Source organism: Pleurodeles waltl, chromosome 10 (genome assembly GCF_031143425.1).
Source record: "Pleurodeles waltl isolate 20211129_DDA chromosome 10, aPleWal1.hap1.20221129, whole genome shotgun sequence".
Lineage (NCBI taxonomy): Eukaryota > Metazoa > Chordata > Amphibia > Caudata > Salamandridae > Pleurodeles > Pleurodeles waltl.
The window spans coordinates 850,099,445-850,387,802 of NC_090449.1; the positions used below are offsets into that span (position 1 = coordinate 850,099,445).

At 43.3% G+C, this 288,358-nt stretch overlaps 2 protein-coding genes across 2 annotated transcripts in view; both read left to right on the forward strand.

Moving 5' to 3' along the window:
• Nucleotides 1–8,167: 8,167 nt before the first annotated feature.
• On the forward strand, nt 8,168–160,452 carry TRDMT1 (tRNA aspartic acid methyltransferase 1). The gene is made up of 11 exons (XM_069211548.1): nt 8,168–8,342; nt 79,422–79,531; nt 82,756–82,832; nt 98,361–98,432; nt 106,899–106,964; nt 109,708–109,777; nt 120,239–120,322; nt 124,681–125,045; nt 136,302–136,359; nt 145,867–145,996; nt 159,122–160,452. The coding sequence occupies exons 1-11, from the start codon at nt 8,279–8,281 to the stop codon at nt 159,220–159,222; spliced, it is 1,197 nt and encodes a 398-aa protein (XP_069067649.1). The 5' UTR covers nt 8,168–8,278; the 3' UTR covers nt 159,223–160,452.
• A 63,889-nt stretch (nt 160,453–224,341) lies between these two features.
• CUBN (cubilin) overlaps nt 224,342–288,358 on the forward strand; it is a 1,111,275-nt gene continuing 1,047,258 nt past the window's right edge. The window contains exons 1-7 of the mRNA XM_069211549.1: nt 224,342–224,510; nt 224,653–224,782; nt 226,056–226,151; nt 259,110–259,148; nt 267,211–267,312; nt 267,980–268,083; nt 272,325–272,451. Of these exons, the coding sequence (XP_069067650.1) occupies nt 224,392–224,510; nt 224,653–224,782; nt 226,056–226,151; nt 259,110–259,148; nt 267,211–267,312; nt 267,980–268,083; nt 272,325–272,451 (717 nt within the window). The 5' untranslated portion in view covers nt 224,342–224,391. The remainder of the gene's footprint in view (nt 224,511–224,652; nt 224,783–226,055; nt 226,152–259,109; nt 259,149–267,210; nt 267,313–267,979; nt 268,084–272,324; nt 272,452–288,358) is intronic.

Genomic DNA, 288,358 nt, shown 5'->3' on the forward strand with positions numbered 1-288,358 from the left:
TGGTGAGGGGTCCCTTAGTGTGGCACAATTCGTGCTGCAGCCCTTAGGGATCCCTTTATAACCCCAGGCCCTAGGTACAAGGGGTACTATTTACTAGGGACTTACAGTGGGTGCTAAAGATTTTGCAAACTGGGGAAAAATGACTATGTAGTTTTGAGGAAAGAGATCTGGCACAGGAGACCTGGTTAGCAGACACCCAGTGCACTTTCAGTCGAAATTACACCAGAAACCAGGCAAAAGTGGGGGGGGCATGTCAAAAGATGCACTTTCCTACATCATTAATGACTATGGCTTCACCTTGTAACAAACTGTTTGACATGAAGTGTAAATCAAAAGCCACCGTGTTGATGAAAATGATCAAAGATCATGGTTACAGTTCAGTAACCAAATTGGACAATCACCCTCTAATCCCACTCCTAAACCATTGGGCGTAGCTCTGTCTCCCTTGTTGCACCCATTCCCTGAAATCATCACACTAAACTGATTAGAAACCTTCTTAAAGATCTATATCTTATCACCAACACACTGATGACACCAAAATTTACCTTTTATTAGATTTTCCATATCTGTCTCCACAATCAAACTTGTGCTAGAAGTGCTATCTATATGGATAGATAAACACCCTTAAAATTCAGTTCTTTGAAGATGGAATTTCCTTTTCTCTCTCCCAAAACTAACTGGAAGCATAGATGTATTTGAATTGAATCAATTAAGAGTCCTGGCATTATGCTCTGTAGAGATGGAAAAAACCATCTACTTGTCTGTGGAGCATACACCCCAGACCTGCATTCCCCATAGTGAATTGCAGTTTTTATTTTAGGCCTCAGCACACACAAAAATCATGCATATGCACTGATGGCCCACTGTGATAAAGAATGCAACCCAGAGCTGGGCTCTGCATTCCCAAAGGACACACCATGTGCACCCTCTTTAGTCAGCATGACTACAGTCAGCTCACCAGGTGGTGGCACTAATTGCTTGAATATGCAGGACAGGCTTTTGTTTTACAACTGAGAGTGCTGCCTACTGACTTTTCCTTGGAATTTATGTTGATGTTTCACCTATCTGCCTGTGGTGCATATATTCTATGACTGGCTGTAGCTGTACTGGAATCCATTTTGGATCTCTTGTACATGAATGGCATCTATGACTGAGGATGGAGAGTCTAGGAGACAACTGTGAAAGTGCAGGTCTTCTCCAAAGGCTTCCTGAAATGCTTTGAAATAGATCAGTCTCTTGAGAGTGGCAGACAAAAGACGGAAGGCTGCTGCTGGAGCATTTTCACCCTTCTTAAGAATCAAGGCTCATTGACCTTTTGACTCTGCTACAGGGTGTAGTAGAACATTCACCTCAATCTCAGTACAGAGCAATTAAATTAAATAGTATGAGCCATCGGGTCATAAAAGGATACCTCCAATCAGAGATAAAGTAAAGGGATTTATTACAAACTCAAACTCATGTAAATAACTCCCAGGACAAAAAAAATAAAGATACCGTATCACCAAGGGTTGCCCAAGGCAATGAAATAAATTCAGGTGAACTAACATTATTAAAACTAAACATTCAATTAGAAAAACACAAATCATTATTAAAATAATTTGCGATATAGAAAGTCAATGCTGCTCACACTTAGCAAATATCAGTCAGTTTCAAATCATTAAAGTTACAGTTTTCAGCTGAGCTAAAGGAAAACACTACCATGGCCGAATTAAGGATTAACATGTGTGAGGCAGGACACGTGCAGGCAAAAGACTAAAAGAACAAAAAGGGCTAAAAGAATTTGGAAAAAGAAAATCTCAGGCAAAAGGGTACTAACTAAGGTGGGCAAAAGATAGGTAAAAAGGGAAAGCATCAGCATATAAGAAGCTTGACCAAGAATCTTCTGAAAGGGTTAGGGAAAAATGTCTAAGTCTCAGCGGGCATCTCAAAGGGGCAAGCAGAGAGGGAGATACCACTCCAAGGGACTCAGAATGCGGGGTTCTTCATCAGCAAAGGTTCTGGTCAAAGGTCATCTTGAATTCTGCAAAGCATCTGACTAAAGTCCTACTGGTCATCAGTATATTAAAGTTCATAATGCAATTTGACTCGCTCCAAAAAGAGTCCATATTGCGTTGAAGGGGCATCATCTAATAACAATCGATCACATGACTCCAGGTTGCAACATCTACTTCCATTCTCAGGTCTGGTCATGAGAACCTCATCCATCCATGTAGCTCCACACAGGAATGAAACATTTCTATAAGTTAATAGTCCATCTACTCAGGATGTTCTGATTCAAGGATACAGCTTCTCTTCTATGTCTAAACAAAAGGGCGTATTACCAAAGCTAGTCTTCTCATGGGAACGAAGACTAAAAGAAAGCTCATGTTATGAAAACATGAATCAGCATTTCCTACACAGTCACAAAATACAAAACTAACAGGCCTCAATTAGGCTAACACAAGTGAATTAAAGCAAAACATTTAATTAAAGCATTTTAATGATCACACTTTTAATAGGCAAACATATGGATTCATCATTAATAATACTTCAATAATTACATTCACTGTAAACGAGGGAAAGGCTCTGTTAATGCATTTCAAAGGATATAACACAGAATTGCATTGCTCTATTTTTGCACACATATTTAAATCATTAATAATCAGAAATTAAACATTGGTTCAATACATTGTGTTACTCAAAGGCCTGAATTATAACATGATATCATTTAAACATAGCAAACATTTGATTTAATTCAAATACCACCTATGTCTAACTCTACAGTGTAAATGAACACACATTAATAAAGACATGTCAGTGCAACTTCTACGTTCAAACTATTAATACTTTGGTTAAGATAATGCATACACTGTCACATATTGATGTTTTTTGTGACATGAGGGAACACTACTTAAATTTAGACTACATCACTGCTGTGAAGTATAGGGGCAGCACTTGCCCTTTCCTACTCCGTTCTTCCAAAGAAATATTAACGTCAACAGGATGAGAGGTAGATTGGTGGGGAAGCTTCTCTCTCTAGTGTGCTTTTTATTGTGGGTTCTCCTGACTGGGAGCTCCCCCCCCTTCCTTCCTGCTGAAACTAGAAGACAAAGACTGTCTTCCTCCCCTAATACTCCACATTCCGTGTTGTTCTCTCGCGCTTATCAGCCTCTCCACCACTCTCCTTGTTGCTGTTTACATCATAAGATGATTTGCCCCTCCTCCTCTGACCAGGTCCGGCTACAGAAAATGTTATTTGGATGGGCCAAGGGTGCATTTGGGTGGGCCGCTGCAGGCCTAATTTGTGGTTTCAGAAGGTAACCTACAAGCCCAGAATATATCATATCTACTTCACAAACATGTTTGCACCACGATACAAAGGATACATTTTATGTATATACATTGCATGTAAAGTTAAAGGGTAGTTTAACTGCCTGGCCACCCCCTTGCCTCTAGGCATAATGCACCTCCTCTGTGTGCCATGCCAATCCAATGGGCTGGGACAAAACTAATTACCTGACCCTCACACATATTTTCAAAGAGGACAAGTAGAAAAATAGAATCAGTATTAGACCACTAATGCCAAGCAAAGATCGCTAGTTGAGGCAGTACAGTCCAGTGAAGGAGAGGGGCGGATAGGAAGGTAAAGATCTTCTTTATCCTGAGTTTCTGGTTGACTGCCTTGACATGGACTGTGCCAGCACCTACATGGATGCCTGGAGAGAGCAGCTACACACTAATGCCAGCCCTTTTGCTGGACTGCTTTGAAACTCAGGAATTTCTGACTAGATGAGATAAAGGCTGGCTTTCAACTTCTGTATGTGGTAGTGGAGTGGACTGGCCATTTATCTCTTTGGGCAATTCCCCACAAAGATGTGGGTCTGGGGCTACTAGATGCCTGCTTCTGAAGGGCCAGGGTTCCTCCAGCAGACGCTCAGTGCATGTGGGTAGGCCACTGAAGGCCTGAGCCAGACATGTCTGACTCAGCTCAAGCTCCTCTTGGTCCTTCAAGCCCAAAACAAGCCAAGCTTTCCTTTGGCCTGTCTTGGGCCCTCCTTGTCTCTCCTCAGCTTTACAAGGCCTTATAAGATTCACTGTTTTCCAAATCTCTTCATAATTGTTAACCTAAAAAGTAATTTTCCCCTTTTAATGTCGCAAAGATTCCTGACTTGAGAGTACTAGGTGAGTAACACTGTTCTGGCTCCTTCTGTGCTGTTCTTCTGGGAAGGATTTTCTCCATTACTATTTCCATCTGAACACAGACTCTGCAACACACACCCTTTCAGCCCTAATTATCCACTTTCCTACCATTGTTCTCCCATGTGCCTAATCCCACAACTGACCTTGGGCCCCAGCCACTTACTAGCCACCATCCACCTCCATTTTCATTATTCCCTTAATTTTGTAACAATCACAAGGTTTGTTATTCGGCTAAAGAAAGAATTTTAAAGTCCCAGTACAAAATTACTTAAGGTCATGTAGTTCCTGTTACAGACTTCACATAGTAAATATAGGGAGAACCACTACAGTTCCCTGATGACCCACCTGATAAATGAAGAAAGGAAAACAGAAAGTCCACGTTAATAATGAAACCAACTGTTAGACCTGACAGCCTTAGGGTGGTCACCCCTTTTTGCCTGCCTCCCTCCACTTTTTAGATACTGTTTTTGCTGGTTTTAAGACTCTGCGCACTTTACCACTGCTTACCGGTGCTAAAGTCCCTTTAAACATGGTAACATTGGATCATACCCAATTGGGCTATTTAATATACTTATCAGTCCCTAGTAGAGTGCACTATATGTGCCCAGGGCCTGTAGATTAAATGCTACTAGTGGGCCTGAAGCACTGATTGTGCCACCCACTTTAGTAGCCCTTTAACCTTATCTCAAGCCTGTGTGTGCAGTTTCACTGCCAATTCGACTTTGCATTTAAAAGTACTTGCCAAGTCTAAAGCTCCCCTTTTTCTACATTTAAGTCACCCCTAAGGTATCCCCTAGGTAACCCAGAGGGCAGGGTGCTGGTTAGGCAAAAGGCAGGACATGTACCTGTGTAGTTTACATGTCTTGGTAGTGTAAAACTCCTACATTCGTTTTTACACTGCTGTGAGGTCTGCTCCCTTCATAGGCTAACATTAAGCCTGCCCTCATACAATGTTTTAGTGGCAGCTGATGATCTGAAAGGAGTGGGCAGGTCATATTTAGTATGGCCAGAATGGTGATACAAAATTCTGCTGACTGCTGAAGTTGGATTTAATATTACTATTTTAGAAATGCCACATTTAGAAAGTGAGCATTTCTCTGCACTTAAATACTTCTGTGCCTTACATACATGTCTGTCTGGGTTTATTTGACAGCTCCCTTGTGCATTCACTCAGGCACACCCCAAACACAGGATACTCAGCCTTACTTGCATACATCTGCATTTTGAATGGGTCTTCCTGGGCTGGGAGGGTGGAGGACCTGACACTTGCCTGTCAAAGGACTGTAGCCTGCCCTCACACAAAGGACTGCCACACCCCCTACTGGAACCCTGGCAGACAGGATTGAACTGAAAGGGGACCTGGTGCACTTCTAAGCCACTCCTTGAAGTCTCCCCCACTTCAAAGGCACATTTGGGTATTTAAACAGGGCCTCTGCCCCTACCAACTCAGACACTTACTGGAGGAGAAACTTGAACCAGAACCTGCATTCTGCTAAGAAGAACTGCCTGGCTGCCCAAAGGACTAACCTGTCTGCTTTCTGTGAAGGACTGCTGCCTTGCTGTTTCCCTGCTGCCTTGCTGCTCTCTGGCTGTGGTGAAGAAGTGCTCTCCAATGGCTTGGATAGAGCTTCCCTCCTGCTCCCTGAAGTTTCAGGACCAAAAAGACTTCATCTCTAAAAGAAGGACTCCTTGTGCGGCGAAATTTGACACACAGTGTGCCAGAAACCACGCACAGCCTGCACCGCGGTGAAAAATTCACCGCACGCTGAACCAGAACGACGCAGCCCGACTTCGCATTGAGAAGATCGATGCAGCCCCAGGGTAAAGACTGGAAATTCGATGCACTGCCCACCGGATCAAAGCACAGCCGAGCTGGAACGACGCAGACCGACTTCCAGAGAGGAATCGACGCAGCGCCTGCCGTGCGGTAGAAAATTTGATGCAACGCCCACCAAATCGACGCAGCTCCTGTGACTTCGTCCTGCCACCGCAGGAAATCCACGCAACCCGAAGAGGATCCACGACTGAGCGCCGGAAATCGACGCACAGCCGTCCCTGCGTGAAATCTAAATGACGCATCGCCGTGTGCGGCCTGATAAATCGACGAACACCCCTTTGTTTCCACGCATCTCCTCCTCTGTGGTTCTTTGCAGAGATTTTGCACGCAAACCGCATACTTTGTGCTTGAAAGAGGCTTTCATTGCTTTTAAAAGACTTAAGACACTTTGGGGGTTATTCTAACTTTGGAGGAGTGTTAATCTGTCCCAAAAGTGACAGTAAAGTGACGGATATACCACCAGCCGTATTACGAGTTCCATAGGATATAATGGACTCGTAATACGGCTGGTGGTAAATCCGTCACTTTTGGGACGGATTAACACCTCCTCCAAAGTTAGAATAACCCCCTTTATATCACTTTTACAGTGACATCTCAACATATACTTATTGCATTTTAATCGTTTTGACCTGCATCTTACCAGATCAATATTATATATTTTTCTAAACACTGTGTGGTGTATTTTTGTGGTGCTATATGGTGTTATTGTATGATTTATTACACAAATACTTTACACATTGCCCTGACTGCTCAGTGCCCAGCTACCAGAGGGTGGGCACAGGATAATTTGGATTGTGTGTGACTTACCCTGACTAGAGTGAGGGTCCTTGCTTGGACAGGGGGTAACCTGACTGCCAACCAAAGACCCAATTTCTAACACCAACTATTTTACACAAAGTATGTATCACAGCTGGGTCTTCGCAGATTCTTAAAACCAGAACAAATGGCCACACACTCCCTCAATATTCTCTCACCTGCTTTGAACTTTAATGTGGATCTCTGCCTCACAGCATGATCTAACAAAACAGCAGCTGCAGGGTTCAGAAAAAGTCAGGAAAGGTGTCGCTCTTTAACTTCTTTCCTCCAGTGATGAAGAGTAATAGGAGGTAAAAAGACAACATTCGGCCGCCGACATGGAGGAATGTTTTATTTAGTATGTATATGAAGTACGTATATGCATTTTTTATTGACCGTGATGTCTTCAGTGGGGGGGGGGCAAGGGTCATGTTTGGGTGGGCCTGGCCCACCCGACCAACCCCCGCTAGAACGGGGCTTGCCTCTGTCCCAGCTTTTATCATCATCTTCCCCATTACTTCTCCCCACCTACTCCTCCATGGCTATCCCAATCCTCCTGGGCGCTTTTTTTGCACTTTGCTGCAAGGTGTTCTGATGCTTCCATGGCGATTTAACATATTTGTTTTAAATATTCTTATCAGCTGATGTGAGTAGCATTTGTCATCTTAGATCAGTCAGTAAAATAAAGAAACCCATATCATTCTATAGGTGAGTGCCTACAGAATAACGCAATGGGCAACAGCAGCTGCATCATTGAGCCTTTTGTAACCAAAATTTCGCTTTCTGACAATACTGCACAGCATCAGCAAAGCCAAATGTCCAGATGATTATACCTATTGGCTCTGCCAACGTATGTTTTGTTTTGCTATTCTGGGGGGACCATGAGGTGGTAGGTGGAAAAGAATTTGATTAAAATTCTCAGCATTTTTGTTGCATGGGAAGTACTAAGCCCTACCTGAAAATATTCTACGCCCTGCATAAAGTGTTGTTCTCCATTCACATTAATGGGATCTGAGACAAAACCACTGGATACCACCATCCTTGGAAACGATGCAAGAGGAGATTACGAAGAAAAGGCCAGAGAAAGGCAATTTCCCCATTGCTTTAATGTGAAAGGTGCATTTTAAGTAGGGCAGAGGCAACTAAACTAAAGACATTACATTGTGCCATAACAGAATGCAAAGACTATGGGGTAAAATCCAGACTCAATGCATACACTCGTACTTTAAACAGGTGAGGAAGTAAACAGAAATGGACAAATGTCATCTACACAACCATATTAGAATCAGGCAAACGCCACGCCAGACGCCTCCTGTTGCTCCCCCCGCCTCCAATCAGCTCCAGAGCCGTCCGTGAACTAGGATCGCCACAATGACGTGTTGCCTAACCCTTACATGGCCGCCTCACAAGACACATCTTGCACACATGCGCTTCCTAAATTAGACAGTTCAGCACTTAAAGATTAGAATGGACCATCTGAGAGTGCTTGAGCTGTATAGCGGCATCGGGGGTATGCACTGCGCCCTGAAAGGTAATAAGTATACAAAAGAAGACAGTCGCTAAGTTGTATGATATACCGATCATTTTCACCATAGGCATAGAAAAGGGACTAGCCTAAAAGTATTTATTTATTTCCTAACCGTAGCAGACATTTTGAAATGGTGACCGCTTATTTTCATTTAAATGGAGCCTTTTGAGTGACGAGAATTTCTGTTTTTACTTTTACTGCTTGCAAAAGTCTGTTTAAATTTCTAACGATATATCAACCGTCTGAAGTTGTTCACATCGGAGCAAAGACAGCGGACTCTTTCAAATGAAGATTAGAAAGTTAGTTGTAAATACTCGCTTTACGTCTGTAACTGCGCATTATGTACTAACTTTAATTTAACAGTGATCTTAATGTGTGTACATTGACTTTTATTAGACCCTTTGCCTTCTCGCGTTTACCCTCGGTCGTCATGCCACGTGAGATCCGATGAGCTGCATGTTAGGGTTGTCTCCTTTCTTAGAAAAAAATACTGGCCGTTTGTTTACGATTTGCTATTTAGAATAGTCAAGAGCTAGTGGATGAAAGGTAACTGGTGGGAAAATGTCAGAAATAATTTGTTACAGGACAGTTTTCCTTCTAGTAGCCATATAACCATTCTGGAATGGTTACAGCACTCAAATCATTTTGACTTTTTTTATTTGCTGCTTTAGGAATTTAACTGCTGTTTGTAATATTTGTACTGGTCTGGGCTTGAGAATATAGGCTAGGCTGATAAAAATACTGTGTACACAATTAGTATGGGGGGAGACAAAGAACAGACCCACAAGACCAGTTCAGCTTGTGATACAACCACTCTTTTCCGTGATCCAGTCAAAATGACACATGGTTGTGATAACCGTATATTGGGAACCTATCTCAGGCGTTCTTCCTTACGGAATAGGTGGTCTCACACACATAGGCCCTCATTACGACCCTGGCGGTCGGTGGTAAAGCGGCGGTAAGACCGCAAACAGGCCGGCGAAAAAAAAAAAATGGAATTATGACCGCGGCGGTGTCCGCCACTTTACCATTCCGACCGCCATGGCGGTGATGACCGCTGGGCTGGAGATTTCGGTCACTAGACTGCCAACGGTATCAGGACCCTGCATGGATTTCGGGTGATTGGGAACCGCCATGAGATCCATGGCGGTAGGCACTATCAGTGCCAGGGAATTCCTTCCCTGGCACTGATAGGGGTCTTCCCCATCCCGCTACCCCCCACGAGTCCTCCCCCCACACCCCCACCCCACTGCCAGCCCCCAAAGGTGGCACAACCCCCCTCCCCAACCTCACCCCAACATGCACATATACACACCCCTACACGCACACAACCCCAACATTCACATACATGCACCCCTACACGCACACATACATCACGACAACACATACCCGCACACATACAAACAGACATGCACACCGACCGACCCGCACACATTTCCTATACACACAGCACCCCCGCACGCAAACACGCACTCACACACCCCCTCTACACACTCACACGCATACCCCCATGCACGCACACAACACATATCATCCCCCCACCTCCCTCCCCTAACGGACGATCAACTTACCTTGTCCGTTGGCCATCCGGGAGGGGACGGGATCCATGGGGGCAGCTTCGCCACCAGCACACCGTCACCAGAACACCGCCACACCGAATCATGGGACGGGATTCTGTGGGCGGTGTTCTGTTGACGTGGCAGTGGAGGTTGAGCAGCCTCCACTTTCCTGCCGACCGCCAGTATGGCTGCTGGCGGCTTTCTGTACGGAAAAGGACAGAGGGCTGCCAGCGGTCATAATACGCAGCGTGGAAGACCGCCACCACTGGCGGTCTTCAGCACGGCGGTACCTCAGCGGTCTTGCGAAAAGACCGCCGAGGTCGTAATGAAGGCCATTGTGTCATGCTTTATCATTTGGCCACCTATCCCCACCTGGGTAGGACAATATCCCTTTTCTGGATAATATGGGGATCCAGTTTTATGAATAAAATTACCTAGCAGATCACCAGTGTGGATCACACCTTTTATGATTGTGCCTGCTGGTAAATTAAAAGCAAAATAGGTGATCTGCTCGGTAATTTTATTCATACAACTGGATCCCCATATTATCCAGAAAAATATTATTCAGCACTCCTTCGGGGTTCATTTAACCACAAGGTTGAGTCCGCCCAGGTGGCATTGTGGGGATAGGTGGCCAAATGATGAAGCATGACACTATAATGTGTGTGAGACCACCTATTCCGTAAGGAGGAACCCCTGAGATGGGTCCCGAATATAGGGTTATCACAACCATGTGTTATTTTGACTGGATCACAGAAAAGAGTGGTTCTATCACAGGTTGAACAGGTCCTGTGGGTCTGTTCTTTGGCTCCCCCCATACTTTTTGTGTACACAGTTTTTGATCTTGGGAGGCAGTATGGGGGCTATAACCTTCCTTGTTTATCTCTATGTGTAATAAAAGGAAAAAATACTGGTCAGTCCGGTAAAAAACCCAAGAGGGTAATCCTGCTAACATATGATAGACATTTTTTGCTTCATTTTCTGTGCACTTGGTGTCATGTATGAGCATCGGGAAATCAATGGATATACATATAGTTACAAATGATAACTAAATCTGCAAAACTATCTTGGTATACCGTGTCTAATGATCCTCATCATTTGTTCAAGACACAGATTCATACAGTGCAAACCTTAGCTAGTTTCTCCTTTTCTGAAAACACAAACGGCTGCAATTGATGGTATTTAGAAAATGTTCTATTACTTGCAACAAGAATTTTAGATTCTATTAAGAACACGGATGGAAGGATTGTGCTTTCTCTATCTTTGCTACCCAAAAACAGCAGCCAATCAAAAAGCAGTAAACATATTAATAAACTGCATTTCCCATGAGGCTTTGAACCACGCCTCATAATATTCCACCAATAGAGATGAGTCCCATCCTACAAAATATTGAAGCACCATCTTAACTTCCTCTTTCTTTGCCGTGAAACAGTCCAACACAACAGAACCAATGAAAGGTAAACCAAATGATCATCAAGTCCATGAGGTAGAAACCTTCAATCGCCAGCCAGAGACGTATTTCCGAAGACACTGGAACTCCACAACTCGGCCTTTGTTCTGAGCCGCACCTGATAGGAGGCAAACACCTAATATTAGCATCAGTACCCCAAACATACATAAGGGGGGTAATACTCAACAATAATCAACGTTATATGCATATCAAAATCAACAATGTTAGCATAACAGTTCTTTGTCCAAAGGGCAGGATAATCCTCGCCTCTGTGTCCTTGATTGAACCTAATAGAATCTAAACTTCTTGTTGTGAATGCTGAAACTTTTCTATTCTGAGGCAGGACCGGAGGCTCGGGTTATGTTGGTTCAAAGCTGAACCACCACAATAGAAGAAGCTTGTACAATAGGTTTGTAATAAAACAATTAAAATACAGAATCATTTGACCAATCAGCTGCATGTGAAATGTCTTCTAGCCTGGAACCAAGCAGAAATGTCTTGGAAGCCATTGCCTCCCCGGCAGAATGTTCTGTATACAAAGACACATCAATGCCTGCCTCTGCCATGATCCAACAAAACCACCAGCCAAGTTCCCGGCAGACATCCGGCTTTAATAGTTTCTGAATTGCTATTAAAAGAGGCCCCAAGGGATCAGACCTACAAGACAAGGTACATTCTTCATAAACTTTGAAACATTGACTACACTCAGCTTAGCATTATGTGGATAAACAGGATAATCAATAGACCGAGACATGGTCTTAGTCCTTTTTGAAATAATAAAAGAAACTCCATCAGGAGAAAATAACCTACCTACTAGATCGAGGGCTCTGACATCCTACACCCTTCTGTGATAACCTTTCTCTGTATGTAGGACATGGTTATCAAGTTAGGTAACCATGACATGTTGTCAGTGGGTTCTGGAATTTTGTGAGGGAAGCTGGACGGGTTGAAGCAGGATGGTTAGGATGTTTTTTACTCTCTTCATTTCTTCATGTTTATTTTTAAATAAATGAAGTTTACTTACATCGTGATACCTGGATTTATATACAAAGAGGGATCCAACACTGGTGACGAGGGAAAACTACAGGTGAACAGGAGAAATTTTACAGAAACATCCTAACATCTCTTTAATAAGGAAGACCACAAAGAAAACTGCATAGTTGGAATTTCTATTGCTTTAATAAACGATGGTGGTGCATACGTTCATTTCTTAAACTCTTTGTCATTTTAAACGGTACATTTCTGTTTAAAGACGCACGCGTCCCGTGAAGGTGCGTGATTAGATTAACAACTCACCGTCTCGCGACTCACCGCTTCTTCTCCTGCGTGAAGGTGCGCTATTGTAGGCCTTCGATCAGGAAATTTAGTTGCATCTGTGCTTTGATGGGAACATTCGTTGTGTCTGTGGTTTAAGGAGAGCATTTCTTCATGGCTCCAGGCACTCGAGTCTGCCTCTTCTTTTAACGTTGGCGAGGAGTAGCATTTCTACATGGCGTCAGGCATGCGAGGCGCTCATTGGATGCCTATTAACCATCGTCATTGCTGGAACTCTAGAATGTGAACTGGTCTGAAGCACATGTATTAAAACGTTGTGAGAAATTTCTTCTCATGTTTAATAGGTGACAGGCAGACCTTCATCTGCCTGTTTATGTAATTGGTGACAGGCTCACCTTTATCTGCCTGTTTATGTTGTGCGTTGACAGGCACGCCTCACTTAGTTTTTTTTTTTAACCTATTTAAAAAAAAAAATACCTATACTTTTATTAGCATAATATGTGTTAGTGTACCATTAATATACTATTAGCATAGTTTTCTGTTGAGTTTTAATGCAATTTATGATTTGCTTTCTTTTAGTTTCATGATGCAAAATGTCACAGCACCTCAATTCTTGTAGCAAATCCAGGTGAGCCACCTGTAAAGTGGGGAAAATGGAAAGAGGTGTTTGAAAGATATTCTATGGTATGTAGTACTCCATTGAGTGCGGAAAGGAGAACAGCACTTTTACTTCACTGTCAAGGGGCAGAAGGATAGGAGGTTTTTGATCATCTTCCTAATGTGCCAGATAGTGAAGCAATTAATCTTAATGAGTATGAAATGTGTATAGGAAATCTAGACCTACACTATTTGCCAAAAGTGAGCACCATTCTTGAGAGATATTACTTTGGAAAAAAGAGTACAAAATGAAGATGAGTCAATAGAGAATTATGTCACTTATCTGTGATGATTGGCATCTGCGTGTAAGTTTGATAACCTTAAAGAATAAAGGATCAATTTATGCTAGGTTGAAATATTGAGAAACTCTGTGATGAGCTTTGAGTACGAAATGACCCGACATTAATGGAAGTTTTAAATGTGGCCAAGAGAATTGAACTTTCTCTAAAATGTGTTGAGGTAATGAAGAACACCACTAATAAAGGGAAGAAAGATATCAGCCAAGAGGCACAATTGGGTCAGCAAAAGAAAAAAAAGAATTGATCAAAAGATTTCAACTAAGACAGACAAAAAGAAAGGGACAACAAAGAAGTGTTTCAGATGTGCTAGAGAAGGACATTTTGCTAATGTCAAGAATTGTCCAGCATTAAAGGGGTTCTGTTCATATTGCCAAAAGAAAGGTCCTTTCTCAACAGCCTGCAGATTAAGGAAAATCAAACAGACTGTGAACGAGGTGGGTCTAAGTGACAATGAATGTGAAGAAAATGCTGGGCTGGAAGGTGGTCAAATAATTTTGCAGGTTGGAAACAGTAGGGAAGCGGGTCCTCTAGATTATATTGAGGTAGAAGAAAAGAAGACTAAAGTTCTGTTTGACTCTGGTGTGAAAATTACTATTGTGGCAAACAAAGTTTATGAAGACAAATTAAAAGGGAAAGTAAGACTGTTTAGACCTGACATCAGACCTTGTGCGTTTGGTGACGAACCTATTGAATTTCATGGATATTTTATGGGCTTATTGAGTATGAAAAACGTTACACTACTGGAAAAGTATATATATCCAAGAAGGGTGACAGCATAATAAGCTGCTAACATTAAAAGGATCTGGGTGTGATGTTAGACCCTAATAGTTCTCCACCTATTGTGTTAAAAAAAGCTGATACTAATACTATTGACAAAGAGGAATTAGATAAAACTCTTCAAGATAAACTGAGAATGGAATTTCCAAGTGTTTTTATAAGTGAGTTAGGTTGTATGAGAGGTTATACACATAAGATATGGATGTCACCTGATGCCCAACCTTCCTGCATTAAAGTGTGCAATGTTCCTATAGCAATAAAACAAGAAATGTGCACTGAATTGGAAAGATTTAAGGCTCAGGGTGTTATTGAAAAGGTGGAAGGTACAAAATGGTTAACTCCTGTAATAGTGGCCAGGAAGTCTAATGGCAGTGTGAGCTTATGTGTACATCTCAGGAAACTTAACAAAGGGGTAGTCATTGATAGGTATTCGTTGTCAAACATTTCAGAGCTGTTGGTAATGTTAGTTGGAGCAAAGCTCTTCACCACTATTGATCTTGCTTCTGTTTATCACCAGAATGAGTTAGAAGTCTCATCTAGAGACCTCACAGCTTTTATTTCGCCATTTGGAACATTCAGATGTACCAGATTACCTTTTGGTTTAGTCTTGGCGGCATTGGTTTTCCAACGCACCATGGAGAAATTATTAAGTGAGATAGAGGGTGTATGTTTGTATCAAGATGACATACTTGTTTATGGAAGGGGTGAAGTTCAGCACATTGATAGAGTAAGAAAAGTTCTCAGTAAACTGGAGGAATATTATCTCATTGTCAAAATAGAGAAATGCAGATTTGGCAGTAAAACCATTGATTATATGGATCACACACTAACAGGTGATAGGTTTATGCCCAAAGCAGAATTAGTGAACACAATCCAAAACATGGTTTCTTCTATAAATAATGAAGAGCTCATGAGATTCTTGGGAATGATAGAGTATTACAACAAATTTATTAAAAACTTAAAGCTGAAGTTAGTTTAAACATGAGACACTTGTTGAGGAAAGGCCTTGAGTTTGTTTGGTGTGTAGAGTGTGAAAGAGAATTTAAGGAACTAAAAGCTGTCACCTGCCCCTAAACTTAAAGATTTTGATCCTATGCAGTGTTCAGTTCCTACCACTGATGCTAGTCTCAAAGGACTGGGGGCAGTCCTTCAGCAGGGAGGTTGTAAAGCTGAAAACACCATCATGTTCATTTCGAGGAGTTTGAAGGGACAGAAACACGTTTTCACAGAAAGGGAAGCATTGGCAGTACACTGGGCCATCAAAAAGCTTTAAAAAAGTTTACGGGGAAGTCTGTTTTTTGTAAGGACAGATCATAAATCTTTATGTGAAGTTTTCAAGTCTGAAGGTATTGATGCTGTTTCTAGTAGAATCACTAGATGGGTTGTCAGTTTCCAAGAATATGATTTTGAAGTAAAATATATTCCTGGTGTAGAAAATGTTCAGCAGATACTTTATCCAGATTGATGCTGGCTGTGAACAGTTGCTCTAAGGAGGATTATGTGGATTCTGATGAGGGTGAGTGTGTCTGTGAAATTAATTTTGAAATTATTTCAGAACAGAGGTGGTTGGATGAAGTTAAGGCAGACAAGGTCCTGAGTACAGTTGTGAACCTGTTGCATTTGGGGTGGAAAAACAAAGATCAGGGTGGTTTGGAGTATAGAGACATTTGGTGGGTTAAGAACCAACTAGCAACAGATTAAGGGTTGTTAATCAAAGGTACTAGGTTTCTCTAACCTAAGCTAAGAGGAGAATTGTTAGAACAGGCACACAAATGTCACTTGGGAAGACTCAAAAAAGATTAAGTTCCTCATATTGGTGGCCTGGAATGGACACTCCGACAAAGAGATTGGTAAGAGAGTGCATGCAATGTTCTTTAAGCGATGCAGCCTCGAAACCTAGAGTACAGCCCATGGTGGTTAGTCGTCCTATTGGTCCATGGCAAGATGTAGCCCTAGACATTGTAGGACCAATTTACAGTGATAATTCTCCCAGACTAAGTTATTGTAGTGTTGGATGTTTATTCCAGGTGGCCAGAAGTATGTTTTACCAGAGGTAAGGAAACTAAAGTAGTCATTAAATTCCTAGAGAAATTGACTTCATGGGAGGGGATTCCTGAAACTTTATTAACAGATAATGGTGTGCAACTAGTGCCTAAAGAGATGGAGGTATTTTTGGAGGGGTGTGGTATTAAACATAATAAATGTGCTCTCTATATCATCTTGAAACTAATGGAATGGTAGAGAGATTTAATCAAGTATTAAAAGAAGCAATTTCTTTGGCAAAGAGTAACTAAATATCTTGGAAGGAAAAAGTGTTAAGTAGAATAAGTGCATATAGATTCACACCTCATTCAGTCACACAAGAAACTCCATTTGCTCTGTTTTGGGGTAGACTACCTAATACAATTTTTTAACCTTCTTGGGTGAACATGTTTTTGAGTAACAAAGGGAAGAGAACAATTTCTGAGGGCTGGAATCTTAAAGAGAAAGAAATTATGACAGCTAGTAAAAAAAACGTTATGACAGGAGAAAGGAAGTCAAGAAGACTGAAGTTAGTGTAGGTGACTGGGTCAAGATAAGAAAGCCTGGACTGAGAAGTGAGAGCAGCAAGTGGTCGAAGTCTATGAGAGTGATAAAGGTTTTCACTAATGCGATTAAAATTGAAGATCATCAGATTTTTAATTTAAATCAGGTAGTGGTTTGTGAAGGATTTATGGTGATAGTGAACAAACGTTCAAACAAGATGGTGATGTTTCCAAGGAGCAGATGGCCATCAAAAGGAGCTCTACTAGAAGTGTCAAAACACCATTCTATTTAAAAGACTTTGTGATTAAATAAGTGGGTTGGTTTTGTATATTAGGTGCTTAAAGTTTTTTTATGTGTAATTATAGTTGTTATCTTCAATGTTATTGTGTAATATGTGAGGGAGGTGTGTGATAACCTTTCTCTGTATGTAGTACATGGTTGTCAAGTTAGGTAGCCATGACATGATGTAAATGGTTTCTGGAATGTAGTAAGAGAAGCTGGACGAGTGGAAGCAGGATAGTTAGGATGTTTTTTACTCCCTTCATTTCTTCATGTTTATCTTTAAATAAATGGAGTTTATTTACATTGTGATGCCTGGATTTATATAAGAGAGATCCAACACCTTCTACACAAAACTAAACACAGAAGCATTGCCAATTTGGCTGAAATCTGTTTAATGAACAGGTCTGGAATTCCGGCCAAGATTCAAACAAAGATAACACACTGTTATCATCCCATAACTGAGAATATCTACGTTTTTGAGGATTCGCCACCCAAATGCCTTTAAGCAATTTACACACCAGAGGAAGCATACCAACCTGTTTACCATCAATGAGGTTGTGACCCGCTGAATGAGCTGATCTGAAGTTATTTAATGATCTGTAACTGAAACCAGATTCTGCACATTCAGACAGAAAATTTAGCACATCTTTCAGTTTTGATCTCATAGATCCACCTACCGTTGAAGACATCAAACCACCCATCTCTTCCATGCCGAAGAATATCGTTTGTGGGTGGAAGAAGCCCAAGCTTGTTGTATAAATGAGGCAGCTGCCTCTCAAAGGACCTGCACTTGGCCATGTCTCCTGATATTTTCCATGCCATGAGAGCCAGATAGCCCTGGAGCATAAGAGGATGCGGAGATCCCACTGGATTTAGGAGCAACTGTGCAAAAACTGGAAGAGGGAGAGGCAAAGCATTTGACATCTCTAGAAGAACAGGGAACCTACTTGTGTCTTCCACAGCGGGGTGATCAAAATTATTAATGCTGTTTGCCACCTGACGTGTGCAGTGACCTTTGGAATCATGAAAAAAGGAGGGAATGCATAATTCATCTGACTCGAATAATCCTGTAGAAGCACATTCGTGTTCAGTGCCGTCGGGTCTCCAGCTGCAAAAAAACCTTGAGTTGCGAATTCAGGTGGAATGCGAAAAGATGTATTTGCCATTGGCCCAGCGAGAACTTAACTTTCTGGAAGATGTGTGGATGGAGTTTCTAGTTGCTGTAATCCACAAGAAACCTGGAATTCCAATCCACCACCTTGTTGTCCTTGCCCGGAAGATACTCCGCTATTACTGTGATCTTCTGAATGAGGCAGAAGTGCCAAAACACCCTTGCTATGTTAGCTAACAGTCGAGAGCTGAAGACAGCCTGAATGGGAGAAACAGATACTCGTATCATTTATTTCTCCACTGAAACTGAAGGAACGACGTTTGAGAAGGAACTGACAGATATGCATGTTTCAAATCTAGGAGTACCGTCCAATCCTGCTTCTGCAGGAAATCTTGAAGAAGATGGATGCCTTCCATCTTGAAATGACGATAGATAACCCACAGGTTGAATTCTCTGAGATGGAGAACTAAACTCTTACCCCCACCTTTCTTCTGTACAAGGAATACATTGCTGCAAAAAGCCTTTGGGTGGCAGGAGGTGAGAGCAATAGCTTGCTTCGTCAAGAGCTCTTGAATTTCTGAGTCTATGCAGTTCATGTCTAGTTGGGAAAAAGGAGACGAGTAGTGGGGGAAAGTTGGGAAGGAAAGTGAGAGAGTTCTATGTGGTAACCCTGTACTGTCTACAGAACCCAACAATCTGGTGAGAGTAGTGCCCAATTGTGTGCAAAATGACGAAGTCTGCCCTCCAAAGGACTATTGGAAAGAGGAAGAACAATTAACTTCAGATTGAAAGGAGAAGGGTTAGTTATCCCTGTTGACACCTCTGTGGAATCTTACCCTGAAACCTCTGGATCTCGAGGGGAAGAAGCCCACCTGGGATGGATCTTGCCAAAAGCTCTTACGTCTGTAGATTTATCTTCGTTGAGGACCTTGCTGATTGAAGCAGCCGGTTGGACGTCTTCTGCGACCGGCCATGGCAAAAAGGTGGTTCAGTGCTTTCTTCAATGACGATTGAGCTTTGTCCAAAGAAGCAAATGTGTTCACAAGTTTGCTCAGGTCTTTAACAAGACAAACCCCAAACAATTGTCCTTCCGCTAAAGTACCAGGTTCTGCGCTGGCAAATTCCACCAATTGTAGATCAATCCGTAACAGAACTGATTTCCTCCTTTCAGAGGCTATGACACAGTTTGTGTTGCCCAACAGACAAATTAACCGTTGGGTTCATCATGGGATTTCTGTGTTAATGGGGGTACCCTTTTTCTGGGCGTGAAAAGCTAATTCTAGTATTTTTGTAAGTGGACATGACATGTCCATAATTTTGTCTCGACAGGCGCAGAGGGATTTGGCAATTGTTTTCAAGAAAGTTAACAGTTAGAGTCTCTGTCCGGAGTTGGAGCTGTCTTGAGGGAAAGGTCGGGGCGAGGACATTCTGTTCTGAGTCTGGCCCGGACTTCTTTCTCAAAACCTTTCCGCAAATGCACATGCATATATGATGCTACATCTGGGGCAGGAACCTAATCTGAAGACCTGGAGTGGACAATGTCTGCAGGTTCAAAGTTAAAGGGGTTGAGGGAAAGGGGAGGAAGGGCGTTTCCATTTCTTGGAACGCTTAGTATGTTTGGATTGAGAAGAGGAAGAGGAATCTGTGTCTGTACTTGATGAGGAGTAATGGGATTTCACACATTTCTTAGCGCTATAAGTAAGTATTCCTGAAACCTCCTCTGACTGTTTACTGAGCTTAAGGGAGAGAGGTCAAGAAGTTTCAGTGAAAACACCAAGATGGGAAAGGACAACCGGAGTGGTGGGAGAAGGAGCAGAGGAACGGGCATGAAAATTTGCACGTTTTTTAGTAATAGGTTGAGGATAGGAAGAAAGAACTTTGTCCAGAGTAAGCTGGACTAAGGAATCAATGACCTCAACAAAGCCACCATCATAAAAGTAGTCCTCCTCTTAATTAGGGCCATAAGCCTCAAGGACATGTTCGTATTGATTATAATCAGACATGCTATCAAATAGGAAGAAGAACTTCCCAATTATGGTCCCAAGTGGGAAGCAAGGTCAAGTGTGGATGAAAAGGTAAAGCAGGGAAAACTTGACCAAAATTTAGTATGTATATTTATTTCAGCCCCACACTGAAAGTGGAGGGCGTATCATGGGAGCTAGCTGGAGGCAGGTAGGTAGTTAGTTATAAGAGTTTAAAAAACAATTATTACTTTCACAGGAGGAATCTCTAATTGTAGCAGAAATTTCAAATGCCAATGGAATTATTCACAAATGTTCATAAATATGCCCCAATAACAAAAGAACTTGCCTGCCGTCCTTGCCCTGTTGTTACAGCCCAGGCTGGGTGCACCAGCATTCTGCGCTCTGTTTCGGCAAATTGCAATGTGTGCACGTTGCGAGCTTTGTGCACACACACGCTCCCAGGGGCTGCTGATAGGGTGAGACCGCAGCGTGAACAGTGGTTGAGAGGGCACCAGATGTAGGAAGTTAAGGGAAGGCACAACGCGCACTCATGAGGACAGGGCAAAGCACGGACGAGGAGCTGTGGTGTGCCGAAGTAAAAACCTTGAAATGCTTCACACGTGTGTGAGAAAGTGCCTCTTTTGAAATGGTTAGCCCTCCCCATTTTGCCTGGTATATGATGAGGTTTCAAAGTTGTAAGTGCACTGGGCCCCTGCTAAACAGGTTCCCAGGGTCAAATCTCTTTCCCAAAACTGTTGTGATGCATTGGCAGAATTGGCAATACCTTTAGCTGCCACTATAAGTCCCTAGTAAATGGTTATTTGGTACTGAGAGCATAAGGTAATAAGGGTTTACCTCTGAGGGCAGCAGCACAGATTGTGCCATCCTCAGGGACCATGCATCCAGGTGCACCCAGCAATGCAATTGCAGGCTGAGTGTCCTAGTGAAACCCTAAAATGCACACTCGACATAGCACACAGCCTGTGTGACCTATCCACTACACACTGCATGCAATATAGGTAAGCCACTTTCTGGCAGGACTTCCAGCCCTAAGACAGGGTGCACCATACTGCATGAGTGGGCATAGGTGCATTAGCAATATGCCCCTACAGCGTCCTTGCAAAACATGGGACATAATGAGTGTACAGAGCAGTAATTTTAAATGTATGTGCTGGATAGTGGTCTGGACCAGTTTCAGAGCTACATGATGGTCACTCTAAACTCTGGGTTGTTTGGTTTCAAACAACTTAGAACAACAACTCCAATCTGGTACCAGTATTGTATTTATTACAAGATGTACCCAAGGGCCACCTTAGAGGTGACCCATGCAAAGCTAACTAGCCCTGGCTTGGTTGCTGGCCAGTCCCAACCAGCCTGCCACCACCAGACAAGATTCTGGATCCCTGGAGTGAGGGCTCTTGCTCTCTGGGATCAGAAACCAGAGCTCTTTCTGGGCAGAAGTGTTACACCTCCTCCCCAAGGACTGTGCACAACCCTGCTGACCTGCAAACCACCATCCAAGTAACCTGTCCTCTGGTTCTAAAGGCCCCTTTGCACACAGCTCTTGTCTGACCTATCTGCTCAGCACCTGACCTCCCTCGCCTTGCATCAAAGAACCAGCTGTGCTCTAGGGGTCCCCAACCCCTTGCAAACTTACACTCTAGCAGGAGCCACTGGACACACCTTTAAGTCCGCCTGTGCAGTGCATTTCCAAGTGGTCCCCCTCACCTGTCCTGCACCAGCTTCAAGACCTTCAGCTGCTGCTCCAACTTGAACCGGGAACCGCCCAAACTTCTCCGGCTGGCCCAGAGGACATCTCTATGACCTCAACCTAAAACCAGAAGGTGACATTTGTGAAAGCCGTGCCTGATTTTATATGCGTTTTCAACGTTTTTTTCCCATTGTTTCCTATAGTGTGCAATTACACACAAAAAGTCTATTTTTGCTATACTTTGAAAAATCATAACTTATAAAAATAGTTACCCGATTTTAATGATCTTGGTCTTAACATTTTTATAAAAATCTGAAATATTTTTGTGAACTGGTCATGAGTTATTCTTTTGAGTGTTGTCCACATTTATTGATACTGTGAGTACAACAAATGCTCAGCACTTCACCAAGGTTGGCCTAACTGCTAGACCCAGTTACCACAAAAATTTTAGCATTATGTTGTCTAGTTTTTACCTCTGTGAACCAACATGGGTTTGCTTGGAGACTCTGCACAGTGGACATCATTTTTGTACACTCTATAGAGAGCCAGCCTCCTACAATGTGTAACGACTAATTATACGATCAGGTGAAGTGCAAATCGCACGCGTTCTAAAATACAATACATGTGCTTAAATACAATTATGATCATTAATAGTAAAATAGTGGAACACTTATCTTGACTGCGGAGCAGCAAAGAACAAGGCAGTCAAGATGGTGTTTCAGTATTTTGTAGTTTGGGACTCATCTCTATTGGTAGAAGATAATGCAGCATGGTTCAGCGCCTAATGGAAAATGTGGTATATTAATATGTTTACTGTTTTTTGATTGGCTGCTATTTTGGAGTAGTAAAGATAGAGAAAGCATAATCTGAGCCTCTGGTCCTGACAGAATCTCGGGGAAGATGTTCTCTCCACCTATACGTTATTGGCCTAAGTGGAATATGCCTAACATATTCATGTTTATTGTACAGCATTGTCATATGTGCCAACAGTTACAAACAGGAAGGAGGTAGAGTTTTAAAAAGTAGTATGGGGGAATCTATTTTCCACATTGCTTTGAACTGAAGCGAGGGGCAATTTTATATAAGAAAAGGTTATATTAAAGCCAGTTTTGGATATACAAATTGGGGGTCTCCTGTGTGAATTGAGTATGTTGGCATGTGTGCATTGCACTGTTGCATTCCCTGTGTTTTCACTGCTTTCCCTTTATCTGTGACCTGCTTTTCCTTGTGTATGTTTGTAGGAAAGTACCATCTTGCCTGGCCTGTTACCCCCATATTTCACTGTATGTATGTTGTTTTAGCCCTTGATTCACTGGGATCCTGCCAGACAGGACCCCAGTGCTCATAGTATGTGCCCTGTATGTGTTCCCTGTGTGGTGCCTAACTGTATCACTGAGGCTCTGCTAACCAGAACCTCAGTGTTTATGCTCTCTCTGCTTTCAAATTTGTCACTGCAGGCTAGTGACTAAATTTACCAATTTTCATTGGCACACTGGTACACCCATATACTTCCCTTGTATATGGTACTTAGGTACCCAGGGTATTGGGGTTCCAGGAGATCCCTATGGGCTGCAGCATTTCTTTTGCCACCCATAGGGAGCTCAGACAATTCTTACACAGGCCTGCCACTGCAGCCGGCGTGAAATAACATCCACGTTATTTCACAGCCATTTTCCACTGCACATAAGTAACTTATAAGTCACCTATATGTCTAACCTTCACCTGGTGAAGGTTGGATGCCAAGTGTCAGAGTCACCAGATCCTCGGGGTCTGCGCACGTTCCCAACACGTCCACCACTGAACAGCTCCAAGACTCTGATAGATAAATCACAGAGGCTAAGAGAGTTCAAGAGGGGAAGAGGGGAAGAGGGGATTAGGAAGGGAAACAGCTGGGAAGGAGACCTGTAGTAAGAAAAAGGTTAGAACACAAAATATGAAAATTATATCTCCTGAAATCAATACTAGACTATGATTCTAAGCATAGTCATTCTGAAAACATGACCAATCTAAGAATTAAGTTTAAAATGACTAAGTTTCAAGATGGCCGGATATCTGTAAGGGAATCAAGATGGATTAAATTAAAACTTTCTTATTCAAGTACTTTCCTTTACATGAGAATCAGAAAAACATTCTGACTAAATTTTAAACCAGTCATATAAATCCTTTTTTGAGAATGCATACTAGGACCATACAATATTGCATCTAGAAACTCTGATCTTCTGTGTACTCTTAAAATGTTTCAACACAAATTGCGCATATTGTAGATTTATATATGTAGTAAACACCATAAAAGGATTGTGCACCATGAATAACACAATATGGATTCAGGAAAATAAATCACATAACTTGTCAACTCGAATATTACATGATAAATATCTTAGAATAGTGGCATACAATAAACAACATGAATTAAACTCGAGGAGAGAATCGTGCGTCTTGCCGATTCGAGTGTCACCATGTAAAATGCCAAGAAATGGTAGTACGCAATGAATATCAAAGTCAAAACATCATTAAACGAATCGCCCGTCTTGCTGATTCGTAAACCACAATGTAAATGCCAAGAAATAACAGCTCACAATGAATAACAAGATCAAAGTACAATGAAACGAATCACGCGTCTTTTGCCGATTCTTAAGCCACCATGCAAATGTCAAGAAATTGTAGCGTGCAATGAATAACAAGATTAAATTATCATGAAACGAATCGCGCGCCTTGCCGATTCGCAAGTCACCCTGCAAATGTCACAAACAATCAAGCGCATATTTCACACGCGCAAAGTACTCTGTAAAATCATAAAAGAATTAGGCCCAAAAACATGAGAGTTCTCGATAATGGCGTCGGGAGGCCAGCCCAACCACCGTCTTACCGCCCAGAACAAGGATCTCCAAATGAAGAATGAAAGTCAGATGTCTGGAAGATCAAATAGACCACCGGGACAGGAGCTCAGGAAGTAGCTGCTGCTCTGCACCGGGACCTCTGAATAGTGAGCACTTGGAGCTGGGCTGGCTCCTTTTTATAGAGTCTTGGCCCAGCCCACAACCACACCCAGGCATGTTGCAGGGAAAGTGTCTAGAAGGCCCTGGAAAGAGACCACACCCTAACACACTCTGAAAGCCTGCAGCAATACATTGCAAATGAACAGCATTTGTTAGCACATAAAAAATAAGTCTTCAGGATTGAACTCTGCAGTGCAAAAGGTTAAACAACAACATATCAGCACAATGCATAAATTATATTGTTTTGAGAGTGCTGGGTTTTTGCATTCTAGTCGCCAATAGAGCGCACACTGTCCTGGTGTTGACACCAAGTTACTTAGTGTGTGTGATCACCCTGTCGTTCAGGGCAAATTCCCCGGACTTTGTGAGTGCGGGGACACCATTACACGCGTGCACTATACATAGGTCGCTACCTATGTATAGCGTCACAATGGTAACTCCGAACATGGCCATGTAACATGTCTAACATCATGGAATTGTCCCCCCAATACCATTCTGGTATTGGGGGGACAATTCCATGATCCCACAGGTCTCTAGCACAGAACCCGGGTACTGCCAAACTGCCTTTCCTGGGTCTCCACTGCAGCTGCTGCCAACCCCTCAGACAGGTTTCTGCCCTCCTGGGGTCCAGGCAGCCCTGGCCCAGGAAGGCAGAACAAAGGATTTCCTCTGAGAGAGGGTGTTACACCCTTTCCCTTTGGAAATAGGTGTGAAGGGCTGGGGAGGAGTAGCCTCCCCCAGCCTCTGGAAATGCTTTGATGGGCACAGATGGTGCCCATCTCTGCATAAGCCAGTCTACACCAGTTCAGGGATCCCCCAGCCCTGCTCTGGCGCGAAACTGGACAAAGGAAAGGGGAGTTACCACTCCCCTGACCAGTACCTCCCAGGGGATGTGCCCAGAGCTCCTCCAGTGTGGCCCAGACCTCTGCCATCTTGGAAACAGAGGTGTTGGGGGCACACTGGACTGCTCTGAGTGGCGAGTGCCAGCAGGAGACATCAGAGACCCCCTCTGATAGGCTCCTACCTTTCTTGGTAGCCAGTCCTCCTTTCTTGGTAGCCAAACCTCCTTTTCTGCCTACTTAGGGTCTCTGCTTTGGGGAATTCTTCAGCTAACGAATGCAAGAGCTCACCAGAGTTCCTCTGCATCTCCCTCTTTGACTTCTACCAAGGATCGACCTCTGACTGCTCCAGGACGCCTGCAAAACCGCAACAAAGTAGCAAGATGACTACCAGCAACATTGTAGCGCCTCATCCTGCCGGCTTTCTCGACTGTTTTCTGGTGGTGCATGCTCTGGGGGTCGCCTGCCTTCACCCGGCACCAGAAGCCAAGAAGAAATCTCCTGTGGGTCAACTGAATCTTCCCCCTGCTAACGCAGGTACCAAAAGACTGCATGACCGGTCCTCTGGGTCCCCTCTCATCCTGACGAGCGTGGTCCCTGGAACACAGGAACTCTATCCAAGTGACTCCCACAGTCCAGTGATCCTTCAGTCCAAGTTTGGTGGAGGTAAGTCCTTTCCTCCCCACTCTAGACTGAAAACCTGTGTACTGCGTGATTTGCAGCTGCTCCGGCTTCTGTGCACTCTTCCAGGATTTCCTTCGTGCACAGCCTAGCCTGGGTACCCAGCACTCCATCCTGCAGTGCTCAACCCGCTGAGTTGGCCTCCAACGTCGTGGGACCCTCTTTTGTAACTGTGTGTGGACTCCGGTTCACAAATCTTCCAAGTGCCTGTTCAGGTACTTCTGCGGGTGCTGCCTGCTTCTGTGAGGGCTCTCTGAGTTGCTGAGCGCCCCCTCTGTCTCCTCCTCCAAGGGGCGACATCCTGGTCCTTCCTGGTCCTCTGCAGCACCCTAAAACTTCTACTGCGACCCTTGCAGCTAGCAAGTCTTGTTTGTGGTATTTCTGCCTGGGAACACTTCTGCAACCTTCATCGCGATGTGGGACATCGTCCATCCAAAGGAGAAGTTCCTAGTCCTCTTCGTTCTTGCAGAATTCCAAGCTGCTTCCATCCGGAGGCAGCTTCCTTGCACCTTCATCCGGGGTTTCCTGGGCTCCTGCCCCCCCTGGACACAGTCGTAACTATTGGACTTGGTCCCCTTGCTTTGCAGGTCCTCAGGTCCAGGAATCTGTATTCAGTGCACTGATGGTGTTTGTTGTTCTTGCAGAATCCCCTTATCACGACTATTGTGCTCTTTTGGTGCAGTAGGTGACTTTACTCCTCCTTTTCAGGGTCTTGGGTTGGGGTATCTTAGACACCCTGACTGTTTTCTTACAGTCCCAGTGACCCTCTACAAGCTCCCATAGCTCTGGGGTCCATTCGTGATTCGCATTCCACTTTTGGAGTATATGGTTTGTGTTGCCCCTAGACCTATGTTCACCTATTGCAACCTATTGTAATGCTACACTGTTTGCATTTCTTTTCTGACTCTTACTTGCCTGTTTTGGGTTTGTGTACATATAACTTGTGTATATTACTTACCTTCTTACTGAGGGTACTCACTGAGATACTTGTGGCATATTGTCATAAAAATAAAGTATCTTTATTTTTAGTAACTCTGTGTATTGTGTTTTCTTATGATATTGTGCATATGATATAAGTGGTATAGTAGGAGCTTTGCATGTCACCTAGTTCAGCCTAAGCTGCTTTGCCATAGCTACCTTCTATCAGCCTAAGCTGCTAGAAACACCTCTATTCTACTAATAAGGGATAACTAGACCTGGCACAAGGTGTAAGTAACTTTGGTACCCGCTACAAGCCAGGCCAGCCTCCTAAATTTGCTTGTGCTCCCCTTGCATGCTCTTCTAGGATGTTGGTTATGTTTAGGAAGTTTCCATATTGACCGTTAGGTCATTCCTATCTTGGCGACCTGTTTTGAAAGATAAAGTAATTCTCTAGTAGCTCTGACCTGTGCCATCCTGGTAGGAGGTCGCCTTATCACTGGCTCAACTTTTCCTGTGGTTTCCTCAGTAGCTTGCAATGAACTGTTTTGTGCGTTTCGGGAGAGACAGCACAGAATGAACAGGCTAAGTTAAGAGCAAAAGGCTGCTTTATGAGTACACATATGCAGCTGAAACTTATAATCAATAAAAACACTGAACAACCTCACCTTACTAATACAACAAATTAGCCTGTCCCCTCCAACTCTGAACCCCCCAACCTGCACAAACCCCCACCAAAAGATCCTAACATTCAGCACACTCCCCCTTTACTTCATTCATCGTCCTTTTACACCGTAATCCACTGTCACTCTCCTGTGCTCCTTCTGCCACCATCTCCCCGGCAAGGCCCCAATCCTTTCAGTCTAACACGTTAGCCCTCTGCGTTGTCTGCCAGCTGCCCAAAAGAGATACCTAAAATTAAGTCCCAACCTGCAGAACCATTAAAGCAAGCCCAAAAAAGGAAATTAAAAACTGTATCTAGTCACAAAATGGAGATGAAGAGAACAAAGGAAAGACTACATGTACACAGCCTGCAGGACCACAGTACATCGCGCAATGAGCTGTCCTGCTCACGGGGGGGGGCTCTAAGTACCACCAACCTCGAACCCGTGCTGACAAACTGGCCAGTCATCTAACCCCTGTAGCCTGGATTATGCCACTTGCTTGAAGTATCTCTGATCTAAACACCACAAGGAAAGCCATCCCCAGGAGCACATATTGGGGGTGATTATGACCTTGGCGGACGGCGGAGGCCGTCCGCCAAGGTACCGCCGCCAAATGACCGGGCGGCCATTCAGACATTTCCTCTGGGCCGGCGAGCGCTCTCCAAAAGAGCGCCCGCCGGCCCAGAGGAAATGCCCCTGCAACGAGGACGCCGGCTCAGAATTGAGCCGGCGTAGTTGCAGGGGTGCGACGGGTGCAGTTTGCACCCGTCGCGTATTTCAGTGTCTGCATTGCAGACACTGAAATACACAGTGGGGCCCTCTTACGGGGGACCCTGCAGTGCCCATGCCATGGGCACTGCAGGGGCCCCCAGGGGCCCCGCGGCACCCCCTACCGCCATCCTGTTCCTGGCGGGAGACCCGCCAGGAACAGGATGGCGGTAGGGGGTGTCAGAATCCCCATGGCGGCGGAGCGCGCTCCGCCGCCATGGAGGATTCCCCCGAGCAGCGGGAAGTCGGCGGGAGACCGCCGACTTTCCGCTTCTGACCGCGGCTGAAGCGCCGCGGTCAGAATGCTCGTGGGAGCACCGCCAGCCTGTTGGCGGTGCTCCCGTGGTCGGTGGCCCTGGCGGCCACCGGCCGCCAGGGTCAGAATGACCCCCATTGTGTCAATAGCCTGTAGTAAGAGTATTTATGTGAGTGTAGCAATGCAACCTGATCTTCCCTGAATGAGGAGCAGCTCAATGTGTCCGTCTGACTTCGTCAGGGTGACTTGAAATTTGAGGCTGCTATACCTCTAACCTGGTCTGATCACAAGGCTATTGGTTTTAGTTTTAAAACTCCAGTTTCGAACCCCGTAACTGCTATGACTATGATAAGCAAAGTGCAGGCATGGAATAAAGTGGACACAAATGAACTAGGGAGATCTTTGGCCACTACTCAACCACACCTGACTGATGATCCCAATACTAATACATCTAAGGATGCAAACTGGATTAGTTTAGATGTTACTGATCTGGGCCCTCTGAGGCAAGCAAAAAGTCAAAGAGGTAAACCTGCGGAACCTAGGTTCTCCTCTAATCTTAGGGCATTAAAACAAAAGTGTTTTAGACAAGGGAAAATTTAGAGAAGTGCCTACCATCCTATGGCAGAGTCTAAATACAAAAAACTTTTACAAGCCTACAAAAGATTGATTATTAAATATTTTATGGTATGGAGAAGATTCATTCAGCTAAAAACTCAACTAAAGAACTGTTTAAAACTGTCAAAGAGATTTCCTGCCTCTACCCCCCCTCCCCCCACTACTGTCTTACCTAATCAGTCGCTCTCCGACAGTCTGGCTAATTATTTCAGAAAATAGGTTGAAGCTGTTTTCAACAATTTTGATGCAAAAATTAGTAGTCACCCCTACCTTCCTGGTGATGACACTCATAAGCCTAATAATCAAGCGCTTATTGAGTCTCCGTTGCTTTCTGTCGACAGCTTGATTGATCTTATTGCGATGACCAAATCAGGTGCACAGTCAGATCCCTGTCCTCTAAAACCTATCAAGGAATTAGCTGAGACTGTTGCTGCCACTTTGACAAATTTAATGAACAGGGTTAACACCACGGACCGGTTCCCTAGTGAATAGGAAGAGGCTCTGATATTTCCCCTTCTGAAAAAACCTTCTCTTAATCCCAATGAAGACCAAACTCTGACCCCATCTCACTCCTCCCTATGGCAGCATAAATTCTTGAAAGGCACCTTAACATTGTCCTGCCTGATTTTCTGAATGGGCACGATCTCTTAGATGAAGCTCAACATGGGTTTAGATCATACCATAGTTCTGAAACTGCTTTGGTGATAGCTTTGGAGGAAATCAGAAGTATTATAGACAAAGGCTGGAAGGCGGTACTGATCTTGCTCGACTTGTCGGCTGCTTTCGATATGATGAGTCATGACATCCTCACCGAACGCTTAGCCCATATTTGGGTTCGTGGCCCGGCATTAGACCTCTTAGTCTCTTTTCTCTCTAATAGGGAATAGTTGTTCTGTCTTAGGGACTTTAAATCAAAATCCTTCTTGTTACCTTGTGGCGTCCCCCAATGCTTTTCTCTGAGCCCTACATTGTTTAATATTTACGTTATTCCCTTAGTGAAACTTATTTAGTCTTTTGGCTTTTCCACTATAGCAAATGCAGATGACACACAAATTATTGTGCCCATTCAGAACAGTGTCGAGGAGGCCGCAAAGAGTTTCAATACTTGTATGTGTGAGGGGGCCAAATGGATGAGGCAAATTCAGACAAAACTGAGATTCTTCTCATTGGCAAGGGCACCTCTTTCTGGAACTCGTCCCTGGGTACAGGTCCCGGTCTAGCGTTGAAAGCCTAGAATCATGGGGTGATATTTGACCCCAACCTTACTTTCAGAAGCAGGTTAGCAAAATCACGTCTTCCTGCTTTTTCATTTTGAAAATGTTAATGGAAATGCTTCTCTTCCTCCCCTTTGATCTACAAAAAACAGTTGTTATTGCGCTGATGCTCTCTCGGCTGAACCACTGCAGTGCTCTGTATCAGGGCCTTCATTTAGGCATACTTGCTAAACTCCAACTTTTACAAAATGCTGCTGCTCGTCTTCTAAGGAATTTACCTAAGCCACATTCTGTGTCTCAAGTGTTAGACAACCTCCATTGGCTTCCAATAAGAAAACAGATTGCCTTCAAAGCAGTTTTTTTGGTTTGTAATTCCCTTCATGGGATTGGTCCAAAACCTCTACAGAAAAGCTTCTGATGGTACACTCCAGAAGACACCTGCTCTCCACTTTATCTAGAACTTTGGCTATACCTACCTGCAACAAAGTCTCATGGGGAGGCAGGAGCTTTGTGTCCTCCAAATTGCAAGTTATGGAACTCACTTCACCTGCCTCTCAGAACTCAGGCGAATTTAGCTACTTTTAGAAAGCATCTTAAAACTTGGTTGTTCACCACCCCTATTTAAGACTGATCTGTCGGGTACTATCTACCTGGTCTTCATGTTAGCACCCAGACGCCTTCAGGTATTTGTCCCGCTTTAAAAAACTATATCAATATCTGTGATTTACCAAGTCTCTATTTTCAGAGACATCTTGCTGTTAAGCACACCCATGACTGCTGCAAAGGAATTCTGGAGAGTCCAGTGACACCGCTCTATTTTTGCCTAATTTAGGGAGGTGTTCCTTGTGACATTGCTGTGTGTGTGCAGTTAAGTAACAATTGTTATGTGGCCAGTCAGCTCTAATAGCACTAATTATAGTAAGAATGTTGAGCAGTTGAGCACTCAAACCAATGTCACGTACACCAGTGGCCATGGCATGTAGGATATGACTCAAGTGTTGTTACAGCATTGATAATGATTTTATCTCACTCTGCCACAAGAGAAAACAGACGACGCATGTCAGCATTTGTAAATTGTGTATTTTTTTTTATTTCCCTCATTATCTCCTTGTTGCATTTTTTCCATTCGTTCATCCGCAAAAAAAAAATATGTGAGCAGTAAATGTAGTAGCAATGCTTGCAACGTTTTAAATGTTTCAGGAGCGCCAAGTGAAATATTATCTCAGTGCATAAAATGTTTTAAAGGGCATCATATGGTCATTAATAGTACAGGATTTAGTGCTCAAAGCAAGCAGTGCTTTGTAATTAGCTTGGATTACAAAGGAGGAACATTTTTGGTCACATATCACCAGTTGAAAAAGAGGAAGATGAATAGGGCCTGTACATTGAAGGTTAAAGAAAGGATGAGGTTCCCCTTAGATACCACAGTAAGCAATCATTTTGGAGGTAACAATACCACAGTTAACAGTCATTTTGCATGTAACAATTTCTGTTTACTTCCACCAGACACCTAGAGAATTAGTCACAGTGGATGTAGCAACACTAAAAAGGTCAGCTGCAACAGGTTTCTACAAGCACGAAGATGAAATGATATAGGACCAAATAATTCATGTGCATGACATGTGCAAGAAAGATTACCATGCTATGGTGGTCCCAATCTGGAGAAAAGGATTTCCATTATCAAAAGTAAAGAACTGTCTGCTGAAGGTATTGTTAGCGCGTCGGTCCTTAATAAGTAAACTTACAAGGTGACGCGTATAGGTCGATGAACCTTTTGATTTGCATTGCTATGATGTGACCAATGCTCTTAGTAATCTATGCACAATATTTATAACCATGAATCAACTCATCAATCAAAAGTCAATAAAAGTAATAAACATCACACCATGACCTTTCAGCCATGAATAACCACACCTCGGTATATGTTTAAGTAATTTTATTTCCCTATTGATTACAGTACTAAATCATGAGATTAATTCAAACGCAATTCAATTTAATTAAAACCCAGCATCAATTTGTTAGAAGACGCCAAAAACATAGACTAATCAAAGCTTGTATCAGAGTACATTCTATAGCATTAACATAGGTCAGTAAGAGAATCGCAGACAAATAATCCTTCCTAGTCATGAAGTTCAGCAAAGCAGTCCGTCAACCATTTATATCGGTAATCAGTCAATGTCATGTAAGGAAACCCTCATCTAACCCAGATTAGCATTCGCATGTGGGACTTCATGCAAAACAATAATTTAGCAAAAAGCATCTAGCTAAAAACACTATTAAACAGCACAGTTAGTACCTAGAAAGAAAAGGCACAAAAATGCATTTCAGTCATATCTACCTATCCACGGAATGGGTCAGCAACAGCGTCCGTCTTCATCCTCAGGTCATCAGTCGATCAGCATCACATCAGGCGCTCAATCAGAGAGTATGAGCCTAATGACAGAATCTCTCATCTCTTCTCTTCTCAATAACGCATCACAAAATCGGAATAAGGTCTGAGGTCTTTTCCCTCTGTCACGTTGTTATATCAAAGTCACCCAGACTTTCCCCCAATTTCCAATTGATTGATTAGTCGTATGTTGTTATCTTAACCAATAATGTCCATGTACCAAATCTATGAATTCTAATATTTCACAGTTCACCTGTCGTTTATTGGTCCGCTTTACAATGTTCTTATCATCCGGCTCGTCGGGTATCAAAAATGTTGCATCTTCTTTTCCAGTCAGTGTCCTCATTGTTCGAGTCCTGGGAAAGTACATCTAGCACGCACTACACTCTTTTCGATACTTTCAGGAGTCATTGTCTCCTGTTCGTCAGTTCTCATAGAAGCTCCAGTTGAACATTTTATTAAAAGAATGAGCAGTTCATGGTCAGTTCATTTTGTCAGCATTTTTCCACTAAACGTTAAGAAATTCAGCTTTTCTGCATGAGGCCTGGCGAGACTAGGCCAAGACACTGGCTAAGTTTAGGCCTACAATTATACAGAACATAGGTTATAACTCTCAATATGGCACATTACTACATTAATCTAATACAGTTTCAATATTTCATGTATGTTAATCACTCATTTAGTACAATTTATAAATATTGGTGGCCATTCCCGGAAGTGACAATTTCAAACATGCATATTATTTTTCTATGTTATTCATTTTCTACTAAATTCATTTATTCAGAACACATAAACATTCATTAATAATTTCTAATTAAGACATTTGCGTTAACAGTATTAAGATATTAAAACAACCTGATGTTCAACAATGTGACATGAATTTCAGCTTTAAAAACGAAGAGTGTAAAAAGAGCAAAGGTGCAAATATATCTAAAGAAAAGGTATGCACAAGGGTAAAAATATTGTGCTACCATGTTTCTCTCAGACCTATTTTTCTTTAGCAAAAAAAAAGAATCCAGCATTATGCATTATGCAAACTGTTTGGAAAAAGATACATTTTTAAAAAGTTTGCAAAGCAGCACATGCAAAAAGGTTCTTGCAAGATGTTCAAACTAATCAAACTTGGCAAGTGTATTTTGGACACTGGTTCCAAATTCACAATAATGCAATATTAAAAAAAAGGAACAATAGTGTAATATTAATAAAAGAGCATTAAGAACTAACAGAAAAGGAAGCATTACAGCTGTCATAAGCCTGGTGCCAACGAGGCACTCAGAATTCATTTAGGTGGTATTTTGAAAACAAAACTCAACTTTGAATGCAGACCGGCTGTAGCAAACATTTTTGTGGTGGATCGAGGTGTGAATATCCTTGGTTGGTTTGACCACCAAAACCTGCACTTGCTAATTAATCCATGCAAAGTACCATTTGTGTCTATTCTTAAAAAATACCAACCATCCACAACATTGGAGTCAAAATAAGAGATGTTCAAAAAAGAAGGTGGATGTTTTAAGGGTTTCCAAGATCAGATCATCTTAGAAGGGGTAGAACGTGTATGAAATATATGTGCTAAAGAGGAAGTGTATAACATTTTGAATAGATTGGGTACACTAGGCTTGGCTGAACTAGTTAATGCATCACAGTGGCTTTTGCCAATTGTAATTGCCTGGAAGAAAAATGAATAATGAGCTGATCAGACTGTGCATAGATTTGCACCAACTGAACTGGCACATGATGGTTTACTGTTAACCCTTATCCCTTGATATGAAGGTGACACTGGGAAGCACAACCTAATTGTTCTGTGGTATTGAAGAGATGAGAACAATGGTTCTCAAGATAACGAAAGAGTCAAGGGTAATCAACCTGGATCAATTGTTGAGACTTCAAAACTTACAGGCTGAGATACAGTGAGCCATTGTGTATTGTAAGAGTAGTTGGCTCTACTTTAAAAGAAAACGTACAGTGGTGGAATGGGTAGTGGACAGTGATTGTGAAACCCTGCATGACTTCAGTGCTTGTTTTGCGTGAATACATGTGGAACCCACGTGGTAATGGTGTCAATGCTGAAGTTTTGGTTACCAGAGATTCTGAGACTGTTCTGGGATTGAGTCTTCTGGTGTTGTGCGCATCAGTGTTAAGTGAAATTAGACTGAGTTAGAAACTGTTGTGGGTAGAGGTAGAACAGATCAGCATCCTTCTCACAGTTTTGGGGCACTTTGCAGATAAGAGGGTGAATATGTTGTATGCCAAATGATATTCATGTTCATTCTATACCATTGCGCTATTGCACATTGTTTTAACTATCCCTTCTCAACTTTTTCTGCATGTGCCTGTGTGCTGCCCTAGTACAAGATGTGTTAGGACCTTGTTTATGAACAGGCTATGTTGATCAGTAGATAATTCCTCAACACTCTTATTGTGAGGAAATAAATATTAGTGCAGTACTTTGTGTTGTGCCCATTTCCACAATAAACCTGATGGTCCCAAGCTGCGTATAACACATTCATCCACTTTTGGTTTCTGGCCAAGAGCATGTTACATTCTGAGAATTACAGTGTTGCTTTTACTATTGTAAGCCTCGGCTCAAAAACCTGACCATCCTTTTGCTGTATTATGAGCTTAGCCTCAGGTTTCTGGACCAGGAAGCTTCATGAAGAACAATGGATAGGCAATCAAGATGCACAGGTGCAGGCTATGTCTATTTAAAGTGACCTCACTATGTTCAGCACTCCGTCCATCATCCTTTTGTGTTGCTAAAGTTGCCCTAAGTGGGAAGGGTATGCCCAGACGTGGGTCCCGTGCTCACTGTGTCACTGGATTCAAGCTAGCCTTGCTGATGAAGGGTGATACCCTGAAACCGGTCCCAGCATGCTTGTTTCCAGTCCAGGGAGGACCTGGGCTGGCAGTTCGGGCTGGACTGTTCCCATGAGGAACTTGTTCAAGACTGATTTGCATATGGCTGAGTCCAAACTGGGGTGGCATGGTGAGCAAAAGAGCTATGGATTAAACCCAGATCTGTGACTGGGGGTGAGTGTTTGCATTGTTCAGCACTCCGTCCATCATCCTTTTGTGTTGCTCACTTTGTACCCTTACAGACATTGTTTCTGGCCCTTACCTTCGAGCCCATAAGTCATTCCTTCCAGGTGTGCCAATCTGATTAGCTCAATTGAAACAAATCAAGACTGCAACACCTAGAATGCATTAGGTTGTCAGCTTACAGTCGAGGACTGACACAATGTCCACACTGACCTAGTGAGGCAGCCACTACAACTGTGCTTAACGGGTACCGAAAACAGGAGCAGTTGATGCATTGCATAATGGTAGACTTTGCCATTTCCTAGACACCACCATGCTCCGGTATTACCAACGTCATGGCTGTTTGGCTAGAAAACCTGTTTGAAGTGCATGAGAAATTAATCAAAGGTTTTATTGTTACTATAATCTAACAATAACTGGCAGAAATCAGTTCCTTTTAAGACTTGTAAATAAATTATCCCACCCTGTCAGCAGTGGTTCTAAAACCCATATTGCACTGGAATGATGTCATACTGCTGAATGATTTATTTTCCATAATTCACAGAAATTACATTAACCTTGTTTCCAGACGGACTTGGGGTGCACAGGGCAGGCACAGGCTAGTCTGCCACAACCATGGTGTTTGTGATCATTGGCCTCTGGTGTCTGTCCTGCCATGGCTCTGCAAATGGAGCCAAGTACACCCTTTCTGCACTTGAGTCTCAGGATAGCAAGGATGAACGTTCAAAAGCTTTTCAGGGCAAACTTGTGTAGGTGGGAGATTCAGAACTGAATAATCAAACAACAGACACAATAACCCACTGTCCATTCTGTTGCTTGCCATGGTAAAAAGAGAAGTCCTTGAATCTGACAGCAAAACTAATGCTACACACAGGACTATGAGTTCATAGACTGGGTTCTCCAAAGCACAGTTATAGAGCTCTCGCCAATTTCTGCAGTTCTCACACCAACTACAGAGTTCTGCAGCAACAAAAGGATCACAGGCGCGAGTTCTGCATTAAGCGTGTGCAAGGTGCTACTCTGTTCGGTAACCTGTAGGCCAGTTCATATTGTATGATGAGCAACAGGAATTCACACTTGTTAATCTTTCCAACATGCATGATTATGTTTTTGAGTCCAAGACTCATACTCTTATTTCAGGCCTTGAACTACCAGTTTGCTTGACTGAGGTTTAATTCGGAGGTTAGTGGTGCCTCCTTGGCAGTTGCTATGTTTGCACTTCAGGCAGGACATCTATCTAGCTGCTTGGTGAAGAACAGCCACGCTGGTCTTTGCAGCTTTCGCTTGTCTCTGCCACTCACTACATCCAGGCTAGTGGGGGTCCTCAGCTATGGTGGTTTTGTCAGGCCTCACAGAACGTCTGGAAAATATACTGAACAATTTTCTCTGGACATATTGCGGTGATGCCAGATGGAATGCTGGGACTTCAGGGTTACGTTTACTTTACTCAATTCACCACATGAACCAAAGAGGAGTCTGTGTGACTCTTTGCAGCTCACGCGGGCACTGGGTACACGCCTGTTGGCATGTCCACTCTTCTGGGTGCTCCACACTTTGTGAGCTTGACTGGACTTCTCCTTCTGGGCAATCCCTGCTCCTGCAAGACCAGGACCACTTTTCAGTCTGAGCAGGTAGGCAGGCTTCTTGGTGCTATGCAGACCCACAACTCACCAGTACATTGCAGAGACTTTGGCTGATGTCCTGTCACCTCTGGGAGACTGACTATGAGACAGACTTCACCCTTGGAAAACATTAGTTTTTTGAGTACACTGCAGAGTGCTCATTTCCTTGATCAAGAAGAAATTGGAACTGGGGCTAGGTGAGATGGTTTGTGTCCTGCCTTTTCTCTACGTTTGCAGTTTGGTTGATGATCCATTGTCAAAAAAGCCAGGAACCAGTCTGGGTGTTCCTCTTTCAGATTTAATATTTAGACAACAATGCAGACACAGTCTTTATGCAAAGCGATGACTGTCACAGCAGATATTTACAATGCCTGCTCTATTCATGAGTATCCAAAACATAAGTATAAAGGAGTATGAAGACTTTGCATCTAGCTGTCAATAAACTTACTGATGTAGCATGCTGGGATGACTACAATATCCCTTTCTCCACCTTGGTGGGGGGGGGGGGGGCGGACGGGGAGTAGCTATCATTTGTGCAGCTGCTGCAGTGGGATTGGGGCTCAAAAGCGAGAGGGCTCCAGCATGCTCTGAACGGACTGTAATTTCATACCGCCCCACTCATTCTGAGCTCTCGATACATTGTCTGTAAGCGTGATTTTGAAAAATATTGCTATAAAAAGAAATAATCAATTTAGGTCAAAATAACATCTTTGTTCTGAACCTTAGTAATAAATTGAAATGCACCTTTACCATTTAGGGCAAGCCACTAAAATGAGTTTACGGAATGGAATATATGGTTATTATGGTTATTATTAGATTTGATCACAAGCTACCACAAAAATACTGAAAGGTGTAAGCTGTATTCGCTATGAGATAAAAGACGGGTGCTGTTCTCTGTTGTAAGAAAACCTGTGGCTCTGGTACTATAAGCAACATTTTACAGTTTTCTAAAATGAAGGCTGCATGGTAGTAGTTTATGGTGTCAACCTGCGGGGCTTTTGTGAAGTGATTTCCTAGATTGCTTCTGCTCTTGGGTGCTAGCCGCTGCTTTATACAATTTAATACAAGAATGATGTGGAAACTAGGCAGATTTTATATTTATAAAGTCAAAGATATATTTGTCCAGGTTGCATGTGAATCTGTGTGCAGGTTTGTATGAAAGAGCAATGTTTCAGAGATTAGTTATTACAGAAAATGTGCATGGTTAACATATGTCGAAGTCATGTTAAAAAAGCATGGCCAATAGGTCTCGGCAATAGGACATACTAGCTTTGCCAATTATTTTAGCAGTATATTACTATATATACATGGCATATTTTAAATAAGTAAAGACTTTGAGTTTGTTAACATTCTTGCAAACGGTCTCTGCTTTAGTGCAATTCTGTATTGTAATTGGAATTGACTTTACTAGCTCTTGGCAAAACCAAGAGGTCTTAGCTCTAAAAGGCTGAGCAACTGGATTTTCCAATGTTTGTGTGGGACTTGTGAACTGAGTCACATTTAGCATTCTAAGTGAGGTATGGTTGTAGGAGGGCGTTCAAAATGGGATATGATTGATAGCTCTAAAGCATAGACTGAAGGCAGTGTGAGTCAGTGGGCCATAAGAGTGCTCCTATTAAATGTTCATCCGATCCTTGGTCTCTTTCCAGAGCTCACATAGTGATGATCACATCTGTACCAGTTGTTTTGATCAATTCTAAATATTTAAAACAAAATCATTGTTGTTACTAATTTATATCATACTGCTAACAAGCACTGACAAAGCCAATAGTTCTGGCTTGTTTTATGCATATTTTTGTTGTTGTATATGTCTGGATGCATAGCAGAAATATCGCAGAAGCACACATTCTGTGTAACGCACAGAGTTTAGTTCACATTTTCAGCCACTCCCTTCATTCCTTAGGCAATGCACCTTTTAGAGGCCACTCCCACCATTTCCATCTCGCTTAAAGCACTCTCGTCCGTAATAGGCTTTTGACTACAGACTGCTAAAAGCTGTCTCGTAGGTGAGAACCGAGTATTGTGATGTTGAAAACTGCAGCATCCTTATAGTCAAATCTGAAACTTTTGGAGGAGAAACAAGGAGCAACCGATTTGCTCTGCGCTGACACTCACTCTTCAGTGTCGCTTGGAGGGCAGCAGCACAGCTGGTGTTACTTTTCAGAGTGGGAAGTGGGTCACTTCAGTGAAAGAAAGCTGAGGACCTGGCCTCTTTCACTGTGATACCCCAGGCCATGTTTGTAGGTCTTAGGGTTCTTGATGTAGCCGATCCCTTTAGAAGTGGAGCAACAGTATTTGTTTCCCAGTAAAGTTGATCCAAATGTAATGCAGGTCATTTTCTCAATGGGGGGGGCAGATCCAAATATACTCAGTGTGAGGAAACGGGGTGTATTATATGGTGTGGTTGTGCAACCTCACCGTGTAATACACGTACCAACCCCTTTAGGTTCAGTAGGTTTTGTCTGTAAAACCCTCAGCTCACCCTGGGTAGTTATGGCACTGAGCAGCAAGGTTTACACAGAGGAACATATCTTAAGCATTTAAGCAGCTTCAAAACAACTGAAGAAGAATTGGACACAACACTCAAGAAACCTGACACCAGTTTATGAAAATAGACTGTATTTTTATAGCAATTTAGACACTATAACGAAAATGATCCATTGGAGGGTTCATGAGATAAAGATTTTATGAGTAATAATAAATCAAAGACATTTTACTCAACCGCGAACAAGCCTTAGCAAAGTTAACAAACTGGACACTTAGAAATGTTTTCAAGGAAACCTTAGGTAAGTGTCAATGTGATCGGCTGCAAATATTTGGGGGGACCAAATCCAGCAGGGAGGCAGTCAGGCGAACCAGCAGTGTCCTCTAGAACAGTTACCTTCACAGATGAAGCAGTCCTTTAGGGGTTTCAGGTACTTTATCTGCGTTGCAGTGGATTCTTGTGGAGTGGTCCTGATGCAGGGGACGATTGACAATGAGGAAGCTATCAGGATGCTGTGAATGTGATACGGTCCATGCAGGTCTGCCTGCAGGGCTTCCTCAGTCCACAAATATGGTGGGTGGGGTCATGGTTGCAGGGTTGACGTCCTACGAAGTTCTGTCTGGTCTGGCCGAAGTCTAGTCACCACTGGACTACCAGTCACCCATTGTTGGGAGGCCAATCCTTCCTGGGTTGATAACTCACCTTCTGAGGATCCCAGCCAACTCTCTGACAGCACTCGTGGGCTTAGCGGACTTGGGTGCATCTGTCTGCATCTGGACTTGGTCCTCAGCACTGCGCTGCAGCAGTGGTAACAGATTGAAGACTTTGGGCTGTGAACTTGCCCCAGCACGCTTCTTCAGTTTTTGTGGCCCTATGCTGCAAACAGGAGGCCAGTTACTGACTCCTGGAGTTCTCCTGGCTTGACTGGGCTTTGAAGACATTTTCTCAGTGTGCAGGAGATGGCCGGTACAGTCCCTCTCTTTCCTAGTCATCAGGTGCTTCAAGTACAGTTCTCGTTGGTGCTGCCTTTCTTTGCTGGCCCCTAGGTGCAGCAGGGCAGTTCTTCGGTCCTTCTTCCAAGGCAGTCGAGATCTGAGGTCTGGATGCCAGGGGTGTCCCCTTTCTGCTCAGACAGTGCTTTCAGGGCAGGATCCGGTTGGTAGCCTATGGGCTACCAGGTTCCCTCCCACCTGGTGACCACTTCCTATGGAGTGTGGCATCTGGCTATCCTAGGCTGCACCATTCTGTCCACTCCAAAGATGATAAGAACCCTCTTTCGGTGTTCAGACCTCACAAGTCCACCACCTTGGTGTGGCTACTTAAGGACTATTCGCCCCTGGGGAAACCGGTTTGGTGACTGGTTTTCCCTCTCTGCTTCCTGTGGCTGTCTACACATTTGCCCTTAAAAGGGGGCTTCACCTTTGAAGCCTGCCTTTTGGGACTAAGACCCAAGTGACTTTCTGCAAGAGGGAGGAGACACCTCCCTGGCCTGCAATCCCTCCTTCCTGAGAGTCCTTGGCCTGCCTCTTCAGGAGGGCAGAAAGCTGTCTTAAGGAGCAGGCTCCATTTGTGCCCAGGAATGCACAGGAGTTTTAAAGGCAACAAAATGGTAGCTTTGCAAAAGCGGCGCTCTGCAACAAGTTACAATAACTTCAACTTGAGATACCAGTCAGGCTTAATGTAACGATTTGTTTGATATCTAGGAGTGCCTACTTTGGTCACACATTCAGGAGTTGGCACAGCTGAGGGGTCACCAATTAGGATGGTTGTTTTGGATGTTTTACTGTCAGGACATGTAAAGTATGTGTCCTGCCTGTGTCATATGTTGCACTATGCCTTTAGGGCTCAGCAGGCCTGCCAGAGGAGAAGGGTGACTTACACACATGTCCAGGAAAAGTGGTGGCTTTGCCATTGCTTTCAATGGCAAAGTTGGGCTAGTGGTACACAACTACTCTACCAGTCTGCAGTGGCGAACTGGGGGACTTGTTTTACTAGAGGAACTTTCATGGTGGCACAATCAGTGCTGCAAGTCCTGGGGTACCCTTCTAGCGTACTTGCCCTGGGTACCAGGGTACCATTTACTAGGGACTTACAGGTAAGTTAGTCAGTTCCAATTGGGTACAGCCAATTCAACATACATTTTAGGTTCTGGGCACTGGCACTGAGGTTGCATCAGAGTAAAAAAAACAGCAGCATCCGTCGCAAAAGCTGGAGGTGAGCTTCTCTAGGAGCCAAGCACAAAGGAAGAAAGATGGGTGAGCGACAGCAACTTGGACAGTATAGGGTGGCAGACACAATTCAGAGGGCAGTGGGGGCCGAATCACGGAGGAAAGGGTGGGGGAAGCAACAGGAGGGCAGAGGAAATCAACACAGAGGATCTGGGGAGGGAAGCAAGCAATGAGGTGAGAGAGCAGTGTGAAGGGGAGGAAAAGTGGATGGTCGTCAGAGCAACAGAAGCAGGTGGGGAGAAACACTTTGGAGACATACAGAAAACACATGCATTCTTGTGGAGCACTTAAACAAAAAGAAAAAAACAATGCCTTATAAATGAACAGTGAAAGGACACAAGTAATGGGTCCATGCTCCAGGGAAGGGACAAGCACAATAAGAGGATGGAAAGCTCATACAAGCTAACAAGTAAGAAACAAGCAAATGAAAGTGACAATAAAGCCAACGATTTGTAAGCAATGGGAAGACTCTAAGCCCACAGTAAGCTAACAGTATGTCTCTCAACAGACCTTACATGTGCTGTTTAGTGGGTGAGACCTAAAAGCACTAGATCTGTGAGGTATTTCAGCCACTTATCATCAATGAACACACATTCTTTTGTGACCATTAAATGATGTTATTGCTGTTCAAGGGAGAGATTTGCTTTATGCTGCGTGAGAGAGTTCTCTGTTGGCTGGATACTTTTCTATGAACACAAACCCGGATTTGAATCGTATTGTGAGGGAATTTTACTTAAGAACTGACACATCTGGAATTTGAAATTTAGGTACGGGATGCTACCAGTCCATGCTTACAATGCAAAGTGGTACACGAAAATTAACATGATGGCTGTAAGAAATTGAGTATCAGGTTGCAGATGGTGGACTTTACTTAAGCAGGAACCACAGTCCTTGTCGGGGCAAAAGTATAAGTCCAAATGTTCCTGTGCTCAACCATCTGTTTGAAATCCTTAGAACCAGAGATCTGCAAGTTGAAATGATTCAGTAAATATTACTCCAAAAAACACAAAGTGCCAACTGTGGGTATCTAGTTATGCTAGACCAGGAAAAAGTTGCAAGTTCAGGCCGACCGCAATGGAATACAGGCCGGCTCCAGGGAATCGGTGAGGCCCATCTAACAAGAGTACTTTAAACCCTGGTTGTGGGGTCCCATGTCAAGGGTGAATCACAAAGCTGAGGCAAAATGAGGTCCAGGTTGGAATGTGTCATGCAGCGTTGGTTCCGGGGAGCTGCGAGGCTGAGATGTGATGACCTGCATCATTGAGGTAAGAGGCAGTTGATGAGGGCCTTGCAATGCGAAGTCCTGTGTCAAAGATGCGTCACGCAGCAGCAGGGACCGAAAAAGCTGAGACGATGAATTGGTTCTTCATGGTGTTGTACAGCAGAGGAGATGCGTTGGTTCTGCTTGGTCCACAGATAGGCTGGCAGGGCAACTTCAGGCCCTCTTTCAAGGGTCCACCACATGTCAGGGTAGGACTCACAGCTGTAGAGACCAGGTGCTGGTTACAAGAGACAAGCCCTTGGAGTCACTCTGTTGGTCCTGGGTACAGGTTGCAGATCCTGTCTTTCTCACCCAGGTAAGATATCAGCAGTGCAGCAGGTCAACACAGCAGGACAACAGTCCTTTGGGGGCAGCAGTGCAACAGAGGGAGAGTCATTTCAGCAGTCCTTATTTGCAGTCTTCCACGGGTCTAGGAGTGTACTGATGAGCTGGGTTTGAGGTCCAATATTTATACCTGGTGCCCACTTATAATTAGGAAAAACATCTAGAGGTTTCCACCCCCAGAGGTGTTTTGGATTTGGGAATTTGGGAGGTGCCTCCTTGCACTGGCTCCAGACTGTCTGGGCTCACAGTAGACTAATGTCAAACCCCTTTGTGAGAGTGTTCAGGCAGGGCTTTAGTGATGTTCAGGGGTGGTAGGTGACAGCTCCTCCCCCTCGTTAACTCGGAGTGGCCCATCCTGCAACCTGCCATCACTTTGTTACACTGTCTGGGATCAATACACAAAGACCAGCTGCCAGCCACACTAGGTCGTGTGACCCAGGAACATGCTGCAGGCATCAAAAGGCTAGATCAACAGAATTCCAACCTTCTAAAAGTGTCATTTTCAGAATTGTTTTGCTTAAAGTCCAACTTTGCCATAAGAGAGGATTTTTCATTACGATTCCAAAGACACCAAACATGAACTGTTTATGTTTGGAAGTTATCCTTATTAAATGTAATAAAGTAACTCCAATGTTATCCCATGGGGGGAGAGGTAGGCCATGCAATAGTGGAAAACTAATCTAAGAGTTTTTCACTATCACAACATATAAAACCTAAAAGTACATGCCCTCCTTTTTAAATACATTTCACGCTGCCCTGTCGAATGTTCAGGGCCTACTCTAATGGCAACTCGTATGTAATCAAAAGGAAGGTCAGGACCTGAAAAAAGGTTTGTTTTGCCAGGTTGAAAGTGCAGGTTAAACTGGACACACATGCTGCAATGTCAGGCATGAAACAGGTTTAAAGGGCTACTTAAGTGGGTGTCACAATCCGTGCTGTAGGACCCCTAGCAGCATATCATTTACTAGGCCTGGGCACATGTAGTACTACTTTACTAGGGACTTACAAGTAAATTAAATGTGCCAATTGGGTGTAAGCCAGTTCTGCTATGATTAGAGGAGGGAGCACAAGCATTTTGGCACTAGTTAGCAGTGGTAAAGTGCACAGAGTCCTAAAGGTCAATGGGGTTCTGAAACATGAGGGTGAAGGCAAAAACCTTGAAGATGACCCTGCAGAGAGGGCCTAGTCCAACAGTGGCTTTCTGTGACTGTGAAATGGGTGAGACAGAAACTACTGCACATTTTATGTTGTGTAGTACAAAAGCACTGTTCTTGATTATCATACTTTTTGCCTACTGCACTTGTTGAATTTGGTGCATTTGTCTAATTTTGGGTAGGATTGGCCTTGATATCGGGAAAGGTACAGCCTTGAGTGCACCACATAAATATCTGTGGGAGTGCCAGCAAATCTATCTTTTCTGTCACCTTCAAAACTCCATTTCTGTGACTTGCCATTGATCTAGAGATACCAGTAGGCCAAGATATGCCTGGGACTACAAGGGGGTTGGGACCACTGGTACCTCTCGCAACAAAAGAGATCTCCACTGTTCAGAGGAGCTCAGGTATTGTTCACCTGTTTTGTATTGGGAACTGTGAGAAAGGGTCTCCTTTGACATGGTTAGCCGCCAAATGGATATTTGGTGTGGTTTCAAAGTTGTTGGTGCCCAGGGCCGCAGCTAACCAGGTTCCCTGGGCCAGATGTTTTTCCCAAAACTGTTGTGATGCAATGTCACAATTGGAAAACACCTTTTAGGTACCACTACAAGTCCCTAGTGAATGGTACTAAGGTACCCAGAGCATGAGGTACTAAGGGTAGGCCCCTGAGGGCGGCAGCACAGATTGTGCCACCCTCGGGGGCCATGCATCCAAGTGCACCCAACACTGCCATTGCAGGCTGAGTGTGCCGGTGCAATCCTAAAATGCAAAACTGACATGGCACACAGTCTGTGCACCCAGTCCACTACACACTCTGCAATATAGGTAAGTCACTCCTCAGGCAGGCCTTCCAGCCCTGAGGCAGAGTGCACTATACTGCATGTGTAGGTATAGATGCATGAGCAATATGCCCCTACTGTGTCCCTACCAAACCTGGGGCATAGTAAGTGAACAGAGCAGCCATTTTACATTCATGTGCTGGACACTGGTCAGTACAAGTTTCACAGCTACATGATAGCCACTCTGCACCTTGGATTGCTTGATATCAAACAACTCAGAATGATAAATCCAATCCGATAGCAATATTGGATTTATTGCAAAATGTACCCAGGGGCCACCTTAGAGGTGCCCCCTGCAAAAGCTAAGTATCCTGGCTTGGTTGCTGGCTGATCACAACCAGCCTGCCACCACCAGATAAGATTCTGGAACCCTTTGGTGAGAGCCTATGCTCTCTGAAACCAGAGAACAAAGCTCTTCTTGGGCAGAGGTGTTACACTCACTCCTCCAGGAATCCAGGAATGTGCACAGCCCTGCCTATGAGCTTCAAAGGGCTTAACACCCTTGAAACTCAACCCCCAGGCCTGCTGCTAGCAGTAGATGGCCGCCCTCATTTCAGACCTCCCAATTTTGGCAGGAACAACGGCAGGAAAATGCACAAAAGGCAGGAGGAGTGGCCACCCCCAGCTTGCACCACTCCTAAGGTTTTGCATACAAAGTGACCCCTCCATTTTGTTTTCCTCTATCTTGTATGGTAGGAAAATAGCCTATCAGGGATAAGGAATTGACCTCTGCCCACAGAAAGTGGTCACATAGTGGGTGTAGCCACCCTCATGTAGATGGCCCATTGATCACTACTAGATACTCCCTAAATGCCCACTAAATGCAGTATTTAGTGGGCACTTCTAGATCTGCAGATCAGATTCCAAGGACACAATAAGGCCTGCAACAAAGAATTCCCAAGGCTAGAGAACCGCATTCCTGCTGCACAAAGAAAAATGCACCAAACCCTGCCTTTTGCACCTAGGACTTGACAATCGCCACTGAGAGGTTGCACGGACATCAGATGGACTCTTCAAAACCCCAGAGGACTTCCACCCTTCTGAAAATAGCCAAAGATCTCCCTTCAGAGTGAAGGCATCACTCCCTGCAACAAAAGACCCAAAGACCAGTAAAGTCCAGTTCACTGACCGGCTGCTGATCAAGGAACAGATGCCGCAGCTGGACCAAATTTCACCGGACGAACCCGGAAAACAAATCATGCAAGTGTGCCAAGTTTGGTGCCACTGCGACCTTCAGTGGCTGAACCGTGCAATAGAAAGGGCCACTGGTCATTCAGCGTCAGACACCAAGAAGAAGAGTCCACTCCGGACTGCAAATGGACCAGGAGCAAGCCCCAGTTGAGGGATTTCAGGATACATAAGAACCACACCCCAGAGTGGCCCTGCTGACCTGCAATCCACCCTTCAAAATGACTTGCCTCCTGCATCGAAGGGCACCTTTGCACACAGCTCCTGGCTCACTGATCTGCTCTGCACCCAGCCTCCCTGGGCCCTGCACCAGAGAACCAGCTGTGCTGTAAGGGTCCCTCACCTCTTGCAACCTCTGCACTTCAAGGGGACCCACCGGACTCACTGTGAAATCCGCCTTTGCCTTGCCTTTCCAAGTGGTCCCCCGCAGTCGTCCTCCACCAGCTCCAAGGACTTTTCAGCAGTTCTTCCCGCCAAAACTAGAAACCGTCTGAACTCCTCCAGCTGGCCACCAGGACTTCTTGATAACCTCAACCTAAAAACGAATGGAGACATTGGTATGGGCATTGCCTGATTTTATATGTATTTTTAAAGTTTTCTCCAAATGATTCCTATGGTGCGTAATTGCGCACAAAATCAAGACAGTTTCTAAACTTTGAACAATCATAACTTACAAAATACTTACCTGATTTTGATGATCTTGGTCTTAAAAATTGTATAAAAATCATAAGTATCTTTGTCAATTTGTTTTGAGTTATTCCTTTGAGTGTGTATCTTCAATTATCAATACACTGAGTACAACAAATGCTTTGCACTTCTCCAAGATTGGCCTAACTGCTCGACCAAGCCACCATAAAAATTAGAACATTAGGTGGTCTACTTTTTACCCCTGTAAACCAACGTGTGGTTGCTGGAACTCTCTGCACAGCGTGCCTGGTTTTGCACACTACATCGAGAGCCAACCTACTACAAAGACTCCACAATTCAGGTAGGCGGCCTATCAGCTAGAGGCAAGGATTTTATGTTCAGTCTCATCTGTTTCAATAAGAGACTTTATTGCATAGGTCTCTGACAACATAAAAGTGAAGACATTTTCGAAACAAAACGTCTTTGATGATCACTAGCGTGGGAGGGTTTTGTGTGCCTCCGGTTTTCAATAAAAGTCCTTTGCTAACATTGTTCAAAGGGTGATTTAGTGATTTAACGTTGTGCCTTCTTTAAGAAAAAGTGGCAGAAGCATCTGGGCTAATTTTAATAGAATGGCCACAAATAGCGTTTTACTTTTTTGTCTCAGTTTCACTTTACAATGTATCCAATGTATACTGACTAAAAAGCCTCTCAGTAAACAGAGCAGGGGGAAGTAAGAGATGTTCATTTGATTGCATGTGAGTCGCTTGTTATTCGTTTGAATTTACCGATAGTTCTCCGTTTGGCATGATGTTTTCATGTGCTAGCACTGTGCGTTTTTACATGTGCATGCTTTGGGTGTTATTTGCTGAAGAGTTCAGTTTGCAACCAATTTATGAATCCATTAAGTATTAGTCCATTACTACTTCATTAAACAATAAATGACTTTCTCCTTACCAGGGGAATTCTTTGCTGACTTAGGCCGGCACCTTTAATTAAATTACCCTACAGGTTGGTGAGCTTTGGAAGCTGTTGAGGCTGGAACTTTAGGAATGATTATGTTTTTGGCTTCATACTGACCTTTTGGACTACGTGAGCCAAATACATTATCAGGAGAACGTATGGAGAGTTGATTGAAGATTGTGTTGTTTCCAGGTGTTAATAGTACATTATTTCCTTACGTCTATGCTATTGATAATTGAGCTGCCTCGGGTTCTGATGCCAGAATTGGCCCCGTCAGGCACTGGTGAGTGTTTTTTATTTTTTGTGCTTTTTATGCAGTGTGAACTCGACCCAACAGTATAGGAGTGCTTTACGTGAGCAACACATTACACGAGGATGCGTTTTTTTTTTTTGTAGGCTCAGGGAGATTATGTGATTTGCCCAGAATCACAGGATGTAGAGCCGATGCCATAGTAAGCTCGAGCAAGTGTAATATAGGTAAGGGCTGATATAATTTGATGCGTAAGGGCTGATATACCTTGATAATGTCGTTATCTCCTCCTGTGTGATCTGCCAGATCTAAAGCACACAGGGGCGGGTCCTCCGTTAGGGCGGAGGAGCATTGGGCCTCGCTAGCAGCGGCAGCTGCATAACCTTTAGAAGAAAACAATAATAAACTGTGTTTCTATCATTTTCTTGTAAAGGAGCGGGACCACCGGGGTGATGAGCAGTGAGGGGGAGTGCACAGCACTCCCCCTCAGAGCGCATGTGTGTTCTCTCCAGCTCGGCACTGTGTTGCCTGGTGGAGTGTGCATGCACAGGCTTCCAGTCTGCCTGCTCTAAGTGGGAAGGGTATGCCCAGACGTGGGTCCCGTGCTCACTGTGTCACTGGATTCAAGCTAGCCTTGCTGATGAAGTGTGATACCCTGAAACCGGTCCCAGCATGCTTGTTTCCAGTCCAGGGAGGACCTGGGCTGGCAGTTCGGGCTGGACTGTTCCCATGAGGAACTTGGTCAAGACTGATTTGCATATGGCTGAGTCCAAACTGGGGTGGCATGGTGAGCAAAAGAGCTATGGATTAAACCCAGATCTGTGACTGGGGGTGAGTGTTTGCATTGTTCAGCACTCCGTCCATCATCCTTTTGTGTTGCTCACTTTGTACCCTTACAGACATTGTTTCTGGCCGTTACCTTCGAGCCCATAAGTCATTCCTTCCAGGTGTGCCAATCTGATTAGCTCAATTGAGACAAATCAAGACTGCAACACCAAGAATGCATTAGGTTGTCAGCTTACAGTCGAGGACTGACACAATGTCCACACTGACCTAGTGAGGCAGCCACTACAACTGTGCTTAACGGGTACCGAAAACAGGAGCAGTTGATGCATTGCATAATGGTAGACTTTGCCATTTCCTAGACACCACCATGCTCCGGTATTACCAACGTCATGGCTGTTTGGCTAGAAAACCTGTTTGAAGTGCATGAGAAATTAATCAAAGGTTTTATTGTTACTATAATCTAACAATAACTGGCAGAAATCAGTTCCTTTTAAGACTTGTAAATAAATTATCCCACCCTGTCAGCAGTGGTTCTAAAACCCATATTGCACTGGAATGATGTCATACTGCTGAATGATTTATTTTCCATAATTCACAGAAATTACATTTACCTTGTTTCCAGACGGACTTGGGGTGCACAGGGCAGGCACAGGCTAGTCTGCCACAACCATGGTGTTTGTGATCATTGGCCTCTGGTGTCTGTCCTGCCATGGCTCTGCAAATGGAGCCAAGTACACCCTTTCTGCACTTGAGTCTCAGGATAGCAAGGATGAACGTTCAAAAGCTTTTCAGGGCAAACTTGTGTAGGTGGGAGATTCAGAGCTGAACAATCAAACAACAGACACAATAACCCACTGTCCTTTCTGTTGCTTGCCATGGTAAAAAGAGAAGTCCTTGAATCTGACAGCAAAACTAATGCTACACGCAGGACTATGAGTTCATAGACTGGGTTCTCCAAAGCACAGTTATAGAGCTCTAGCCAATTTCTGCAGTTCTCACACCAACTACAGAGTTCTGCAGCAACAAAAGGATCACAGGCAGGAATTAGACACAGGTGCGAGTTCTGCATTAAGCATGTGCAAGGTGCTACTCTGTTCGGTAACCTGTAGGCCAGTTCATATTGTATGATGAGCAACAGGAATTCACACTTGTTAATCTTTCCAACATGCATGATTATGTTTTTGAGTCCAAGACTCATACTCTTATTTCAGGCCTTGAACTACCAGTTTGCTTGACTGAGGTTTAATTCGGAGGTTAGTGGTGCCTCCTTGGCAGTTGCTATGTTTGCACTTCAGGCAGGAGATCTATCTAGCTGCTTGGTGAAGAACAGCCATGCTGATCTTTGCAGCTTTCGCTTGTCTCTGCCACTCACTACATCCAGGCTGGTGGGGGTCCTCAGCTATGGTGGTTTTGTCAGTCCTCACAGAACGTCTGGAAAATATACTGAACAATTTTCTCTGGACATATTGCGGTGATGCCAGATGGAATGCTGTGACTTCAGGGTTACGTTTACTTTACTCAATTCACCACATGAACCAAAGAGGAATCTGGGTGACTCTTTGCAGCTCACGTGGGCACTGGGTACACACCTGTTTGCATGTCCACTCTTCTGGGTGCTCCACACTTTGTGAGCTTGTCTGGACTTCTCCTTCTGGGCAATCCCTGCTCCTGCAAGACCAGGACCACTTTTCAGTCTGAGCAGGTAGGCAGGCTTCTTGGTGCTATGCAGACCCACAACTCACCAGTACATTGCAGAGACTTTGGCTGATGTCCTGTCACCTCTGGGAGACTGACTATGAGACAGACTTCACCCTTGGAAAACATTAGTTTTTTGAGTACACTGCAGAGTGCTCATTTCCTTGATCAAGAAGAAATTGGAACTGGGGCTAGGTGAGATGGTTTGTGTCCTGCCTTTTCTCTACGTTTGCAGTTTAGTTGATGATCCATTGTCAAAAAAGCCAGGAACCAGTCTGGGTGTTCCTCTTTCAGATTTAATATTTAGACAACAATGCAGACACAGTCTTTATGCAAAGCGATGACTGTCACAGCAGATATTTACAATGCTGGCTCTATTCATGAGTATCCAAAACATAAGTATAAAGGAGTATGAAGACTTTGCATCTAGCTGTCAATAAACTTACTGATGTAGCATGCTGGGATGACTACAGTATCCCTTTCTCCACCTTGGTGGGGGGGGGGACGGCGTAGGCGGGGGCGGACGGGGAGTAGCTATCATTTGTGCAGCTGCTGCAGTGGGATTGGGGCTCAAAAGCGAGAGGGCTCCAGCATGCTCTGAACGGACTGTAATTTCATACCGCCCCACTCATTCTGAGCTCTCGATACATTGTCTGTAAGCGTGATTTTGAAAAATATTGCTATAAAAAGAAATAATCAATTTAGGTAAAAATAAGTTATTTGTTCTGAACCTTAGTAATAAATTGAAATGCACCTTTACCATTTAGGGCAAGCCACTAAAATGAGTTTACGGAATGGAATATATGGTTATTATGGTTATTATTAGATTTGATCACAAGCTACCACAAAAATACTGAAAGGTGTAAGCTGTATTCGCTATGAGATAAAAGACGGGTGCTGTTCTCTGTTGTAAGAAAACCAGTGGCTCTGGTACTATAAGCAACATTTTACAGTTTTCTAAAATGAAGGCTGCATGGTAGTAGTTTATGGTGTCAACCTGCGGGGCTTTTGTGAAGTGATTTCCTAGATTGCTTCTGCTCTTGGGTGCTAGCCGCTGCTTTATACAATTTAATACAAGAATGATGTGGAAACTAGGCAGATTTTATTTTTATAAAGTCAAAGATATATTTGTCCAGGTTGCATGTGAATCTGTGTGCAGGTTTGTATGAAAGAGCAATGTTTCAGAGATTAGTTATTACAGAAAATGTGCATGGTTAACATATGTCGAAGTCATGTTAAAAAAGCATTGTTGAAAGCCAATAGGTCTCGGCAATAGGACATACTAGCTTTGCCAATTATTTTAGCAGTATATTACTATATATACATGGCATATTTTAAATAAGTAAAGACTTTGAGTTTGTTAACATTCTTGCAAACGGTCTCTGCTTTAGTGCAATTCTGTATTGTAATTGGAATTGACTTTACTAGCTCTTGGCAAAACCAAGAGGTCTTAGCTCTAAAAGGCTGAGCAACTGGATTTTCCAATGTTTGTGTGGGACTTGTGAACTGAGTCACATTTAGCATTCTAAGGTATGGTTGTAGGAGGGCGTTCAAAATGGGATATGATTGATAGCTCTAAAGCATAGACTGAAGGCAGTGTGAGTCAGTGGGCCATAAGAGTGCTCCTATTAAATGTTCATCCGATCCTTGGTCTCTTTCCAGAGCTCACATAGTAATGATCACATCTGTACCAGTTGTTTTGATCAATTCTAAATATTTAAAACAAAATCATTGTTGTTACTAATTTATATCATACTGCTAACAAGCACTGACAAAGCCAATAGTTCTGGCTTGTTTTATGCATATTTTTGTTGTTGTATATGTCTGGATGCATAGCAGAAATATCGCAGAAGCACACATTCTGTGTAACGCACAGAGTTTAGTTCACATTTTCAGCCACTCCCTTCATTCCTTAGGCAATGCACCTTTTAGAGGCCACTCCCACCATTTCCATCTTGCTTAAAGCACTCTCGTCCGTAATAGGCTTTTGACTACAGACTGCTAAAAGCTGTCTCGTAGGTGAGAACCGAGTATTGTGATGTTGAAAACTGCAGCATCCTTATAGTCAAATCTGAAACTTTTGGAGGAGAAACAAGGAGCAACCGATTTGCTCTGCGGTGACACTCACTCTTCAGTGTCGCTTGGAGGGCAGCAGCACAGCTGGTGTTACTTTTCAGAGTGGGAAGTGGGTCACTTCAGTGAAAGAAAGCTGAGGACCTGGCCTCTTTCACTGTGATACCCCAGGCCATGTTTGTAGGTCTTAGGGTTCTTGATGTAGCCGATCACTTTAGAAGTGGAGCAACAGTATTTGTTTCCCAGTAAAGTTGATCCAAATGTAATGCAGGTCATTTTCTCAATGGGGGGGCAGATCCAAATATACTCAGTGTGAGGAAACGGGGTGTATTATATGGTGTGGTTGTGCAACCTCACCGTGTAATACACGCACCAACCCCTTTAGGTTCAGTAGGTTTTGTCTGTAAAACCCTCAGCTCACCCTGGGTAGTTATGGCACTGAGCAGCAAGGTTTACACAGAGGAACATATCTTAAGCATTTAAGCAGCTTCAAAACAACTGAAGAAGAATTTGACACAACACTCAAGAAACCTGACACCAGTTTATGAAAATAGACTGTATTTTTATAACAATTTAGACACTATAACGAAAATGATCCATTGGAGGGTTCATGAGATAAAGATTTTATAAGTAATAATAAATCAAAGACATTTTACTCAACCGCGAACAAGCCTTAGCAAAGTCAACAAACTGGACACTTAAAAATGTTTTCAAGGAAACCTTAGGTAAGTGTCAATGCGATCGGCTGCAAATATTTGGGGGGACCAAATCCAGCAGGGAGGCAGTCAGGCGAACCAGCAGTGTCCTCTAGAACAGTTACCTTCACAGATGAAGCAGTCCTTTAGGGGTTTCAGGTACTTTATCTGCGTTGCAGTGGATTCTTGTGGAGTGGTCCTGATGCAGGGGACGATTGACAATGAGGAAGCTATCAGGATGCTGTGAATGTGACACGGTCCATGCAGGTCTGCCTGCAGGGCTTCCTCAGTCCACAAATATGGTGGGTGGGGTCATGGTTGCAGGGTTGACGTCCTACGAAGTTCTGTCTGGTCTGGCCGAAGTCTAGTCACCACTGGACTACCAGTCACCCATTGTTGGGAGGCCAATCCTTCCTGGGTTGATAACTCACCTTCTGAGGATCCCAGCCAACTCTCTGACAGCATTCGTGGACTTAGCGGACTTGGGTGCATCTGGACTTGGTCCTCAGCACTGCGCTGCAGCAGTGGTAACAGATTGAAGACTTTGGGCTGTGAACTTGCCACAGCACGCTTCTTCAGTTTTTGTGGCCCTATGCTGCAAACAGGAGGCCAGTTACTGACTCCTGGAGTTCTCCTGGCTTGACTGGGCTTTGAAGACATTTTCTCAGTGTGCAGGAAATGGCCGGTACAGTCCCTCTCTTTCCTAGTCATCAGGTGCTTCAAGTACAGTTCTCGGTGGTGCAGCCTTTCTTTGCTGGCCCCTTGGTGCAGCAGGGCAGTTCTTCGGTCCTTCTTCCAAGGCAGTCGTGATCTGAGGTCTGGATGCCAGGGGTGTCCCCTTTCTGCTCAGACAGTGCTTTCAGGGCAGGATCCGGTTGGTAGCCTATGGGCTACCAGGTTCCCTCCCACCTGGTGACCACTTCCTATGGAGTGTGGCATCTGGCTATCCTAGGCTGCACCATTCTGTCCACTCCAAAGATGATAAGAACCCTCTTTCGGTGTTCAGACCTCACAAGTCCACCACCTTGGTGTGGCTACTTAAGGACTATTCGCCCCTGGGGAAACCGGTTTGGTGACTGGTTTTCCCTCTCTGCTTCCTGTGGCTGTCTACACATTTGCCCTTAAAAGGGGGCTTCACCTTTGAAGCCTGCCTTTTGGGACTAAGACCCAAGTGACTTTCTGCAAGAGGGAGGAGACACCTCCCTGGCCTGCAATCCCTCCTTCCTGAGAGTCCTTGGCCTGCCTCTTCAGGAGGGCAGAAAGCTGTCTTGCGGAGCAGGCTCCATTTGTGCCCAGGAATGCACAGGAGTTTTAAAGGCAACAAAATGGTAGCTTTGCAAAAGCGGCGCTCTGCAACAAGTTACAATAACTTCAACTTGAGATACAAGTCAGGCTTAATGTAACGATTTGTTTGATATCTAGGAGTGCCTACTTTGGTCACACATTCAGGAGTTGGCACAGCTGAGGGGTCACCAATTAGGATGGTTGTTTTGGATGTTTTACTGTCAGGACATGTAAAGTATGTGTCCTGCCTGTGTCATATGTTGCACTATGCCTTTAGGGCTCAGCAGGCCTGCCAGAGGAGAGGGGTGACTTACACACATGTCCAGGAAAAGTGGTGGCTTTGCCATTGCTTTCAATGGCAAAGTTGGGCTAGTGGTACACAACTACTCTACCAGTCTGCAGTGGCGAACTGGGGGACTTGTTTTACTAGAGGAACTTTTGTGGTGGCACAATCAGTGCTGCAAGTCCTGGGGTACCCTTCTAGCGTACTTGCCCTGGGTACCAGGGTACCATTTACTAGGGACTTACAGGTAAGTTAGTCAGTTCCAATTGGGTACAGCCAATTCAACATACATTTTAGGTTCTGGGCACTGGCACTGAGGTTGCATCAGAGTAAAAAAAACAGCAGCATCCGTCGCAAAAGCTGGAGGTGAGCTTCTCTAGGAGCCAAGCACAAAGGAAGAAAGATGGGTGAGCGACAGCAACTTGGACAGTATAGGGGGGCAGACACAATTCAGAGGGCAGTGGGGGCCGAGTCACAGAGGAAAGGGTGGGGGAAGCAACAGGAGGGCAGAGGAAATCAACACAGAGGATCTGGGGAGGGAAGCAAGCAATGAGGTGAGAGAGCAGTGTGAAGGGGAGGAAAAGTGGATGGTCGTCAGAGCAACAGAAGCAGGTGGGGAGAAACACTTTGGAGACATACAGAAAACACATGCATTCTTGTGGAGCACTTAAACAAAAAGAAAAAAACAATGCCTTATAAATGAACAGTGAAAGGACACAAGTAATGGGTCCATGCTCCAGGGAAGGGACAAGCACAATAAGAGGATGGAAAGCTCATACAAGCTAACAAGTAAGAAACAAGCAAATGAAAGTCACAATAAAGCCAACGATTTGTAAGCAATGGGAAGACTCTAAGCCCACAGTAAGCTAACAGTATGTCTCTCAACAGACCTTACATGTGCTGTCTAGTGGGTGAGACCTAAAAGCACTAGATCTGTGAGGTATTTCAGCCACTTATCATCAATGAACACACATTCTTTTGTGACCATTAAATGATGTTATTGCTGTTCAAGGGGGAGATTTGCTTTATGCTGCGTGAGAGAGTTCTCTGTTGGCTGGATACTTTTCTATGAACACAAACCCGGATTTGAATCGTATTGTGAGGGAATTTTACTTAAGAACTGACACATCTGGAATTTGAAATTTAGGTACGGGATGCTACCAGTCCATGCTTACAATGCAAAGTGGTACATGAAAATTAACATGATGGCTGTAAGAAATTGAGTATCAGGTTGCAGATGGTGGACTTTACTTAAGCAGGAACCACAGTCCTTGTCGGGGCGAAAGTATAAGCCCAAATGTTCCTGTGCTCAACCATCTGTTTGAAATCCTTAGAACCAGAGATCTGCAAGTTGAAATGATTCAGTAAATATTACTCCAAAAAACACAAAGTTCCAACTGTGGGTATCTAGTCATGCTAGACCAGGAAAAAGTTGCAAGTTCAGGCCGACCGCAATGGAATACAGGCCGGCTCCAGGGAATCGGTGAGGCCCATCTAACAAGAGTACTTTAAACCCTGGTTGTGGGGTCCCATGTCAAGGGTGAATCACAAAGCTGAGGCAAAATGAGGTCCAGGTTGGAATGTGTCATGCAGCGTTGGTTCCGGGGAGCTGCGAGGCTGAGATGTGATGACCTGCATCATTGAGGTAAGAGGCAGTTGATGAGGGCCTTGCAATGCGAAGTCCTGTGTCAAAGATGCGTCACGCAGCAGCAGGGACCGAAAAAGCTGAGACGATGAATTGGTTCTTCATGGTGTTGTACAGCAGAGGAGATGCGTTGGTTCTGCTTGGTCCACAGATAGGCTGGCAGGGCAACTTCAGGCCCTCTTTCAAGGGTCCACCACATGTCAGGGTAGGACTCACAGCTGTAGAGACCAGGTGCTGGTTACAAGAGACAAGCCCTTGGAGTCACTCTGTTGGTCCTGGGTACAGGTTGCAGATCCTGTCTTTCTCACCCAGGTAAGATATCAGCAGTGCAGCAGGTCAACACAGCAGGACAACAGTCCTTTGGGGGCAGCAGTGCAACAGAGGGAGAGTCATTTCAGCAGTCCTTCTTTGCAGTCTTCCACAGGTCTAGGAGTGTACTGATGAGCTGGGGTTTGAGGTCCAATGTTTATACCTGGTGCCCACTTATAATTAGGAAAAACATCTAGAGGTTTCCACCCCCAGAGGTGTTTTGGATTTGGGAATTTGGGAGGTGCCTCCTTGCACTGGCTCCAGACTGTCTGGGCTCACAGTAGACTAATGTCAAACCCCTTTGTCAGAGTGTTCAGGCAGGGCTTTAGTGATGTTCAGGGGTGGTAGGTGACAGCTCCTCCCCCTCGTTAACTCGGAGTGGCCCATCCTGCAACCTGCCATCACTTTGTTACACTGTCTGGGATCAATACACAAAGACCAGCTGCCAGCCACACTAGGTCGTGTGACCCAGGAACATGCTGCAGGTATCAAAAGGCTAGATCAACAGAATTCCAACCTTCTAAAAGTGTCATTTTCAGAATTGTTTTGCTTAAAGTCCAACTTTGCCATAAGAGAGGATTTTTCATTATGATTCCAAAGACACCAAACATGAACTGTTTATATTTGGAAGTTATCCTTATTAAATGTAATAAAGTAACTCCAATGTTATCCCATGGGGAGAGAGGTAGGCCATGCAATAGTGGAAAACTAATCTAAGAGTTTTTCACTATCACGACATATAAAACCTAAAAGTACATGCCCTCCTTTTTAAATACATTTCACGCTGCCTTGTCGAATGTTCAGGGCCTACCCTAATGGCAAATCGTATGTAATCAAAGGGAAGGTCAGGACCTGAAAAAAGGTTTGTTTTGCCAGGTTGAAAGTGCAGGTTAAACTGGACACACATGCTGCAATGTCAGGCATGAAACAGGTTTAAAGGGCTACTTAAGTGGGTGGCACAATCCGTGCTGTAGGACCCCTAGCAGCATATCATTTACTAGGCCTGGGCATATGTAGTACTACTTTACTAGGGACTTACAAGTAAATTAAATGTGCCAATTGGGTGTAAGCCAGTTCTGCTATGTTTAGAGGAGGGAGGACAAGCATTTTGGCACTAGTTAGCAGTGGTAAAGTTCACAGAGTCCTAAAGGTCAATGGGGTTCTGAAACATGAGGGTGGAGGCAAAAACTTTGAAGATGACCCTGCAGAGAGGGCCTAGTCCAACAGTGGCTTTCTGTGACTGTGAAATGGGTGAGACAGAAACTACTGCACATTTTAAGTTGTGTAGTACAAAAGCACTGTTCTTGATTATCAAACTTTTTGCCTACTGCACTTGTTGAATTTGGTGCATTTGTCTAATTTTAGGTAGGATTGGCCTTGATATCGGGAAAGGTACAGCCTTGAGTGCACCACATAAATATCTGTGGGAGTGCCAGCAAATCTATCTTTTCTGTCACCTTCAAAACTCCATTTCTGTGACTTGCCATTGATCTAGAGATACCAGTAGGCCAAGATATGCCTGGGACTACAAGGGGGTTGGGACCACTGGTACCTCTCGCAACAAAAGAGATCTCCACTGTTCAGAGGAGCTCAGGTATTGTTCACCTGTATCGGGAACTGTGAGAAAGGGTCTCCTTTGACATGGTTAGCCCCCAAATGGATATTTGGTGTGGTTTCAAAGTTGTTGGTGCCCAGGGCCGCAGCTAACCAGGTTCCTTGGGCCAGATGTTTTTCCCAAAACTGTTGTGATGCAATGTCACAATTGGAAAACACCTTTTAGGTACCACTACAAGTCCCTAGTAAATGGTACTAAGGTACCCAGAGCATGAGGTACTAAGGGTAGGCCCCTGAGGGCGGCAGCACAGATTGTGCCACCCTCGGGGGCCATGCATCGAAGTGCACCCAACACTGCCATTGCAGGCTGAGTGTGCCGGTGCAATCCTAAAATGCAAAACTGACATGGCACACAGTCTGTGCACCCAGTCCACTACACACTCTGCAATATAGGTAAGTCACTCCTCAGGCAGGCCTTCCAGCCCTGAGGCAGAGTGCACTATACTGCATGTGTAGGTATAGATGCATGAGCAATATGCCCCTACTGTGTCCCTACCAAACCTGGGGCATAGTAAGTGAACAGAGCAGCCATTTTACATTCATGTGCTGGACACTGGTCAGTACAAGTTTCACAGCTACATGATAGCCACTCTGCACCCTGGATTGCTTGATATCAAACAACTCAGAATGATAAATCCAATCCAATAGCAATATTGGATTTATTGCAAAATGTACCCAGGGGCCACCTTAGAGGTGCCCCCTGCAAAGGCTAAGTATCCTGGCTTGGTTGCTGGCTGATCACAACCAGCCTGCCACCACCAGATAAGATTCTGGAACCCTTTGGTGAGAGCCTATGCTCTCTGAAACCAGAGAACAAAGCCCTTCTTGGGCAGAGGTGTTACACTCACTCCTCCAGGAATCCAGGAATGTGCACAGCCCTGCCTATGAGCTTCAAAGGGCTTACCACCCTTGAAACTCAACCCCCAGGCCTGCTGCTAGCAGTAGATGGCCGCCCTCATTTCAGACCTCCCAATTTTGGCAGGAACAACGGCAGGAAAATGCACAAAAGGCAGGGGGAGTGGCCACCCCCAGCTTGCTCCACTCCTAAGGTTTTGCATACAAAGTGACCCCTCCATTTTGTTTTCCTCTATCTTGTATGGTAGGAAAATAGCCTATCAGGGATAAGGAATTGACCTCTGCCCACAGAAAGCGGTCACATAGTGGGTGTAGACACCCTCATGTAGATGGCCCATTGATCACTACTAGATACTCCCTAAATGCCCACTAAATGCAGTATTTAGTGGGCACTTCACGATCTGCAGATCAGATTCCAAGGACACAATAGGGCCTGCAACAAAGAATTCCCAAGGCTAGAGAACCGCATTCCTGCTGCACAAAGAAAAATGCACCAAACCCTGCCTTTTGCACCTAGGACTTGACAATCGCCACTGAGGGGTTGCACGGACATCAGATGGACTCTTCAAAACCCCAGAGGACTTCCACCCTTCTGAAAATAGCCAAAGATCTCCCTTCAGAGTGAAGGCATCACTCCCTGCAACAAAAGACCAGTAAAGTCCAGTTCACTGACCGGCTGCTGATCAAGGAACAGATGCCGCAGCTGGACCAAATTTCACCGGACGAACCCGGAAAACAAATCATGCAAGTGTGCCAAGTTTGGTGCCACTGCGACCTTCAGTGGCTGAACCGTGCAATAGAAAGGGCCACTGGTAATTCAGCATCAGACACCAAGAAGAAGAGTCCACTCCGGACTGCAAATGGACCAGGAGCAAGCCCCAGTTGAGGGATTTCAGGATACATAAGAACCACACCCCAGAGTGGCCCTGCTGACCTGCAATCCACCCTTCAAAATGACTTGCCTCCTGCATCGAAGGGCACCTTTGCACACAGCTCCTGGCTCACTGATCTGCTCTGCACCCAGCCTCCCTGGGCCCTGCACCAGAGAACCAGCTGTGCTGTAAGGGTCCCTCACCTCTTGCAACCTCTGCACTTCAAGGGGACCCACCGGACTCACTGTGAAATCCGCCTTTGCATTGCCTTTCCAAGTGGTCCCCCGCAGTCGTCCTCCACCAGCTCCAAGGACTTTTCAGCAGTTCTTCCCGCCAAAACTAGAAACCGTCTGAACTCCTCCAGCTGGCCACTAGGACTTCTTGATAACCTCAACCTAAAAACGAATGGAGACATTGGTATGGGCATTGCCTGATTTTATATGTATTTTTAAAGTTTTCTCCAAATGATTCCTATGGTGCGTAATTGCGCACAAAATCAAGACATTTTCTAAACTTTGAACAATCATAACTTACAAAATACTTACCTGATTTTGATGATCTTGGTCTTAAAAATTGTATAAAAATCATAAGTATCTTTGTAAATTTGTTTTGAGTTATTCCTTTGAGTGTGTATCTTCAATTATCAATACACTGAGTACAACAAATGCTTTGCACTTCTCCAAGATTGGCCTAACTGCTCGACCAAGCCACCATAAAAATTAGAACATTAGGTGGTCTACTTTTTACCCCTGGTTTTGCACACTACATCGAGAGCCAACCTACTACAAAGACTCCACAATTCAGGTAGGCGGCCTATCAGCTAGAGGCAAGGATTTTATGTCCAGTCTCATCTGTTTCAATAAGAGACTTTATTGCATAGGTCTCTGACAACATAAAAGTGAAGACATTTTCGGAACAAAACGTCTTTGATGATCACCAGCGTGGGAGGGTTTTGTGTGCCTCCGGTTTTCAATAAAAGTCCTTTGCTAACATTGTTCAAAGGGTGATTTAGTGATTTAACGTTGTGCCTTCTTTAAGAAAAAGTGGCAGAAGCATCTGGGCTAATTTTAATAGAATGGCCACAAATAGCGTTTTACTTTTTTGTCTCAGTTTCACTTTACAATGTATCCAATGTATACTGACTAAAAAGCCTCTCAGTAAACAGAGCAGGGGGAAGTAAGAGATGTTCATTTGATTGCATGTGAGTCGCTTGTTATTCGTTTGAGTTTACCGATAGTTCTCCGTTTGGCATGATGTTTTCATGTGCTAGCACTGTGCGTTTTTACATGTGCTTGCTTTGGGTGTTATTTGCTGAAGAGTTCAGTTTGCAACCAATTTATGAATCCATTAAGTATTAGTCCATTACTACTTCATTAAACAATAAATGACTTTCTCCTTACCAGGGGAATTCTTTGCTGACTTAGGCCGGCACCTTTAATTAAATTACCCTACAGGTTGGTGAGCTTTGGAAGCTGTTGAGGCTGGAACTTTAGGAATGATTATGTTTTTGGCTTCATACTGACCTTTTGGACTACGTGAGCCAAATACATTATCAGGAGAACGTATGGAGAGTTGATTGAAGATTGTGTTGTTTCCAGGTGTTAATAGTACATTATTTCCTTACGTCTATGCAATTGATAATTGAGCTGCCTCGGGTTCTGATGCCAGAATTGGCCCCGTCAGGCACTGGTGAGTGTTTTTTATTTTTTGTGCTTTTCATGCAGTGTGAACTCGACCCAACAGTATAGGAGTGCTTTACGTGAGCAACACATTACACGAGGATGCGTTTTTTTTTTTTTAGGCTCAGGGAGATTATGTGATTTGCCCAGAATCACAGGACGTAGAGCCGATGCCATAGTAAGCTCGAGCAAGTGTAATATAGGTAAGGGCTGATATAACTTGATGCTTAAGGGATGATATACCTTGATAATGTCGTTATCTCCTCCTGTGTGATGTGCCAGATCTATAGCACACAGGGGCGGGTCCTCCGTTAGGGCGGAGGAGCATTGGGCCTCGCCAGCAGCGGCAGCTGCATAACCTTTACAAGAAAACAATAATAAACTGTGTTTCTATCATTTTCTTGTAAAGGAGCGGGACCACCGGGGTGATGAGCAGTGAGGGGGAGTGCACAGCACTCCCCCTCAGAGCGCATGTGTGTTCTCTCCAGCTCGGCACTGTGTTGCCGGGTGGAGTGTGCATGCACAGGCTTCCAGTCTGCCTGCTCTGAGCAGCCTCAGAATTGCCCGCAGGGCAGGCTGGGAGCCTGTGCCTGCAGCCTGCGACAGCAGAGTGGTGCGGCGGCAAATGAAGGTAAGTGTTTTTTTAAAATTAAATAAATGTTTTTTCCTCCTCTCTCCCGTGCACCGCCCTGCCCCTTCCGCGCCCCACAAGCTGCGACTGATAGCACACACAACCACATGCTGAACTAACAGTAAGCAACATACCCATCTTGATTTAAACAGTCACATGTCTTTGTTTAGTGGCGATATTGGCTGGAAGACTGAGTACAGAGGGCTAAGGTGACACCAGAGCTCAACGCAGAGCAAATGCGACCTGTATAGCTTTAATTTCCCTATGTTTTCTTTCTTTGTCAGACGTCTGTACACATCTGGAAAGACAACTCAACTCATCAAAAACGTTATTGGGGCCTCAAGCTAACCACTCTCCTCCCCATGTGCTTTTTCCAAAATGATTCTTTGTTGGCAATTCTTTCCTGATAGGTTGGGCCCAGATGTATAATCTGTCCTAGTCGCCATACTTAGATAACTGCACCAAAAGCAGGACAGGTCCTTCCTTTTCTCTGCATGCACGTAGCAGCGAGCCGCAGGGCAAAGGGGCTGTTAACAATAGGATGACCTTGTCCTTTCATGTTATTACAGACACGGTTTCCAGTCCTAGACTTTTGTGGGTTATGGAGTCTTGGTTTCATCCATTCAATTTATTAGACTAACACACCTGAAATCAATGATTTGCAGGTAAAAAGTTTAGGACTGGAGACAGTGTTCCTAATGACCTGGAGGGAGGTGGTCTCCCTAGATTACAACGATGCTGCTGTGACTTACTCAATAGGTTTAAGGTTGCATGCAGCTGTGTGACTAACTGCAGTTTGTAGAGAAGGACTCTTGGAAGTGACTTGTAAAATTGGTAGCAAGAGGACGGAGTTGTCATCCTAGTGCTGGCAGCTGTACAATGCTCAGAGGGAGCTACCCACATGGAGATTGTGAATTCTTGCTTCCTTGTCTCAACAATGCTGTATAATGATCAGTGCCACTAGAATTATGTGTCGGGAGCACCAAATTATGTGGTTCGGTTGACTAAATTATGTATCAAGAAAAGGCAAATTATGTGGCATATTATGACACAATATTTGATAGTATTAATACATTATTCTGCCTGCCAATTTTACACATGGTAATACTGTCTGGGCAAAGATTTCCCTTCATTAGTGTAAGTTTAACAACTAAACACAGAATTAAGCAAATGAAAGATGACTAGCTAACCCTTGTGAAAGGCCTATCACTGCACGTGAACAGTGATGCGTTTGTGCTAGAAACATTTTTTGTTAAAATCTGCAGATTATGCTGCAGACGATGGATTATGTGGCAAATGCAATAAATTCATAATCATGCAAAAAAGTCAGCTGCTGCAAAATCACATAATTCCAGTGACCGTGTTTATGAGATGTGGCTATCACTGTTTGATACTTCCCCGGAGGCTGGACGTTATAAAAAGATCAGTGAAAGATGGGCTTTTACCGCTGGGTGAATGACTACCGCCTGTGCTTTGTACTCCTTGTTTTGGTGTTGGTGTAAGACCAAATATAACTCTTCTCTGAGCAATGCCGCAGTTGGTTTTGAAAGAAAAATACATGCATAGCTGTACATGTTTAAGGGTTTTGTTTTACCTTAGTAAAAATTGAAAGTTGAAGTTTCCCCATGGGTGTTGTCATTTGCCGCAATCTGACTCAGAAGGGGGCCCAAAGAACTCAGGCAGCCTCCATCCACTCTTTACCTCTCTCCATCAAGAGGCTCCTGACCGGAGTTAGAGCCGAGTCCATGACCATGTACTGCTAACAATCCACAGGGAGAGCTTAGGATCAGAGGCAGTATAATCATCAGACCCATGGAAAGCCCCAGGAGGGGTAACTAATGACTCAAACTTTCCAACCCTTCTCTCGAGGGAGCCCAAAGTTTCGGCTCCTTCCTCCCCCTCTTCATGTCCAAAATAGAGTTTTAAATTAGCGCCTCCAACCAATCCTGTGGTGTCGGGGGAAGGCACTCACCCATTTTCTACAGATTTCACGTCTAGGCAGAAAAATCATACAAAAGAGTAACTTGAGCCTTTTCCTTTTAGATGTTAACTGGCTTGGTTCCTGAAGGGCTCCAAAGATAGCCAGGGAGGGGCTGACCTGACAATGGATAGACAGCACTTCCCCTATTACCTCCTCCACCTTGCTCCAAAACTGGGTCAACTGGGGGCAGCTCAAAAACATATGAAGATCAACAGCCCTATCAAGACCACATTTCTTACAAGCTAGAACCGTTCTTCGCCCCATTTTTGATAGCTTCGCAGGCGTCCAGTAAGTCCTATGAATAGTAAAAAGATGATTCCGTCTTAAAGGCACCGGCCAAACTATCTCATATAAAAGGGCATTAGAGACTTGCCATTGATCCATAATCTGTTGACCTGGCAAGTCCTTCCCCATACCTTCTCCGGTAGAGAAAACACTCCATCCGCAGCTTCCAAAATCAGCCAGTACAACTTTGTTACCTCCCTTCTCAGGGGGGTTTGGAGTACAGAAACTCTTCCAACTCATTCAAACCACCCACCCCTTCCTTCACATGCTTCAGCTTGCTAGAAATTTGGAGGTACTTGAACCTGGATAATTGCCCTCAGCCTCTCGGTTCAATGACTCCAAAGACTCCAAACTTCCGTACTTGACCAGATGTCCCCAGTCCACCAAGTTTGCCTCCTTCAGTGGAACAGCCAGCTTATCTCTACTCCATTCCGGGGAGCCTGGAGAGTTCCAGATTGGGGCATGCCTGCTAAAGTATGGCAACTTAGCAGCTCTTCTCAAAATCCACCAAAGCTTTACCAAATCTTTAATTACTTTGAAAATTTTTTGGGGGAAGAACGTGGGGTCACCAAACTTATACTACAGGCCCTTTTGAGCTACACCATTTAATTGCAACATAATTTTAAACATTTCTCCCTTCTCAGAGCCCCCAGATTTCTCATTTTGCTTCATTGAGTTCTTTAAAAAAAAGGCCCACGCATAATACTGCACATCCGGTAATGCCAAGTCTCCTTTCTCTCTCTTCCTCCTCAGCTTCCTCCAAGCTATGCATACCCTTTTAGAGGCCCAAATAAAGCTGACAATTTCTCCCTGCAGCTTATTAAGCCATTGTTTCTCAAACAACAGTGGGACCGCATTGAAAATTAATACAAATTTGGGAAGGACCAGCATCTTAACTAAATTAACACACCCTATAATCATGAGGGGAAGACTAACCCATTTCTTCATCAGTTGCGTGGCTTCCCTCAGAATTTTCTTGAAATTAACTTCCGCAATTTTATTTATTTTTTGTGTTATCGTGACTCATAAATATTTCACCTATTTTTTCACTGGAACCCCGCCTGCCAGCATATTCCACATCATTACCTCAGATTATTCACTATTTATTGCAAAACCACTAATCTTCCCGAACACCTCCACCAGCTCTTTCAAAGCATCTGGAGTTTGGCCTAAATCAGCTGTGTATATTAATAAATCTTCCCCATACAAGGAAATCTTCTTACTCTAATCCCCACACCGAAATGGAAGTATCCTCTGATCCCTCCTAAGTTGGCACACAAAAGGCTCTACATATATATTAAAGAGCAGCAGTGATAACGGTCACCCCTGTCTTATACCTCTTTGAATTTTGATTCAATATCCCATTAACCAGGATCCTTGCTTCAGGGTCTTGATATATCTACTGCAGCATCCCAATAAAGTTTTGTCTCCACGTTAAGAAATTCACAAACCTTTCTGAAATAGACCCAGTTCACTCTGTCAAAATCCTTAGTGTCATCTACCAAGACTATCGCCAAAGGGTCCTGACATGTGATAGCCAAATCAATTGAGCCTATTGAAGTGTGTGTCAAATCCTGCATCAGCCTCCCCTTCATAAAGCCCTTTTGATCCTGATCAATAATTTTTCCCAAAACCCCACTTAACCTATCTGCCATATTCTTCACAAACATTTTATAATCTCTGTTTAACAAGGATATTGGCCTGTATGCATCACAAGATCTTGGGTCTTTCCCAGGCTTCAGGATCACCGTGATACTTGCTTCCTTCCACGACGGGGGTATCATACTTCTCCCTTCTAAGATGTCATTACGCAGGCCCAGAAAAAAAGACTTAATACCATCTCCCAAACACCCATAAACTTCCAATGGCAACCCATCCGGGCTAGGTGCTTTCCCAGCCTTGCTTGATTTTAGAGCCAACTCCAACTCCCCCGACTCAATTTGCTCATTCAGGGTTCTACTATCTTCTTCACACAAAGATCCCAAGCCTAAGCCCTCTAACCAAGTTTTCACCACCTCCAAGTGCACTTCCAACTCTTCGGCATATAAATCGGAGAAAAGGTCACGAAAAACGTCACTAACATCCTTATCACGCCTCTTCAAACTCCCTGTGTTAGCATCCCAGGCCTCTATCACTCTATTCCTTTCCCTGTCAGGTTTCAGTTTCCAAGCTAATATCTTCACACAATTTTCTCCATATTCAAAATGCTCCAACCTCTACGTAAAAAATGAAATTTGAAGTTTCACTGGGGGTTGGGCTTCTTGCGGTGCAGGCGAGGGCAAATTGTTTGCTGACTGATTGTCTTAAGGTCTGGATTTACCCTGTTGTCATCAGTCTTAAGGGCAGTTAGGAGAAATGGCATTGTCTCTTGGATATGGCAAAAAAGGGGCTTTTAATCAGATTAACAGCTAATGTGCCATGTAAAAGGCATGTTGACAATGACTCCTTTCTCCGACTACAAAATCTCTGTATTTTACAATTGCAGCAAGCATGCCCTATTTCTGTAGGACTGAGGGCCTCAGTGGTTTCTGTTAATCTCCCCAAATATAGGCACATATAAGTCAGGTAATATTGTGATGAATTGTTTTTCATTTGTACATGGCATTTTCAGTTTAGACCTTGTCATTCCAGTTGGCAAAGATCTGACAAAACAATCAGGGAAACAGCTACTGGATCTTAAGTTGGTATATAGCAGCACTCTATCATCAGCTCTTAGCCAAAACTCTAGGCAGATGAACAAAGGCGACTCCATCCAAGCACTTCCTATTACTATTCATTTCAGAAGGTTCCTTGATGCGCTTTACAGACGTGACCATTGCTTCCACAATTTACATAGAAACTGAAATTCTCTACCCCTTGACCATGTTTTGGTGGTAAACTGTGCTTTGGTGCCTCAGAACAGGATCTCAATATATTTCAATAATTTGCCGCGAGGCTGCTCTATGTTTCTGGTTCTTTTTCCTTTTTGCATAGAACCTCTTGCTGTGTTTCTTATATCTTTGGAAGCCCTGACTCTCCATGTAGTGAGTATTCCTCTTATAAAAGTGTTTGCAGACGACATAGCTCTGCTTCTCTGTGCAGACCACCATACTGTGGCATCCACCTCGAAAGCCATTTAAGTATACAGAACTTGAAAGAGATATAAAATGAATAAGTACAAGACAGAATTGCTATTGTACAATGCATCGGCCAAGGACACAATTTTTTCCTGCAGCTTTGTGAACAAACTACAATTTAGCCATAGAGATTTATGCGGCTCCACTCTTGAACGTATATTATACCTCCCTTCCCCCTTTGATCAAAAAGGTCATACTTCTTTTCTTGCAAAGGGAAGGATCTAACACTATTGATCATAGGTTGCACTACTATTATTAAAATGTCCGCGCCACCTTTGTAGATATGAGTAACCTAATTCAGATGAAGAATGGCCAGAAATAAGTAAGCTTACATACAAAATCTTATGAGGGTCAAGTTTTAAATGCATGTTGTTTTTAATGGATAGATGCTGCAATATCTTCCAGCAATTCTTAATGTTGTCTCCCTGCAGAAGCCTTCTGTATGCCCGAGCCACTGTAACACCGTTATAGACAACTGACAACATTTTTCTGGGCATGTCCCGTTATTTGTATTTTGGCAATCAATTTGTAAGCGTATGATTTTGAGCTGTTTCTCAGTCCAAAAACTGGCTTCTTAGGATTTATTGACTCTCAGTTATCATACTAAGTGAATGACAAAACAACTGGTCACGATTTGAATGGTCACTGGCCAATTGAATTTCACCACTTCTTAGAAAATCTCAGTTCTACCCAGGTTTGTTGAATGGCATTTTAAATGATACATCTGTCTAATGAAATTTCATATCGGGTGGGGGAAGTTTAGTAAAAGATGGGAAGAAAATATAGTGTAGGCTGATGGGGTTTATGACTAGCTATTTGCAGTGTGCACTTCTGCTACAGAATGCTTAACCATATTTCGCCATTCTGCTCTTGTGACATAAGGTTTGAACATTATTTGGGTATCTACTTTCAGGATTTTTTAGGATGACGGACAAAGATTAAAAGTTTATGTTTTTGTTCTGAGAACTTTATTGATAATGTTACATTTTTTTATTATTATACTTGTGGACTTAGGGGCTTGATTTAGATCTCGACAAAGGGGTTAATCTGTCACAACAGTGATGGACATCCCGTCCGTCGAAATCTAAATCCCATAGGAAGCAATGGGATTTAAATTTCAGCGAATGGGATATCCGTCACCGCTGTGATGGAGTAACCCTTCCGCCGAGATCTAAATCAGGGCCATAGTCAATAAAAAGGGAATTTCTTTTAAAACGTCTCCAAGAAAATATACCTTGAGGTAATTGTGAAGAAGTGGATCATCAACTGTAAATTCCTCCTCCCCAATTGTTCGATTCATGACCACCTGATTTCTGGATGTCAACCACTGTAAGCTTCTGTTGAAATCGATTTGAGCTTTAACTGCCTATGACACTTTTTAAAACAAGGCCCACTGCACAGATGGGGTAATAGGCATTAAACGAGTTACATTTGAACTTGTACCCAAACTTGTGCATATGTGTGCACGCTGAGTGATGAAGACTGTCTGACTCAGCCTGGTATCTGCGCTCAGGTAGACGTTTGGAGGTGAACCCAAGATAAATAATGTAATTGTACTTAAAAAGGAAATATCGCATTTCCTTTTGACTAGAGTGTAAGTCTGTAGTGCTTAACTGCATTTTTACTTTGGGTGAAAACTTAATAGAATAACATTTTAGAGTGACTCGGCATAGAAAACCCACTGACATGACTTTTTCTATATGTATCTGAATCCCAAGTAAATGTAAAATATCACTTTAGCCATATTTGCATTCCTCTCCCTGAACAAGTCAAGGGAAGATAAGCCACAGACCATAACTTGATTCTGTCATTTTTAAACATCCCAGAATTCTATGCGTAGGTTGGGCCAACTTGTGAACTGCTCCCATGTAATGTTAGTCAAAGGTGGAGGTATGATATGGCACTTTTTGAATTGGGTAGTAATGCCCACCTTCTAGAAATGTTCTCCTCCACTTTTAAACTCCTGCACAATTGCAGAGTCTTTGATACATGACACGGCCACAGAAGAGGAAAGACGTATTAGTTCACTGATGAACTCGTGCCTAAAGTGGGCTCTGGTCTTTTATTTCCTAGACTCTGTCGGACATTGTCTGTAGAGTCTATGGCACTGGCTGTCTCTCCTCTCTGGAGGTAGTACAGGGTGGACAGACAGAGAACCTTTCAGAAAAGAGTTCCCTTAAACTTCTCTAGACTCATCCTGTAGTGGGTACCGTTAGAAGAGGTCCCACTGACTTCTGCTTGCAGGCAGGTGCTCTGCAAGTAGCCAGAAAGTCATGGCCCCTGGGGAGTACAGACAGAGTGTGTGATCTGCCTTGAGGGCCAATGGATGCTTTTGCAGGAACAGCCAGTGCTAAGTAGACCTCTAGGTTCTAGGACAGGAGTCGAGATCCTTAGATCCTTACCAACTCTTTGCTGGTAAAAAGAAGTGGTAGGAACCAGGAGCATTTATGAGCCTTTCCAGCTGCAAAACCTATCAAAGTCTTAAATTAATTTTCTTGGCAGCTGGAGTACACCACCAGGAGCAAAATGATGGAAACCCCTTGTATAATGGACCAATGGTGCCAGACATCACTGAGATTGCCATTACTGATTGTTTGCAGCCTGTCTTATATCCTTCGGGGGTCACCTGAGCTCTGTGAGTCCACCGGGCCAGTCAAATCTTAACTGCACTTAGCTGTTTCCAAGTTATCCCTTGGAATAGACAAGCCTCTAATCAAGATCTCACCCCAAATTACAGTGGGACACTTATTTACATATTAATTGTTTCTTAGAAAGAGCAGGGGCACCACAAAGCACTGTGTTAGACTTATGAGGCTGCAAAGAGAGCAGCAAGCCATGTTAAAATGGTAGATCTAAAATGGCCGCGATTCATCACGCATGTTCACAGATATTCATCACAATACAAGCATGTGCATATGAGTGTATTGACATCCTTCCTGGAATGTGTTGTGATACATGCACACACATTAGATTGACAGCCAGCATTGGCATAGTGAATTTTTTGGCCTTTAGATCCAAGGCCTATTGAGGATCCAGAATACTTGGGGCCACATGGCAAGAAGAACTGATTTGTCCAATACAGCTTTTGTAGAATTATTGAAGACCTTTCCATTTAGCGGACTGGGCAGAGGTACTAGATTCATGGGTCATTGATTTAGGAGTCTCTTCATAGGTGACCTGTCCAACAGTGGTGTTGCTGGTGTGTTTTACGCTGTTTAGTAAGTAGAACCAGCATTGATAATGTTCCTTATATTTAGGAGTATATAATGAATGGCAGCGAAGTTATGCTAAGTAAAACTGTGGGAAGAATTGTGGACCTCATTCTCTTCTTTTGTGCTATACATATGTGAAATTGTACATTGAACATTCATTTCCTTTATCTACACTACATAATCAATCATTATGAATGCGTGAGGTATCACACAATGATACCTATCATTGCCTAGTTACAGTTAAGGCAGACTGTATTCTACTTTTTGTGTTGGTGCGTGCCTTCTTGTGTCTTCTAGTAACTGCAAGGACTGTGGACTGCTATGAAGCTACCAGAGTGAAAAGTGCTTGCAAAGTCCTCTCCGGTTTTCAGGACAGAGTGGCTGCAGAAGCTCCTCATGACTGTCACAGTATCACTGTCTTTGATATCAGCCAGCTCAAGCGACTAGTACTTTTGGATAATGCATTTAACAGGAAGGGCTATTGGTATGTTGTTTAAATACAGATTATCTTATTTAGGGCCTGATTTAGTCTATGATGCACACGTTACTTTGTCACAAACTTGACGAATATCCCTGTACCGTATTACAAGTGTCATTGGATAAAATGCATTTGTAATAAGGCAGACGGGATATATGTCACTTTTGTGATAGAGTAACCCATCCGCCAAACTCTAAATCAGGCTGTAAAACCTTGCATGGTACATGGGTGTTAGCCAAGGCTTGCAATGAGAAGTACGTTGTGATGGCCGAGGTGTTAATGTGCAAGACACTCCTGCCTTGCCTTGATTTGTGCCTAACCCCAGAAAACCTCCTGCACCATGGGAGAGGTGGAAGAACAATTATAAGGAATGCATTCTGACATTAAGTTATGTAGTTGAGAATTTGCAGAGAGCGATATCACCTGGGTTTCTTATTGCTGTAGACTGATCAGCTGACCAGGAACTTATGTCAAGTAATTTAGTTCTTTCTGGAAATGACAGACAGTAGTGAGTAGGAGCAGTAAATAATTCTTGAGTTTAAAGCTAGAACTTAAAAAACACGTCCACCAAAACAAGTCTTCTGGAACTTGGAGGATGTGTAAACGGAACTGTTTTGAGGAACTCTGCGTACTGTGAGGAATATAGCGAGCCAGTAACTAGTGAAATAAAATTGGGGAAAACCTATAGAACAAGCAATGGATGATGCAGTGGTTTAAGCAAAATTCTGGCCTGAGTGGGTAGACAATGAGGAGATTTCAGAATGGGAAGAGTCCTGCAAGGTAAGGATTTGGTGTGACAAGGCAAGTTATTTGGTTTTGACTTGAATATAGACATTCGGTGAGAACGGATTTAAAGCTCAGATAAATCCAATTGCAGTAGTCAAGTCTTGATCCAATCAGGGCCATTGCTGTTATTTGAAAACAGAATTTAAAATTAGGGTCAGCGCATTGAGGATATTTCAGAATTTCCTGAAACCCAAAGATGAAGGGGAAAATTACGTTTCAAAATGTGTATTGTAAATCCATGCGACAGTTGTAATTGCAATTGGCTCAATTGTAAACAAAGTGCTTTAAAGCACATTCTTTTTTAATGATTAGTGGGGACCCACAAGTCTGTTACGTTATATGACTGAACTGCAGGAGTTACTGGAAGCATGCAAATCCATTATAATAAACATATAAAGATTTTTAAAAAGCTGTTGGCTGGCAAGAAATTTATTGATAGCTAAGGTGCTGAAAATTGCAAACATGGGAAATTATTTGATAAATTTAGTACTGTTTGTGACTAAGAGACAAGTGTGTTAGTGACGTGCCAGATTAGTAAAAGATTTGAGATCTTTGAATATCGACCTGGAAGTGTATGCTGGGAGGCCCCATTACCATCATGGGTTATTGTTTAAAGTGAGGATGATAATAGGCAAAGCTTATGTGGCAAATATGAGGCACACCAGTTTTAGGGTGGATGCTTCTGTCTGGCTTTAGAACGGAGCTCTAAGATCTGGCTATACTAATGTTAAAAATAAAACAACAAATCGGGAAGCCTAAAGTCTACCTAGCTCTTAATGCTAAATAATTGTAGACAATTGTCATTTCGACTGCCTAGGCCTGTTGTGAAAACAAGGTCACTGGGAACATATTGGTAAAATATAAAATATTGAGATCAGTATATGTATACTTTATCTTAATGCAAGCCCATGGAACCTAACCACACAACAGAAACTTGCTACTTTCAGAAAAAAACTATCTAATGAGAAGGTGGTCTGATCTTTTCCCAGGGTCAGCACACGACGTTCTTGAGCAGCAGATATCATTAATAAATGTAATACTGAGCTTATTACTTTCCAAATAATCCTGCTTCCATTTCTCAAGTTTAAAAGGAAGGTTGCACTTCTTGAAAATGTGCAAATGTACAGCATAGAAAATATGCCTTACAGATCTACTTAAACAATGAAAAAACAAGCATACTTAATGCTGCTGGATGTTTCAAACTAATGCAAAAAATATTTGATTAAAATACCGATGCAATGCGAAATAACCTCCATATTTGATTATAAAAGACTTATACATTCTTGTTCACATATTTAAAAAACAATACTGGTATTGATAGGGCAATATGAGTATGGCAGAATTAGGAATACAATAATAGACTTTCATATCCTTTACTGAAGGATTGGTGAACTTGTGGATATGTCACTGAACTTTGCTGAAGAAAAAGTGTAACATTTTCTGCGCACTAGTACCCCTTTACTGTAACCTCACCCATTCACTAGTACCACTTTACAAAGTAAAGGGGTACTAGAATATGTGTGAGGTTACAGGGCAAGGAGGAGCTTGAATGGTTGAAGAATGCAAATATGGTAAAACCGATAGAACCATTGAAATAGTTGCTGATTGTCACCTGGCAGTTAGACAGCTTACACAGAAGGTGTGTAAACTTGAACAACAGAAAGGGGCTAGCCGGTGAATGATGTCATAATGAATCTCGAAACCCCAGGGGACTTCATCAAACAAACATTCTGGAATGTCTATTTGTAATTGTTAGAGATAAAGAACGAAGCAAAATAAATAGTTTTTTCCTCTACTCTAAATGGCCCCTTTAACTAATGGAACAGGGAGGTTTCACATATTCTCCCCAATATTAATGACAACTTTTTAATGCTGGTTACATCACAGTGGTTCACCACCAGTGACCACTTATTCGCTGACCATCACATTGAGGCGCACCTGAACTCTTGTCAACTTAGGTCATGTGTAACACTGTTGACAAAATGCCAATTCTAGCATATGCTTTTTTGTTGACATCGGCCTTTGCAATGTTTGTAAAAGGTATTTAGATTGGCATGAAGGGATGTGCGTTTTTCAGGAAATCAATCTATTATGAAGGACGTCTAAAGAGCTTGGAGTTACCTATCATATTAGACCTGTTGGTGGAAAAATGATTTGCCTTAAAGGTTATTATTATCTAGGTGACTGTGCAGCAGGTTACCTATTTGGGCCATATTATACCTTTGGAAAGGGTTTATCAAAGACATGTATTTATGAACATCGTGATGAATGCTCCCTCACCTTAGAAGAAGCACCAGTTGGCACTGGGGTTGCACTGTAGTTTGATAAGGTGTAAAGGCAAGTTTGATTAGTTATGTATGGGAATTCTATAGCATTTTCACCAAAGAGCATTGAATTAATAAGGTAAAGATGTTTAAAAAGAACAGAAAGAAAAATGCAGCAAAATTGGTTTGGAAGAAAAACCAAAGTAAGACGACAGTGGCAACAATGTATTGTTTACAATACTTCATAAAATACAGAATAATGCAAACTTCAGGTCCTGCGTTCTTTCTTCAGAGGAGAAGGGGAAACAATTGATAGTTTAACATGATAGCTGGTATTGTCCACCCCTGATGGAATCAGACATTCTACCATAGGAAATCTAGCTGTTCAGCTGGTCTAGAACACCTATGTTCACATAAATGAAAAAACATGCCACAAACCCCATCACAGGCGAAGAACACCATCAGAGCAAAGGGTACAAAAGCCAAGAGTCTTACAGGATCCTCAAAGGACCAAGGTCCAGGCAGCAGCCACATAAATCCTACCCTATCAATCACTCACATTTTCCAATGAAAACCAGTGTTTCTCCATCCACATGACAAAGTGTGCACTCCTATGTAGGAGGAGGTGTGGGAACTAGCTTTCGAGTATACAAGGTTGATTATTGAATGTCCTGCTTTCCATACATGTGAAATGCTTTACCATCATTATGGCTGATGCCAGTGCGAGACTGCTGGAGCTGTACTGAGTCATAGCCTGGGAGGAGACATTTGCCTTTGGGCCAGCAGGTGGGCTCGAATGCAGAAATTACATATGGAAAAGGGGAAATGTAGCATGCTATTTAGCCTTCATAAGTTAAGGATCTACCTGTTAAGCAATCCACAAACTGATGGTAAATTTATAGATCATGAAAGATTTAGGGCAGGCCACTCTGCGTTCCATTTAATGATTGTCATCTTTACAGGAGGTCAGCTTTTAAGTCAAGTATGTGGCTGGAAAGGACTGTTGTCATGGATATTGTCCAGGGGGGCTCATGAGACAAGCTTTTGATGGAAGGGAGCGGAGGATAGAGGGGACTGTGGCTGAAAAATACTATTTAGGAATGAGTAAGGATAAAAGGGTTGGGTGATTTCGGGACAATGGGAGTTAAAAAGATTTTAGTAGATATTCAATGGTGATCCTATGTGGCTGGAGAGATAGATAGTTCTCTGGTTAGTTGTTGTTTTGACCTTAGTGTTATGCAGGGTGACAGGTAAGAACTACCCAAAAAATGCAGCTAAAATAGTGCATTTAGCACACAGATGAAGGAGGCCGAGGTGTGGGGGGGATGGGTGGAAGGGATGTGACCAAGGGTATGGTAAGAGACCTTCAGGCCTTCAGTGAAAGCCAGAAATGGACATTGATGAGTAAAGGGTGCCGCAGCTGTGCAAAATTAGAGTGTCCCAATTGGAAGTAGTGAAATTCTGTGTTATGTTTTGGAGCAGATTGGCAATGGAAACAAGGTCACCAATACAGGTGTTTGGTGAAACATGGAAGTAAGTTCTCTCTTTTATTAGGGGATTATTATTCCTGGAGATAGATTTTTGGAGATTGTGGATAAGAGACAGCTAGGAATGTAGTAAACATCCGTGACACGTTATTAACCATTGATCCTGCATCAACAATCATTTGCAATTATGTTAATTGATAATAGAGACATTTTGAGAATTGAGGACCATGAACTATCAGTGTACTGGAATCTACAATGCCAAAGCCAACAGTTGAGTCATAATGACAAATCTCTGAATTTAGGAGTTTATTAAGGAAATGCTATGAGTATATAGGACTGTGGGGCACTCCTCTACTGGAGGCAGCATTTTTGCCCTGATGTATTTAGTAGTACCCTTGATGAGAATGAGTTATAGCTAGATGGATAGGAGTGGTATGTTGAATTAAATCAAAGCAGAGTAAAAGGCTGAAGCCAAGCAAGCAAAGTACAAGGAATTCTATAAGATCAAAAATAGCTATTTGGTGCTTGATGATGTATTCCTGCTGGAACTTGAGTCCAAGGCTACTCTTGTATCTAGCACACCTGTATCTTCTAGCACAGATCCTAACAGAGGGTAAAGAGTTACGCAGAATAACCTAAGAGGATGTTCATAACCCTGTTTGATTTCAGACTGGGGTGTGTGTCAGATTATTGGTTGAGAATTGAATTGTAAAGGGGGGATTGTCAGTGCTAATCGGATGGGACAGGAGAAGCATCACTATTCTATGCTGGCCAGGCGGTCTCATGATGTAAATGAGGTGTTAAACCTTCTCCTATGCCAGGCTTTAGAATCTCTAACATAAAACAATATAATAAGCAAAATTGTCAGTTCACTTCATTGGTAACCACATTTAGGGTGCAGCAACATCTCAATTGTGGTCCTCTATAGGCATTTCAAACCTGGAAAGACATAGGGACTGATTTAGCTGTTGGTGAATGGGTTACACTGTCACAACGATGATGGGTAACCTGCCCACTGAAATCTAAATTCCATTATTTCCTATGGGATTTAAATTTCGGTGGATGGGGTATCCGGCACCGTTGTGATGGAGTAACCTATTTGCCAATATCTAAATGAGGCCCATATTGTCTTTAGGAAATGTCCTTAGCACAGTATTGTCATTATGAATTAAGCCCCAACAACAACCACTTCAGTCCAGTCAGCACCAGTAGGGATGACTTCCTCTTGTCTAGATACCTCTACCCAAAACCAATCCTCTCAAAATTTTAAAGGATGTGAGAAGTTTGTTATACTTTCTGGCATATGAAAAAGAACAATGACCAATGCCTGACAAAAGTGAACAAAGTGGAATTTGCAGCATGTTCACTCTGCTAAGTGAATTTAAAGGACTCAAAGGCCTTTTTGACTGAACCAAATTATTGACATGTAATGATAATTTGAACAAGCGATTGTTAAACACAAATCTGAAAATCCTGTCGCTTAGGAAGAGCACTCAAAATGAGATTGGAGATATTATTTTGGAACAAACAGTCGACTAAGTAAATTAAAAATTGGTCATGTTAGAAATTGGAGGTAATTAGGCAGTGCTTTAACAGCTTGCTTAGGGACAGTTCCAGTGCTTAGTTTGTAAAATAAGTGCTGGTACCTGACCTTTTTCTCAGAAGCCAGCAGCTGGCCAGTCGAAAAGTGGATTTGTTGAGTAGTATGTCTGTGTAGTTTTGATCCCACCTCATGGCTCTTGCATCCACCACCATACATTCCATGCCCCTTTAGCTCACTCTTTGAGTTTCGTTTTAATCTCAGCTTTCTCCATTTTTCTCTTTTTTTCCATCATTCTCTTCCTTTTTTTACAACCCCCTTAAATGCTTTTCTCTCAATTGTTCAGGGTGAAAGTCTAATGGTGGGAAAATACGTTCTGGTCCCCAAAAGAGGGTGCAGGTAAGCCCTGTCTGCAACAACTGGCTTATATTAAGCACTGAATAGTTTTACGTTTTATGCTGCAAGTGAGCAGAAGGAATGGATTGGCTGCAATTATTTGTTGTTAAGCTCTATTTTGTTTTTGCTTTGCTTTCATATTTCTGATATTATTCTCTATTTGTAGAATGTGGTATTCCCGCAGAAGTTGTTGTTGCTGTTGATGTGAACACTTGTGCTAATGAAGTCTACAAGCATAATTTCCCAACCACAGAAGTATGGGCAAAAACAATTGAAGTAAGTGCTTGCATGGTCACAAATGTATTGAGAATTTTAAAACATGTATTTGTGGTTGTGGAAACCAACCTTTTCTGGGGTCCCTGGACACACCGAGGTGACTGGGCCCAGAATATAACACTCAGGGTCTTTCACTACTGGTGTCTCAGGGCTTTACCTTACTTTTGAGCCCTAATATGAGACTACCAGGTATATCCTTTTAGCACTTGACCCTCAGTGTAGCGAAGTTAAGCAGTTCAAGGCTTACATAGGGAGGTGGTTTGTGGTAGAAGCTCAAAACTCAGTGAAACAAGTAACCACATTCGATAAATCAATATGTAGATGGTGTGTTTGCCTTATTTCAAAAAGTACTTTACTTCTAATGCAAAATGTCATGCTGAACACATACAATTTAGAAGGCATACATATATCACATAGTGATTATAGTGAAAATGTATTTGTTTGGTGTCTAGTCCGTATTAGCTGAGGTTACGCTCCAATTATCAAAACTTATAGTGAACTACAGTAAATGCAATGTCTGATCAATTGCATTCCTTGGGAATCAATGGACATAGCTCTCTAGGCCCTCGTGGGTTCTCACGTATCCCTCCCAAAGTTAGTTCGCAAAAGGTCATTGATTGCACATAAACTTAGTCCCTAAAATTTGTAATTCCTCCTTCGAGAGCTATGCACTTACACTTTACCTGGCTTGATCAGTTTGCCACTGGTCAATTTATTACCACTGGCTAGAGCAGCATGTAGTGATGATCCCTGAGAGCGCGAATCCAGGACTGGGACTTTATGTTCTAGTTATCGAGCAGAAGCCACAGGGTCTTAAGGCCTCCTTTCCTTCTCTGAGTTGCAGCACCTGTTCTATTTCTCGCAGTCTTCCTCATCTCCTCTTCTAGTGAAGAGAATTTGGAGTCAGCGAGCAGAACCCTGGTGGAAAAAGAGTTCCTTCTTCAGAAGTGTTGTGGGACCCCAGATCCTGTAAAGAAACCTTGCCACCCTGGCTGATAGTTTCTGCCCCATGCGTATATCAAGTTTGTTGACGGAGCTTGTCTATTCCACAAGTTCAATTCTAAGACAAGTTGTAGGCAGTCCCAAACTTTGTTTATCCCTCCCAAATTAGTTGAGCCATAGTCTTTGTGTCATAGTGTCAGATGAAAGCTAGGGTGGAATTAGGTGTCTCCTGACACTGGAGATCCACAGTGAACTCACGGGGGCTTCCTTCATTTAACTACCCTCACTCTGTTGGGGATAACACTTCTAGAAAACAATGAGGTAGGAGAGTGCAGCGTATTTCCTCTACGCTCCAAAACAAGCTTCTGTCTTCTGTCCTCCACACTATACAGTCTGGCCCACTACAAAGGACCTCAAGGATGCATGGGAGCAGCCCTTAATTTCACATTGCTGTGTAGACTGTCTCCAGCCTGTCACCTCTCTACCATTGTGGTTCAGGAAATCAAACTATATTCCTGAGTTGCCAGTCACATGCAGCACACGTGTCCCAGACAAATTCCGCTGTAGGTGTATAAACTACATAAACATGTGCCATTCTAATCCCTAATGTATGATGGGAGGACTGGGAACTGACAGATCAATTTAGAAAAGGGAGAGGCCAGTAGGCCACTCTTCCTGAGAGAAAGGAGGTTCCTAAAAAGAAGACTATGCATTTGGGAGGAAAGATATTGGTCAGGAGTCAGGCTAGGGTCAGATGTTGTTCATAAGGCTTTGCAGGCTGATTTATTTGCTTTGTTAGAATGAGTTTATAATCAAGGAATGTAAAAGCTTGTGAGTCGAGTCATCAGGAGGCAAGGGGAGGAGCAAAAGGATGAGGCCACTGTGAAGAAAGCAGTCTGGGACGTGACAAACATGGCGGTCTCAGTCTTGTGCTGTTAAAGACAGGCCCTGAATTGCTTCAAGGCGCCTGGCTTTAGGCCACCCAAGGAATGCTGATGACAGCCAAGATTTAAATGCCGACTGAGGGTAATCGAGCCTCAGGGCAGGGTTTATGATGAAAACTGCCAGAGGAGTCATCTGGCTACACAAGAGCAGAGGCGATAGAGAGTAGACCTTAGACACTGAACAGATGTAGCCTATGACTGTCTCAAAGGGAAAGAACAATCTGGTCTTATGAAACGGACACACTGGACACAGCATCTATTTGTTTGTTTTTACGTTTTCCCAATATTAAATGTGTGTCCTTGCTACTCTCATCCGTTTGCTACAGTGGATATGCTGTTGCTCATATTACAAGAACATGGTGTCTGGCCTACATGCATTTGTACAGTTCAATAAAGACCTCTAAATACAATTGAAGAGAATAAGCTAATCTAAATAGCACTTTTCACGAACAAAGGAAATTTGCTTTTAAAATCTGCTTTCCTTTGCCTCCTTGATCGAAAGCCAGACAGCTGAAAATGGCCAAACAGACTTTATATCTAAGAAATGTAATTACCTTAACTTGATTCCTAGATATGTGGTCCTTGACTGCACACCATTTTGTCTCCGGAAGCCTGGGAACCATAGAATGTGCATGTCGGTGGTAAAGGTGGGCCTCTGTACTGTACATAAGCAAGCAGGTGAGCTTGACGTGGCGGTGCAGGAGTGAGACTGGGTAAGATTGAGGAGGTGGTCATCGTAGACAATAAGTATCCTCAGAACTCCTGCAACAGGTTGTGACTGGCCCGCGTAAGAAGCCAGATTCTTCTCTTTTCTAAGCCAGCTCCATAGCCAAAGGATGTAAGGGTCACACTGTACCACAACTAAGGCTCTCTTTTACTATTGAACCAGACGGCTTGGGCTCATTTTCCATGCTTGCAATAGCGTCCTTTGCTCCCTTGGTATGCCACTGTTCTAAGCATCTAATTTATTTTGCAAAAATGTAAACTGAGTAGTTACTTAAACCTGTCAATGTTTTCCATATGAATCCCTCACAACTATTTCGCTTAACTCTGACCCTGTAGTCAGAAAGTAAGGGAAACCTAACGAAATTTTGTAGGCTGTTCTCGTGTTATTGTTCATTTGAACCCGATTACCCCAAATGCATGTCTGTTGAGAAATAGAAAACAAGATAACATGAAATGTAGTGGAGATTTCAAACTCGGTCTTTGAGCCACTAGCCCTTAGGCATTTTATGTCTTTCCATATCTCATTTGATTACCTGCCCAATCACAAGTGTACATGTAATAAAATACCAGATGTGATTAAAAGCACATATTTTGTTCTTTGTTTGGGTGCAGGGAATAACACTTGAAGATTTCAATAGGCTGTCAATTGATATGATCTTAATGAGTCCTCCCTGCCAGCCATTTACAAGGTATGTGTAAAAACTTTGAGAACACCGTTTTAATAAATGATACATTTTATTAGATACCCACATTTGAAAAACAAAATCATTGGTGCTAGATGGTACATTTCTTCATTGGGTTCTTTCTACACAGTTGTGAATACAATGTAATGCCCAAAACTTGTTTAACCGATAACACTAATTTAATTTATACTAAATTAAGGTTCATGCTTTTCAGCTAGTGTTGTTTTGCTGATTACATTCCACGTAATTCACAAACACAAGCGTGAACGAATCAGCAAACCGACTCCTTTGGGATTCCGCTGTCTGTCGTGAAGACTTCAGACTTTCTGAGGTTTCACATAATCCCTGGCTCCTGGAATCCATTTTCAAGAATTCACCTGCTTATCAAAATTTTGTTACATTTGTCCTGCTCTATTTTTTTACTCTACAGGAAAAACAAATTTTGAGTCCTTCTTTCAGCGACACCCCAATGCGCTGTCCTCTATCACTTACTCCTTCCTGCCTTTGTGCCTAACCCATCAAATATTTTCTGTGAGAAACTGTTACTCCTTCTGAATGTCAATGCCTAAGATACACTTACTGATAATGAGGAGTAATTTTATTTGTATTTCACACCCTAATGTTGGATGTATTTGGGGTGAGTGTGCCATTTGGGAGGATCACAACCTTGGTAAGGGAGCAGTGGGGAGTATGAGCTGTGGATGCCACCTGTTCGGAGAGAACTGAGAACGGTAATGACACAAAGCCATAAGCAACACTTCGCAGACAACATGATGCCCCATGGAAAAAATATGAGCAAAGGGTGATAAACAAATACCGATTTGGTTTTATAACAGAATATTGTTTCCTTAATATTGTAGGGCAAAAATATTGTGGCCTAAATATCATCCCCAAAAATAACACACAAATGGGTGCAGGCGTTCTGTTACTAATCCCAGTGGGGAACATCTATTTAATGAAATTTAACACACAGTATTTTTGTCAGACAATATTTAGGCAACCTCTTTGTACACTGTCACAGTGACATCCACATGGAGCTCAGTCACATAAAGATCATCCCTACCTTGAAGTGCTCTCTTTACTAAATGTATGGTCCTTATGGGTTGCATTTGGTGCCCTTGGTGAAGATAAAGGTACTTTTGGGTGCTTGAACAAAACCTTTCAACAGTTGAGATCCCTTTCATGGTAGATTTAGAACGCTAACCAATTCAGTTATTGCAGGTGACAGTGCAACAGCCTGAGCATCTGACCAGTTGCAGAATGCAGCAATTAAAGGTGAAGAAATATTAAGACTGTTGATCACGGGGGCGTGGTCTGGCCACGCAAAGACATGGCCGCCTAGACGGACTGCTCTGCCGTCGGCGGGCCCCGGATCAGGCAGGAGGGCGTCCCGACAACCGATGCCCACTCGTAACGGAGTCGTGGGGGACCTGTGAGGACCCGGGGCAGCCGCGGGCTCATTCGATCGGAGCCGCAAGAGCCCCGTTCTCATCTTCTTCTCCCCCGGGGCTGAATCGGACGGCGAGGCCTGCACGCTGCTGGGAAGCCGCGGCCTCTAGTAAAACACTCGGGCCGGCGGGCGGAAACAGAACCAGCAAAATGAAGAGGCGGTGAGCGGGAGAGGGGGGTGGAGGAGGCATTGATTGTACCAGAGGACCGGTGCAGGAGAGACCCAGTCTGGGGGCCAAATTTCAAGGGGAAAAAAAAGCAAATAACAAAGAAAAACCCTAACGATTTGTGGATGCCCTCCCTGACCCTCTCCCCCCACTGGGCCATAACCATCCCGAGAGGCACCATTAATTCAGCAGGAGCCCACCTACCCCCGCCCGTGCCACAAAGAGATCAGTGGGAAGTACAAGGCCACCTGGACCCAACTAAGGAGCAGCTGAAAGAAGACTAAAGCTCCCTTTAAATCTTGTGAGACCACCTCATGGCAGAGCCCCCATTGTGCATTGCGCACACCTCTCCATGAGGGGATTGAACTGAGGGCATAACAGCCTCACAGAGCTACTGGACGGCAACACGGGGAACAGACATTTTCGAACCCACGGGCTGCTTATTGCAGGAACTTACGCCACACTCGGCTAGGTCACTATACCCTAGCCATCTACGATACCCCATCCTCTCCTCCCAATCAAGAAGACCTTTCTCGCACAGCGTGAGGTGGCGAATCTACTCAGACGCTCTCTGACTGCAAACGGTCATTCTTACTACAAAAGGGAGGAACGGTAGACATAGCAAGTCAATTAACGCCGCGTTCCTACACCACAGAGAGAAGAACCCCATACTTTGGGCACTACCCTACATCCGCCGCCCTCCTCATCTCGCTCCCTATTTCGTCCCACCGCAAGGGGCCCGGGCACATCTACCGCCACACTTGCGGACACACAGATTGAGACTCGCGAGAGCCTGCGACGACCACGGCAGTGACCCCTCTGACGTTGTAAGGAACGTCCACCCATCGACCACGCAACCACGTTATCTTTCATCAAGGCCCACGCTCCGACAGTACTCTCACCCCCCTGGAGCCCACCATCTGGTGATGTCAGGGAAAAAACGTTCAAACAAACACCTGGGTAAACCAGCGAGACAGTTGCTCTTCTCGGAAGCCCTGAGACAGAACAGGGCCCCGCCTTTGACACCTCAGGAACATATGACTCACCAACCTAATGACATGGCGGATGCCCCACAGGGTGCAACAATGGACCGCATCCTGCAGGAGATATCGGCAGTGGGCCGCAGGCGCGAGGGCATGGATAGCAGGATGATCTCCCTAACAGAGGAGACAAAGTCAATGCGCCTAGACATTGCGGGCTTCCAGTCCAGACTGACCACTTTGGAGCAACGGGTGATGGCAGTGGAGACGCAAGCAACGCTCACTGCGGACAGGGACCAGGAACTCTTATACCTTCGAAGCAAGGTCATCGATCTTGAAGACAGAAGCTGCATAGACAATGTCCGCTTCCTTGGTTTCCCAGAAAAGATTGAAGCGACGGACTCGCAGTCTTTCCTAAAGAACATCTTACCTCAACTCACTGGCCTCGCCTTCGACCCCCACTTGGAGTTCCAAAGAGCACACAGACTGGGCCCCAAACGCCAGGAGGGAGCCAACCACCTTCGACCTATCATCGCTTGCTTCTTACGACACACACAGACACGCCAGGTTTTACAAAAAGCACGAGTGCAGGGCCCTTTCTGCATGAACGACCTCCAGATACGAATGACGGCCGACTTCTCCAAAGAGACCAGTGACAGCAGAATGGCATTCCTAGCCCTACGCCCCCGCCTGCGACAACTAGAGATCAAGTTCGGCCTCTTTGAACCGGCAAGAATGTGGATCACAAAAAATAATGTATCTAAGGACTTCTATGACCCAACAGACTTGAGTCTTTACCTGGACAGCATCTCAGACCGTTCGATGGACATGTCCAGCCGGACCCTACCACAGGCCCAGATCACACAAGCGCAGAACCCACATCGAAGGAAACGACTCCCGAATGCCTGGACCACGACCCCTCGGAAATCTCCAACAGAGGCAAAGACCTTGAAAGACTCTCTAAGAACTATGACGACAGGGGCCAAATATTGCATGCAGTGGTTAAACACACCCAGGGGACAGACAGGGACAATCCCGCTCTCCCTTAAAGCCCCCTCCAGCCCCCACTTGAGATGGAAAGACCAGAACAGGACATATACCTTGCGGACTGGGAAAAGAAGCGACATCCTTCTTCCAACCCCGTACCTACCTACCTGTTCTGAACCTACAGCCACGACGAGCGGCAGATGAGTGTTGCATGAAGTTCTACCACTGTGCACTGTTATCCTTGTTTATTTTGTTATGAATTTTGGGTATATTTCTATTGGGCTACATGCTAGCCACCGGTTCAGCTTTGGCACTCTGACGCCTCACTCTTTCGCTTATATCCCTGCGACCCCCCTAGCTATCCCGCGCCGCGCTCAGACCGGCCCCACATATATCTATATATATCTACCTACCTATCCGTTCTTTCTCCTCGCAGCCCCTTCCACCGGGAGAATGGCCGATGGTTTTTCAGCCACGGCGAAAGATGAGGGCCTAACCCCCCTCCCCCCCTCGACAGGACTATTTTTGGTTTCTAGGAATCCATGAGGGCTTCTGCTGTGGGACACCAGTGTTGAAGACAGGGAAACAGAACAAAGGGGTTACGACATCCTTGCTACCCCAAGGGTGCCTGCCCTTCCTGGTCGTGGGGCCCGCTGCCTGGGACGGGGCTTCCCGATCAAGGGTCTAGACCCGCAGACTACAGACTCCAAAGAGCGTGGCTATAGCGCCTCCGCCTCAGCCCCTTTCATTCCTCCCCTTCCCCTCTATATCCTCCTCTTCCTCCCTTTTTTCCTTCCTCCCTCCCAGCTACCACTAGCTCGTGTATCCATCTGCACAACCCTCCCCTTCTTCCCCACAGCTCTTCGCCCACTTTCCCCTCTTTCCCTTCTTTCCCTCCTACCTTCCTTTACTACCGTTCTCTCTATCCATCTCTGTCTCTCTGCCTCTGCTCTCCCCAGGTCGCCCCCTCTTGATCCTGCTCTTTGATCGTCGTAGCTTGATACCATCCCCGCTTCGTGCTCTCCATCACCTGCGACTCCCCCAACCTCTGCATCCTCCAAGTTTGGAAACTCCTCCTTATGTGTGGGATCCGTCTATGCCACCACAGGCCCCAAGCGCCTGTTCTTTCTGTGACTCAACCGTCTACTGTCAGAAATAGGAGCTACCAGAACCATAATAGGGGGGGACTGGAACCCAGTCAGAGATGCAGTGCCAGACAGAACGGGCCCCTTAGATGTGACCAACAACGGAGACAGGGCTCTACTATCAGATGTGATGCAGGACAATGGTATGGTAGATTACTGGAGAATGGCATACCTGACCAACAAGGAATATACCTTCCTATCATCGGTACATGGTACCCAGTCCCACCTAGATTATTTTCTTATCTCACATGGCCTAGCGGCACAGGTTACAGATGCCCGGATACTGGAGGGTGGTTTATCGGACCACTCCTTGGTGCAAATCGCGATCCAACTGGGCCTAACATCCCCCGGTTGTAAACCCTGGAGACTGGCAGTCCACCGATACCGCTCTCCACAGGGCAAGGCACGATTACAAGACCACTTGTCCACATATGCCCAGAATAACCAAGGCTCCACTGACTCGCGAAGGGTCCTGTGGGCGAAGGTGTGAGTGGACAGATGATGAGGGACGCAGCGCTGGCGAATCGGGACAGGAAAATACAACAAGCGACTTGAAAGAATCGGTCCGTCAATTGACGAGGCGATACACAGACCACCCCTCTCTCCCCGTGCGCAGGCGCCTGGAGGCCGCCCGCATGGCACTCAGTGACCTGCACACTAGACGAGCCGAATGCCCTCTCCAACGTATACAGGGCAGGCATTACGAGCAGGGGGAGAAAGCAGGGAGACTATTAGCGGCCCAACTTCGTCAGCGAACAGCAGCCATGGCCATACCAGTGCTGACAGCCCGTTCCGGAACAACGCTCAAACGCCCGCAAGACATAGTCAATGAGTTTGCATCTTACTATAGCCACCTCTATACCCCCGAGTCGACAACTACACCTGAATGCATAAACACCTTCCTAAATGGTATAGAACTACCCTCCCTCTCTGCGGAAGGACGCATCCTACTAGAGGGAGACATCAGCCGACTGGAAATATCACAGGTTATCTCCGACCTCCCCTACCACAAATCGCCAGGTGAAGACGGTTTCCCAGCAGAATTTTACAAATGGGCAGGGGATGAAGCACTCGATCTCCTACACGGAGCCCTGGACGAAGCCTGTCAGACGGGCTCCCTAGGCACGATCTCTAATACTGCCACAATAGCGGTAATACCGAAACCCGGATGCGATCCTCTACTCTGTAGCAGTTATCGGCCAATCTCCCTCCTAAACGGGGACATCAAGATCCCCGCCAGCGTTTTAGCGAACCGACTACGCAAAGTCATCCCCTCACTTATACATCAATCCCAGGTGGGCTTTGTGCCGGGTCGTACCTCTAGTAACCATCTGCGTACCCTATGCCACTCCCTTTGGATGTCTAGAAACATGCCGGAAGCCGCCCTAGCTTTGTCCATGTATGCGGAGAAGGCGTTCGATCGCATCGAATGGCCATACCTATTTACGACCTTGAAAAGATTTGGCCTCGGAGAACAGTTCATTTCCAAAGCTCCTGTACGATAACCCAACAGCGCGGGTCAACTGTGGGGGCTTTCTCTCCGAACCCTTCCCCATTCGAAGAGGAACCCATCAGGGATGCCCCCTTTCCCCTCTCTTATTCCTACTAGCTATGGAGCCACTCGCGACCACTAGTCGCACCTCCCCTTCGATAACTGGTCTCACCATACCCGGCGGCATCTCCAAAATTTACCTCTATTCCGACGACATCCTACTCACTATAGCAGACCTCGGGCGCTCCCTTCCTGCCCTACTGGAGACCATCGAGACCTTTGCCCCCATCTCAGGCTACCGAGTGAACTGGGAAAAAAGCAAGGCCCTCCCCCTCTCACGCATGACAACGAAAGCTGATATACACGGACATCCATTTAGATGGACTCCAAAACACCTTAAATATCTGGGAATACTGGTCAATAGAGGACTGGACCACATGGTGATGGATAATCTTACCCCTCTGATCACACGCATGAGGCTAGACTTCGACAAGTGGTCCCATCTGGGCCTCTCCATGTGGGGCAGAGTACAAGCGGTGTGAATGGTCACCGTGCTGCGCTTTACCTACGTTCTTGGCCTTCTTCCTCTCCAGATACCTCTCCTGCTACTTTTGTCAGTAGATGCAGAGATCAGAGCCTTCGTGTGTGTCTCCATGCGACCACGCTTGGCCCCGCCAAACTTTTGGCCTGCCATTCCTATGGAGGCCTGGGCCTCCCCTCAGTAGAATACTACGCCCTAGCCTTACACCTGTCGCCCTTGGCCTTGTTAGCATCGAACATGAGAGAACCACCCCAATGAGTGGCAGTTGAGAAAGCCCTGCTCCCCCATGGCGGCAGTATAGAGAGTCTATACTGCACTGACACAGCCTCCCTTATACTTGCGAATCCGATACTAAGAGCGACGCGAATGGCATCGAGAAGGGGCCACTCCTTGGTTGGAGTCCACCCCTCGCTGCACACCCAGGCACCCCTGTGGAACAACGACGGATTGCGAATAGGATGGTGGGTCTTCACTTGGCCATCCTGGAGAGAGGCAGGTATAGTACATTTAGGCCAGATTCTACAGGACGGAGCGATTAGGACTTTTGCCTCACTGAAAGAGAGCTTCGGTTTCCATCCGAAACAAGAATGGCGGTACATGCAACTCCAACACTGCCTGCAACATAACACAAACATCGCCCACCAAGGTTCAAAATCGTCACCTGTGATGCAGTACATCCGAACATGGGGAAAATATAAGGGTGTTATGTCAGGCCTATACGAGGTCCTTACACGGCGTAAATTCTCTCAACCCCTTTCAGAAACTCTACGTTCACAATGGCTAGCCCGACTGCAGAGATCCTTCAACGCGGAAGACTGGGTGGACCTACTAGAGGCGTTGGACAGAGGTGTTCGCGAGGTTCGCCTGAAATTCTGCCTCTTTATGATCATACATAACTGGTACTGGACCCCTCTACTGCTACATAGAGCAGGCCTCCTCCCGCATGCGACCTGCTGGAGTTGCTCGGAGACTCAGTGTGATTTACTCCATATTTTGGTCGGCAGCCCATCGGTCCGCCCTCTATGGGAGGCAGTCAGCCTCACCCTTTCCACCTCAATCCCGCTCCCAGAACGACTACCCTCCTCTCTTATCATCTTACAGGACATGACCACCCTCCCGGTATTACCGCGCCCCTTACAGAGACTGCTGCATACCGCACTCGCAACGGCGAAAATATGTATCCTTCGCCATTGGTGCTCAACGGACCCCCCCCCCACACCGGGAGAATGGATAACGGCGATGACCCGCATAGCTGCGTGTGAGAAGATCATTTACAACCTCCAAGACCAGGCAGACATGTTCCTTAGAGTATGGGCCCCGTTCCTTACCGATTCTCTGCCGCCGCAAACACTATAAACACTGCAGACACTGCTCTGTCAGTATTAACCCCGCAACAGTGATTACTTGTCGTCTGACCTCACAACAATACCACCCACTGCTCAGAACCCATTCTCGCCCATATCACCTCCCCCTTTCCCTTCCACTTGTACTATTATCATGACCCATCCATGCATATATCCTATCGCCCTTATTCATTCATTGTGCATTTCTCTATAGCTGTTCCCCACCCGTACTCCCCCCTCCCTGCACATTATGATTCACACTCCCCCTCCATCCTCCCTCTTAATTCTTCACTTTTTCCACTACCCCATCTCCCCCCTCCTCCTCCTTTCATCCCTCTCCCCCACCCATAACACAACTTAAGTCAGGTACTCCATCCTCAGCAGACACCCCCACGCTCCTGGGCGACCCTCTCTCTCTACTCCCTTTCTCATTTTCTGCCTTTTCTCTTTCTTTTTCTCCCCCTTCCCCTTTCTTCTCCCCCACCTCTCCGCTGCCTTCCCTTTCTCCTCCCTTCCCCCCTCCCGCTTTATCTCCCCTATCTCACTCCCCCGCTCTCTCTTCCCTCCTCTTGCCTCCCCCACTCTCTCCCCTCCCTACCTCCCTACCTTTCTCTTTCTCCCTACTGATCCATGACCTCCCCCCGCCTCTCACGGATATATCCCTCTACTTCCCTCCCCTCCCCCCTCTGTACTTTCCTTCAGAACCCACACCCTCATAGTCTATTGTATAACCGTATACATGCCTAAGTGGCACGTTCTATATAGCACACCCCTTCGTACAACTCTACCAGCATCCAGACGACCGGCCTGTTAGCAAATACGTTCTACAATGTTTCGTGGCACGACCTGCAGGTTTCCCCAACCTGCCCCGGTCTTACCCCCCCCCTTGCCCCTCCCCCCTCTGACCACTGTTTCCTCGATTTTCCTCAGACTTATTACCTCCTGAGAACAAGGTGGATGGTCTGTTACTAAGACTATAGTCAACACCAGTGGAGTTATTCTTCTAATGCATAGATATCAGAGTTAAGTATATGTATAAATATACGCCTCCTCCTCCTCTGTACAAAATGTTGAATAAGCCTGCAAAGGATGACTCGTACTCATCCCCCCTTTCTGTATTGTTCTCTCTCTTTTGTGGATAATCTTTTGTGGATAATATAATAAAATAAATACAACACAAAAAAAGACTGTTGATCACAAGTTGGAAATACACTTTTCATTGGCATTTTGGAAGCCTGAGGAAATCCAGGAACAAAGGTAATAGACCTACTATTGGTCGCTGGGGCTGGGAATTATTTACATGGTGGATATATTGTCCCCTATATGTGTAAAGGCTAAGGACATCCTTCTGGGTCTTCATGGTCAAAGCAGAAGGAAATCAGCAAGCACTAGTCTATGAATGCAGGGCCGATTTCCATAGGAGAGTGCACTGTGTTAAATCCTGGATAATGAAAATGGGAGTTCTGGTTGTCAGGCAGAAGATGATGATTATCCGTCCACATTCCAGGACACCTGAGACATGCTTTGAGCATGGCTGCATGAGGATGGGTTCCAGGCTGACGAGAGCAGCTCAGTGGCTCTCCTTTCCCTCTTCCTCAGTGCACAGGAAGAGAAAGGCCCTGGCTGCAGGGCTCTTTATAGCTTCCTATTTTGAAGGTTGCTTCCAGCAATGATTGTCATTCACATGAAAAGCAAAGCTTAAATATCCAGTTATCCCAGTCTCCACCCTAGGAAGTAGCTTCCCTGGATAGATTGTGTGATGCGACCTTAGTTCATCTGCCTTTCAGTGCTTACTACCGTGTTCTGTCTAATATATGTTTGTTGTAATGGCTACACTTGATCTGGTTCTTTCCCGTACCTGGGCTTCTTGCACTTTTACTATGCTCTGGGAGCCCTAATTTGGCAAGAAACCAAAAAGAGTCAAATCGTCTGTGAATGGAAACAGAACTGCAAAATGGCAGTGCTAGTCCTTTGATAAGTGGACCGGCCTCTGAGGTTTTGTTGCCCTTGAGTTGTGGGTGAAGTCCTGGCAGACGGAGCTGATAGTGGGGAAGAGGCTACCTTCTGCATAGGTAGCCTTGGGGGCCATGTGTAAGAGACAGGGACGCTCACTTTTTGTAGTGAAGCCTATGCAAAAAAAGTCATTTAGAAACCAACAATTTCATATATACTTTTTTTCCACATCGGCACACATTAGGCATGCACATCTTTTCCTCTATTCCATTTGTCGTCTTTGGTGTATCAAGTGTTCGCCGATGCTAAAAGTTTACAGTTAAAAAGTGATGCACACTATAATGGAGGATGTTTGTTGGTATTATATTAGAAAATGAAAAACATGTGCCTCCCTCTGTGTTTCTGCTATGTCATACCCAAAGTTCTTCAGAGGTAAACAGTTTATGAAGACCTGTTTTTACCTTTCCTTTACATTCTGCTACTTGTAGTTTCGTATTTCCACTACATTGCAAACCAAATGGACCAGCGTACACACACAAAAAGTAGGAGTGGCTGAACTACATACGCCTTGATTGAGATGTGGCCTGGTTTCATTAGGTTTAGGCCTAAATAACGCTGGAGTCCTCCTTGACTTTAATATTTTTATAAATTTAGTGTGTGCTCTTATGTAAATACATGCATAGATAATTTCTCATTATCTGGTTCTATCCTGAATTTCACTGCTGTATATAGTGATTTCAGCCCAGTTGTCTATAAGCTCCATACTGAGGTAGCATAATTCAGCTAGCCCGGTTTAAAAAAAAAATATTTAGTGATCTGCGACCTGTAGGCTACTTCTGTGTCAGTGATATTTCAGTTGCGTAATGACTAGATGTGTTAGAATTTGTTTTACTGTTTATTAGCACAGTGAAGTGAGGACAGGTAGAATTTGTTTTACTGTTTATTAGCACAGTGAAGTGAAGACAGGAATATGTGGTCACGTCTCTACTCATGTCATTATACAGTGAAGCAATTTCTACCTCCACCTTGTTATTAAGTGACCAGGAAACCAAATAATGTACAGCATGCACTAATAAGTACTCATACACACTGATGGTCCGGGTCCTTACACCGGTCTTTATACACAAGGGATAATGAGGCTCATTAATGTAGAGTTGGCTGTTAAGGTTTTATCTCCTTGGCTACAGGGACAAGGTATTTCAACTCTATACAGTACAGTGCACACATCCCAGGAAATCGTATTTAACAGATTAGACAGTTTTATTCTTTTGGTGAAACTCATCAGACATCACTCATTCTCATCGTACTGAACTGTGTAGTCATATTTTCGGTACTAGGGTATCCCCATCCTCCTTTGAGGTAACCCATTAGTGTCTCTCTCCCTCAGTAGTAGTTGCGACCACTAAGTGGTTATGAAAAATGGAGACTTGTGAGCCAGGTTCTAACTTGGGGTCTATTAGTGGTCAAGAGTGGCTACATCCACTGGCCAAGACCCCTGATTAGTCATTTGCTGAGAGCAGGGTCCACGTCCTGAAAAACGGAGAACGGTCACACTTTATCCTGTCTCACCCTTTGGGGTTGATGGCCCTATAAAGTGGTGAAATGTAGCAAGAGTACTGGCATTTAGAAGTCCTTGGTCCCAAGCTCACTTCCAGCTAGTATTTGTCCTATTCACCTCATTGTCCCCTGAAGAAGGTCTGGGTGCCTGAATGATCTAGGCGAATCTGCCTTCTAGCAGCTCGAAATCAGTATAGTGCTAGGCTACACAGGAGCTATTTATTCTCCCCAGCCTCCTCTTTTCTCGTTCTGGGTCAGCAAAGTTGGAACACTGCAGGACTGCCTTTTTTGACAGCACATCTATAGACTCTTAATTGCTACAGCAGTCTGTCCTGAAACTAGCAGAAAATTCTCACCTCCTAGAGGTTTCTATTTATGACTATAAACACGGATGGATTTAGCATAATGTAGTATTCGTCAGGTTGCTCTATAAATGTCGTAGTTGCTAAAAGTTCCATCTGCTTTCATGCCTTTGGGAGCAGGTGACTTTGGTTTGTTTGTTTGTTTTTTTCGTGTTTAATTAAGACATTTTAGTTTTATCCTGCAGTGTGCTGGTGCCAAAAATGCCAAGACTGCGTAAATGATTCCTTTCTTCCTTTAAACCAGTTTGTATTTATACAGTATGTACTATTTTTTAATTTGTAAACATTTTGGATACCAAGAACAACCTGTGCACCTTCTATATGCTTCTTACATGAATGTGATGTTTTGCATGGCTTAGATTTTATGACGGTCTGCAACATTGTTTTGTGTTTTAGAAGTGTCCAAGTGATATTTCCGATGAGAGGTCTGTTTCCTACTTCCCTTCTTTCCGCTAATCTCTTGCTTCATACTGTTCACTCTTTCTTATTATTTCTCTCTGTCTCTCCTTTTTTTTTTCAACTCTCGCTCCTGATTTTCACTCCTTCCTCTCCTAGTCTCTGCCTTCCTCATTCTCATATTCTACTGGTCTCGTCTGTCCATCTCTTTCACCAGTTGTCTTATTCTCTTTTCCAATACCCTTTTACACAGTATCTCATCTGCCCTACTCTCTCTCCTTCCTTCCCTGCTCATCTGCCCTGCTTTGATTCCACCTCTCTTTTCGTCCAGTTTTTCTTTCCCTCCTCCATCCTTTACCTCTCAGCTTTATTTCTATCAATATGTCTTTCCCTTTATAAGCCTTTATTGTGTGTTGCACTTCTTTCTTTCACCTTTTTGCTTTTTTTCTGCCTCCTTCTTTTTTTCTATCTCTCCTTTAATTTCCCTCCTTTGCTTTGTTGTTTTCCCTCTTTCATTTTTCTACTTTCTCGTCTCACGGTTGTTTTTGTCGCCCTATTTCTGCTTTTTCATATTCACCCTGCAATCCCTTTAACCCTATTTATCCTTTTCACAGTTATTCCTTCCCCTTCACTCTCATTCTATCCCACTCCATGCCACTAAATAAATAAGTGAAAGAAGCATACCTGTATAGCAAAGTCGATGCTTTAGCTCTGTCAGAAAGGGGAGATCTGCAGGATCAGTGGGAGGTAAAGTGGATTCGGAAACTTCAGGACTCATTACGAGTCTGGCGGTCACCAGATCGCTAGACTCGCCCTGGTGATCGGACTGCTGCCAGTGCGGCATTCCAAGCACCACGTATGACAGTGGTCATGCCGCGGTCAGTCCATCAGGATCAGAGATCCCAGCGGTGTGGCAGTTCTAATCCACCACAGCAGCACTGCAAGCAGCACTGCCATGGAGCTTACGACCTTGTTCTCTGTCAACGATTTCATGGCGGTAGCACCACCATGGACAGGTGGGTGGAGAACGGGAGCAGGGGGCCCCAGCGAGACCTATGCACTGCCCATGCACTTGGCATGGGCAGTGGAGGGGTCCCCCTGGCCAGCACCCTCGCCATGTGACAGTGAACATTGGAACGGTGCTGGTGCGTACATCCTACAGCATTGCCTCTGGCTCGATTACGAACCGGAGACATTGCTGTAGGGTGTTTCCTGCTAGGCCAGCAGGCAGAAACTCAGGTTTCCGCCCACTGACCTAGTGGGAAACGCTTAAAGGGCCTAGCGGGGATGTAGCCACTATGGCGGCAACCTCCCCGTCGGAAGTTCGGCGGGTGGCCTAAACCGTCCGCCGAACTTGTAATGAAATCCTTTGTCACTAATAATTCTAAAACAGGCTCTTAATTGATATTTTTCATATTAGATCTGTTTAGTAAATATAGCTGACTTTGCAGCATTAATCTTAGATCATTAAATTAATTGGGTGCTTATGCCAACACTAATTATGCAAACCAAATGAAAACAGCATATTCAAATAGCCAAACCCTTAATATCAAACACAAAATAAGCTTAACTAGGTTACTTGAGCAATCAAACCAAATAAGTTAAAGTGAGCCTGCCAAATGATCAAAATGAGCATACAGTGAACAATAAACAACAGGCAGTAAGTTTGAGTACTCAGAGTGTTTTCAAAGATACAAACAATTCAAGTATTACAGAACAATTCTGTGCCATTTTTAAATCAATAACATTGTCAGTAAAGGAACAGAAATGTTACTTGAAAATAAAAAGATATTCCTGGTTTCCGTCCGGACACTTTTATCATCAAAGTTAAATTATGCTATAATTTTCCATGCAAGCATTATTTAGGTAATCTTTCCACCAGAATAGAATATCATCTTTACAATACATTGCAATAATTAATTTCTCTGGACATTGTTCTTTATGCATGTATCATGCTTAAAGGACGCTTCACATCATATGACAACTGAAAGCCAAAGCATGCTGCAGACTTTCTGCTTGAAAATGTTGCTTCTTGGTACCTAAGGAAAGATACAACAGATTAACAGGCAAGGCAGATTAAAATTAGCTCACAATATTGTTCTATTTTATAGAGAAAGAAATGCATACACATTTATAGGTCATGCACATTTTAAATACCTGCAGTATTAGCAACCACACAATAATGTAAATATATTTTAATTTGTTGATTAGCTTTCTCATCTTGGTGATGAAGTAAATATTACTGACAGTAGCTGTCTAGAACATCTCAAACCTCCAGTCTTGGCACATAACAATAGGTGTTAAGCTGTGGCACTCTCCGCAAACTAGCACAAAGCCACGGCTGTATGACAGGTGGCATTCCAGACTTGACGGAAACTGAACTGGTTTTGACACAAAGCATAAAAAACTTGAGTTATGAATTAACTTTGTTTTTATTTTGAGTTGAGTACAGTTCCTTTGGGTATAAAGCTAGGGACACTAATCTTCTGATGGCGCGTATAGTCATGCACCTAGATTTTCCAGTTTGTCCGCTTGGACTCTGCCACTTGATCTCTATTCACAAACCAGTTCACACTCCTTCCACTACCTTTGTGAAACCGTGTTAGGGGTGAAACCTACAAGAGGAGAGACAATGAGAAAAAAGTTCCTTATCCCCTTCAAGCAGACAGGCATCAGCGAGCAGCATCTGTCAGCGAACTAATTAAGGAAAAAGAAATGTTGTTGCAGTCTGATGTCAAATAGTATGTTTTTGGATGGTCAATAGCTAGGAAAAACCTAAATATATTTAATTACAAAACATGCTGGAGTGTTAAAATATTCTGTGTCAATCAATAAACATGATTGAATTCCTACTATTGAGTTCAAGCATTGTATAGAGGCACAATCCAGCTATTCAATATTTCCAGTGTTCTTGCTTACCATTGTCTGATGCTGATGATAAGCAACTCGGGAGAACTGTTGCATTTTCTTTCCTTTTACTAGCCCAGATCATTATTTATGCTACAATATTGCTGACTTGATAATTTGCAATTTGTATTATTGTGATAACATGCCATCTAGCTCTAACTTAGAGTTTGCTAAGTATTTTACAAAAAGTGTTCAACACAATATTGTTGCTACTTTTAAGAACAAGAACCTGTTGTCTCTTTCCTTTTTATACAGAATTGGTCTACAAGGTGATGTGATGGATCCAAGGTCCAAAAGTTTTCTTTATATCCTTGACATCCTTCCCAGGTAGAGTATATCGTCCATAGATATTTTTGGCATTTGGTTGAAAACCTTTTTTATCCTGTCATTTTATGTGAGCTAGCCAAGATAAATATTTGAACTTTCAACTTTGTCAGCCTTTATAATTTTTAGATCCAAATTTTCTATAACTCTTAGTGGTCCAAATATGAATTTAACAATAGTCACCATCATATTGTCAAGTGATGCCTTTATCCAGCCCTGTAATTATCTTCCTTTTTTTAAATTGCTTCAGAGGAACAGGCACAGATTGATTTGAGAATACTGTAGAGAAATTTCCTGATTTGCTGATGTTCAAGTAACTGAGTGTATGATAACTACTTCTAACTGAAACTCAATGAAATACATTTCCAATTTTTGAAACATAAAGCATTTGTTGTAGAACAGTGACTATGTTCATGCATTTTCCCTGAAACAGCAGATCATTTTCAGTCAGTTTTGTCTTTTTTGTTTTTCTTGATGTTGCCTATGTGATCAGACATGCTGCTTCAGACCCCATACAATTGTTATGTCTTTCTCTGGGTACCTCAAAAGCCTCAGGCCATCATTACAAGTGGCCTTGTATTTCTAATGCAGCCATTATCTGGCCTTGCCAGCCTCATCGAAACTCTGAGATCTGCGGGAACACTATGGATCCGTCTTGTTTCACCAAGAAATTTCAGCTGCTAAAACCAGATGAAATAGTCATGTGAAACTTCAGACAAAAACAAGTAATTACCAGCAGAATTGCACCTAAAAGTACTAATAACTTCCAGTACTTCCTCTTCTTTAAGAACACCACAGGACCCACCATGTAACCTGCAAGTACCCTCACCTAGCTGGAGTTACTGATATGCTTATTACCGATAACTCTGACAGGAAGTGGTGAAGCAAATGCCCACAAACCTGTGGACTTCGTAATGGAGCTCTCAGTGTTACATGTAGAGTTATGTTGTGCTGCTGTGAGTATCTATATGACATTTTATGGGTAAGAATGCTGGTTTGAATGTTAGGCTTCTAGTTTTCAGTTAAGAGAGGCTGTATTTTGGAGAGTGTTTCTCTAAGTGCCTTTTCCATATCACATTTATATAATTAATATTCTGTTTTGGCCATGAGGAGTTCGGATACCTGCGGCTCCCCCCAAATGCCCATTGTGGATTGACACCCAATTTCAACTGCTACTCTAGCAAACAATCCTGTTCCAAGCTTGGGCATCTTTTGTCTGTGGTGCCAGGCTTTACTGATTGCTTCTGTTAAAGCCACTGATTTGACTGAACTCCTTAAGCATTATGATAGAAGCTATAGAGGAGAGCCAATGTAAATCAAAGACGTACTCATCATTTACTCTTGCCTGAAAAGGAAATTACACTTAGATGTCTATCAATTTCTTAAAGCTAAATCTGCAGAAGGCATCGGTTCTACTCATTTAGGCTAAGCACAAAAACCAACATAATCCTTCACTTAAAGGTCATGCCATTTGTGTGTATTTCACCAGTGTGCTCCCCCTCTATTTTCAGTCCACCCCCTCTCTGTTATTAAGTGATGTTCTTGACCAAAATAGTTAATCCAACCATTTTGGGTGTCATGGTTTCTTCCTCTTAGAAATAAGACATAATTTCATTTGAATTTAATAATCTTTCTGCAGTCGTCTACCTATCATATCAAATCTGTCTAACAGTGTGAGGTTGCAACTACAGGCATTTTTAGTATCCAGTGACACGTTTGATTTATGCCGACCTTGCATTTGTCTGTGCTATAGGGTGCAAATGTTTTTTTTGCAACATAATATGCTTTTGTGGCAGTAGAAGATAGAGGTTCCCTCTTTCCTCTGTCTACTCTTCTTGTAATCTTTTTCAGTATGTTGGAATTAATGATTTTACCACACCTGTGTTAAGGGAGATGGGTATTCAATAGAGCATTGGTGCACTTTAAATATTTTCTTACTGGCTTCAGATAACATATACATATCAATGGTTTCACCTCTACTCTTTTTGCCACTTACATGTTATGTGCCTAATGGATCCCCTCCGTCCCACTTGCGCCTTAACATTTATCTTTCCCCTTTATCTTTCCCCTCTAGAACTGCCACATTAAGTAGTATTCACAGATGGACAAGACAAAAGCATGTTTGATTGACTGGCTTAGACTAATTCATTTCAAAATGCAAACCCATGTCTGCATGTAATTTTAATGTACAAGACCTTGATTTTTCTCATGCATCGCAGTAAAAACGTTCACTTTATTTATTGATATTCCCAATAAAAGGTCCTTTCCTCTTCTGTTCTACTTCAGGTTGAACCTCATACTACATGGAGCATTCCATCTGGAATTAAAAATGTATTTTGTATCCAGGCATCCACTAATGGCCGTTGACTTCTAGTGATTGATACTTTAATCAGCTCTTGTAACTATTATGCAAAATTCTTGTGTGCTGGTTTCCTCCAATGTGTTGTTTTTGTGTAAAGTCCTCTCTATTGGAAGTCTTAATATTTTTTGTGACCAATTTAAATTTACTACAAATTAGAGATGAAAGTGTTTCTTGGTAGTCAAGAACACTAACATGCTACACCTATACATCAACATTCAGCTAATTTAAAACTAGACACTCATGATACCAGTTGACCAGTGGATGCTGAGGAATCCACCTAAATGTAACTCGTCCAAAACAAAGATTCTACCTTTTTAGAGAAAGCAAGCACTGTCAGGCTATGAACATCTACTCCAGGAACTTGGCATATCACTGGTTTCAAAAGTTAAGTAGCTGGTGCTTTTCAGTATTTCATTGGTCCACCAAGTGAACAAACTCACAAGAAGCGTATATTTCCCATAGGCAACTCTGCAGCAGATCTGCAGACGCTCTAGACGAGTCTGTCACTTGTCCTCTTTTGCTTTGACTACGGGTACTGGCTATACCTGAGGTTTTAATTATTTTACTATATCTTCCCTCATGTACCTTATCCCACCTGCTCCCAAAGAGTTATACTTGTTTCTGGTGCCACACATTTGGCCTAAATATTTTCTGCTTCACCCAGAAGACTATGTAAGGCTGGGACCCATCCTTGATCGAAGTAAAGCTACAAATCTATTTACAGAAGACAGCTCTCTACTCGAGGCTGGCATCACTTCTGACCATCTCTCCATTTTAGAAGCAACTATTGGCAAAGACATTACAAACCAAGGACCGCCAGACATTCAGGAAGGCAGTAAAAACTTTGCTTTCCTCAAGATGATTAAAAATGAGCAGACTGTTCCACTTGCAATCACCAAGAGGCAATGATCGACGGAAAATGTATGGTCACAGCCTTACAAAACTACAACAACTCACCTTGAGGATGTAGGTACAGCCACTTGTGCAGCTGTACTGCACAACTACATGCCTAAGCGCGACTACACAATTGTAGCAACACTATATGAACAGAGTTCACCATATATGCATGACACCAAAACACCTAAAAACTTAAATAGTGGTTCCTGGGATTCACTACGTGTGGTGGCAATTTAATTGTAACATATGACATTATATATAGTCACAGAAAGAGAGGCAGGACCAGCTATTGCCATGTATTGTCATACATTGTATGACAATACATTGTATTTACATGTTATCTAGTGCAATAAATGCAACATTAAGAATGTGCATACAGCACAGCAGTTAGTGAAGTCATGAAAAAATATAAAACAATCACACACACACATCTAATCTTCTGAAATGCAAATAAGCTCTGTTCAAGAAGCAGTCAGTAACGTATACATTGATTCAGTGTCTTATAACACTAAGCAGTTTCAGTACATAAATGTTGATTTTAAAATATCTTAAAGCTGAAGAGAAAGGGTCTTATCAGGACTAATGTACTGTCTTGTATAAAGCTGGAAAAAAGAAGCCTGTTGAATGTAACTACATGGTATGGCCATAAATATCCAAGTGGAGTCAAATACCTCAGGTAATATTTGTATCAATGAATGCAGTCTTGTGCAAGAAGAGTGTGGCAAGTTGGGATGTGATTGTCCATGTAAATCCTTCAATCTTGAAAAGCAGATACCATCAGAAGTAAATGACATACAAGAGGACCAATTGTGGTCTCAAGAGAACCAGTCAAAGACTTGTGTGAACTTATCACAAGACCATCAGAGCTACATTAGGAAGTCTTCCGGTTAAGAATGACCTGTCCATGCCAGTAGCTCAAACCCTACTTTTAGTATTTGTGCTTAGGCATCAATAAGGAGCAGCGTTCATAATTAGGGGCACCATATTCAGCTAAACCCAGGAAAGTTATCTTGCCCAGTTTCTGGTTGGGACAAGGGGATGTCCCATTTCCTTCTATATCCAAAACAATGCCGTGTTGCATTCACACACATTGTCTCCATTCATACACTAGCACTTTATAAGCATAGGCCTCCAATCATTAACTCCTTTTGCTTTGTTACACGGAAGGGTACAGAGATGAAAGTACAATAAAAGCAAAACTTTGGTCCTCCTTCTTGACATCAAAACACAACCACATAGTTCACAGCACAGACACATACTCTTTCAGACAAGCACACCCTCAGAGTAGAAAGTGCCATTTAAATTCAACTAAACTGCAATTCAATTCAGTTAGGATACATTTCGAGAGGACTTTATGTTTGTAGAAGACTTTGTGTTTTTGTTTTTGAGAGATTGCCTTGATGGTTGACTGTGTTGTGAGCCCTGGTCAAGCAGCAGCCACAGTCCCTTGCAGGGTGAACCACAAAAAAGTCAAAAATGTAAGCTGTGCTTAACCCTGTGTAGCTTGGCACAATAAGCAGTGAGGCTTAGAGGCAATGTGTTAAGTATTTATGCAGTACACAAACAGCTATACAGTGACAACACAACACAACACAACACAATACAAATCCCAAACCAATTTAAAAAAACAGAGAAAAGTCCAGTAGTGAACTGAGGAGCAGGATTGAGAACCCTATTTTAATACCCTGGTGCCTTGCTCCTAGAAGTTGGCTGAAGTTACCAGAAAGGTTCTCTGATGTTCCAGGAATTTCCTACTCCCCCCCTCCTCCCTCGCCCTGGCCCCTAGTTACTTCACTGACAATACAAGGTCGTTAAGCCTGTTCTGTGGTGGCAGAGCCCAGAATATTCAGTTGCAAGTGTGGCTGTGCTTAGCTCTGCTCCCGTCGAGTCAGTTAATGGCCAATTAAGGCTCAGCTAATCCCCCTATTGTGTGACTGTCTGGGGTGAATTCACAAAGTCCCAACTGTCAGATGCACCTAGTCATGTGACCTAGGCAGGCTGCAGGCACAGAGGGCAAAGGGCAGGAAAATGCCAACTTTTTAAAAGTGGCATTATCAAACTTGTAATGAAAAATCCGACTTTAGCATTAAAAAGGGTTTATCATTACAGGTTCAAAGATACCAAAATTGACATTTCTACAACCTCTGGTTTAGGAATAACAACGTACTAATTTTAATAAGGAATTCTCAGTGTTACCCTATGGGAGGGGTAGCCTCACTGTAGTGAAAAAACAATTTTCGAGTTTTTCAGTACTAGGGCATATAAAACTAAAAGGTACATGTCCTACCTTTTAATTACACAGCACCCTGCCCTACAGGATACTTAGGGCCTACCTTAGGGGTAACTTATATATAATAAAAGGAGAGTTGCTCAGCAAAGGGTTTTAAATGCCAAGTCGACTTGGTAGTGGGACATCAGGCTGCAGTGAAAGGCCTGGGACAAGTTTTATGCTGATACTTAAGTGAGTGGCACAATAAGAGCTGCAGGGTTAGTATATGGTATACCACTTTGAAAGGGGCTTATATATGTAAATTAAATATGCCACTCAGATATATGCCATCAAACAATGTTTAAGGGAGTGAGCACAAGCACTTTAGCACTGGCTAGCAGCGGTAAAGGGCAAGAGTCTTAAGACCAACAAGCAAAAATCCACCACAAAGTAGGAGGAGGAAGGCAAAAAGTTTAGGGGTGTCCATGAGGCACTGGCATGGTCAGGTGGTGCCTCAAGTGGAACGCTGAATGACAGTAGACCCAGCCAAGTGTGAGTAGTGGCCCGCCCACATTACTCTGGGTCATACGTTTCCTCTCCTTCATGCTTTTTTGTCAAACCAAGGGTGGCACAGACACTTACAGGGTACTGCTTCTGCATTCTTGCAGACTAAGGGCACCATCACAGCAAATGGCACTTAACCCATCCCCCTCCTTAGTTGAATGTGGCTGTGCCCTGTTACACTGGGCTATTGCTGACAGCAAGGCTCTTCCAGAGAAGAGGCTTATAGTCTCCTTAGACATCCTGTACCCTGCAAATGGGATGAACTGTGGCTGCCCCTCGTATCTTCCCCAGAAGGAAGGAACCCTTTTGTCCTAACAGGCTCAAAACATTCCCTGCTACAACTTGTCTGTTTAAATCCACTCTACCATGTGTTACCATATCGGACAAAACTGCATAACATTAACCTTATCTGCACACATACCATAGGCCAGCAAAAGCTGTCCAAATCCCACCTGGCGGCTCCCAGGGTCTTTGTGCCTTAGTACTCATCTATCGTTTTTCTAGCTACCTCTTTTATCTTCTGAGTATCTTTGCAGCCTACTTAGTTCTCATTAGTTGGGTTTCTGTTCCTTTGCTATCCGTTTACTACCTAACTTATTCTATTGAACTCTATACTGTTAATACAGTTTAATCAGCTAGACTTGAACTAATGTCACTAGTCAGTTTGTTTTATTTAGTTGGCAATAATACCGCAACAAGTTAACTGGAACACCTGGGAAATGTTAATTAATGGGTATGATCTAAATTTAACTATGTCTTGACATCAGTTTTATCCTATTGTCTACTGCTATGGTTGTTGTTACTTGATAACCCTAATAAAGACGATTTAGGTTCCTCTTCCGCTGTTATCATGACCTGGTAATTACCACTATAGATTATTTTTCAGTAAAAAGAACGAACAGAGTCTTCAGCTGTATCAGTGGCCATCAGACATTGCATGTTCCTGCCTGTGATGGGTTGGTGCCTTACACCATTGCTTTCTACCCCTCATGTATAGTTTGATACCAAGGCATAGAGATGATCTGAATGCAAGTGTAGCCTGGGTTTCTTATGTTTTCCAAATGATAACTTGCTTTCGGCTATTCTTGCCTGAACCAGTAGGCAGCATGATGTATGTAAGAAATCTAAAAGGGAGCCTATGGGAGAGGAGGGAATCTGTCTTCATGTGAGCTCTGACTACCTGATCAGGGAGTCTAGCAATGTAAGCCATTCTCCTAGGGATATCTGCCTCTCACCTTTGGGTGACTGGTCTGAGCAGCAGTTCTAAGTTCCCTGAGAATATGCATAGGGGGTGAGGTGTGACAACACAATAAGCAATAACACAGTTAAAGGAACGTATGAACGAAGCTGCCATACAAATACTAATTCATGCACTAAATGAGTAGGAATAAAGAAGTAACAGTGTAGGCAGCCATCATATACCCAGAAATATATTTACTTTCATTGTCCAGTGTGAGACTTGCTTCCAGATGTACTGAGCATTTTACTGCCTGCAAATGCCCCAGTTCGATGTCTGCAACCGTTAAAAAGCTTTTATCCATGTACCAAACCATTTTAGTAGTTAGTAAAGTTTTCCCGACTCCTAAAATGTGATTCTGAATGGGTACCGATTTGACGTCTGAAGAGGCTGTACCTGTGTTTTTACAAACTACCGAATTGGTATCATAGGTATCAATGTTTTGTGCCTGAAATCCGGGCACAAAAGATTGAGAATTTAACGACATGTTAGAGGAGGTGGCAACCCAGGCAGCCACGGGAAGGAGAACATTTTGGACACTTTCCACTTTGTGAATGTTTAAAAAAAAGCTTGTTGGGGAGTAGTTAGTGGTCCACTGGACCACTTCCAATTCTTTTAAAAAAAAAAAAAGTTTCTTTTTAACTGCAGCCCCTTTTCCCTTAAGGAAAAAAGGATGCATTTAAAAAAAAATGTAAAATGCGATCACTGACATTGTGTGCTGCCGACCCCAGCAGGCTAAATCCTTGTGATGGTTTCCAATCTTAGCGAGTCGCAATTTGCGGCCTATCTTACAAACATAAATGAGATGGGTCGCATTTCGGCCCACTACATACGATTTAGAATTTTGTGAACCAACCTATTACTTACATTTCATACCTCATGCCCGATATTTCTTGGAATGCTTGTGAATCTTAAAAAAGACCAAATTTACTAAAATTGTAGCTTAGCTCTAGAGTTGTGAGCTAGCCCCTCAGCATGTAAAAAGCACATAAAGAGGATATGTTTGGACTGCATGGTTTGAATTAGACATGGTGTATTTTGTGATTTGTTTTTTCATTTGTTGACTTAAGAGATGAACTGCCTTTTAGTGAATATGTTTTGATTTGTAGTTGTAATTGTAAGGTTAAAGACTATAAACCAAACTTAAATGCTTATTTGACAATCGTTGTTGACTATATGTCAATGCATATTTTTCTTCAGATTACTGAAACTGCCCAAGTACATCCTTTTGGAAAATGTGAAAGGTTTTGAAGCTTCTTCTGCCAGGTACTGTGCATTTTGTTTCGATAATAGTCTAAACCTGTGTTCATGTAAAGCAAACAAAATTAACCACATTTGCAACATAATTAGAATGAGGATGATAAACGTTTGGAACACTAACAATAAAAAAGGAGATTTTTGCCATGAAAAAAGGAAAATCGTTGGCTATTGATCTACAGTTTAATAAAATTATTTCTTTACGTTTAGACTTTGTGGATATAACCTCAACGGAGCACAGTTTGCAAATAATTTCACACGAATGCACAAATGCAGACTCGTGTGTGTCGTTTGAGAAGATTCAAAAATATACAATGTCCCTAATTTACAATGGTTAATTACCCAGGTTTGGCAGGGCCAGGCTTATATAGCACAGCTAATATTCTCACTTGGGGCCAGATGTAGCAACCGTTTTGCATGGCACAAACTGCGAAATTCGCAGTTTGCGCCATGCAAAACGGGCATCGCGATGCACATTCCCATTTTGCGAGTCGATACCGACTTGCAAAATGGGAATGCGACTCGCAAATAGGAACGGGTGTTCCCTTCCTATTTGCGATTCGCACTGCGATGCAGAATTGCTTTGTGACATGTCAAGTGGGTGCTAACTCATTCGCAAAAGGGAAGGGAATGTCGCCCAAAATATTTTTTCAGAGTAGGCAGTGGTCCAATGGATCACTGCCTACTCTGAAAAAATGAAACCAAATGGTTTTATTTTTTCTTTTGTATTGCAACACGTTTTCCTTTAAAAAAGCAGTCACAGACATGGAGGTCTGCTGTCTCCAGCAGGCCACCATCCCTGTGAGTGCAGGGAATCGGAAGGGGGTTACAAATTGCGACCCACCTCATTATTATTTATGAGGTGGGCCTTACGATTCGCAGATGGTGTCATGGACACCATTCTGCATATGATTTTGCGACTTGCAATTTCCGAGTCGCCAAATCATATATACCTACATCTGGCCGTTGGTTCCTTGGCTCTGTGACCGCATGAAGGAAGAATTCCTATGGACTGAGACTGTAAGCCATAATTCTGGGTCACTAAGGTTTGGATAAGCAGTTGGACCTTAAAAACAATAAGGGTGCGATCTAGGGTTTGACAGACTGACTGCCCATCTCCTCAGGCAGCAGAAAAACCACCACTACCAGTCCAGCCACAGCATGAAAGGAGCAGAATCAGTGCATTCCCAAAAGCCATTTGCTTGAGAATCAGCAGACAGCAGCCACTGTGCTTGCTCGGAGGACTTAGCTTCTCTCTCACAAGGTAATCTGCCAATCAATCACATGGAGTGCACAATTGATGGATAATGATGGCTTAAAGAGGGTCTCTATCAATGGTTATTTCTCCTCAGGAGGAATGAGGAATTGGTAAAAGCACACCGAGGGAGGTGACAAACAGAGGAGAAGGAAGTGAAGGGAAATAGAAATGGGATAGGAAGATAAGGTTGGAGACCAAAGTGGGAAGCACATCTTCCAGTCCACACGGCACAAGTAGAAAATACCCTGGAAGCACAGTTTAAACTACACAGTCTTGGTGTGTGTAGTGCATGTAAACACACGTCTAAAAATAATTAAGTTATACGTGGTATCTCTCCCGTACAATGCACTAAGCCCTCATTGCTAATGCTCCATAAATTCTGATAGGCTTGGTAATTGTAGAAACCAGACCAATTGTGATTATAAATTTTAATTTTCTCTGTGTAAAAAACAGAGGGAAAAAATGCAGCAATTGTCGCTATTTTCTGTGTTACTCTCCAAAATCTTGTAATCTCGACATTTTCTAACCCCAAGAATTACTGGGATTGCCAGTAATGGTAGTTGTGGGGCATCGAAAAAGAAAGTATTTTAATGGACCACGCTTAATGAGGGCCTCTAAGTGAAACCTCCAAGCAGAGCTGCTAGTATTGTTTTGCATACTACACTTGGACTTCAATGCGTACCAAAGAACTGCAAGAGAATTGTCTCAACACTGAATGGCTCCTTTAAATCTTCAAGACTATTAGTCAATGTTAGTTCCATAATATGAGAGCAAATATGTCCTTTGCAACTAGGTTCTACTTTACCTATGCCCACTAAATGCCCTCCCCACTCCGAAGAGGAACAGGAATTTCTGCATAGGTTCCCCCGCCCCACACTTGTCATGGATGTGCCCATTATCAGGTCCCTTTGCTCTTTGTAGATAGTGACTCTAGCTGGACCTCACTAATGAGGCCCACCAAAACTGACGCACATCTGGGATTACTTGTAATCCAATGAAAAAGGGATGCTGCCAGCAGTTTCAGCTCAACTGTTCCTATTGGAGCCAGGCCAGCAACTGATATGCCTATTGTTAATCACCATAATGACAGAGATAGGCAAAAAACCCTTAAAATGAAACGCTACTCAAAGTGATTACAAGTGGTAAAAATTAATTTAGAAATTCTCATTGATTAATTTTGGTTTGTGTTTGAGAATCTTTCCCACCACTTGGCAGCCGTCCTCCTGCTATCCATGGAGGAAGCTTGTAAAGACCCTCAGCCTTCTAGCGGGGATCTAGTTTGTGCTGTCCTTCACTTGGTGTCACATGATTTCTGACTATTCAAAGCAGTTTCTCCATAGGGTGGAGAAGAACAAATATGTCCAGTGTTCAAACAACTCACCACACCTCTTTTTGTTACGTAAAATATTTTTTCCATAACCCATACACACTTCTGTTCATGGAGTGGTATACAATGGCACTCTATAAATGTGTAAAATTATATTTGTGTTGCAGGGATGCCTTGATACAGACATTGGAGAAGTGTGGATATCAATATCAAGAATTCCTGTTAACTCCAACTTGCGTGAGTTATGTAATTTTTGCGTAGTACATACGGAATGCGATTTAGTGGTTACGTCCAAATTTCTCAATCATGCACTGTGTGATGACTGGCACCTCTATGTACATCTCACTATTCCTTACTAAGACACCGTCCACAAAAATGGTGATCACACAAAAAATCAACACCTGAATAGAGAAAAAAATCAATGGAAACTGGTGTGGTGAAATTGTAGACCTGGGTTCTAATTTAGGCAGATCACTTCTCCCTGTACTGAAAGTTGTAAATATAGGTGTAAATTAAATATGTGTTGCATAATAAAGTGAACTGTCTGTCCATTGTGCCCCTTTTTAATCTCACCGTTATATTGTCAACCCTATACATGTTTCTGTAATCAGATCTCAGCTACCCCTTGGTACTATTCTGTGAGGCATATCATGCTTGAGGTGGTCTGTGAACTGCTTCACTGCTTCTTGGAACTAGATTTGCTTAGTATCCAACACCATGGAAGTAGACAATAGTCCAGACTAGCCATGATTGATATGTTTTTCATTTTATTTTAATTCCTCCAGGAATACAAATAAAATAAAAAACATGTCATTCATGCACTGGGAGATTAAGTGATTTTCACACAATCACAGCAAGTTGAGCTGATGCCAGGACTCAAACCTAGTTCTCTAGTTCCAAAGTCAGCATCTCAGGCCTTTAGACTACATCTCCTGTCAATTCACAAAAGCATATTATGCGGATTGTACCAGAAATGTCTCACTCCCTGTTGGAGAAATGGGCAGTGTGGCCACAGTGCTTTCTGTTTCTACTATTTCTCTATAAATATTTCCTAAATGCTTCCACTGTAGACATGAATTTTATTAAAGTGCTTTTTGCCCACAGAACAAAACATAGCTGTCTTTCACATGCAATTAAATAGATATAAAGAAATACAGTATACTCTAAAACAAGGCTAAGGGCCATATAGGCTTACGAGATAACGAAACTGCTTAGCATGCATTTACACTTAAAGTGTTAATATGAAGCATCCTGGATTTTTGTGCAAATGTTCCAGCTGAGCCTTACGTATAAGCCTGTTGTCCTGGTCACATGGCACGCAAGGTCACTCAATGAAAAGAATATCTGATCCACTTTGTTTCCAAGGTGCTGTTTGCATAGGATCTTAGTTATAGTGTTGGTTCTGATCTTGCCATAAGAACTGCAGGCCAGCATAAAGTGCTCCATGTCCTCTTTTTTGAAGCAAAGGTATTTGTGTGAAACTGCAGTGCTGCTTCTCTTCTTTATTACATTTAAAAGCAGGCCCCCACACCTCCCCAAGTTAAGGCAAACTGTCTTCTTTCCCTGTGGTTCACTAACAAAGCAAGATATTGTTGAGCGTTCAGAGATGGATGGAACAGACCTGCATGACAACTCAATTGTAGATTTCCTAAAATGATGATTGTTTCTTGAAGCTTCAAGTTCAGTGATTGCTTGTTGGTTCTGGCATTTAGCCTCTTGCGTGGCAACATTCGAGGATGGGGGATGCCCAGTGTCTCTGTTTACTTGTTCCATTGAAATAACAACTGGATTTTGGATGCATGGAGAAATGTTCCTTCCAAGCTTTGTTCAATGGACAAAGGAAATTTGACTTCCCACTTTTGCTAGGAAAACTTTATTGATGAAACAGGAGAACTTGTGACTACTTGTGCACCATCTTAAAGACTGTATTTGATGCTGCTTATCTGTTGCTTACATTAGCTTGTATATGGGTTTTCCATTTGAATCTTTTGCTAATTATAGCACCTTGCTACTTGAAGGCTGCCACTTCCTCCAGTTTCTCGTGGTTGATGAAACACGAGAACTTATTTTCACACTTGCTCCTGAACATTATCTTACTTTTGTTGGTGTTAGTTATCAGGTTATTTGTCTTGCAGTAGGTTTCCCTGGCTTGGAGCTGGAATTGCTGGGCTTTGGGGTGTTTTTTGCTATAAGAATTGAGTCAAAGGAGGGCTAGACCTTGAAGCCATTAATTGAAGGAACATTGTCTGACTCTTTCATGACTTTTTAATATATATTATTCATGCAGAGGGAGAACAAGAGTGACACCAAAAGGCTGCCCTGCTTAACCTCCCTATTGGTATATAGTGTCCTGCTGATATGCCCCTTGTCGCAAAAACTAACCTGGGTGGATGTGCCTGAATATAGCATTTGGAATAATGACAAGAGCCCCAACTCTTCTCCCAGAAAACTCAGTTTTTTCCATTAGCGATTTCTCTGGACCAAATCAAAAGCTGGTGGAAATTTTAATAATGCCACATGCAAGGTCATTTTCATCACTGTGCTGATCTTATATATTAGATGTAGGAAAGTAAAGATCTGGCAATCGAAGACAGTCCTTCTCTGAAGCCTCCTTGCATCGGTATAAAGATTTTCTTATTTCTGACCCACTCGTTCAGGGCCATCAATATTAATTTAGAAAAGATTTAGCAGTCAGTATCAATTACACTTATTGTTCTTTAAGATTTTGGGTCATCTTTATGTCCTTCCTTAAATGAAGGAACAATAATAATATGTAGCCTGGAAACAGGCAAGCGGTTAAACACTTCAATTGCCTTGAAAACCTCTACAAGAGTCTCTACCCACCATTCCGCGTCAGCAAGAAAAATACATCTCTGGAAGGATCATATTGGGGCCTGGCACCTTTCCTATGTGGAGGCCTGTTATGGTTTCTCTTATTTTGTGTTTTGTGAACGCATCTAACTGGCTGATGCGAGACTTGCTGCTGCCGACTCCAGTGTCAGCACTAGAGGGCGATAGCTCTGTGGGCGGGGTCATTTGTGTCTTTGAAGATTCAATTCAAATGCATTACCCATGCCGCCTCAGAGATATTTGCTACTGGTAGGTTTTCCCTTGCTTCGAGACCTTCCCTGATCAACCCACAAAAGGCCTCTGTGGATTTCTGTACTTCCATTTTAGAGGTTTTGGGAGTAATTCACAAAGGCTTTTAAGAGTACGTGAAGCACATACTCTTAAATGCCTTTGTGAATTGGCCCTGTATAGCCATCTCGTCCTTGGAATCAAGTAATGCCTTGTCCATAATTGTACTCTCTCTGTGAACAATGCCAAATTAATTTGGCAAGATTTTCTTCACTAATTGAAGATGGCTCACTACTGTGTTATAATGAAGAGTATAGGAACTGGGAAGCAGTATTAACTAGTAATGAACCTCCGCGCAGAACATGTTTCCGTTCTCCTTTCTGAGTGAAGCATTGAACTCCATTCACCATGATGTTTTAACCCTACTAGTTTCTTGTGAATACAAGAAAACCAGAGTGGGATATGGAGAAGGGCGGCAAGTCTGTTGATCAAGATGTCATCCATTTAATCAACTGTAAACAAAGGAAAGTTTGATAGGGAATTTATTCCAAGAAAATGGCTGCTCTTAGCTGGAATGGATCATAGTGGAATGCTTTTGCACATGTGTGCATAATGTACAAAATTATGCAGTGTTTTGTGAATTTCTCTAGTAAGCTTTCAACTGTTGTATATGAGAATATTGTTAGGAAACATATTGTCTAACAGAAATATTGTATCCTGAATATTGTTTACAAAAATATCATCTCACTGGGTGTAGATTTTCTAATATTAACCCAAGTGAGGCAATCTTTATGTGAGCAACAATTCCCTTAGATGGTATTTTGGCTAAAATTCACGAATACACTTTGTATTCTAACTAATTTACAGGCTCACTATTTATTGTTCAGCTCTGTGTATACATAAGTGACCAGGCACCTTTTCCAGATAGTCAAATATCAAACTATGTATCCCCCTATGTAACAAATAGTTACATTTCGATTCTGATTTTCCCTTCTCTGTATTTCTGCATTCATATATTTCTGTGTATATACCTGTAGCGCGTTCCATCTTACATGTGAATGAGGGATCCTGAACAGTTTTGATTTTCAGAACTTATGTCTGCATAAACGCCTCAAAATGTTTACTCTGCTTGTTTAAATGATAATTAATGGTGAGTCAAGGTTACATCAACATACACAGTCTAAAACTGACAGAAAGCCTTGGGCTGCCCATTCACCTTCAAACCAGAGCATAGCAACTTTAGCAAAGTTTAGGATTCAAGAACCGTAATCGCAAAGTTTTTACATTTATCGTGTGCAAGGCCAGTGACATGCAGACATGGCTGTTGTGTGGGTGTATAGGCAAAAAAATATGGCCAGGGCAAAGCCGGACTCACCGCTCAGGCACAAAGAGTGAGAAACCAGGTTTCGTGCTCTTCTACAATTTTCTTTCCCTGTTTTTAATTCTGGTCCAGGTTTTGGACTCATGCTGGAATAGCACATTGTAGACAAGGAACAACTATGTCCCCTGTATGTGCTGTACGCACAAGAATATTTATTCACTGCATGGACATTGGTGTATATGGAATTGCAACATTTCCATTGATGTGAACTTTAAGCAGACCTTGGTTAAATGCTGCTTGAATTAAGCTAGCTATGGCGAAGTTTGGATGTCCTTTGTCCCTTTCTCACTTGGCTCTCGGATGCTAATGCCAATGAAAGCAGTGGGAACTCTGCTTCATTAGTATGCATTAAATGCCAAGTGTTGTAGCAGCAACAGCAGCCAACTGCAACTTATATGAAATGATGACTCCATTTACATATGGGGTCTGTCTATCAAGAAATTGCACATGCATATCTGTAGTTAGGAAACACTCATACCAAATATCTTAATGTACTGCTAAGAATCTGATCTCAAGTCCGCTTCCCCAACTTAACATCAATTGAAAAAGGAAGATTGAATCTTAGTTACTGGTAATTGCTCATGGCCACTTTCCAGTCCATTGTCTTTTTTGTCCATCATGCCACTTTAGACAGGGCCAGCCATGTGCAAAATAATCTTGGTACTGCTTCATATAACAGTTCACTCCAAACTGCCATGGCAGGTCCCTTTACAAGCAACATAAGCAAACCCAGACCAGTTTTGGTTCAATCAGGTTGACTACGTAGAGAGACAGGCAGGCCTATTCCCGCAGTATAAGGTGGTCATGATCTTGGAAACATTGGGCATTGCGACCCACCTACCCTTTCTCCAATTTGGTTAAACTCTGAGATTCCTTCCTGATTGACCACGTATTCCTAGGATTGCAAACCTGCGAACAAAAGACTGGTCTTCACCCACTGCTGTCTCCAGAGGCTTGCATGGTGGGGTTTCCCTTAACTCCTCTTATGGGCAGTCTTTTTCACAGTCACTGACTGATAGATTAGATCCCTCTTCTGACTCCTTTGCCTCCATGATGGAGCCTGGCACATGTGCTTTGTCAGTGGCTGTTAAGCAGACGAGCACTATCCAGTCAGAGAGTGATGAACCTGGGCACAGGAAGAAGTGCAGGAGGCAGGTCTCCCTTAGTGCTCAGGAGCTCCCAGTTTCCCATCTGAAGCACAAGAGACACAAAGCAGAAGAAGGGATACTGATAAGGTACAGTTTTACTCTTGACTTCCAACCATATCAGTCAGCATGACACTGGAGTCACATCATACCAATGAGTATATGACCCAGCCATTGCCTTCTCTATTGCTCCACATCCTAGAATGGCAGGACTTGGCACAGTGGTCATGGTCCATGAGGAAACTGTCTGGTACTGGAGTCTCCTACGGAAACAGTTCCCAGAAAATGTTCTCCTAGCAGACCCTTCCTTTAGATATGTGGGCATGGTAGACAGGTTCCATTCTAGTAATTCCAAGTAAGAGCAGTTGGACCAGGAGTTGCCACAACTCTCACAGTCCTATGTGTCCAGCTGCAGGATTTGACTTAGTGCAAGCATATGCACTCATTTACACAACTGAATCACATGGGAAGTAGTGGCATTGGGATGACCTGACTGGGGAAGATCTAAGATCACAGTGCAGACTATAGACATTGTGTGTGTGTTGTGGGGGGTGGCAGTCCGGACAGCATGGCAACTTCTGGCTACACCGGAAGTATGTAGTGAATTGAAAGCAGCTGGCGCACAAGGGGCCAGATGTAGAACGCCATATTTGCGGTCGCACACTACAAAATCAAAGTATTTGTGAGTCCGTATCCTGTTACCGACTTGCAAAATAGAGATTGCGACTCGCAATTAGGAAGGGGTGTTCCAAGGGTGCTCCCTTCCTAATTGCAACTCGCAGGCCGATGTATGATTGTTTTATGACTGTGAATGCGGTCCAAAAACAATCTCAGTTACCGCCAATTTCAAATTGATGGTAACCCATTCGCAGATGGGATGGAGTCTCCAAGGGACCCCTTCCCCTTTGTGAATGTGGGCACCAATATTTTTTTCAGAGCAGGCTCTGGTCTCACGGACCACTGCTTACTCTGAAAAAATTAAAAGGTTACTTTTTAATTTGTTTTTTAAATGCATCCCATTAATCCTTTAGGGAAAACGGGCTGCATTAAAAAAAAAATGCTTTATTGACAAAGCTGTCCAACCTGGTGGTCTGCCGACCCCACCAGGCCACCATCCCTGTGATTGTTGCCATTCACAAATGTGTCGCAATTTGCGGCCTGCCTCATGAATATTGATGAGACAGGTTCCTTGCTACGTATTTGAGAATCGCAAACAGTGTGGTTGACACTGTTGTACATTTTGTTTTACGACTCACAATTTGCGATTTGCAAGTCAAAATGGCTGTACATCTGGCCCAAGGTCCGCTTTTTTAAGCACATCACTCTTTTGTGAACCTGTGTATCTAACAAACTCACCAAACAAAGGCATCTGGAATTACTTAGTAATCAGGGGAATACTTACAGAAAATCATTGCTGTAGGAAGACAATTTTTCAACTGTTTCCCCAGTACGAGAGACAACCTGCTTTACTGTTACTGTTGCCCAAACCTGCTTCTGCTTTTGACTCATTATGTAATTTGGTTTGTCTGACCGTGTTCCCGTTCCTGCCTTATTTCTCCTTCCCACATTGGGAGAGTTTACCTAGTTCATCTTCCTTCCTATCTCCCACTCCTGCTCCATCCTATATTTGACCGCTCTACTCCTAATCCAGTGAAACCCGTCCTTGTTGGTTTCTTCTGAATAAAACTAGCCCTGCACTTGTGTAACCTTCCTCTTATTCCCAAGAGGGATTGATAATCATTACGCAGAAGTTGCTGCTGGGAATAGAGTTTGAGCAGTAGCACCAGGTCATTTTGGGAAGTCTGTTTGTGATGGTGGATTATCACATTCAAAGACTCATTCTATCAGAAGGACATCTTACTGATGTTGCAGTTTCTTTAGCACCTCTGATGTCCGTTTCCCTACCCCCTGGGTTTTGAGGGAGAGCTCTTGCTGTTACTAGTGATGTATATTGGTGTGCAGTGGTTCCTTAAGTGGGGCACCTGTTAAGATAAATTTGTGAGGATACATATGTGTCACAGCAGCCAGAACCCAACGTTTAGCCCTTCTGCCTCAACTGTAGCTCTACCTCCTCCATTGCTGCTTCCTCTTTCCCTTCACTACTGTCATGGGACAAGTGTTACAGAAGATATAAAGGTCCTCTAAGAGACCCTGTGGTGAAGTATGACAATGTTTTTTTATGTTCTAAGCTCTACAGTATTGTTCTTCGGGTGCCATGGCCACCATTATCCAGGCTGCCTCAGCCCCACGTAGCGTCTAAAGTACTTCAGAAGGAGGTTGACAAACCCTTACTTGAGTTGGTCCTCCCTCCCTTTCCACAGACACCAGACAAGAGACAGGCAAACTACCCCCACTACATCCTTGTAAAAGAAATACAAAGATGGCTCCATTTAAAACATTTTTTTTTTTACAATTTCAACCAATTTCTTGACTTAACTTCAAAATGTTTACTCTGGCCCAGGTAGTGCCATCTGAGGACAGCACTGTGGGGATGTTCTGGAATCATCTTTAGGGCCCATACTTTCATTTGCATGTCACTCAGGTCCACTGAAAGTGCCTCCACTTCACACTGAGAGACCAACACTCCCAGTAAAGGGCACCCCTGTGGGGACTTTCCTGTGACTGGAGACGGTTCACTACAAACATTCCATAGATGACTGTCTAATTCAAGTGATGTCCATGGAGAATGCAGAGTCGTCTTTGTCCTTAAAACTAGAGGCCTGGAGAAGCTTGGATTGTAAGTGAAATAAACAGAGTCCTCGCAGGTACTCTCCAAGAGGATGTACTATGTGAGGTAATTCATGACAACATCCTCCTGAAGCCTTTCCTCCCTCTTCCAGAAAAGGAGGTCCATCAACCAGGCCCAACAAGATCATGACAGCCTGGTGATTCAAGCAACTTTAAGGGACTTTAAGGGTCCTACATATGGATGGTAACCCAAGCTAAATTTTACAGTTGCTCCCTGAAGTTCTGTCTTGTGGACAACTTGGACTGTCTTAGAGATGACCATTGTAAGATAATACAATCCATCCAATTCATCTTTAAATCTGGCCTTTGAATGGTAGAGCATATTCGTAAACTCTTTTGGGGTGCCCATTCTACCTTCCCTGTTCGGCACGCGCATACACCATTGACTTAGCAGAGTGTAGGAGGAGTGCATATTGTGGTGAACTCCCCATTAGGGCCTATGGGGACAAATCATATATGTATTTGAACATATTGGAGCTGAAGACAATCACCTTACCATTGAAGGACTTCTTAACAATGGTGAGATCCAGGGTTGTGATGGTCCACAAACGCAAAGATAGAGCCCTTTTGCCTGAGAAAAGACTGCACCCACTCTCATTGCTGGCTGGGTGTAGCTATTTGTGAGTGGGCATATTCCTACTTATTTCTGAAATTGTGGGACTCCAGCATTAGAGCACTTAGCATGACCAGGCATCTTTATTTTCACTGGTAGGCAGAACCAGCTGCATTCTTCAGTTATGCTTGTCCCAGGCTTATGGTGGGTTGCTACATGAGCTGCCCCCACACAGTCTGCCAACTCAACATCCGTGGGCAATGCAAAATTTAAAAAAGGAGTTTTTTAAAATCTCTAGGAGTAGGAGTATCCTGCCCCTTGCCACCTTTCACCTTCTCTTTTTGATTTTCAATTGCTGTGAATTCTATCTAGAGGTTACGAATCGGAAAGAGAAAGGACACAATAGTAAGATAAAAATGCACTTACGGTGGCTCAAGTACTACATCCCGAAGTCTCTTTACTATTACCAGTATCCTCCCACCGACTCTGAAAATATTGTTATGTTAAGCTATGTGTATTTGTAAAGCGCACTATCACCTGCGAAGGTATCGTGGCATAGAGCAGGTGTGTGTGCCTAGCCCTGCCTGTGGTATGTTGATTAATTGAAAAGCTAGGTCTTTAGCTTTTTGTGGAGTTCAAGACGAGAGTAGTAGTCTCTGATGTGGAGTGGAAGGTCGTTACATGCTTCAGGAGCGATGTAAGAAAACACCCGTCCTCCTGATCTGGTTCTGTGCATGTATGTGATGTGTGCGAGTAGGAGTCCTGCGGGGCGGCGGTATCTGAGTGGTCAGTGGAAGGAGGTGTGACCGTACAGGTAGATGGGTCCTGAGTTGTGTAGTGTGTGTGAGGAGTTTAAATTGAGCATGTTTGTGCATCGGGAGTCAATGTAGTTCGCGGAGGTGTGGTGTGGTGTGATGTCGGTTTTGTGTGGGAGATTGAGGATGAGTCTGGCTGCTGAGTTCTGGATGATTTGTAGTCTTGTAGTTAGTTGCTTGGTGATCACGGTATCGACGGTGTTCCCATGGTCAACTTGCTGGTGACTAGGGCATGAGTGACAATTTTTCTAGTGTTGCTTGGGCTTGGGAGTCGTTTAAAGATCTTTCTTGGCATCTTCAGGGTGTGGAAGCAATTGGTCATGAAACAGACACCTAAAGGGCACCTTTTAAAATTAAGGGAATCTGGTGCAGGCAGAAGTATGTGAATTGATAGAGGTGTGCCACGTATGACATGAATATGTATGTAGTACTGACACACAAAGTTTTATTCCGATCAGGGGTAGGGATACCTACAGGCTGCGAATGGGAAACAGCCGACCGACTCAGAGTGAGTGACAACATTATAGTAACCTGATTCTACTGCTGTAAATAGTGATGTTTGAGAGGCCGTCGATGAGACCGGTGTACCCTGGAATGCACCCCCTATTAATGGAGGAAGAATTTGAAACCCTAAACATTAGCTTTCTATCTGAAGTTCTAGAATTGTGCGGTTTTGGCTTTTACATTTTCGTGTTACTGTAGCAGAGTTATATGTAATTAAATACATATCATTCATTTTTTTAACGTTATGGGAATTACATCCATGCCCAAACAATGTGCGGATGACTTTGAAAAAATGTTTGCATGTGTTAAGGTTTACATAAACAGAAGTAGTAAAGTTGAACAATATCGTTTGAATTGATTAGATTAAATTCCTTTCAAATATTTCAGTTGACATACCTTTTAAAGCTGTATTCCTTGGTTTGTAAATCATTTAAACTAGATTCATGCTAATGCAGCATTTGACTTCCTTCCCAGCTCGGCGTTCCAAATTCAAGGCTGCGGTATTTTCTGATTGCAAAGCTCAAACCCGAGACTTTTTGTTTCCAAACGACACACCAAGTAAGTGTCATGAAAAAAGCATTTCCTCTTGACTTGGCGTTTAATGGCATGGCAACCAGAGATTGAACAATATACACTGCACATGGTTACAACACTCAAGTTCAATCCTTATTTCACCGTTTTCGATCATTGTGCTTTTTTGCAAAATACAGCAAGAACTGACACAAGGAGTGACAATCGCTGGGATGGTGGCAGAGGACCTTTAATATGTTGCATGGCTGTTGGGGCCCAATTCATAAGGCACATATAACACAAGTGTGAGAATAGGAGGAGCTCGTGGGGAACACCCCCAGCAATTCTATGTCACTTTCCCACACCAAGATAAAATACTTGTAATGGCACCCCAAAGCAGTCAAAAATCAATTTCAATTGGTTTTGAAATGTTTTCTCATGATACATTGGGCCGTGTGGAGTTAAATGTTTAGTACAACAAACTATCTCCTCTATTATTGGTACCAACATAGTTGCGCCGTTCCAGCGTCTTAGCGCTGCTGGATGTTGAGATTCCTTATATTCCTCAAATTTATCATACAACTATGTTGAACTATTACAGATCACATGCTCGCACACATCATAAGGGATCGCATTTATTTGGCAAACGCCACAGTTGACTATTCACAAAGAAACCTTTGTTCCATCGGTTGATCTTTGAAAGCGCACAGTGCCCAGCAGCAAAGCTGGCATTGACAATGGACACATGATGCGGACAAAGACTCTGCTTATTGGGTACATCAGGCTGAGCCCAGTGAGTCAGATGTGCAGGGAACAAAGTGTTTTATCATACAAACTCAAGAAAATCACAGGTGTACGTAAACACTTAATTAAAATTGTTCAGTTGAAGGAATGTTATGGTTGTTGTGAGAATTTGGGTTGGTCTACTTAAGCAACCGTCAGAATCCTTGTCCGGATGAAACAAAAAAAGTCACTAAATTAACTTGTGCTTAGCCCTACTGTAACTTGGTACTAAGCCAGTCAGGCTTAACTTAGTGACAATGTGTAAGGTATTTATGCAGCACACAAAACGGAAATAAAGTGGAAACACAACACAAGGAAATCCTACATCAACTTAGAAAAATAGAGTAAAATTTATTAAATTAGTTGACATCATTACAACAAAAAACCAAACAGTAGAACCAGCAATATGCAATTTCAAAAGTTTAAGGTACGTACAGCTCCTAAAAACATAAACCCCCTCTCGTGGTTATCTGGTCTTGGGAGGAGGGATGAAAGTCTTAAGTTCAGACCAACCACAATAGATTGCGCGCCAGATACCAGGCCCGCACTCTACCAGGACAGAGACCAGGTTAGTGCAGCTGAAAGAGTTGCTTTCTAAAGTCTAGCGCAAAGAGTCCAGTTTGCAGCAGAGTAGGTCCCGAGGAGATTGGAAGGTGTCACAGAAGGACGTTGCTTTAGCACAAAGAGCAGGTTGGGTGTCCCGGATGGTCATCGCTGTAGCACAAAGATCCTGTCAGTCATCACAGGTGGTCGATGCTGGAGATTTGCGTTGGTAGTCACCACTGTCTGTCAAAGAAATAGGACGAAGGAGAGATCTTGCATTGTCGGTGATCCCTGGTGGCTGCTGTAACACAAAACTTCTGGTTTACTGGAACTTCACGTTAGAGGTTATCGCAGGGCGGCAGGATCTTGCTGTGAACAGGCCCATTCACAGTCAAGAAGAGCCGAAAACTTAAGGATTTCTTCCTTTCTTCAAGGAGGAGCTCAAGTGATGCCACACCAAGGGTTTAGGCAGCTCACTCCAGCAGAAGCCAGTAGCTGTCAGGCAGCTGCAGTAGCAGGTCCAGGCAGAAGGTCAGCTGGGCAGATGCATGGAATACTCTGGAGCATGTTATACCCCTGTAGCTCAGAACATGAGGTCAGTCAGCTGACCCATGGATTCACTTCAGGCTGGGATGAAGGGTGCAGGTCCAGACTTCCTTCTCAGCAAGCAGAGCAGAAGGATGTCATTCTTCTGTTGTATCCACAGGTTGGGAGGTGTACTGAAAAGTGGGTCTGAGGGTCCCCTTTATATACTTGGCACCCACTTTGAAGTGGGAGAACCTTCTGGAGTTTACCTTACACAGGTGTCTGGAATTTCTTGCCTCCCTGCCCTGGTCCGAATCTGTCTGGGGGCACTGTAGGCTTGTGTGAAATCCTTTGTGTGTGAACTGGGCCAGTGCCTTTAAAATGCAAAAGTGGCAGGTGACTGTTTGGCCCCCCATTAAGCCAGGATAGCCTATCCCGCCAACACTGAGGCCCTCATTCCGACTTCGCCGGTCTTCTGGTGAGACCACCGAAGTCGCGGCCGCCAGAGGACCGCCAGTGCTGGCAGGCCTCTGACCACCATATTCCGAGTTTTGAAGGACTTCTGCCTCAATTTGGGCGGAAATCCTCCAGTATTCGTGCTGGTGGTCAGTGGTGCAGAGGCGGGCCCACCGCTGGCCCCGCCCCGCCAAAAGGACTCCAGCCACCGTATTACCGTCTGTAATACAGCCTGGCGGTGTCATGATGGCGGTGCGGAGACAGTGGTGGGAGAGCTGGGAGCATCTCATCGGACGAGCTAAGTGTCCTCCGCAAGAGGAAGGGGGTGGGGTGTGTGAATGGGTGCGTGCAAGTGTGTGTGTATGCGTGTAATGCATGTGGGGGTGGGAGGGGAGTGTTTGGGTGTGCATGTGTGTGTGTGTCTGTGTGTATTTGTGGTGATGTGTATGTGTGCGCGTGTGTGTAAGGGTGTCGTGTGTGTCAGGGTATGTGTGTCTGTATTTGGGGGGCCGGGTGCAGTATGGAGATTGGGGGGGGGGAAGGAGTCATCTACCGGCAACAGGAATGCAAATTCCTGTTGCTAGTAGCCTTTCCGCCAAGGATTTCGCAGCGCTGCTCCTGCCACGGAATCCCTTGCAGAACGGGGACTCGGAATACCACCAGCAGTATTGGGTGGCCCGTTGGGTCGGAGATGCTCATCTCGGGCCCAGCGGGTCCAGCCACCCTGGCAGTAGCAACAGGAATATGGCGGTTGGCGTAGCGGTTCAGGTTCCGCTTAAGTGGGAATGAGGGCCTGAGACACTCTATTGTGATGCTGTTTGGGAGTGGTACATAAAGACCAACTGCCATCCCATTAACCTAGTCATGTGACCCAGGAACAGGCTGCAGGCATCAAATGGTTAGGACTAGAAAATGCCAACTTTCTAAAAGTGTCTTTTTAGGAATTGTGGCTTAAAACTCAACTTTACCATTAAAGAAGGTTTATAATCACAAGTCATCGGACACCAAATATGATATTCCTACATGCTCCCACACAAAAAACTTATTAAATGTAAGAAGGTAACCCAATGTTATCCTATGGAAGAGGCCTTGCAGTGGTGAAAAACAAATTTAGGAGTTTTTCACTATCAGGACATATAAAACTTAAAAGTACATGTCCAACTTTCTAAATACAATGCACACTGCCCTATGAACTGTTTAGTGTTGACACTAGGGGTGACGTGTAATAAAAAGTAAGGTGTAAGCCTGGCAAAAGGTCTATTTTGGCAGGTCGAAATAGCAGCTTAAAACTGCACATACAGGCTGCAAATGCATCCCTGATGCATGTTTGAATGGGTTACTTAAGTGAGTGGTACAATAAGTGCTGCAGGCCCACTAATAGTATTTAACTTACAGGCCCTGGGTGCATTTAGTGCCACTTTACTAGGGACATACAAGTAAAATTTAATAGGCCAATTGGACTACCACACCTAGTGCAAAGGTCATCAACTCATGCATAACATCGTGAGCCTTACAATAACAGGAGTTACATCACTGCCTTTTAAAGTATAGTAAGTAGGAGCTGATATTCTGGCACGTCTTCCAAATTGACCTGCGAATGTTATCTTTGCTTTGAGTTCTCTGAGTAGTAGTGATATTGTTTTTGTCTCCACTCGCTTTTTCTCCAAGAACCATCATATTAAACTCATCCACTTTAATTTCATACATCAACAGGTATACACACACACACAGTCCAATCTCCATGACAGATCTAAGAGCTGCACCTACAATGGTGCTAGGTCTCGCCTAGCACTGTCTGACTGTTCAAGGTTTTTGAGGTGAAGTTGCACACCATCTCTTAAGTTGGCAAGGTTTGACCTCTTTCCTTTTCCATTTCATTAGCACATTGCATACAGATCTGCTGGTGTTTTTATTTTATTACATTATTATAATAATTTCATGGGACAAGACCAGGCTTATTTGAGAACCAAACGGCTTCACAAAAATTAATTAATCTGCATGCAATATTTCCTGTCATATTACAATAATTTTTATGCCCACAGAAATGGAATTGTTCATGTGCTGAATCTCATCACCTGCATTTCTCTCCTTGATGCTAGATATTGACAGCTTTTCCAGATTCAAAGTCTGAAACATCTCAGAGCTGTAGTGATGGCAGTGAAATGTTTGAGTGTGGAAGCCACGTGCCAGTGAAAGAAAAGTTGAACGCAAGCATTTCTGAAAGCTCTAGCAGCAATACCTGTGAACAAAATTCAATTCTGTTTAAGCTAGAAACCGTAAAAGAACTTGAGAGGAAGCAAAGCCAGGATACTGATGTCTCCGTTTGTATGCTGGAGGATTATCTTGAAGATAATTTACAAGATCTCAGTCAGTACCTATTGACATCGAAGTCTTTACTTCGCTACGCTCTGATTCTGGACATTGTCAAACCCTCTTGCAGGAGATCTACATGCTTCACCAAAGGGTAAGGAATATTGATTCTGGATACACTCTTTTAGGAATTGATGTGTGTGCCTATTGTTTTAACATTGACATTTACATTGCCATCTTAAGAAACACTTGCGAGAGATCCTGTTACTCAGTTGTAGCAATTTTGTTCACAGAATTCCCATTTTCACCAGCCAACATCAGGCCACTTAGCATGATGTTCACGTGTACACAATTGAATTAGGCACGTTTTTTCCATCCCACCATTTGGTGATTCAGGTGGTATAAGTCCTTCTCACTGTCTACTCATGGGCATATACATATCACAATTACATACAGTGCTTCTTATTCAGTCTATCTGTGCTCTAGCACTACATCACAGATTATGGGGGCCATTATGAGTTCCCCCTCCTGCTGAACTCATTGCCGCCACTTGACCGCCAGTGCAGTCAAGTCCCTGCCAGCCCTATTATGAGTTTCCCGCTGGGCCGGCGCACCCTCTGTCCCAGCAGGAAATGTGACGGTGCGGCGGGTGCAGCTTCACACGTCGCGCATTTCACTGTCCATAATTCGGCAGTGAAATGCACAACGGGGCTGTGCATGGGGGGCCCCTGCATCCCCAATTCCACCAGCTCTTCCATGGCGGTGATGGAAAGGCTGGCAGAATGGGACTCATAATCCCCAGCTGCCCTGGCACATTTAAAACGCAGAGACCGCCAGGCTGCCTGGTGGTGGCAGCGTTTCGACTGTGGCGGTTCCACCAAAGTTATATAATGGCGAGCGGATCGCCACTACCGCGACGGTCCGCCCACCACCGTGAGTCTGGCAGACCATGGACCGCCAGACTCATAATGAGGGCCTATATCCTTTTCCCCTTACCTATTTGGCAAGAATTTACAACACCCCACTGTTTCTTGAGATGGTTACTGCATCTTGTTTTTGTGCATGCATACATGGAATTTGTAGACAGTAATCCTATCCACAAAGCAGTGGTCATCCAAAACCAAATGAAGACACATATTTTTCTAATGCATCCCACTGCACCCTTTCCAATGACCAACACTCCCTACTTCTAAACCCTGTTGGATTGCTTCTTCCATGTACTCCTGCCCTTCCTGTTATGCACATTCTTATTTGTACGACAGAGAGGTGCATGGTAACAATGGACTAGAATTTTCTGAAAATTCTCGGGGAATATCAGAAGAAGCCTTCATACCTGGTTTTCTCCTTCTGGCATCTCTTGCTTTCAAAGGTTTAAATGTGGCAGCTACATGATTTGTGGGGCTGAAAGACATTCTGATCTTGGTGGCCAAAAAGCAGGGTCCCGCGGTTTGAGTGTTCTGTAAATAATGGAGTGCGTATTGAAGTGAATAGGAGCCATGCTCACGGAGGACATTTTTGAAAGGGTGTATTAGGAGTTTGGCACACCTGACAGCAGGGGTTTGCTTCCATCTATGTGTGAGAGGACCGGGGCTTGTACAGCAATTATGTAGCTTGCTTCATGAAGCAAGGACTTTACCTTCTGAAGCAGTGGTTGGTAATTGATGCCAAGCAGTGTTGTCTTCTAAGCATTGTACATCCTGAAGCTGAGGGGCGAGTCGTGGTGGAAAGCAGGCAGTTCAGCAATCGGTCTAGATTCACTGATCACAAGTAATCTTAATTTTGCTGTTATTTAATCTCATATGAGATAATGAGGAGTTCAGTTTTTGGTTGATTTTAGTTTCTACTTTGGAAGGGCACATGCGCACTAACCGGATTTAACTTTGTAAACCATTGACAAGTTCATGCTTCAAACAAACGTCAAAACATATATTAACTTTGCTTTTTGTATCACTAGAGAACGGATGTTGGAGAAAGGTTAAAATAATCTCTCTTTCCTTTTTTTTATGCCCAAAAATACATTCAAGAAGAAGGCTAATGTGGCTTTAACAAAAACAGTCCATTGTATATCTACTTTGGTGTAATAAGAATAGGGAATTACTTGATGTTTGCAGCACTGGACGTGTAAATGGTGTATTGCACTTAAATTATTGTCCCTTTCGAGATTGTGATTACTTTGTTGATAAAAGGAACCAAACATAAAAAAAGTCCTGTTCTTCATCTTTTTCTGGTTTTCTTAATGGTGTTTTTATGTGAACAACTTAAACATACATGTTAGAAATGGGGTCTTTGGTTGGCTGTCAGGTAACCCCCTGTCCAAGCAAGGACCCTCACTCTAGTCAGGGTAAAAGAGAATCACCCTCAGCTAACCCCTGCTTACCCCCTTGGTAGCTTGGCACGAGCAGTAGGCTTAACTCCTGAGTGCTAGGTGTAAAGTATTTGTACCAACATACACAGTAACTCAATGAAAACACTACAAAATGACACCACACATGTTTAAAAAAATAGGAAATATTTATCTAAACAAAACAAGACCAAAACGCCAAAAATCCACAATACACAAGTCAAGTTATCAATTAAAAAGTAAAAAGAGTCTTCATGTAGTTTTAAACACACATTAACACTGTTAGCGTGAAAATGTACCTTGGGTGTGTAAAAAATAACCCAGCACGGGTGAATGTGCTTCAAAAAGGGCTTGCGATGCGTCAATTTCACTCACGAGCGAGACCATGCGTCGTTTCTCCTTTCGTCTGGTCGTGGTGCGTCGTTTCTTCTCTCCGCAGGAGAGCGAAGCGTCTATCCGGTCAGCACTCTCGGGTCCAGGAAGGCCTTGCATTGTTTTTACACACCCATCAGTTCTTGCGTCGGAAATCCAGGCGCACGATGATCCGAAAACCATGCAGCGCAGGTTGCGATCTCACCAGCCTCAGTCAGCGATGCTGCACGTTGTTTCTCCAGCTCAGTACGCCGAGAGCTCTAAATCAGGCCCTTGGAGATCTTCACAAGATGGAAGGCACACAAAGTCCAGTCTTTGCCCTCTTACTCTGGTAGAAGCAGCAACTGCAGGATAGCTCCACAAAGCACAGGCAGGGCAGCTCTTCTTCCTCAGCTCTTCAGCTCTTTTCCAGGCAGAGGTTCCTCTTGGTTTCCAGAAGTGTTCTAAAGTCTGTGGTTTTGTGTGCCCTTCTTATACCCATTTTCTCCTTTGAAATAGGCCTACTTCAAAGCAAAGTCTCTCTTGAATTTGAAATCCTGCTGTGCCCAGGCCAGGCCCCAGACACTCACCAGGGGGTTGGAGACTGCATTGTGTGAGGGCAGGCACAGCCCTTTCAGGTGTGAGTGACCCCTCCTCCCTTTAGGTCAGCCAATGAGGGAAGGCAGCAGTCCCAGCCTCGTCACAGAGTGAGATGGGGTCAGTGAGACTGCTGACCCCACCCCAATCTGTGACGAAGTGTCACTGATTGACACTCGCCCTGGGCGCTTCAGGGCTTAAACCTGAAGCGCCCAGGTCAAAGTCAATGGGTGACGCTTTCCTTGTCTCCCAGGGGAGGGCCTTGATGCACCTTTGCTGAGCCGAGGAGGTCACACCCATAGGAGCTGTGACCTCCTCAGCCCAGCAAAGTCCAGCTCAGGCAGTGAGCGGTGCATCGATTTCTCACCCGCAAGCGAGACCGTGCGTCGTTTCTCCTTCTCCAGTCGGTGTGCGTCATTTTTCCTCTCTGCGGGTGAGCGATGCGTCGAACTCGGCAGCACTCGGGTCTGGGCAGGCATTGAGTCATTTTTCAGTGCCCAGCAAGGATTGCGTCGAAAATCGTGCTGTGCAGTATCAGCAAAACAGCTCAATGTGGGTTGCGAAGTGAACAGCCTCCATCAGAGGGTGTTGATCGTCGTTCTTCCAGCTACGTGCATCGATTTTCCAGCCGAGATGGCGGTGCAGCGTCGATTTCTGCTGCAAAGCCGACGGCGCATTGTTTTCAGCCGCGCCTCGGAAGGTGCGTCAATATTTTCCGCGCACGGCGGTCTGTGCGTGGATTTTCAGTCTTGGTCTGCCAGCTTCACCTCCCAAGGCCCCAGGAACTGGATAGGGCACCACTTGGTAGGGCAGGAGTCTCAACAGAGAGTCCAGGTGATGGCAGGAGAAGTCTTTGATGGCCCTGAGGCTTCAACAACAGGAGGCAAGCTCAGGACAAGACCTTGGAGATTTCCCCACAAGCAGGAAGGCACACAAAGTCCAGTCTTGGTCCTCTTGCACAAGCAGAAGCAGCAACTGCAGGATAGCTCCACAAAGCACAGTCTCAGGCAGGGCAGCACTTATCCTAAGCTCTTCAGTTTTCTCAGGCAGGGGTTCCTCTTGATGTCCAGAAGTGATCTAAAGTCTGTGGTTTAGGGTGCCCTTCTTATACCCATTTTGGCCTTTGAAGTAGGCTTACTTCAAAGGAAAGTTTCTCTTGTTTGTGAAATCCTGCCTTGCCCAGGCCAGGCCCCAGACACACACCGGGGGTTGGAGACTGCATTGTGTGAGGGCAGGCACAGCCCTTTCAGGTGTAAGTGACCACTCCTCCCCTCCCTCATAGCACAGATGGCTCATCAGGATATGCAGGCTACACCACAGCTCCCTTTGTGTCACTGTCTAGAGAGAGGTGCAAACAGCCCAACTGTCAAACTGACCCAGAAAGGGAATCCACAAACAGGCAGAGTCACAGAATGGTTTAAGCAAGAAAATGCCTACTTTCTAAAAGTGGCATTTTCAAACAATCTTACAACCAACTTTACTAAAATATGTATTTTTAAATTGTAAGCTCAGAGACCCCAAACTCCACATGTCTATATGCTCCCAAAGGGAATCTATGCTTTAACCATTTTTAAAGGCAGCCCCCATGTTAACCTATGAGAGAGATAGGCCTTGCAACAGTGGAAAACAAATTTGGCAACATTTCACTGTCAGGACATATAAAACAAATTAGTATATGTCCTACCTTAAACATACACTGCACCCTGCTCATGGGGCTACCTAGGGCCTAACTTAGGGGTGTCTTACATGTAAGAAAAGGGAAGGCTTAGGCCTGTCAAGTGGGTACACTTGCCAAGTCGAATTGGCAGTTAAAATGTGCACAAACAGACATTGCAGTGGCAGGTCTGAGCCATGTTTACAGGGCTAATAATGTGGGTGGCACAACCAGTGCTGCAGGCCCACTAGTAGCATTTGATTTACAGGTCCTAGGCACCTCTAGTGCACTGAATTAGGGACTTACGAGTAAATCAGATATGCCAATCATGGAAAGCCAATTACATACACATTTTATACAGGAGCACTTGCACTTTAGCACTGGATAGCAGTGGTAAAGTGCAGAGAGTAACAAAAACAGCAAAAATAGAGTCCAGCACACATCATCAACAAGGGAAACAGCAGCAAAAAGTTAGGGGAGACCGCGCCAAGGATGACAAGTCTACTATATATATATATATGTATATATATATATATGACCCAAACACGAAAAGCCCAGGCGCCATTCTACATTAAAATCCAAGCATTTAATAGCACTTCTGAGCAGCAAGACAAAAAATCCTGACGCGTTTCTGCAACAGCATGCCTTGTTCACAGGTAAGTAAAAGTAGGTGTGAGTGAGCCAGTGCTTTTTAAATACACAGTCTGTGGCCCCTTACGGAGCAACAATCTCTAAGGAAAGTATTCAGTCTGCTACCTTTTTCTTGCAGAAGAGTGGTAGTCCAGGCATTGATCTCCTCTTACCTGGATTACCGCAATTCTTTATATTTGGGCTTTCCTAAAGTAGTCCATAAAAGGTTACAGATGTTGCAGAGTGCTGCAGCTAGGACCATTTATATATTACCTAAAGGGTCCTCAGTCAAGAAAGCTCTGATCTCCTTTCTTTGGCTTCCAGTTGAACACAGAATCAAATTTAAAGTGCTCTGTGTGACCCATAGGCAATAAATGAGAAAGGCCCCCACGTGATTAGAGGCCTTATGACAGTATGTAATGCGAGTAGAACCTTAAGATCCTCCTACAGGTGCCTCCTAGCAGTTCCTCACATTCAGAAGGCCAAATGGGATGGAAGATCCTTTTCTTATCTGGCGCCCAAACTGTGGAACACACTACCAGCTTAATTGAGAACAGAGCCAAATGAAGTCAAATTTAGGAAAAATCTGAAAACCTTGCTCTATCCCAACTAGTTGAACTCATTGCTGCCTGTCAGATGTTCATACCGACTCAGATAAGTCAGCATGTGTCACTGCATTCTGTGATTTAAAGCAGGGTCTTCAGGACAGAATATCATAAGCCTATTGAAATCTCAACATACTTCCTGTCTCTTGTAAGTACAGGTGCCGTGGCCGGCACCGCCTAAACTGGATAAATATAATGAAAAAAGATACAACTATAATTATGTAATTTCATCATATTCATTTTGTATTTACCTAATGTTCACTATTACATAAAAGTGCACATATCTCAAAATGTTGATGCTCTTATAAAAAGAATATGTTATGACAAGTATAATCTCCCTGGAATTTCAGGCAAATTATATTTTGTGCTAGATGTGAAGGTCATAGGTAGACTCCCAATTAAGTATGAAAGCCTGTGTGTACTGCAACACCGTCTATCATGTGTTCAGAATAGAAAAAACTTTTTCTTAGGGTGGTGCTATATAGACCCGGTGATGAAAAACAAAATACCTGGTTGCTGCTATTATAGTATTTTATTATGAATGACCCCCCGCCCCCATACGCTCAAAGATATTCAGAGCGAAGAACAAGTTAACAAAATATGCGTATCTAACAAAACGCATGTTGAAACGTATCTTGTATTAACACGGCTGTGATCAGATTAATGTTGGTCTCCAAAAACAAGGACTCCCTAAGGGAACCAACTCCTGGTAAAACAACGAAGAAATATCAGTCTATTGTGATATTGAAAAAGAAGGTACTCCGATGTAAATGGAGAGAAGAAAGGCCTATTGTATCCTGTTTAAACGTACAATCTGTGAACAGCAATGAATGCCTCTGTCACAGAGAATGAAATATAACACCTCGTGCAAATACTAATTATGTAAAAAATACATTGAATGGCGCAAAATGAAAAGCAGCCTTGAGAATTCTGCATATATATTGTAATGAACCTAGTCGAAAAGGGACAACGGCAACCAAAGATAGTGGCTGCCATTTTAGTACAAACATGTCAGTCATTCGTTTAAGTGAAGAATTTGGTCTTGAAAGTTTAAACAATCCAGTATATTACTGAATTCCAGATGATCATTCAAATACTCAATACCTGATTTATTTGGTAAAGATCCAAAGGCTGTCCTTTCTCAACAGGATGTTCTATGCATCTTTAGGATTCCCATTGATCTGTTCTAGCACAGCCCAAATAAATTCTGGGAGCCATGTTTATAATCTTTGTCCTTAGTGGCCAATTTAATTGTTAGGTGGGTGTGGGAGTGCCATACTCCAAACCTTCTAGCACTTACTGTAGCTGTCACATGTAGAGGTTGGCGTTGTACATCAAGTGTCAGCGTAGCCTGGCAGAAGGCTTTGCATGCATGGAGATTACTGAATGACACACTGCCTAATAGTAATCTATAGATTTCAGAAACCTATGAACTCTTACAAGGTTTGGAGATAACAGTTGCTCTTTTGGATTGCCAAGTATAGCTTACCTTGTGTTTCACAGCATTTTTGCTAGGCAGTCAAGTTGGAATGCTGCTGCCCAACAAACCTTGCTTTGTGGATTCGTGATTCATTTTCGGATTAACTATATTCTTCCTCAAGAGTTTCCTGAAAGGCGAGTATTCTGCAAAGTGGAAAGCAAACATAGAAGTGTATTTGAACTTCAACTTTTGCATTCCATTTGGGGTTTAAATTATTTGGAGAAGTAACACCAATGATTCTCTCATCAGTCATTATTGATTATGAAATGTATTTGTTAGGAACTTTTAAGGTGGTGGTGGTGGCGGTTTAATGAATGTTTATTAACTTCCAGTTGCACCAAATATAAAACAGAGCTTAAACCCATTAATATCAGAAGGTGCATGCACATGAAGTTAAAGATAGTTATCTTACCTATAGAGAGGGACTTTATATCTGACTACATTTTCAGTGTGAAGAAATTCAGCTTAATAACAACGTTTATTTCATTGAGATCACTTCACAGTATAGCATTGTCACTGTGAAAATTAGATGCTGTACATTTGTGACATCTTATCAAGAATCTCTTAATTGCTTTTAGATATGAATTGTAACCTGCAGGCATCAGTGACTGGCTGAGTGAATAGGCACTGTGTTAGTATCCAGTGTCTCTGCTTTCTCCCCTATCTCTCTTCTCCCATTCCCGCTTCTAATATGTATTTTTCACATATCCCATTGTGTTGTGTCCGTAGTGGTTGTGGTGGCAGAGTGCCTTACTCCCGTTGGATCCAGAGTGCAATGTTTCAGCTTTGTGATAGGTCCTATAATTTGTCTAAAGGTGGTAAAACTTTCTTAAATCCTGATATTGACCTTTCGCATTGTCGGTCCTGTGTAGGGAAATTTGCATGGGTACATCATGTGACAACTAGTGAAGAATTGCAATTAGCATGTTGCTTTTGGGTCCAGATCCTCCCATCGCAGAGTGAAACTTTCTAATTCACCTTAAGTGGACACAATTACATATTGGAAAAGTTACCAGCAACTGGCATCTGTTTGATTATCCCCATGTCCGATCCGAAAAATACCTTATGTCTTGTGTGAAATAATTGACATTCAAGGTTTCTAGCTTTTTGAGGTGAAATGTTTGTGATCGAACTGTATCATCACCAATGTGTTTTCATGATCTTGCTGAGTTAATTGACCATTGAATCAAACATAGTCATTCTTGCCACATTCTGCTCATTGTCATTCTTATTATTATCCTTCAAAAGTACTTTCATAGGTGAAAAGAGAGCATGTTTTCGATCTGCTTAAATGGAAATAGGAGGATAATTTCTCTCAAGTTTGTTCTAAAAAATCACAGATTGTGTAACAAATTCAGAGTGTTGGTGCAGTTCCCCAATAAAGAATAGTCTAGGAACAGTCTAAGGTGTCCCTCAGTGTTTTGGGGTGGAATGATCCATAATGTAATAGTGAGTTTCTGTCTTATGGTCCCTAAATATAGTGGTCACTAGTCTGCCTGCCTTGGATGTGATGAAAACATCAAGAAGCTACTTTAGTTAGACTGACTGTCCAAGTAGAAAACAATTGTTTATCTCCTAAGACCCATCATTAAGGTGCAGGTGGCTGTTCATCGACACACAGAGCATGGAACACACCACAAAAAAGTAAAGGACTGGATTTGGCCTCAGTATTTAGTAGTGATTGAGATTCATTCAAGCATTTGCACCCATTACTATTTTGGTTGTGTAAGTTTTTTGTGGACGTCAGGTTTTCTAGATTTGTGGTCTTCATACTCCATCAGCTGTCATCTGATTAGGCACATCAACACTTCCCTCCATGCTGTTCCCTACCGTCACCTATTGTACTAGCAAGCCACAATCCTTCATGTTGCCTGTGAGTTCTAGTTGTTAAGAAGTGACACAATCATTGTTGTTACTATTATTTCTGTCCCTCTGATAAGTTATTACAGACATTCACGTCTTATGTTTTTGTACTTTGGGCATCCAAGCAAAACATGGGTGAGTAATAATTATTTTCCTTTCAGGTCAGTCTTACAAAGCAGGTACATACCACATCTCTGGTAGAAATGCACCAAGAGCCTCACTAATATTCCCACAATCCATAACTGGGCTGGAAACAGAGTTTTGTAACAAAAACAGCTACATTTTAGGTGCTTCTCTGCCTCTAGGGGCGCAAAGTAAATATGTAATTCAAGAGGAGGCTTAACCACTAAAGGTCACTGCTATCTTCAACCACAAAACTACAAGGAGCAATTTGGAGTTCTAACCAACAGAATTTGAAATGTGTGCACTGAGATGCATTATAACGTTCCTAATGCTAATGATCAGCAAATAAGATTGTCCCTATTATTCAAGGTTTTACTGCACTGAAATCCCTGCTGGTGCATCTCCTCATCCATGACTGGCAAGCCTCTGCAGCTGATGGATGGCCTCTCTGGCTAGCATTACAATCAGGAATACTCCTCTCCTCTTTCAGGCCCAAGCCGGCAATGGTTAAATTGCTGCTGCCAATATAGGCTTCTACTTTCTTTTGTGATAGAAGATAGTAGACATGGTTAGGAATCCTTAGGGACCTATTTCATTGCGCTGGGTATCTTGGTTGCAATCTTGCTATCCAGGTAAGTTGGCTGTGTTCTTCCCTTGATGATGCAGATTGAAAGATGCTAATGTAGATGCACATCCATATACTGAAGTTGAGACACAATGATTTTCACATGAGAAATCAGTAGAAATGACAAGTGCCGAGACACCCACCTTGGCAGCCTTCTTGGAATGAAAAGTCCAACACAGCAGTTGAAGGTGTGGAATTTACAACCTTATCTCCCTTTGGTAGACTTCCTTGGAACAATTGGACACTGCCCTTCAATTTGATCTGTCAGTCTTGCTCATAGGATCCTACTGGGTCTGCACTTCTCTCCTCCGAATCCACACATTCAGCTTTAGGATTTTTAGTAATAGAGTTCATTAGTACACATTGATTACTTGAACCAACCTTAATAATAAGTGGACCTAATAACATGTCTAGTCATCTCAAGTGTACTTTGATTTGTACAGTGTCACCTCTTTTTTGTTTGCTCAGCCAACCCTTATATATTCTGCACAGTGCCATGGTGTTCTCTAAACATGTCACTACTTTTTAGATTTGTTTCTCTGAAACTTCTATTTTCTCTTGACTGATAGCAATCTGATCAGACAAAAATAACCATATTGACTATAGTTCTCCCCCACAACTGCTTTATACTTACTGTCCTTCAAGCACCATTCATCCGCCCTAATGGCCAGTAGTCTCTAACAAGAAGAGCAGTAGGTTCTAACAACAGATAGAAGATAGACACACTTCAACAATCAGCAGGTATGTTTGTTCAGTTCCCTAAGAAAATGCATTGCTTTTAGTATTCATGCTTGAAATTAGAGCAGCAAAATTACTCTAGAATATTTGATGGTGTATATATATGTGTGTCATAGACTAGGACCTTGTGCGTCATTATACTAGAGTTTGTTGTGAAAGTATAAACCAAATTAAACCTGTGTTGGTTAAGGCTAGGACAAGTGAACACGGTGGGTAAATCTAAATACTGATTGAGCGCATGTACAGTAAGACTTCCAAAGTACAAATTAAATAAACTTTATATCATGCATGAGTCATTAAATCATTTTTAGATATTGTATTTTAATTAAGATTCAGTCATTTTGCTAAAATTACCTCTGACAGTCACAATTATTATAAAAATCAATTTTCATCTGTATTTCAGGTATGGACATTATGTGGAAGGAACGGGATCCGTCCTCCAAACAGCAAAGGATGTTGAGGTCTGAACTGAGTGAATGCATTTAGAGTTAAAATAATGATTTTATTTAAGAAAGCAAACTGATCTTTCTAGAAAACCTGTTCTCAGTAGTGTTACTTATCTGACCAATTTAGTTGGTATTTGAAATTGTTACATTTGTAAAGTGTTTCTGGCTGGCTTTCATCTCCACCATCTGTGGAAAAGCTATGCTGTCTTTGAAGATATGGTATCCCAGTGTATTCTTCTCAGCTATCCAGTTCTTTTGGACTGGAAATGACATCCTTGCATGGTCCTTGAACTGCCAGTCAATAGCATAAACCACTGACAAATCTATCACACATTCAAAAAGTTGATTGGATAGTGTGAGTATGAACTCTACAATATGGGTGTGACCTTCCCGCAGAGTGAATTACCAATGTTACACATTGGTATTTTAGAAGCTGGTTCAATTATGTAAATGTGTTCTAATCTATGATTTGGAAGCCCCCCCCTCTATAGAACTGTAGCGTAGGCTCTCATTATTCTAATGAGACTACTGGATTTTGAGCTGCAGGATCGCCTGCGGTGTGGGAGACTGAGTCTGACCCGCTACAGGTGACGCCTGTCGCTCCAATCCGGGTTTTGCTCCGGCTAACGAGCAGTGCCTCATCTCTGCCCAAGGGCGGGGATGATTGGGCAGCCAAGTGCATGACATACTTGATTTCTCAGGGAAACCGTGGTCACTCAGGTCTCATCCGTTTCTCTCGATTACATTGGTCTCACATACACAATGACAAACAAGGCAGTATATGTTTCAATAATGTTTTAATAAAGTGACTGCATCTTAATTAGCAAAGCATGGGCTGCAATAACCAGGACGATAGAGCATGGCAAGATTCAAATTGTGACAAGGGGAGTAAAGCATAGAAATAGCACTACCATATTGTCACTAGAGTCAATGGACTAATTCCTTCCTAGGTTATAACGGAGCACAGCGTGTTAAGCTCCAATTCTGGCCTTCAGGTTCCCCTGAGAAGACATAATCCCCCATACCTGAGCAAAGGCCTGAAGTCTGCATAAGCAGCTGTAGCGAAGCGTTCAGCAATCAGCATACAGTCATGTTCTCTGGCTGGAATCTCCCTCTAAAGTATAAGAGACAGGGAAGTGTTTTTACAATAAAACAGCTGATGTGCTGAAAAAATGTCCCTACGTAAGGATGTGTGTTTTCTATGAATGTCAGAGACAAAATTTTACACCACGTTCACCGGCAACCTATCTTACTGCAGCCTTGGAAGAGGCACAGAGTGACAAGCATGTCTTGTTTGAGAACCGAGTGCTGGCCTAGGCAAAAACAGTTAGATAAACAGAAAATAAAACAAGACCGTGAAAGTGGCTATTGTAATAATAATAAATGAAGCTGAATAAAATATATCTAGGTTAAAGTGCACAGCGGCAGGCCTAGTATGCTAAAATAACATGCCTGGAGTTATAACTAAAATGGCGACACAACAGAACATTTGGCGATTTCTCCTCCTTGCCTCCCCAACACAAGTTCTATACCAGGTCCCTTTTGAGCTTTTAATAAAATGCCTCAGCCACTTGCTTCAGTAGTTCTTCCTTCTCCATCTGACAGATCCCCCCCAACATGTTCACACACCACATACATGACTCGGATATTGAATCACAGAGCCCCCTTTCCTCCCACTAGGCTCTAACCTGTGCATATCCCTGGAAAAACACACAAAACTTTGTTTTTGTGAAAGGCGAGGAGATCTATCTTTCAAGGCTGGGTAGGGGAGTGAGAGCTCACATATATAATGGATGTTTAAAAGAAAAGGTTTCTCCATGGGACAACTGTTTGCCTATTCAAACCTAACTTCTCATGTACTCAGGAAAAACTTTCCACTTGGTGGGAATTGTATGCATAGGCCTACCCCAGGAAATCTATGATTCTCACAGATTTTTTGTGAAGGCTTAAATATGATAGAAGTGTACTCCCAAATGTAGGAGTAATAGCGATGGAGCAGATTTCTATCTTTTTAGTCTAGAGTTTTCTGAATTTGACTTTCTGGTTCTAAACCCTGCTCCTTGAACTCAATCTGTCAGATCCCTTCCTACACATACCACACAAGTCTACTGCCTTGCATTCGTAGAATATGCTCTATTTTCTGCTCGTGATATTTTTAGGCTATTTTCAATCACAGTATTCTATTTGTTCACCCCATTTGTATGGGCACACATTGCATTTGAATAAACGTTTTCTGGTCTGTTGGATATCATTGGTGCTGGAAATAATATCAGCAGGAGAGAATCTGAAATTCTTTGGAATGTACATGGTACGACCAGGCTGTTTTCACTGTTTTTCCACATCACAAGTAATTTAGAGGAAGGATATACCGTAGATGGTCTGTTGGTTAAAGGCTGAATTTATTTAATAATTGTTGAAATTACGTTTTATTATTTTGATTTACACAAATCTTGAGTCATAGTTATTGAGTTTCTGTTTATCCTCAAATTCATGTCTATCCAACATTAGCCACTTCCTCTTCCTCTTCCTCTTCCTCTCTGAACGAGGAGTGACTCAGAAGGGATGGGAGCTGGTGTGAAGGAAAGATAGCTGGGTGTCTGGAAGGGGTGCCTATGTAAATCAGGCTGCAGGAAAATATTCTGCTGGGTCCCTTGAGGGTAAAGAAGCGGCACACACGGGGTGTACTTTGGAAGGGAAGAATTGTGTGGTATTCAGAGGGGGTGGCATGATAACAGATCCAGAGGGTGGACTGGAATGGAATGTGTTCTGGATGCCAAGAGAGGACTAGAAAGGAAACTGAGGTAGAGCTAGACATAAGAGTAAGCTTGGACAGGAGAGGAAATGTAGAGATGCAATTAGGCAGGGGAACATCTCTTTCTGTGAAGATGGTTGCTACAAGTGGCTTTCTTCTGGTAAGAGCAAGAAAAAGGATGAATAAATTATATATTTTTAAATTCGTGTTCAAGGTACTTCAATGTTATCAAGTGAATTCGGAACGTGGGTACTTGTCTACTGCTCCTAGGCAGACAACTCAATGCATATATTATGGCTGGTGACATAATGCACAAAATGTTTTGCTTTCTTGCGCTCTGAGATGGACTCCTCAGATCATGTGCAATGGCTGGTTGTATTAATAGCCAGGCCCCTGGGATATGCCCTGTTGCTCCTGGGCATGAATGTCTCATAACATACACTTTGGCCACTTATCTATTTGCAATTCCTATGGCTAGATTTAAGAAGCTTTTGTGTGGAGTCCTCAGGCATATCCTGTGGCTGGTAGTATAACCGTAAGGCCTCTGTCGATCCACAGCAAACCCTCACGTTATTCCCTCAAGCTGTTTTGCAGCTCTTCAATGTGGTTTTCCAATGGTCCCTGGTTTGGTCCATTCTTTTCTAAGATAGTAAACCCAGCCACACAAGTGAAGTACCAATGTTAGTGGGAGTTGTGTGAGAATTCTGAGTATTAGCACGTTTATGGATCCTACAGATCCTGGGAACTTTCCTTCAGAGAAATGTGAGGCACATAGTGAAAATTTGATGTTTGCAGGGCATTCTGGGTAAGAGACTGTAGTGGGAGCAACACAACCGAAACCACCTTGGATTTACCTAGTTCTCTATATTTCAGAAATGCCCATGACTTGTAGGGTTTCCTGCTAGCCAGCTGACCCAGAGCCCAAATAGTGCGGCCATTCACGTAGCAAGTGTTTGGAAACTAGGATTCTTTGTCAGGCAATATGTCAAAACTGTGCTCAAAAGAACCCAAATGTTCTCTTGCTGGGCATGGGAACAGGGATGCTCTAGACCCATTAGGGCCAAAAAGCCAGCTGTGGAGATTTTGAGGGGGGGGGGTGTGTGCTGCCTGATTTCATGGTGGCTCGAACCCCACCCCTTTTATTTTATTTTTTAAATATCCCTTCCATTCATTGAGCTGAGCAGAAACACTATTCAACCTGTTGTTGGGTGGGGTACAGCCTGATGCCCGAGTGGGCCACCTCCACTCCCTTTTTTGTTAATAATATTCCTGGCGTCTAGTGGGCTTTCTGAACCCTGGGGGGCAGTATTGTGGGTAAACCCTCTCAGTCTGAGCCCTGGAGTCATAAAGACTGGTGGGGGGGGGCATTATGGGGAGAGAGGATGCCCCAATGCCTGGGTGGGTAGTGCTGCACCACTTTTTATTTTTTTATTTTTTGCACCATTGTCCCTTGTGTCTAGTGGGTGTTAACCGAAACCTGCTTGGCCCATTACGGGTGGGGCACAACCAGATGCCTGAGTTACCCATGAAAGCGATACGATACACACATTTTCAGCTAGAGAGCTCCCACAGAGAAGCAGGCTTCCTGTTCACAAATGTCAAGGTGCTGATGATTTCTAGTTCAACACAGGAAAGAAAGCACACTTGTTGAATAATTATACCGCTGGTGAGGATATTTACGGGCAGCAGTGTATACCTCTGATTTCAGGTATTGGCCCTGGAAATGAGACATACCATATGGGTGCAGTATTTACTGCACAACTTTTTGGATGTTTTGTCTTTTTTCAGGAAATTGTGCCCCAATAGATTTTATCAGTTCTTTCTGGGCAAATCATCCCTGGAGAGAATTGTAGGTGTGCAATAATTTCCACATCCACTAAACATGCTCATGCAGTAATGATCAACCGACTTGAAATTCCATCCTCCAACAAGTTTCTCTGTACACATGTTTCAGAGTTTTCTTGTAAGGTACTAATCAGATCCTAAAAAAAACCTGAAAGGCTTATAATCTGAGGTGAGCAGACAAGATAAACACACTGTAGAAATGTACCCTATTTGAGAATATAATAGCAAAGTAATCCTGTCCAGCAGAACACAATGGAAGGTAAGAACCCAAACATCAACACACTAAGGAGCTTGTTTTATCATATTCTATCATGTTGGCTATCACATTACTTCGCCTAAAAAACAATGAAATAATATGCAAGACCAATACATGTGTAAGCTAAATGATGAGGTGGGTAGGTTGAGATATAGCAACAGAAAAAGTATGTTGGGTTACCACTGTATGCTGATGATGGCTTATAGGAAAGTATCATCTTGCCTGGAATGTTACCCCCATTTTGCACTGTATGTATGTATGTTTTAACTCCTGTGTCACTGGGATCCTGCTAGGCAGGACCCAATGCTCATAGTATGTGCCCTGTATGTGTTCCCTGTGTGGTGCCTAACTGTATCACTGAGGCTCTGCTAACCAGAACCTCAGTGTTTATGCTCTCTCTGCTTTCTAAATTTGTCACTGCTGGCTAGTGACTAAATTTACCAATTTAATTTGCACACTGGTACACCCATATAATTCCCTTGTATATGGTACTTAGGTACCCAGGGTATTGGGGTTCCAGGAGATCCCTATTGGCTGCAGCATTTATTTTGCCACCCATATGGAGCTCAGACAATTCTTGCACAGGCCTGCCACTGCAGCCGGAGTGAAATAACGTCCACGTTATTTCACAGCCATTTTTCACTGCACATAAGTAACTTATAAGTCACCTATATGTCTAACCTCCACCTGGTGAAGGTTGGGTGCAAAGTTACTTAGTGTGTGGGCACCCTGGCACTAGCCTAGGTGCCCCCACATCGTTCAGGGCAAAATCCCCGGACTTTGTGAGTGCGGGGACACCATTACACGCGTGCACTATACATAGGTCACTACCTTTGTATAGCGTCACAATGGTAACTCCGAACATGGCCATGTAACATGTCTAAGATCATGAAATCGTACCCAATACCATTCTGGTATTGGGGGGACAATTGCACGATCCCCCAGGTCTCTAGCACAGAACCCGGGTACTGCCAAACTGCCTTTCTGGGGTTTCCACTGCAGCTGCTGCTGCTGCCAACCCCTCAGACAGGATTCTGCCCTCCTGGGGTCAAGGCAGCCCTGGCCCAGGAAGGCAGAACAAAGGATTTCCTCTGAGAGAGGGTGTTACACCCTCTCCCTTTAGAAATAGGTGTGAAGGGCTGGGGAGGAGTAACCTCCCCCAGCCTCTGGAAATGCTTTGATGGGCACAGATGGTGCCCTTCTCTACATAAGCCAGTCTAAACCAGTTCAGGGATCCCCCAGCCCTGCTCTGGCGTGAAACTGGACAAAGGAAAGGGAAGTGACCACTCCCCTGACCAGTACCTCCCAGGGGAGGTGCCCAGAGCTCGTCCGGTGTGTCCCAGACCTCTGCCATCTTGGAAACAGAGGTGTTGGGGGCACACTGGACTGCTCTGAGTGGCCAATGCAGGCAGGTGATGTCAGAGACCCCCTCTGATAGGCTCTTACCTTTCTTGGTAGTCAATCCTCCTTTCTTGGTAGCCAAACCTCCTTTTCTGGCTATTTAGGGTTTCTCCTCTGGGGAATTCTTCAGATAACGAATGCAAGAGCTCACCAGAGTTCCTCTGCACTTCCCCCTATGACTTCTGCCAAGGATCGATGCTGACTGCTCCAGGACGCCTGCAAAACCGCAACAAAGTAGCAAGACGACTACCAGCAACATTGTAGCGCCTCATCCTGCCAGCTTTCTCGACTGTTTCCTTGTGGTGCATGCTCTGGGGGTCATCTGCCTTCACCCTGCACTGAAAGCCAAGAAGAAATCTCCCGTGGGTCGACAGAGTCTTTCCCCTGCTAACACAAGCACCAAAAGACTGCATCACCGGTCCTCTGGGTCCCCTGTCATCCTGACGAGCGTGGTCCCTGGAACACAAGAACTCTATCCAAGTGACTCCCACAGTCCAGTGATCCTTGAGTCCAAGTTTGGTGGAGGTAAGTCCTTGCCTCCCCACGCTAGACTGAAAACCTGTGTACTGCGTGATTTGCAGCTGCTCCGGCTCCAGTGCACTCTTCTAGGATTTCCTTCGTGCACAGCCTAGCCTGGGTCCCCAGCACTCCGTCCTGCAGTGCTCAACCCTCTGAGTTGGCCTCCGGCGTCGTGGGACCCTCCTTTGTGACTCTGAGCCAGCTCCGGTTCACAAACCTTCTAAGTACCTGTTCGAGTACTTCTGCGGGTGCTGCCTGCTTCTGTGGGGGCTCTCTGAGTTGCTGGGTGCCCCCTCTGTCTCCTCCTCCAAGGGGTGACATCCTGGTCCTTCCTGGTCCCCAGCAGCACCCAAAAACCTCTACCGCAACCCTTGCAGCTAGCAAGGCTTGTTTGCGGTATTTCTGCGTGGGAACACTTCTGCAAACTTCAGCACGCCGTGGGACATATTCCATCCAAAGGAGAACTTCCTAGCTCTCTTCGTTGTTGCAGAATCATAAGCTTCTCCCATCCGGAGGCAGCTTCCTTGTACCTTCATCCGGGGTTTCATAGGCTCCTGCCCCCCCTGGACACTATCGCGACTCTTGGACTTGGTCCCCTTGCCTTGCAGGTCTTCAGGTCCAGGAATCCATCTTTAGTGCTTTGCTGGTGTTTGTGGTTCTTGCAGAATCCCCCTATCACGACTATTGTGTCCTTTTGAGGTAGTAGGTGTAATTTACTCCTACTTTTCAGGGTCTTGGGGTGGGGTATCTTGGACACCCTGACTGTTTTCTTACAGTCCCAGCGACCCTCTACAAGCTCCCATAGGTCTGGGTTCCATTCGTGATTCGCATTCCACTTTTGGAGTATATGGTTTGTGTTGCCCCTAGACCTATGTTCACCTATTGCAACCTATTGTAATGCTACACTGTTTGCATTTCTTTTCTGACTCTTACTTACCTGTTTTGGGTTTGTTTACATATAACTTGTGTATATTACTTACCTTCTTACTGAGGGTACTCACTGAGATACTTGTGGCATAATGTCATAAAAATAAAGTACCTTTATTTTTAGTAAGTCTGTGTATGGTGTTTTTCTTATGATATTGTGCATATGATATAAGTGGTATAGTAGGAGCTTTGCATGTCTCCTAGTTCAGCCTGAGCTGCCTTGCCATAGCTACCTTCTATCAGCCTAAGCTGCTAGAAACACCTCTATTCTACTAATAAGGGATAACTGGACCTGGCACAGGGTGTAAGTACCACAGGGTACCCACTATAAGCCAGGCCAGCCTCCTACATGGCTTATTGGGGGTATTGTTTCCAGGTTGAACCTATGCCTTCAAAACATCACATGACAGGTGACACGAGAGAAACTAGGAGATTTATCACATGCTGCACATCTTGCATTAACTCGCCCAAAGGGCTGAACTTTAGTGGTGCTCAGTAACCATAACCATACTAGTCTATTCAGCGCCAAGGTGATACTTTTACCTCAAGCTACTGTTCTGTTAATCGTACCCATCTGCCCGATATTATTAATTTTATTGGGTGAGCATAGACCAACGTGCTTCAGGGCCAATATTTATTTTCAAACTTGAGTTATTACATTTTAGTATGAGAATTATTGCAGGGAGAGAAAAATCAGGATGTCTGACGAGCTAGACAAGTATCTCAACTCGACTGAAAAAGGAAAACGAAAATAGTAACAAAGAAATTCCAGGGCTAGAGCCAGTACTTATTTGGAAGTTAACTCTGTCATAACTAGTTCGCAAGATGAATGTGCTTCATGCCGAGCTGATGTACGAGACTGACCACTGCACTAGGCTGGACTAAGCACTATTGGAACAGACGCAAACACAAGTTTAAACACACTGGCCCAAGAACACAATTGTTCCAAGAGCCCTGTCTCTATGTCCATTCAGGATTTTGTAGATTTTGAGTAGGTAAGGCTCTCCCAAAATTTGTTGAGGCGAGTCTTTACTCTAAGATTGCCTCTTCTCTTTTAAAATGAACACTTTAGTTCCTTCAGTATATCCGTAGGAAGGCAGACCTTAGGTACTAATAATTACAATTTCCACACTGCAGTGGATTTTGACCAGAAGTCCTTAAATTGTTCTTTCTCGGATGAATTCACCAGTCATCACCCTCTCTTTGCGTACCTGTTGATGAGGACTTAAAGAAAAGGATTTTGAAGTACGAAAGCACCGGATAAGGAGGTGGAGTTTACGAAGGATATAGTCTGACCACCTTGCTTGTGCTTTAGGACACCTCATAACACTGGAGTGAGAGGAACTTTGGACTACCAGTAGGATTTTTACTGGTGTGAGTACCTTCTAATAAATTCCTGTTTTATCATTACTTACTAACAGTTAGTGCACAGACCTCAGTAATGGGCATTGGCTGGCTGAAAAATACTTTTAGACGATTACAGTGTGACCACTTCTTTTCTATTTTTGTTGCATACAATTTCCTCTTGGTGTCAAAAATATAGCAATCTTGAGGTCTTCTTATTCTAAACCAGTGCATTATGATTGATCGTCTTGGAAATAAAATTTTCTTTCATAAATACTTTTATTCAATGCATTATTTGCTGATGAAGCATTAACGTCTTCAAACTGATACACAAAACATTGCTGCCATTCCTTTGTCAGTAGAATTGTTTACGAAACACGCCTCTTCATGTAATATAAAATGCTTTGAAAGTGGATTAGAATGAACTGTTCATAAATCATTCATAAAGATGAATAGGCTGGTATTAATTTCTCTGCAGATTGATTCCGCTTTTAGGGCACTAGAGACCTTACCAGAGGAGGAGAAGCTCGCAAATTTATCATCGCTAAAATTGAGATACTTTACTCCACGAGAAATTGCCAATCTTCATGGATTTCCACAGAGCTTTGGTATGTCTCTGATGACTAGTAATAATAATAATAATAATAATAATAATAAAAAAAAGTTTTCCTATATAGTGCTTTTTGCGCAGTTTTTCTGTTTGCACAGTAAATAACATGCAATGCTCTCAATTAAAATGTTCCCATTGTGTGACTAGACAATTGTACCATTTTATTTTCGAAACTTTAACTGTCATCAATACATTGGAGATTACTTTTTGTGTTAAAAAAAATTACAACTTGGAAAAATATCATATTTATGTACCCTAATAGTGGCCAACCTTGTTCGTTCATGTTTTTTTTGGGGGGGGATGACTTGATCTTTTATATAGAAAAGTAAACAAGGCAAGGATTGAGAAAAAAAGACGCTTCTATCAGAAAATGTTCTAAGTGCCTTGTTTGGAGGACATGATTCTCCGTCATGAATGTGACTACCCTTCAGCCATAATATATGTACATTGTAGCCTTTGCACTTGTAATATAGCGAACAGAATATCTGTTACTTTATCACTAAGTGCTCCGTCTGCCAAACTCTAAATAGGACCCTCAGTATTGTAAGCCACTCAGGTGTCGTTGTTTCTCACTTCTTATATATGGCACCCAATATACCAATGCGGAGGAGTGCTAGCTAGGACTGCACTAAGCCTAAGCTTCTGTTTGTCTTTCCTGTTCAACTACTTGTGAAACACAACAGCAATAACAACTGATGTAGGAGAGTAGCTTCATTGTGCGAGTTTATAGCCTGTATGTTGGGTAGGAGAACTAGATAGGTGTGTCAGGTAACACAGCTGAGACATCAATAGACTGATATTAGTAGCAGGAATTGACCTCGCAAATGAAATTATGAAATAGGACCAGTGAAAGTGCTAGTACACCTCACGAGACAAACGTTACTGAAAATACTGGTCTGAAGGTATAGAAACCCTGTGTGACACACCACCTTGAATCACACCAAATATTAAATACGTTTGTTGTTGATGGGTATTGTCAAAGAGCTACACTGCTGCATTATAAGGTTCCAAATAAAGGACACCTCTATTTCTTTATCTTGATATACGTTTCAAATGGTCTTATACTAAGCATTGACAATTTCATTTGATTTGTCTTTTCTACAGTGAAAATGTATTACCAAGATTCCCTAACACAAAGGACAAGTACAGGATAGGGAGCAGACAGAGTACAAGTTTCAATTAATCTTCAGCATCTATGAGTTTGCATCTGGGCAGGCACCAATGTCGATAATAGATATCAAAAGACCTCATGGTGCCAAATTGATTTATGGTGTGCAAGGGGGTAGATGAAACAATCAGCAGAGAAAGAATGGTGTAAGACCTTTTCTGGCGGCACTCTGTCCAATTCTGAAGGTTTAATGTGAAATAGTGTGTCTAGTTCACAATCCTTCACCTGGGGTATTGCAACTACTTTAAGTGTCAACATGAAATATAGTAGCAGGTTTAGATAGAATCTTGTGTCCAACTATGGCATACTCATTCTGGGTGTTGTCAAGTGCTTAAAACCCCACTTGGAGTATTGTGTTCAGTTCATAGGACTTAACGAAGTTGTAGAGGCTTCAGAGGCCATGTTTGGTGTAATGTGATTATTACTCAAGGGCACAGTTGTAGCAAGATGCCCATTTTGTAAGATAACTGTAGGAGGCTATGTGGTTTAATTTCCCCAAAATCTTTTCAGTTGTAAATATCCGTATATTACCACAATTTTCAATGAAAACTCTCTGAGTGATGTTCTGGTAGTTTCCTACATTTCCTGGAGAAAGACAGTCTCTACCTTTTATCCCATTCCTTATCTTTCTTACCATAAGGCAAAGGCCTTAATACTGTTTTTATATTAAGGCCCTCAAAGCAAAATGTTTTCAACTTAAAGCTCTTCTCCAAATGTTTGTGACAAGGATTGTAGGAGATGGAGGGTCGGGGCTGAGCGCAGGGAAGGGGGGAGATTCAGATATAATTTCAGGGGTACATTTTCTGTAGTTTATAATTTACACTCAGTGTGAGATTTATAAAAGAATACATGCATTACAAAAACACATAAATAAACCAAAATTCATTGCTCCCCCTAATGATGGTGTTGTGAGCCCTTCAAACTCCTGGACCCCAGTGCAAGTGCACTTGCTGCACGAATGGTAGCTGCGGCTGTGAGTATCAGGTTACCTGTACTGTCTCTTTCCTCATTCCCCCACCATGCCTGGGGTTCCACTCCAGTCTGGATTTCTTATCCTTTCAGAAAATAATGAACTCCCTGCTGCCCTCTTCCTTACAGCAAATGTGACCTGTGTGTTTGTTGTCAAGGCAAATGAGCCCTTATGCCCATTTTTAAGGTAGGATAATCATAAGTATAATAATGATGTGGGCCTCGCTGACCCCTGGCCCCATTGCTGCTGCACCTGCTTCACTAATGACCGCTACCACCTTCAGAAGCAGGCTGTCTCCTCTGCCCTTTGTTAAAAACATAGGCCCAAACTAAGGTGTCTCCTATGCTTCTATTTTCCCCTCCCTTATCCCATTGTTCTGAGTCGCAAAGTAACACTTGCACTGCAAGTGTGCAAAGGGACCAAATATAAGCAAGGAAGTTTATTAATTGGGGTTCAGTTGGCTCTTCATACCACTGGGTCCTGGTGCAATTGCACCCATAGCACCAGTGATGCCTACAGCCAGCAAGCTGTCTGCTCTGCCCACTCCACTGGGCCATCACACCTAGGCCAGAGGCTGAAAGCAGGTATTCTGCCCTTTTCGTGTAAAAACATAAAACAAAAAAAACACCTATTTCCCCCTATTGCTTGGGCCATGTTCCCTGGTGGCCTAGACCCTAATGCTAGCAAGAAAACTGTGGCTCCACTCCATTGTTTGTAGGAAGACCACCATAATTGGGGTGCAGTGGCCACTTACATCTCTGGCCCCAGTGCCACAGCATCTCTTGCACTAATGGTAGTGATGGTCATTAAAAAAATAAACAATCCCTCGTATATTGTCTCCTTCCTTAGAGGCATCTCTGTGAGACAACTATCTCTGTTCATTAAAAAAAGAAAAAATAACAAGCTCAATGTAATGCCCCCTTTTCTGTGCCATCTCTTTGACACCATTCATGGATCTTGCTCCTTTCCTTTTCCGCCTTGGCCATTACCTGAGATCCCAGGGGTCCAGAGGATCAGGGCTCTTCATCGTAATACAACCCTGCTGGCCTCCTCCCTGCCACCCTCCCGACTTACCTGAAAAGACATATGCATGTAAACTGTGGTCATCGGCGGGCAGGATCTATGGGGAACATTATGCCCATGCTTTTTACAAAAACCAAAACAACCGTCCATTAACATTTAATGCTGGCCGTGAGGTGACGGGGAGGGTGGGAGGGCTCCTTCTCACCGAGTGATTGCTACCTGAAAGAAAAACAAATGTGTGTGACCAGTGGGTTTTCAATTGACGGTGTCGCTTGAAACCTTATGTTCACAAAGATGTATTCTTTTTCAGAAGTAATGTAAGCGTATTACCAGTCAAATTCGTGTGTATGTCCTTTTTATTGAACACTTGTAAAATGTCTGCACGAGGCACAAGCTGACTGCGTATTACTAAAAGATATATACGACAACCACTTGTTTTATCTTAAACACTGCAACTTTTTGCGGCAACCTACTTTATACCTAATGTAGTTCAATTTTAAAATAATTACTCACATGTTCACAGTGCTTACTTTCACAGGCTGAGAACTCGTATGACTAAATACACAAGTCACTAAACTCTACTGTGCCTTTAACCGGGATTTAATTCTGTGACTCAGTGATCACACATAGATATCTGCAGTAATGACAATAATCAACTGAGGATGAATAGTTCAGCTTGCATTTATTTTTAATTTAAGGTGTGTGTATTATTTTATATGCAGCTTCCTGAAGGTGAAAAAAATACTTATAAAATATTTTTTTATCTTTTTAGCCACGACTTTACACCCACTACCACACTCACTGGGTCCTCCCCCAAGGCAGTCAGGATTATAGGTGTCCCACATTTTTTCATCCACTTCAGCTGCTGCTGAAGACAGCCTGTGATCCCTCCAAATAAACAAGTCCTGGCTTCCTGGTCCTCTCCATTTACAAGTACTTGCAGAGGCATTTGCTCCTACCCTGGTAATACATCAACGGACCTCCAGGGGGCACGGCCCACAGTTTGAGCGATAAACCCATATTTTTTTATAGATAGCTCCAAAAGGTAAAGTGCCTACATAGCAATAAAATCGCTTAACAATTAACCACATTCCAAACATCAGTTTGATCACACTGCTACTAATGCAAATGTCAAACTGATGAGACAGGAACACCCCTAGCTTAATAATTGAACTGTGTTAATTAATGTTTTATTCTTTTACGTTTATTTTTCTGAGACTGAAGTTACTGTTGGATAAAATTAGGTCTTCCCTTCACAAAATGGGTAGGCAAATCCACATTCTGTCTCAGCCTAACGTTAGACGTGTGCACATTCACCTGGGAATCTGAGGCTGGTGATGTAAGGTTAGTCTGACCGAACATCCATTAATAACTGACCACAGGGGCAGATGTTAGAAGAGACTTTGCCGCGAACAAATTAGATGACCTGCCTCTCTCTGCAATGCACACCAATGGCAATTTTGAAAAAGAGACAGTTATATCAAAGCTAGTCATTGCAGAAATATATATTTTACAACGCAAACAAGAAATAATAAGAATTAATCATCAGAGTGAAAAAGAAAATGCTCGTAGATTTAACTGCACTTATTGAAGTTTTCTGTGCGTCTCTTTTTCTTGAAAAGACCCAAAGACCCAGGACCAGGCTCAATTTGCATGTTGCTTGTTAAGTGAAATTGGACAATATTGTTGATCCCTATTTTAACATTTTCTGTGGGCTTTTGCACCTGAATTTTGCTTTTGGGTTCAAGTTTCACAATCGTAAATGCAAAATAACCTACAGTTTTTATTTCCAATTTCTGTAGTTAAAACATGGGGATATTCGCACCAGGAAGAACACAGATACAGGTGCTGTATGATCACAACTCGGAATATGAAATCCAGCACAAACACATTTTCCCCAAACTTCACTTTCACTGCAGTACTGAGAATAAGTTAATAAACCTCCATCCAAGATTTTCATTCTGAACACCCTTGAAGTTGCAGCCATTTGAAACGCCTACTTTCCAAACAAAAGCCTCTCCCCGCCTTCCTGTCTCCTTTACATACAATTCCCAATAAATGTAGTCTATAAAGCTTTCCTCTGTGACTTCTAGAACCTATATGTATGGTGTTCTACATTTACATGAAGCTATGTGGGTGCTTTATTAATCCCCATATGAACATAAATCACTTTGGAACTATATATTTCTACAATACAATGGATCTGATCTCAGTTTTTTTCATCAGCTGAGGTTTTAGTATTTGGGATCGGTTTGACCTGTCAGCCATTGGGTGGTGTTCCCCATATGTTTTACCGAATTTGTTTTTGTTGACCCTAACAATGTGTGCACTTTACTACTGCTAACAATTGCTGAAGTGCTTGTGCTCACGCCCTAAAACATGGTAAAATTGGCTTACACTTCACTAGCAAATTTTACTTATATGTCACTAGAAAAGTGCTATATCATATACCAACGGCCAGTAAATTGAATGCTACTAGCGGGACTGCAGCACTTACAGTGCCACCCACTTAAGTAGCCCCTTAAAACATGTCTCCTTAGTATCAGCTGCTGAATGATGCTTTTGCAAAGCAGATCAATGTACAAATACAAATTTGGTGGTGCACCCGAAAGAAAAATGTCAGAATTAAAAAAATTATTGTATCTTTTTTACTTTTCCTCCAATGTATTTTAATTTCATATTCTTTAAAAATGTATATAGACTCAGCCAACACGTTTCAGTCGAACAATGAACACCTTCAGGGCTGTAGTATAATATATAAAAACACATATAATCCTTTATCACCAAAAGCATATGCGCAAAATTAAAAACAACCCAGTTATTCTCAATACCTCACACCATTTAACTCACACAGTGTGTGTTATCAGTTAAGAAGAGAATTCAATCAGAATACAAAAAGGAAAAATGACCTCTAAACAAAAATCCAATAATAATCAAAAGAAATCCTGCCAAATTGCATAATATTTGTGAGAAAGTCATCCTTTTAGCCCTGTTCACTCCCATTGTTTTTACTGATACTTGTAGTAACTGACTCTGGCTGCAAATGGGCTCTGCTAACCAGGTCCAGTATTCTAATTAAAAAGGTATATGGTAATTAGGTATAATTACAATTGGCAATGGCAGTCCCCTGTAAGTCCCTAGTATATAACAAGACAAAGGGGTATTCAAACTAACTATAAGCCCCAAGTATATGTTAAGGCAGAGGGGTTTAGAGGCCTGTTAGAAATGGGGTCTTTGGTTGGCGGTCAGTTTAACCCCTGTCCAAGTCAGGACCCTCACTCTAGTCAGGGTAAAAGAGGATCACCCTCAGCTAACCCCCGCTCACCCCCTTGGTAGCTTGGCACGAGCAGCAGGCTTAACTTCAGAATGCTAGGTGTAAAGTACTTGTACCAACACACACAGTCACTTAATGTAAACACTACAAAATGACACAACACATGTTGAGAAAAATCGAAAATATTTATCTAAACAGAACAAGACCAAAATGACAAAAATCCACATTACGCAAGTCAAGTTATCAATTAAAAAGCAAAAAGAGTCTTCATGTAGTTTTAAACACAACGCTAACGCTGTTAGCGTGAAAATGTACCTGGGTGAGTCAAAAATAACCCCGCACGGGGCGAGTGTGTGTCAAAAAGGGCTTGCAATGCGTTGATATCACTCACGATCGAAGCCTTGCGTCCTTCAGTCGAGTCGGTGTGCGTTGTTTCTTCTCTCTGCAGGAGAACGATGCGTCGATTCGAACCGCACTCTCGGGTCCGGGCAGACCTTTGCGTCGATTTTGCATGCCCAGCAATGTTTGCGTCGGAAATCCTGCCGCACGATGATCCGAAAACCACACAGTGTGGGTTGCGATCTCACCAGCCTCCGTCAGCGATGCTGCGTGTCGTTTCTCCAGCCGCAGGAGTCGATCTTCCGGTCGTGTTGTAGACGAGCATCGATTTTCATCCGCGAAGACGGCGGTGAGTCGATTTTTCAGCCGCAGATCGGAGTCGCGTCAATCTTTTCCCCGCACGGCGGACGGTGCGTGGATTTCTCACTCTTGGGCTGCCAGCTTCTCCTTTCAGGGTCCCAGGAACTGGATGGGCACCACTTGGCAGAGGCTCAAGGTGCTGGCAGAGAGCTTTGCTGTCCCTGAGACTTCAAACAACAGGAGGCAAGCTCTAAATCAAGCCCTTGGAGAGTTCTTTACAAGAAGAAAGGCAACACAAAGTCTAGTCTTTGTCCTCTAGCACAGGCAGAAGCAGCAACTGCAGTATAGCTCCATAAAGCACAGTCACAGGCAGGGCAGCTCTTCTTCCTCAACTCTTCTCCAGGCAGAGATTCCGCTTGGTTTCCAGAAGTGTTCTAAAATCTGTAGTTTTGGGTGCCCTTCTTATACCCATTTTGCCCTTTGAAGTAGGCTTACTTCAAAGAACAGTCTCTCTTGTTTGTGAAATCCTGCCTTGCTCAGGCCAGGCCCCAGACACACACCAGGGGGTTGGAGACTGCATTGTGTGAGGGCAGGCACAGCCCTTTAAGGTCTGATTGACCACTCCTCGCCTCCCCTCCCTCCTAGCACAGATGGCTCATCAGGATATGCAGGCTACACCCCAGCTCCCTTTGTGTCACTGTCTAGAGAGAGGGGCAAACAGCCCAACTGTCAAATTGACCCAGACATGGAATCCACAAACAGGCAGAGTCACAGAAATGGTTTAAGCAAGAAAATGCTCACTTTCTAAAAGTGGCATTTTCAAACACACAATCTTAAAATGAACTTTACTAAAAGATGTGTTTTTAAATTGTGAGCTCAGAGACCCCCAACTCCACATGTCTATCCGCTCCCTAAGGGAATCTATATTTAAAGGTAGCCCCCATGTTAACCTATGAGAGGGACAGGCCTTGCAACAGTGAAAAGGGAATATTTCTTTGAAATATTAGCAATATTTCACTGTCAGGACATATAAAACACATTGCTCTATGTCCTACCTTAACCATACACTGCACCCTGGCCTTCGGGCTACCTAGGGCCTAACTAAAGGGTTTCTTACATGTAGGAAAACTGAAGGTTTAGGCCTGGCAAGTGGGTATACTTGCCAAGTCGAATTTACAGTTTAAAACTGCACACACAGACACTGCAGTGGCAGGTCTGAGACATGATTACCAAGCTACCTAGGTGGGTGGCACCACAATTGCTGCAGGCCCACTAGTAGCATTTGGTTTACAGGCCCTGGGCACCTCTAGTGCACTTTACTAGGGACTTACTAGTAAATCAAATATGCCAATCATGGATAAACCAATTACATGCACATTTTGTATAGGAGCACTTGCACTTTAGCACTGGTTAGCAGTGATAAAGTGCCCAGAGTAACAAAAACAGCAAAAACAGAGTCCAGCACACATCAACAACCTGGGAAACAGAGGCAAAAAGCTAAGGGAGACCCCACCAAGGATGAAAAGTCTAACAAGGTCCAGTAGGTTTCCAGCACTGGAGTGTGCACTGCTGTGTTGCCTGCTGTGATTTTTAAAGACAGCCTTGCTTTGCAGACTGTCTTTAAAAGTAAAATATATCCAAATTGGACTTTGAAATTAAAGGTACTTCCAAAATGGTAATCTACCTTATTTTTACATTTAAGTCACATCTGAAGTCTCCTCTAGGTGCCCCAGGGGTTGGGGGCCATGTACCTCCAAGCAGGGATATTATATAAGAGGTTTTACATGCCCTGATGAGAATATTTTATTTAAGTATGAATATTGCTAGAAAGGAGCTAAACATATCATTCAAGGACTAAAAAGACTGGTAGTGATAAATCCAGCAATATGCCACTATTGAATTTATCATAACTAATACAGAAGAGAAGTTATAGGACTTTCGTTTCTGTGCGCCAAAATCCAGGCTTCTAGCAGCCTCTCCTGATTAGTCAGCCTTAACAGGCTTAGTCAAGCTGCTTTGATGGGGTGATAAGTGGCCTTCATAGACTAGAGGTTATCTGCTGGTGGGAGCTCTGAAGCTGCAGAGAACAGTCCAGAAAGGGGGCTGGGTAAATCAAACTGGGCTTCTAAGAGAGCAGGACAGTAAGGCATGCCAGCCAGGCCTACTCCCTCTTCATGTACCCCCAGCCAGATGTCAGGCCCAGGAATGGAATTTGCAGAAGTTCTGGAGGTGGAGTGTTAATGGAAATGAGCTACACCAACAGGTTGGTTTAGCCAGGTCTTACTCTCCTGGAGAAGAATCCCCCACCTTGAATTTTAAAGTGCAGTGCTTTGTGGGACAATAATATACCACACTTTGCAGGAAGCTGTCATGCTTTTGGGTGGCACCCTGTACCTCATTGATTGGTACAGACCATTGAATAAATATGTGAGTGCTGCATAGCTACTCAGATCAGTTGCTTGAAACTACAAGGAGAAGAAAGACTGCCCTGCTGGGTCCCTGGCCTGCACCCCCAAAGGATTGCACTCTGAAAAACTGCTCCTGCTGCACACTGAAAACTACAGTCCTGAGGAATTTACATTGCTTTCAAAAGGATTAAGAAATGGACTCCCTGAAAGTAATAGGTTAACAGAGCTTCACTGCACCATCTCCCTCAAGATGTCGCCAGCTTGGAGTGCGTCCAGTGGACTTTTAAGGATTTGGCCAGGTGCATTGTGGGAATTGTAGTTCCAAACTTCCAAGAACTATCTCAGAACTTCTATTCCCTTGGATTTGTGTTTTGGACACTTTGGACCCTCAAAGGGAGATTCAGAAAGAAGTTTGAGAAGTTTGGAGCAACTTTTGGAAAAACCTACTTAAGTGAACTGACCTGACATCAAGAGTGAAGTTGACTATCTTCAACTGTGACTCGGCCTGGATTTAAAGTTCATCCTGCTGAAAGCCCCGGAGCTCCAGGATTTGACAGGGGCCTTGCAGAGAAGCAATCTGTCGATGTCACATCATAATCGGCCTGCTAGAGCGGACCGCACAATGTTGAGACAAATCCTCTAGAAATGTTTCTAAGTCCAATGGTCAAATTTTGACCAAGGCCTCCTGCTCAGTGTATCTGACCAGGGCTCCAGCACGGTCAGCCTCAAACTTTGTCCTGGTCAAGCGCGACCAGATGTCCCAAGTTGGCACTATATAATTTTTTAAGCACTGGAAAGTGTTAATTCATATCTCCATGTCCCTATATTGGATTTTTGTTGTTTGGCATCATTTTAAAGATGCAAATATTTCCTATGTTTATACATTGGCGCAAGATTTTTATAGTGTGTTGAGTCTTAATTATTTAATGGATTGGTGCTTTTAATTACTTTACATACCTGTCGGCTGAGTTAAGCCTGCCTGCTCGCAGCAAACTACAAAGAGTTGAGCCAGGGGCTAATGTATTGAGACCTTGACTGGCCCTCATATTGCGTTGTGACCTTATTGCTAGTGGTAAGTGCATGCTTAACCCTACTAATAATCCACTTTCCAACAACATACCTTATCCAAAATCAATACATTGTGGAAGTTAAGGGCCATACTTCTCCCTTGGGGCCTTGATACTTTTTGCTACGTTTATACACCCGGGTCCTAGGGTTAATGGGTTTGCCTAATTTTTGATACATAAAAATGAAGTCATCTTGATCAGTCCAACATGCAATTAATACAATAAAAGTTATTTCGGGCAGCATGAATATTGCCTAGCATTACTTGCATTAGTCCAAGAAAAGTATATCCCATCCCCACTTTTAACATAATAAATCACAAACTTAAAACAATCATAACTAAAGCAACACTACACTGAAACAGCAGTCAAGCCATTTCACAATTTGACTATCAGAAAGAGTGTCAATTACAAAGTATCGTCCTTGTATACTTTGTTCCCACCTCACTAATTGGAAACTCCTCTGTGCTTACAACCTTTAGATCGACTCAGGAATTACAATTCCAAAGTGGTTGCCATCTTGAAATGGCAAAAGGAAACAAATACTATCATATGAATGCCCTGTCTTTCTTATGATATGCTTAAGAAGCTGGATAATCCTTCAGTTTTCTAAATTTTGACACACCAAGAAAACATACCCTGCAATCCAAATAAACTAAAAAGTCATATCAGTAATTGGAGCTCTCTGCGTAGACCTTTCAGCAATTGCAGCCAGTGTGCAGTTTAAATATGGCAGTTTGACTTAAAAAATACATATTTTGCAAAGTCTAAAACTCCCTTTTGTAATAAATATATCACCCCTAGGGTAGGCCCTAAACAACCCATGGGGCAGGGTACATTGTATTTAAAAAGTTGGGCATATGCTTTTAAATTTTACATGTCCTGGTGGTGGAAAAACAGACAAGCTTGTTATTCACTACTTTGAGGCTCACCTATCTTAGCATTGGGTTACCTTATTACATTAAATAAGTAATAGCATTTGTTTGGGAGCAGGTATGTTATGTGTCTAAGTAATTGTAATTTAAAGTCCACTTTAATGGAAATATGGATTTAAAGTTTCAGTTCTGAAAATGGCGCTTTTAGAAAGTAGGCATTTTCTTGTTCTTATCATTTGGTACCTGCAGCCTGTTTCTTGGGTCACAACCGCCATGGAAATGCTGGCAGATGGGGACTCGTAATCTGGAGGGCACCGCTGCTTGCAGCTTTCCCTGGCGGATTACAACCGCCGGGACCTCCAGGGTGCAGGCTGACTGCAGCTGGCTTTGTCGGCAGTATGACTGAGGCGGCTCAGCATCGGTCAGAATGTGGCGGATAGGACCGCTACTACCGCGGAGGTCCGACAACCACCCCGAATCTGGCGGTTTTGAGACCGCCAGACTCGGAATGACCCCCTAAGTTTGGCTACAGAGGTGAGTACTTCCTCTCTGCCATAGTCAAACTTCTCTGATGGCCCGATGGAGTAAGGGCTGTCAGGACATGGGAATATGTCCATCCGCCCAAGTAGGATGGGCAGACATCTAGCCATTGTTTTCTGTCCGTCACCATTAGGCAAACTGTGGCTGTGAGGGATAGTAAAAAATAAATAATGTGCCCCTCACCATGAGGGGGACATTATCTTTATTATTTTCAGAAAGTAAATCCCGTTTCTGTTAAAAGCATTTCCAGGAACTACAGTGATAGCATTCTTGACAATGCTTAATAAATGATCGCTTGGTGGTCATTTATAAATCTTGTGGGCTGTCACTCCACCAGGGCGATGAAGTAGTTTACGCTGTTGCCCTGGCTGAACAATAGGCTCTCTACCAGAATATAAATCAGGCCCTAAGTCAGAACCTAGGAATCTTCACCACAACTATGTCCAGTGTCTCCCTGATGCAAACACCTCCTCCTCGAACACCGCCGGCTGCCTTGCCCCACTGAACTTTACCGTCATAGGCAAGGTAATTGGAGACTGGGCCTAATCCACTTCATGTTTCCGAACCGTGCTCCACTGCGTTCGGCCATAACTTCTGACTTTGCCCCTTTCTTGGTCGACTATATGTCTTTGATCATCTAGGTGCTTTTTTTCTCTTTAAGCTTTTAAAATTCCTAACTCTGGTTCTACTTATTGGATTTTTGTCATTTTGGTGTAAAATAATTCATTTAATTATACTCTAGTTTTCTAAATTACTGTGGGGTTTTGCTTATGTTGCGTTTTCACTCCTTTGCTGATTAAATACTGCATAAATACTTTACACGTTGCCTCTAAGGTAGACCTGACTGCTTTTGGGCCAAACTGCCAGAGGGTTAAGCACAAATTAATTTAGTGACTTTTTGTTTATCTTGACAAGGATTGTGGCTGTTGCTTGAGAAGGGCTCACACTCCTCCCAACTAACAACCATATTTCTCAAAGGCTTCAGTTGCATTTTTATCAGACATTGCCGCTTCAAATGGCATAGCTACACTTCAGGTTTGCATCTCCGGCTTATACTTCAATTTACCTTGAATTGGTATTTAGGTTGTGGATCTTTAACTTGTTTACAAAATCCCTAAACTGTTCAGCAAACATCTTCAATTTTTATGTTTCTTTGTTTCAGATTTTCCAGACAAAGTAACAGTAAGGCAACGCTACCGTCTTCTTGGCAACAGTCTGAATGTGCATATTGTGGCACAGCTAATTTCTCGTTTGCTCAGATAAACCCTGACATGGACTGGAATAGCGGAGGTTAAACAACATTAATCTTGTCGGCATCTGCAATTTAATTTGCATGAAAAAGACATGAGGGCTGTTTGGAGGAAATGGTTATATCTGAATCCTAAAGTCAAGCTTTTGTTGGAAGTGGAATCATCATTTAAGGGTGTTTTTCTGGTGCCAACAATAGAGACCGTTTGTAATGCCTTATTAGCAATAGGTCTGTTCATTACTAAAGATGTACTAGATAAGGAACACTGATACTTTGTCCACTTAGGTAATTAAAGAAGTAGTAGAGAGAGAGAAACTCCAAATGTTTTATTTCTGATTAGGCGACGAATAATGGGTGGAAGGACGTCTTAGTGAAGATGCACCAGAAAGCCATCATGGCTAATGCTTAGTCATGCCATGTTTGTGAGCAAAATAGTGTATTTTTATATGGGACATAAGAAGAAAAACACCAAACCTATCTGTGAAGTATATATGGTTTCAGTAAATATCTGACATTTTATTTGATTTTGTAGCAGAATAAATGGTTGAAATTCATGAACAGCTCACAATGCCCTATTTAGAGTTTTTTGTAGATGTCAAAGGCAGACTCTGTCATATGTGTGGTGGATGTCCCATCTGCTGTACTACAAGTGCTTCGGAGCCTATGGCACTTGTAATATGGCAGACTGGATATCCTATTTGTCAAACTCTAAATAAGGCCCTCAGTGAATAATGTAATTTAGCATTTGTTCTGACTGCTGTGGATGGACATTATACAAAAAAGATCTAGGGGTTAGCATTCGTGGAAATGCAGATTACAGTATGTAAAATTAAGAGTTTTTGTAAAAATAAAAGTTAATTTGTAGAATGTTTTACTGGTTTATATTCTTATTTAATTTTCATTAGTTCAAGTAATAACTGTGGGATGGAGAGGTGTAACTTAAGTGGGCTTATTGTGGTACCAGCCATCATTTTATAATAATGTCCTAAAATAGAAAATTATATTCAGTTTCTCAACCACTGCTCAACCTGCACCCGAAATTGAATTTCCAGTGTGGATGTTCACTGTGCGAATTGGGAGATGAAAGTTATATGTTTTCATCTAGTATTGTCCGGTTCGATAAATCTAACCAAATGGTTGTTAAACTTTGCATTGATTTAAGTTATAAAAGTAACAAAGGAAAAAAGTGAACGTTGGGTTTATATAAATGTATAGAATGAGAATAAATTACTTCTATTTATACACTTCTGTTGTGTAAAGTGGTTGTTATTAACCTTTTCGACTTCTGTGGACTCCCAGTGAATCAAAACTGGAAGCCTGGCACCTGTACACAAACAGCTTCTATGCTCTGAATCTCAAAATAATGCACAAGTACAGAAACAACTATATATCAAACAAATACACAAATTGTGAAGCCTTAATTCACAAACAAAAGTTACACAAACATCAAACTATTAATTCTAACAGGAACAGTGGAGCTTTTAAAAATTATGCTAGATTGTAAACTATCACATTGTCTTTTTTTTTTTAGGGCCCGAGGTCCCTACATAGGCTGCCGATCAAGAAGCAGATCCATTTCAAAGCAGTATGCCTAGTACAATAAGGCTTTGTATCAGTCTCCAGGTTATTGGAGTACGGCATTCTCTTGGTATGGCCCTAGCCGAGCACTGTGATCAGTAAGAAACAAGAAGTAAAATACCCCCAGATTTAGGGAGGCTAGGTGGTGGGCGTGGGAGCCTTCTCAGTAGCAGCAGCCAGACTTTGGAATACATTACCAGTGGATATTAGGAGGCTTGAATCAGATCTGGAATTTTGCAGTGGTATTAAAACCAGGCTTTTCAAGATAGGTTAGGAGGATCTGGGGAAGATCTGCGTTTTCAGATGAAGTCTTTCTCACACTATAGAAACACAGGGGAAAGTAGGAGGAAAATAGGGGCCGGACGTATCCTCCCAAATGGCTATGTAACATGACCTAACAGAAGCCCAGCCTGACTCAGGAAGAATGGCCCTCCACAAAAGATATCAGCGAAAACTATAGTTTTCCTAAATAAAAAACCTTGGTGGCAGGGGCGTGGTCTGGCCACGAGTCGAGATGGCCGCTTGAGGATCGAGCTCCGTGGAGCAGCGGGCCTTGGACCGGGGACGGCGGCACTGGGGGGCGCGTTGAGTGCCCCGCACAGATTGCTGGATGGACGCTGTGGGCTGCTGATGCCGGGAGGCCCCTTGGGCAGTTGCGGGAGACGCTTGATCCCTCCCGCAAGGAGCGCAAGGGATACGGCGGCCTGACGGCCTACACTTTCAAGACGAGCCGCAGCCTCGTGTGATCTGAAGGCCCGGCTCAGAGTACGCGGCTCTTTGGGTGGGGCACCCTGTCAGAGAGCGTTGTTGGCGGCGACAGGCTCATTGAGCGAGCGGGGGCTTGGACAGAGGCCGCGCTCTCGTCCATTTGTGTGCCTTCGCCCACTCTGCCCTCCTATACGGCCTTCTTTCTTCTTTGTTGTCACGTGGGCTGCACCTGCAGCAGTATTTGGAGCCCCGACCTCGGCGCCCCCTCCACCTGGACTTTGATGGGGAGAAAGGGACAGCGACAGCGATCCGGCCTGCCTCCATGTAACTTCTGACACCACCCTACCCCCTGCCGGGGAGGTTCTGCAGAGGGCACACATCGACACAGTGGCGCACTGCACCAGCACCTGGGGGTGGTCGCTACGAGGTTCAAGGACACATCGGAGCGGCGCAGCGGGAAATGGCCCTTGACTGGTGACGGCGGAGGGGGGGGGGCACACAACAGGATTGGAGACATCGAGTTTCGTGGGGTGCGGAGAGGCACGTAGCTGGTCGGCACCTAGCAGGTCCATATAGTGGGCTTATGCGCCTCTGGGGAACGATGAGATACTTTATCCTGCGCCCTGTCGGCAGTGCGTGCAGCCCCTAATTAGACTGTCAAGAGCACTCCACTTGCGTCGCTGCATTTTGTGGTAGGGGGCCCTCGTCCTGCCCGGTCTTCCCCGCACTGGTCCACCGGAGGGCTAGTTGATCTGATCTGCTACTCCTCTTCCTGGTGGGCCATGAACGATGGGGCTCAGCATTCCCCACCCCGCTTGTAACTTTGCACCTTTGGTTACTGAAGTCCCAGTGGATGCTCTCTGATCTTTGCCAGGATCTGGTCACAGCTTGAGAGACGGCACATCCCCCCCTTCTTCCTTTTTGTGCACCGCCCGACTGCCCTCCTACGTCTGCCGCACCGTGGGTCGGTACTCCTCCGACCCCTACCTATACCGGGGAACTTGAGATGCCCAGCGGTAGGACGGTGAGCAAACAAGCGGGTAAGCCATTCCGGCAACTGCTCTTTTCGGAAGCCTTGCGTCACCAGTAGTATGGCGGAGCCTGCGCAGGGTGCAACCATGGACCGCATCCTGCAGGAGATCTCAGTGGTGGGCCGGAAGCTGGAAGGTATGGACAGCGCCATGGCTTCTTTGACGGCGGAGACATAATCCATGCGCTTTGACATAGCAGGCTTCCAGTCCCAAGTTACGGGTCTAGATCAGTGAGTAACAACGGTGGAAACATGCATCGCTTCCTGGGTGGACAGAGACCAAGAACTCCTATACCTCCGAAGCAAACTGATTGACTTGGAGGACAGGAGCCGCAGAGAAAATGTTAGTTTTCTTGGGTTCCCCCGGAAAACATTGAGGGCGCGGACATACACTCTTATTTGCGGGAGACTTTACCCAAGCTGACTGGCATAACCTTCAATCCTCCCGTGGAATTTCAAAGGGTGCACAGCCTCCGTCCCAAATGGCGAGATGATGCCAACCGCCCCGCCCAATCATAGCATGCCTGCTGCACCATGTGCAGACCCGCCAACTACTGCAGACGGCCAGAGCGCACGGCCCTTTTAGGTTGGATGATTTGGAGGTTAGACTAACGGCCGACTTTTCCAAAGAAACAAGGGAACGTAGGAGGGCATTCTTGACCTTTCGACCCCGCCTCCGTCAGCTTATTCGAGCCAGCCAGAATGTGGATCAATAAAAACGGGGTGTCTAGAGACTCCTATGATCCCGATGACCTGCGAGCGTTCCTGGAGGGGCTCCCGATCCAGACCCAGTCTATGGACACAGCATCCTCAATCCGGTCTCAGAATCCGCTGGGGCCGCTCCTGCGTGTCGCCCTTTCAACTCCTGCTCCTGAGGACATGGGACAGACTACCATGGGCTCTCACCCTAGGGGGGAGAGACTTGGAGAGACTCAGGAAGAGCCATGACAATATGGGTCAAGTGCTGCAAGCGGTGGCAATGCATACGCAGATTATTGACAGGGACAAATCTCGCTCACCTCTGAAACCCACTTTGACCCCCACATGAGGACCAGGAAACGTAATACTTTAAGGGTGACCTGTCATCGGTGGACGTGGAGTCCCATGGGAGCTTGCAGTGGCCCTCCCACGGAGATGACGGAGAGATGAGTACCTGCCTTTATAACATCACAGACGCTTTGTTTATAGATGGCGGTTATTATCACAGGCCCTATGGCAACCTTACTTAGTTGCCTAGTTCTTATCTGGTGTGTTTGAGTGTGATTAGTATTGCCTAACAGACTTTTCTGATCACATTTGTTAACAGTATGTCTCAAGTTTAATTGCTTTTACATGACAGATGTGCGTTGTCCTATGCTATTTCAGCCTTTTGGTTTAACATGACAGAGGCTCCTTTCCCTGCATCCTACCCCCCTCCCCTATTTGCGCACACGCACTTTCCCCTCCCGGATCGGACTGCTCCCCCCCCTCTATGCAGCCGGCTAGCCCATGCATAGAAGCGCCGCCATATTTCATGCTTTGATGTTGGGTGCTACACCATATCTTTATCATCTGGGGGCTACCCTTTTTTTTTCATCCCCCTTCCTTCCCCCTTTACTACTTATGGACGCACTATACTTGCGTCGCCCCCGTGGTTTCGTCCCCCTTGCTGTGTTCATGCCTTGATATCCTTCTGCTGTGCCATGTGCTAGTCATTCCCCCACGCACACACACCCATCTCCCCCCAACCTGCGGACTGGCGCCGTTCTGGCCTCCGCTTCGTGCTCCTGTGCTGCCTTCTCGCCCCCCCCCCACCTTCCTGGGTGTCCGCATCCTGGTGCAAGGACTGGGATTGTGGAGCTCAGGTGCCCTGCGCGTGTCATCTCCCCCGGCAGTGGGCCCACTGGTCAGACGTTTGGGCTTTAGAGTCGTAGGATTAGACCCGCAGGTTACAGATCGGGATTGTCTGGACTTCTTGTTCCAATATCTTTTCTCTTCTTTCTTTTCGTTTTCTTTTTTCTTTTTTCTCTTTCTCTCTTTTTATTTTTCTTCCTTCCCTCTCTTTCTTCCTCTTCCCCTTTTCTCTTTCCTCTCTTCTCTCCCTCCTCTTCTTCCCTCCTCTTTTTCCCTTTCTTTTCTTTTCTCCCTTTCTCTTCCCTCATTTCCGCTCCTGAGGACAGCACCAGGCTCTCTCTACCCTCTTGGTCCATCCCCTGCGTTTCTACCCCCTCCTTTTCTCATTCCTAGTCTACCTCCCGGCCACTCCCCCCTTTTTTATCTACCCTTTCCATTGGGCTCTAAGATGGCAGGGCCTCATCCATCCCCCCCGGAGCTATTGTGGATTGTATCGTGGAATGTAAACGGTCTCACCCACTTTATAAAACGAAAAAAGGTTTTGTCCTGCCTTAACTCCATACAGGCTGATATCGCTTTACTTCAGGAGACACACCTAGATAGGAGTCTAGCAAGCTACACAGGGATTGGGTAGGGACTGTACTGTTCAGCTGCAGCCCAACCTCAGTGCCCCTCTGAAATGTGGTGTTGCACTATTGCTGTGCAAAACCCTTTCCCTTGCAGTTATTAAGTCATGGACTGATCCTGAGGGACGCTATGTGTTTGCTAAGTTAAAGATGGGTGACTCCTCACTGTGTGTGGGCTCCGTATACGCACCAATCGGCTCAAAGCGCCTGTTCTTCCTGAAAATCAACCGCCTCCTGACAGAGATAAGGGTGACCCGCTATGTGATAGGGGGTGATTGGAATCTGGCCAAGGGCACAGTACTGGATAGAACGGGACCCCTGGACGTTAACAATAACGCCGACAGAGCCCTACAGTCCGATATATTGGACAACTGCCTGGTGGACCACTGGAGGCTGTTACATCCGGCTGACAGAGAGTATACCTTTCTATCACCGGTGCACGGCATCCAATCTCGTCTCAGTTACTTCCTTATGTCACATAACCTGGTAGCCCATGCCCAAGATGCCTGCATACTCAAATTTGGTCTTTCAGACCACTCTTCAATCCTCTTCGCTATTCGAGTGGGCCTGGTATCCCCGGGCCGCAAACCGTGGAGATTTGTCATTCACCGTTATCGTTCCCCCCAGGGCAAGGTGCAGTTGAAAGCCCATGCGTCCACCTTTGCTCAAGAAAACCTGGGCACCGTTGAATACAGGCGAACCGTGTGGGCGGCAGCCAAGACAACGCTATGGGGGCAGCTCATGCGGGATGCGGTGTTAGCAAATAAAGAGAGAAAAGAGCGACAAGCGGCACTGAAACTTGACATTCGTCATCTTACATGCCAATACACTGACCACCCTTCTTTCCCAGTGCGGCGTTGCCTGGAATGCGCCCGTATGGACCTTAATCAGTTATACACCTCCCAGACCGAATACTCCCTACAGCGTCTGCAGGCGAGGCACCATGAACAAGGTGAGAAAGCCGGTCGGTTGTTGGCAGCTCAGCTCTGTCAGAGGACGGCTGCTCTCGCTATACCGGCCATTCGTGCCCATACAGGAGACGTGCTCAAGCACCCACAGGCGATAGCCAACGAGTTTGCGTCCTTCTACCGGCATCCCTACACACCGGAGACAACATCTGGCCCGGTTCAGATTGAGGCTTTTCTTGCTGATCTCAGCTTACCCTATTTATCCGACGAAGGGCGTAGCCTCCTGGATGAAGAAATTAGCAAATTGGAAATAGAGAGTTATCTCCGACCTCCTCTACCACAAATCACCCGGGGAAGATGGATTCCCTACTGAATTCTATAAATGGGCAGAGGAAGAGGCGATTGACATTTTGCATGAGGCCTTGAGCAAAGCCTTCAGGTTGAAGGCTTTGGGAGCCATCTTCAACAATGCCACAATAGTGATTATACCAAAACCTGGGAGGGACCCCCTGCTTTGCATTAGTTATCGGCCCATCTCTCTCCTGAACGGCAATATCAAAATATTAGCCAGTATCTTAGCAAATCGGCTGTGTAAAGTCATACCGTCCCTGATCCACCATACTCAGGTGCCAGGCCGAACCTCCTGAAACCACCTGCATACTCTATGCCATACCCTATGAGCCTCCAGGGACCAGCCGGAGGCTGCGCTGGCCATGTCTCTGGATGCTGAGCAGGCATTCGATCGCATAGAGTGGCCCTATCTGTTTGCGACGCTGGCAAGGTTCAGTCTGGGAGACCGCTTTATCTCTATGATACGAATGCTGTGTGATCAACCCACGGCACAAGTTAATTGTAGAGGTTTCCTCTCTGACCCTTTTCCCATCCGCAGAGGGACGCGGCAAGGATGCCACCTCTCACCCCTCTTGTTGCTATTGGCAATGGAACCACTTGCTGCCGCCATCTGCTCCTCCCCATCAATAAAAGGTATCACTTTGTCAAACGACATCTCCAAAATATACCTGTACGGCGACAATGTTCTTTTAACCATTACGGACCTAGAGCGCTCTCTGCCAGCCTTGCTGGAGATTATTGTTGGGTTCGCACCCCTCTCTGGCTATCGTATTAACTGGGACAAGAGTGAGGCGCTTCCTCTTTCGCGGGTTACCACAAAAGCCGCGCTTTTCGGCTTTCCATTTCGATGGACTCTGAGACGTCTCAAATATTTGGGGGTGTTGGTCAATCAGGGCCTGGTGCACATGGTCTCGGACAATTTGGATCCCCTTGTTGCGCAAATGAAACTTGATTTTGAAAAGTGGAACCATCTAGGCCTCTCTGTGTGGGGTAAGGTACAGGCCTCGCTTTACCTATGTCCTGGGGCTATTACCCTTGCAGGTGCCTCTCTCTACTCTGCGGAGCATCGACACTCTCATTATAGCTTTTGTGCGGGGTTCCACGCGACCGCGCTTGGCACCAGCTAAGTGGGTAGCATGCCGCTCCCATGGGGGAATGGGTCTCCCCTCGGTGGAACATTACGTGCTGGCACTACATCTATCACAACTGGTCTACACACTGCCCAGAGTGGCGGACCCGCCACAGTGGGTAGCTTTGAAGAGGGTGCTGCTTTCCACTGACGGAGGACTTGGAGGGCTTTATCGTGACGACCTCTCATCTTCCGGTGGGGCCAACCCGATCCTGAGGGTGACTCAGGTGGCCTGGCATAGGGCCCACCGCCTATTCGGGGTACACCCTCTCTTACACGCCTAGGCCCCCTTATGGAACAGCAATGGTCTACGGAAAGGCGGTGAGGTGCTCAACTGGCCGCAATAGAGCAGGGTCGGTATCCTTGATCTTGATCAGGTTCTAAAGGGTGGGACGCTCAAATCCATCGCCAGGCTGCAGGAGGAATTTAACCTTCATTTGCGGCAAAAATGGCGATATCTGCAACTCAAACATTGCTTGCAACAGGGCGCTGACACCATCCAATGGAGTCTCCAGACATCGCCTGTGGTAACATACCTGAAAACATGGGAACAGCACAAGGGCGTCATGGCTGGCCTCTATGAGACCATCACTCGACAGTTATACTCACAATCTCTTCTGGATAAACTGCGGTTACAATGGCAAGATCGTCTGCAGCGGACGTTTGAAATAGAGGACTGGGTGAACATCCTAGAGGCCTTGGATAAGGCCACCTGGGAGGCCAGACTAAAGTTCTGCCCATTCAAGGTGCTACATGACAGGTATTGGTCCCCAGCGAAGCTGCACAGGACGGGACTCCTCACGCATGCAAAGTGTTGGCATGGTGCAGAGGCACATTGTGATCTGATGCCTATCTTAATTGACTGCCCGACGGTCCGACCTCTGTGGGCAGTTGTGGGCTCCACTCTGGCTGAGTCTATACTGCTCCCAATGCTGCTCCACCCCCTTCCCTTATCATATTGCATGATATGACCTTTCTCCCGGCACTACCCAGACCGCATAGACGACCCCCTCATAGTTGCATCTTACTGAGTCACAGCTGTTGTATCAGGCGCCCACTACTACCTACAATGGGTGAACGCCTAGGTGCAAATGGCTCCAGCTATTTTGTTATTTTAATATCGTGAAATTATGATATTTCACTATTCTGATATTCTGACATTACTGATCTTTGACATGAAGGAATATGATCCATTTTGGCGTCTTAGGGTAAACAGACGGTACATTATGATGCAGACCTGCGCCTCACTCCGGTGAGATTTGACATTTCCGACACTGCGTCATCAAGCTACTATGTACTACCCTCGCCCTATCGCTCCCTCTACCCCCCCTTCTCTCTCTTTGAGCTCCCTCTCCCTTTTTTCTCTTGTTTTAGAGATTTCGATTTTTCTTTCCTCTTCTGTTTTGTTTTTATTGCAATTGTCCCTCTAATGCGATAAGATGTATGATTGACTATGTCTTCCTCGATTTATTTTCGGTGTAATCCATTATGTGCCATTTCTTGTTCATGAAGGGACATTGGTCCTTCTTTGGTTCTGTATTATCTTGCAGTGTTATCAAAGAATTTCAACACAAAAAGAACCTTGGTGACATGCTTCATCATTGGGTCATCCCGTTTGGCTGCGGAACGAGGCATGCTGTGACCAACCAAATACGTGGTCTTGAAAAGGTTAAAAATAGTCTTCTACCAGGGAAATCAATATTTTAATATCTGCCCTAGTTACAGTATGATTAAAAAAGGGGTTAGTGGAAGAGGGGTATGTTGTGTACCTACGCCTACCCCCAGGCTTATCATCAGAACCGAGGATGACTCCGTAGTGCCACTCCTTAAAGAAAAAAAGTGCCAATACACGTCCCTTGCATGCTAATAATAAGATATACTACACCTAACTCTAGTGGTGCCATCAGTATGTTGCACTATAAATCACTGGTTGAGGTATCATGGGTCCACTGGGGGATTGCAGGTGGGGAGCTTGTAGTCACACTTCCTCCAAAGCACCATTACCACTGTCAGACCTACTGTTCTCCTTTCTGGGGTCTAAATTACTTTCTCACACACGTAGTGCTTAGATACCCATTGGGTTGTATGCACTTTATAAATGCAAATAAATAAATAAAATTAATGAATGCTCCCCTCCTGTTTTGTTTGTCCATACTAGTGCTTCAGTTGAGCCCACCAACAGTCCATACTTTTCAGTACTTGCACTTCTCACAGGAATCAAGCTAAGCATGCCAGCCTTTTGGATTTGTCTATGCTTGTTTTGTTTTGTTAAATTATTTGCAAATTTTTTTTTTGAGGAAGGTGTTGGGCCCACGGCAATCTAAAACAAATCCATTGGCTAAAAGAAAAAGAAAATGGTCTCAAAAACCACACATTGACACAGTAGTCCCTGGCACTGAACGGAACTACTATATGTTTGGTTGTTCTCCTTGTGAAAGCCCAGAACGCTGTCACTCACAGTGAAGTTAGCCAATGGATGAAGTGGGCTGATGTCTTGCCCCATGCGGTATGCTGTAGTGGGCAGATGAAAAATGTAAATGAGACAATAACAGACCAATGAAGAAGGCTGGCTAAAATACCCACATGTAAGTATGTTATGTATAGAATTTTAGTAAGCTCAAAAGATGTTCGCGAACACCAGACCCAAAGAGGTGGGGGTGCAGTGCCTTCCGGGCATTATATGCATACTATGCAGCTCTGTCCATATGAAGTTATGATGCGCCCATCAGATAGTTCCTTTGCGGAAAGTGCAGAAGAAACTACTTTATAACAATCTGTCCTCCATAGCTCTTAGCTTCCTATTATGGTCTTTAGCGCTGTATAAGAATGATGATGATGATGACAGTCATGGACTCCTATGGGGGGTTCACGGACCCCAGATTAAGAACCACTCATCCAAAGGAATGTTTTAAAGCAGTCAGTGGTGTAACAAAGGCCTCCACAGCCACCACAGTGCGGGGGGGCCCGAGCTCCAGGGGACCTCCTCAGCACAGTACACTGTGCAGGGGTGGGGGCCACAGACTGGTTCCTCAGGGAAAGGGGCCCCCTCCAGGGACTTTGCAAGTGTTGGGGGAGCTCAAGTACCTTTACACTACTGGAAGAAATTTATTGTTTGCAACTGTTGCTGTATATTTAAAAATGTAGGGTTACTAAAAATCCAAGTTGGGAGAGGATACAGGGCAGATTAGCCTTTCTTTATTGCCTAAACCTGTCTAAATCGAACAGCTCTGAATTGTGTTGAGTTGTCCGGGGGTTGTCAGGACGTGTCACCAGAGACGTCTGTGATTACCTTTAACCACTCAGGAGAAGCTCACTAGTTTTGCCCTCCTAACCCCTGCTCATCTCTGTTCTCCCCTGTTCAGCTCTTTTGACAGCTTTCTGCTCTCTCGACTGGACAGAAATGTTGAAATATGGGGGGTAAACAGATACAGTATCCTAGTTCCATATTCGCTGTCCTTGTTTACTTATTTATCTTTCATTTGTGATTTAAGGGATGGGGAAAAGAAAAACAACAGGATCTAACTCAAGGTTCCCTCAGGCAGTTCCCTGTGTTATTACCATTGAGAGGTTCTTGACACAGGCAGTGGAAGTGGTTTCCAAAGAGTTTGAGTTGGCTTATCCAGGAACGGTTCTGCTATCCCTCATTGGGAACCATTAGCCTCCAAAAGTGGTCCGCTGCACCCTTGGTGGCCCCTGACCTATCTGCATCCTGTTCATTAGGGGGGGTGAGTTGTGAGAGGCACAGGTAGTTTTTTCTTCACTGTTGAGTGGGGGTACCCCACTAGAAGACCCCAAGGGGGACATAACTCAGTTCAATCCTGTCAGCCCATGGTGCAAGTGCAGGAGATGCACGGCTGTTCCCAAGAAGAAAAATGTCTTAATCAGTTTGGGTGTGCAGACAGAGCCCCCAGAAATCCTGCCAGTGACTGACTTAGGCCCCCATAGTGATTTCTTTGTGAAACTAGAGCGGTTCATTTCAAGGCCATTTGGTGACCTAGTCACTCATATGTGCAAGGTGGAAGACCTCACAAGCTTTTTGTGTAACTGTGTGGTCGCAATCCGCTCATCCCTGGATACTCCCAGTAGTTCCGCTGGGTCCTCACTCAAGCAGGGTGTTGTGCCTGTTGTCCCCTGTTTGGCTCAACTTACTAACCCCAGCCCCTCTTACTTGGGAAGTGGGGGTCAGGGACATAATCACGCTAGTTCCACTGCAAACAACGCTCTTTCTTCTGTTCTTCTGCCCCCCCCACATGTTCTGCCCCTACTCCTGGCACTGCTCCATGCACTGAGCTATGTGCTCATGAATATTATCCTTCACTGCCCTACCCACAGAGGGAGAGGGGCTCTCCGGAACCCACTGTCCCCCCTGTGGGGGTCTAACCCCAGTGAGGTCCCCATTTAACTTTCCCCTGCTTATGTCTTAGTCATGGCCAATGTTCCTCCACTCAAAAAAGAGGCTACGGAGAGCTACCCACAATTTAAAAATAAAGTGCTGCACTGACTCTTTAATATGATCAAGGTAGACCATTTTCTCGCTAAGGAAATAATTATGGTCTATAGATTGGGCTGGATAGGGCACTCACCGAAAATGTCACGGGTGGCTGCATTATTAACTTTTCTATCACCTGGCGGGCGGGAGATATTATAGGGAGATCTATGCCGGGGTCTTTCCCAAAAGGGGAATATCTCTCTGTTCCCTTTGTACTATTTCTATAAACATTCCGTCTTGCCCACTGAGGGGAGCTTTGGAAGGAGAGGGCTTTCTGTTTTCAGGGGAATGCAGATTGTTGTCCATCTTTGCCTGCTCTGAACAACCTCTTCAAGCCCCTATCTAAGCTGGAGGCCCATGACTGACTGGAACGGGGGTAAAAGCGAACTAAGGGAGAGTAAGGAGGAAAGTTTCAAGGGCATGGGCTTACCCTCCTACATGATCAAGTACCTTAAGCCAATGAAAGCCCAGCTCTTATCTACAGGGTTAACCCTCCAGACAAAACCTCTAGGAAACTGATTAGTTTCCTTGGAAAACCCTCACCCTCCAGGGTTTCCCCCATAGTGGCATGCTTCATCATTAGGTCGTTCCTGTTTCACTGTAGAACAACGCGTTCTGCTGCCAAAGGATTACATGGGAGCACTTCATATGTGAACCACTACGATGGTGTGTAAGAGGAGTTGATGGGTGTCATAAAAAGGATTAGAATTACCTGCCTTCCTGGTACTCTAATGTTTTAATAACTGCCCTAGTGGTGGTATGGTTAAAAACGGGTGATTGGAGGGGGCAAGGGTGTTTAGTTAACCTGCTTTTCTAATGTATGGTCTATATGTATCAAACCTGCCCCTCGGCTTTTAATCAGGACCAAGAGTGTTTCCCTGGTGCCACTCCTTCTATGGGGAATGTTCTAATACACACACCTAATGTGTTAATATATAACCATACTACACCTTATTATCGGTGAGCTTCAGTAATTAACCTGTAATACATAAATGTAGAGTTAACCCGCCATCACATGGCAGTATCTTGCACCTAAATGTTGTGCCTTATATAATAATATATCACCCACAAAATGTGAAAGTCACACGTGGATACTGGCATCAAAATTGATAAGGGTGAAAAGCACACAACGAAACCTGCACACTGAAACACACAACACAGAAAAACATTTAGCACATAAAAAGACATCACATAAATAGAGAATAGGATCATATGTCATGGATCCTCTTGAGGGGTGGGGTTGTGCACTTGTAGTCACACTCTTTAAAGATAAACACAAGAGTCATGCTGTGTTGCTCTGTAAAATGCAATGGTAAAAGCGGATTTTCCCCCCATGCTGCTCAAATCAGAACAGTACTTACTACTCCAAAGCGTCATTTTCACTAATCAGCCTGTGTTTCTCCTGCCTGAGGTCCGAATGTTATCAACCTTGGCAGTGCTTTAAATGGGCCGGTAGTCTCCGGTACTGAGTACCGGCACTTTTTTATTTTGAGAGCGAGAGTACCGGCACATCTCAAGAAAAACGTGATACTTTTAATTGGAGAGTACCGGCACTTTTCGGAAACAAGCAGGTACTCTGGCACAGAGTACCTGCACTTTAATTTTTCCATTTCAAGCACTGAACCTTGGTGAACGCAAATCATTTGTAAAGACCGAGCGTGTGTTGTGTGGAGCCAATTGTGTGTCCTCTCGTGAATGCGTAGTAACTAGACAGCTAACCATACAAAGATGGCGGCCCCAGATGGAACACAAGGTATGTTCCATTGAGGACCCTTCCTAAATTGAGGTAGCTAACCGAATTGCCTAACAGCAATACTGCTGGTCCATGGTGAGCTATAAAGTGGGAAGCCACATCCTCAAAAATAGAGAATGGGGGGAAGAAAAAAGGGGTGGATAGGAAAGGGGTGGAAAAAGAGAAGGGCGGGGCATGACCTCTGAAAAAAATCTAATTCGGGAGTAAATTAGAACTCTGGTATATAGGTCTGTGCACAGCTTAGGTCCTGGTTAATATATATAGTGGATGGATCATTGGTCACTAATACTGTATCAGGGCCTATAGAACAGAGGGCTGGGAGGGATCATTGGTCACTAATACTGTTTCAGGGCTTACAGAACAGATGGATAGAATCAGCAGAGGTGAAAAAGAGGCCTACAGTGCATATTCCATAGTAAAGACATTGTTCCCCAATTGTTGTGGAACATACCTAGAGCTATGTGGAATGTATAAAATTGTGTGGGGGGGTGCAGGCAGATGCTCACCTCCTAGTCATGATGCAACTTGGCCCCAAGAAATGTTATCATTCAACCACCTTACAATGGTTTGTAATTTAAAGACCCATCGTTTTTCCTTGGTGAACAGTTTGGACTCGCAGTTAGACCCTTCTTTTAGGTGCTCCAGAACGACCCACTGATAATCTTGTACCGTATGCCCCTTTTCAATGAAGTGGGTTGACATCTTAGTGGTGGCTTGTCTGCATCTTAGGTTGCTGCGATGTTCACTGATTCTTGTCTTGATTTTTCTAGTGGTTATGCCTATGAAATGGAGGTTGCTGGGGAATGTTATTAAATATAACACTCGTTGCTTGTTGCAGTTGGTGGAACATCTTAGTCCCCATTTTGGTGGTTTTGTTGCAGGTTACCCTTGTCAGGGTTTTGGTAAGGTGGCATTCACTACTTCATCCACAAGGATAGTTACCTGCCACTGGTGGTAGATTGGTGTTCTGGTTGCTCTATCTATAGTCTGCCTACGAGGTTGTGTATGTACTAGCATGTGCCTTAAGCTCTGACCTCGTCTGTGTGAGAACATGGGTTTCAGAATGGATAGTGACCCACCGTTGAGGATGCGTCTGTGTTTATTAATAATCTTGCTCACTTGATTAGGTGCTGGTATTTCCAGTAGGGCTTCCCTACTGTTGTTACATGCCCATTTCATTGTTTTTGTTATCATACTGGATGGATACTTCCTGGCCTCCAACTTGGCTGCCAAATGGCCTGCCTGTTCTTTTTAGTCTGTCAGTTCAGAGCAGTTCCTCCTAACTCCGACTTAGGAGGAACTGCTCTGAAGTAACAGACTTCTAGTTGTTAATAATTACAATTGTATTTCAGCACGGGGGAGCATGCCTTTTCAAGCAATCTGGGTCAGTTTCTTAGTAACTTTACTGCCAGCTCTCCTAGGTTCCTAATGGTTTTTCTGATGGGAGACTTCAACCTACATCCATGTGTAGATTGTTTTCTGTATGGGGACTCGGCTCAAGATGATGATCTAGGGGCCATTGATCAGGTATTTCTAAAACACACACCACAAGGGGATTTGTTTAACACCTTGTTTTTAGATCATAACTTGGTGAATCTTCTCAGTAAGGCAGTAGTGTAGCGCAAGCCCTAACCTTTAAAGGGGTAGGTTTTAGCTCAATCATTGATTACATCCTTGTCTCTAAATGCCTCTTTCCCTCCTTAATTGACTTCAAGGTGGCTTGGCATGCTCAGAGCGACCACAACCCTCTCCTGACTACTTCAAAGTGGCCACAGTCTCCGGGTTGGCCCGATGGCTTGTTTCAGGAATCAGTTATACCCATAGCACAGGGGAGAAGACTCAAAGGAGCAAAGGTGGTTCCAGCTGATATTAGTCCCTCCCTCAAATCCTCTTGTTGCTCGGATGTTTGCATTGTTTGGATGAAGGGACCTGTACCCCTAACATCTTTAAGACTTTCTCCAATATTGCGGAGAGCATCAAGACTGCCCTCACTCTATCCAATGTCGCTTCTTTGATAGTGCCCTGTAGATGGTTTGATAACACCTGTTCTCAGGCACATAGTACACTCATGGCGTCACTGCACAGGCACCCAGGTAAACCTTTGCTTAAGAAAAATACCATTAGGTTCAAATCAGCAAATAGTGGGCTCAATGCCCTGTCTATGCACATAAGCTACACACGTGGAGACCATGCTTGAAGTATTCAGGGCTAAGTGTATAATGGTGGCTTGCTACGGGTGCTACATTTGAGGTTTTGTGTCATCCTTCCAACTACAGGGAATTGAAAACTCTTTCCTGAAAGGTCTTCTCAGAGTTCCCAAGAGCACACCTTCTGAAATGGTTCATGAGGAAGCTGGGTTGGGGTATATTTCTGACCTAACTGGGCTGTGCCCCTTGCTTCTTTGGCTGTTGAATTGGTTAAAGGAGGACCTGAACCTTAACAGACTTATCTTTAGAGTCTGACTGGCTTTGGATTGTATGTTGTGAATTCCATGGCTCTCTTATATCAGACTAACCTTAACCTCGCTGGGCTGCCCTGAGCTCTTTGCTGAACTGGAGCGCATTGAGAGGAGGGACATTTCTTGGATAAAACAGGCATTTCTCTCAGGTCGGCAGCCAAGTGAGAGTCTGCAGAATTTTAACAAGCGCTGTATGCGTCATTCTATTACAGTTAAAACTTGCCCAAGTATGAAACCTTACTTGACGCTGGAGATGTCCAACTTTCATCATACTGTAGACTGTTAATCTATTTTAGTTTCAATTTATTTTAGCAGCTGCTCTTGCCTAAAGGGTCTTGGTCTAAAGTATCGAACTTACAGGCTTGTTCTTGCGATGATGTTTCCGTTCCTGACAAGTTCATATTGTTATGATTTGCCCTAGATTTAATAGTCTCAAGTATATCAGGCAGCTTCTTTTGCCTTTGAATTTTAGCTAAGTGAGACCAGCCTTTTTGTTTTTGCAAATGTTATAGTCTCCCACTATTTGCTTTTTTATGACTCGCTTTTTATTTGGGATCCTGCATGTGCATTAAACATTTATATTGTGTTCAAAGTTGGAACTGATGGACTTTTTATGATGCTATTTAGGCTTTTTTTGACTATGTGTGTTTTAACTTGTCTTTTGCATATTGTAGTGGCTGTGTTTTAGACCTTGTTATACTTCTGTGTTTGTAAATTTTTTATTGCGTGATTTTCACGAAAGATCGAAGAAAGTCGTAATGATGATGATGATCATTTATCAATGATATGAACCTTCCACTTATGTTGACACACCAAGGTGCACTCCAGTTAAATCATCCATTTTTCCTTAAAGATTTATGTACTCAATCTAATATTATCTTCTCACCTGCTGTGCATGATATGTGACTTTCTAATGAGATGTCACACACTATAAGTACGAAAACATAATAAATGCATGCAGTGGAGCAAGTCTATATTATGGTTACTAAGCACTTTGTTATGCTGTAGGATGTACTCACTTTTATTGAACCTGTAAAGAATGGTGTTCAATATTGTGAGCATGAGACCACCTATGACAGGTTAAGTGTCAAGTAATAAGGTAGTAACATACACTGCCTTAAGAGGTTGACTCGAATCTTTGGACTCAGACAGGAGTAAGAAAACATCCAATCAGACAATGTGAACCAGTAAACATCAACTATATCATCCAATAATCAAATATTAAATTTGCAGTTAGTAATTTATACACACCATGACCTATGTGGCCATGAATCACCACACCAGTTTAGTAAAGTTTAAACATTTATTGCCCTCAAGTTAACAATGCTAAAGTCACAGAGATCATGCACATGACCAAATGATAGCTATATAAAAATAACCCAGGTTGACCAAAGCATCTAAATAATCGTAGTCTAGCTAAAGTATTTATCATTAGACACTCCAAAAGAACAATACAGAATAACAATAGAATTAAGCAAATAATATAAACAGTATACATTGAGTTTATGCAGATGAATTAATCACAATCATTTAAAAGACAGTCAAATTTGATTCAGGCATCCCTAGCTATTACTCTAATTTGACATGCATGTGTGGACTTCATGCAAAAATAAAATTAAGACAAAAATTAATTTGGAAAACATCTAACTATGGTGCTAACCAAAATAAGCAGTTGGATTTCAAAAGGAAAAAAACCTGCAAGAAAGACAAATGCACATTGGCTAAACCTCTCCTAAATGAGACAGCAGGTGGCAGAATCTTCATCAGTAGAACAGCAAAGTATCAAGTCTTATTTATCAGCATCAGGCAACAGGGACATGAATGGGGTCACAGTGCAGTAATGATGAGGCCTAATGTAGCTGAACTGATAGAAGCATAGGCAAAAACCGAATAACAGTAACACATCTAAACAGACCTCAAGCTAAATGGAATCTGACTTACATCACAATCAACTTTGTTATATTAAAATCCTTAATGTTACTAACCAAGCTTCTATTGGACAAGACTTTAGGGTGAGAGTATTAACAGCCAATCAGGCCTAACTTGCGTCTCCAGTGTAACTCTTCTTCTTACAGAATAATTTGGATTGGTTCATGTTGTCACTCCTCTCTCGTCTCCGGTCAGCAGCTTCCGTGATTTATTGCAAAGTATAAAGCAAGGTGGAATATGACATTGAGTACTGAAGCCCGTTGTTAAAACTTAAAATTATTATCTTGAGGAAATACGACAAGTGATAAAGAAGAGAACATAATTTTTCCACTGTTTAAGTCACACAGAATGTTTAATAAACTAAGCTTGCTAACATTTCAGTAAAGTCAGCAACATTTAAACATTGTGCTTCTAGAAAACACTAAAATGCAGGCATTTTCCCTAATGCTAATACATGAAGAAAATAAAATATTTTTAAATATAAATTTGAACCATTAGTTTTGTACTACACCAATAATTCATATTATTCAGCACATATAATTATGATAAATCAAATACATTTTCATGAGAGATTAATATTTCACATAAAACATGGTGGACAACTCAGTTACTTTCAAAGCTGCATGTTTATTTTTCTAACAGGCGTTTCTAGTTAGGCCTTTAAATACACCTTATTTCACATTGTTTTAGTGATTCAATTTTATTAATAATGTTTGCACTCTAACAATATTCAAGTGTGAGATTATACGGGCATGCTTTTGTTAAAAAAAAAAAAAAACCTCTATTTCTAGAGAAGGGTACAGTGTGGTCTCGAAAGCTAATGAGTTACATCTACATTCTTATTCTGTTCCTCAGTCGATGGTGTGATTAACCGGCAAGGAGGAAAAAGACAGGTAATCAATACTGTTTTGGAAAGCAATGTATTCATTCATTGCATACTTAATGTAAACATGCATCACCCAAAAAGAAATATGATTTCTTCAAATTATTTTTTTGCAGTACATAAGGAGTCTATATAGGTCTATTGTTGACGGCAGTTCCACTTCTGGCATTGTAAGGTCACCATCAGGACAGAGCGCTTCCATTCCTTTGAACTAAACAACTTATTTGAGGCAGCATGAGCCACAACTGTGCCAAGCTGTCGCCCGTGAGCAGCTTCTAACCCATTACTAGGCGAGTTCTTACCCCCGCCCTCAGGTGGGTTTCTGTTTCCAATTTCCTCTCCCCCAGCATGGTAACTTCTATAACTATTCATTTAGGGCTGCAATGGATGCCTCTGATTTCCTTCCTCCATGCTACTGAGGGGCCACACCACTGGGACTGACTTGCTTTCTTTCACGTCCCTGGTTCCCTTCTTCCATGCAATTGAAGGGTCCATACTACTAGGATTGACTCCTGGTTTCGTTTTTGCCCAGACAAGTCCGCTATTCACAGTAACTCTAGATCTTTCTACAGGCCCATATGTGCTCTCCCTTGATTCGTATGCATATGTTTTAATTCCATGTACCAGGTGCTCACGCCCGTCCTGATGGTGACCCCACATTGCCAGAGGTCAAAAACGCCATCGACAATAGACCTGTGTAGACTGCTTATATACTGCAAAAAGTTTTTGGAAGGAATCACATATGTGTGATGCATGTTTTTCTTCACATCTCTATTACCTATCTACATCTCTCTTCACTTGTGTGAACACTGCATCTTTCTTAAACAAAAATGCATAATAATGAAATAAGTATGCAATGAATGAATAAATTGCTATACAATACAGTTTTGATTACCTGCCTTTTTTCCTTGCCTAGTGCAATTGTTGTTGTGTCTCTAATGACTCATGGCATACTGTTGTTTTATCGAGATTAATGCCCCAGCAAACCTTTGATTTTCTGTAAATTTAACATTACCCCAAGTCCTCTAAAGTTTTGGGGTTACCCTTGTTGTTAAATACCAATTAACAAGAGAGGCATCATTGAATGGTGTTCTGACATACTCAAGTTCAGGTTCTGATAGTTATTCCTGTCTGCCAGAAGGCAAAGTTAACAGCTCACAATTGTATGCTACAGGATAGTTTTGTATTGCACATTATACAACCTAGCTGTACAAACTACAGTGCTTCTTGAGGACTGTCCTAACAACAATGTGCAGTCTTGTGATAACACCACCAATACAGGCACAACTCTGGCAGTCTCTCAGGATGGACAAATGAGGAGAAAGGAAATCCTTCAGACCTCTTTACTTGTAGATAAGTCACAATATATGGCACATTAAACAATGCACCAAAGTGTAGCATTGTTCATGCCTCATGCTTCTGCAAACATCCATGTCCCTAATGGATGAAACTGATAAAGCACCAAAATTGAATGAGAACTAAGTGACGTCTCAAGTGATTCAGGTGTGTTCATTTTCAGGATTGTTGACGCTAGTTTTTCCACACACTGTGGCATGGAAAAGGTTGCTCTCCACTGTTGCCTATCCCTCATTGGTTGAGGATAATGTGGAAGTGTGACACAGATGTGCCTGACATTGCCTGGGACCCAAGAGGAGACTAGCTGTTAACTTTAAGCTCATCAGCAATTCTGTACGGAGCTGGTGCTGTATCCCCTTATGGTTTTGACATCTGTCTTGAAGTTGGTTTGCACTGGGACACTTTGAAATGAAGGGCCCCATAGGAGGAGCACCCAGCGCACCTAGAGAAATCTTTCTGTGTTCTGACAGTTCCCGTCTAGAGTCCTTAATGGAGTAGTCTATCTCAGCAGACACGTTGGTGTGTGATTCCTGAGTGGCTTTCAGAGAGTTATTACCTTGCGTGTCTTCCGTTAGATACGTATGAGGTCATTGATACCAGTCAGTTATGAGATGCCGTCAAGGCAGTACTCTACTGTGGCAGCCAATCACAGGCAATTTTCTGTGATTTGCTGCAGGTCCACATGTATAGATGCTAGACTATACTTAAAGACTTTTGATATGTGCATTTGTCAGTTGGCAATCCTCTGATTGAACTGAAAGAGCTCATCTTCTTTTTCTGCAATAGCCATTACTGCCAGTACTTTTGATGTAGAAGTTCTGGATGTAAAAGGAGTGAAATTGCCTCTTTACTGGACACATTAGCCATGCTGTTGTCAGTTTCCTGTATGACTTTGTGTGTAACACTCCCTCTGCCAGAACATGATGGTTCCATCATTTGACAACTGCATGGAGGGGAATTGTTTGGTGATATTGTATCCTGATGTAACTTCTCAAGGATATAAAGAAACATATGATAATGTGAAGTGGTGTCACACCAGGCATATCAATCTCTGTCCTTTTACAGGGATCCTATTTCTACAGGTATGTTTCATTTAGTTATTTATTTATGCATTTTATGTAGCATGAACTTAGTCTAAGGGAATCAGCGAGCTTTTCAAGGCAAAAGGTGGTAATAAATATGAACAATTGGTGCATCCAGCAAAAGGGTAAAATAACAATGGAACAATAAACATAAGAAACCTCAGGTTACCCATCAAAATGGATTAACATAGAACCAATAGGTGTGGGTGAGGCTATGCATTGTGAGGAGTCGGGATAGTCTGCAGAAGGAGTGGGCGAGGGCCTCACAGAGTGTAACACGTAAGGGTATTCATTGGGGCTATGAGCATGGGCATGGTGAACATTTGAGTACCCAGTGGCCATGTTTGGTTCTACATCGTCAGTTGTAAATTTAGGAATGTCAGTAATTGATTTTGTGTTACAAGGGGGGAATTACATGACACATTAACTGGGTAAGTGGCGATTCTTTTGCTGTATATCATGTTGATTTGTTGGGGAGCCCTTCATGGTCTGATGCATCCTACAACTGTGTCATCATGCATTTACTGTTGTGCTGCTGCTGTGTGCCTTACGTCTATGCACATGAAGTTAACTTGTTTGAGATGTACATTTGAGAGAATATCACAATTCAGATGCCGATGGGCACTGTGTTTAGGGTATATGGAATATTTACTGCACTCATCCCTTTCAAGGTGACACATAATTACTTGAGATCTGTGAATATTAGGTTTGGAGGATGTCTTTAGTTGTCTTGAGGTATGTAATGATGCATAGACATAAATTCACTATCACACAGGTGCTTGGGAAAATGCATTGTTACATGTTGTGGTTTGAAGCATTGCTTTGCTGTGGTGATGGATCTTCCAAGTTTGCCTTGCCTCACCCTTGCAGTCCACAAATTAACAATGCGACCGTCATGGTGGCCTTATGCACATAAGTTGCAACGACTGTTCAGAGATCTCTAGACTGACAGCTGTTGGCATGCCTGCAAGTGGGTTTGTATAATTCCTTTTTTTTTTTTTTTTTAGTTCTTGCACTGCCCTGTGAGTGAGTACCGCAACACTGACCTTGGCCTGGATTGCATTCCACAATGATTATTTTATTTATTTTTATTTTTGAAGGTGAAAAGCTTGAAGTGCATTAAGAGTTGGTCCTACTATTTAGTGATCCCTATTAAGACGATATCAACCTTTTCTGAATATTGTATGACTGTATGTATATGGTATTTCTATACCATGAACTTAGCCAAAAGACAGTGGAACACTGTACATAGTCAAAGGCATGCTTAAAGTTGGTGAGTAATAGGAGAGGAAGCTGAGTTGTGGTATGAATATTGCATTGGAATGTAGTGTTGCTGAAGAGGGTTGCCTTCAATTCTTTCCTAAATTTAAATAGCGTTAGGGTGTTCCTGACAGATATGGGATGTTGTTTCATATCCCTTTCTATCTGGTGCTTCCCCCTTGGTGTACTCTGTGATGTCTCCTGGCTCTCTGGTTTCTCCGGCTGCATCTGGCTGCCACCATCTGCTATTTTAGGGGTCTTCTCAAGCACAAACAGCTCTCCTGCACCTTTCCAGCTCTTTTGTACTATTTTATGAAGTACTGCTCTATCATGTAATGCTATTTACAAATGGTAAGTCGCATTGTTTTTGTAGTATCTGAGTGAGCGATGTCCTCATCACCTTGCAAATCTTAGCAAATGTGATGCTGCTATATTTTCAACACAATGCAATGCAAGACTTTTTTTTCAACAGCACTACAAGATGCATAGCAAATCTATCTATCTATCTATCTATCTATCTATCTATCTATCTATCTATCTATCTATCTATCTATCTAACTATCTATCTATCTGTCTATCTATTTTCAGTTAACCACCCATTTATTTACTCTTAACCTCCCTTTACCTCTTCTCTTGCTTAAATGCTAAAATTACCTTTGCCTCCCTTTAGCTCTACCCAGCCCTAAATTCTAAAATTACCCTTACCTCTACCCACCCCTAAACCTTAACATCACCCTTGTCTCCATTTGCTTCAACCCATGCCTAAACCCTCAAATTATCTGTACCCACCACAAACCCCAAATATACACTTACTTCCCTTTACCTCTACTCTTCCCAAACCCAAAAGTTACCCTTACCTCCTCCCACTCCTAAACCCTAAAATTACTCTTACCTACCTTTACCCGCACCATTACCCCCTTTTTTAAATAGCATAAAACATGCTGTTAATTAAAAAAAATTAAGTACAGTCATGGTAACGTACTGTTTGATAGCAGTACAAATACATGTGTGGTACTTGCCGTGATAGTTACTGCGTGGTAAAAAAATTCGTAGTAAAGGCTGCACCCCTCCTCCCCCAACCATACTTCCCCCTTCCCAGGTAGATCTTTCTCCATGGGATGATTCTAATTTTCTGTCATTATTGTGCTCAATTTCCAGCAGCGTTTTATTTGCATCATGCAGTTGTGCTTATTGCTTTCATTTTCTCTTTCTGCGGGGGACTTTTCAATGATTGAGGTACCTAAATTGCTGACTTTGGAAATGGGGAATGAAGTACGAGTTCAGGTGTCGGCTGAACTTCCTGACATTGGGCAGCCCACTGAACCTTCCCTTAGGCAAACAAATAATGATCTGACCGTAATGTAATCGGCTGCTCACTTGAGGCGCTTTATTGACCTTTGGCAGTTTATTAAAGAAAATGCAAAAAGTACAAAAACAAAAAATTGCCACTATATCTCCCGGGGGCCAGACCTTCCGCGCCTCACATTACTCCCTCTTTGCATGCGCTTGGAATTTTACAAGCGATTATTTATTTTCGGGTGTTATCTGCTGGCGCATCACGTTTGCTGTACCTAAAGCTTTCTTTTCTTTGCCGCAATATGTTTTCGAGTCATGCTTGACTTTGAGCATGTCAGACTTGGCCTCCAAACGCTTGATGACACAGATGGGCTGAGGTTTGTTTGGGATGCCACAGATGTCTGCTCCAAACTGCCGACATTACTTTAACATTTTGAAGAACACGGTGTAGTTTTTACTGCGACATAGAAGTGGTCTCTGCCTGCAGTTCATCTGCTTGAAGTCATGTCACTTGTCACGTCAGCTCAATGTGTCTATTACCTAAATACCTAAGTAGCCTCTACTGACTGATCGTTATGGGTGTTACTCATTACAGCACTCATATCTCAGGCTATTACACAGTACTTGTTATCACTTCTTATCTCTTTGACTCCCCTGTTCATTTCCAAATAGATTTTGCCCTCTTCAGGAGCGCCCCCTCTTCAATGGATTTCGGTCTTATCTCTTACCTGTCACTTTTATCTGTAGATCTCGCAGAAATTGCCTGGTCCGGAGCTCATACATTACCTTTTCTAAGAGGCCCAGCAAGGTGAGCCGATTTGTTCACACCAAATGTATTGCACCTTTTTTTCCACTCTTTTACTCGTTCCTGCGTTTTGATTACACGGATCAGAGATTCTTTGGCATTTTAACTCTTACTTACATTTATTCAATGTTAATATATGAATTAATTGTTTCGATTTGTGTTTTTCCTTTACTGTTCTTTTTTCTGTGCGGCATCTAACTCTGTGTCTCTCCAGATCACAGTTGTTTTTTTAACACATTCTGGGCCTGATTCTAACTTTGGAGGACGGTGTTAAACCGTCCCAAAAGTGGCGGATATACCACCTACCGTATTACGAGTTCCATAGGATATAATGGACTCGTAATACGGTAGGTGGTATATCCGCCACTTTTGGGACGGTTTAACACCGTCCTCCAAAGTTAGAATCAGGCCCTCTGTCTCTCAATACAATCTTACACGTGTGGTTCAATCAAAAATGCAACCAATGAGTAAGAGGTTTCCTGCCCTAAAAGTAATATTCCTGTACTCAGAAATTATAATAACTCGTTTATTGACAATGTGTGAATTGCACAGTATGTGCCTTTTCTAAGCACAGTAAAAAGCATTTTTACTCAAACCGAATGTATTTGTACTCAATGTATTGACCTCGGAAAGGTGAAAGGCTGTTTTGTCTTTTCGGGTTTCAGATTTGTAAAATTCAGATGACACAGAGTTCACCAGCAAGTGCCTAATTTGCTGAGCCATTTTATTATCTAGATTAGTTATATGATGGTGTCATAAAAATGTCAGGTAGAGATACTTTTGTACTAGGTCATCTAGACTTTATAGTTGTTCAGTTGTATTTTGTTAATTTTTAGAAAAAACTGCAGCACAAATGTCAATATACAATTCTGATTGCTAAAATAAACAAGCACTTGCAATGCAACGGGTCTCGCGTTTGCTCGTGCTAGAGCTATTAGCATTGTGAACTCCTAACTGGACTTTTCTTGCCACATAAACTAATAATGAAAAGTAAAACAGTTTCACAAATGCGAGCCGATGGTTGCCATGAGCATGAAGGAGGCACAGAAAAGGAATCAGAAGTTCGCTCGCAGTGAAAGTTATTGGCAAAAGTGCAATTATCCATGTTACTGGCAAAAGTGTAATTATCCATGTAACCAGAAAAAGTGCAAATATCCATGTAACAGGGTCGATGTCATGCAAAGCGCTCGACTTCTGCCCAGCGAGATTGCGCTGATCAGGAAATGAAAAGATAAAGTAGTCCAGAAACCAGCTGAAACCAATGAGCCTCGTATGTTTTCAGTAGTTTACCTGTGCGCTCAAGGTGGGCTAAACACCAGAAAAGGCATGACATATGCATGCCTTCACAAATGGAATCAATCTATTTTTAAAAGCCAAGCCCGCGACCTAATGAAAGTGACGTGCGTGACATGGGTGTGGTTAGAAGCCCGCAGAGAGATTACAACATGGTCCAAAGCGCTTGGGCACGCTCGACCCTAAAAAGTGCTGTACTGCATCTCAGGTGAAGAAAGGCAGATCCAGTTGCATATTGTGCATGTCTTGTCCTGAAATAAAGACATTATTAATTTATCGTTCAGTATGGCTATTTATTTTTCCTTCCATAAGGCGCGACCAAGGAGCAGCAGAACACTTTGCATATAACATTTTATTGCATCAGGTAACAAATCAAACATGAAATGCTCTCCATTTAACAGTGTTATGCGAGTGGAGTGAGTCTTTGGTCAGATACATCTGCTGCGGTCAGAACCCTAATCTGTTCCATGCAAACCTGTCATTGGATCGGTGGCAGCAGGAGACTGACACTTGACTCTGTTAATTCAGTGGCAATGCCTCCACTCTACCGCCGCCCTACCGCAGGCCCTCATGCACAATCAATCAATCAATCATTTGTAAAGTGCGCTACTCACCTGCTAGGGTCTCAAGGCGCTGAGGGGGGGGGACTGCTACTGCTCGAATAACCAGATCTTGAGGCATTTCCTGAAGGTCAGGAGGTCCTGGGTCTATCGAAGGTGGGCGGGGAGGGTGTTCCAGGTCTTGGCAGCGAGGTGGGAGAAGGATCTGCCGCCGGCTGTAGTTCGGTGCATGCGAGGGACGGTGGCGAGGGCAAGGTTGGTGGAGTGGAGTTGGCGGGTGGGAGTGTGGAAGGTGAGTTGCTCGTTGAGGTAGGCCGGGCCTGTGTTGTGAAGAGCTTTGTGAGTGTGGATGAGGAGTTTGAAGGTGATCCTCTTGGTGACAGGGAGCCAGTGCAGATCTCTGAGGTAGGCTGAGATGTGATCACGGCATGGGATGTTGAGGATGAGGCGTGCGGAGGCATTCTGTATACGTTGTCGTTTCTTCTGGAGCTTGGCTGTCGTTCCTGCATAGAGCACGTTGCCGTAGTCTAGTCTGCTGCTGATGAGAGTGTGGGTGACCGCCCTTCTTGTTTCGGTGGGGATCCATCTGAAGATCTTGCGAATCATGCAGAGAGTGTTAAAGCATGAGGATGTGACGCCGTTGACTTGCTGGGTCATGGTGAGCGAAGAGTCTAGGACGAAGCCTAGATTGCGTGCTTGGGTGGTGGGTGTGGGTGCGGTTCCAAGGGTAGCTGGCCACCAGGAGTCGTCCCATGAGGAGCGGTTGGAGCAGAGGATGAGGATCTCAGTTTTGTCCAAGTTAAGCTTGCGGCGGCTCTTCTCCATCCAGATGGCGATGGCATGCAGTCCGTCACGTAAGTTGGTTTTGGCGGTGGTGGGGTCCTTGGTGAGTGAGAGGATCAGCTGGGTATCGTCAGCGTAGGAGACGATGTTGAGGTTGTGGGATCGGACGATGTTGGCAAGCGATGCCATGTAGATGTTAAAAAGAGTTGGGCTGAGAGAAGATCCTTGGGGAATGCCGCAGATGGTTTTGGTGGCCCTCGACAGGAAGGGAGGAAGGCGGACTCTCTGTTTTCTGCCCGGAGAGGAAGGACGTGATCCAGTCAAGAGCTTTGTGGCGGTTCCCTGCATCGTAGAGGCGAGTGCAGAGGGTGTGGTGGCAGACGGTGTCAAAAGCAGCTGAGAGGTCCAAGAGGATGAGGGCCACGGTTTTGCCTTTGTTGAGCATGGTCCTGATGTCCTCAGTTGCGGTGATGAGGGTGGTCTCGGTGCTGTGGTTCTTACGGAATCCTGATTGGGAGATGTCCACCGTGTTGTTGTTGTCCAGGAAGTGGGTCAGTTGGCCGTTGACGATCTTCTCCATGACCTTCACCGGGAAGGGGAAGAGGGAGATGGATGGTAATTCTTGAGGTCTTCGGGGTCCACTTTGGGTTTCTTCAGAAGGGCGTTGACTTCGGCGTGCTTCCAGCTCTCCGGGAAGGTGGCGGTCTCGAAGGAGCAATTGATGATCGTGCGGAGTTGGGGGATGATGATGGGGCTCGCTTTGTTGAAGACATGGTGAGGGCAGGGGTCAGAGGGAGAGCCGGAGTGGATGGTGCTCATGTCATTGATGGTGTCCTTGTCGTTGATGTGGGTCCAGGAAAACAAGAGGTTGGTGTGGCTGGGTGCGACAGGGTTGGTGGCGGCTGTGGTGGTGATGGGGGATGAAGAGTTGAAGCTGTCGATTTCCATGATCTTGCGATGGAAAAAGGTGGCGAGGGAGTCACAAGGGAATGATGTTCATCGAAGCAATAGAATCTTGTAAGCCTGGCAACAAGGATGCACTTGATCAAGGCCTTCAAAGTCATCCAGGTGCACCATCCCCCTGCATCTCCACATCGAAGTGTGAAAAAGTTGCATAATTCGCTTTTAGTTATGCAAAATGATGCCAAAATAGCACAAAATTACACATAATTATGTGAAATGCGAATCCCTCCTTGCTTGCTGTATTTTAGTGAAAAATGCATCCTTGCATACATTTTTGGCACGAGAATGAGTTTAAATAAAAGCATTGTGAACAACTGTTACCACGAGTTTGCTGTACATTTGTACAGCAAATGGCACACCTTTGTCTCTAATTTTACATGACATGGCATAATGGAACAATTAAAGGAATTTCATGATCAAGCGTATCACAAAATTCCTGAAATTATTTGAATTATGAGGCATAGTGTACATTTCACCAAGGCTGAATCACCAGAAGTCAACTTGAGACCTGCATACTTTAGCTATTTTTAACTTACTTGACTTTTTTATGTTTGACCTAAATGCCCTTGTTTTGTTGTACAATAATTTCAGTAGGTGTATAACGTGGTACTTGCTTTTTTTAAATGGTATCTGTGTAGACATACCATAGTTTCTTTCTTCAAATAAACATGGGCAGATTGTTACTGATCATAACTTTCCCCTTGCATACATTAAATCTATGCTCTGAGTCTGGCTTGTCCTCCCTCTGGGACATTCCATACCAAGCGAGCTCAATCTCGCTCATCTTGGTTAAAGAATGCCTAAAAGTACATCTTCGGTTACACAATTTGAAGAGAGTTTAACTCACCTGCTCTTAGATATAAAAGTTAACCCAGCATATGAATCACTGCTTGATGTTGTCCCAGGAGGTATCCCTTTACAGCTTTATTTAAAGGGGAGGTACGGAGTTTCCCCTGTGCACAGTTTGTGTGCCAAATGGGGTGAGAAATACTGTAGCACCAGTAAGTGCCCTTCCTGTTGTTGTTGCAGTGCCAAAATGTCTACATGCTGCCTGGCTTATTGGCATCCACACTACTTGTGGTAAGCAGTGATACACATTCAGCATTATTTAAGTGGCAAGATCTTTTTATAGTTTTGTCTTATCTTACTGGAACTTGCACTTTACGTCTTCTCGGATCGTTGCCACTGTTCTACCTATTTTATTGTCATTTTACAAGCTGAAGGTTTTTGCAGACTTCGCCTGTCCCTGTGCTTATTAAGCCTGAAGATGGTCTTTTAAACTAGTTACCATAAGTTATTGCACTAACTGTTTTTTTATTTAGCAATGGCATTGGCATTATGTATGTGATTGATGACTTGAAGGCTTTTGTGGACTTTTATGGCAGTGTCCTTAATGAGCCTGACGATGGACTATCATCTAGTTGCCTTAAGTTATGCATTAACTATTTTATTATCTGGCGTTATGTACCTGATTGATGGCACTATGTTTTTTTATCTTTTATGCTACAGTGTTGTTTTTATGGTTGTTTTTGTTGTGTGTTTTATGGTTTGATTAATCCGAAATAAACAATAAACCTTCCTCTTGATCATCTCTGAATATGTTCAGTGGGTAGTCCTTGACAACTGGTCACCAGTATCGGGTAATTCATGTGTTAATTACATGAAACAAACTCCATCAGTATAGAACCCTACTTACAAGGTCATCTTTTGTGCTCTTGTATATGAAGCCCTCTGGGCCCTCACCACTATATTGGATTCACCAAACAAAGTAGCATGCATGCTGCATGTGTGACTATGCGTTTTTCAATGCACTAGCTGTGCTTCCACCTTTATCCCTTGTATTGACTAGAAGGTTAAGCTGTGATCTACTCTAATTTAATTTAAAGACATTTTATATTTCAAGCTTTCTCTCCTACACTCTGTCCGCATTCCTTTCTGTTTTCCTGTTGAGTCAGCTTATGTGGCTGCAGCTGGACTCCTGGATGTATATGATCTAAAGTGGATTGCTGAAACTGACCAAGGCAAGACACATCACCCTTTCAAAAACCAACAAACAGAAAGTTCCCTACACCTGTGACCAGGTGCAGACTAATCAGAGAGTTAGACTATGTACATGTCATGGTCTCAGTGGCACCTTAACATCATTTACTTGGAAAGCCAATAATATTTATTCTGAATCTTTAAAAAGGACTTTGAAGTAACAAGGCCACACACCAGGAGATTGGATATTGGCAAGAAATAAAAAGGTTTATTTACGTGAACAAATGCGATCCTTCCTCCAAGCCATCCACACTCCAACTGACTTGGAAAGAACAAACGCAGCACCACATTCCCATTCAAAGGAATGTTAACAAGCAGACAATTGAATGAAATAAAAACACACTGTAAGAATATAACAGACTTCCATGCTCTCATCACATCACACAACATAAACAGAGACAAAGGAAACTGCACCTGTGCTTTGGGCTCGTTCCTTAAGGTCACTAATAGTCTCGCTCTCTTCTCACAAACATAGGTCTATGGTCAAGGTGGCATGCTAAATACTTTGACTCACTCCCAGTATCATGTACCACTTTCCCTGCTGAGTTTACCAAACCCAAAACATTTAGCAATTTGGTCACTGGCTCCTTTACACTTGTGGTTTTGGCCCTGAATACACTAAATGACCCATGGGATTGGGCGATTAGAATCATTGAGTTTGTGCTCTCCAGAGATCAAGTCCAGTGTTGCAGGACCACGTCACCTTTCTCAGATGCGACAATAGAAGCTGCTTTTGGGCTGGCCTGGAAGACTGTGGCGGGCAATCCAGTGGGGTCCAGAAAGGGAAAACAGGGTGGACTTTCAGGGTAACACAGGTCACCACTTTCAGAGCAAGGTGGAAAGAACCAAAATCTCTGGAGGAAGCCAAAATGTTCGAGACACTGTCTGGTTAGTAAGACCTGGAAACATTGAGGCACTAGTCACAGTAGTACACCTTGCCTGGCCTCAGCGGTGGATGGGTTCTTTACTGCAGTTGCACAGTTTGCACTGTTTTCATTCTGTGGCCCTTTTTTTGGTTTGCTGCCCTTTAGTTTCCTCAGGTGTTTATGATTGCTCAGGTTAACTCAGGTTAACTCTTTCCACCAGAAATACTAAGCTTTGTTTGCTACCGTTCCAAAATTCCTGCTCCAACGTCACTACTATTGGAGGTAGACGGTTGCCTGGGGCCTAATCAGAGCCTCTCCTCTTGTACCTTCTGGTCAGCCATTCTACTGTTACTCATAAGATATTGTATCCTGTTGTACTCCATCATATTTAGCTAAATGTTATGATGTTGTATAGGATTACAGGGGTTACCAATCAGTCCATTTCAGACCAAGGGTTCTTGCGGCACTCCTTCCACCAGCCTCTGCTCCCAAGGTCAGGAGGTCAAGGCACTAACAGAGAGTTTCTTTCCTGTTAATCTCCCTTCTTTTTCCCCCATAGTCGCTTCAGATTCTGGAATTCATTATTTATCTTACTTGGGTGAAAGTGGAAGGAGTAGTGTTTGCATTAAAGTCCCTTGCCTGAATTGCAGTGAAGTCCTGACACTGGAACTCCAGAACCTTTTGCTACAGAGTTTCATTTGAGGTCTTTTACCCATCATAGAGTCTGACCTGATTGCTCCCACATCAGTGCCTTCAGAATCAGTCTCTGGTTGGGATAAGACTTATGATTCCCCTTAAAGTGGCCAGGCTCTCCCGGCCTTCTTCCTTAAGGGAGCCATCTGGTGAAGGATGTCATACCATGTCTCAGAACTTAAGCTGATATCTTGAAACAAAGGAACCATTCTTTAACACTTATTGTTGAAAATTATTAATCATGCAGTAGTGGGAAAGGAGAATTGTCCCTTCCTGTTGAATAGGTAGCCCCTTTAAACATGTTCATATCTCTTTTTCATGTACCCTGTGACAAGTTTAGAGTCCTACATGCAGTACTTAATTTGTGGCAGTTTTTGCAGGTGGCAAGCATTGGCACTCATTTTTGGAGGCTGGAACATATTTTTCATCATCAGACATTGCCCCAGAGGAAAAGTGATTAAAAACAGGAAATGGAGAAGGACAGAGAAAAGACAGATAGGAAAACAAAGCCAAAGGGGGATAACAGGGATAAAAAATCTGTACGAGTGAGCTAAAAAATGGTAAGTGTGTGGCCTTGAAAGAAAGAGGCACAAGATGGAATCAAGAATAGGCACCTTTTGTTCTGGGCTACCTTGTAATTCCGCTTCTAAAAAAAATCTTTGGATCCAGGTACTTATTTATTTTATTTTATGTTTTTTACAAGTTGAACACTAGTCCATGGGTAAATCCTTGTCAGAGTAGGAATATGGAATATGTGAAGCTTCCTCTAACTTATAAAAATTGTAAAAATGTTGGTAAGTCTTGATGCAGCATAGTAATTAAGACTAATGTATTGGATGAATATGCTATCATGGTTGTTTAAAGTAACACATCTCGGAAGTATGTAAGCAATGTGTGTGTCTTTTGTCACTTTTTTCATTTTACAACTTTTTATAGTGCAAAGATAGGCTAAACCAAGTATGCAGCACTTTATACAGATAGAGCTTCAGTTAGGTTATAATGGCCAAATGTAGAGATTGCTACTGTACCTGAACCCCTAATTGTGGAGAAATATTTGTGGCAGAAATCTACCAAACCCTGGTGGAATGTCAGAAATACTGTTACAAATGTGGGTCATGGAAACAGACCTCCAATTTGGGGGTCTACTTTCATGACCACTTACCAAAAGACCCTGGCACAGTGGGAGTTTTCTTGCGATCAGTGCAAGGCGTTTTTAAAACATTTCTGTGTAAGACTGATGGTTTCAATGTTGGTCTTACACAAAATAGACAGCTGTGGATATGGCATCTGACAGGCCTTAAATTCTTCAGCCCATCCAATGATATTGTCTCGCCAGTGTTAAAAAAAACTTTATTGGCTACCCATCCAAGGAAGAACACTAATCAAAATTTGATTGGTTGTTTACCTCTTACCCTGGCCCATTATCCTACGTTTGGCCCACAACCTAGCATCACTGGCTACTATTTCCTGGGGAATAAGATGCCTTCACAGTAACGACTCACTCCTTTTACAAACACCAATTTTATTCCCTCAACTGGCCTTAAAGCAGTCCTTCATTGGTACCCTGACAAGTCTCTGGAACTCAGTCATATCTTAGTTGAGGAGAATAGTTTTTTACTGAATTGTAAATGGTAGATGGCCAGTTTAACATCCAATGAAAGATTACGGTAGAGGCCAAGGACCAAGGTGGAAAAATCATTTCCTCCAAAGGTAGACTTTCTACACATGGATCGATGCAGAACTTGCCTTGAGGAAGATCACAACGAGTGTCAAGGAGAAAGATAACTGAGTTTATGTTTTAGGAAATATGTGCACCGCCATGGATGCTTTTGTGAATCAGGCGTAATACCTGAATGGCGATGAAGCTTTCAATAGGTAAACACAGAAGGATAGACAAAAGAGGTTTAACTGATGAGAAGCAAGGAGCTGATTAACCATTCTTGTTGCTTGATTCTGAATTACGTGTAGCCTGGCAGCAAGTTTCTTAGAAATCCCCAAATATATGGAATAACAATAATCCTGAAAACTACAGGACATTAATGAAAACCTACCTGTTCTGGCTCTGCTTTAACTGCACTTATTGCATAACCTCCCACATTTTTTTTCCTTACTTTCTGGTCTGTGTCATTGCTTCCTCCATTCATAATAGTTTTGTTCTTCCATTGTATCATATTGTTTATCTGTGGAGTGGAGTTACACCTGTTTAGAGTCAGTTGGGGTATAGAAAATGCTAAATAAATCAGTAAATGGATAAATTAGCATTTAAATAAGTCTTCTATTGAATGTCAGGCACTGCTTAACAACTCCATGCCTAAAGCAGTTGAAAGCTCTCACATGGGTAGTTTTATCACTATAAGCAACCATGAAACATTGAGTGATGTTCATTTAAAAAAAAATGATTTATGGCAGAGTAAATGGCTTCTTTCTCAGGTTTGAGAGAGTTAGCGTATTTTCTGGTCTCCAAAGTGTTGCAATTTTGGTGTATGTAATCACACATTGAAATATATTCCAAATGGGGAACAGTGGGTAGGCAGCCATCACACTTTGCGCGTGACTTTTTGATTTATTCTGCCTCGCTTGTTCATTGCAGATCCTCTGCCCACGTCTTTCTGGGATTGACTCACCCCAATGACTTGCTCCTCTTACCAGTTTAATATGGTGGTGAAGGTTAATATTTGGAATGCTTTATTTTCTCTCCATAGTCTACACTGATTGGTGGCTGCAACACTGTTGAAACATTTGCCATCCTGTGGAAGACCACGAACATTGCACTCTTTAGAGCTGAAGTGCCATTGGGATCACAGTTGTAGACTATGTAAGAAACTATTCTGGCACAGAAAAGCTTTCCTTGCCATTTGTAAATAATGGAGCTCATTGTGCATTTTTCTGTTGTTTCTTTTATCACACCCATTTTTCTCACTTAGGGCCTCATTATGAGTTTGGCTGTTGGACGAGCCGACCACCAAACTCGTGGTCGGATGCCACCGTCGGGACGGCAGTCTCCTGGTGTGCTGTGGTCCGACTGTCACTGCGATTGTGGCGGTCCTCGGACCGCCACACTCATGATGAGGTCCTTAGACTGACCACTGTTTCGTTCTCACTATTTAGTTCTAAGTTCTTCTTCACTAATCTGTGAAAAACAAGATAACATATTCTTACATTAACTGCTCAGAAAAAGTGTTTTGCCACTGTGGAAAAAATACGTCCTACCACGGCAGTGGTTGTGGAGGCCCAATGGGAAGTGTTTTAGAACAAGAATTGGATAAGCCAAAAGGACTGGCTTGCATTCTGATTAAAACATTAAAAAGGGTACAACAGTGAAATACTGAAAAACAAAAATGACTGATCTCTGTATAGAATGCGTTGAAGAGATAAAGAATGTACTGTGTGATGATTCACACCGTACATTTTTTAGATGTAAAACAGTCCATCATGCATTGTAGAGCAAACAGTCTACAGGAGGTGGACTGATACACCAAACAGCCAATAGCAAGAGGTGAGAGAGAGAGAGTATACTGCTCTGGATGTAGCGAGAGCCCACTCTGTGTGTATTTTACAGTACAAGTAACAATAGGTCAGCGTGAGAAAGTGGATTGTTAGTCGGGGGTGGGTGCTAGTCTACCACAAGTTATAACATCACTATTCTTCTTAGGTCCAGTAAACAGTTCAGTAATTTAAACCTGAGCTCCACCTCTGGTAGCTATATCACAGAGCAGACAGACTTAACTTAAGAAAATCTGGAAAGCATCTAAAAGTACCAAAACAGTCAAAAGGTCAACAACACAACATGATAAAAATCCCACTCCAATTTATAAAAATTGAGAATATTTTATCCACAACATGACACCAAAAGGACAAAAAACCTATAAGGGGAATCAGAGACCTGTTTTAAAAAATAAAAATAAAAAAAAAGAGAGCCAAAGATGTTTTATATTCAGACTTAATGAATGAAATGGAATAAAAAAAAATTCAATGGGGCAAGGCAACAGGCTGTGGCTGAGATGGGTTCACGATGCCAGATAGCCATTGGACAAAGTCCCAGTGAAGCTGTTTACTGAGTAAGGTGCCTCGCCAGCCGAATACTTTTGATGCCTTCACCCACTGAAGATTTCTACTTTCAGACTTTGGAGCTCGAATTCCTCCAGCTGGGGAAGTCTGAAAGCTGTAGCTGAACAGGGCTGCATGAGGCAGATACCTTCTATGCGGCATCCCTCTGAAACAGATTTGTTGCTGTGTAAATGCTCCAAGTTGGAGCAACCTGAATCTTTGGTCCTGCTGCAATGCATTTTCATCAGCTTGACTTGGTAGGTTTGTGCAGTCTTCTGTCAATTTTAAAGGCAAAACGTTTCTAAATCGCAGGTTTTAGGTCTAGGCAGGAAGAGCATACTCTGACACCAGCTAAATGTCCCAGGACCTCAGGACCAACACTCGGGATTCAGGACTTACTCCAACAGAAGCCACCAGCAGGGTCCAGGGTGGTCCAGTTTGAATTGTCAGCCAGGCTTTTCCATGAAAGTGGCCTTCTTGCAGCTTTTGTGTCCATGTAACCTAACAGGAGGTGAGCCAACTGACCCTTGGAGTCCTCTTCTATATCCTGGTGATAAGTGGAAGCAGGTGCAGCCCTTAGTGTTCTCCTCACTGGTCACAACAGCAGATTCAGTCCTCATTCTGTCTTCCACAGGTACAGTTACGGTCAGAAGAAGGTACTCATGGGTACTATAATATGCATGTCACTATCCCCTGAGTTGGGTTGACCCCTGGCCCCTCCCTAATTAACAGGGAAAAGGCTTCCAGGGGTACCCTACCCACTTTTGCATCAGTTCTCATGTGCGCTAATGCAGACCATCTCAGAGTGCTCTTCTCTACCAAAATCCAACAAGGCAGAACCTTTCTTCCTCATTTGTGTAGTTGTCCTTTGCCCACCCTAGAGGTGTGGCCAAGGCAATGAGCAACCCCACCCCCCCTTTAATTACTCATAACTGGTTCTGAGGTCAGCTCCTCTCCCACTGGGATTGGTGCCTGGCTGGCTAGGACATCGAAAGAGGGGGCAGGCCCAGGTGTGAACTACATCTGCCAATGACGCTGTAGACATCTTTAAAGATATGCAAGGGTCTGGATACAGCCCCCAGGTCATGCTGTCAAATTCTCACACCCAATTCCTTTGACTCAACTCTAGGAGCCAATTAACACATCAACAAGGAGCTATTCAGGCCCTGTGTGATAGTTAAAAGAGCAGGCAAGTTTGCTTCCTGAGGCCTTAAGCAGATTAAAGGTAACTTTTCAAAAGTACCTTTTGAAAAATATGTGTTACAAATCCTACTTTACCAATGAATGGGATTTGAAATAAATGTTTTAACCAAAAAGCCCAAGAATGAACGTTTTATCTGGTTCCTAGGCAGAGATAACTTAATTTAATAATATATCCCACTGTTTTCCTATGGAACAGCCAACCCTGCTACAGTGAAAACTTTTAGAGCATTGTCACTGTAAGGGCATGTTAAACATTAAACTGTTTTTAATGTCATGCACCCTGATTTATGCTCATTTAAGGCCTGCTTAAGAGTGACTTCTTAATACTTAAAAGAGGCTTTATGCCTGTCAAAAAAAGTTATTTTGCAGTCTAAACATGCATAGCCAAGTTACTGGTGGCAGGCCTGCAGTCATGTTTTGCATTGCCACTTAGTCCACTAGTGACATTTAGCTCACAGGCCTTGGGTATGCAATATACTATGGACTTATAGGAACATTAAATTGGCCAGTTAGGTATATAACAATTCAACATGTTTTTAGGGGCCAGAGCACATACATTGGGCACTGGAGAGCAGTGTCTCAGTGGGCACAGTCAAAACCAAGCAACAAAACATAGTAAGTGGGAAGACCTTGAAAAAAGGGCATTTCCTACTGTGAAACATACTGCTGTGCTGTCAAGCCACACCTAAAAAACGAGGGTCTGTGTTATGCTTCATAACTAATGGAGCTGCTAGTTGGGTAGCCACTGTGACTCCCAAAGAAATGCATGGTACATGAGGGGAATGTTCTACATCTAGAAATGGGTAGAGTCATGAAGTGATGAGAGTTAATACATTTTTAGCCTCTCTTGTCAGAATCTTGCATTTACACATGTACTTTAGATCTTTAGAAGCATGGGTTTTCCCTAGCTTATATTTTATGATTCCCAGTTTGGTCACTTCACACCACAGTACATCGACTGGTATTAGCTTTGTGCCCTACTGCAACAAATTGGCTCATCAATGGAGTAATGTTCATTTTGTGCAGTGTGCAAAAAGATATGTTTTTCTAAATCATTTATTTAGTATTGCTAATCTAGATTAATTCACATGAACATTTTATTCCACCTAAGAAGATGGTAGTGACATATTAGATAAAAGTGAAAATGTGTGTGTAAGTTCTGTTTTTGGTTGTTTAAAAGGACTAAGAAGGCAATGTTCACATCTCTGACATTCTATGACATCCTATGACTCGGGGAAGCCCTCGGCACTGTGTGATGGTGAGAACTCCCTCTCATCTTACTCAGTGTTCTTGAGTAAGTTTATTGAGGTAATGTCTGCTTCATACAAAAAATGTTCCTAATTTAAAGACACCTGGTGTGATGATAGTTATTTTCTTATTATTGTTGTGCATCTATAAAGTGGTTTGTGTGAACTTCACTTGCTTCCCCTCAAAGTCAACTTTAGGCACACCCTCAGGCTCCAGACGTTAGCTCTATGACATCAGCTTAAACATTACAGGGATATAACCTTTTATTATATAAGGATGAGTGAAACTCATGGAGTTTCACTCTGCATAATTCCACTGAGTTCTGCCAATTGGCAGAAAATATGCAGCTCGCATTGCTCATACTGTAGTTTAGTGCCTGTAGGTCAAGCACGGCAGAAAAATCAGCACTAACAGCACCATACTCTGCACAAGAGTGTAGGGCCATTTGAGCTGATTTTGTTGTCGCTCAAGTAGAAGATTTACTCAAGTGGAAGCAAATCTACTTGAACGCAGCCCTCTGACTGACTGCTTGCGACCACCAGCATTCCAAAATTGCACTAGGTGACGCCAAATCTTGCACACGCTTGCCAGTTTGCATTTTCTGGAGCCTCGCAGGAGAAATATTCAGCCACATGGCGATTGGCAGCATTTGGCTGAAAGTCAACTTAAAGAGTAATGTGGAGCAACCAAAATTCCTCCCATTCCGCCGGTGGAATAAAACATTCTGTCCATCCCTAATATTATATGAGGCACATGCCATGATGACAGATTTAACATGAATAGCAATAGTTCTTTTAAATGTAAAAAAAATCACTCAGCCAACTCACGACATTGATCAAATGCCCATATGATTGAAAGAGATCTTAATTTCAACATTGCACCTGGCTTTCATGGACAGGATCATTTGCACACCTTTGAGAGGCAAGGCACCTAAGCTGTTTGTAGTTCAGAGAGAGCTAGGATGTTGGTGTACATTAAATTACTCTGGCAATAGTTAGAACATGGCAGAAGAGAAAGGTAGCATGGGAAGGGGGAAAAAACATAAAGGAAGGCACAACCAGATGTCGAAGAAAAGAAAAAAGAGAAGAAAAGAACAGGTGAGTGGGGGTCAGAAATGCCTGAAAACGCGGTGCACAGCAAAAGAGCGAGGCCCCATGCCCAATTTGGGGCCTCAGAAAGCACACAGCAGACTGGGGGTGCGCGCAGTGTCTGGGAAACGCGTGTTGTGGCCCGAGCAGAATGTTCGGCTCGTTCCGCATGCAGCGGCATGACAATGCAAGTCTGTGCTGTTAATGCTTTTCTAACGTTTAAATTAAGACAATGTGGACTTTCAAAGAGGTGGGTCCTATAAATGTCTGATGGTCAAGGATTATCATTGATCGGTTGTGCAAGGGTGTGTTTGGTTAGATGTGGTCAATAGACAGTTGTTCTGTGTCTAGTTTGATAATAGTATGTGTTGAAATTAAAATGAGTAGTCATGGCCACTCCATTGAATTTGGTGCCAGACTGTCTATGGCCCACCTAGGCAAACCGATTTTTTAGATAAAATCGCTGGCCTAGGAAACAGGACGCTGTGTTATGTGAATGAGTGGCTTGTATGTTTATGCTGTACTTTTTGAGAAAGGTGGTTGCTGAGTATTGTTGGCTGTCAGGTACTGTTTGACATCTTATGGTTGCTAGTATGGCATTTCATAAGTGTGTTGGTTGCGTATGGTCTCTGCCTATGGTGTAGTGATAGGGTAGTTGTGGGTTTTGAACTTGAATGATATTTCTAGATTAGTGGCGATAAACTATACAGCAACTTTTAGGGATTTGGTTGGCTGGACAGGACGGTAGCAGCAAAGAGTCGAAGTGGGTTAAGGTGGTCCTGAAAATAAATTAAATAGAAAAATGAAGGACGAGAGGGAAGAGAGGGAAACAGCGAATAAAGAGAGTGAGACAGAAAGGGAGAAGGAGAGCAAAAGGTAATCACGGTTTGTGAGTGTCTGTCTTTCTGGTGATAGTAACTGGGGATGTCAGGGGACTGAAAAGTGATGGGTGTGTATTAGAGGTATTCTAGTTCAGGGGGGTTTCCTGTGGCAGTTTGCAATCAGATCAGAGCCTGTCACATTTAGATAAAGGGCCGACAAGGTAAAGAGCAAGACGAGGAAAGTTAGAGACGCTGCTTGCTCTACACATATGCACATATATGAAGGAGCTTTAGGTCAACCCTCCTCAAAATGTCTGTCTAAATGTTATTCCCACTTTGCTTTCCTCCTCTAGTCTACACTATAGAGCAAGGGACAATGAGCCAACCCGGTTTATCCGTTCGTTGCCTTGCACTGTGGTTGAAGGCACTTTCCCTAATGACCTGCACAGCTGCCTCAAAAGGTAGGCATTCCAGTGCCATTATATTCCTTTTTCACTTGTTGGTAATACTCTTAACATGACTGAAAATAGAGGCAACACGGTCTTTCAGAAAGTAGGAGAGAGAGTTGCACTAAACTCAGGGCACAGTTTCCAATGTACCTAATTAATTTTTGGACAATAGTGACTTTCCGAATTCAGGGCGGTGAACCCATTTTGTGACGTCGTACGGTAAAGAAATTAGTAAGTGAGCAAAAGGGACTGTATATAAGTCTATACCGAACTCAGCAAGGCAGCTGGTAGTCCTGGGGGGAGGGTAACGCGGAATTCAAGTATAAGCATCCAAACAGTTTGTAGATGGTGGTAATTGCGTGGGCAGTTAACACCAGTTATCAGCAAATGGTACCTGCTCTGGCAGGAATCCAGTGCACTCAACAAACAGCTTTATATGGAAGAATGTGATAAGCATTTTAACGGGAGCATGTACTAAATATGTTCAGGGAAGCATTTGCTAAATAGGTGCAGAAGATATGGCACCCTGTTCAGCACTCAGCTGTCGATCTAAATTATCGGAAACATCCTATTACAACTCGGTCATTACCACGCTCTACTTTTACAACGGAAATGACTTTACCACTCATGGCTTTACCGTGCATTTTTGTACCTTGCATATACCTTTACCACACATGCCTTTACAGCGAAAATGTAATTATAACGCAGATGAGTGTTTATATAATGCAGGTAAGTTTATATATATATATATATATATATATATATATATATTTATACAGCAGGTAAAGGGTATTTTTAGAATTAAGAGCGGGTAAGGGTATGTAGTTGGCAAGGGTATTTTTAGGATTTGGGGTAGTTGAGTTTAGGGGTTATGGTGGTGATTTTTTTTTAACATCTTTTTATTATAGTTTTCAAGAGTTTTCACAGATTACATTATATATCATTTCAGGGAAGCAGTCAGAAATACAGTATTTATAGCTGCTAAATTGGCAGTGATAAATGACACTGTACATCCTGCATATAGAACTTTGTAGACAACGTAATACAAGTTTTTCAAATCTGTGATTCTATGCATATTAATCTTGCATGGTATAAAACGTTTAACCATCTTGTTCTTTCGTTTGTTTGTTTTTAATTTTGAACTTTAACTGTTATCTTAACTTGACATCACTATTCTGTAGGGGGGCATTGACAGCTGCACATTAATTGATGACTTTATCTAGTTGTACCTCTTGAGACTATATAGCATATGTTTATTTTGGGGTTCTTATAATGTCGTTCCAATCGGTTGTTCATGTTTCAGTAATATTATGGTGCTTGGGGGGATATCTCGGTATCAGGTTTTCAATATACCTTATCCTTGCCCTTAAGTATAGACATTTCTATATATTGACCTGGATCCCTTCAGTTCTACATATTGTTACAAAGTTATCTAATAGTTCATCCCATTCCTCATCTAAGGGGTGACTTCTCAATCCCTCACTCTCTTCTCTTTTAAGGGCTATACTTTCTGCCTTTCCCCAGTCTATCACCTCTGCACACCATTGCGTCACTTGGGGGGCCGCCGTGGCTTTCCAGCGCTTAGTAGGCGTTTCGCCAGGATGAGTGCTAAGTTAGACATGAGAGTGCTTTTCCTTTCCTCAAGCGTGGGAGTAATCCCAGCACACAAGCTTCCATTTTCTGGCATACAGTGTTCCCTGCTATTTTCTCTAGCATCGTTTTCACCCCATTCCAATATTGCGCAATGGCAGGGCAGTTCCAGAGCATGTGTATTAGCTATGCCTCCTCAGTGCCACATCTAGGACATCTTGATGGTGCTTCGGGGTACAGCAAGTGTAGCTTGTGTGGTGTGAGGTATGCCCTATGCAGTATTGCATACTGTATAAATTTTAATCTAGTGTTGCGTGGTATTTGACTGGGGACACTTTATTATTGCCTCCCAATCATCCTCAGATAGCTCTTTGCCAATGTCCGTCTCCCATTTAGTTTTTAGTTTTGTCAGGGGCAGTGATAAATGAGTCCTTACCCCACAATAGAGCCATTTAATTAGGTGTTTTCCATGCCCTATTGTGTATATAATACTTACAAGCTCATGTGTAGGGGGTTCTATACCGTCTTGGGTCCAGTATTTTTTAATATAGTGTAGTATGGTGGCATGCAGAAGGAACAGCGATGAAGTCAGGTTGTGTTCGTGTGTCAAGTCTGTGTGTGTTAGTAAGTGTTGATCTTGTGTCTATTTTTGCATTTGACGTTGAGTCAGCGTGCCTGTATTTACTGGTAATCCCACTAGTGGAATATTGGGGGATTACGCAGTTGTTTTGTATTTGAGTGATAGTTTCCAGTATTGCAAGGCTACTCGTAGTAAAAGTGGTATTTTCTCAGGAGTTTGAGAGCCGGGACATAACAAGGAGTGTATGCTACCTTTATCCAACATTATTTGGGTGTACTCTATTTCTTGCAAGTTTCGTCCGGCCAACCAATATGCCAGCCACTGTAGTTGGTTTGCCACACAGTAGGCCTTAAAGTCTGGTGCACTCATGCCTCCCTGACCCACCGGCATCTGCAGTTTAGTTAGGCCAATACGGCATCTTCCCCTTCCCAAAATTAGTTCAAGCAACATCGAGTGGAGTGTCTTGAAGTATATCTCTGGAATTCTCACCGGTAAATTCATAAAGTAATATAGCAAGCGGGGCAACATCACCATCTTGGCCAGAGCTAGTCTACCTGCAATTGATATTGGTAGTGATGTGCAAAACTGGATCAGTGACCTAAGTGAAGCCATCGCTCTTTGTAGGTTGCCTTCTAATAGATCTATTGGGGTACGATAAATTTGTATACCGAGGTACCGAAATGTGTTCGCAGCAATTCGTAATTGTTTATCACCGAATGGTACTGTGTTTCTCGGATCTGGACCAGAAAGGGAAAACGCTATTGATTTTTCAAAGTTTATGGCTAGTCCTGATAGTGGTGTAATTTCTTGAAATATTCGTGCCATGGAGTCCAGGTTTTGCCCCAGATCTTTTACGTATAAAATAATGTCGTCAGCATATAATGATACCGTGTGTTTTGTTCTAGGCGTATCCGTTCCCCAGTCTACGCTACCTTGCTGTAATCGGTGGGCTAATGGCTCTATCACCAGGACAAACAGTAGAGGGGATAATGGGCATCCTTGCCTGGTACCTCTGTGTATGTAGTAGGCATCAGAGATGTTCTGTCCTGTGCGTGCCCTTGCCGTCGGCAAAGTATATAACAGCCAGACCCAGCGTGTGTAGTCGTGAGGGACTCCAAACTTCTCCAATACTTTGAACATATATTCCCAACTCAGGGAGTCGAACGCCTGCCGAAGGTCTAGTGAGAGGCATCCCGCGTGTGGGTATCGTCCCTTGGCAGCGTCCATCACATGGTACAGTCGGCGGATGTTTAGGGAAGTGTTTAGGGACGGAACGAATCTGCACTGATATGTGTGTATTAGGCTATCTATAAAATTGAGTACTCTTTGCGCCAATATTTTTGCTAGTATTTTATATTTCGTATTTAATAAAGACAGGGGTCTATAGGATGAGATATCTGTTGTGGCTTTTCCCGATTTTAATAGTGAGGTAACTATTGCTTGTTTGGTCGTATCTGGGAGAGCTCCATGTTGTAATGAGGCATAGTATAATTTTTCTAACTGTGGGGCAAGCTGTGAGCAGTAGAGGGAGTAAAATTCGGATGGTAGTCCGTGCGAACCCGGTGTTTTGTTCCACGCCATGTTTTTAACCCCTTCGCTGCCAGGCCTTTTCCCCCTCCTGTGCCAGGCCTTTTTTTGCCTATTTGGGGCAGTTCGCGCTTAGGCCCGCATAACTTTTTGTCCACATAAGCTAACCAAGCCAAATTTGCGTCCTTTTTTTCCAACATCCTAGGGATTCTGGAGGTACCCAGACTTTGTGGGTTCCCCTGAAAGAGGCCAAGAAATTGGCCAAAATACAGGGAAAATTTCGTTTTTTTAAAAAAAATTGGAAAAAGTGGCTGCAGAAGAAGGCTTGTGGTTTTTCCCCTGAAAATGGCATCAACAAAGGGTTTGCGGTGCTAAACTCAGCAGCTTCCCAGCAGGAACAGGCAGACTTGAATCAGAAAACCCAATTTTTCAACACAATTTTGGCATTTTTCTGGGACATACCCCATTTTTGCAATTTTTTGTGCTTTCAGCCTCCTTCCAGTCAGTGACAGAAATGGGCATGAAACCAATGCTGGATCCCAGAAACCTAAACATTTCTGAAACGTAGACAAAATTCTGAATTCAGCAAGGGGTCATTTGTGTAGATCCTACAAGGGTTTCCTACAGAAAATAACAACTGAAAAAGAAAAATATTGAAATTGAGGTGAAAAAAACATATACGTTTTACTCTGTAACTTTTCCCTGCAATGTCAGATTATCGAAAGCAATATACCGTTACGTCTGCTGGACTCCTCTGGTTGCGGGGATATATAGGGCTTGTAGGTTCATCAAGAACCCGAGGAACCCAGAGCCAATAAATGAGCTGCACCCTGACGTGCATTTTCATTCTATACCGGGTATACAGCAATTCATTTGCTGAAATATAAAGAGTAAAAAATTGCTATCAAGAAAACCTTTGTATTTCCAAAAAGGGCACAAGATAAGGTGTTGAGGAGCAGTGGTTATTTGCACATCTCTGAATTCCGGGGTGACCATACTAGCATGTGAATTACAGGGCATTTCGCAAATAGATGTCTTTTTTACACACTCTCCTATATTTGGAAGGAAAAAATGTAGAGAAAGACAAGGGGCAATAACACTTGTTTTGCTAATCTATGTTCCCCCAAGTCTCCCGATAAAATGATAACTCACTTGTGTGGGTAGGCCTAGCGCCAGCGACAGGAAACGCCCCAAAGCGCAACGTGGACACATCCAAATTTTTGGAAGACAACAGAGGTGTTTTTTGCGAAGTGCCTACCTGTAGATTTTGGCCTCTAGCTCAGCCAGCACCTAGGGAAACCTACCAAACCTGTGCATTTCTTAAAACTAGAGACCTAGGGGAATCCAAGGAGGGGTGACTTGCGGGGCTCGGACCAGGTTCTGTTACCCAGAATCCTTTGCAAACCTCAAACTTTGGCTAAAAAAACACATGTTCCTCACATTTCTGTGGCAGAAAGTTCTGGAATCTGAGAGGAGCCACAAATTTCCTTCCACCCAGCGTTCCCCCAAGTCTCCCGATAAAAATGATACCTCACTTGTTTGGGTAGGCCTAGCGCCCGCTACAGGAAACGCCCCAAAGCGCACCGTGGACACATCCAAATTTTTGGAAGAAAACAGAGGTGTTTTTTGCGAAGTGCCTACCTGTAGATTTTGGCCTCTAGCTCAGCCGGCACCTAGGGAAACCTACCAAACCTACCAAACCTGTGCATTTCTGAAAACTAGAGACCTAGGGGAATCCAAGGAGGGGTGACTTGCGGGGCTCGGACCAGGTTCTGTTACCCAGAATCCTTTGCAAACCTCAAAATTTGGCTAAAAAAACACATGTTCCTCACATTTCTGTGGCAGAAAGTTCTGGAATCTGAGAGGAGCCACAAATTTCCTTCCACCCAGCGTTCCCCCAAGTCTCCCGATAAAAATGATATCTCACTTGTGTGGGTAGGCCTAGCGCCCGCGACAGGAAATGGCCCAAAACACAACCTGGACACATCACATTTTTTCATAGAAAACAGGGCCTACCTGTGGATTTTGGCCTCTAGCTCAGCCGGCACCTGGGGAAACCTAGCAAACCAGCGCATTTTTGAAAACTAGAAACCCAGGGGAATCCAAGATGGGGTGAATTGTGGGGATCTGACCAGGTTCTGTTACCCAGAATCCTTTGCAAACCTCAAAATTTGGCTAAAAAAACATGTTTTCCTCTCATTTCAGTGACAGAAAGTTCTGGAATCTGAGAGGAGCCACAAATTTCCTTCCACCTAGCGTTCCCCCAAGTCTCCCGATAAAAATGATACCTCACTGGTGTGGGTAGGCCTAGCGCCAGCGACAGGAAATGGCCCAAAACACAACGTGGACACATCACATTTTTTCATAGAAAACAGTGCCTACCTGTGGATTTTGGCCTCTAGCTCAGCCGGCCCCAGGGGGGGCAGAAATGGCCTAAAATAAATTTGTCCCCCACCCGCCAACCCCCCTGCCCCCCTGGGAACGACCCTTGCCTATGGGGTCGCTCCCCCTGCGTGACATTGGTGCCAACAAAAAAAATCCCCAGTGCCTAGTGGTTTCTGCCCCCCTTGGGGGCAGATTGACCTACAATCGGCCAATCTGCCCCCAACGGGGGCAGAAATGGTCTAAATACAATTTGCCCCCAGGGGAGCGACCCTTGCCTAATGGGTCGCTCCCAATCTCTAAAAAAACAAAGAAACAAAAAAAAAACACAAAAAACAATTTGCCCTGGCGCCTAGAGGTTTCTGCCCCCCTGGGGGCAGATCGGCCTAATACCAATAGGCCGATCTGCCCTCACGGGGGGGCAGAAATGGCCTAAAATAAATTTGCCCCCCCCCCACCACCCCCCGGGGAGCGACCCTTGCCTACAAGGTCGCTCCCCTTGCGTGACGGCGCAAAAAAAAAGATCCCTGGTGCCTAGTGGTTTCTGCCCCCTTGGGGGCAGATTGACCTACAATCGGCCAATCTGCCCCCAAGGGGGGCAGAAATGGGCTAAATACAATTTGCCCCTCAGGGGTGCGACCCTTGCATAATGGGTCGCTCCCAATCTCTAAAAAAACAAACAAACAAAAAAAAACCCACAAAAAAAACAATTTGCCCTGGCGCCTAGAGGTTTCTGCCCCCCCGGGGGCAGATCGGCCTAATACCAATAGGCCGATCTGCCCCCAGGGGGGGCAGAAATGGCCTAAAATAAATTTGCCTCCCCACCCCCCCGGGGAGCGACCCTTGCCTACAAGGTCTCTCCCCTTGCGTGACGGCGCAAAAAAAAAGATCCCTGGTGCCTAGCGGTTTCTGCCCCCTTGGGGGCAGATTGACCTACAATCGGCCAATCCGCCCCCAAGGGGGGCAGAAATGGGCTAAATACAATTAGCCCCTCAGGGGAGCGACCCTTGCCTAATGGGTCGCTCCCAATCTCTAAAAAAACAAAGAAACAAAAAAAAAACCACAAAAAAAACAATTTGCCCTGGTGCCTAGAGGTTTCTGCCCCCCCGGGGGCAGATCGGCCTAATACCAATAGGCCGATCTGCCCTCAGGGGGGGCAGAAATGGCCTAAAATAAATGTGCCCCCCCACCCCCCCCCCCCGGGGAGCGACCCTTGCCTACAAGGTCGCTCCCCTTGCGTGACGGCGTAAACAAAAAGATCCCTGGTGCCTAGTGGTTTCTGCCCCCTTGGGGGCAGATTGACCTACAATCGGCCAATCTGCCCCCAAGGGGGGCAGAAATGGGCTAAATACAATTTGCCCCTCAGGGGAGCGACCCTTGCCTAATGGGTCGCTCCCAATCTCTGAAAAAAAAAAAAAAAAAAAAAAAAAACACACACAAAAAAAATTGCCCTGGCGCCTAAAGGTTTCTGCCCTCCCTGGGGGCAAATCGGCCTAATACCAATAGGCCGATCTGCCCCCAGGGGGAGCAGAAATGGCCTAAAATAAATTTGCCTCCCTCACCCCCGCCCCCCCCCCCCCCGGGGAGCGACCCATGCCTACAAGGTCGCTCCCCGTGCGTGACGGCGCAAAAACAAGATCCCTGGTGCCTAGTGGTTTCCTCCCCCCTTGGGGGCAGATTGACCTAAAATCAGCCGATCTGCCCCCAAAGCGGGCAGAAATGGCCTAAATACAATTTGCCCCTCCAGGGGAGCGACCCTTGCCTAAGGGGGCGCTCCCCATCTGTAAAACACAACAACAACAAAAATCCCTGGTGCCTAGTGGTTTCTGCCCCCCGTGGGGGCAGATCGGCCTAATAAAAATAGGCTGATCTGCCCCCATGGGGGGCAGAAATGGCCTAAAATAAATTTGCCCCCCAAGGGAACGACCCTTGCCTAAGGGGTCGCTCCCCTTACGTGAAAAATAAACAAACAAAAAAAACTCCCTGGTGTCTAGTGGTTTCTGCCCCCCTTGGGGGCAGATTGGCCTCATGGCCTAAATATAATTTCCCCCCTATGGGAGCGACCCTTGCCTAAGGGGTCGCTCCCCACACCTAAAACACAAAATAAAACAAATAAAAAAACAAAAAAAACAAAAGTATCCCTGGTGTCTAGAGGTTTCTGCCCCCACTGGGGGCTGATCGGCCTAATAATAGGCCGATCTGCCCCCAGGGGGGGCAGAAAAGGCCTTAAAAAAAAATGACCCCCCTGGGAGCGACCCTTGCCCAAGGGGCGCTCCCTTCTGTCAATTTCATATAAAAAAAAAAACATCCCTGGTGTCTAGTGGGGTTTCAAAAGCCGGATTGCAAGCAATCCGGCTTTTGAAACCCTCGGAGAGACTTCAAAGGGAAGGAAATACATTTCCTTCCCTTTGAAGCCCCTCCGGGCCTCCCCCACGTGATCGAAAGAGAAATGCTGAGCATTTCTCTTTCGATCGCGCTGGAAGCTCTGCTTCCAGCGCGATGGGGAGGTTGTGTGATTGTCAGCGCGCACTCGCGCGCTGACGTCACAGGGGGGGTGAGGGGGGGTCGGGGTTTGAAGGGGAAGGGATTCCCCTGTCAGCCCTGACCTAGGGGGGTGGGGGGGCGGCCCTCGGGGGGAGCGATAGCGCTTCTCCCGAGGGCAGCATTCAGGACGTAATGGTTACGTCCATGGCGCCACACGGGCGCTGCCATGGACGTAACCATTACGTCCGTGGCGGGGAAGGGGTTAATAGTCTCCCGTATCTCGTCTTGTGTTAACTGTGCATTCAATTGCAGTTTGGCTTCTTCAGTAAGTGTTGGTAGTGTAATGTCAGCCAGAAAGGAATCGATCTTAGCTTGATTTATTACTTGGGGGGCTGAGTATAATGTCTTGTAATAGTCACGGAATGCTGCATTTATCCCCAGTTGCGTAGTTATTTTATCTAGTTGTAGTGTGCTAATTTGGATAATGGGGGTGGGGGAGTGCTCTGCTTTTATTAGGCGTGCCAGTAGTGTTCCTGCTTTGTCCCTTTCACTCTGAGGGCGTTCTCTATATTTAGCATAGTCTATTTTCCGCAGCCTTTCAATGAGCTCTGTATGTTCGACCCTCGCAGCTGTGTCCCTTACCAAACAGGCATTTGATAAAACCTTCATAACAATGTCATATACTCACCTGGGAGGGGAGACTATATGGGTAACTTTATGTACTGGCAGTACATCCATAGAGAGGTCCAAGTCAAATTGTAACCCCCATACTGTTTGCCAGCTCTGTCAGCATTGCACATTATCCAGCTGTTAGTTGAATCAATGATGCAATACACCTTATTGAGAGACAAAAGTACATTGTCATGTCTTTACCCAGACAAGATTTGAGGGTATCCGCAGAAACCTACACACCAACATACACCAAGAGCTTGGAGCATGGTGTATGCAATTGCTAATCTGTGTCCCACATTGCTGTAACCCAGATTTGGAAGCAGCTATCATGGTCATATCAGGGGGTCATGTAAAGGCAGCGTGCATGTCACATAGCATGTCTAGTTGTCAAAGTTCAATATCACTTGTTGCATCACTTACAGCAACTGTATGTTCTACTTCTCCTACAGGTCACCTTGCCATTCTCAACATGGTGAGAACACCACAGACTGCCACTACCCCTCTGGATGAAGGCCCCTGTGAGGAAAACACCCCTGGATGTTTGGACACTGAGGACGAAGCTGGCCCGTCAGGGATTCCTAGTCAGTCAACAACTGTGAGCCTCACCCTGCCCACATCGACTCCTCACAGCCCTGTTGCATCCCCATCACATGCAACCATTCACCCTCAAACCTGTGTCTCAAGGACAGTGTCTTCCATTGTGTGCCCCCCAGTACAGGCACCTGAGTCTCTTGTTGTCACCCCTGACAATGATGTCCCTGTCACCAGCGTGAGTGGGCACACTGTGCCAGGGTCACAGGTACGTGGAGGTAGGGTGCGTGAGAGGGATGTGTGGGCTATAGGATAGGGGCTCCAAGGGACACAACTGACCAGGACACTATCTTCCAAGTCTTGAGAGCCTACCAACATTCCAAAGACGTGATGGGCCAGGTACTGACTATGATGGGGGAGATCCAACAGCTGTAGAGAGACAGCCTCCAGGAAGCTATGCATTAGTGGCAGGCCCAAAATGCCATCCTGCCTACCTTTGCTGGGGTGCTGATGGACATGAATATCACCCTCAGTAGGTGTTGTACCTAACTTCAGGCCTCTCCCACTAGCAATGAAACATGAGGCCCTTCTACATCTGTGGCTGCTAGTGGATGGAGGCCCTGCCAGGGGAAGGGAATGCCTCAGAGACCCCATCCTCTGTAGCAGAAGAACCCCCCCCACACACATGTGGACGTCCACACAGACAGCCAGGAGGAGCAGATGCCAATACCAAATCCACTGCCAGGAAGAGAACCTCTACTGATTGGTTCCCCTTGTGTGGCACAGACACACTCTGTTGACTGTTCTGAAACCTATCTCTATTTTCCCATGGTACAAGGACGCTGGACTTGTGTTTCCAAATGATGTAGCAGCTGCCCTGATGATTTCATCCACCATGACTAAACCCTTCACTGTTTTGTTTGTGTTATTTCTGTTTCTTATCCCTCATTTTGCTGTTCACTCCCCAATAAATACCACTTGACCACAGATCATGTGTTAGTGTGCTTTATCAACCATATACAACTGTCATGTATGACAAGTCTTGTAAAAAAATGTTCTTTTCTAATTTAAAACAGTTGTCATTGACATTACACATGTATTGTATAACCAGGATACATATTTCATTGACAATGTATTATATACATGACACAAATCATTTGTATTGTACATTCCCACATCTTTATTTGGAAAATGCCAGTTACCACAATAGTGAAGTACTGCTGCTAACTTCAGTGTTTCAGCATAGGTGTCAGACACTACCAACCCACAGATTTCTGGGGTTAGGGGCATGTCAGTCTTTCAGTATCACAGGAGGCAAACAGATTGGTTCAATGTATAATCAACTAAAGCCTGATCACATATCCATACCATAGCTCCCAAATGACCATACCCCATAAAACAGACAGAGGTCAGTACTAATGTCACCAGTCATGGAACCTTCCTCTTACAATGGTCAGGTATCTGTAGGCTTACCACTCACATATGTTAGTTTTCAGACACTTACACATTGGTCTGCAAAGTGGAAACATATTGACAGCTATGTACAAGTTAGTTCACATACAACACAAGAGGATCTGGGTACCACCTAATGATGTGTCAGAGACAAATGAACACACACACATGGCATTATTGGCCCCACCTCCACTACTAAACAGGTCTTTAGTGTGGAAAAGGACACCACCATCCCACTATCCAGACAGTCCAGGTATAGAATTCGCACACCACAAATCTCATGCCAGACAGTAGCTGGTTTGATCCGTGTTCACTTCTCATATGTCAGTCTGCAAATCCCATCTGCTTGTGACACTGTCTGGTATAGCTAAATGAGAATGAGCCAAACAGTCAATCTGCAATCTGGAATTGACAAACATAAGGTATAGGCCACATTGATACATGTCCATTACACTGCCAAATCATATGTACAAATGTGACTTTGCTTGTTTATTGTGATAACATTGGAATATGTACATAACAGTTATGTACACAACTCCAAGTAACAATCTTCATGCATATACTGAGTCATGGGCTTTGGAGCCACTTATGACCTATCTGAAGGTCATAATAAGACCCTTTGCTGGCATTCCTAACCTCAACAATGCCCCACTGAATCACTTTTATTACATCGTAAAACATACCTTCAGTCATTTGAAGTACTGATTGATGTCTTCAGCTTCAACCTCATTATGCTCATCCTCACTTGGCACACCTGCCTTTCCACCCACAGGATCTGCTGGCTCCCCCTCATCTGGTATGAATAGTATCTGACGTCTCAGGGCGAGGTTGTGGAGCATGCAGCACACAACAGTTATTTGATAAACGTTGATGGGTGAGTAGAGGATGGCTCCTCCAGACTTATCAATGCTGTAAAATCTTGACATCAGAAGCCCAAAAGTCTGCTCCATGACATGCCTTGTCCTTCCATGGGCCTCATTGAAGTGGACTTCACCTGGCATGGTTGGGTACCTCACTGGTGTCAACAGCTAAGGACGGTTTGGGTAGCCAGAGTCCCTTGTGAGGTATAGTTACAACAATCCAAACCATAATCTTGAACATCCACATATATAGTAGCAGATAAAAGGTACAGACACACATGATGTATATGACTTACAAATCAGCCAGGACCTCTCTGTTTATAGTTGTGTCATTAGCAGTGGGATATTGCTGTTCTGCATGATGAAGGAATCAAGGACTGACCTAGGATACTTTGCTCAAACTTCTGAAATGTAGAGGTTAGCCACACAGACCACTTGGACGTTGATGGAGTGGAAGTTTTTCCTGTCCCTTTATACCTGTTTACAGGCATTTAGGGGAACCAAGTCTACATGGGTGCCATTTATGGCTCCAACCACATGTGGAATGTGTCACAAAGCATACAATTCAGCCTTTACATGGGCCAAATCCTCATATTGGGGAAATCTGATGTAGCTGTCCAGGTGTTTCAACAATGTACAGAGTACAGCCTTCAAAACCAGACTGAACATGAGCTGAGACATCCCTGCAGTTAGAGCCACTGTATTTTGAAAGGTCCCAGTGCCCAGGAAGTGTAGCACTGACATGACTTGGAGAATGGGAGGTTTGCTATTGGGATTACGAATGGCAGGCATCAGATCTGGCTCTAACTGACGACAAAGATCCATGCTTTGTCTGCCTATCCAGGCGGTATATTTGGATGACGTCGCTCCTCCATTGTGTGCAGGTCTGCTAGTGGACGGTACACTGAAGGTTGTCTTCCTCTTCTCATGCCAGGATAACTATGTGGGACAACACCAGAATGTATGTGTATGACCCAATCTATACATTATAAATATGATCACACCAATGTCACAGATTAAGCTACATTATGTTACATGAAACAGTGAAAACGTTGTACTCAGCACCTACCTAGGCAACATTTGTCCAAATAGTGTAATCAGATCATCTAAACCCCAATATGTTCTTTAAATGTAGAAACATGTCACTGACAGTAAAAGTGACATCAACTTACTTACCATGAGAAACATATTTGGAACACCTATACTATGTTCAGATCATCATTACACTGCTGAAAATACTGTTTCTTTTACATAACTCAGGATACATCATTTTCACATCCTCTACATAATACATGCACATTGCTACATGTTTGCATAAAGCCAGAAGTTAACACATCATAAATACGATTTTTAGTCAATGACACACCTTTCATAACCTTAACGTACGTATATGAGCCTTAAAGTGGCAGCTGCCTGACCTACTATACTGGACATCAGGAAGTGACCTAACTCCGCCGGCGAATGTCATCATGGCGGAAGGTGGTCACAACCGTGGTAGACATTGCCATTGGAACACATTGCTGCCTTTGTCGGATTTCAGCCAATGGTGCCATCCGCTGGCAGGGACTGTCTTGTATGTTGCAGACATGACTGCCATCTTATACTTCATCCCTCACTTGATTCCTGACCCTGCTGCCAGCTAGACCTCCACAACCTGAGCTGCTGTCTACTGCCGCGGGGAGCACTCATGCCATGTCCTACAGGTGATGGGGCCCCTGTCTTCTTACCTGATGAGCTGGACAAGCTTGTGGAGGAGGCCCTACCCCTCTGCGGACAGCTCTATGGTGCACCAGAGGAGCAGGTAAGTGCAATGCAATACCAATATTTGAAATGTTGATTGTATGATCATGTTGATGAAATGTGGTACAATGGAGGATTGGGATAATATGTGTGGGTAGATGGACATGTGTAGGGAGTGTGTGATGTATGTACCCTGACCCACCTAAAAACTGTATCACATTATGATTGAAGGTGGTGTTAGAAATAGTTGTATACTTATGCCATATTTCAAGACATGCTTGTGGTCTGGTCATATGTTTCTATCCAACAGCTGGTACTGCATATGAATGTTGTATGCCTGACTCCACTTCACACTCGGCCTGACTGCAGATGGTCATTCCACATAGAAGTGGATGTTGGAGGAAGTGTATGTATGGCTACTTGCACTCACTTTTGTTTGACCCTTCTTGTTTTAGGATGGTGCATGTGGACATGACTTTCTCCTCTTGCCTGTGTCATCCGTGCAGGTCAACGCCCATCAGAAAAAGGGGATCTGGCACACCATCGACAAGAATGTCCAGACCCTGGGGCTCTACAGCCGGTGGAGCACCTACTGTAGGAAGTGGTGGCAGGATCTGAGTTGCTGGGCCCCGAAGACTGCAGAGGCCCAGCTGGGGATGTCCTCCCAAGGAGTAAAGGGTGCCCCTTGGACCTTGACCCCCTAATGGCCTGCATATTTGCGGTGGCCTACCCTGACTTCGATGGGCGTTTGAGGGCAGCACATGAGCCACAAGGTGGTAAGTACTGACAGCACATATTCATCCCTATCCCAGGTCAGAGTACTTAGTGATAGAATCTAAGCTGTGACAATGTGTTAAGTGCAAAGGGTCAAAGATCCCCAAGGACCACATAGATGTAAAGTCCTCAACATTGGTACACAGGTGTGCACATTCTATTGTGTATACGAACATATTACTCTCCTATGTTATCCCTTCTGTACAAAAGCATATGATGATGTACATGTGACTGTATCATATATGTACCACTATACTGCTTTACATACCCTGCTGGTTGTTCCTTGCCCCTTACAGATCCATACTCCCTATATCATGATGGTAAGTTGCTCAGGTCTTTGCCCTCTGTCTATTCCAATGTCCATTGATCCGTGTCTATGTGCAACATAGAGTCTGACAAGTTTGTCATTCCTACTTTTCATGAGGTTTCTGATGAGTGACAACTTCATGTGAGGCTGTGATGTCCATCTGACATTTCACATGCCATATTTGCTTAACTTACTCAGAGCTGTTAGGAGGTGAACCCATTTGGTAAGTGAGGGCTGTACATTGGGCCCTGTAATGTTTTATCTGAGCGGATATCCTACATGTTGGAAACCATGAAGGTATTGCTAAGCTACTATTGCAACACATACATTGATATCAGAGCTCTGAATGTTAGTACCATGTACATGTTCTTTGGATGGTGAATGGCTACACAGCTGTTTCCTTAGCCATTGTGTTGTGGACATGCTGAATAGGTCAAGACATCTTATTAACAGTTACATTCTTCACTGTTTTGCCAACATCATGTGTACATTGCAAGGTTCTATCATAATTAAACATTGTAATGTATCATGAACATACTTTCTTTTGCTATTTTGCATGTGTTTTGAATGCTTTTAGTACGAAAACCTATGGTTTGCACTGACTACATTGTGGTGCAGGTGCGGTAGTTCACATTCACATGTCGTTTGAATAGTGTGTGTAGTCAGTCATTTGGCTTGCCTCAAAGTGTATGGCCCTATCATGGTATCCTCAGATTTGGTTTGTGTCATTGACATTTTCCTATACAGATGTAAGACTACCCATGTCTGAAGTGTGGATACTGATGATGCCACTCAAACATTGGGCTCTTGATGTTCACACTCATCATGATACGCTGAACTGTATGTGACCTTCATGCACAAAACAGGTGTCCATTGTATTTAAGGAATAGTCATGCTACCTGTGGTTGTCTGTGGGTAAATGCTATTGATTAAATAGGCCGCTATGAGTGTGCAATACTTTGTTCACAGGAGGAGAATGACTAAGATGATTAGGTCAAATAGTATGTATCATCCTTTCCCACATCACTATTGGTACATGTGTTTAGTGATGTGTTTAGACTCTATCTTACTCCAAATGTGGATATGCCAAATATAATAGGTACATGTTTGCAAATTTCGATTGTGAAGGTTGTGAACTCTCTGACATGAAATGGTTTGGACTTGTATGCAACATGCTGTCTTGTGTTTAGCATATGCTAAGGTTCTTTTCCCGGTACATGTCATCAGGTAATATTGTAAGTATGTATAGATTTTGTGTATGTGATTTGTGGAAATCAATGTTACCACGATTTTCCATAGCTTGGTTGTTGGTTGCCTATGTTGCTGTGGATAGGGACCCAGATTCATGTTGTCAAGTCAGCTTGTCATGGAATGGTCAGCGCGATAGCGCTACTGAAATAATGGTATTGTAGATGTGATATAGATGGCATAGCTGGTGTGTGACATTGTTATATAGGGGTGTGGATTGTATCTTGTTGTGACGTGATGTTGGCACTAACCTGGTTCTAACTGGGGGTGTAGTATAACTAGATGTAATGTAAGTGATGTGTACAGTGTGATTTTAGTGTATTAAAAGAATGGGATAACCCTACCTCTCCTTTTGTTTTCCAGCATCAGCATCGGCAGGTGAAGGTGACAGGGCAGAGCCGAGTGGGGAAGGTGCTGGCCACGGGACCTCAAGTTATGATACCACTGACACTGAGGGACCCAGTGGCCCGGAGGGTGAGGGGAGTGTCATGGGGAAGACAGGACCCACCTCATCATCTTCAGAATGCTCCTCCAGGGAACACTCCCTGGTGGTGGTGGACCCTTTGGGACCACCCTTGCACCATCTCTATTCGCCATCCCCCTTTCTACCACCACCCTCCCTGTATCTCTCCACCCAGTTGTCCGTGCCTGCTAACCCAAGAGGGTGGGCATCTCCTTTGCCTCAGCCACCTCTGCCCCAGCCCCTGTTAGCCCTGTGGCCCTCAGTGACGAGGCTATTTACCTCCTGAGGTCCATTGCTGTGGGTCAGTCAACCATCGTGAATGCCATCCATGGACTGGCAACTCAAATCAAACAGAGTAATGCATTCCTGGAGGGCATTCACAGTGCACTGGCTGGCCTATAGAGATCTTTTCAGGCTCTGGCCTCCACACTGAAGGCAGCCAGTCACCTTTTGTCTACCCTCCCCCCTCCACCTTCCTCTTTCCAATCCCAAACCCTCTTCCCCGACCCAGCCAAAGCAGACAAACAGACAGGCATGCATCCACATCAACATCCAAGGGTACTGTAGACAAACCTAAGTAGCACAGGACACACCATCAGCATACACACAAGCAACATTTAGATGCACACACAGCAACAGTCACAACCTGCCCTGACACCCCCAGCATCACAGACAGCACACCTGACACACCTACAGACACCACACCAACATTCACAGATCCAGCAACTACACATATCCTACCCACAGACAGCATCAAAGCACACCCCAGACATCCACCACAGTCACCACACTCACAAACACCACAACCACTAACACTCCTACATCCAGATAATCCCTAAGATGCCTGCCTGCCCCCTTGATGCCCCTACCAGTGGAGGTTGCATGGCAGTCAGGGGTCAAGTTAGGGGCACTAATATGTGCCTTTGGTACACATTCTTTGAAGAATGGACTGGCCTATGACCTTTGACTTTATTCTTGTTTCTGGTGAAAATATATTCAGACTAACCAGTTGTTAGTTTCCTGGTTATATCTTTGTCCTGCATTTCTTTTACTAGGTAAGAGTTGTTCCTGGCTGACATTAGTTGTGTGTCAGTATTTGTGTGTGTGTATGGTGTCTGTGCTTCCTGTATTGTATGGCCAGTGTGTGTGGGTTTGTGCAGTGCTTTTGTCCCCCTGGGATACGGTGTCGCTTGTGTGATGGACATGTGATGTAGCAGACATGTTGTTGCCATGGTATTGTGTGGTGTTTGTGTTGACATGGGTTTGTTGCAGTGTTGTGTGGCTTTTTGTGCCTTAACTGTGTGAGTGTGTGTGTTTTGTGCACGGTATGATAAGTACAATGTGCTATGTGTGTGATGTGTGTGTCGATTGGTAAGTTGTATGATTGTGTAATTGTGTGCATTTTTTCCCTGTTAGTAGTATGTTGTGTAGTATGTATGATATGTCCCTGGATAGTGTCTATTGTGAGTTATTGCCAATGTGTTTACGATGGTGTGGTTGTGGTGTTGTGTTGTGGTGTTGTGTGGTATTGTGTGAGGCTGGGCCTGTGCTGTGTTTCTGTGCAAAAGTGTATGTTTTTGACATGTGTGTGTGTGCTGGCTGTAGTGTGTGCACAGTGTATTTGCGGGTGTCTTTGTGGCTGCATGTAAGTGTGCATGTCAGTGTACAGTTACGTCAGAGTGTCACCCTTGCACCCCCTTCCTGATGGTTTGTTGTGTAAGTGTACATAATGTAATAATATACAACAGTACGGTTGCTGTCGTCAGCGGCGAAGATTCCGAAGTCTTTCGGCGAACAGGAGCAGTGGGATGACGTCTAGATCTAGTTCCATGGCAGCTCTGGACGAGTATGGCTTGCTGAAGGTGTGTTTCCTTTTACAGAGTTCGTTTCTGCCTTGGTTTCCATGGTGGTGCGACCGTGGCGGTGTGCAAATTCGTAATATGTCCGGCAGATACATGGTCTCCGCCGGCCTGCAGGTGCCTTCAGTTGTCCATGGTGGTCTGACCGCAGCGGCGGTGCCGGCGGTGGTTTGGCTGTACTCCGTAGGGAATACTGCCATGGTCATAATTTGGCGATCTTCTCCGCCAGCCTCTTGGTGGTATGACTGCCACCGCCGACATGGCAGTCCTGGGACCATCAAACTTGTAATGATCCCTTTAATGTAGAAAGGAACAAAATGAGGGGGTTCATTTTGTCATAGAAATTATGGTTAGTACTGTAAAAAGAAAAATTAGGACACATTTTAAGGAAGTGCTCAAAATACTTCTCTTCAATTTCATTAAAACATTCTGACATGCATACTTAAACATACACTTTCAGCACCAGCAGCACACTGCCAGTTCACTCCCTGGTAATCAGCAATTTTACTACAGTGTTCCAATGAGCAACTAGAGTGCTAACATTCTAAATTTATACCATAAATGTGGCACATCTGAATGCCATCTTGATGCACTTGAAGTGGAAAACTGAAAGCATTTTCTACTGAGGATACTGCAGTAACTGAGGAAATTAGGGAGCTTCATAACACATATATCTGCCAAGGTGGTCACCAGAAAAAAAGAGCCCAAATGTAGCACAAATATCACCCAAATGTCGCCCAAGTATAGCTCAATGACAGAAGTGTGTAAAACACTTAGGGGGTCATTCTGACCCTGGCGGTCTGTGACCGCCAGGGTCGCGGATGACTGAAGCACCGCCAACAGGCTGGCGGTGCTTCAAAGGCCATTCCGACCGCGGCGGTAAAGCCACGGTCGGAAAACCGGGTCCGGCGGTTTCCCACTGGATTTCCCCCGGCTGGCCAAATCCGCCAGGGCAGCGCTGCAAGCAGCGCTGCCCAGGGGATTCTGACCCCCTTCCCGCCAGCCTGTTTCTGGCGGTTTTTACCACCAGGAACAGGCTGGCGGGAACGGGTGTCCTGGGGCCCCTGGGGGCCCCTGCACTGCCCATGCCACTGGCATGGGCAGTGCAGGGGCCCCCTAACAGGGCCCCAGCCTGCTTTTCACTGTCTGCCTAGCAGACAGTGAAAAGCGCAACGGGTGCAACTGCACCCGTCGCACACCTGCAACGCCGCCGGCTCCATTCGGAGCCGGCTTCAGTGTTGCAGGCTGCCTTCCCGCTGGGCCGGCGGGCGCTAACAATGTTAGCGCCCGCCGGCCCAGCGGGAAGGTCGGAATGGCCCCAGCGGTCTTTCAACCGCGGAGCGGCCATATGGCGGTTCCCGCCGGGGTCAGAATGACCCCCTTCATTTTTTATTTTTTTTGTAGTTGTATATAGTGGAGACTTGACCCAAAGGTATTGAAGTGCTTTACACGAACATCAGTTACATTACACAGGGACACATTATTTTGGTTTTAAGCATGGGGAGATTAAGTGGTTTGCCAAAAACCACAGGATGCCAAGCTGGCGTTGAAACTCAAACCTGGTGCCCCAGTTGAAAGTCTGCAGCTCTGAGTGTAACGCCACATCCTCGCCCCTAAGTATAACATACAGTCAAGTGATCAACTAGATAAAGAAACATAAAGAGAAAATAATTTAAAAGTGCTTTGGCACTATTTGAGAATTCAGAAAATATGTCCTAATTTTACTTTTTTAGAACACTTGCCCTAATTTCAATGGGAATAGGACCCTCTCATGTTCATAATTTCCAAAGGAAATGCTTTAGTTATTAGAGCTTTGACTACATAAAGATAATGTCAGGCGTGCCACACTTTTGTAATAAATATAGGATTTTGGCAATCTAGTTGTACATTAGAATACTGTAGGGAGGTAGATGTCAAGGGCACGGACTTGGATAATTGAGGGCAGGAAGGAGGGTGCAGAGGGGACAAGTTGACCATGCTCGGCAAGCGGAGAGGTAGTGGCTGCACAAAGGAGAACAACGGAAAGGGGGCAAAAGCAATAAACCAAACATGCAGGACAGTCAAGAGATGCTGTGGCAATTTAACAGACCATTGAGGACAGAAGGAAGAGGCAGTAGCAATGCAACCATACATGCCAACGGGCCCAATTCATGCAGGAAACTCCCGATGTTTTAAGCCCCAAGGGGATTTATATTATCTGTCTCCTGCTTGAAATCTCCTCTTTTTCAATGTAACTCATAGGGGGAAATTAATATCTGAGTTTTTTTCTCCAAATCATCTCTCTTGTTGTCAAGTATGGTACATAGGATCACAGAGGGCAGGAGGGATGGGGTTGGGATATGGACTTGGATAACAGAGGACAGGAGGGAGATGGGCAGATGGGCCAAACTGACCTTACAGGGCAGGCATTAGGGGTTATTGCAGCACAATGCAGCACACAGGGCAGGCAAGGTGGCATGCAGCTCAATGGACCATGGAAAGCAATACGGAAGGGTCATGCACATGGACAACTGAGAGCAGAGTGGAAAGAGACAAAGGCAGCAGTCTGACTATACGGGACAGACAGGAGGGACAGTTGCAGTATAATGGACCATGAAGCGCAGGAGGGAGGGGGCAGGTGGAACGACAACGGACCAGAAAAGTCAGAAGGAAGGGGATAGGGGCCTGCACATGGAAAACTGAGGGCAGGGATAAAGGGGGCAGGAGCAGCAAGCTGACCATGGAGGGCTGGCAGGATGGGCACTGGAAACACAACACACTATGGAGTGCAACAGTGAGACTTCAATGGCATACAGACAGACAACAGAGGGTGTCAGGGGCAGCATGGTCATCACACTGGGCAGGTGGGAAGGGCTGTGGCAGCACAAAACACCATGCATGGCAAGCAGGAGGGTTAATGGAAGCACAACAGTCCTGGTGGGCAGGAGGGAGGGGGCAAGGACATGCACAAGGTCCACGTGGGACAGAAGGGAGGGGTAGGGGCTGGACACAGCAAGGGAGAGCAGGAAAAGAGGCTTCACAAAAAACTATGCCGGCAGGCGGGAGGAGCAGTTGCAGCACCACAGAGCATGAAGGGCAGAAGGGAGTGACATCAAAATGGCCCACGGAGGACAGAAGGAAGGGAGGGGTTAGGGGCTTGGAGCTCGGACAGGCAGCGTGGAGGTGGAAGGTAATGGCAGCAGCCATCTGACCACGCTAGGCAGGCTGGAGAGGCAGTGGCAGTTCAATAGAATACTCAGAGTAGATAGGATGGGCAGTTCATTAGAACACTTAGAATAGATAGGATGGGCAGTGGCAGGTCGTTTTACATGGTGGGCAAAATGGAGGGAGCAGGGGTAGGCACACAGACATCAGAGGTCAGGGGGAATGAGGGTTGGGGCAGCAAGCTAAGCACAAAGACTAAGCAGGAGGGCAATGATGGGGCAAAGAATTTTGCAAAGGAGGGCAGGAGGTGTGGGCAGGGACATCAAGCTAAATGAAGGGCAGTGGTCACAGGGCTAGAAAGACATTATAGTTAGGTTTACATTTTCCATGCACAAAACCATAGAAATTCAGCTTTTATAGTTCGAGTTATTTCAAGTGAATATAACTTGTGCACAAGGTAACTATAACTCGCTCCCTTGCTATGCACTTCTAATTATCCCAGATATCACTTCACTCATGACATCTTCTATGACGTCATTGATAATATCACTGCAACATATGCAGTAAAATTATTGATGAGGAAATTGTGCATGGAGAGGGTGCAAGTTACATTTACCTTAGGGCACGAGCTATAGTTACCTAAGGGTGCCAGTTATAGTTACTTGAAATAACTCTAAATTTAAAAGCTGAATTTCTATGGGTTTGGCATGTAAAAGCTGAGCCTAACTATAACATCCTTGTAACCTTTGTTTTTTTCAGTGAATTTCTAGGGTCTTTTTAACGTTAAGTAAGATGCCCATCACAATACATGGTGGTGGTGTGGGGGAGGGGGCACAGGGCTTGGCCTGGCATTGTAGTGTGCCCCCAACGAAGCTTGCTGCTCCTGCCCCTCCCTCCTCCTTGCTATCCATCGTCCAAGTCCATGCCCCTGCTCCGTCATTAAAACCCTATGTGGCCATTGTTCTGTCACTGCCCTTCCCGCCTGTCCTGAACAGTTAGCTTGCTTCCCCATCCACCTCCTCCCTTCCCTCTGTTGTCCAAGTCCAGACACCAGCCGTCTCCCTCCTGCCCTGCATGATCCAATGTGCTGCCACTGCCATCCATTTAGCTTGATGTCTCTGCCCACTACTCCTGCCCACAGTATTAGTATATATATAAATCTTTATACTTACCTGGGTAATACTTACATTGTTGTTGTAATGGCATGTCTGGTGAAAAAAATGAGTGAGAAAGACATGCGTGGTAAAGGAATTTGCTTTGTGTAATGGATGCGTTGTAATGGCATGCGTGGTTCTATCTTATATCCTTAAATAATCACTTTTTTGTGTAAAGAATTAACACTGTCTTTAAATAAAGTCCTATAGGGACTCCAGTGTTTACTCTATTGCCTGTTTTTGACTGTAACACCACATTCTTCATAAAAATGTTTCCCTTTATTATTTAAATCTAGAGCAGTGGTTCCCAACCTTTTGACTTCTGTGGACCCCGGGGACCCCCACTGAATCATTATTGGAATCCAGGGTCCCCCACAGTGAGTCATTACTGAAAGCTGGGGACCTAATCTGTTAATATTCTTACATTTTTTAAGCAGTCACGGACCCCCTGAGGATGCTTTGCGGACCCCCGGGGGACCACAGGAGGCCTGAAAGCAATCGTATGCTTTATAAAACCGCAAAGCAGATGCATACATGCAGAACATAGAGTGGAATTTGAGTGATTTAAAGACTGCACGTGTTGCTGGGGATGGTTTGCCATTCTCTTCTTTATTGCTTTCCAGACAGTACTTGTTGCAAAGGTCACAGAGCTAATGATTGAAGGCGTGGAGTGTTCAGGTGCATTGCCAAAGAAAACGGTGTAATCAGCTGTTTGACAGTTCACACTTCTTCACTGAGCAGGTAATGTGCCGCTCTTCTAATTTATAATCTAGAGGGATTATGCAGGGCAAAGGGCACCTGGCTGGCGGACAGCCTTTAAGGAGACAAGATTCAGCTTTGCAGCACTCTTCTTCACCAGCGCCAGAGCCCCATGGGTTGGCAGTGCCCATGGATCATCCAAATCAATTTTCATTTTTTGTAATTTTATTTTTAGTACTTTCTGGGTTAAACGGCGACTCTGGGACACGCCCAAAAGGCAGGGAGAAAAGAGATGTTTGGAATGAACAGTAAGTGCTATCATTATTTGGTCACGCGACTTTTTAGGACAACATTTGGAGACTTGAATTTATGTGCTCATCTGCTAGTGTGTCGACTTTTATTTGTGATTCATGTTTATAGATTGACATATATTTTACTTTTCATTTAAAGGCCGCGGATGTCATCGGAGAATGGAAATTTATTTTTCCTTACAGGCTCCACAAAAAACATTGAGTTTAAAACGGGATCACATGGGAAAATCAAACTTAATGACGATGACGTCACCGAACTTTTGAGTCAGGTAACTTTTGTCCTGGGTTTGTTATATGCATTATGGAGGCACATTAGTGCCCCTATGGTTATTAGTCCATATTAAAGCTATTTTTGATTTGCTGTTAACTTTTGGGCCTTTTGATAAATCATCACAACATTGTACTTTATTTAAATCCTGGAAAGTTTTTTTTCTGATTGAGTATAGGGTTTTAAGTTATAATGGTGGGCTATCGGAAGATTATTTAAAAAATGTCCATGATTTTTTTTTGAATACTGTAGAAAGGCACCAAATTCCTCACGCATGCGCAAGGGACACTGTCTTTTCTGTGTTTTTTCAAATTGGGTGCAATTCTGCTGCATTTCAAAAAAGTATCTAAAGAGTGCGCGGAGTATGCAAGCGCTAGAGGGTTCAGTGACATCCAGTAATCTGGCTATTCAAAATAAAAAGAGAACATTTCTGGTCTCCATTGTAACCATAATGCACTCAATTTCCAACGACAACGAAACTAAGCATTTGTAGATCACTTTTAATTTTCACATTTTGCAATAAATAGGGCCTCATTGCAGAAAGTGCACAGCTCACAATCGAGTTTCACACCAGTTGTGTGGCCCTGTGGACCCCGTGCAACCCAAAGGGCATGTGAATGAGGCAACAACGTTTCTGCTGCACATGTGCGTATAGCACAGCGATGCTGGCGCAAACAGGCTGTTGGTAGGCCCACTAATTGTTCACCGCAGGTGAAGTGGCCACAATCTGTGTAGTCTGTGAGGGGTCATGGAGGTGCGAGGGGCCCCACATGCACTAACCTGCAGGCATGTGCAGTTGGATTCTTCACCCACTTGCAGGGGATCCCATCACCCCCTCAACGTTCTGCCATACGTCCTATTACATTGAGAGAGACTGGCCCCAGTTTCAGCTCTGTAAAGCATTTCAGTATTTTGTTGTTCAGCATGCAGATGGAAGTCTCTGCCCGCTTGGTGGAGAGTGTATTTTTGATGTAAAATGGCACACTGTTACTGTCTGCGCCAAGCGCCCCAAACTGAGGGTGCCAAAGACCAGACAGACACAGAGCCCCATTTTGCTTAATACAGCTCCTGGTGTCAGAACGTCAATTACAATGTATTACATATGCTGTTTCGAAACTAATTATATTGTTTTAGGAGTCCAAGTTCCTACAATGTGACATAGACTTATGTAAATTCTGTCTTCCATCATGCATTCCATGAGATCGTCTTTGTTAATTCCTTCAAAATTCTTTGAAACCTAAACCACCCACAAAATAATATCGTTTTCCATTTAGATAAGAAGAAACAAAGATGATATTACAGAGTTAAAGAAAACCGGAGGCGGGATTCCTCAGAATATATCCAATGAAATCAGGTCTTTGAACTCTAAGGTAAGCTCACTCACCACATGCACTTCTTCACTCTACCATAACTATTTTGACACTGCTTGATGATGGATTGTTAGGAACAAAAATTGTTACGCGGTCGCTAAATTGCTAGTTTACATGAAGTTGCAAAGCCTTTCTCTGTCGACATTTTGGAATTTCTTGCAAAAACTATAAAAGCGATGCCTTTCACAACTTTATGTAATGCGTGGTCCACTTGGACTCCGAATAAAGCTTTTCTGCTTAAGAAACGTTGCTAAAAAATCTTTTTTTGCCTCCACTCTCATCATGGTTTTCATTTGTACTCAAGAGCAGTGCTTTATTTGTGCTTGTTGTTTCTGTTGCGAGCACCTGAGGGCCGGAATTTATTTTCTGCCTCAAACATTTTCAAAAAAGACCTATGGGAAAGACGGAGGAAGAGAAAAACGGAAAAGCGTCACAAAGAGAGAAAGCAGAAAGCTGCAAGAGTGAGCTGAAGGGGCAGCCAGTGGCTGTAAATGGATTAAAGAGGCCCGAGATGGCTTCGGATTACGCTGCCTCAGTATTCCGTGTTCGCACATTTAATTGCAGCAGCTGCGAGTTTAAGAGCGGAGCTTTGGGCACCAGCACGCTTTTATTGACAAATTAAGCACTGGTCAAGATTAATCCATTCAGTTTTACAGTCGCAAGGAAAACGTACCAAGCATAATGCACATGCAGTTTCAAAGTAAACTCCCGATAAAAAAGACAGATCCCTTTACTATTTCAAAACTAACACTCATAAAAACATTTTATGCCAGGCCTGTAACTAAGGGGAAAATAAATTGTATGGGCAAGCGGTAAAGTCGTTGAACTATGCGCAGGTCAATGATCGCCAATGATTTCGCCGAACTTCACTTGCGCAACAAAAACTTTGCACACTGCTGATCCACTTTCTCTGTCTCCCACATTGTCTTTCCCACCTCCTAGTCCTCAGGATCATTGCTTTCTCTTTCGAGTCCCCCCTCTCCGCTTCCTGTGCTCTTTTAGTGCTTTGAAGCACACTTCAGGCAGCACAAGCACAATTAAAGGTTAAAAATTAATTAAGGAACACAGCATCACTAAGTTGGACCCATGTGCATTCTAAAATTAGGAAACCATTTTAAGCTACAGATTTCTTTTCCTCGGTAGCTTGAGAGAAACAATATCAAACAAGGTATTCGCAAATACAGAGCGTAATCTGTAAGGCCAGGTTCTATGCGCTACATTGAGATGGAGTTGTTAGCCCTTAACAAGTGACAGAGGTAGGGTGAATGTCCAACTGCTTACTGTATTTTTCTGTATGCTTGAATCGTACTCACAGCTTTTTACTAGTGTTTTCTGAATTTGTCACTTACGTCTCTTGGTTCACCTAAAATGTGACAATATGCACATTTATTCCAATGTTAGTGTGTCTCTCTACCTGTGCTCTTTTGTGCCAAGAATTGATAGAGAAAAAGCGTTTGTAAAAAGCACACCGATTGATAGGGAATCTACTGATATTTTGCCAGCCGACCCATGTACCAATGTCGATACACAAAACATCGATTTGTAGTAAAAGACTGCCTGTTTAATTAATATTAATTAGGCAGTTAGTTCTTTTCGACTTGCAAAAATTGGTCACCATCACAGCGAAAGTGGCATGCAGGGCCAGCAGACCACCATCCCTCTGATCTATTTCCGAAAAAGACAACTATTTTTTTAAGGCAGCCAAATTTCCTTGAAGGAACCAAGGCTTTTTTTTAAAGACTTAAAAAAAAATAATAATCTCAGAGTAGGCAGTGGTCCTCCAACCACTACCTACATTCAGTGAAAAATGTACCTCAATTTGCAAAGAGGAAGAGGCCTAAAAAGGCATCTCTTTTCCCAGAGAAGTTATCACTCCAATTTGGGAGTCAGTAAACGTTTCCATGGTTACGACCAGTGGTCGTGAACCATTGACCTACCAGGGTACAAATTGCAATTTCAGACGAACGCCCGCACTGCTCCCCTTCCAAATTGATTTTCCTAATACATTTTAAACCCATTTACCAATTAAGGAAGACTTTTTCAAACCAGTAAATGGGTTAATTAATTTCAAAAATGTTTTTACATTGTCGCAAACCCTCTGATTTTGTGAACTGGATGGTTTACAACCCTAACAAAATGTTTCCTTCATCTGACTGTCTGTTTCCAATATTGATAAAGTCAGAGCGTGTCTATGCTGTACCTTCCACCCTACTTTCTGATTCTGCGGGTGCCTTGAACTATTATTGATTTGTAATCAACACTTTACAAAAACTGTATATCAATTGATAAAATACATCATGTTTTTAAACCCATATTTACACCGCATAAGCCAGTGTTTACGGTCAACAGCCGAGCTGAGTCACAGAATTGAGTTCTGCTTCTTTACCCAATTTCCATTGAACGTGGGCAGGATTAATTTGCAGGTAATCTATTTTCCCAGAACCGGATTACGGAGTCAGCAATGGGCAATAAGCCTACATGCGCATCCCCAAAACATTCTATATTAACAACCTGTTTAAAATTAACCTCCTAGGTTTTATTGTTAGCCAGTTTGCAAATGATTAGTTGTTTCAAGGCAATGATTCTAAAACAAAATGCACTTTGAGACCATGGTGTGGACTGTGAATCTGACTGTTCCAGACAAAAAGAGTTATGGGTGTGACACAGAGCCAGTTCGGTAGCCACACACTATACTTGTAAGCAAATTACTTTTACTCTTTTACCCAGGCCACGAGGGTCGCCTTCAGCTAATTGTGCTTTTTAAACAGCATCACTTTGTCTTCTGGGTCATGAAGCGCTCTAAAGTTATGGAGGTCTAACTACAAGATCTAGTCTAGGGTGTTTGTTTGCATTCTGGTGCTTGTAGTATAGTTGATATCATTATAAATTCAGTACTGCAGCAACCAGAGTGCAAACAAAGACCCTTTACTCAGGTGTCTTTGAATCTCCATATGTTTTGCAGATTTACTGTTTCTGGGTTATAAACCATAAACACTTGAATCGGGTTCCTCTTGGTTGCTCCTCCATCAATTTTGGGTGGCAAAGCATGAGCCCTCTATTGAGGTGTATGTAAATTTGCTTTGGCTGCACCTGACACCAACAGGCTGAAAGCCATAGTCTTTGTACTGATGTGTATGTGGTAATCCTTGGGTTTTGCCTCCCCATGAATTTTGTATTTAATCTAGATGCGTCCCTTCCAAAGCATTTCCAAATCTCACCTACACATGTAAGTGCAAGTACTGCTGCTTCTGTGTGTACCTCATAACCTTTTCAGAGGTGACTGTGGGTTACACTTCCAATACGGCTGGGTGGTATATCATTGGCTCTTTGTTGAGGTTTATGGGCATCTCCTTTGGTTGCTATTCTCTGCCTCTTGGTGGAGCCCATTGACACTTTTCGGAGGTGCATATCACAATCTTTGGGTTGTATTGTTACGTCCTAAAATTGTACAAAACAAGACAACTACATAGGTTCCTTGGGTTGTGTATTCACAGCTTCTAAGTTCAATAGACCTTCTACTGAGGTGTCTGTGAATGTACTAGGGTTGCGCCTCATCATCTCTTGGTAGACCCCATGGGTCCTTTATTGAGGTCATTGTGATAATCTTTGGTCCCCACCCTCTGCATCTGGGTGGCCCCCTTTGACCGAATACAGTGGCACCTATAAGATTCATGATGGACCACACATAGATGAATGTTATTTGTACGAGCTGGGAATTAGGCAATAGCCTAGTTGATTTGTGACTTGCCACATTTTGTTCATCTTGCTTGTCTAGGTTCTTTGCCTGTTTATTTGCCACACCTAGGGGGGTATCAATTTAAAAATGTTTTTGTCTCTACTCCCTCTACCCATTAAATTATAAGAGATAGTCTCTGTTCAGTTCTTATCAATTTTTGTTAATCTCCTTTCTTCATTTTCATTTTGTTTGTTGAAGACTAATTTCTGTGTGACCCTGCATGCCAACTGCAACATTGAGGACCTAGCTGCTTGTAACCAACGCATGCCTGTGGATTTCCACTCTAGTACTCCAGAATGTCTTCTAAAAACATCTAGTATGGCTACTTCCTGTAGGTTACTCTTCAGTGCTCCTGGACAGCCTCTTGACTTCATATAGGATGACTGACTTTATCTAGTGCTTGCCTATAGGCTCTCTCCTGTTATTCCTCACTGGACCCTATGGAATACCTACTCTGGCTGCCTACAACCAAGGCATTCATGTGGGTCACCCTTCTTTCACACCTGGTTGGACCTTCTAGGACATTTATTGTCACTAGCTGTAAGCAGGACACTCCTGCGGATCACTCTCTTAACCTCTTGTGTACCCATAAAGATTATTAATATGGATGTGTTTTCTCTGTGCATGGTTGTGGGTTAAGGCACACACTCGTAAATGTACAATTTGTTTTTTAACAAATTTGAGCCGCACACTTTACATGTGGTATCTCACTCGTGTTTCCCTCAAATGAAAAAAAATACAGAGCATTTTCCATGACTCTCTGTATCCAGTACATGCTATGGGCTGATACTTTTTCAAGTGTAGGTAGATTTCATAGACGCCCGCTCAATCAGGCAAAATAATGAGGTAATTGGATGTGTTCTTTCTCTCTCGCCTTTTCCTGTCATCACACATCTAATTGTAGCGACCTAATACAAAAGCACTTGTGTATCACACTCAAACATTTCCTGGGTAGGTAACACTGCAGTTCAACACACTTTCCAAGAAGTACTTGACTACTGTAAAGCATGATACCCATTTGTTAATGCGCTTTGGTACCTCCTGAGGCATTTGAAGTGCTGCAAACTTGCATTTACATTGCAGTACATAGCCATTTAGAAGTGTGGATGTTCCTGTGTCCAGGCAGCCACTTGAGAGACCTGGGTCTCCCGATGCAACTAACTTTCACAAAATAACAACTATACACCTTTGATGGTTAATCTGAAACTAAAGATCAATGAAAGAGTAGACACTACCATAATTTGAAAGTTTCCTTAATTGTGTGTATTTTGGAGAATATTTCAGTAATGTAATGGGTTGCATCTTTAGGTTTTTCTGCAGTTGTATATGTTCTTATATATTGGTGCATTGATACTGGCATGTTATTGAGATCAGCATCAATATCAGCTCGGCATGTTACTGTGTGTATAGGCAAGTCTTTCTCCTTGCACCAATTTAGTTAAGGTCTTGTGGCCCTCTGTTATAGAGGCGTAACATTACGGCAACAGACGGTTGTGTTGCAATCCATTTGGTCTGTGAAACCTCATGTTTTTGTATAGCTTCTATAATAACGCAAATTGATACATGTATATTATAGACACATGTATACATATGTCTATGTGTTGGATATATATATATATATTTATATATATATATATATATATATTTATATATATATATATATATATATATATATATAGTGTGATGTGTATATATGTGCACCTGTATATATATGTGTGTGTGTATATATATATATATATATATATATATATAGAGGGAGAGAGAGAGTGAGAAAGAGAGAGAGAGAGAGAGACAGAAAGAACACGTCTTTTTGCAGTATAAATGACTGTTGTTCCCCTCGTTAATCAATGTACCGCCCTCAAATGGAGAAAAATGAAAGTCTGATTTGGCTTTTCCAGGATTTAAGCCTAAAACGCTCTCTCATATAGCTCATGACAGAAGTCAGTTTTTAAATTCACCTGTCCATCTTGTAGATCCTCTGAAGTGTCTATTTGCTTTGCTTTTGAGTTTTGTGGAAACTTAGTTAAAATATTTGCATTTACTTTGTTAAGTTGTATTTTCCGGATGCTTCAAAATCTTCAATCGTCTATAACTTAGAGATATAGCGGTGTGTTTTGTACCACTAACATAGTTACTTACCACAGCCTGTATTACTGAAGTACCTTTGGGGCACAAACAGCGCCAGCCATCATGTTGTGCGCCCACAGGGCACTTTCAACTACAGAACAGCGTGCAGATACTTCTGCGGCCTCTGTATTATCAATCATGCGAGTGACGCATTCTGCATCCATATGATCTCAAAGGAGGATTCACTCATATCTATGGGACATGTATGAGGAAATGCCTTTGGCTATCTTACTTATGGCCAAGGACATGCAATGGCTTCAGTCAATAAAAATGAGTAATCCGGTCCAAAGAATACTCATGGGAATTAGCAGTGCAAACCATACACACAACATAAAAAATCACCAGCAGTGCAATATTTCTCCATAAACGCACACTAGGGTGCGAGAGAAGCAGTGTGAAAGTTCTTTCTAATAAAGAGGTTCAGCTTGCGAGATAGCAGTACAATCTCTTCTTGCATGCGCAGGTGAGATTTGAGTGAGGCAGTATGTGCGGTCATAAGCAGTACCATTATGGGGTAGCAAGTTATAGTTAGTTCACTAAACTGTAGCTGCGAATTACATGTATATGTATGTTTCAAATACTACTTATCATCTGAGGTCTAATGTAAAGGTAGTTGCAATGTTAAGTGCAGAGTGATGTCACATTGCAATGCAATTTACTACGCTGTAACTATCTTCCATGTAAAAGTAGATGACTACGAGCTATGTGTGATAAGCAGACGAAGGTTGCATGCGATCTGACGTCAGACCCGATAGTTAGATTATTTTGATTCATGCTTTATAGGTCTACTCCAGTGGTTTCCAAACTTTTTCATGCTGCACCCCTCCAGTTAAAAAGTAAAAATCCTTGCCCCCCCCCAAATTTTTTCACAATTGTTTTATAAAGATTGCAATGTTTAAATATGTCTAGACCTACTTAAACATTGCAGTTAAGTACTGTTACCCTTTTAAAAATGTAATAACATGTTTTTGCTTAAAACAAAGGCATGTTATCTGTATAATGCTTCTTTTGTCCAGTGTCCGGCGCCCACCTGGGATCACTTGAGGCCCCCCTAGGGGCCCCTCCCCCCAGTTTGAAGAACTCTGGTCTACTCCCATGTTCCCCCACCCCAAAGAATTCTGAATGCTCTTTCTGTATAGTTACTCACAGTTATTAGGTTTATTTTCAACAAAAAATCATTAATATTTATTTGAACTTTCCTAAGAGTAAGGCTATGTCGGAAGGTCAGGTTAACCTTTCCTACAATTGTGTAGCCACTATCTCTCAATTTACCCCTCAGTCACAGGATCAGGATACCTCGCTCCTTATTTCTCTCAAATCAGGATCTCCATTGGATCCGGCTCCTCCTTATATACTAGCTCAGGGGGCCTCTGCTATTGTTCCGGGTCTGACTGAACTATTGAATGCCTCATTATCTAGGGGTACTGTCCCTGGTCAATGGAAACCTGCTATAGTCAAGCCGCTGTTAAACCCAATCTGGATGCCACAGTGCTCAAGAACTATAGACCCATATTGTTATTACTTATCCCCTCCAAAATATTAGATGAATATATTAATACTCAATTGTCTATGCTCTTGGAAGATAACAATATCTTTCACCCTACTCAGATGGGTTTTAGACCCCTTCACAGCACTGAAACAGCCTTGATAGCCATCATGGAAGAGGCTAGGAAGCGGGTGGACCAGGGTCACATTACGGCTGTTATACTTCTCGATTTAAGTGCTGCTTTTGACACAGTAGATCATCATGTGCTTGGTCAAAGGATGAAGGACATTCGAATTGAGGGTCTAGCACTTAGCTGGCTTACCTCTTTTTTAGAGGGTAGATCATTCCAGGTCCTTGACCAATCATATTTCTCTGACAGGTTTGACTGTAGTTGCGGTGTGCCACAGGGCTCCTCGCTCAGCTCCACGCTATTTAATATATATAAATGGCCCCCCCTGGCTGAGCTGGTGGAATCATTTGGACTTTCACTTGTTTCCTATGCAGATGATACCCAATTGGTGGTCTCGTTTTCCACAAACTCAGCCTCGGAAGGACCTTTACTGTCCTCCTGCCTACAGGCTGTATCAGGATGGATGACGGATAGTATGCTCCAATTAAATGGTGACAAAACAGAGATAATGATTTTGGGCCAATACCCTGGCCCGGGTAAGAATCCTCTGCTGCCAAGCTCCTTGGGCGAATTGCCTAGCCTAAGAAGTATATCAAAAGCCTAGGAATTTGGCCAGACCCCCAACTCACGCTTGAACAGCACGCTAGGAAAATCTCTGCCATTTGCTTTGGACTAATGAGACTCCCATCACTTGCGAAAAGGCTTATTATCCAGGCGATCATTTTGTCCCAACTTGACTATGGTAATGGACTGTTTCTCGGCTCCCCCAAATATGTGAAAATGAAATTGCAGGTGGTCCAAAATGCTGTGGCTCGCCTCCTATAAAAAATTCCCAGGCATACTTCTGTAAAACCGACCCTTGCATCTCTTCATTGGCTCCCAGTGGAACAGCGCATCCAATTCAAGACTCTATGCTGCATTCATAGGTCATTGTGTAACACAGGCACTCCTCTGTTAAAGACCCTGGCATCCTTCTATAAGCCTACCAGAGACCTTAGGTCGGCAGCATTGGCCACTTTACCTAGAGTCAGAAAAACCAGATGGGGTGGTGCCACGATGGCCTATCTGGGAGTTAAACTGTGGAACTCCCTTCCCCTTAGGCTCTGACTAACTAGTCACAAATTTAATTTTCTAGACCTAGCCGTCTCTCCTTCTTAGTCAGGGGATCGTCCTTTAGCGCTGAGAGGCCTTCGGGTAGCCATGCGCTTTATAAGTTAAGTAATATAACATAATATAACATGTTCTGTATGGCCATTCTCAAATGGTTGGATGCTGGTACAAGCTATTGCTATGCTTCCAGGATGCTGTCCATCAGCTCAGGGAATCGCTATTTCTGGGACACCCATTCAGGTTTAATGTGAACTTCCCTAATGGCAGAACTCTTTGTGAGTCCACAATTGATATTAGATGCAGAATCTGGTACTTGCTGTCAGGCCATCCCTCAGAAACACGTGTCTAGAAGCTTAGGAATTCTGCATATAATGACAAAAGCTCTGCCATGAAACTAGAAACCAATGATTTACTCTCCTCATCTTGAACTCTGTATGGCAGCAATGGTGTGAAAGGGTGCTCTTTGTGCACCTGGCTGGATGGATCCAGGGAATGAGCAAAGCAGGGGGTGTACAATATCTGTTGGTCACCTGTGGTATCAATACAGTAGGCAGGATTAAAGAGGACAGAACCACTATTCCTAACAATACACAGAGAAGTTAGGACAAGTTCCGCCTCCAACAGCTCCCTCACCTTAAACCTTCCCAGTTCTTAGACACTTTTATGAGGGGATAGTGACCTTCTCACCATAGGAAGGGGGAAGTTGAGGTTGAATGAATGAGAACAATATGAGGTGGGAGCCAGCTTTGATGGGATACAGTCTATGTTCTCATCTTCTTATCACCTCTTCTGGTGATCTGTGAAAAGTAGACTCTTTCTTGGCTAGACCCTGCATAGATTCCTTTCATAAACAGTGATTCTACCGGTACTGGGTCACAGTAGAAGGTCTGTCTCTCCAATGTGGCTGTTTAAAGCTCATATCCATTACCTGAAAAAAAACACATTCTACCACATCTCTGTATTTACCAAAGTGCAGAACCCTGGCCTGTGTGAGAGAACCTACCTGGACATGGATGCCCACGTAAAACTCTAGGTCAAACATGTCCTGCACCAAACAGCACACCATAATAAAACTATTGAGGTCTAGGTAATGTAGTGGTACATCATTCTGCATCCTTCTTCAACTTCTCTCTAAAGTATTCTGACACCTTCCTTTGCCGGTCCAGATTTGGATTATTCTGTTCAAAGACCACCTGCACCAAGCTTAGTACTGCTGAACCAGTCCCTTGCAACAGGCATGGTATAAAGAGTAGGCAGCACAGCCTCTCTCTTGGCTTAGGGCACTGGTGGGCAAAAGGCATCACTGGCATCACCCTTTTCATGTCACCAATACATTGTGTAGAACAGTATAAATATTTAGCCGCCATTCCACCTTCCCCCTCTCTCTCACTGTTTCTAACAACCATATTGTTTGAGAATATCTGTATAAACGTACAAAGAGAATACATGGACTGAAAAATCTGGTGTTCTGGATGTGTTTGTACAAAATATTGAGTCCAAAGTCTCATGTGGACAAACTATTGTGTCAAGAATATAGAGGACAAGAATAAAGTGAAGGTGAGTTTCTATAGGTATGCAAACTTCCACAATACTTAACTTCACGTGAGTACCTTGAGTGTGTGTGTATATATATATATAGTCACGTATAGTTCAACAGGTTAGGAAATACAAGCAAATCTGCTAACTCGACTTTGAATTCAGCCCACTGGAGGGTAATGTACTGTATTTAAACATGAGGCTTGTGAAAATTACACCTACTTGGAAAAAATGAACTTGCAGGACCACGTATACCAACATGCACTGGCTGTGACTCACTGGAGGCCCAGTATAGGGGAGGTATTTAATGGTTAATCATGTGCCTGCAATTGACTTAATGATTTGCCTCGCATTTGGCCTGTGAACAAGGGCAAGGATGCCCGAAACGCGTCTGGCCTGGAGAGAATGAATTCCATGTCTGTTATCGGCTTTGCTGGATCTGAAAATAAACATAAATGAAACCGGTTGAGAGTGCGCCTCCGTCTTGGGACAACCTTTCTTTGTGGATATATATATATATATATATATATATATATATATATATAAATATCTTCAAGGTGTGTAGATGTAGAATTAAGAATAGTAAATCCATACTTATCTATCTTCACTTACCTTCTTGATATTTTTGACACAATTTTTTGTCCACCCAATATTTCTGTCCTCAATATTCTGTCAGTGATCCATCCTATATACTTCTGTGGAAGGGAGGTCAGAGACTAATGGCCTGATTTATATTTTGCCAGATGGGTTACTCCTTCACAACTGTGACGAATATCCTGTCAACTGGAATACAAATTTAATTATATCCTTCAGTATTCATATTTCAGCGGATGAGATATCAGTCACCTTTGTGAAAGGGTAGCCCATCCATTAAATTATAAATCAGGCCTCAAGTTTCTCATTTTGTAGTTATTGTTTGAGAATCACTTATCTTCTGTTTTCAAAAATTAAAGCTTATTTTCTTTTCATGTGCTTCCTACTGTAACATTATTGTAGTGGATTTGATTTCAAATGATTCCATTCTGCCACATCTTTACCTCTTGCTTGTGAAGGACATTAGAAATATATTGAGACTACCCTAGTCTTTAGCAGAAATTTCTTCTGGTTGACTAGGGAGATGGACAAGCTTTAGAAAAACACCTAAGCTCTTTTAGCCCCCATTTTTAAGCTCTTTACTTGTCTTACCAATTAACTGAGGAGATACGGTCCAAAAGTACAGAAGGAGGCATAGAAGACCAATCATAACAGACCAGTTGTCTCTATTGGCTATTCCCCAGTGCGTCCCGTCATCAACCTATAACTACTGCAAAGCCTAAGTAGATTGCTGAAATGGTAATGCTGCCTACTAGGACTGGTCACTTTAAACCCCACTTACCCCAAACACAACAGAGATAGCACTTATTGGAAAAATGAGGCATGGGGTCGGATTTAGATCTTGAGGGTGTTACTGCCAAGCTGTGTCGGCAGCAGACCTGAGTACTCTGTCAAGTGTTTGTTTTTTTGCCCACTGTATTTAGATGTATTGCTGCTGAGCCGAAGACTGACACAATGGAGCGCTCTTTCTAGCTGTCATGCAGGTGGGAGCCGGCTTACCATATTTAGATGTTTCCGCTCTGCAGGCGATCATACCGGCAGTTTGCTGATGGAGGGAGGTCATAACTGGACCCAATGGACAATGGAAGTGGCTATGGGATACAGCTAAGTCTCACACACACACACACATACAGTACCATAGCCATTTGTGTCCGCCTGCTTAACACATGACACAGCACAACATATACACACCATTATCCATTGCCATTTCAACACCACACTACCCGTACATGCCGGAAACAGACATAGGCCTACATCCATGACTCAGCATACACACACCATTGATACTGCACCCACACATGACACAACCAACACAACTACACACTCAGCTACACAAACACACTCACAACAAAGCACAACACACATCATGACAATACCCGCCACACAACATCAACACTCACCTGAATGTGTCACACAGCAACACAACACACAACCAAACCTATATGCAAGTGGCACCCAGACTGACACAACCACATCACCCATTCCACCTCAACCAACCAATCCAATTGCACAGACACACACATACATGTACCTACTCACATACACAGCAGGCTGCACAACTTTACCCATACAGGTCCCCTTTTATACTCCTATTATATATACTTTCCAGCATGGAAGACAAATCTACATCTTTTTCTGCTGGTTATTATATCAACAATTGTTGACTCTTCTGAACCTCCACTTACTACTATATTAAAGTAATTACAAGCTGTTAAGTCTGTCACTGAAGTTAAAAATATTCGTAAGGGTTTTCCTTGAATGTTGCAGACAATGAAATTAAAATGAATTACAATAACATTAAAATTGACCAATAGTTCTACTTGCCTCAAAAGTCACTCCGATGAATAAACTATTGTTAGGCTTGGAAAATGGAAACAAGCAATACAACTTGAAAAATTTCAATTTACTTGAAGGCACAGAGGGCAACGATTATAGACGTTATCTTAAGAATCTACTGCCTAATCTTTAAAAGTTAGTTTCCAGGAAATTTTGAGATTGATAAGGTGCATCACATTCAATCTCACTGTAGGCCTGGCCAAATCAAACCAAGTCAAATGATATTTAAGGTTCTTCATCACCATCATCTTGTTATGACAAGAAAAGCAGCAAGACTAATTCCTTCTTTTGTAGTTAATGGCAATACAATCTTCATTCATCAATTATTTGCTAAAGAAATAGTTGTGATCCATAAGGACTTTACCACATTGCGATTGCGACTGTGAAATTCTGGATTTAATAATGTTTTTTTTGTCCTTCCACCATGTGCATTTGGAAAGATGACATCTCTAAGTCATTTCACCATCTTCAAGCATTTTTGAATAATCATTTCCCTTTTTCCATGGATGTTCAGGACACATTAAACTGATATCAATAATAAGACGTAGGAGACATTACTTCCTACCCACGTATTAGCCCTATGTATACCAAGATAAGGTTTTTTGACCTCACTACTCTTCCCAATGCACCTGAATGTCTCAACCTTATTATTAATAATGTGTTCTGTTGTATTTTTATATAGACTTTAATATGTGCTCTTTTCCTGTGTTGCTCAATGTTTTTGAGGTACTTCATTGGTCTCCCCTTCCTCCTTCTTATCTTTCTTAATGATGTCAATGATGTCACCTGTTTGTAATTTGCCTTTAATATCTTGAATTATGGATAATAGTCATAAACTTATTTGTGTTTCTGAATGTTAAAGGATTACGACATCCAGTTAAACGTTTGCAAATTCTTGATCATTTATTTAAACATAAGGCTAACATCTGTTTACTACAAGGAACACATATTGATGACAACATGCATAAGAAATGGATAGGTCATATACTTTCTTCTCTAGCAGTTGGTAAAAAATGGAGTAGCAATCTTATTCTCTAGGAATCGTCAATTACAAATTTTAGATGATCATTCAGATTTAGAGGGCAGATTTCTGTTTGTTAAAATTAAACTTGGTATTACTGGATTACATTTGATTAATATCTATGCCCAACAGTTGATGCCCAGATGTTTTGAAACCACATTACCTCTGAAATTATTCAACTTGGAAATGTTCTTCTTATTGTTGGTGGTGATTTTAGTTTGATATGTGATCCCCTTTTAGATAAACTTTCCTCTACTAGATGTAAACTTCCAAAAGCTTTTTACTCATTTAAAACTATTTTAAAAAATACAAAACCTATTGACATTTGGGGATTACCTTTTCCAACCCATAAGGACTTCTCCATTTTCAGCAACCGTCACAATTCTCATTCATGTTTAGATTATTTACTAGCATCCAGAGAATTTGGTAAAATCTACAACTCAGCCTTCAATCAGTATTATTGAAATTTCCAATCATTCAATGATTTCACTATAGTTAAAAATAGCATAGCAAAATCTACCTTTACCCATTCTCAATTTTGCATGGATGTGGATCCTGTTCTTCAAGATGATAAGGCTACCTGTTATCTGCTATTCAGGATTGTTTAATATCAACCCTGATGATCCAACACTCCTATTATAAAATGGGATGCTTCTAAACATATATAAGAGGGTAACAATTTCTATAATGGCCCTAGAAAATACAGCATTTTCTGCAACATTCTTAGATTTGGAGAAATTGCTAAATTTGAAAGATTATTCAAACATCGTCTAATATTATTGCTTTTAAAACTACACTACAAAAACCTGGATGCAAATATTATTAATTACCAAGTAAAAGAGCTGGAGTACAACTTTCAACTCAAATAGCTAACTGTTCTTTAAATACCAATAGAACTGGGAAATTGCTAGATAATTATCTTCACCTTAAAAATACAAAACTCAGATTCATTCTGTTCATAGAGATGATGGTAAGATTGCTTTTTTTACTCCTAAGATTGTTTGAGAATTCCTTACATTTTATTCCTCTTTACATAATATACCTGATTTCCTTGACATTCAAATGATAGATGCTTTTTGAAATCCACTAACCTTTTACAATGTTCCTAATCAGACAGGTCTAAACTAAATACACCTATATCTAAAGAAGAAATTCTAGCAGTTATTCATTTAGTCAAACTTTAAACTCTCCAGGACTAGATGGTATCCCTGCATAATTTTATAAAGCATTCTCTATTGACCTTACTCCCTATTTACATCACGTATTTACTGATTTCATTAACTCTGAATCTTTAATAATAGTTTCACCTAAACCAGACAAAGATCAGACTAAAATACTATCACCCTATCCCTCTAATAAATCAAGATTGCAATGTTTATGGCACAAATCCTAGCGAAACGTCTGTCCAACATTTTATCATCATGTATACTTACAGATTAGAAAGGTGCCATGAAAAATAAGTATTCCTTCAAAAACACAGGACATTTGTTTCATGTAATAGATGTCATCCCCACCTTTACTTCATCCTCTGGACTTCTTGCTTTCAATGCTAAAAAAGCTTTTGATAAATTTCACTGGCAATTTCTATTTCATACATTATCTTCTTTTAATTTTGGAAGTGTATTTATTAAAATAGTATCAGCATTATATTATTCCCCTTCAGCTCATCTTTTTAACAATTGTCAGTTCTCTGATTACTTTTTTCTTCATAGAGGAACATGACAAGGATGTCCAATATCACCCTTTGTTTTTTTTTGCTAGCCATTGAACCTTTACGTTCTAGTATCCAAAATGCGAATGAAATCACAGGACTCAAAATTGCAAACATTACACTTAAAATGTCTGTTTATGGAGATGATGTTTTATTACATATTAGTAATCCAGCAACGTCTATACCTACAGTACTCAATCTCATGCGCAAATCCTCCTATGTCTCAGGTTATACCTTAAATACTAATAAAACATAATTCTTTCACCTGTTCATTACACCCTTAAATTGTTAGAGAACACAATAGCATTTGGCAACAGGAGAAGTTAAAGTATTTAGGAACCCAGTTTTCCCATTCTCTTAAACAATCAATTGCATTGAATTGTGACTATTTGGTAAGTAGGGTCACAGATAAAATTCCTAACTCATCTTCATTGCACCTTTCATGGCGGGGAAAATCAAATCTATTAAAATGGACTTGCTCCTCTTATTTTTTTTACACTTTATAAATGCCCCCATTACAATTACCTCTCACGTTCTAGAACAAAAATATACTGTATTCTTTCTATTTTATTTTTACGTCATAAACCTCCACAACTTTGCTATGCCAAACTCAAACTTTCCATATTTAGTAGGGGACTTGGTTTATCAGAGTTTTAAAATTATTATATAGCATTTAATCTGAAACAAGGCTCTCTATAGTGTGTACGCATTGACACTGTTCATTCACCTAAATGGCTCCAAGTGGAACAACATTTGGAGTCACCATTTCCTTTACCAACATTACTATCTATGGATAATTCTAATACCCTTCTCAAACCATCTAGGATTAGCATGTCTACTAACTTAATCCTACATGATTTTGATTTTTCATTTTCCTCACCTATTTCATACTCTACAAAACCATCTCTAGAGCATAATCCTATGATAAAATGTAATCATACCATAAAAGTTTGGAAATCTTGAATAGATGCTGGTATTTTTTACTCTGAGAATATCTATGATAAATGTACTTTATTGTAATTTTCTGTATTACAAACTAAGTTTTCATTACCCGATACACATACCCATAAATATGATATCCCTTGTAAAGCGGTACTTAACTCTTGTCAAAATAATTACACCAAAATATCACTCTTGACTTGACTCTTGACTGTATCAGGGTGCTTTCTGCTTATCTACACACAGTTCCTAAATTGTACAAACAAGTAAATAGCTCACATGAACCTAACTTGACCTTTCTTAGTAAATACTGGAATACAGAACATTCAATTTCACCCTGGATACTTGGAGACATATATGGTTATCAAATATCAGATCGCTCCTGTGGCTGTATCTCAAAGGATGCTTTTGTTTTCTTTAATTGTTTATAGGCTACTTACATATTGTATAAGGCTAAACTGTTGATTCCCCTTTCTGTTGGAATTGCAATCAAAAGGATGGTTCTTTAATACATGTTTTACTTGAGTGTACTATAATTTCAAAATTTTAGAGAAATGTTTGGGATATTATATTGAAAGTACTTCACACCACTGCCACCCTCACCCATCGCCTGATTATATGTAAATCTACTGCATTATCCTCCAACTTATTGGATCATTATAATAACCTTTTTGACCTACAGCTCTCATTGTCATCCAACCCATTAAGACTAATTGAAAAACAACTGATATATTGTCAGTTCATTCTTGGTGGCCTTGTATTCCACTTGCTAAATATAGAGCTCAACTGTCCTGCACTTGTAAAAATACTCCTTTGCTTCAAAAGCTTTGGGGACCAATTGATGAATATATTGTGATTTATATGTAATATATATGTTGATTATGTAGGTTATTTTCAAAGATATAGCTGAATGACTATAACATAAGAAGGTACATTTATAATTTAATTGCTGTATTTCAGCATTTCAGTATATTTATGTTATATATACTATTACGATAAACTTTTTTGTGTTGGCTTCTAACTTTGAAAATAAAATATTTTGAACGTGAAAACAATCATAAAGTCAAAATGCGAAGCAATATGATTCCAAATCCAAATTGGAAACATAGAGTAAAATACAATAAGCAAAATTACTCCAAAATGACAAAGATCGAATGAAGGGAATCAGAGACATGAATTTTTTAATTTTTAGTTACAAATACAGAGAAAAAGCACAAAGTGTGATTGATAGTCAATGGTCACAGTAGACCAATCCCTAGACATAATTAGAGTCTGACTGCAATGGAGCACAGGCCGGATACATCAACCAGGTTTGATCTGATCAAATATTTTACCATCTGAATTAGTTTTTGAAGTCCCAACCAACCACAGCAGTGCTCCTATTCTGCTCCTCTGTACCCCCGGGTCATGATGATAATCAGGTTGCTTTGGTTTATTATTTCCAGCCCCAAGAACAATTCTTTTACCGATAGAATATCAATGGCATTTTTCCATGTTCTCACTCAAATAGTTATTTTGCCATAAATCTGAAACTTATTTAATGCTATCTTAAGGCCGATTAATGTTTGGATGCAAATTCGTTTTGCACATGCTTTAGCACTCAAATTCCAAATTCACGAACACAACAATGATTTGCTTCCAATTCTGAGTAGAACTCTCTCTATGTTAAAGATATGGTCGCTGTCTCGTTTGCCTAATTGGTCCAGTGCTCAAATACATTATGCTCTCATATTTCCCAGTGGTACTTTCTTTGAGAGATGTACATTGATTGTGCTGTGATGAGTGGCACAAAAAATCTCAAATTGTGCCTGCACTCTTATTAGAAATTAGTATAAACCTTGCAAGACTGGATGCCCATGGCCAATGGGATTCAATCTAAAAGCATCCATAGCAGCACCGGGCCTTCTATGTGGCTTTCCAGTCATTAATCTTGAAAATTATATTTTTCTGAGCAGTGTTGCAATCAGATTTGTGGATAGGAAAGAAGTTCTATTTTTTGTTAGGTGCAGGTAGCAATTCCACAAATCATTTGATTTGGGAATTAATTTGGTGAGTACTATTGAGTAAAATTCTTGAGCGTGAAATCTAGATGACAGGAGTACTAGTTTCCATGTCCAGTACGAACAAGGCATGGTGATTACTAAAAGTAGTATGCGGGTATTTCAGATTTTTTGCATTTAAAGGCAACTAAGGCTGATGAATCAGCTGTGAGATGTATTAAGTGAACTCCGTTCATTTTGCCTGCTCTCACCAATTTCTGCTAATTTGGCATAAAAAGGTTGTGAAACAGTACCCTGAAGATGAATTACCTAAGGCAGAAGTGACATAAAATATTAATGACTGATTAGTACTAGGAGCTCCCCATCCACGGTGCTAAGGGCAGAAATAGAAATGTGCAGGTTCAGTCGCTGAGCATGTTTAGTGGGGTAGAAAGTCTTTCACCGACACCTGGCATATTTAGGGATCATTCCACTTAATGCTGTGCTGTTCAGGATGAAGGTTTGATCTGCTTTAGGAAAAGCACAGTTTGTAAAACGAGACCCAGAGCTGCCGTCCATCAACTTTCCTCAGAATATCTTGCTCGGCATAAAATAATACTGACTCTGCTCTATTCTCAGAATGAACCATGGTTGAATGCAATACGTGTGGTAGAAGATGACTGTTGATAATCAGCCTCATTTACGGATTGACGGGCAGCCCACCATCCAATCAGGGTGGCAGAGCTTATGACCTCGTGCCGTATTTATTACTCACCACCTACCTGACAGAGATAGCTGTCCCTTCAAAGCCTCTGCCTTGGTGGCTGCCTTGAAAACACTGAAGCTTTGCTGAGTGGCCACTATGTATAATGCTGCTACTCAGGAAAGCTTGTTGTCTTTCATAATCAGTTTTCCCAAAGTGGGTGTTTGTTTTTGAATCGCAAAAATATCATGGCCCTGACACTCTAGGGGTTTTCCCTCAGCGTGTGGGACTGATTTTTACTTTTAGCTGTTTAGGACCATCAGCCTTTCCTAGCAAACCCAAACAGGATAAAGGACTTCAGACCCACCACCCTAAATAGGAAGGACAGTCTGTACTTGGGTACTTAGGTACTAAGACTGATAGCCTAATGTCTGTGCGGTTGTAGGTCTTAGGTCTCCGTCGGTAGAGCCGCAGGACTGTTTAATTGAATCTAAATAGAGCAAACGGACCGGGTACTCAACCACGTTATTGGTGGAGTACCCTTTTTGCCAAACTCTAAAGTAGGCCCTATGCCTCTTGACAGTTTAGTTAAAACAGGAAAATATTGTGCTGTCCAACAATTAACTGATCCGGAGGGTTCGACTGAATTTTTTTATGTGATGTGTGGTAACTGCACTGTGAATAATTGTGCTATTTACCCTTCAACCTTCAATGTAGTTAAGAATGTCTAAAGAGACACCGCCATGCATTGATCTCTTATCTTGTATTGTTACGTTTAGTGGGTTTTGTTGCCAGGTAGCATAACCAATAAAATTATACCTATCTAGTGCTAAAACACACTACAGTCCAATTCAGATTTGCCTTCTGTGATAGGTAAATACAAATCAAAGTCCTGCCAAATGTCAGCACGTTTAATAACCTTTTTAGGCAAGCATATTTCCTTTTCCTTTGTAGCTGCACACTTTTTAGTCACATGTGGCCTCTCTGAGGCTCTCAATTTATGCACCATACTAATAATAATTTGTACACACACCAATAATAATTTGTACGGTTAATATTTGGTGCCATATGTGAAATCACACAACATGCAACAAAGTGATGGAAGAAAGTTTTTAATTAATCTTAGCCTCTGTTCAACTGCTCGGTCTGCAAGACCATCATTTTTCACCAAATGTGCCTCTTTAGTCAAGACCAGCAATATGCATATCAGCATTGATCCTGCTATAGTAAGAACAGCCCTGATCAAACTGCCAGACCAGGTTCTAGAGCCTGGTTTCGGCCTACTTAGGCCGAGTCATTGAGGTATATCTTGGGGCACTTCTGGGTCTCCTCCTCGCTAAGTAGGTTGCTGTTTAATGCAGGTGTGTCATACACACGTTTGACACCAAACTCTTTTTCTAACTATCAGCTGCAATCCACGTTTAGTGCGTGTGCTTGGTGCACTCTGTGAATAATCGGTGGCTGTGGACTATATGAGTGCATGATTGTGGTCATGGAGGACCTATTGATGTACCCTTCACACACAGACCAAAATTGAAAACTACAGCTGTGGGATGTGTTTTGGTCATGTACATGATACATACAGCAGGTGACTGGTGGCTGTGCACTACTGAGATACAGCAACTAAGCCCCAATGAATAATGTGTAGTGCATCAACCTATTCAATCTGTTGGTTTTCTTTTACATGGGTTCTTCTACTTATTTCACGTTTGCATCCGGTGAGTTAAGAATTAAGACTTCTCATGACTCAACTCTGAGATGATCACATACCTGATGCTACCTGGGAAGTTACTCTGTCACCTGTAGAATCTGGAGGCCTTAGCAGTCTATGCCCTGTTTAGACTGCGGAGACATGATGCCCTCTGCTTCCACTATCAACTAAAGTTCAAGATATCTGTACTGATTAAACAGTTTTATTTAAGCTGGGCGCTCTTTATTGGTCAACATTTTTCTCTATTATGTACCTTGCCACCGAACCACTTCTTTAGTAATCTAATGTTAAGTTCATCACACCAAGACTGTTTAATTTGGAGACTGATCCGTCTATCTTCGGGATGCCCAACCTCAGAAGACCAAAGTTCCAGCCTTTTTAGAACAATTAAGTAGCATTTTCCTTTGAGTGCCCTTTATTAGTCCGTGGCATAGCACCAAACTGCTTCTTCAATTGGATAATACACTCAATACGTACCACACATAACATTATAAGACGTGGTTTTAGCTTCAAACATGTACCAGTCAGGTCTGGTGCATCTGAGTGAGAACACACTTGCACTAAAACAGATAGCAGCCAAAGAATGCCGAACATATTTAGTTTATCTTCATGGGGCATAACTTGTAGAATTTCAGTCTGTACAACGTATACACGTATGTACTAAACAAAGGCTGCAACCTTTGGTGTGTCCAGATGCGGCACACAAGACCTGAAAACAGACTGCAGCCTAATGCTTTGGGCAAGTTTAGTGTACGCCAATGTGATACTGTGGTAAAAGAGTTACCATGATTTGTACCAGACTCGTGTACTTTATTGTTAAGAAACATGATACGGATGTTTACATATATGCCATGTAATATTCACACACACTACGTGGTATGAAACAAAGTTTTGTGTGTATCACGGAGTTACACAAGAAGAGCTTCTAGGCCATGGTTCCCTGCTGCATTTAGTTGCTGTGAAATGTATTCACCATACATGTCTAGCAGCCGTGCATTGTGTTTGCCACTTGGATACATCATTGGTGGCCCTATCTTTTGTCTGCAGAGTATATTTCACACATCTCATGGCCTCTGCGTGCCCTGCACTGGCACCCTCACAGTCCTGAGACACATACCTATGCACCTGCTGTACTAGTAATTGCAACATCCAAGCCCCAGGTAGCCATTCTAGAGTTGAGAGAAGATGCTCTCTGCGTCATTATGTTTTCTATTTTGTTCTGATAGATTTCACAGAAACATGATCTTAAAGGTACAGTGTACGTTTAGTCTCTGGGCCTTGCCCTAGTTCACCTTTGCCCTTTCTGTGGTTCGTGAATCCTAGCATATTATGAAGGGAGATTTTAAATCAGAGCCAATGGCCACGTACTCCTGAAGTCAACGGGGTTTAGAGCATTATTCCATAATAATCATAATATTGCATTCGTGGATAGAATTGTCACGAGAGGTTTTTAGGGACCTTTTGCATCTCCGTGCAATATTAGTTGGACAGATCACAAGCAGCAGTGTCTGGATCCCACAGAAAGCTAGGAAACATAGAAATGCCTTTAACCAAGCACAGAAAATATTTTCTATCAGGCTGACAATAGAAGCATCGAATGAGGACCCAGTTAGCAGCAACAGCATGATGCTGTTCAGTGGGAAGAGGGTGCAGAGTGCAGTCTGTCTTCAGTGTTCTCTGCATGCGGAAAGTCACTAGAATGCCTCCTAAACTCGTTTCAGTACAACACCAGCTACTAAGAAGGGAAACTAAAGCATTATTTCTGGCCGCCATTTAATTCTCATGATTGGATTTAATGTAGCTGTTCAGAATTTCATGCAGTTGGTGATTGTGGAAAGCTTGATCTTGTTTTCCGAAAAATAAAATAAGACTGATTTCTGCGTTGTAGCAAGACCTTTTTACAGATGAGCATAAATGGTCCCATGTCACAAGGACCTTTCAATACCTTCTTTGGAAAGAAGCCAGGCATTCAAATAAGCTTGTCCATTAGATCCCATCAAAAACTCTTACTTCAGTATTGTAGACTGGAAAATAGGTCATCATTGGAATAAATGAGGAGTGAGTATTTGCCTCGTATTGCAGATGCTCAAGCACTAAAAAGGTAAAATCAAGGTCACAGTCTTCATATTCCTTGCAGTCACTACTGGGATCTAGTTACCCGTGGAATAGGGTGACCACCTGGCATTGAGGCAAATTCTGGACAGGACTGTAAAAAATTCAGGACAAAGGGTCCAAATTCAGGACAAAAATTCAGGACAAACGGTCAAAATTCAGGACAAAAATTCAAGAACAAACATCAGTTTTACATACACACACAAGAGAGGCCATGCCTCACTATGTTGTCAGTGCATTTATTTACTCTTTTTTAACCTAGCACTATTTATTCACTGTGGTCTTTTTGTGATTGCCTCCTGGTATGCTACATTTAGGTGTCACATTACGTCCTTGTTCAGTAGTAAATTAATGCCCTTCAGTACTGCGGCAAGGCCATCACCCCTACCCAAATCTACCAGATCTTTCCTGAAGAGAAAGTAACAGCAAAATTTTGATTATGTTTCTGAACATTTTAAAACCCCTGGCAAACAGTTTGGGAAACATTAAGGTAATTAACCTTATGCTAGTTTAAACAAATTGAACAAAAACATCTGGCTTAACCCAACCGCCCACGGACTTTCAACTTAACGAGGCAGGGCAGATGGTGTGGGCGACAGTCTCACACCTAGGCCCATATTTATACTTTTTGACGCACAACTGCGCCAACGCAGTTGTGCGTCAAAACTTTTACCGCCGGCTAACGCCATTCCAAAGCGCCATGCGGGTGCCGTATTTATTGAATGACGTTAGCCGGCGCTGCGGACTGGTGTGCGTCAAAAAAAATGACTCACACCAGGCGGCGCTGGCGTAGGGGAAAATGGAGGTTGTGCGTCAAAAAATGGGGCAAGTCAGGTCTGGTCATGGCCATTGGGCATAGTGGCATGTAGGGGGGCACAAATCAGGCCCCCCTATGCCACAAAAAAAATACGAAAAAAATACCTACCTGAACTTACCTTTCTTTCCCTGGGATGGGTCCCTCCATCCTTGGGTGTCCTCCTCGGGTGGGCAAGGGTGGCAGGGGGTGTCCCTTGGGGCATGGGAGGGCACCTCTGGGCTCCTTCCGAGCCCAGAGGTCCCTTAACGCCTGCCCTGACCCAGGCGTTAAAAAACGGCGCCCATCAGGCTGGGCGTCGTTTTTTAAGGCCTGCCCCCTCCTGTGCGTCAAAATGACGTCACAGTATAAATATGGGGCACAGGCCTTAAAGCCATTTTTTTGAAGGGAACGCCTACCTTGCATATAATTAACGCAAGGCTGGTTCCCCCTTCCAAAAAATGGCGCACATGGTGGAACTTTGACGCCCGCTGCGTCGGACGTCAAAGTATAAATATGGGGCAGGGTTTGCGCCGATTGTGCGTCAAAAATTTTGACGCACATTTGGCGCAAACAGAGTATAAATATGCCCCCTAATGTCAGAATGTGATGTACCCATAACTTGTCTGTGGTCTCACAGCACTAGAGTGTATGTCCGGGACTCTAAATTTATCTCAGAAATGGGAGCCCGGACTACCAATCAAAGATAATAAAAGAGGAGGATGAAATTGAGAGCAAATGGGAGATCCACGGCAAGTAATTCAAAGGGTTGTTGCCTAGAACTGGGTAAATAAGGAAGAGAAGTACACGGTGGGACAAGTCCTAAAATCAGACAAGATGGGTCCACCAACACTATTCGAAGGTATTGGGAACCTGGGGAGTTGTCTCTGCACACAGGAGCGAAACAGAAGGGGCAATGTCAAGTGGTTGAACAAGCAACACCCATCCACCTTGGCAAACTCTTCTGGTGCAGTGGTCCGCTGTTAGTGCTTTTGAAGGGTGAGCAGGGGCCAGACCCCTTGCAAGGTTGTGCAAGGCAATTGCCCGCTTTGTCCATGTCTTTATATGGTTTTGAAATTGAGCAAAAGCCAAACTAGAGATCTGGGTTATCCCTAAGTGTCAAGTACACATAGAATCTTCAAAATATTTGGGATGTAAATTGCAGAAACACAATTTACAAATTTTAAAATGTAATTAGTGTTTCTTTGACATATGGCACTGTTTTTGCCTTTATATACATTTAGATCTCAGATTGAACTGGGAACCAGTTACCTTTTGATACCTAATGATTAATATCTACCATTCTTACACTGATTTCCAGGAAGAAAATCTCGGCAGAGCGAACTGTCCCTCCAAGCCCAGTTTGCTTTTTGGTCTTCTCTTCTGCTTTCTGTAGTGGACCATGTGGCACTAGTGAAGATGGTGTGCTACCCCAATGATAGTATTATTTTGCAAACCTTCCCCTGCTTGTTCTTCATTCCTTCTTCAGACATGTCACACATCTGATTTGGTCACTGCGGCGCCATCAGGAGCTCTTTCCACTCTAAAGCTAACTGTGACTGCGGGGGGATTAGGTCTTCTTGACTTAGAATGCTATATTCAGCTGCACAGGTCCAATGGGTGGCTCGCTGGCTTTCTGCTCACCTCCCGGCATGAGATGGGGTTTATCAGTAAAGACTTTTAAGGAAGACTTAATGCACTGCTCATTGTTTCCTACTGACCATTCTACGGATCACCATTCAGGGTTATCATGCACAGCTTTCTCTTGCCTTGCCAGAACCTGTACACCACTGCACTGACACTCTACTCTGCAACTCTGCACTCTACACCACTCTACTCTATGCAACTGCACTCTAGGCACTATACTCTACTCTACACCACTCTACAATACTCCACTCTGCACCACTCTACACCACTGCACTCTATGCCACATAAGTCTACTCTGCACTCTGACACTGCACCACTCTGCATTACTGCACTCTCTGCTACTCTATTGTATGCCACACTACTCCACTGCACTCTGTGTAACTCTACCCCATGCCACTCTATGCCACTGCACTCTGCGCCAATACACTCTAAACAACTGCACTGTACGCCACTGCCCTCTACTCTGTACCACTGTACTCTACGCCACTGCTCACTGTGCCACTCTACTCCACTCTACATCACTGCACTGACACTCTACTCTGCAGCGTTCCACTCTCCACCACTGTACTATACACCAATGTACTATGTACTACTGCATTCTATGCCACTGCACTCTATGCCACTCTACTCTGCATCACTCCACTCTACAGCACTTTGCTCTACTCTGCACCACTCTACACTACGCCACTGCACTCCCTGCAACGTCAGTCTACTCTGCAATCTATGACACTGCACCAATCTACACTACTGCTCTCTCTGCTACTCCATTGTATGCCACTCTACTCCACTGCACTCTATGCCACTCTACTCTGTCCCACGCCACTCCATGCCACTGCACTCTAAACCACTGCACTCTACGCTAATGCACTCTAAACAACTGCACTGTACCCCACTGCACTGTACTTTGCACCACTGGGCTCTACACCACTGCTCCTATGCCACTCTACTTCACTCCACACAACTATGCCACTAACTTTAATCCATGCTGAACAGCAGCTACTCTGGTGTACAACATTGCTAATGGCTAAAACACATTAGCAAAGCCAATAACTCTTTCGTAGATGAGACTTATTGGCTTTGCCAATGTTTGTTAGTACTATGAGGTACCGAGGTACCTGAAAGAACTGTGAAAAATACAATTACATCATAATAAAGGCTGCTACAAAATGCGCAAATACATTTCGGTTAAATAAAAAACAAATTGCTTCTCAAATACAGATTTGAATAATATACAGTTTATACCTAGTGATAAAAAATGTTATAACACTCAATTAAAACCACACACCCCACAGCTCACTTTGGAACACAATTACAATACCTCTCTGAAAGAAATATCTTTGCCACCAGGAAACTTCAAGTGACTCCTTTCAGTAAAGTCAGTGCAGGTTTTCAAGCCCCTTTGTATTTGCAGATTTACCAGTTGGGCACATTTGTATGTCTTTAGGGAAGGAGACCCCCTGGATAGAAGGTCTGATTCTTATCTGTCTGCCCCTCCCTCAGAGCACAGGAGACTCCCAGCCTTTCAGCCCAGCTGGGGAGACTGATCTGCCTGTAATTTCGCCCTGCCTCCGTTGTCCGTTAGGTGAAAGGCTAAAATTACGGACAAATGCCGTCCGTGAAGACTTTCATCACGGACAACGGACAGCAGGGCGAAATTACGGACAGTCCGTGAAATTTACGGACGGGTGGTCACCCTACTTCGTGGAACTGTATCGATAGACCACGGTCAGACAGACAGACTCCTGTAAACTCTTTGACAACAGAAGTAATTAAGTGCTTTTAGTTCTGGCTTTGAGAGAGTTTTCATGCTCTCTTAATTTATTTGTCTGTTCAGCTAACATTTACATTTTGCTTTCTCTTATCGTAGCATACAGCAGTCTGCGTCATGTCATGTGATGTCAAGTTTGCCTTATATTCTACTTTTTACAGTGTTTATACTATTTTACGCCATCCTTGTTTGTGCCTTTAACCTATGACTTCAGACGACAATAATTTAAACCACCAGAGCCATTACTTTGAGTCAATAAAAATCATATTTTGCCGTGTTGTGTATTAAAAGTAAAAATAATTTCTATATCTGTGTTAAGTACATCTGCCTGCTTGGAGACGCCTGTATTGTCTTAGTAAAATTTTATGGGATGGTTACTTTGTTCAAATCTAAATTGCAAACATATGGCTACCAAGTTTTTTTTGTGGTATATGCTACCAATAAAAAATAAAAGCAATTTTCCATCAAAAGAGCATGCCAAGATAAGATTGATTCCTTCTCCCAATTCTCGTTTTCTGTGTGTTGCTAGCAGAGGAATATGTTCACAATTGGCTGAAACCACAATTATTAACCTCTCTAATGAATGCCCAATAACTGACCGAGGCCTATACTTTCCCCTTCCGAGGCCTATTTCGGTGTACAAAAAATGGATATATGCGTTTTGAAATTGCTATTTATGGAGGTGTTTACGAGCACATCCAAGCCATGGATGAATTATAATAAAAGATACATTTATCATTAGACGAAAGAAAAATATTAGTGTCCATACAGTTGTATTTGCACTAAAATGGTCTTTAATCCCTTTATCCAGGAATATTATTGAGATTTGTTTTCCCCCTCGCTATATAATTATTGGTTAGTGAAAGACGCGTATTTTCGTATTGCATGACTTTTACATAGCAATACCTTTTGCAGTTTACTTGGTTTCTTGTTCCTGTGGCAGACCGAGGTATTTGATAATGGAAATACTCTGTGGAGAGATGGGGATAGTTAGTCGCTGTGCTCTGACCCGAGTGAACCAGTAATGTGCCTTGGAGGGTTTTCTCCTTGGTAATGTTCTTGTGACCTGCCTGTCAAGTGCATGTGGACGTTGGACATGAGGTGGATTATCCTCCAGAGGAAGAAACACGTTCAAGATTCAGGTCTTGCATTGGCCTTCAAAAAAACAGCAACCCTACCAAAGAAGGCCAAATATAAGGCAGTGCAGGTGGTACTAGGTCGTATTGGTGCCCTCTTCAAACTATGCCAGATTCCAGACTGCCACAGACACATGAAAACACAGGACTGTAAATTATTTGGTTTAGGTCTGTTGAGGGCAATCGTTTTTGGAACTAATGGATTTAGGGAGATTGGAGATTTCTTTACAGGACATAATCTGATCAAATCGGAAGAGTTTACTCTGTGCTATGGGATACAATGTAATCAGTTATTTTTGAGTTTTATTCAGTTGAACCAGTTTATAGTAGATTACGTTCAGGAAGCGGGTGCAGCTGCTCAATTAGTCATTCGTTCCCTAGTTAAAAGTAAGCTTACAGGTACTGGTAATTGGTATAGGGTGCTGCATAATTATTCATTTTAGGATTTAATTACTGAGTTTCTAGAAAGAATACAAGAGTAAACTCACTGCAGGATCTCTGAAGGAGATTTGTAGCTCATTTCAGACATAGGGCGGAATTCCTTGAAGGCAGCGAATTATAAAGAAATGTCCTTTTTGTTTCAACGGATGGCATACTATGCTCCACAAACACTTCATAATATATTTCCATCAGTTAGGGGCCAATGTTTTCGCTGTCCACAGAAACGGGACGGGCGAATGGCTTCATATATTCCATATATGTCCAAAACTCTCACAATTTTGGAGGACATACTCTCAAGTATTAGCAAAGGTATCTAGCCTAGGATCGTAGCAGAGGCGAGTTTGGTGCTATTTGGTGTCTCTAATGAGAGCTCTAAGACACATAAGTACGGGCTGTACTTTATCTTCATACCATTACTAGTAGCACGCTCACTCATTTTGCAGTATTGGAGAACGCAGCAGCTTCCAACTTTCCAGGGTTGGTATAAAAATTTTTTAAGGACAAAAGCTTTTGAAGAAGCCTATGCATGACCGGTGGGGAATGTTTCAAGGTTTTTAGCTATCTGGAAGTCATCTAAATCCTCTGTTAATAATCTTGCCTAAGGGTTTAATGGGAAGCTTCTAAGTTTATATATATCGGCAATGATGACAATGATTATGTTCATCATCTGCGCCTGTAGACCGCCACATTCGTAATTAGGCCCTCAGTGTTTGCATGTTTTTTTAGTACAATCTTCTGCTAACGATATCCCCCTTGTTATTATGTTCCTTCTAGTCTGCCTTTGATGCTATAATAGGACGACGATTAAGCTCCCATAGGGCTTAGCTGGTATTTTTAACATTCATATTTCTGTACCACTGCATTTTTGCTGCTACCAGATCTAATCTTGCACAATGCACTCCATCACTTTAAGATCGCTAGCTAGGTTATTTGAGGGAGGTCAGTTGTTTATCATGTATTTTTGCACACTTTCCTGAGTTGGACAAAGCTTTGCACAATGCACTCTGTCACTTTAAGACTGCTATCTCTTGAGAAATGCAGAGCATTTCTATGTTTTGCACTTATGCATCTTTGAACTTTTGCATCATGCTGATATCAGATGGATGAAAGTATTAGCATTCTCAGAACTGGACATGGGTCATCTTGTCATTACGTATGTCTGCCCACTCCCCATCGGGATAAATATTTGACTAGGCACATTGTCACTTTAATACTGGTTACACTAGTATCTCCAGAGACACGGTAGAGAATTCCAAGGTTTTTCTTCTTGTGTTACTTTCCTTTGTATAACTTATTTTATGCAATGTGTCAATCAAGAAGAACATCTTCTGATATATTCCAATCTTGTTATGCCTATCACCATGTTTTGTCATTTGCTATGCTTACTATATTACATTCAGCTGCTCAATAAAAAAGGAAAAAGAGAAAGGATCCAGGTCTTGGAGCCCATCTCCTAACTTGCATCAGCTGAGTGACTGTTGTATTTCGAGGTCCTAGTCGGAGTCTCCATTGTTAATGGATCTACTATCTTTCCAAAAGATCCATGTGGACGAGTCTCATACTAGATGTGGCACAGTGTTTGAGGCTGAGCATTTGCTGTATGAATGTGTCTATGAGCTAGTTATGTTGTACATGGCTATGAAACAGAACGGTTTTATGGGATAGATTGAATCATGCAAAGATCCAAGACAAGACAAGCAGGCCTTACAAAGCATCACCCACCTTCTGACAACTTGGAACTATTTTCCAAATCCAGCTTGACTGGATACTCCAATTCTCTGGCACAAATGTTTAACACTGTTCATAATCTCCTTCCAGTTTTGAAAGTATATTTGGCAATTAGAGAGAAGAATCTTTCACAAACCTGGCATGGTAAGCTACAGAGACTTTGCCTCAATTTAATTCAGCCTCCTAAAACAAACCTGTCTTCAATACTGTGTTTTTATTGGTCACCTATGGATTATGTCTAATAATTTTACAGCAACAAGAGATAAAAATGCAGTGTGTGTGGCTGTTAACTGGGGTTTCAATTAATGATTAAGCAACATATCGAAATACATTCAAGCCAACAAGACTAGTGCATTACCCTCTAGTTTTATGTAATGTTTACAAAAAACTTTTATGTTGGATCAACAGCACATCTTTCACCATACTTTATTTTATCAATCTTTTAGAAGTTCTAGGGAGATTAATTTAGGCTCTGCCCACATGTTGGTGGACAAGAGTTTATGAATGGATTGGAGAGAGTTTGTGTTCTCCCACCACAGAAAAAGTGCTTCCCCTCCATGCAGCTTTGATAATTTTATTTGTTTATCTAGCTGCAAGAGCCACCACAACCAACTCAGTCCATTACAATGCAGTGTTCAGTATTGTGGCTGGTTACAAAAGGCTCACCAACACACACACAGTATCAAGTTTACAGTGGGATGAGGCTTGAACTTTCAGGGGCGCACAAGTGGCACTGTTAAAGTGTCTTACATAAGAAGATAGTTCTGAGTGTTTATTTTTCTCTGGCAGTAGAACAGAGCCCCTCCATCTCTATCATTAGATTTACACTTCCGATCTCAGTTGTGTGCTTGAGAGCAGTATGGGTTGCCAAGAGTAACGGTAGTTCCCATGTATTTTTAGGTTTGTTTTGCCAGTGCAGCTGTCGCCCGGCCCTTTGTGATCAACAAAAATGAGCCTTCAGTGTATTTCTTAGGCTCCACCCACATGTTGGTTTCTCTGAATAGAAGATTTGATTAGGCTAAAGTTTTGTGCTTCCGTTAAAAAGAGTGCTCAAATGAAATGTTTTGCTGTGTGCAAAGTATATATTAAATACAGAAGGACTGAGTTTGGTTATAGTTGCAGGCCAATGATAATGCTTAGAGGCCGGATCTGTTTATTATAAAATGTTACAAAAAAGCCATGAATTTATTGTGAAAGGCATATGTTAAAGCCAATAGCAACTAAGGATGGATTGTTATTACTGTATATTAAAGCACCTACAGATAGGTGTTTTGTTACATGTTACCACAGTAAGGAAGGGCTTTGGTGATGGTTACTTCCTCAACAAACCATGGGTAAAGATTTGCATTGTGAGAATCCTTGTTAAGCCTTTTTAGGAGAGATAGTATTTTGTTTTGACATCTGTAATTTTGTAAACATTTGTAATTTAATGAATGTGTGCCCGATTGTAGCTTTGTGGGAAAGCTTACACCTACTGCAGTATGCCTGCATTGGTTATACTGAGAAGCCAAAGTACCCGCTCTGACAAAACCTAAGGTCAACGATTTACAGTGTAATAATTCTTTGTAGAATCTCTTTGGAAGGCCTGGGAGGCGTAGCTGTCTAAATCACAACAAGCAATCAAGACACATGAAATGGGGTCTGCACATAGGGCAATACCCTCATTGCAGGGGTCCTTGAGTCCCTGTATGTCACAAGATATGAAGTGAACCAGACTGATATGGGGAATTACAAAGAATTACTAGACATTAGAAACAATTGCAAGGAATGCCCACACAACACCCCCTGGGTGTCATGGTTCATCATTCGCCATCCTTCCTTGCTAATCAATCCTCTAATGGCAGGAAGGCTTCCTGTATTCACATGAAGTACTCATGGGTGGAGGGTGGGAAATGGGATCTGAAAGGTGAAGAATAAAAATCATAGTTACCTTCTCAAAGGAATACCTTTATTTCTTGAGGCAGCAGTGAGATGAGTAAAACGGGTGTAGATTCCAAGGGGCAACTATTACTGCTGATTTTCACTCTCCAAAGACTGTACTTCTTTGCAATTCCCCATATTTCCCTGGTCCAATTCATATCTTGTGACATACAAAGACTCAAGGGCCCCCATAATGAAAAACACCACCTCAAATGTGGCCTATGCTAGAAACAATAAAATGAAGCTGAATAAAATGTACCTGGGCTAAAGTGCACAAACGGCTGGCCTAGTTGCTAAAATAATGTGTCTAAAAACATGGCTAAAATAGCTATACTACTAGGCAAAGGTCCCACCATTGTTGTAAAATCAGACGACTAAACAATGTTATTCACCTATTTCAGTTACTCACACATTGCTGATCTGAGCTCATATATTCATTGATTTGTTTTAAGCTTGAAACAATACTGATTCTCTTCTGTTGAGTAATTTATTTCATGCCTTTTTATCAGTAGATCTGATTATCTGAATTCCTCTTCTGTCAGGGTGAAGTGAGTGATACTACGAGAAAACATATCTTTCTACTTATATCTAGAAATTGTACACAAATTGTGAAGTTGTATGTCAGGAAAACATATCTCCCCACTTATATCTAGAAAATGTACAAAGATTGGGAAGTTATAGGTTTAAGAGTCTGTGGTAAAGGGACTGGCACATTCTTAAACAGAGTTCGGATTTACATGGAAATTAATTATAAATATATTTTTAATTAAATCCTGCATTCTTGTTTGCTACAGGTTACCAGTCTTGAAAACAGATTCCAGAACTTGGAAAATGTAAGTCATATTTCAATACTTTCTTTGATCAATTAAACATTTAGAGAATAAGGGTTATGGGAGAGGAATGTATAGTTTGACTTGATAATCTTCTAAATGACTGAGATAGGTTTTATCAATACCAAACATAAATGGCATGAATGTACTGTAAAAGTATACAGTACCTCTTTGTAAAATTATCTTGGCTATGTGCCAACATCAGTGCCTCTAATGAGTTGTTTTCTGCATTACCAAACTAATATTTACTTTTGTAGCTTATAATTGTATCCCAAATTGATTTATTTGCTTGTTATGCTACACTAGTAGCTCCAGGAATAAAGTGAATGGATGAGTTGTTCTTTTCTTATTGTTTAAGTCATGCCTTTGTATTTAGAAATTAAAGGTTGTTCTTTAATTTCAATACACTTAGAGGGTTTCCCTGACCACAAACCCACAACATAAGAATACCCCACACTCCACGATTAATGCTTTTTATTTGAAATCCCATGCATTTTTCAACACCACTGAAATGCTCCACACAAGCCTTCCCAGCCAGCAGGCTTACAAAAATGTTAGAGGGAGAAAGTAAAGGGAGAAAGAAAACAAGAAGGGGTTGAATCTTTAATCTCAATACGCTCTTCTTATTTCACATTATGAGACAAACAAGATTCCCTATTTGAATGAATTATCAAGTGACAGTACTAACGACACAGATCAAGTATCACAACATCATTGTCCTGATCAACCTGAGTCACCCAACACTTCCTTGATATTCAGCCATCTGTACAAAGACAACAAAAGGGCTCTGTGAAAGAGCAAATTCTAAAGATATTTACTGCACATGTGCTTGGCAAGTGTTGTAAGGCCATGTTTTGCTATAGACGTTTGAGATGACATGCACAGATGAAAGGAGCAATTCCAAAGCTCCGTAGATGATCCTTGCCTCAGTTATTCATTCAAACAATAGTTTTGAATGAATAACTGAGTTACTGTAAGTACAACTAATTGCTGATTATGTTGTATATTTGGGAACCGTATCACGGGTTTCCCTCTGGTGCCTTACTAAGCTTACTGAAAAAAACAAAGTGTGTTGTATACAATTGTACTTGCTCTGGGAGTATCTTTATTTGTCATTCAGGAAGGTTACATTTTAAAATAATAACTTCGGTGCACTGTCCATGACATCAACTTGGAGATTAGCCTTGAGAAATCAGCATATTACAATGAAACACATGTTGGCCTTGCACAATCTTTTTAAATTGGGTATATATAATGAAGAAGTACATGTTGTGTGAACTGTTTCTTTCAATATCTGGGAACAATAAAACCAATGGTCATTTTAAGATTTGGGAATCATTTTTTAAACTTGTTCTATTTTATTGCGTGCCTAAATTGCTTCTCTGTCTCATGCACATATGTGTAGTATATCAGGGGAATAACTAGTATATTTTGAGAAGACCAGCACTGGACTTCTCTCTTTCTTGTTTGATTCAGAGATTGGTCAGGGTCTGCACTGTCTAAAAGACTGAGGTGTCTTGATAATGCTCCCCCAGTATATTAACTACTTAGAAGTTGTAGTGATATTTGAACAGTGGAGCACACTGGCATATTTGTGTTGTCTTGGAAAGGCAAGGCTTGTTAACAGGTACACAAGGCAATACCTTTCTATTACATGTGTATTCGAAGAGTGACTCAATATGTATAGACAGTTGTTCCTTCCACTAACTATGCAGCTTTCAAAGTCTTGAGCAAGAAAGTAGTTGCATTTATCTGCCTTGGGTGTTCTCTGTGCTATTGAAGGCAGCATATGGCAAGGAATTATTCTACAAGGACATGTGTGGTGTTTTAGCTGTTAAAACCATCTAAATGTTCTTAGTAAAACCTTTTAGTACCAACTCCTAACTCTTTTCAGTTTTGAAAGAGACGTTTCTAGAACAGCCCTAAGTAAATAGTTTTTCCTTATATATTTTGACAAAATTATATTTTATCAGTGGATAGAAATGACTACTGTACTCCAGCTGCAGAGGCCCCCATTCCCCTGACTTGAACATTAGGTCTAATACAAATGGTTCTGACTCAGAAAAAGTATAATAAATCTGCAACCGTAGGTTTATGTCCACATTTGGGTGCAAATTTACTACTTTTCCTGTTCAAAATAATTTCCAGAGAAATACTTGGAAATCTACTCCTAGTGCACATTTCTAGATGAGTAGGTGGGAGGTTCAGTTGCCTATTCAGTATTAATAGAGTTCTCCTTAACAGGGAACTCCACTCAGAGGATATTGGAACCCATGTTCAAATGTACAGTTTTTGTTTTATTTTTCCCACCAATAGAAGTGTTTTCCCTGCACCCCATATCTGGAGGTAATCCTTTCCCATTCTCCCCCTGGGAAGGGATTTACACAAGCCATTGGCTGGAGTAAAAATCTCACACTTTCCAGGGTTCAAATGTGAATGTGAGGAGTTTCTGAATACCAACAAATACCCATGCCTGTGGACATTCAGGTTCCAGTGCTAATCATGCCTTGGAATGCCCACTTTCCCATCCCTTGAGTAATATCTAAAGGTGCAGAGAACTCCTTACTTGTGGTGGAGCACTCCACACATGTGAATAGGTTCACACCACTGTTTGAATATTACTGACAGGCATAACAATTTAAATTTGATTGAAAACATACATTTACAAAAATAACTTTGTGAATAGGGTCGTAAGTGCGTTCTCCGGAAGCTTCTGGACTAGGCTAAGTCAGAAAATAAAGCCTCATGATGTAAACAACAGTAAACAAATTGGGATGGTGTGCCTTGGAGGACTAGCACAGACTACTGGCACCCAAGAAATAGCATGATACCTTTCTCTGATGGACAGGTGTTATTTCCGAAGGAGGAAAAAAAGAGATCCTTACACAAAGTGAAGCCAGTTTGTATTTTGGAATTACCATTGTGGCATGAGTTCTTGACAACCCCAAATCAAGTTCTTCAGGGTTCTGCATTGCTTAGAAGGGATTAGTGTCCCAACATCCTAAAAAATATGGCAACAGATTTAAGCGTTTCCCTATAAAATACCAAGCTGTGCTTATAAGCCAGACATCAGTTGTAGGAGAAAAGGATGGGCACCCCTGTTTTCTTGGAAAATGGACAGCAGAGCGCTTTTCACTTGCACCAGTGTAATATTTAGAGCAAACATGTTTGTCTAAAGAAGCGCTGAAAGTCAGCTTTTTGATTTACCTCAAAACAATGCGGTGTATTTTGCCTAGTCTTTGGAGCTTGCCTATCTGATATATGGAATCCCTAAAAACCTGCAGTCTGGTAGTTGTCTGGTCCAGAAGGATAAGTCCGTCAGTCAGAAGTACAACAGACAAACTCTTTTAGGCAGAGACCCTGTCTGCTCAAAGGCCTTTTCCTAGTTGGATAGAAGAATGAGGGTTTTGGTATGTACATTCTGGCTCTGGCCCAGGTATTGCATGGAGACCTGTTCATAAGGATATTAGCATAACAGTTTTGAATAGGATCGGGACTCTCAATCTGCTAAACTGATTTGTGTGACTCAAAATCCATAAAAAGGTGTGGGATTCCAGCTCTGCTAAACTTGACGAGAGCAAAGCTCTGACCTAATTGGAAGGACAGTGCACATCAGTCTGTTTCCACAGGCAACATGCTTCACTTTGAGTTTTTCACAAAGTCTTCATTGTGAGCCCACAGTATATCTGAAGCTCAGCTCAGTCCACTTCTGATTGTATCTGTCACATGCTGAAGTGATTCAAGCTTTGCGCAATCCTCAACGTGAGAACTGACAAGAGATAAGATGTCCACAACATCACATAATTTAATTTCACAGTGACAGTGGAATGCTGCTCTCTGAGCTTTTGCCTTCTTTTCAAGAATCCTGACTTTGATGTTATGTTCAGACCATCCAACTGTGCATAAATCTCCTTTGTTACTGACTGGAGCTCCAGGAACCATTTTATTTGTGCTCAAACATTTTCCACCAGATCAACATTTGAACCCCAGTCATACTGTAAGGAATTTTGGGATTGCATAACCTTTTCCCCATCTCTAAGGTATTTAACTAATCTGTTAGAACATGGATTGTACCTTACACTATTGTTTCTTTTTGATCTGGTGATCCTTGAATTTTAAAGGAACTCCCTAGGACTGAGGACATCATGTAGAGGTGGGTGGTAATGGGACATCTGACAAAAAACAATAGATGGCCAGTCTACCTGCCTCTCCTCCCAGCCTCATTTAGTGGTGGGGAAACCGCCTGGCTTCTAATGTTGGAGCCTCACCCATTCAACTGCCCTAAACACATTCCTGTTAATCTAGCTACATGAGCATCATCATCTCCATGGGATTGTAAGGCCTGCCCCATTTAGAACAGGACTTTCAATGCTCCTTTCTTTATGCTGAGTTCACCAATGCACAACCTGGAGGCCTTAGGCTGTGCATGAGGGACATTTTGTTTGTTGTTTTAGAAACAAGCACCCACTTTATATGTTCTTTGAAAAATAAAAATAATTCCAATGAGCTTGCTTGCTGCCATGATGTTGCGAGTCAGATGGCATTGTACCAGCAGGGCTGGTTGAAGTGGATCGACATTTCACTTGCCAAACATTAAACGGCCATGTAAACTTTAAACTGTGCTTACAAGGATTCTCTTTGGTGACCTTTCCCTTTCTTCTCAGGCATCTTCCTGCTAAGGGTATTGTGGGAGTTTAAACCCCTAGGCACTTTTTTTTAAATTGTATGTAGGATGTTAAAACTGAAATCTTTGTTGTAGGAAGCTGGCTTTGTATATACTATATCAAAGTGAGATATAGTGTTCACAGAATCCAGGGGTTCCCCAGAGGCTTGACAGAGGCAATAATAGATAATACTAATGCTCTATTTGTGGTAGTGTGGTCGAGCAGTGAGGCTTATCAGAGGGTAGTATTAAGCATTTGTTGTACACACAAAAGTAATAGAAGAAACACACACTCAATGACTTAACCGCAGACCAATAGGTTTTTATATAGAAAAATATGTTTTTGTTACTCTGTTACTAGAACCACAAGACTCAGTTCAGAAGTAAATACTGTTGCAGGTAAGTACTTAGCATAGACATCATTGTAACTTTGTTTCACTTTAGTCAAGTAAACAGTTTTTAAGAAAACAGAGAATATCTATTTTAAAAGTGGACACTGCATTTTCTGAACTGTTCCTGGGGGAAGAAAATAAAGTACAGTTTTAGAGGTAAGTACATGACTTACAGTTCCAGTCTCCTGGGTATAGGTAGTCCATCTTTGGAGGTTCCAGTTAACCCCGAACACCCACCACCAGCAACAAGGGGCCATTCGGGTGCAGAGGTAAAAGAGGAGCCAAATTAAGGTGGGCCCCTATGGTTACAGCGGGTACTCGGAATTTGGTCTACCAGCAGGTAAGTACCCACGGCTCGGAGGGCAGACCGGGGGGATTAGAGGAGCACTGGAGGGGCACCAAGTAGGCACCAATCCCACACCCTCAGCGGCACTGGGGTGGCCAGGTGCAGGGTGCAAACAGGGCATTGGGTTTCCAATGAAACTCTATGAGGGGACCCAAGGGGTCACTCAGGCGCTGCAGGTAAGGTCCAGGGGGGTGTCTAGGGCACACCAACGGTCGTACAGGGAAGAGGGCCACCTGTTCATCGTTGCTGCAGTGGGTGTCGATTTCTCCAAGGCCTGGGGGCTGCGGGTGCAGTGGTTCCTTTGGTGTCTGTATCTTCATCCAGGGCAGTCGCTGTCAGGGGGGTGCTTGGGATTCCCTCTGCAGGAGTCGTCATGGAGGGGTGGAGATGTCAACCTAGGGTGGGCACTTGGTCGCTGTCACCTGGGGGTCCTATCTGGTTGGTTGGCCACCTGGACTCGGGCTGTGGACGTCAGGTGCAGAGTGGTTAGGACTCACGCTTCTGGAGTGAGGTGGGAGTCCTTTAGAAGCATTTTATTTTTTTCTTTTGGACAGGGCTGCTGTCCACAGGAGTTTCTTGATCCTCTGTGATGCAGGCAGTCCTTTAGAGGTTTTTCAGAGATCGCTGGACCTGCAGGATGTGTTACTTTTCTTTTGCAGGTTCTTTGAAGCAGCAGACGGGCCGGTAGGGCTGGGACCGAGTCAGTTGTTGTCTCCTTTCCTTCTCTGCGGGTTTTCAGCTCAGCAGTCCTTCTTTTTGTGAGGTCATCAGGAATCTGACTAGCTTGGTTCAGGGAGCCCTTAAATACAAGATTTAGGGGTGTTTTAGGGGTCAGAGGGCTACTGTCACTGAGGGTGGCTACACCCTCCTTGTGTCCATTCCCTTTGGGAAGGGGGGCACATTCCTATCCCTATTGGTCCCTGTCCTCCAAACCAAGATGGAGGATTGTTCAGGGATGGGGTCACTTCAGCTCTCGACACCTTAGAGGGGGTCCCAGCTGAAGTGGTCACTCCTCCTTGTTTTTCTTACGTTTCCCGATGAACTGGCTGCCCAAAGTGGGGGCTTGTCCAAGAGGCGGGCATCTCCACTAGCTGCAGTGCCCTGGGGCACCATAACACGAGTCCTGAACCTTTGAGGCTCACCGCCAAGTGTTACAGTTCCTGCAGGGGGGAGGTGTGAAGCACCTCCACCCAGAACAGGCTTTGTTTCTGTCCTCAAAGAGCACAAAGGCTCTCACCCCAGGGGGTCAGAATCTCATCTCTTGGTGGCTGGCTGACACAGACCAGTCAGTCCTACACTGAAGGATTGGGTAAAATACAGGGGGCATCTCTAAGATACCAAACTTCCCAGTATTCAGTGTAGCCATGATGGAACTGTGGAGTTCGTTTTGACAAACTCCCAGACCATATACTTAATATGGCCACACTTCACTTACAATGTCTAAGAATGGACTTAGACACAGTAGGGGCATATTGCTCATGCAACTATGACCTCACCTGTGGTATAGTATACCCTACCTTAGGGCTTTAAGGTCTGCTAGAGGGGTGACTTACCCATGCCACAGGAAGTGTTTTGTGGGGATGGCACCCTGAGGGGATGCCATGTCCACTTTGCCTTTTTCTCCCCACCAACACACACAGTCTGCAATGGCAGTGTGCATTTGTTAGGTGAGGGGTCCCTTAGGGTGGTACAACACATGCTGCAGCCCTTAGGGATCTTATCTGGTCACAGTGCCCTTAGTACCACTGGTTCCTTTTAAAATGGACATATCTGTATGCCAGAAGTGTGCCAATTGTGGAAACAAAGGTACATTTTTAGGGAAAGAACACTGGTGCTGGGGCCTGGTTAGCAGGATCCCAGCACACTCTGTCAAGTCAGCCTTAATATCAGGCAAAATGTGGGGTGTAACTGCAATAAGGGCCACTTTCCTGCATTTGTAAATTGTACTTTTTACAAAGGGCAAGCTTCGGGGGACAATTAGAAACTCTGATAGGTATAACTTACACCAACCATTTTAAATACTGACAAGGCCATGAGATTTGAGACAGATGCAAGGACGGGTTCCTAACTATTCAGGTAATGATTTCTCTAAAGTTGAAGTTGACCATTTATGGGATATTTAAGACATGCTGAGTTAGATGTTTATAAGACTATATGCTTGATTGTTAATTTAAGAAAAATAATTCGCAAATATTTGGTCATAAGAGCCATCCTTTATTGATCTCATTAATTAAGAAGTTGCAACTCTGTATCTGCTCCTGCTCTCTGTTAAATATGCCCTGGAACATTAGATTCTGGAAGCTTAATTTCCACAGGTTTCAATATATTTAGAACAAAACACATCATTTATATTTATGCTTCTGTGTATTCATAAACCCTCTGTATTTTAACAGTTCCTTGATTATATTTGGTCATACTTTATACTGTGGCATACACTTATAAATAATGTAAGTATTTAAAAAAAAATAAAGTAATCGAGCCAATCATGCACACCTTGATTTATTGCATTTTTATTGACTGACTTTAGACCTTACTATCTGTAACAGTACAGTGGCAGAACGTGAGACTTCTTAAAGACCATAAATAATGCTAAAGATGTACATTTGCAAAAAGATTCTAGAATCAGGTTTCCATTACAATTCTTTGTTTTCTCATTTGCTGCAGACTGTTCAGCGAAAGGCTTGTGGAAGCAACCCCTGTCAAAATTTAGGAACGTGTCTCAATCTGCTGGATTCTTTCTTTTGTCTTTGTACAAAACATTGGCAGGTAAAATTTGCCATATAGCAACATCCTCACTGTTCACTGTTCAAACCTCCTGGTGTGCACAAGTTCTCAAGTGTTAGTAGATAAGTATACTGAAGAAATGGAGGGGGTACAGCCTCACTATATATGTATATATGCTTTATGTTCCATAACAAATAATATTACATCCACTAACTTGACCTAACCACTATTTCGCAAGGTAAGACTATGTAAGTAGACGTGTAGTCAAGAATAGTGTTATACAACCAAGTAGGGAAACAAGAATAAAAATGCCTTAATTTCCATAAATAAATAAACACTTTGTTTAATACAAGTATTAATATACATTTGTTGTAGTATTTGCTAACTGTTTGAGAAAAGTCAGTTGACAAGTGTCTATAGTGGAGAATGTTTATTGTTTTTATTATCGGTATTGTGGTCCACATCTTTGTTATCCTAATCTAAGCTCACACAACACATAATTAGCATGATAGTTCTTTAATGGAGACCAGCATATCAGTAGTACATGGAAATCTTAAAGTGTCAGGACAGTTAAGCATTTGCCATTTACCAAACATTTCTTAAGAGGTGCCTACTTAAACCAGTATTATTCTTTTTTTTAAATTATTTGGAGTGTTTGATTCAAAAGCATATGTTGCTCTTTAACTTATTTATATTATTATTATTTTAGGGTCCATTGTGTTCAGTTGATGTCAATGAATGCTCTTTGAATGCAGGAACCCCTCTGGAATGCCAGAATGGAGGAGTGTGTGAAAACACACCAGGCTCCTACAGGTATGCTACATGCTTGATTCTGCCAGAGTAGCACTCCCAGGACAAAGACAAGTACATATCCATACCATCCATTGAGGTGCTTTTAGCTGGATATTAACTTAGTTTGCTTTCATGACATACCAATCATTAAAGTGCATTTAGCTGGATATTAATTTAGTTTGCTTTCATGAGCTCCCAGGCTTATCCTACAAATGTCCCATTTGTAGAATGATTTCTTCATAAATTGGCTAAAGAGGTGGATAACCATGGATTTGGGTATTTCCAGCTCATACTTCTTCACCAGGGGTCATATTGCTCCTTACAAATTTGATGGTAGGCTCCACAGAGAAGGAGGAGCTGAATGAGAGATTCCTATCAATTGCCAAAACATAGGCAGCCATGGCTCTTTTCTTAAGATCTTTTTTCCTGAAATTGAACACCTGTGCTTTTTACAATGCTCTGCTCAATGCTTCCACCTGTAAATTAACAAACAACTTCTCTTGCCATAGAAGACATGGTAGCACACTCTGTACTTAAAATCAAGTTTTATTTGGACACAGCCATCAGTATAGGAGTTCTGACCCTATCACACCAGCCTTCCTCTGGATAATTTTTGGTCAAAGAACATAATATTTTTTCATTTTTACCATCAACTTATAGATAGAAGTGACAGACTATGTTAATGAACCTTAACTGAAAAAATATGTTAAAATTAAAAACAAAATAAAGCAAATTTTAATCTCTATATCATTAGTAATGTGCAACGAAATGTATATTTCAGGGATATTATGTACAGGTGGGTAGTTAGAGTTAGGTTAGTATTTGCATAGGAAATGTCTTTTATGGTTTGCTAATAACTTTAGAGCAGTTTGGTGAATCTTCACAAAACTTTAGAAGAAGATTCTTTTTTTGTCCAGGTTCTTCATGGAAAGTTTCCAGATGATCCATCAAGCTGGGGAGTGGGGGTAAAGAGGAGGAACCCAAAATGCCAAATTCCCATGCATTTTTCTTAGGCTTTTCTAGGCAGCGCATTTATTCTTTAAAATTGCTTATTCATTCCTTACTAGGTGATTTCATACTATATAAATATTTAATTAATGCATTCTGAGGAGCTGGTGAACATCCAGTGTTAAATTTCTCTTTCAAAAATGTCAAGTCTGTCCTTACACTTTTTTATCCTTTGTACAACTGCTATTTAATTTCTGCTCACCACCCACTAGAAAGAAAACTTAAAAGAAATAACCTACTGGCAGACAATATTTACATGAATATGTTATCAGATTCCTAAAGCACAAATAGCATCACATGAGATGAGAATCATCATACTTGATAATTTAAAAATACAGACACCTCCTTGTCATAGTAACAGTATGTAGAGCACTCGAGTTTTATGAGCTCCAGTTCTCTTTGCCTCTGCAGTCATTGCCCACCACAGTGTCAATCCTGAAATGTGTTATCTAATTCTGACCACTTGTGAAATTCATCAAAGTCTCTGGCCACTGGAAAAGCATTTTCTTTATTGCTTTTTGCTCTTTTGTGCTCTACAATCCTCTTTTTAACAGGGAAGATACCACTTCCTACATACCATATTTTACGGAGAAATCCTTTTACAGAAATTGTAAATTTAATATTACAAGTGATGTGTTTCCTAATCTTAAACTCTTCCTTGTAATTTGGATTTTCAGTCACATTTTGTTGGTTTGATTTTTTTCATGCCTTGCAGACTAAACATCTGTAGAATCCCCCCTTTTGTCTTTGGCTATAATTCTAGATCCTTGTTTGGCTTCTAATCAGATTGCCTTTCGGGGGTCTAATTGGATAAATATAGACAAGTTGGTAACCACCCTGTTCTGTAGGCTCTCTTTACACTGTATAATTTTTCCAATTCATCTTCAAGATATTTTTGATCTTATTAGAGTCACAAGTATAGTTTGAGATTTGTTGAGCTTTTAGTATCAGAGATTTCCCGCATTGAGTCCTAGATCTCTCTTTTGCTGTTCATCTTCTTTGTTAAAAATATGCTGGGGGTATCCTCTTACTCTAATTCTCATCATCATAGTTGCTAAAAGTGACTAATGTGCACAGTATATAAATTGCATTTCAACTCAAAGAAAGTGCAGGGTTAATTTATAATCCTCCCACCCATTTTAGTTGTCTATGCATTTCTCTCAATTAATTCCTTTTCTAAAATGTGAATTCCTGTTGTCTTTGCGGGCTGATTTTTATATTGAGACTTTCAATATAATTAGTATAGATATTTCCTGAAATAATAGGTTGGACCCTAAAACGGAGGTTTGATTAGGACTGGGCCAAGTAGGCATCAGATGAAGTTAAAGTTCTTCTGCTATGAAGTCTGGTAAAGTTGCTTGGTTTTACCTGGCTATGCTCAGATGAAATTAATCCCACCCATTGTTGCTGTAAAGGAAGGATTTCCTACCACATTTTGGGGGTAATTTTTGCATGCAGCGCCGCCGTGGGGATTACGACCCCGCTCTCCTCCAGCTTTTACATGGTGGTAGCACTGCCATGAAGAGGCTGGCAGAGACAGGGTGCAGGAGGCCCCAGGAGGGCCCCTGCACTGCCCATGCACTTGGCAAGGGCAGTACAGGGGCCCCATGGCCAGCCCCGTCGCGCAATTAACTGTCTGCATTGTAGACCGTGAACAGTGCGTCAGGTGCTGGTGCACCCTATGCACCGTAACATTGCCGCCGGCTCAATTATAAGCCGCCGTCAATGTTGTAGGCAGTTCCCCACTGGGCCGCACTGATGGCAACCTGACCACTGGAGTTTGGCGGACGGCCTTTTCCGACCTCCTATGTCTCCTGGGTGGGACATCTCGGGGACAAATCTAGGTGAGCCAGCAGAAATTAATCCATTGACCTGGTGGGAATCTGGAACAGCAGAAGAGATAGCTGCCAAGAGGCATCAGTTCATCTTCTGCCTCTTATGAACTATCTATGGAGCAGGAAATGTACCCCACTTCACTTTATATGCTATGTTGTTGCGATTTTCATAGGAAACATTCTGCCTCTGTTATTGCTTTATAACACTTTCAGCAGTCTTATCAATTTTCCATGTGGTTTCTAGATTTACATAACTTTGGATACCAGAGACCTTTTCAGATTTTCAGTAGATGTGGTATTTTGAGACACTGACTATTTATGAACTTCATAAAAACAAGAAATTAATTGAAACTTGTTGCGTTGATTTTGTCTTGATGCACTAGTCTGCACACTTGTAAACTTAATGAACTTAAAACTAAATTTAATTAATCACTGCACTTATACTCTTGGCATATAACTAGATTTTCTATAGCACACTTTCATACTTTGTTTTTTTGCTTAGTTAAAAAAGTAAAGGATTTTTCTCACTTGAGTGGCATAGGCACTGGAAATAGGGTGTGAGGGCTTCTGCAGCTTCCCCCAAATAACCATGCTGGAGGTCAGAAGGTGAATAAGCAATAAAGATGGCTTTAAAATGGATTTGTAGTTTTTCACATTCAAAAACAGAGGTCAAATGTCACGCTAGGTTTCCTGATAAATTGCTACTTATTCTTTTCAAATGTAGATTGGTGTTTACTTTTCTTTCTATGACTGCAAAATTGGAGGAGTTTGTAAAGTTAACTTTCTGACAATCTGGCTGGGGTACAGGTAGGCTGGAGGATGTTAGTTTTTTTTTAACAGACAACATTTAAATATCGCTAAAATAACTGAACAAATATTTCAAAATATATCAGATGTTAGGAAAGCACAAATGAAGCACTATTCTTTGTAATTTTGAAGTGTGATGGAAACACATATTTTAAAATGACCAAACAAATCAAGACATTTTACTTGCTGATGTGCAAATGGTAAATATTTGCTGAAAACCAATTTTTACACATTATTGTTCATGTGCTATATAGTGTATCAGTAAAACTGCATGTCAGTGAGAATTTTGTGGCCATTTCAATATAAAATGGGCTGTCTATAAATGACGCTGGTCTAACACAGCATGCTTTAGTAATATATTTGTGACAGTGTGCTCCAAATGCACCACCAGCTACATACTACACCCTTACCACTCTCCTGCTGAATGGGCATGGCTCATTTGCTATACTTGTATTTTGTGTTTCTCTTCGATTTTTCGCAGTCCTTATGTCTCCACTGTTGTAACGTTGATGCCAGCATCCCCACTCAAAAGAAATGTTCCAGCATCACCGTTTAATTGTGGACATTAATGGTAGCTATAATATTGTTATGGTCATTTTCTGTATTCTACAGTTGCACCTGTCCACCTGAGTGGCATGGACCACAATGCACCTCCAAGTATGATGATTGTCGAGGGGGCTCCCAGGATCTCTGTGTGCATGGCATTTGTGAAGATGAGGACAGAGTGCAGCAGAATCAAGTAAGGAACTATGGGGGTTATTACAACTTTGGAGGAGGTGTTAATCCGTCCCAAAAGTGACGGTAAAGTGACGGATATACCACCAGCCGTATTACGAGTCCATTATATCCTATGGAACTCGTAATACGGCTGGTGGTATATCCGTCACTTTACCGTCACTTTTGGGACGGATTAACACCTCCTCCAAAGTTGTAATAACCCCCTATATCTGAATTTAATGTTATCAGTGACTTTTGATGGGGTTGTATCTCGTCAGTTGTCCAAAGATATTTTTTTAAACACTTGGGTTAACCTTCTGTTTTATAAATCCTATTTACAGTATTGGTTTGCTTTCCTTTTAAGAGCAGTATAGAAGAAGACAAGTACACAAATGGTTTAATGCCTGCTGAGAAGAAAAGGATACTGTATTCATTACATTGCCTAAGAATAAGAAATCTTTGATCTGATCAGAAGAGGACTGGACCTGCTGAACTGAAAAAGCCCTGAAAGACTAGATCTGTTCCCTCCTCTATCCAGGACAAAGAAGTGAACTCCACTGGTCATTAGGCTGACCACCTGTGTGGCTACAGGGAGACAGCTAGCTGCAAAAGGCCTTTTCCTGGAAGTACCCAGCTGACTAATGGCAACTGGGCCTCGACTGGACCCTGCTGTTGGCCTCTGCCTGACACCCAGTGATACTCCAAGTGCCTCCCCTGAGGTTTTGAGGGGCTTTAAAAATGTACTCCTGTAGTTAGTTGGGACTTAAATGACTAACTCAGATCTAAGGGCCTTGATTACTAATTTAGCGGTCTGACAAGCGGACTGCCAAAGCCGTGGGGAGGAGGCCACCATTAATCTGGTAGCCTCACGCCTGTCATATTACGATATTTTCACTGGGCTGACCGGAAGAAACATCATATTAGGATGTTTCCGCCGGTCAGCCGGGTGGAAACAGTGCGGTGGCACTGGCCAATACTGTCGCCATAGCAGGCAGTGCGGATTCTGAGAGTGCTAGCAGGGGGGCCCCTGCACTGCCCAAGACATGGTTGTGAGCAGTGCAGGAGCCCCCCTGTGTCCCCCAGCACTGACTTTCAGACAGCCTTTTCATGGCTGGTGGAAAGGGAAATCGTGATCAGCATGGCGATGCCGAACTCGGCTCTGCTGTGGCTGACCATGACTTCAACTGCTGCCAACCCGTCGGAATCCCTGATCCTGGAGGTGGCGGCGGTCTTTTGGTGGTCAGGATCATAATCTGGCGGTTGGACCACCAGGAGTGTGTCAGCCTACCGCCACTGCGAGCTTGTAGTTAGGCCCTAAAATTTAAAATCATTGACCAAGATGAAACTGGTTGTTGTATCAGATCTGTGGTCCGCAACGATTAGCGTCCAAATGCACCTAGGTCCAACTCTACTGCGATCATTGGCTATATTGGTGCTTTGTGCTTTTTTTCACTATTTCTACTTAAAACTTTACACATTTATGTCCCTGGTTCCTGTTATTGGATTTTTGTAATTTCGATTATTAGGTATTTTTATAATTTTGTTTATTTTATTTTACTCTAGTTATGTAACTTTATTTGGGACTTTCACTTTTGCTTTTAGTCCACATTACTGTTTTCGTATTGGGTAAATACTTTACAAATTGTTTTAAGTTAGGCCTGTATGTTCCCTACCATAGTTACCAGGCAGTTAAACTCAGGATAGTTTAATGACTTTCAGGGTTTACCTGACAAGGGTTTTGATTATTCCTGGCAGTGGACAGTCATCCTCCCCAAATAATGGCCCAATTTCAGCCATGAAGTGAATTTCTGTCCCCACTGGGATCAAGTGCAAATACCATGGTTGTGGGCACGACACAGCAAGTAAAGTAGCATGTGTGCTAAAGTGTCTTGAAATCAAAATGCATATGCTAAATTATGTGGTTGGTGTTATCTAGTCCTTTTACCATGGGGATGTTAGGGGCTGTCATCTGGAGTCTCCATAAGTTCGGTGCTGCCTGTTGTTACTGCTAACCTAGCCATTGACCTAATAGATTAGGCAGGGCTACTTTTGGAACTGGTGTACCTAGTACCAAGGGGCACAAGGGCTACTGATAGAATGTTTTTATCCTGGTTAATGGCAGAGTCTCTGTAGGTTTGTTGAATCTTGAAGCAAGCTTGGCTAGGGAACCTCTCTTGCTTTTGATTTTGGTTTTAGAGTCTTTTTGAGTGCTATTTGGGTGTATTTTACATCTCTTAGTTCCTAAGCTCCTCATTAAAAGTATCATGGAAATAGTGTAGGGATACAGGCGTTCAGAATCTCTGATCATGACTGCTATTCTTGCACCAAATTCAAATGATTATGACTTTTCTCCTCAGAATGTTGAAACAATGTGGATTTGGAGAGATGTGGTCCTTTATCATTACCTTTCCCTAATTCTAGAGAGAAAACTGCTAAAATTTTCTGCCTGTTCTGACGAGGTAGAAAGTGTCAGTCGGATGGACGCTTGGAGTGGGTGGGATGGCCTGGGGTGGGGATGAAGAGTTTCGGGGAAGGCTTGAGCCTGTCCTGGCAGAACATTGCCTACTCCCTCTTGACTGCTACAAGGATGAGGCAGGGGTTGGACAATGCTGATACTGCTGGTACTCTCAGTCCCTGCTCCTGCAGCATTGTAAAGACTTTGATATCTCAAGGACTGGGATTGTAGGGTGCAAAGTTTAACAGATGCAGAATTTCCCTTGGAGTAATATCACTTGTTGAAATAACACATCGTAAAATAAGGGTATGAGTGGCTGCTATTGCTTAATACACCAGCTTACCTACAGCAACACAGAAAAAGCATTTACTGTTTACAATTTACTTGGGTCTTTATACTTTATTACAAAACACTGTATTTTGTTTAGAGTTATACCATTAAAAAAATCAAGGCTCTCTGCTATATACTGACTGCTGATTATATGTAATATTTAAAAGCATACAATTGATGGAATCCTCTATATAAATCTATCTAGATATTGGACAGCTGCGCAAGAACATCTTCCTTTTAGCTCCTACCTGCAATGAGCATGGAAGCAGGAGGCCAGTGTGCTAGCCGTTCCCTACCTCTTAGACACAGGCATATGGGTGGCAACTCCTCTGGCTGACATTTTCTTCTGTTCCCTTTTGTGTCTTGGGATGGGGTCCATCAGGCATTGTGTTTGTGTGGACCACAGAGGATGGGGTTCCTAGGCCAAAAAGCCTCCTGGGAAGGGGACACCTCACACACCCGCTCACCATTTACAAATGATAAATGTTTTTTTTTGTAACCAAGAAAAGCTTGACCCTTCTCGAGGGAAATCTGTAAAACTATAGTGGAGTACCACATGCTTGGTTTCACCATTTGAATTTTGAAAAGGGGCACATCTTAAAATAGGCATATTTTAGGCCCCATTGGTATGATTTTCTTCTTCTTACTCTTGTTGTGCTCCTCATGGTCCGGCCTAGGCACCAGGGGCATTTGCACCAGGCCTCTTGGTATCTAAAGGGGTGCATTTTGCAAAGAGATGGATTTTCTGGCTCTTTGCACCACTCATCTTCTCTGTCTGGCTCCAGTTGCTGCTGCTGATGGGGGACTCTTATGCAGCTCCTCTGAAACCAGCTAACAAAACCCTTCCCTGCCGCACTCCCCAGGCCCTAGAGACTCATGGTAACTGGAAGGGTACTGGAGGGTCAGTGGAATAGTGGAACACCGTGCCTTTTCCCCCAACTGGTCCACAGGGCCATTAGGGCAGCACAACCAGCCCTCTAGAAGCCCATCCTCGTCCTGGGGGTCAGCTAGAGCCAATGTCTTTATTCAATCCTTGCAGGGCTTCAGGTGCTTCCTTCTTGTAGCTGGGCATCCTTTACTTCATCATCACCTCCAGGTCCAAGGTCTTCTCAACTGTCTCTCCCTTGTACAGGGTGGGGGTGGAATTTGATAGGGGCCAAGCAGCTCTGGCCAATCCTATGACCCCACAATGTCCCTCTACCCCTGTCCAAGCCCTCCTGCACAGTATTCTAGGACAATTGAAAATGGTGAATTCTAGTTTCCTACTAAGAACTTCTCTGAGGGCCTTAGCTTTGTTCCTAGCTGACACCATTACCCAATCCCTTACCAAAGGCTCTATAAAACTGTGTTAGCTCCAGAGATGTGGGTTCCTTCCTTTGTGCCAGTGGGCCTGGGCTGTGCCAGCTCAGGTGCAGTGTCAGAAGCTAATTAGCAGATGCAAATTTGCTCCCAAACACTTCATTCCCCTGAAACTGAGTCAACCACTGTTGATTACCCTTTTGTTAAGGAAGCCTTAGATCTCTCAGTTGGAGTTGATAGTAAATAACAGTCAGAGGGACAATGGCTTGGAATTTGATTATGAGCTGAGCCAAAAAATATGACAACTCTTGAAATCGCATAAGATGTGTTTTATTGGGGACTGCAAATTCAAACTCAATGTACATATTCTACTGCAGTTTGATAACTTGCTGTATTTTTTAGGCATAAGTAGAGCAAAACTGTACTTTAGGGCTAGTTTCATCTATGTGTAAAAAAACACCACAGATGTTCCAGCTATCAATACAGACTTACGCTATGAAAGCCTGCCCATATAAGGCATGACCCAGATCAGTACCAACCCTTTCAGAGTCCCTTCTGTGATAGGCTGCCTGTGCGAAGATACCGGGCTGTGCACAACAGTAGCTCCTCTCATTCAGGCCACAGATGTCCACACACGTGAGCTCTCCTGTTCAGATGTAACCAGGCCACAGCCTCTTAATCAAGCTACACAACAGTGGCCTTATTGTAAATGGTGGACAATGGCAGTTAACACTTAGTCCAACTACCGTAAATATATCATGATCGAGACCCAGGAAGTGCGACTCGCTCACAGTAAAAGTACAAAAATCAGATAGCAATTTGTGAAAAATCCTGCAATTCATTTGCAACAGTGTTCACCTTCTGTCTGAAGTATCCTTGCCCTAAAGAGCCCACTCCTTTCTCTATTCAAGCAGATGTTCTCATGCATAATGATAAATTATAGTGTAATTTTGCATAAGAGTAAATCACTTTGCAAGCGTAATTCTCAGTTGATGAACACAAAATATGATTTCACACTTACAAAACAAGCCATTTGAGAACCAGTGTTCAATGAAAGTGCTCAAATAGCATTGAGAACTTGTCTCTTACTGATCTAAATGATTAGCCCCGGGAAGGAAGATTGTAAAGATGGCACTGGGGCTAAGATCATGAAACCTGACTCTTAAATCTATGTGCATCCATATGACAGACTAACATGTGCAGATTGTGCTTAATTTAAGAGTGCTAAACCACTTTTATAAGTCAGAAAAAAACTGTCAATGACTCCCAGAAGTACACAAATGTCTATTTGATCAGACAGATGTATTTAACACATGCAGAAATGTGACACAACCCGCATTTGCACTTGCAATCTTTTTTTCTCAGTCCCGAAAATGTTTTCTAGTATAGAAACCCCTTCTACTACACCGTCGTTAGTTTTGGAGGTGCTGCCTGGCTTTTTAAAAAAAAAAATTTATAAAGAATTTTTATTGGTTTTGCAATTGAATAAAATAATACAAAACAAGCCAAACAGTTTTATACAGAAATAACAAGGCGCCAACGGGCACCAAACAGTGGTCAAATCCAGTGCCCCAGCCAACACCCTAAATAAATAGATTGTACATGTCAATATCGACGTATCGCGTGTGTGCCCCATTTCCACCAGAGGAAATAGAGGAATGTGTGTGGATTCTACCTCCCATTGTGTCGGTCTGCGGCATCAGGGGTTAAATTGTCATGCCTTCCCACCTCCCCCAGATCTTGTGGTATTTATTCGGGCACCCTCTAGCCTCATATACGAGCTTCTCACATTGGGCACACCAATCCATCCCTCTCTTCCATTTGGTCAGGGCCGGTGCCTTATTGGCTTTCCAGTCCGCCACGATATCTCTTTTAGCCACTAGCTGCCTGGCTTTTTACATTTAAAAAATGCATTTGCTCCTGCCTATGACAGGAGTATGGTCTTTGATGTTCACCAACTTGAACAAGTGGACCGACCGATAACTGTGCACAAACCACTACCACGTAGTAATTTATTTGCTCACACAATATGCAAACAATACATCAACATTTACGTTATAAAATACTGTTTGCAAGGGCAAAAGCCTACCATTCTTGATTCTGTAAGTTGGCAGTGAAACTTTACACTTGCAAATGATGTTTTAGACACAAAAAATCATTTATGAAAATGGCAAATAGTATTTACTTATGGGATGAGTAGGTGGTTCCACCTTGCTGTCAACTACGGCGACAGCAGCTAGAACACTCCCCAGTTCATCTATTAAGAGGCCTTTTACACATAATATTGTATTAATTTTTTGAAATACTTTAACTCTTCCCCTACAGAGGAACACCACATGTCTAGATTCTACTCCCTGTGCAGACCCTGTTCACCCTTATCCTTAAAGGAACTGACCTAACACCTAACTTTAGAAGGTATTCGCGGGGTAAAACGAAAAGCCCAGTATGTTCAAACTGGTTAATAGCAGAGTAGCACAAACCTATCATACAAATAGCTTGCAGTGGATATGCCCTCGATCTATTCATCCATCTCTTGGGACAGGGCTTCCTGACTGGTTGAATTGAAAAAATGGCACAGTCTGACTTAGAAACCTAACCTTAGTTTAAGAAGTCATATATAACCTGCAGTCCAGCACTCTATTCCCAACTGGTCCCACTAAATACAGGCCTCTTCTTTTTTTTAAGAGCAAATATACAGACCTCTACTTTGAGGCTCTGGAATAAAGAAGCCTCTCGCTCAGAATGCCAGAGCAAAAACTGTGCCACTCATCCTTTTCCTTAAGCATACAAAACACACAGACCAGAAAATAAAAGGCACTGTCCAATCACATAGCTGAATTAGCTGAGGTACCCTCATTCACTTCAGCCATTCAAGGACGATCACTCAGACATTCAGCCAATCCGTTCAGGGTTCGTTCTTAAGTGCAGCTGACCTATACTTACACAGACCTACGCATGGCACATTACACCCGCCCTTTGATGCTCATTTGCTCAGTGCAGAAGATACACGTTTCACAAAGTTCATCCTCTGAGGAAACAAGCATTGGCAATGCCAAGGCACCTGCATTTCAAGGTGAGAAAAGCTCTGTTGACAGTTACCTGGAGTAAGTCACCTACAGTAGGAAGAGATTGAATGAGTGCATTTAGCAGGGCTGAGAGTCACCAATGTGATTAGGCCTTGAATGGACTAGAGAAGCTACCACTCCTAGTGACAGATGGCTCTGTGCGCAGCAGGGAACTACTCTGCCACATCACAAAAGCCAAACTATAAAGTCAGTAGCACAATGTAACCATCTGCAAAAGCTATGACTATAATTGTTCACATGAGCTTTCACAATAGGCAGCTAAAGATATCTGTGATCATATGCTAAAAAGCTGTGCATTCAGACAACGGAAAATAATCTGGGTGCCAAAAAGACAGGCAATAGTTCTTAAAACTGGCCCAGATTTTCAAGAATTCTAGGTCTATAGTAGGATTCTGTTGGACCTGGCCCTTTTACAGGGTCATTCCCCAGACTTTTTGCTTTTGGCCTCCTTATTTTTCTTACCTTTTCACTGCTAACCAGTGCTAAAGTGCATGTGCTCTCTCTTACAAATTTGGTATGATTGGATTATACCTAATTGGCATATTTAATTTACCTATAAGTCCCTTGTAAAGTGGTATCCCTACACCCAGGGCCTGTAAATTAAATGCTACTAGTGGGCCTGCAGCGCTGCTTGCGCCACCCTCTGAAGTGGCCTGTCAAACCTATCTAAGGCCTGCTAGCACAGACCCTGTTACGCAGTTTCCTGCCACAGGGACCTGGCATCTAAAGTTACTTGCCAGGCCCAGAACTCCCCTTTTACTACATGTAAGTCACCCCTAAGGTACGCCCTAGCTAGCCCTCTGGGCTGGGTGCCATGTATGTAGAAGGCAGGACATGTGCCATGTTGCGTGGCCTGTCCTGGTAGTGACAAACAGCCTAACTTGGTGTCTCACTGCTGTGAGTGCTGCCCTCTCATAGAATTGCATTGGAAATACCCTGCCTTATGTGTAAGGGGTATTATCTGATTTATGAGGGGTAGCGTAGGCATGTTTGGTATGGTTGTGATAGTGGTAAGAAATGCTGCTTACTGGTGTAGGTGTATTTTTTATTACTATCACAGAAATGCCACTTCTAGAAAGTGTGCATTTATCTGTGCTTATGACTTTGGAGTTTTTCAGCTTGTCTTCAATCAACATCTGGGCAGACTGACAGTTGGGGCTTTGTGCATACTTCTCAGACAGCCTGAACACAGGGAGGGTGGAGGTGACACAGAGGTGCATCTACATATTGTAAAGCCTTCCTGGGCTGAGAGAAGGGAGAGGCGGGGCACACCTGCATTTGTAAAGACTGTGCCCTGGCCTCACACAATAGGGTCGTTAACCCCGCACTGATGTTTGGAGCCTGTGCTGAAAGGAGAGAGGGGGCACTCCCAGAACCAGTTGTAACTGGCTGGAACCTCCTCTCCCTACCATTGTGAAACACTGTAAGAACTGACTATAAGTACAGGGGAATTTTTCCTACAATTTGAACACTCATGGAACTTGAAACTGGACACAGAACGCTGATGAATTGACTCACCAGGAAACCACCTTGGACTGCTGCTGCTGCTGTGCTGACCTGTGACCTGCCTGGTAACTAGAAGGACTGTCACCATCTGCAACCCTTGAGCTGGCCAGTAGCTGGGCCCACCAGCCTGTGCTCCCTTGTTTCCTAGTTGCTCCCAGGGGCAGGGTGCTGTGCCCCTGACCCCTGTAAGGATCTCTGTAGGCTCTTGAACTTGCTGAAGAAAATATCACCACCGCAGCCCAGGCTGCAAGCTTGGCTTAGCGCTGTAAAAAGTGCTTTGTTTTTCTTCCAGAAATCACTGCTACAGCCCGGATTGCTGGGCTCTACTTAGTACGAGGTCCGCGCTAATCCAAGTGCCCCCGGGGCACGAAGATACACCAACTGGAGCAGGCGTGCTCCTAACGGCGCCCCCGGGGCACGGTCCGCTCCCAGGAGCGCCTCCGGGGCACCAGCCGCCTCCTCTTTCTGTGGAAGCGTCCTGGCGGCTGGGAACAGCTTCCAGCACTTGCGCATCGCTTCAGTGCGAGTGAGTGTCTCCACTCACCAGGATCGTCCAGCAGGACTCGGGGAAGGAGCGGGGAGCGCCCCTTCTCTGGTCTCTGCCCCAGGAGCAGTACGTTCCTTTTTCGTACTTTTCTCCTTTTTCTTCACGCCGGCATTTTTTTTCTCAGCCGGAATCGGGAAGGGAGACCTCGCCGGAGGTCCCTTCCCACCTTTGCCCTATAACTGTCGCGGGGTCGCGCCCGTCCCTCACCCCACGAACAGGGTGTGAGGAGGCCCCCTGTTTTGCACACAGGAGCGCCGGGGGCCCCCGTGCTCGTTTCTAGGCATTGGAAGTGCCTCTTCCACCAGCAGGCAGGTACTCTTTAGGAAAGCTAGGCTCTAGGAGCCTAATACACACTTGTGGATGTTTGCTATTTCCTACCTGTTTATTGGTTCTACATATATGTGCTAATGTTCCTTTTATGGGCATGTCTAGCTGATATGTATTTATATGACTTGTGGCATACTCTCTAATGTTCCTTTTATGGGTATTTAGGAATTGTTCATGACAAGTGCATATATCTTTTACTCTAATTCCTGACTACTGCTTATGTTGCAGAATCCTGAGTACTTACGTGTTCTAAAGTGACAACTGCATATACTTGCAGAGTATTAGTAACTTGTGTAACATTCTGACAACTGCTAAGGTAGCAGGGTATTACTTACGTGTAATGTTGGTCTAATTATGTTTTATGCAATACAGATTATTTTTACATAGCTCAGTGTTGTGTTTACTTTGTGGTGTACATTTTGCGTCACGTGTGTTGTGTGTGTTGTGCAAACGCTTTACACATTGCCTCCAGGTTAAGCCTGACTGCTTGTGCCAAGCTACCAAGGGGGTGAGCAGGGATTCTCTTGGACGTGTAACTCCCTAGCCCTGACTAGAGTGGGTAGGTTCTGCCTGGCTGAGGTGCATACCCTAGTCAACCAGAAACCCCATTTCTAACAGATTCTATATACATTGATATCTAGTTTCTTTGAACATATTTTAAATACTTAAAAATATAAACTTCAAACGTACTAACAATCCCTTTCCTCTGCTATTGGATGTCCCTTATTGAGTTCTTGTCATTGTTATCTCTTTCGGAATTACCTAGGGTGCAAAAAAGTACAAATTTTAGTAAAATTGTAAATGTTTGTTGGAAACCAAAACAGAGACCAGATTAACATAATTTTTTTTTTCAATTTGCAGACAGCAGTTTGTAAACAAGTTTTTTTCTACACCATCTTATCCTTATATTTCTCAAATGGTGGCTTATTTGTGCATCTGCCTTCGGACACACATTTAGACCCCCCTCACTAACACACCCATCATGCACTTCATTCACTTCATGAGGGAAAGTTAAAATGTGATAGTTCGGCAAGTGGTCTCTTGAAAGGCCCTCTAGACAAATTCACTTCTTTTTAGGTTGAGCGTACGGTCTAATGTATACATTTAGTATACTTCTTTGTGAGCTTAATTCCCCATCCACTCCTTTCATTTGTTTGTTTCAGTGTCCTTTAAAAATCTGTCCTTGCTAGTGGTCAATGCTTCCTCTTTGTCTCTCCCATGGAGCACCGGCCAACTACTGTATCCTTGCGCTTTGTCTGTTCATCTGGTGTTTGCTACAACTACTTTCTTCATAGATTCCTGCTGGTGCTAGTGTATGCATTGAGTTCACTTATTCTCCCAGTGCAGTCTACAGACGCAGGAATGCAGCCTCCGAGCCTTCGTATCACTGCTCCAGGCTTCCCTATTAAAACAGGCTTGTAAAGATTGTCCTTTTCTCCTCATACTTGCCCAAGAGTGTCCACTGCGTGCTATTAATTGACTTGTTCGAGGCAGGGCTATTTATTTTATTTCCACACCCGACATTAACACTTTTGAAATCCTCTGCTTTCTTGCCCCTTTCCCCTTTTTGACAGTGCAGGGCACATAAACCACACACCCCACCTTTCTCCACAATCAGTATTTAGCTGAGGATGCCACACAAGGCTGACATTAATGAGTGAATACTGGCACTGCACAGTGCTGGTCAGAGGAATGGAAAAACAGAGCGTGCTTTCTCTGGGAAAAATAAACATTAACACATGTTCGGCCACAAAATATAGTTAGTGTTCTTCTTCTTACAGCTTTTTCAGGAGAATACATTGTTTGTGGGCAGGGTCATCTCGTGGTGCTGTCAATAGGCGTTCATGTGAGCCACAACCAGCGATGTAGAATTTACAGCAGAGTGCTAATCTTTGGAATGCAGCATCCAGATCAGAGGTGTGCTATCAATCCAGGCAGGGCTCTTTATTTAGTTTCCACACACCGCCTGTGGCATTACCCTGCAACTTGAGAGGGCGGGGAGCAGAACAGGGAGGACTGCAAGGCACTGCCCTTTTATTTAGGATTAACTGGACCCGAAGGTACTGGACCTCGTTACATGAGCACCAGCTACAATTACACATTAATATTTTTAAAGCACACGGAGATTATATGATTTTTTCCAGCATCACAGGATGCTGAGCGAAGCCGAGACTCGTTTTTTGGGGTATTGTGTTAGCCGTCCAGCAACTCTGATGGTGGGGCGGTGAAAGTGGTATACTATTGTAATTAGCATGGTATATTAAAATTTGGATGCTAAATTCAGATAGAAGAAGAAGGTAAATGGAAGTGCTTTACTTATATGCAGGGCCACTGGAATTATGTGGCAGGAGAGGACCAAATTATGAGGCAGGGCTGACCAATTTATGTGACAAGAAAGGTCCATCTGTGCATTTATGATGCCAACAGCTCAGACTCTCACAAGAGCGAGACCTTTTGCATTGCAAATGCTTGTTAATTTTTTTCGGAAGCTGGGAGCTACTGACGTCAGCAGGTCTTCTCCCAGCTCCTGGGAGCCTCGCCTACTTCAATAAGAACTTGGAGCTAGACTGCGCAGCACTAGCAAGACACTCTGTAAACTCGCAGGACACTTTTGTGTAGGGAAAGTGCACAATGGACAAAAAGCTCAGCACAGACTTGCAAGTACCCTTTAGTGCATTGGGGCCTATCGTTTCAGAGAAATGTAGTGGCAAGTTTTAGGACTATTGTTGCTAAATGCATAACAAAGGGATTTTGTTTAAAATCATGTTATATGATTCCTACCGTCCATTGTAGCTGTTTGAGCGCACCACCGCTCATTGTACTGTGACTGATTTAGAGTTATGTACAATGTTTATTTTAGATGCTTGATATATTTGCAGAGTGTGCAGTAACACCCACAATAGTTGCATTTCTGGGGATGTGGAAGACCCAGGATGCACACGCATTGACGACTGTTTTTTTCCCTCCCAGATGTTCTACAGGATGACAATTTTTGTAGGGCGGAAGTATGGTGACCTCATTACAAGGATGCCGCCGTGAAAGCGTCATTTAATTCTCTTTGTGCAGGGGTGTTTGCTTTTTCTTTGAGGTCATGGCAGGGACAGCTGTTTTACTACATTCCAGGCTTTTTAAGCAAGGCTATGAAATCTCTAGCATGCTAGTTGCAGATAGATGAGCAGCTGTTCCGAGTAACATTGCTTGTGAGCATACAAAAATATGTCAGACATTATTTTGACACATTGACTTTTTCGGTGCAGCCTATAAACAGTTTTTTTTAGGCCTCACCTTCAGACACCTTTGTTTGTAGTCTGCTGTTGATGACCTAATGGTTAGGTTATAATACATAGAGTGGACTTTAGGTCTGCCCATTACCTATCCTTGTTTACAGTAGCGGTTGGTGAACTTTGAAAGTGATGGAGCGTAAAACCAAATCCTGAACTAACTGTGCAAGCATGACTGTCAGACGGTGGGGCGCGGTGTGTTTCCTCTTAAGAAAATTATTTTAAAAATAAGAGTTAAATAGCACATTTTTCAGCACAGTGCCACTCTCTCAACCATTCTGTTCAGTGTCTGACACTGTAATATTGGTAGAAGTGAACCTGGAGTATGCAAAGAGTTAGAAATTAGGCAAGTAATAGCAGTGTAGTTGTAAATGGTTAGGAAGGCAATGTCACCCTCTGTTGGACCTGGCCCTTTTTACACGGTCATCCCCAATCTTTTTGCCTTCCTCCTCCTATTTTTTCTGACATCTGTTTGGTGGCTTTAGGACTCTGGGCACTCTATCACTGCTGATCAGTGCTAAAGTGCATGTGATCTTCTTAACTTGGTATGATTGGCTTACACTTGATTGGCACATTTACTTTACCTGTAAGTCCCTAGTACAGTGGTATCCCTATACCCAGGGCCTGTAAATTAAATGCTGCTAGGGGGGCTCCAGCACAGCATGTGCCACCCACAGAAGTAGCCTGTAAAACGTGTCTCAAGCCTGCCACTGCAGAGCCTGCATGCTCAGTTTACTGCCACATTGGCTCGGCAAGTCCAACTACTTGCCCAGGCCTAAACTCCCTTTTTACTACACCTAAGTCACCTCTACAGTAGGCTCTAAATAGCCCTATAGGCAGGGTGCGGTGTATGTAGGACATGTGTCTGGTTATGTGGCTGCCCTAGTGGTGACAAACAGCCTATTTGTTTTCTCTCTACTGTGAGCACTGCTCCTCTCATAGGAGCCAGTGCTGGAGGAGAAAGGGGACATTCCTGGAACCAGTTAGTGCTGGTTGGAACCACCTCTCCCCCTATGTGGAAGCTGTGCAAAATGAGGATAAGTACAGGGGGTTGTCCCCCACATTTGTAGAGCACTTTTGGATTTGGGACCGAACCCTTGCCTGAGAGACTGCCTGACTGCACAAAAGACTCATCTGGACTGCTCTTCTTTTGTTGGCCTGCTGCCTGGTGTTTTCTGGGTGGCCTAAAGTACTCATCTGGATTGCATTTCTGTATGTATCCCTGCTGCCAGCCTTTCACCTTACTCTGGACTGCCAAGGCTCTGTGGGGCAGCTAGAAGGAACCGCCACATGAATTTCTTGCTGTGTGCTGGCCTGCCTGCCCCTTGGTGTCCCTTCCAGTGCCTCCCGAGGAGCACAGCAGCACGTGGGGAGCACTGCATCCTGCTCCTTGGCCTTTTCTCCAGAATTAGTGCATGAGGAGCACCTTCATTTTTCTTATACATCTCAACGCCTGGTGAGCATATGGTGTGCGCGGAATTTCAACTCTTGGAATTTAAGAGGTGTTGCGTGGTGCTCTGAGGCAGCCACAGGATACAAGGTGGCTCCTGCACGCTCCATGCTGCTGCTCTTGCTAGGTGTGCGTGGTGCATTTGATGCTGCTCTTCGGAACCCCTTCAATAGGGCCCTGCCAGTGGACTGGTGTGTAGAAACCGTGCCGCACAACCCTCCTTCCCTGGGGTCCAGTTGCTGACCCAGGCTGAACCGGCCCATTGTCTGCTCTGCTGCGATCTGCCCAGGGAAACACACAATGGGGGGACTCGCACTGAGGCACGTGATGGTGAACCTCCTTCTTCTTCCAGAAGCCTCCCTTTGGTCATGGAGACCCTCTCCCCTGCACAGCGGTCGTGTCCAGAGCTGAACCGCGGTGGGGGGGCTCACTGTCGGAGATCAGGGGAGATCTGGTCTTGGTGCACAGCGGTCATTAGAACCTCGAATACACTGCAGCGTTTCCCAGGAGCCGTAGGGCAATCCACCTTGCCAGTCACTGCATGGCCGTTCTCAGGTTGCTGACCTGGCACGTAGGAGGCGCGGGAGAAGACTATGCAAGGTCTTCCTGCAGATTTCTGTAGTGGGCACCCCATTCCCCTGAGTAAAGGCATACCTTGTGGGTGCATTTTTCTATGGACTTGCTGGCAGGGTGGGCAGTCACCCTGAAGTAACCATAATCATTATAGACAGCATTCAGGGAACCCTGCAGCCTCTGGCTAATGTACATTACTGCACATTTAATACTAAAGGCGTAGGATCTCTGGATCTGTGAGGTAATGCAGAGACTCACTACCTCTGAGAATACAGATGGTGTGTAATGTTCAAGTAATAAGCTGCGTATTCCAGGGATGATGAATAATCTGTGTTTTCTCTAACCCTTTGTATTTGTCCTGCATCTCATGACCTGAGGTTACGTGATATGTTGTCTTTGTCCTGTTGGGGAGATGTACATAGGTTCAGGGTCTGCTGGGTATGTTGAGGGAGGGTGTGTTTGTTATGACATGTGCAATAAGGAGACTTTTCCTTCTTGTTGGCTCTCCTGGGAATGTCTCATTTTATGTTCATTCATTATGTTGTCTTGGGATAACTCCTGGTGGCCTGCCACTCTCGGAGCCACTCCGACTCCCACCAACCATCCACACAACCTAGGATTCATCTTGGACTCCTCATTATCCATGACCCAGCAAGTCAACACTATCTCCTCCTCCTGCTTAAACACCCTCTGCATGCTCTGAAAGATCTCCAAATGGATACCCACTAAAACCAGAAGAACAGTCACCCAAGCCCTCGTAAGCAGCAAACTGGACTACGGCAATGCCCTCTACGCAGGAAACATGGCCAAACTCCAGAAGAGGCTGCAACGCATCCAGAACGCCTCTGCACGCCTCATCCTGGACATCCTCCGCCACTGCCACATCACAGACTACCTGAGAAACCTGCACTGGCTCCCAGTCAACAAGAGAATCACCTTCAAACTCCTCCCCCACGCTCACAAAGCACTGCACAACACTGGACAAGAATACCTCAACAGACAGCACTCCTTCCACACCCCGACTCAGAATCTCCGCTCCTCAGACCTCGCCCTCGCAATCGTCCCATGTGTCTGC

Excerpts from the sequence above, each read along its gene's own strand:
- TRDMT1 (XM_069211548.1), top strand. The coding sequence starts at position 8,279 with ATGGACCATCTGAGAGTGCTTGAGCTGTATAGCGGCATCGGGGGTATG. Across the intron at positions 109,778-120,238 it reads TCCTGTTAACTCCAACTTGC|CTCGGCGTTCCAAATTCAAG; the intron begins GTGAGTTATGTA and ends CTTCCTTCCCAG. Across the intron at positions 145,997-159,121 it reads TGGATTTCCACAGAGCTTTG|ATTTTCCAGACAAAGTAACA; the intron begins GTATGTCTCTGA and ends TCTTTGTTTCAG.